The sequence below is a fragment of the Phyllostomus discolor genome, chromosome 7, assembly GCF_004126475.2.
Source record: "Phyllostomus discolor isolate MPI-MPIP mPhyDis1 chromosome 7, mPhyDis1.pri.v3, whole genome shotgun sequence".
Taxonomy (NCBI): domain Eukaryota; kingdom Metazoa; phylum Chordata; class Mammalia; order Chiroptera; family Phyllostomidae; genus Phyllostomus; species Phyllostomus discolor.
The window spans coordinates 133,006,725-133,295,082 of NC_040909.2; the positions used below are offsets into that span (position 1 = coordinate 133,006,725).

The 288,358-nt window shown below is 49.0% G+C and overlaps 1 protein-coding gene across 3 annotated transcripts; it reads right to left on the reverse strand.

Annotated features, from left to right (window-relative positions):
• Positions 1 to 76,768: 76,768 nt before the first annotated feature.
• Positions 76,769 to 233,585, reverse strand: ADCY8 (adenylate cyclase 8). 3 transcript variants are annotated; one of them, XM_028533875.2, is made up of 18 exons: positions 232,308 to 233,576; positions 205,880 to 206,029; positions 180,061 to 180,191; positions 173,563 to 173,674; positions 166,485 to 166,612; positions 153,889 to 154,047; positions 149,588 to 149,858; positions 131,837 to 132,034; positions 120,212 to 120,312; positions 111,414 to 111,615; positions 109,274 to 109,363; positions 104,625 to 104,797; positions 97,152 to 97,230; positions 91,474 to 91,632; positions 87,732 to 87,878; positions 82,362 to 82,454; positions 80,542 to 80,656; positions 76,769 to 77,324 (listed from the first exon to the last, which is right to left on the reverse strand). In XM_028533875.2, exons 1-18 carry the CDS (start codon positions 233,274 to 233,276, stop codon positions 76,837 to 76,839), a joined length of 3,765 nt encoding a protein of 1,254 aa, XP_028389676.1. In that variant the 5' UTR covers positions 233,277 to 233,576; the 3' UTR covers positions 76,769 to 76,836. The 3 variants fall into 3 exon arrangements, with proteins under 3 accessions (XP_028389676.1, XP_035887322.1, XP_035887321.1); XM_036031429.1 differs by lacking the exon at positions 131,837 to 132,034 and having other exon boundaries at positions 232,308 to 233,585; XM_036031428.1 differs by lacking the exon at positions 109,274 to 109,363 and having other exon boundaries at positions 232,308 to 233,579.
• Positions 233,586 to 288,358: the final 54,773 nt, after the last annotated feature.

The window sequence follows — 288,358 nt, forward strand, 5'->3', positions numbered from 1 at the left end:
ATGCTGGGTCTTCTAGAAGCACTGTGTTTTCTCCCAGTGCCTGGGCATAATGAAGTGCTCAGTGAATATTTATTGTACCTCTGAGCAGAAATAGACTCGGATGCAAGAGATCCAGGTTAAGTCCATGCCCGCCCAACCACCATCCTCTGAGCCAGTTCCGTGCCAGGTGCTGGGCTGACAACTGTCCTCACGGCACCCCTCTGATGCGCTGCAACCGTAGCTCCAGCGCTGGAGACAGGGCGAGCTTCCTGGCTGGGGATGGAGAAACGAAACCCAGAGAACTCAAATGACTTGCTCCAAGTCCCTTGGCTTGTAAAGGGTGAAGCCCAGCTCGGGACCCAGTTCTGACTGCTTCAGAGCCCTTTCTGCTTTGTCATGAGGGCAGGCAGCCTTGGACCCAGGGGACGTTGGGGAGTGGGGATGTGAAAACACTGTGCTTTTCCTTTAAGGACCCCCCCCCCCGACTAAGTTTGGACCATAAAAGGGAGGGGCTAACGAAAAGCAGATGAACGAATTTAATGCTCGGGCATCCCTGTCATTTCCCCACAGAGTCCCGCAGTAGCAATGTTTTTATCTGCGGTCGGACACTTGGCGTTTCATCCCCAGCCCTGCCGTCACTGGCTGCGTGACCCTGGGCAGGGCACCCCATCTCTCTGAGCCTCCGCCTCCCCCTGCTGATAGGGAGTAAGTGAGATGATGAGAAGCTGTGCTTGGACCGCAGCGAACAATCGGTAATTGATATAAATCAGGTCAACAAATCTAGGCTTGGGATCCTGGCATCCGCTGTCAAAGGGACTAAGTCGTTCCTTGGGGTTTTTCCTACATCCAACTGCTGCTGTTTTGCCCCAGAAGAAAAACCACAAGCGAAGACAAGGAGCCGAGAAGCAAAGCGGACGTCAGCCCTCCCTGCAGGAATGCCGTCCAGGGACTATTAGCTCGGCCATTTTCCATGAACAAAAATAAATCGCTCAGAAACACCTGGGCCACACGCGCCACGGTTCCGCTCTGCCCTGGCATTTCACCGTCACACCCAAGGTCAAGGTCACGTGGACTCCTGTGCCGCCCTTGAGGAAACACGAGGGTTCCAGAGACTGATCGCCAGGGCCCCCTGGACCCCACCTCTTTTTTCACTTTGGGAAAGCTCAGGGGCGACAGTGGCCAAACAACGTTTGGGTGCCCTTGTAAAAAAAAAAAACAAAACCCAAAACAGAAATTCACTCCTGGCAGCAGATGCCACCTTTTCTTTTTTCTTTTTTTAAGATTTTATTTATTTATCTTTAGAGAGGGAAGGGAGGGAGAAAGGGAGAGAGAAACATCAATGTGCGGTTGCTCGGGGCCATGGCCTGCAACCCAGGCATGTACCCTGACTGGGAATCGAACCTGCGACACTTTGGTTTGCAGCCCGCGCTCAATCCACTGAGCTACGCCAGCCAGGGCTTAGATGCCACCTTTTCTTCCAGCCCTCAGGCCTGTGCCTGGGGCCGCAAGCTCCTGCCGCTAGAGATGGGGACAGGCAGCAAAACTATTGATATATTTTTAGCTCCAAAGGCAGGGTGGGGGTGGGGGAAGCCCTCCACCACGTGAAGTTCCTCACAGTTTACCAGCCCTCCCAGCCCCACCACTCCCAGATCCCATGTAGTTCTCAGGGTTCATTACAGTACCCATCAGCTGAGACAGTGACTCGGCTGGGCTGATCTCGGCAGGTCCCCGGGGGCTTGGTGGAGTCAGGAAATGCACTGGCGGGTGCTGTGGGAGGCTGCTGGGAGCGGGAAGGATGCTGTCATTGCCCATTGGCCTGCATCCGCCACATGACTCAACCCCCCCACCCCCATACAGGGGAAGGCTTTAAGATGTAGAGAAAAGGTTGTCAGAAAAGGAAGATGCCCCTGAAGTCATCTTAAATGACATTCTACTTTGCAGAGCAGGGCACTGAGGCCCAGAGAGTGGAAGTGCTTTTCCCAAGGCCACGAGTCTGTGGCTCCAAACCGGTTCTCACAACTCTTGGCACATCGACATCAGAGCTCCCGCGAGAGGACGGGACTGGTTCCTGTGCTGACGCTACCACGGGCTCCACTCAGGTGCTCGAAGGTGCTCACTCCTTCTGCTTGTGTTTGGTCAGATTCCGTATCTGATCAGTCTGATCAATCTGATCAATGAGGGAGGAACCAGAGAAGCTAAGGAGGTGTTAGAATGCAGGTCTGTGCATCGGGGATCACAGCCAACTGATAACGACTGACCATGGGCTGTTTTCCCTAAGAGGGGAAAGTCAGGGGAGGGGAGGGGTGGGGCAGGGCGTGGTTCAAGGGCAGCCGTGCCAGGGGTGGAGGCAAATGTTGCAGCTCAGGGATGAACTAGATACATACATTCTATTTTGGTTTCTCTATGAATTGACCGATTTTACCTTTATCCCGCGAAGCTGCACCAGGCCTGCCAGGTGCCACCGTCCCAAGGGCAGGGTAAGAATGCAGCGAGCAGCCAAACAGAGTGAATTACTTCCCCCGAAGACACTCTCAGCCGTTTGTTGTTCTCGGCCTCAAGCCCTTCTGTCCTCCACGTGGTCTTCCTGTCTCTGCCTGCTGACGGCGCACCTGCTGCGAGAGGCACCTCTCCAGGAAGTGCACTCGCCGTCCCGCCACTTCCGAGCAACGGTGCCCAGAGCCCAGGGCGTCCAGTCTGGGGAAATCGTCTTTCCGGCCTCTGTAGGTCATGGTTCCCGGCTTTCTGCCCACGGCCTCCTGGTGGGAGATGGAGTCCCTGTCACAGGTCTGTCTGGATGGCTGAGCAAGTGGAAGCACAGAGAGGCGGAGTGCTCAGCACCTAAGGGCCACCCAGCCACCTGCCTCTGATGATTCCCAGGCCCTGCCCACCTGTGCCCCCCATGTTCTCCAGGAAGACACAGGCTTCATCAAGTTCAAAGGCTGACTGTGCCGCCTGTCCCAGTCCCTCTCCCACCTTCCGACCGACCCTTCTCTTCCAACATGAGCCTTACCTGACCTGAAGCCCTCGACTGCCACCCACACTCCCACTCCTCCCCCTCCCAGTCCTCACTGGCTCCCGGGGTCCAAGGTTATGACTTGTCAGGCTAGGTAACTTGTCCAAATTGAAGAAATCCAGTACCAGCTTTGACTCAGTTATTCAGTCATGACATTGAGCTGAAAACATCGTGCCAGGCAGAAGGGAGGGTGCAGCCACTGGAAGGATGGTATGGTGGGTCGTGTCCAGGGGAGACGGGACCTTGCATTACCCCTCAAGTAAGAAACTGATGAATCCCCAACCTTTGCTGCCCAGTCTTGCTTGACAGATGCGATAGGGCTATAGCGGGGAAAGCACTAAACTGAGAGTTGATCGACTTGTATTGTAGCCTTGGCTCTGTCATTGACCCAGCTGTGACCTTGGACAAGTCATTGGTCTCCTTTCTGCCTTAAAGGAGAGGTGGCCATCTTCAAGGAGAGATGGCCAAGATGTTCCCTAGAGTTCCCGCTGGGTGTGACTTTCTGTGACTTTGGCAGACCCAGGCTTGGCAAATCAACACCATCTGTGAGCCGAGATTCCATGCCAAGGGAGGTCCTGGATGGTCCTCCAGCCTCCCTGCTGTACAACCCTCTCCAGGGCCCGCAGCTGCCCCCTGCTCCCCAGGAAAGAGCTCAGCCACCGATCCTTCATCCTGGCAGCCTCACTGGGTGAATTCTCCTCCAGAGATAAGGGCCAAAAATAAACCGTGCCTTGCTCCCTGGATGAGCCTGTACCTGCTGTTCCTCATAAAACTCAGCAAGGTCAAGTGAAGATAGGGCTGCAGAGGCTCCTGGGTCCCGATGCTGGGGTGGGGGCCCCTGCCGGCATGTGGCCAGCAGGTTGGCCGCACTCAGTGTGTTGTGTTCAAAACTGAAATGGAACCTGCTTCAGGCCGGGGCATGCTAGGTGGTCCTGGTTCTCAGATCATAAATCACTGGAGGTAACTATTTTTCCTGGCCCCTCTTGTGACCCGGTGTAATGTTATTGTGATTGGAAGGATGACAGAGAAAGGATTTTTTCCCCCCTTTTCTCATTCCTAGGAACCCTGAGATGATTGGATATGTAAACCTTAGTGCTTTCAGGGTCCCAGGGATCACATGTGATTTTGTAGAGAACAGAGGATGAGCCCTCTGGGTCCTGGTGTAAGTTCTTTGCGACCTTGGGCTAATCCTGTATATTTTCGGAGCCAGGCTTTTCTCATCTGTGACAGGAGGAATTTGAACTGGTGGTTCTCTGTGGCCCACCCCAGATTGAACATTCAGGGTCTTGATGATTTCACGGTAAGAAGTGTCCATGGAGCCAACTCAGGGGATCAAGTGTACTAACACCATCGACTTGCATTTCGATCTCCATTTGTCTCTCCACCTTCATCCTCAACCATCCCTTCGCCCACGCCTCATCCCACCCACCTCTCTACAACACAACTTACTCTTTCACGCAGTTAGGCTGTGGCCCAAGCACTTATATCTACTTAGAATTCCACCGAATTCTTCTCCAACTTGTGAAACCTTCTTATCCTTGAAGCCCAGTTGCTGTGTACTTGCTCTGTGAAGTCTTCTTAATCGCCCTCTGGCTGATGGATAAGTGACTGTTTTTCGGGGGCTCCCATGACTGTAGGAAAACCCTTCTCCTATAGCACTCATGTGATGCCCCTGAACAAATCAGACCCTGCTCTGGGCTGAATGGTGCCTCCTTACCCAGGTTTGCATGTTGAAGTCCTGACCCTCCGTACACTAGACTGTAACTGTATTTGGAAATAGGGTCTTTCAAGAGGGAATTAAATGAGAATGAGGTCACTGGAGGGAACCCTAAGTTCGTATGCCAACTGTGGAAACCATCTTGGACACAGACATGCAGGGAGGGAAGAGCGTGGGCAGAGCTGGGGAGGGGAGGACAGCCCTCGGCACACCAAGGAGGGAGGGAGACCTGGAACGGGTCCTTCTCTCACAGCCCTGGGAAGGAACCAGCCCTGCCACTTACGTGTTTATATGCAAGTCTCAGATGTTTTCTAGCCCCAACGCAGCCTCCCCCTCCCAAGTCCCAGAAGCACTGCCCGCTCCTCTATTTCAAACCTGAGGCCCTGGAAACCGACCCTCTTTGGCTCTGCCCGCCTGGCTCCGTCTACATTCTCAACCACGGAGCTTCCCTTCCCTTTCAGCCCTGGAGAGGAACTTGGATATAACCCTGTAGTCGAGGGCTGCAACACCTCCTGGCGCCCTTGGGGTGTTAACGTTATGCCTTCCCAGCAACAGCCCTCCCTGGCTGAGTTGAAAATTGATCGCCCCTTTGAAAATTATACCTAGAAACCATGCCAGCCCCCTGCCGACCCCAGGAGGCATGCGAGCAATGAGATGACCAAGCATTCTTTTTGGTTCCCACACCATAAATTGTAACTCGCTTGGGCCAAGGGGTGGGAGGTGAGTCTGTAGGCGGATTTACAGAGTAGTGTTCAGGCAGGGGCTGCTGGCTCATTGCTGCGGCCAGGAAAGGACCCAATGCCCCGATGCCTTTTCCATCCTTCTTTCAGCATTGGCTCCTGTCCCCATATCACAGCCTGGCTTCCTCTGTGGGGTCGGCAAAATCTTATCTGTGCCTCTCCAGGCCTGAGTCATTGGACCTTTTATCACTGCCCTCGGGGTCTGTTTGGGGAACTTGGAAATTACCAAGTTGGAGATCATGGTTGAGATCAGGGGTGCTCACTTGAGCCATCTGGTCCCCACGACGTTCCTAGGTTACCTTTGTACCCAGCAGGCCTTTGCCATTGCCTTGTGGGTTCACCTGAGCATCCCACAGACTGCCTGCTCACTGCCCTTTCTGTGGCTTTGACTTTTTCTCTCTCATTATCTCCTGGGCTAGGCTGTTCTGCCTCATGGCGTTGATGTCATTGCATTAGGCAAGATCCCAGAAGCAACGGTCATCAATATTTTTGGAGGAAGCCATGTGGTGTTGTGGAAATAGCATGCAGTGTTCAGTATTCTAGACCTGGGGTTCAGGCCCTTGTTCTGCCATTTACTAGCTGGGCGAGTGCCCTCACTCTACAGTGCCTCTGTTTCCCCACGAGCCCAATGAGCATAATTGTGCTACCCTCGGAGTTATCGTGATTAAATGGAATGACCTATGCAATGTGCTTAGAGTAATTCACGGCACTTAGTAGATCCCTCAAAAATAATTTGTTAACTTCCCACTTCCCCTGAGCTTTTATTAGAGCATCTTGTTTGGAGGGAATTAAAGTGCAGCTGAGATTGCTTTCATGGGGAGTTGTTGTCTCTGAAGGGGGGTCGACCTGGGAAGGAGGACATGTCACATATTCCAGGTGACATGGCCTCTGGGGTCATGTGTCACTGTTACTGTTCCTGTGTCCATGGTGTGGGCTGTGGGGTGGCAGACAGGCCTGCTCTCAGCCGCCGCATGCCCTTCTGCCTCTGTGTGGTTCCTGCCTTCGTGGGACATCTGACGCTCTGTGGGTACCTGTCTGTCCCTTCCCAGTAGTGTCTGACCAGGTGCTGGCGGGGAGGGTGGGGTTGAAGACCTTCAGTCACACAGTTCTGGGTGGGAAGTCAGTACTGACTATGGAGCCACCCAGGCCTGGGTTCGATCTTCCATGATGCCCTGTGTTAGTGATAATGCCTTTGGCAAGAGATATTACCTATCTCTCTGAGCCTGTTTCCTCGCCTACAAACTGAGGATGATTATATCAACTCCTTTCAAAGAGAACTTAGGTGACAAGAAGAGAAGCTCCAACTCCAAATGACTTAATAGTAAAGGAGACGTAAGGAGGTGTTGTGTTACATCACTGGAAGGTCCAGAGCTAGGACTTCAGGCACAGCTTGATCAGGGATCCGGCTCTACTTCTCTGCTATGACCTTAGCTCCACCTCCATCGGATTCTGTGTGTCGGCTTTATCCCCAGGCTGGCTTTCTACCTGTAGTACGACACCTGTATGCAGTTCCCTTCCCATACTCAGCAGAGCCTCAGCTTGGAAGGGACCGTCTTAGGCCACCTGACCACTAATGAGCAACCACCAGGGCACTCGGGACATCTTCAGCCTTGTTAGGTTAGTAAGCAGATTTAATTAGGTGAAGAGAAAACAGTGCTCATATCTCTTAACAGTGCCTGGCAGAGAAAAAGTGCTAAAAATTAGTCATTATTTTATACAGATCTGCTTAAACATAATATATAGTTATATATCAGTGTATTTACATATATTCAAATTATGTTTATGTATATATAGTTATACATCAGTCTTTCCATATGTATATGTATATGTATATATACACACTAATTTCCTGCCTATCCACGTCACTCACAAATGACTGGAAAATTTTTCATTAAATTTGTAGAGTTGGAGAAGGCTTGACTTGAATACTGGCTGCATAACATCCTTGGAATTCAGTTTTGGGGCCTCTGAGAATGAGCACCCCAAAGAATGAGCAGAAACCAACCGTGGCACAGTAAGAGGCCGACGTGGCCGCGGGTGAGGAATAGGACAGCATACATGTTGTACGGGCTTGGACAACAAAGGACATGTCAGATAGGAGAGAGATTTCCAACACGAGCCCCCAGTCCAGGGCTTGGAGGCAGGTCCGCAAACCGCAGGCACCGATGTGACTTCTGATGCTTCCGGTGACTCCGCATCCCAGGACAAGGGGCCGCAGAGGAGAGTGTAAACACATAATAACCATGTGCCCTAGGGAGAGCCTGGTGCCTGGGTTGTGGGCCACACAGACCAGGCGAGGAGACTGGGAGAGGTCTCCCTGCAGTTCGGTATGGGCTGGGGAAGGTCTTGTGGAGAAGCTGGGTGACCCTTTGCCCTTCAGGTTTCATCGCGGCACTGAGAGATAGTGTTGAGTGGAGTCGAGAAGTCAGTCCCTGGTGTTGGGGTTCGGGGGTGCAGTTAGAGCAGATCCTGGGCTGGCAAGTGGGGAGTCCACAGACGGGGAGGCAGGGATTCAGAACAAGTCAGAGGTAAGGATACCGTGAGCCCCGCCACACCTGGCCGCTCACCGCGTGGGAGCAGCCTTGTTCACATTTTGCTGAGAAAACCGTGGATCCCTTCTTGCAGACAGGACCTGGCAGGTGCTGGGTGTGGACCTGCTTAACGCGTTCAAATTCTGAGTTTCCTCCGAGGCTTCGACACGGTGCTGCCCAAGCAGAAAGTGCTTGAAATTCATTAGGTGTTGGCTTAATGCCAGTGTTTTCCCCACCAAAGACACCTACACGTATTTTCCCACAGGAAACTGAAGACTTCAAGAAGGTCTTCCAATACAATGAATTCATTAAATTACCATTTTTTTTTTGTTTTTGTATCACATAACTAGCTTGCTAAGTAGAGCACATATAAATCCAGGCCAAAGCAAAAAAAAAAAAAAAAAAAAAGACCATTTTAACAGTAAACAGAGGGTATTCTTGACAGTCTTTCTGAAGTGTTAAAGGTAGCTCAAGAAGCTTATTTCTTTATTTATGGCCCCCAGACTGGCAAACACCGATGGAGTAAAGAAGAACAAACAGACGCCGGGTTCCATTGCTCTTTATTCTGTGTCTAATGATACAAAAGGACACATCTCGTGGCTCTAAAGAAATGGAGAAAGAAGTCTGTGATGGTTAGACGTGTCCACCTCGCTAGGGGGTAGGGTCTGGTTATTTAACCAAACCTAATCTAGATGTTTCTGTGAAGGTATTTTGGAGATGGGTTAGCACCTCCAAGTAGGTGGCTTTAAGTAAGGGGGTTACCCTTGATAATGTGGGTGAGGTTTGGGCTCTCAGAGTCCTGATGTTTCCACCACAGCACCCAGCAAACCCTGCTCTGGCCCTCCATGGGGTCGTTGGTGTTTGACGCTAACTCAGCTGAGGGCCACTCAATGCGGAAGTCTATTCCCTTTGCTCGAGTTGGCTCCGTCTTGCAGACAGAACGGAGGGCTCTCTGGGGGTCCGTAACCTGTAAGTCACCGTGTCATGGCCAAGGTCGGATGAAATGAGCCCACGTCCTGATACTCACTGAGGTGCAGGGCCTTCCTTCCCTCGTTCTGCTTTGCAAACACATTGTCTGTCCTACTCAGACGCCGCTGAGACTGCCTGCACCCACCTAGAGACAAGATTGACTGCCGAGGAGACTTCCAGAAGGGCTGATTGGGGCTGCGCTGTTTTTAAAATAAACATAAATCAGTGGCTGATTGAAAATGTAGCACTCAGAATAATGGAACAGCTAGAAGTCTGACCGAGCATGCACAAGCCAAAGGCTCCTAATGCGCTGGGAATTAATCGTCAATGTGTGTATCGGTAGAAGACAGCATCAGCACGTACATACATCAAGGGATGTATGAACAGTCTCAAAAAGCCTTAGCTCATCAGAGTAGGCAAATCCTTTCCAAGGCGACATTCGCTTTATGGGGGAAAAATCAAATTCTCCTAGGTGCTGGGGAGCCCAGGGTATTTCCAGCTCAGCACCTGCAGAAAGGGGGCATGCACGCCAGCTCACTGTTTACTAACTGGAATGGAACCTCCAGTTAACGTTGTATACACGGCCGTGAAGCCTTACTTCTCGGTGCTGGACTCTTTTCCAGACAGGGAAAATCATCCTTCCAAGGAGTCCATGACGGGCAAAGACCAAGGGACACATTCCAGAAAGGTCGAAGGGTGCTGTGATCTCGGCCCCTTGAATTGAGGGTCAGGGCAGTGAGGTTAGGGCTGATGACGTCCCGGTAACCAGAAGTCAGCAGTATCATTTTTATCAGTAACAGGAACTTCTTCCTGAGGCTGGGCTTTTATGTATGTTTAGAAATATGTTGCAGGGAAGGCTGAGAATAGAATAGACACATGGTGGATTTTTGTAAAAAGGAATTAAGCCCTTTAGACCAGTAATCTTCCTTTATAAATCTCTCCTCTGCTCTTCTCTCCTTCCTTCCCCCGCCCTTTCCGCCCCCACATGCAAAGCTAATGCAGTAGAGGAGGGAAATACTGATCGTATTAGTAGATACTGAAAGTGGCATTTTATACACGAGATGATTTATTAACATTCCATGCATCGTGCTTGACACACAGTAGGTGCACAAGCAATGGTAGCTGCAATGGCCTACTGAAGAACCGTGGTTAATCAGCGCCAGACAGCTTACAGATAGGCATTGACTGGTACAAAGGTAGTAGTGATTTCTTGGAGTATTTCCTGAGCTGGATTTCAGATAGGAGCCAACCTACTCGAGCACGTGGGGGAAATACACCTGCTGATTTTACCAGGTGCATCTGACCCCCATCCCACCTATCCCTCCAGACAAAAGGTATTTTTCACCTCTCCAGGCCAATAGTCCCCCCATCTACAAAGTGGAAATGAGGCTGTATCTCCATCACAGGCTTGTGAGGGTCCAAGGAGACCATCGGGCCTGAGTGCTCTGCAGATTGCCTCCACATGGGCAGTCATTTACAGGTGCGTGTCTGGGAGTGGCCTTAGTTCCTGCCTCATTTCTCTAAGGAGCAGTAGGAATGTCTGATGGCAGCTCTCTGGCTCATGAAAATGAAGGCGCAGGCAGGCTGCTTTGGTGGGAGCTGGTGTGGTCCACATCACCTGTAGATGGTGTCTGATCTCATAAGTCTATCAGGCAAGTCAAGCCCAAGGTGAAAGGCATCTATGGGCATCTTGCAAAATGGGGCTTGACCACCTAAGGCAGAGGAAATACTAAACACCGATATGTTGAAAGTTTCAGGGGAATAGCAAGAACAAAGACTTTAGCTTGGACTAAATAGAGTGGGAAGGACTTAAGGAGACATTCGTAAATTGTCATCTCTCCTCCAGAGTGTATGATCTCAGTGCTTTTTCAAAGGAATAGTTTATTTTTTGTTTAAAAATATTGAAATACTCCTGGCTGGTGTAGCTCAGTGGATTGAGCATGAGCTGCCAACCAAAGTATCGCAGGTTTGATTCTCAGTCAGAGTACATGCCTGGGTTGCAGGCCATGACCCCCAGGAACCGCACACTGATGTTTCTCTCTCTCTCTCTCTATCTCCCTCCCTTCCCTCTCTAAAAATAAATAAATAAAATCTTAAAAAAATAAAAAATAAAAGTATCGAAATACTTTCAAACGTACAGAACAGTAGCAAGAACAGCATAAAGAACTCTCACCATTCCCTCCTCCTGGGAATCCATCCAGGTTTTGGTAAATGTCCCCATAGCACCCTGGGTAGCAAAAAAGAATCCGGTTCAGAGTCACCGTCACCTTTAGATGTCACGTCACTTCAGTCTTCTTCCAGGTGGAACAGTTCCTCAGGTTGCCATGACATTCATGACTTCAGCATCTGTTTTTTTTTTTCTCATTAAGTATGACGTTCTTTTATTTCAGTTCACAGCAGTGGTTATTCTAATGGTAGTGAAGGTTGTTAGTAATAGGGATGGATGCTGGCCAAGTTCAAGGTTTATTGTCAAGTTTTGACAGTGGTGTTTTCTTATGATTCATGGGTGCTTTCTGGCTGATAAAATTTAGAAAACAAAGCACTTTCAAAGCACCGTAGGAGAACTCATTTTGTAGATGTCCTTCAGTTTGAGTTTTTGGCAGTAATTTCACAGAAGTGACCCTATGATCTTGTCATTGGATCTCATCAAGTCTCACCTGATGCAGCTCTTAACTTTTACGGACATTGTTAACTCTGATCCCTCCATCAAGGTGCCAGGCTCCTCCACTGTGATGCTACTCTGTGTCCCCTTGTATTTAATAAGTATTTTTGTGGGGAGCTACTTTGGATTTATGTAAATATCCTCTTAATCATTCAATTTCACCTCCCCTAGTGTTAACCTATTGATGGTTTTTGCCTGAAATAATTTTTATGATAACAGTTGACAAATAGCCATCTTTTAAAATAATATAATTCCTTCTGTGTTTAATAGTTGACATCCTATTGAGAAGAGTTTTCCTTCCTTCCTTCCTCCCCCCCCCCCCCTTCTATCAACATAGGGGAGTAGATTCTTAATTTAGCCTGTGGGACCTGATCCATTATTATCCTTACTTATTCTGATACTTAAATTGTCTTAGATTTGGCCAGCGGGTGCCCCTTCCATCTGGATCCTGTGTCCTTTTAATGTGTCCCTATCACTCTTGGAGCACTTTGAGTATTTTTTGTACAGTAAGATACTCCAGGCTCACTGTGTATTTTTCCCGACCCAGTCCTGGAATAGACCGTGTCTCTAAGGAGCCTTAGCTCCATTTAAGGGACTGTTATTTGGGAGCCAAGATCTGACACTAGGTGTGCACATGCTTCTTAGGTGTCCCTGCTTCTAGGTTCTCTTGGCCTTTAATTCAATACTGCACATGGTTTCTTCTAGCTTCCCCCTTTTCTATACTAGTAATTCCCTCTGTCACACTGAGAGGCCTGGCTCCCATCATCCTCCAAAATTTACATTTGTTCACCTGCTCCCACGTCCAGCCAATCACTCCCCATCCCGCTGGGCCGATGCCCTGCTCAGTTCCTTTCTTCACGTGAAGAAAGGACTGATGAGTTCTTCAGTTCTTCCTCCCCTTTCCCTATAAGCCCCCTTCCTGCCAAGTGGACTTTGGGCTGAGTCATTCAGGAAGGGAGGAAGGGAGAAGGGAAGACAATGAAATATGAATATTTTTAATAATGTCCAGTTTAGTTCTGGATATGGGGTGTGGGCAAGCTCATATGTAGGCAGAAGAATATATTTGTACCATGTTTCTGTCTTAAATACAATGCTCAGTTTTTTCATGTAAAATATAGCTGATAAGATGCACACACATATATAATCATGCTCTTAGACCTAGAGATTTTACTTCCAAGAAATAATTCTAGATAAATAGATAATTAGACAAGTGTCATAAACATCAGTATGTGTTATGGCATTATGCATAACAGCAAAAACTGAACATAAAATGTTTAATAAATGTGGTTCATCAACATAATGCAGTAGATGAAACATGCATGGATTTATGCTTTTTGTGGCAGAACATGTCCATAATTTATGGTTAAATGAGAACTCAAGTTAGAAAGAGTACATCCCATGCATTCCCTTCAAAAACGCATGCACATATTTATAATTATTTATGGGGACGAATCTCAAAGGCTATTCAAACATTGTGTTTTCCCTAGGCTGTGGACTTTTAGACTATTGTGCTATATTCTCTCATTTTTCCTCTCGCTTACTCTCAATTCAATGATGAACATCCATTGTGTAATTTTTTAAAGAGACCAAAAACAATTCCAAGACTGAAAACCCAATATCTTGTCTGGAAGCTGGAAGCTGGCACTGACCCATCCATACACTTGTGCCGAATCCCCGCACCTCGCGACCGGCTGCGGGGTCATGATTATTCAGCGAGAGTGAAAGCAGTGACAGCTCGGCGTCCACTGTTTTCTCTGAGGCACTGTGAGAAGGCTGAATGTCACCCGGATCGCCGCTGATGGTGTCGTTCTCACTATGATACCCAGCATCATCGATTTTCATTCCTTCCACTGGTCCCTGTTCTCCAAATCCCCGGGAGAAAACGCTGGCCTCTGTTTGGCTGTTTGGAAGCCAGGGAGAAGCAGGTGGGAAGGCACGCTCTCTGGGGGAACTGAAAATCTAGTTGGGAGGATAATATCCCAAGGCTTTCACATCTCTCAACGAAGCAGACCAGGCCTCGGGCCAGGGCGAGGTCCCAGGCAGGGTGGGCGGGGCAAGGGGTCGGGGGCTGCTCAGGGGAAGGGGTCAGGGGCCGCAGGGCACATCCTTGTCAGGTGCGGATGGCACCTTGTTAATTGCTTTTCCGATGCTGCGACTGGATTTGTTCACACCCCGTGATGAGTATGAAGTGCGATTTTAGAGGCCAATTAGAAGGATGAAAACGATGCTGAGAACAAAATCCACTTTACTCGTATTTTTAGAGATCCTGCATCGTTTAACAGGCTCTAAGACCCATTTTTATCCGAGACAATAATATCCCAAAGACAAATATGTGGAAGGGTGGGTGGGTGGGTGTTATCCTCGCCGGTTCCTGTCCTGGCATCGCGGGAAGAAAAAATCCATCTCATGAATATCGGCTCAGCGGAAAGGCTGGGGTTTAGGCGGCTTTGCTCGCGGGTGTAGTCCCAGTGTTCAGAACAGTGCTAGGCCCGCAGAAGGAGCTTAATAAATACTGAATGAGTGAGGGCCCCCTCATTTTCATTTTTAATGTGCAAAGTAGTTCGTTTTCTCTTTCAAGCGTATTGTGGATATTAATGACTGAAGTGCACTGGACTTGCACCTTCACACGTGAGGGTTGCACGGGACTCGACAGCCATCCTCAGCCCCCGGGCTCTGCCCGCGCTTGCCCGAGAAACCACCGAGATCACAGTGGAAAGCCTCAGAGAAGCAGGGGACAGCTGGCCTCCGTCTTTCAGGAATCGGATTTCCAGAGTCCTTGGTTTCCTGAAGGTTCTCCCCCTTCAGGAGGGCTAATTGACATGCACTTGGTGCTTCCAAAACCATGGAAATGCCCCAAAGGGCCGGGCCCATGTCACTGCTACAAAATTTCAATCTGTTTTTGTCCTAAAAAATAAGTGATATTTTTCCTCTTCTATATTATATCTATGTTTGTTTAAGTATAAAGATGAAGAGGCTTCTACCTGAAATAGTCATCTAAAATTAACTTTTCAAAGGCCTCTTATTACCCTGAGAATGTGATCCAAATCCCACCAGGGACCTTCCACAGCTGGCTGGTCCCTGCCTGCCTTTCGGGGCCACCCCGTTCCACCGCTGTCCACCAGCCACAGGTGATGGCTGGGGTTCGTCAGAGTGCCCTTCTCTGCCCCCACGGTCTCGGGCTCTTGGTGCTCAGCCTTCCTCGTGCTGTTCCCGCTGCCAGACACACCGATCCCCTCCTTCCCCCTTGGCCAACTCTTACTCACGTGAAGGATGTTCCCCACGACCCTTCCCTTTAGACACAGAAAGATGTCCCAGCAACATCTTTTATTTCATGCAAAGTGCAATGCATTTTATTGTTACTACTTACTTAGTCAGCTCTCCCCTTCATGGGCTCGGTGCTGTGGTGTGGCATTCTTGTCAAGGTTTTCTCTCCATTGGTTCCCACTGGCCTCACTCAGGGCGTGGGTGCTTGTCTGTGCTTTTCTAATCCTCCGCCTCTGCCCGGACACAAGGCCTCCTGAAGCGCTGGCTACAGTAATGCATTTACTCCCTGTGTGTTCGGGTCGAGATTAGCCGTCAGGAATAAGTTCTGTAGAAGGGAACTTACCCGATGTATTTCTAGACGAATAGTGTTTCCGGAGTTTAGGTGTCTTTGCTTCGAAAGCTTAATATTAGACACCAAAGTTGGCCAAACAGATAAACAGATAATGACTGAAAAGGATGCCAGGAACCATCATCAGAGAGACCAGTTGGTGTTACATCCGTGATCGCATGTTTCCATCCTCCCCGCAGTCCTCCAGTTGGTCCCATCCGCTTCTGGGGATGCCCCACCCTTTGCAGCCCGGTGTCATGCACTGTAGCAAATTGTTCTTTAATGACCCCAGTAGCATGACGTTTAAAACAGATGACAAATGAGGAATTCTATACAGACTAGCTACATCATTCGGATTCCTCTTGAATGTGAACTCCCAGATAAACTCTCTTCTCCTGCGTTAGACATCGTATTGCTTTGACTCTGTTTCCAACTCTGGAAAGGACGCTCCCTTCTTAGCTCAAGCTTGGTGCTTGCAGAATGACTCTGATTCTGAGACAATAGTGACTAAGATTAGGAAGGTGATACCTGGGGGTTCAACCAGGTGTCAATGGCCTCCTAACAGGTGGTGATGACTGCAGGAGGCGGTGGAGAGCTCAGGTGAAGCAAACAGATGAACTCTGTTGTGGCAGAAGGTGTCTGTGACATACGGAAGCCTGGGGTAACCGGTGCCATCAGCCAGCTCCTGTGTCTCTTTGTTCACGAGGTGGCTTCCAGCTGCTGGAGTCTCCTTGTCTTGTTCCCTGCAAAGACGAGAGTGCCTGGGAATTTATGTAACCTGGGAGCAACTTTTGAGCAGTGCTGAAGAGTGAAGGATTGTAGCTACTCCAGCTCCCTTGTCCTCTGATTGGGATAACTCAGGTGCAACCTACGCTGTCTCCAAAGCTTCCCCATGGAATTGGCCCCAAGTTCCCCTCTATGAGACTTCTTGGTATTGAGTCCTGTTTAGCTTCCTTGTCTTCTCTTTCCACACTCCCAACGTCCTAAAGTTTTTTCCTGGAAATGCTTCTCAATAAATCACTTTCACATGAACCTTTGTGTTAGGCTCTGCTTCTAGGGAGTCCAACCTAGTACAACACACATAGAACTGGAATCATGGTCCTTAAAAACTTGTTGTTACTTCGCCACCATGAGCATTGACCCAGGTGGGCCTTGAGTGGGACCTTGTAAGATTTGTATAGCTGACCCAGCAAATCTGCAGATGCGACTCAAGCTACTGCCATCCCAAATGCTCTCCCCTCCTCATCCCCTGTCATCCCTTCCTCGGGCTCATCTTCCCTGACCGCCAGGTCAAAAACAGACCCCAGTTGCTCCATTATCTCCATTGTAGCACCTTGTTGCTTTCCTCTGGGGCACAGACTAACCATGGCCTCTAGTTATTGCATGGATTTGCGCCTTCCTTTGGCTTTGATCTTCGCCCCAGGACTGTAAGCTCTGTCAGGTCAAGGGCCTCCTCTTGTCTTGCTTCCTTGTACTCTGTGTCAAGGCCAGTGCTCAGGGAAAGTTCGTGGAAGGAATGACCACATTCCCCCTCCTCTATTGCGTCCATCAAGCCTGCGTTCTGCTGAAGTTGCAAAAATGGTCTTGTATGTCCAGGGCCGATGAGACATTAATAGAGGTCTGCTATGTAGAAATATTGGAAAACCCATGTGGCCCGAATAAGGAAAACAGATGAAGCACATATATTTACAGGGACTGTTTAGCCTGGGATGTAGCAGCCAGTAAACAGATTGTGCCGGACAAAATCCCCTCTTTTCCCTGCGTCCTTCTGCATGACTGTGCCTTGTGCCTCTGAGTCGGATTCTCTCAAGGCAACAGTTACACCATGAGAGGGATTTTTGTTTTGTTTTGTTTTGTTGGTTGTACATTAACCCTTTGGGGCAATTAGGACCTCTCTGAAGTTGTGAAAATAAGATGAGTTCTGAAGTCTTCTACCCACTTAGGGGGACCAGAGCAGAAATTCCCAAAGTGGGTCCCACAAAACACCACTATTATAGGACGTTAAAATAGGCTTCCACAGAAAGAAAAACATGTATGGGTTGAAAAATATATTTAAGAAGCACCCTTAATATGTTAATATATATATTTTTAAGATTTTTAAAAGATCTTATTTATTTAGTTTTAGAGAGGGAAGGGAGGGAGAAAGAGAGAGAGTGAGAAACATCAATGTGCGGTTGCTGGGGGCTGTGGCCTACAACCCAGGCTTGTACCCTGACTGGGAATTGAACCTGCGACGCTTTGGTTTGCAGCCCACACTCAATCCACTGAGCTACGCCAGCTAGGGCTACAATGTTAATATATTTAGTTCGTGACTGTGGAACTTATGTGATCATAGACTGTCCTCTTCATGGACTCTCACATGGGCAGTACTTCCCTCGAGGTCATCTGCAATGGCTACTTCACACTCGGTCCTCATAGCTGTGCACCCTTGTGCTTCCAACCTGCAAAAAATCCTCATCGTCTTCTGCATAGAATAGCTCAAGAGCCTATTCCACCACTCTCTGCTTTGTATCTTATGATCTGTCCAAAAGCAAAGTCTCCACCAGTCCGTAAACGTTCTGCCAACTTTCTCAGTTCCGGTTTTATATCGCTGTGCAACAGACCATTGCAAAACCTGATGGTTTAAAAAGCAACCAACATTTATTTCGTCCTTGGATCTGCCCCTCGGGCCAGGCTCAGCAGGGAAGACTCCTTTCTGTTACCTGCAGCCTCTACAGGGGCTGCTCACCTGGGTCTGGAGGATCTGCTTCCAGGGTGACTCACGCACATGGCTGGAGGTCGGTGCTGCCTGGTGGCCGAGCTGTCTGTTGGTACACTCAAACATGACCTCGCCCTGTGGTTGCCTGGTTTCTTCCCAGCATGGCGGGCGGGTTCCAAAACACAGGAAGTGGAAGGCTGGGTTTCTCAAGGCCTGGGTTTGGAAACAGCTCAGTTTCGCTCCCACTGCATTCTATTGCTCAAGCAATCACAGGACGCAGATTCCAGGGCAGATGACACGGACCCTGTCTCTAGACGAGAAGTGCAGCAAAGAATTTGGGGGTCATGTTTAAAGAATGGCTGTAACAAGCTCTGTGAATTTGCTCTTAAAATTCCTCCTGTCTTTAAAATGTTCCCTCACCCCTGCCCCTCCCTTGCCACCTGGAAAACTGCTGATTCTTCAAGTGCAGCTCCAGTATCACTTGCCCTGTAGAAATGTTCTTGTTTCCACTTACTTAGCATGTTGTTTTTATTGCTAGTCATATATTTAACGCAGCATACTAATGTCGGTTGTCTGAGAGGGCAATAAGACGTCCCCTCCTCCGGTTCCTAGCACTGGCCCTGTGCTGAATTAATTGACTGATTTTCCAGACCAACTGTTATTGTTATAACAGCTACCCTTTCATAAATGTTTATTGTTTAATAGGCCCTAACATATGCATCTTACAAATATTATCTTATTGAAGCCACACAAGTAGGAAGCTGTTATTGTTTCCATTATACAAATGTAGAAACTAAGGTCACGGTAAGTTTTCCAGGGCCACACAGCCTGTGAATGGCAGAACCAGAATTCAAACCTAAGTTCAAAGTCTATGTTCATACCCAATATGTTCTGATTTGAAGAGTGAGTTAGTAAAAATAGCCACTTATATCTTTTTGACATCGAAGTAACCAAAGAACTCTTTCAAATAGTTGATCCATGGACTCTGCTACAGAGTTTTCGGAGGCTTAACTTAATTTCATTCCTACAAACCATTATCTGCCATTTTAAGTGACCCAAATATTTGAAGAACTATTATGCAGACAGAAGATTTGGACTTGGGTTTAAGATGGCAAATAAGAAGTAATAGGACGAAGCAATGAGGCAGAGGCACATTCTGGTTCAACATAAGGAAGAACTTTTCACGCATTAAGACTGACCATAGACGGAATAGGTTGCCATTAGAAGTGCTGAGTTCCCTGTCAGTGCAGGAATCCAAGAAGATTCTGGATGACCATTGGGTTATTCCTGAGACGTGAGCCAGACATATGTAATGAATATGCTGCCTTTGGTCCCCAAAGCCCTTTCCCTGTCTCCTGATAATTCTACAGACATTTTCCTCTGGGACGTACTCTCTCCCTCACTCTCAGGTTGTGTGTTTCAGGTGAAGTTTAGGTGGAGTTGAAGCTATCCAAGCCCCTGCAGTGGTCACGTGACTTAGGCCTACCCCCATCAAAGCTTTGCATTTCCCTTGCCACACTGATTACTTCAGTGATGAGTAATGATCCAGTCATAGCCATTCACTCATTCATTCATTCATTCATTCAACAATATATATGCTGATGTTTTCTTTCAAATCATAAAGGATTGATGTGTATAGGAATTTTCCTCTCGCTGTAAACCACTAGGAAATAAGTTAAAATATATACAACAGCTGTTTTCAGAGATTGCATTTAGGCAGCACAGGAATGTGATCTCCGAGAGACAGAAAGCAATCAGAGCGAGCCCTAGGATTGGCCAGGTAACCGGCTAGAGACAGTGTCCAGGACGCGGTACAGGGCAGGGGACTCCGCAGACAGGCTGCCAGTCTTGAGGAGCCGGGAAGACCCAGGCTGGCCTTGGAGGATGCTGAGTCAGCTAGAATGTGTGGGATGGATCTCTGGAGAGGAGAAGCCTGGGCAAAGAGAGAGTTCCAGAAACTTGCCCAAGAGTTTCCTTCCATCTTGGCTGAGTGTCAATCTATTATGCATAAGATGAAACCCCACAGGGCTTAGCCTGTCTTGCAAATTAGATTCTGGCTTTGACTGTACTGAGAAGGTTTTGTCTATCCGTGTTTAAGTGCCGTTGGCCAGGGCTTTGTTTCAGCCTCCCCTGCTGCCTGTTCCAACATTTCCTTGCCACAGCTTTCGCAGGGGTCAATCCCAGTAAGGACTGCAGTGGCTCGATAGCCTTGCAGTTGGTATATTGTTCAAAGTTCAATAGTACTAGTATTATTTATTATTATATTAAAATCATGCTACTTATATATTCAATCATATTAAGAAATTTAACACAGGGAAGGCTGACAATGAAAAAAAAATGATGCCCACTCCTTTTCTTCTCAAGTATCACCCAATGAATATATGGTGATGTGACAAGGACTGCCTGCCCTTGGAGCCCAGCCCATTTCTTGTCTGCGCAGGTGGTGACAGAGGGCAGGGCCAGACGCAGCCTCTGGCAGGCAGCCACTGAAGCTATACCCCACAGGTGTGCCTGGAGCCCCACCTAAACTGGCTGCCCAGGTAGAGAGAACCTGTGTGCGGGGAAGGCCTCCCGGGTGGTGGCTCCCCAGATCCCCTCCTGTGCGCTCTCCCTCCCCACACACCGCCTGGGAGCCCCAGTCACAGACTCATGAGTCCCCCACTGGGAGCACCACTCGGGAGAACAGAACTCTGGCATGGAGATTTCAGCCTCTGGACGTTAAGAACAGGGCCTGACATATAGTAGGCTCTCAATGAGGGGTGGGGGGAGAAACCTCAGGTTGTGGAATCATAGAGTGTTAGAATGGATGAAATTCAGAGAGACTCTGTATCAACTTCTTGCTAAGCTCCTTCTGAGCTGCCTGTATTTTAGAATTGTCTCTCTGTTAAATGAGTCTGTAGACTGAAGCCTGAAGAACAACAGGAATTCCTCCTCCTCCCCTCTCTCTCGTTTTCTTCTTCCCAGTCAGGAAGCCACCCATATAATGATGGACTGGTTAATATTTAACTACTGTGTCTTTAGAAGAAAAGAAGCCTCGACTGACAGTGCTCTGCCAGTTCCTGTGGTGTAAATATTTCCACCATGGCCCTTTTCAAACTACCAATGTGACGTCACTGAACGTGGAGTTGGGGCACGATGTATATGATCAGCCCTCTCGAGCCCGAATGAGCTGGCTCAAGCCGTCACTGCACCGTGTGGGCTGTGGGCCCGGGCTTGGAAGACATGCAGATCTGACACAGGTTCTGAACCTGGCCAACCTTGGGCAACTCGCTTCATCTTCATGTACTACTGTTTCTTTGTCTGCAAGATGGAGATGATCAGATTATGCATTTCATGGGGCTGTTCTGAAAAGCCGTTGGCCCAATGTATTCAAAGGACAACACTCGAAGGCTTGTCTGGCTCATCTGAGCACTCCATGCAAGGCAGCTACCATTAGTTATTGTTGTAGTAGTAAAATCACGGCATACAATAACTTCTTTCTCTCTGTGCCAAACATTGCAACAGCCCGGCAATAAAAATATAAGCTCCCCAGCCCTGGGAAATGTCTGGCTCGTTCCTTCGACACAGTCACAAGTTGGGAACAAAGGCACGTGATGATGTAGCATTGGCGGTCCAGACTTCGGGGAATCTGATGGCTGGAAAGAAACAATTATGGCAAACCTGCTTCTCTTTTTCACTCAAAAATAGATTTTTGGCTAGGAGGCATTCTTCAATAGTCCTGTAAGAACCTTCAGGAAGATGGATTGTTTAGGCCACAAAGCAGAGTGTATTCTGATCCACGACATGGCTTACACATGAGAGGATGACTGTCCCGCCCTGCCAAGCAGGAATGAGAGAGAGTGGTGTTTCCTGCACAGAGGCCAGGGGGAGGCCGCCGAGTGCCCCTCGCTCCTGGGGACCTCCATGTCTTTGCATCCACAAGGCCTTGTCCAGGAGTTGGCACATAGTAGGGACTAGAGAAATAGTTGCAGAGGTCACACAAACATACATCGAATGCCTGTTTTGTGCCAGGCATTGTGCTCAGCATAGGGACTCAAAGACACAAAGATGACACACTATACGGCTTCAGAATTCATTGTCTTCTGCACAAGAAAGACAGGCGAATAAACAGCTGTCACTTCAGAACAGCGGTGTGGAGAAGGTCCTGGGGGCAGAGCTGAGGCTGCGATGAACTCTCTGGGGTGTCATGGAAAGATTTACACAGGAGGTGGCATGCAAACTTGGTCTTGAACCCTGAAGGACTGGACCAGCTGAGGAAAGCAGTAGCAGCCGTCCAGGTAGAGGAAGCAGATTTGTGTAGCAGGTAACGTTTCAGGGTTAACTGGTGACTTGTTCCCCACCCCAGGCCTGAGCTGTCCGGCATGCGCTGCACCCAGAGGTGAAGCCAGATTGCCGTATGCCCCCAGAGCTCTCTTCTCCTGCCTCCCACAGTGGCAATGTTTCAGCTGGGCACATGACTGCCAAAAAGGTCAACATTTCCCAGCTTCCCTTGCAGCAAAGTGAAGCCATGCAACTTACTTCTGGCCCATGAGACGTGATCCCAAGTGGTATGTCCTTCAAAAGACTATGTGTAGATTGGTCTGGTCCTCTGGGCCTTGGCTGTGGCTGGAGTTGGTGGTGCCCAGAGGGGAGACTTTGGAAGTGGAGATGGAAATTACTTTGGAGGATGGCAAAGCTGCCCTGTGTGCTGGACTTCCTACCTTTGAAGTGGCATATGGGAGTGGCATGGATCTCATCTAAGTCCCTGTGTTTTGTAGCTTCTATTATTGTATCAGCTTAGCCTGCATGCTCACTGCCCAGCTCATGGTGTCTTTGTATTTAAACTCTTCCAATAGAAAACTTGCCTAAATACTCGAGTCTTTTCCTTTCATGTGGAAAAGGAAAGGACTGGGTTTCATGTGGACCTGTATTTCTGAGAGCAAAAGGCTGGGTTTGCACTTTTGCTTCTCGTTCCAGATTTGGTAGACAATATCTAGCCGGTGGTGGCGGCAGTTGGGGAGCGGGCACAGTAGTCTGTCACACGAGGAAGGCCCGGGCGAATTCAGACCGAGAACACGAGATTGAGAAGTCAACAAGTCTCTACCCAAGCAAGCCACACTGACCCCAGAGTCAGGGTCTGTGGAAGCTGGACAGGGGGAGCTGTCCCGTGAGGATCCCCACAGGTAATGATCATCCCTCTGCCAGCGTGCAGCAACGTTCTCCTGGGCCCTGCAACACAGCTCAGCCTCCTTCCAGCAACTCAGCCCCCCAGTCCATGAGTTCCCTTATCCCCTCCAACATCCCTGGACATACAAAACACCACCCCAAACCCAGCAGGGGGTACGTGGTCACCTTGAGCAAAGATGCTGACGTGAGGGTAATGTGGTCAAGGCGACTCGCTGAGGCAGGGCTGTGGTACCCAGCTCACTTCTGTCACCCGAGAGCAGATGCCAGAGAATGAGTCCAATGCTGTGTCAGGGCAGCTTCCGGGGGTTCCTGGCGGTGGAGCCCCGGTAGGCATGCAGCTGGGGCGGAGGGGTAATCGGAGACAACAGGAGAGTCGAGCTGAACTCAGTCTGCGAAGGGCCTTGAGAAGTAAAGAGAAGGGATTTACGTGGAGGAAGTGGGCTCAAGCTGTCAGACTGCATTAGGCACAGGTGCTCTGGAGGCAGTGGGAGGGGGTTTGGAAGAGGAGAGACCGAGGAGTCCAGTAAGGAGGTTTAGCATGAGTCCAGGCAGGTGTCATAACAGGGAACCGGGTGGTAGCAGCAAGGACCGCATGGTGAAGGATGAATTTTTGCATCAGTTAGCATGTAAAATGGCTGAACCTGTGGCTGAAGGAAACCGAGGCATCCAGGATGATTGCCTGGATGCGAGAGAAGGCAACTGGGTAAATGGTGCCTTTAATGAAACCAAGATCCTGAGGAAGGGGCGTGGGAAGATCATGAGTTAGTGGCAGGGCCTCCCGCAGGGCAAGGCCCTGGGCCAGGTGGGCTGGGGAGGATGCAGGCTAAGTAGGGGTGCGCCCTGCTGCCCAAGCACCTAGCAAAGGGGCCTGGCCTGTGACTGGCCTGTAGCACGTGGTTGTGGAATTTAATTGAATTAAAACTCAGTGTGAACACAAGGCCCTGACTTCAAGCAGTGAGGGAAAACAATTCCATGGCCTGGCAATGACATTGGCCTCTCAGCTCCAGGCCCGAAAGATGGCAAATCTCTCTCTGAAAGGGGGAAATACAAAGAAGGGAAGTGGCCCCAGCCCCATTTCGGAGGGACAAGGTTAGCCCCTGTCTGGGGAAAGTGTGTGCGGCCAGGACAGAGGCGGCTCTGAGACGGAGCCACCCTCCAGCTGGGACGGCTGTTGGTTGCGGATGCACGGGGCCCTGCTCCCCAGGAACCCCCTCCCCTGCTTTGTCTGACCCTGCGCTGACAGCAGCTCTTCTGAAACAAACCCAGTCCTGGTGAAGATAAGTGTCTCCCTGGAAGGGAGAGCTCAGAGAGAAACGGCATGCAGGAGTGAGATCTGCCTGTGCCTCTGGGCGGCTGCCGTGCGAAAGCGTAAGTCCACGAAGAGATGCTTGGGGACTTTCCTGCTCCGGCCGGGGGGTTCTTCCCGTTATCCTTTCCACTCCTGGAGTGGGGCCACTCTGGCTAGGAAGGCCGCAAAGCCTGGCTGGACGGCAGGGCCCGGATCACGGGTCACCGTCGGGTGAAGGAGATGCAGGCGTGGGGCTGGGGGAGCTTTCCTGCCCCCTGTCGGTGCTCAGCTCTGTCCCAGGTACGGCCTCGCCGAGTCGCTGCACCGTTGCTGAAAGGTCTCAGGCTGCAGTGCACTCTCCGGAACTCCCAGATCACTGAGTTGGTAATGCCGAGAGGTGTGAGTGTGGCCGTGTGTTGTGTGTGTCGGGGAGAGGTATGCACGTGTGACCAGCAGGACGCTACAGCACAAGGTGACGACAGATCACAGATGGAGAGGAGACCCGGCGGCTCGAAGTCCCTGTTCTACATTTCGTGTGTTCAGCCAGCATGCTGGGAGGGCTTGCCTTGTGCTACGTTCCGGAAACGTGGAACTCCTGTGTGGCCGGGCTGGGTGGGAGGAATGGCAAAAAAGCCAACACGTGTCTAACATCCACAGTGTTTGGGGCACTCCATTGATATTATCTTGAATCTCGAGAATTATCTAGAGTACCTAGAATATCTAGAATTATCTCGAATGTCTGGATGTTGTCGCTTTGTAATAATCACAATTGATGTGCCAGAGTCTATGCTAAGCAGTGAAATGTGCATTGCCTTTGACCTTCCTAAACAAACCCAGGTAAACGGACCCGGGAGAGAACGGGTCATTTTCCGTTGTACAGATGAAGAAACCGAGGCTCGGGTTAACAACTTGCCGAAGTCTCCCGGAGGCTCCACCCCGAAGCTCACCCTTTGCCACTGGCAGGACCGCCTCCTGGTCTCCAAGTGAGGGGTGATGGCGCCTCCTGTGCAGGGCCGAGATGATCTGACCGTGTCTGGGATGCGTCCGGCGCAGGACAACACACAGCAGGCCCTCACTGCGGGCGTTCTCCCGGAATGCTGCTCCGAGTTTAGCTGGACCAGGCTCCGGGCCTCAGGCGGGGAGGCCCCGTGGGGTCTGGCTCCTTTGGCCCCAGCCCCCCCACCATGGTGCTCATTCTCCCCTTGCATCCCAGTGCCTTCCCCGTCGTGGTCCTTCCAAGTTGAAAGAAAAGGAAAACCAGGCCTCATGTCAGGGCTGTGGCCGCTGGGGCTGTCTCTTTTCCATCTGTTTCTCCAGAAGGTTCTGGAATGGTGCATCTGTTCCATATAAATAGCTGTGGAACTAAATCGTGCGCCCTTTTCGCCCCGTGAGCCCCAAAGCCGTCCCCCTCCCCCCACCTCTCCCTTCACCGCCATGAGCACTTAAACAGGACACTGTGCTATCCTCACCTCAGACCCTCAGGTGGACTTCTTCACCCCTGCTGTTCCGTCTGAGTAAGCAGAGGCTCGGCGAGAGGAGTGACGGGCAGTTGGTCGTGCAGCACGAGAACAAGGCTCTGGGCAAAGCACCGTGGCTGGGCCAGAAGCCCCTTTTCATCTGGTGGGTGGCAGGAGGCATTCACCGGGGGCGGGAGTGTGGCGCTCACCTCCAAGTCCACTCCAGGCCTCGCCGCTTTACCCGCCCCTGTGGTCTCCCAGTAAATTGCTGCAGCATGTGCCTCCTGGCACCGGCCCTGAAGACCACCCAGGCATTGAGGCAAATATCCAGTGTGGCACCGACCTCAGCCCAGAGTGGGTGCCTCTTGGAGCCAAGCACTGCCTGTGGTCTCTGGTGCCGGGTTCCCTCCCAGGTGTGCTCTGAGCAAGTAGAACTGAGAACACGTGGGCCAGGGAGGGAACTTCGGGGGTTGGGGGCTCCCCACCACTGTCCCGGCACTGCCCGGGGTATCCAGGTTCCCAGCATGCAATGAGCACCTTTCTGCAGAACTGGGTGAGAAGGTGCATTCTTGCGAGTCAAAAACAAAATTAATTATTAGGAGAGTTCATGCTTTTTCAGTTCACCCAAAAATTCTTTTGTAAAGAAAATCGGGCCCTAACAGGCCCTCTTTAGAAATCCTGATGTCTGCGTTGTGGGTTTGCTTTGTGCACCCCTTTCTTGCTGTGCCCTCACGGCCCCCAGAGTAGGAGGCAGAAGACCTCTGGGTGTAGCTCATTCACTGTTTGCTCTTGACCTTGGGAAAGCCAGTTAACGGTTCAGACTTACCATTAAATGATCTATACAGTGCATTTCAAGGACAGTGCATTTCAAGGACAGTGCTGAGCACTGAGGAGGCACTAAATCCTCGGGAGTTTGGGACTAAGGGGGGCTTATAGTTTTCTTTTCAACAAAGTGAAAAATGGCCGCCACTCTTGTCTTCTGGGGGTTGTTGAGAGTTGCTGCAGATCACTGGGGAAATTCAGATATTATTTATTTATTCGTTCAACACATATTTTTGAGTGTTTACCCGAAATGTTCTATCTGGAAGCGAATGGCCGTTGTGCACTTCGGTCCCTGTTTGAACGGAGGTAAGCACACAGCAGAGTGGGCCTGGAAAGTGTGCCGTCTTCTCCTCGGGGAAGCTAGGCCGTCTTTGAAGGGCAGGTGCACGTCATGGCTAATGTTCATTGAGTTCTGACCGTGCACAGGACCCTGAGCGGGCCAGGCACGTGAGCCCTAGAAGAGAGCGTGTCCGAGGAAGACACGGCACAGATGAAGGCACAGAGGCATGGAGGAGCGCGCCGTCAGGGAAGAATCTGAGGTCGGTACTAGGTTGTTAATAACGGAGCATTGCCGCAGGGTCGTGGGGATGACTCTTACCCAGGTGGGCCTTGGGGTGCCTCTTATGCTTACTCCTGCCATTAGTCTCGCGGCTCTCCAGCAAGCTGGTAGCACTCCTCCAGGTTACACTTGCAAATGTGGGGGAGCATTTAACACCAAGAGCACAAGGGTGTGAAACACCCTGCAGGGAGTGCCCAGGATGGTCCCACACAACAAGAGGAAGACTTGGCCTGCCTGCAATGCCGGGGCGCCTTCTCTGGGCCTCACTTTTGTAGTGTTGCAAATCCAAAGGCTCTCTTCTGACCACCCAAACCACTGACATGTTCTAAAACAGTGGCCTTCTCCCTGCACTCCTCCACCACCCCCACGGATTATTCTTGGCTTCAGAATATAACGTTCCTATTCTTGGTTTCAGGGAGCAGCGTTGGTGAAAAAATAACCTTATTGGGTTTCAGGGCTCAGACCCGGGTGAAGCCACTTCATTGCGTGGGTGCCAAAGAGGTGGGTTCCACGGTGTAAACACCGGAGGAGCTGGGCACCGCCACCTGCTCACGGCGCTGCTGGCTCGGGCCTTCTCCGTGCCTTCTGGCTCCCTAACCGCCTCCCTCGCTCTTAGCTCTTCTAATCCTTTCGCTTCTCCTCTCCATTGCCAGAGAAGTAGTCTTTGCCCAGAGCAAATGCAACTGTTTCCTTTCCTTTCTTTCTTTTGAAGTATGTTTTATTGGTTATGCTATTACAGTTGTCCCAATTCTTCCCCCTTTGCCCCTCTCTGTCTGGTATCCCCATTCCTTCCAGCAATCCCCACCCCTCTTAACTCGTGTCCATGGGTCGTGGGTGTAAGTTCTTTGGCTTTTCCATTTCTTGAACTATTCTTAACCTCCCCCTGTCTACTCTGTGCCTACTAATGATGCCTCTTAATCCTTGCACCTCTCCCCTCATTCTTCCCCTTCCCTCTCCCAGCTGATAATCCTCCAAGCCCTCTACATACCTATGATTTTTATTCCTGGTCTGGTGGTTCGCTTAGTTGTTGTTGTTGTTTTTTTAGATTCAGTTGTAATAGTGGATTTGTTGCCTTTTTCATGTTTGCAGTTTTGATCTTCTTTTTCTTGAATAAGTTCCTTTAACATTTCATGTAATAATGGCTCGGTGATGATGAACTTCTTTAGCTTTACCTGGCCTGGGCAGCCTTTATCTGTCCTTTCATTCTAAGTGATGGCTTTGCTGGCTAGAGTAATCTAGGCTGTAGGTCAGGGGTGCCAAACTCATTTTCACCGGGGGCCACATCAGCCTCACGGTCGCCTTCAAAGGGACGAATGTAATTTTAGGACTGTATAAATGTAACTACTCCTTAACTAGGGGCAAGGATCTCGGCGCTGCCACTAGGAGAAACAAGGTGCTGGGCCGGATAAAACAAGGTGGTGGGCTGGATGCGGCCTGCGGGATTTGTGTTTGCTACCTGTGTTGTATGTCCTTGCTTTTCATCCCTTTGAATACTTCTTGCTAGTACCTTCTTGCCTGCAAAGTTTCTTTTGAGAGATGAGCTGATATCTTATGGGAACTCCTTTGTAGGTAACTCTCTGCTTTTCTCTTGCTGCTTTTAAGATTCTGTCTTTACCTTTGGCATTTTAACTATGATATGTCTTGGTGTGGTCCTCTTGGGGTTCAACTTGTTTGGGACTCTCTGTGCTTCCTAGACTTGGATGTCTATTTCCTTTGTCAAATTGGGAAAGTTTTCTTTCACCGTTTTTTCAAATAAGTTTTCAGTTTCTTGCTCTTCCTTTTCTCCTTCTGGCATCCCTATGATTCGGATGTTGGCACATTTGGAGATGCCCCAGAGTCTTCTTATACTATCCTCATATTTTTTGAATTCTTGTTTCTTATTTCCGTTCTGGTTGAATGTGTATTTCTTCCTTATGTTCCAAATCTTTATTTGAATCCCAGCTCCCTTCCCTTCACTGTTGGTTCTCTATAGACTTTTATTTTACTTAGTGTAACCTTCATTTCTTCCTTTATTGTTTTTGCCATACTCAGTAAGTTCTTTGAGTATCCTGATCACCAGTGTTTTAAACTCTGCACCTGATAGGTTGGTTATCTCCATTTCGTTTAGTTCTTTTCCTGGGGTTTTGTTCTGTTCTTTCATTTGGGCCATATTTCTTTGTCTCCTCAATTTGGCAGCCTCCCTGTGTTTGTTTCTGTGCATTAGGTAGAGCTTCTTTGACTCCCGGTCTTAGTAGTGTGGCCTATTGTAGAAAAGGCACCTGTTAATTGTGTGGGGCTGAGCCTTCGGTATTCACCAGGGTGGGGCAACCTGCCTCACTGCTTTGTGGCTCTGTGTCGGGGGGGGGGGGGGGCTTGGAGAGGGGACTGTGCCACTGCCTGGCTTCCGGGGTTTGCCTTGCACTTGCCCCGTTTCTAGTCACTTCACCCCCTCCCTATAAGTGACTGGAGACCTCCCAGCTGTTGCTCTGGTGCTGAATCCCAGAGTGGGTGGGTTTGCATACATTCTAAGACCATGTGGGTCTTTTAAGCAGAGTTTCCTGAAAATCTGGCCGTTTCTTTCACTGCCCCAACCCCCACTTGTTTTTACAGCCAGAAGTTATGGGGATTTATCATGGGGTGTTGGAACCCTGGGCTCTGCAGCATGGCCCGGGGCTGGGATTGCCCGCACCCAAGGTGTCCTTCCTGGTTTCTATCTACCACCTGTGAAGGTGGGACTGCCCGCATCCTCTCCATGCCCCCCTGCATCTCCTCGCCTCTCTGCCCATCTCCAAGCCTTTGCCCCTCCTGCTTGTGTGGATGAATGTGGCTTCTTTCAACCCTTGGTTGTTGGACTTCCATACAGTTCATTTTTCTGACGGCTTTTGGTGTTATTTGTTTTGAGATTTAGTCATAATTCTTGTTGTGGTTGCACAAGGAGGCAAAGCATGTCTACCCACACCTCCCTCTTGACCAGAAGTCCTCTATTTCCTTTTCTGCTGAACACCCTCGTGTGGTTTCTCATCACCCCCAGAGCCAAATGGACGCCCTGGGATTCTGGCCCCACAGCACCACCCAGTCTCTTCTGGATGCAGGACAGCCAGGTGCTTGAGCCATGGCCTCAGGACCCAGGCTGTTCAGATGCCCCTTCCGCCCCCACGCTGCCGTTACTGTGTGGCATTCAGTAGTTCACTTACTCTTTCTATGCTGTAAAAGCCACATCATTAATTAAGTTAGTGTGCACAAAAATGGTATGTGCTAATTTGTGTTTATAAGCACATGGAACTGTGCCTAAGTAGGGGATTATTAAGATTTTGTGTGTGTGTGTGTGTGTGTGTGTGTGTGTGATTGACCCCTTCTTGGAGTATTGGATGAAGTGCATAAAATGAAGCATTCAGGATTATAAATGGAACAATTTCTATTGAATAGGATGATCAAATGTAAAAACAAACATTTATGATGTGTGGAAGGTACGTGCTTTTTGAGGTGTTAGGCAATAATATCCAGCGGCAGGTCTCATGTGTACAGCACTTCCCAAGCAGCAGTGAATGCGCTCACATCGCGACCCTCTGCAGCGACCCTCCTGTGAGATGGAAACAGCAGTTGCTCCTGTCGGCGACGAGGCCGCCGGAGCAGGGACTGCTGACACTGATGCCGGTTGTCGCCTCCACCGATGACTGAAGGAAGGGGCGAATTTCAGTCGGAGGATAGTCAGAAAAGAAGTACATTTTGTTCCCTTTCAAGTTCATGGATCCTCTGGAATTCTTGAATCCCTTAAGGAGACTGTGGATCCAGATTTAAGAATTTCTGGATGAGGCAGAGCGAATGGCATCGACCAGCTAAGAAGCAAGGTGGCCAAGGCAGTACCAACAGGGCCAGGAAGGCAACAGGACGAGGACAGCGGGCGGCTTTAAGGACAATGACAGCCACAGAGGCTGAGTGGACCCCAGCCCTGCAGGGCAGGTACTCCTCAACCTGGCAGATCGCTTCCTAGAGAAACGCACATGCATTTTGCCTGTGTCTTCTAGGGGAAGTCAGAAGTTTAAAAATGTTGGCAAGAGCCCACCTCTCCTCTCTGTAAGTCTGAACTGTTGCCAGGGGGTGTAACGTGGAGTTCAAGGCCTACACGGTGGGCTCAGCCCACTTGTTTTGCATCAGCTCCATTCCTGGGCCACCTCAGGGATGCACAGCTCCCCTGGGGTGCTGCTGTTTGAACGCCATGTGGTTTCCCCTCTTGCGGCCCGGGTACCTGGGTGTCTTCTGCCCAGGGCTCTGGCTCTCCCAACAGCCGTGGGCTGCCCTCAGAGCGCACATCACACCCTGCTTGCGCCTGCATGTTGACCTATGTGCTTTTCTTATCGGAGTGTGAATGCTCTTGCAGGATGCCCCCTCCCTCGTCTCTTTTCACATCTTCATCTCTGCTGGACACGTGCTTAGCGGAGGCTTTTTGAAGGAAGGCATGCCCTGAAGGGAGGAAGGGAGCGATTTAGGTAACACGGCTGCTAAGGCTTCAACGACCAATGTTCATTTCTCACAGTTCTTCATCTCCCAGTCCAGAGAAGATGCTAGGGGTGGGTTTCCTGGTACTTTGACAGGCTAAGCCCCAGCTCACGGGCCTGGCTGGTACCACAGGCCATGGCGGTCTGATGAGCGTGAAACATGACTGTAAACTAATGACACTGCTCTCAGGTCCCACGGCAGGTCCCCTGGCTTGTCTCCCAGAGGCAGACCCTCCTGCTCTGCAGGTGGATTTGATCTTTTAATAGGCCTAAGTCACTCAGAACTTCTTCTTAGGAATACGATGGGCATAGTGCTCAGAAACACTCTTTTGGGCTCCCCGAATCAAATGGAGGCCTGTGAGTTAGTAAAACTGATTCTCTCCTTTGGCTTGTAAAGCAGCTGTAGAGGTAATTTCCAAAGGAACATTCCAAGCAGGCTTGGAGCAAAACCGGCATCGTTAGACTCAGCCTGCGGCTCGGTACGTGAGGAGGGGAATGCGTCGGAAAGGGCCAGCTCTCACCTGCAGGGCAAGGTCCCGCTTGTCGCCTTCACGGATCAGCCTCATTGGCTTAAGGACCAAATACAGCCTTCCTAGCAGATTTGCAGAGGACTGGACATGCCAAAGGCCTTTTACACCTGTTATCATTCTAGGCTTCACAGTGCTTCTGTGAAATTATCAGGGGCCAATATTTTCAGCCCCATCCCACAGCAGGGGGAGCCTGACGATCTCTCGAAGGTCCCAAAGGTAGTGGCAGGCAGAGCCGCCCACACTCGCCGCCGGTACGTAGGTGTCACCGAGGACACACACAAAACCCTCAAGGCACGCTCCCGAGGGTCTAAGCCTTACCGTCTCCGGCAGTGCTCGTCAAGGTGGAGGACAGGAAACGCGTACTTCCCAAGAATCTGCGGTGTGTTGGACATTATATACTCACCTCGTTCGAGAGGCATGATAGTGCAGAGCGTGGCTCGGTCAGTGTGGGTTGCTCTGCCGAAATACCATGGGGTGGGGAGCTTCAACAACTTGACAGCATACATGTATTTCTCATAGTTTGGGGGGCTGGGAAATCGAAGATCAAGGTGCCAGCAGGTTCGATGTCTGGTGAGGACCCTCTTCCTGGGTCACAATGTCCTCTTCCTCCCTGCGTCCTCACATGAAGGCAAGGGCAGGACTGGACTTCCTCTTACCACCGTGAGGAAAGCACGCACCAGGGAGCCTTTGTCCCATCAGCCTGGGAGTGAAGACAAATGAAGACCTGAGTGTAATCGGAAGTCCGGGGTCCTGGCCTGGCTGATCCCAGAGTATCGTGTAAACATGAGTTGTGGTGAGTTACTGAAATCTGAGGGTTGTTTGTTATGCATTTTTATAATAGTAATAATAATGACAACAAAAACTTGACTAACGTCCTCTTCAAACCAGCCTAAGAGAAAAACATGTATTGGTTCATGTAACAAGCCTGCTTTAGGTCAGAGACTCAGGTTATGTTGCCCCTCTCCATCCGTCCATCCATCCATCCATCCATCCATCCATCCATCCTTCAATACATCCATCCATCCATCCATCCACCATCCATCCATCCATCCATCATCCATCATCCATCCATCCATTTATTCATGTATCCACCCTCCCTTACCCCACCTGTTTCAGCTTCTCTTTGTGTTGGACCTAATTCCCTTCCTACGGGGGCAGGTCCATGTGGTGCATTCGTTAAAGTGGAATTTGCAGAACACGGTTCCTAGAGATGCCCTGGGAGAAAGAAAGGTTCTACGGCCCAACAGATTTGAGAAAGACCATGTACTACACTGCAGCTTTAGACATTCACGGAGCATCCCTGGCAAACAAACAAACAAATAAACATAGAAAACAGAACCAAAAACGATGAAAATTTCCTCTAGTTTAGAAAGATCTTTAACACGACTTACTTAATGCAGCACTTCCTAAGTTGATTTGACCATCAAAAACTGTCCTGGCTAATAAACTCCACAGATATTTTCTCGGTATATACTTACGGGTCATGGTGGCACACTGGGGGGACCCCTGGCTTGGGAGGTAGGGGACTTGTATTTCAGTCTTAGCTCTTCCACACACTTGCTCTACACTGCTTCAGGGAATTGCTTTCTTTCCCCAGACCTTGGATCCACATCCACAAAATAGAGGGGTGGGATTACTGGGCCTTTTAAGACTATATTGGGGCCAACAATACAAAAACCCAGCCCTATACTGTATTTCACGGAAGAAATGGTGATACGACCTTCAAAAGAATGGCGAACTGTTGGCCAGGGAAACGCCACATGGGACTATGGAAAATGTTCCGTCAGTTCTTTCAGGGTCAAACACTGTGGTCCAGCACATTCAGAGTAAAGAGGATGGTGGCGATTCAGGGGTGATGCTCTCGTGTATTCCACCTGCCCATGGATATGGAGCCTTCGTCCCAGACCCCTCTTGTATTCCATCACCTGCCCGCCCTGCCAGGTCCTGCCTCCTCTGTGTGCTGCCCCCTGGAATGGGTGGTTGGTGACTCTCAGTGGCATTCAGTTCAGCTGCAGGGTGGGGGAGGAGGGGGAGGAGAGTCTGCTTTGAATCCCGTATTAGTCAGGATGCTTTTGGTGGCAGAAACAAAAACCCTGACTCAAGCTGGTTAAACAATAGGGAATTTATTATCTCACATATCAGGAATTCCAGGAGCCGGGTGGATCCACAGTGGCTGAATCGCCCATTCAACAATGGCATTTAGGAGCTGATTCCATCTCTCTGCTCTGCCATCATCAGCTGGCTCCTTTCTGGGGCTGGGGACAAGATGGGGGCAGCAGTTCTGAGCATCAGTCCATACGTGACAAGACTTGGAGGAAGAAGGGGCCCATTTCTTTCTGAGGCTCTTTCTTGGACACAAAGACATTTCTCCCAGAGGCCGGCAGGCTCCCACTCACCCCAGAAGACTTCCTCTCATGTTTCCTTGGCTAGAACTGGGGGACAGCCCTTCCTAAAGCAGTTGCTGGCACAGAGGACAGGGCTCCCCTGGGGCCAAGCAAGCCCGTCCCCGGAGCTGCGAGTGAGGCCCACTACCATTCAGTCAGACGAAGCCTGGGCTAGGTAGGAAGGAAGGATGGAGGGATGACTGTGGGGTGGACAATCTGTAGCAAGATCTTACAGGTAGAAAGGAGAAGGGAAGAGGCCCTTGGAATTATCTGGCTTCAATGAGCCCTTTAAAAAATAGCTTTAAATCCTGGCTGGTGTAGCTCAGTGGATTGAGTGCAGGCTGCAAACCAAAGTGTGGCAAGTTTGATTCCCAGTCAGGGTACATTCCTGGGTTGCAGGCCATGACCCCCAGCAACCGCACATCAATGTTTCTCTCTCTCTCTCTTTCTGCCTCCCTTCCCTCTCTAAAAATAAATAAATTAAAAAATCTTTAAAAAAATAGCTTTAAAATGTATTTTTCATTAAAGTTGACATACAAAATTAATTAGTTTCAGGCATACAACATAGTGATCAGACATTTATATACCTTATGAAGGGATCCCTCTGATAAGTGTAGGACCCCCTGGCACCACACATAGTTATACAGTCTTAGTGACTGTATTTTCCATGCTGTACTTTACATCCCTGGGACTATTTTTATAACAGGCTACTCGCACTTCTTCATCCCGTCACCCTTTTCACCCACTCCCGCCGATTCTTTGTTCTCTGTGTCTATGAGTTCGTTCCTGTTACTGTATTTTCTTTTTTAGATTCCACCTATAAGTGAAATCATGTGGCATCCCTCTTTCTCCGACTGATTTCACTTGGCATAAATACCCTCTGGGTACCGATGTGGTCACGGATGGGAAGATTCACTCTTTTTTATGGCTGAGTCATATTCCATTGTACACGTGCCACATTTTCTTTATTCATTGCTTCTCACTGACACCTGGGTTGCTTCCATATCCTGGCTGTTGTAAATAATGCCCGCGGTGAACTGTTGGTAGGATTCATAAAGGGGTGTGGCCACAATGAAGCTTTTTAAGCAGCAAATATTAACCTACTGCTAACGTTTCTTTTGCACCGTGCTCTGTTCAAGGACTGTCAGTCTCCCTCCGTAATTTCAGTGCAGCTCCCTGAGCTACATGACACAAGGCTTTCTCTGACTTGAGCATCTGTGCTTGCCAGGCTCTGGGGAAAGAGGTGGGAGCAGGAGACAACGCAGCCTGCCGTGTTTAATGATCCTGTTAGCCACGTACATTTCCCACATTTTAGCCGTCTTACCCACACACGGCCTATCTGGAATGGCCAGTCCGAGGGAGTGCGCCCCGCATGCAGGGGGGCGCGCCCTGTGGGAGGGAGGGCGCTGTGGTCCTTCGTGCAGCCAAGGGCAGGACGGGAGGAGGTGACGAGGCTGCGGTGCACTCCCGGCTCCGGCTTTCCAGACGGGCAGGTGAGAACGGGCTGGTGCCTCTACCGCTTCCTGGAGATGGGATCTCCGGCAAAGGGTTTGGCTTCCTCCTTCCTCAATTTGCTGCTCTGTGACAGAGAGATGATTGTAACAATCCCCACCTCCTACAATTATTGTGGAGATTAAAAAATGGGTTGCACACGAACGTCTCACGCAGGGGTGCACCTCATACTCCTGATTGTTGTTGTTACTTTTATGACGAGAGGAAGAGAGCTGTTATTATGATGTCATCCGGAAACATCCTGAAGCAGCCAATACAGTCAAGCTGATGCTCCCCCCCACCCCCGCCCTGCGGGAAGCAGGCTTCGCTCCCCCTGGTGGCTCTCAGTTGGCGCGCCCCGCCCTGAGTGACACAGCATCACATGGCAGGAAGAGGGAAGCCAAGAACCAGACTGGCACTGGATTCGGCAGAGGGCCTCTGGCTGCCAAGTAGGCTCTTGGAAAATGTCTTGCTCCCCCTCCTGGAGCATATTTCGGACGCCTACTTGTCATATTGCAAAGTGTATGTGACAAAACAATCTGGGATCTCGCTGACAATTATTCCCTTCATGCCGCGGCGTGGAATCTCTGGGCTCCGCGGTGGAGTGTGCTGCCGGCCTCCCAGGCCCTGGCACAAAGACCCCCCAGCGATGGAGGGAGCCTCCCCCAGCAGGAGGGAGGGGCAGCGGCCGGGCAGGAGCGGGGCCTCCGTTCCTCCAGATGGCCTTTTCCTTGGGGCGCAGCCTGGGCACCCCGTGGAAGCCTGCCCTCCTTAGAGAGCTTTCCCGTTCTCCCGGGGGGGGGGGGGGGTCGGGGGCAAAGAAGAGCAGCAGATGATAGGAGTAGTGTGCATTTATTAAGCCCTGTATTACTTCCCTAAGGATGTTGTAACAAGTTACCCCAAACACGGTGGCTTAAAACAACAGAGAGTTATTCCCACCGCTCTGGAGGTGTCGGCAGGGTCCCGCTCCCCGTGAAGGTCCCCGGGGAGGCACCCGCCCGGCCCCCTGCAGCTTCCAGTGGCTCCGGGCGTGCTGTGGCTTGAGGCTACCTAATTCCAGTCTGTGCTTCTGCCTTCACAAGGCCTTCTGCTCTGGGTGGCCTGCTAAATCACTTGCTCGCTTGGCCTCTGTCTGCTTGCGGGGGACTGGTCTTCGCAGCCACCGAGTTCTTCCCACATCCTCTGCCGACCCTGTAACAGCTCCAGAGGGCAGTGCCTGCTGGTCTCCAGCTCCATCCCTCCGACGGAGTGTTAGAAGCGGTCAAATAAAGGCGATAATCAGATGAAATAATAGGATCTAGCACTTGCCGTGGGCTGCAGACAGTTCTAAGGCTGTATGTACTCTGTCATAAGGATACTGTTGTTATTGCTCTTCCCCATGGGCGAGGAAAATGAGGCGTGTGGAAGTTAAACAAGCAGGCCGAGACCATACAGCTTACAGGCCAGCCGGAGCGGACCGGAGTCTGTGTTCTTGACCACGCGCTGTATCCCCTGCGTCATCTGTTAAGTGTGGGCTGCTGCACCCGGATCCTTGCAGGCATCCAGTTATTTAATTTGTGTTCTGTGTTTCTTTTCGCTCAGTTTTATGTTGTGTCGGGGCCCAAGAACGCTACTTTGTCGTCATCGGAACAAACCGCCAACTCGAACAAGGTGGGCTGTGTCTTCCGTGCCCTGGGCAGCCAGCTGGAAGCCCGGCCCGCCATTCTGGGCTGTCAGTCCCATTCATAAGCAAGGTATGCGTTCCTCAGGCCCCTGTAATTAGCTATGTTCTATAATTTTCAACAGCAATAACGATCATTAGTTTATCTCCAAACTATGTGGGATGATTAGTGTTTTCTCTGCGATGCTTCGTGGATTTGCTCCAAAGTCACAGTGGAGACCTACCTGCAGGTCGACGCTAAATTTAAACTTCCTCTTCAGGAGGAGTCAGACCCGGGACAGTAATGAGTACTTTCAGTTCCCCGCTGAGAATGAGTCAGCAGACCACCTCGGTCGTTAGCCGGGGCCGTGGCAGGATCATCCGAAACTCTGCTTGGAACAGAAACCAGCACCGGCTCTGGCGTCTGGGGGAGGTTGGCAGGGGTGCTCCGCTTCTTGTGGTCCCCAGGGTCTCGAAGGGGCCTCGGGGATAGTGGATTTTTGGGGGGGGGAACAGTGTGTATCCCTGTGTAGTGTCTGGACACGTGGCAGCCAGCTTGGACTGTGAGGTACAAGGATGACCAGCAGAGGGTGACAGAAAAGAAAGATGGGGACATTCTATTCCTTGCTGATGCGGTCGGACTGTGGAGGGGCCTGACTTCCAGAAGTCTTCGTCTCTGAGAAAGCAAGCCCCGGGTGTCCGACCTGCAGCCCGCGGAGCGCACGCAGCCTGGGACGGCTGTGCGTGCCGCCCAAGCAAAATCATAAGTTTACTTAAAACATCATGAGAGTTTGTTGTGGTTATGTGTCGCAATGTATTTAATGCGTGGCCCAAGACAACTCTTCTTCTAGTGTGGCACCGAGACACCAGAAGGTCGGACACCCCTGGAGGCTGTTTGAGTTGGGGGTTCTGTTTCCTAAAGCTGAAGGTATGTTAACTGATGTGCTAGATACTTCTGAAGGGCAAAGGATACAGTGTCTACAAAATCTGTTGCGTACTGTCCAAGATTAAGTTACCACTTTATCTTCCTAACGATTAAGATACAGGGAGGGGTCCTGAAAGTCAGAGTCTGGAAGAGGTGGGAGAAGGGAGTGTGGAAAGGGCAAAGGTATTAACAGTCATGCAGGACCGGGCAATACGTGGCTAAGGGCTGTTGTGGTCCTCCCCGCCACCCCATCCAAGGCCAGACATCACTAATCAAGCACAGAACCCTTCACATGGCCCTGTCAATATCCTGGGGCAATTGTGGGGCTCACCTCATTGCTTCTCATCTGTAAGGGGTCACTCTCTTCCCTTGACTGATGTCCAATGCTTCATATATTCTACCCATTAAAAAGTTAATTATTATTAAATTATTATATCGAAATTATGATGTATTATAATTAGGCAACATAATATAACTTTTTAATATATAATATACAGAAATATATAATTCTACCATGAATTATATGATTAGTGTTATAGTTAAAATAAATTAACAATAATTAAAATGCTGGTGGTTATATTTTAAAAGAGATTTCTCACTGTGAAAGAAATGACTTGGTCCCTTTTAAAAGAATAGCTCATCAACAATATCCCACTAAAGGAATATATAATTCTTACATACAGAAATACATAATTCCATAATGCGCTATGTAATTGGCATTACTATGCTAATGATCATATTTAATTCTAAGTAAAAATTAAGCATATTTATTATACTCATTATAACAAATTAACAATAATTCAAGCCCTGATGGTTTATATTTTCACACAGATTTCTTACTGTGAAGGAATGGCTTGGTCTCCCATTAAACGGACATAGATATTATATAGAAGTGCATAATTCTATACTGTGTCGTATAATTGTTACAATAATAATTAACGTGCTTTCACACATTCCTCGCTGTGAAAGGAATGGCTTGGTGTTCCGTTCGGGGGATATCAAGCAAGCAGGGTTTGTGGGGTGCGGGGGCTGCCTCCTGACGCCCCTCCTCAGAGATCTCCAGTGGTCGTGAGCACAGCTGAGCTGGCCGGAGGGTCCGTGGGCCCTGGGCACACACCCAGGCTGTCGGTGCTGCCCCAGAGCCTGGCTCAGAGCAGGTGAGACAGCCCTGAACCGGGGCAGGGGAAAACGGACGGGGCGCAGCCTCTGCTCTCATTTTGCCCCTCCCCAGCCCTTGCAGCATATTTCTGAACCGTGCAGTGCGGTTTAGGAGTGAATGCGTTGTGGCTCCTCCAGCGTTCTCCGTTCTCTGTGCTGACCACACACAGCAGGGGAGGCTTAGGGGATGGCTGGAGCTACCAGCTTCTCTGTCAGGGAAGCTTCCTTGGGGCTCATCTTCCCACTGCAGATTGGGGGTGGGAGCCCTTGCCCAAGGTGCCCGAAGTGCTGGTCACACAAGATGTTAGCCAAGGTAACCCTTGACATATTATACATCTCTGACACAGTATGCGGATTGTCGGGGGTAAAGAATCTTCAAGTTCCAATTAAACGTAATGAAGTCCACCCACCCAGTAGACTGATTCTCTTCACCATTCAGGGAAACAGGCATTACAAAATGGCTAAACTCTTCGTTTCTTCCTCTTCTGCACCCATGTCCCGTGCAGTGGGGCTTTGCCACTCCTTTGCCTAAGAGATGCAGAGCCCTGTTCCCTGGGCCCTGGAATCTGGGCTTGGGACCTGGTTTGGCTGATGGAAGGCAGTGGGGAAGTGGTGTGCTGGCTCCGGGCGGAGGCTTGCACTCACTGTTTCCCGGGGCCTTTCCAGGGGGAAGCAGGGGTGGGCCAGACTGCAGGGTCAGGGGTGGGGGTGAGACGAGCCATCCACCATCAGCCAGCCTCCAGCCGAGCCAGGAGCTGCCTGGATAACTTGAGGAAGCTTGGGTCCCGACCAGCTGCACTGCCCAGCTGAGCCCAGACTAAACATTATGAGCTCGCAGAGCTGTAAACAAGGGATGGGCTGCTTTTCTAAGTTACGAAGTGTTGAGGTGGTTTGTTGCACAGCAATGGAGACCGACTGATATAAACATTTTGCAGAAAGCTCATTGCTGTCTGTTATTAGTCAAAGACTGCCTCGACATGTGTACTTTGGCCAAAAGCGCAGACAAGCTAGGAGGGATGCATATTGAATGAGAAGTCAGAAACTTGGGTTCTGTCAGCGTTTTTAGGTTTTGAAATTTCCAGAATAGCCCAGAAATTTCTAGAAAGACCATGAAAGACGTGTTTAGGAATTCGTCCTTTAGATCCGCCACTTCCCATCTCCCTGGTCTCGGTACATTCAGTTATAAGGAGGATGTAATGAAATAGGCATTCCCATGCTGATGGGAATGTGAACAGGCACAACCACTTTTATTCATTCAATAAATATGTAGTGAAATGTGCCCTGCAGTCAGGCCCTGTCCCAGGGAACGAGATTACAGGATGAAAACACATGGCTTCTGTCCTCAGGCGGCCCACAATTTATAAGGAGTAACAGGTCAAAACCTAATGGTAAAACCAGCTCATATATAAAAATGAAACATTGGAAAGGAATTTGGCAATAGGTATCGAAGACTTTAAATTATTTTTACTCTCTGGAGCAATGATTTCTCTTCTGAAAGTGTACCCTCAAGGAATGGTCCAAAATGAAAAAGAGCCCTAATTCACCAAGTGCTCTTCTCTCTGTGTAAATACAGGTGAACGTGTTACTTACCACCAGTAAATTGGTTCTGACAAGTTCGCTTGCTAGAACATTCACAGCAATGAAAACTGTGTTACCAAGAGCCTGGCGTAGCCCTGGCTGGTGTGGCTCCGTGGACTGAACGCCAGCTTGCGAACCAGAGCGTCGCTGGTGGCACACACCTGGGGTGCACGAGGGGCAACCACATTGATGTTTCTCTCCCTCTCTTTCTCTCTCTCTTCCCCTCTCTCTAAAAATAAATAAATACAATCTTCTAAAAAAAAGTTTGTTATAACACAATAATTAAGACATGTGGCGAAGGCTCTGTTTTGACTAAAACCCCGCAGCTTCAGAACAAAGTCTCATACCTGAGCCTTTTCTGCCTCAGCGCCCTGTCCTCCCTGTGCTGCGCTCTGCTGGGGTGCAAAGATGGGCAAGGTCGTTCTCGTCGCCCTGGACCTCACTGTCCAGCTGGGACCCGAGCCGGGGCCTCTGCCTCTTGGCACAGCCTCTCCTGTCCTTCCCTTTGCAGTGGCTCCGGGGACTTCTCGCCCCTAACCCCCGAGCCTGCCGTCCTCCAGGCCCCCCTCCCCTAATCTGGGTCCCTGGCCCTGTCCCTGGTTCACCACGTGGCCCCGGGATGAGGTACTTCTTCCAGGTTTATTCCCGTCATTCGTGTGGGGGCACTGGTGTCTACCTGACGGGGATGGAGGGTGCAGGCTGTAGTTTTCAAAGATGGCGACACCAGTGCCTGTCTCATCCCTCGTGCTCTTCCTGCGAGGGGGGCTTGGCATTCCTCCATCCAGAGGTGGGGTCTGGGTTTCCTTCCCTCGAACCTCGCTGGACCTTTGGGAGACTGCCTTGACCAACAGACTGTGGCAGAACTGACTCCTCACGGCGTCCAGGGCCAGGTCATGAAAGGTGATACAACTTCTGCCCGGTATTCTGTCCTGGGACGTGTACCTTACAAGCCCTGAGATAACCTGTAGGAGGCACTGGAGTTTGCATTAGAGAGACCAGGGAAGGAGGGAGCGAGGGAGGGAGGGAGGGAGGGAGAGAGAGAGAGAGAGAGGATGAATGTGCAAATAGCCCTAGTCTTCCATTCCCCCCTGTTCAAGTCCGCCCAGCTCGGCAGTGAACTTGAGGACCTGAGGAAGCCAGACTCTCTTCTGAGCCACAGGCAGCCTCCTTGCTACTGCTCTCTGTAAAGCTGCCTTTGCAAATCTCCAAGGAAGGCTTTGAGTAGGAAACAATGGAAGGAGGGCTAAGGGAAAGGAGGGCTGAGGGGTGAAGGAGCTTGGAGCCGATTCCAGCCTCAGCCTTCAGGTTGTGCCCCAGATGCCGCCGGATGGAGCAGTGATGAACGTTTCTGTGGAACTGTGCTCTGTACGGCACAGTCTGCAGCAAATTAAGGGTTTCGTTCGAGGCCAGTACTTTCGGATGGGCTGGTGATGCAGCCGTGGCTCCTGGCGGGGAGAGAGCGTTGATAAGGCGGGAGACGTGGGGAGAAGTGCTCAGCCCTGTGCTGGGGAAGCCGGGTGTGCCTGCCCTCACTGCACGGAGTCAGGGTGCGACCACCTCAGGACCTTGAGCCCCGGCTTCTGGTTCGAAGAAATACACGTGAGCATCAGAGGGGTGTTTTGTTGTTGTTGTTGTTGTTGTTGTTGTTACTCAACTCCTCTGGAGGTAGCTCTTAACCAATTTCAAGAGCAACAAGCCCACAGGAATGTAGAACTCTGCTCAGAACACACCATAAACTGACTCATTTTCACGAGACTATTAAGAAAAAGTTGAGCATATGCTTCATGTTCTTAGGGCTTCCAAAAACAATAGGGAACTCTTTCGCATGGAGCCACGTGTGTGCAGATCCGTCTGGAATCCAAATTCTTCCCCGGCTCAGTTGGCCCGCGGAACGTTTTTTTGTTTCATTGAACCCGGAGGCAGAGCAAATTGCTGGGCTAGAGAACCGAGCTCTGGTCCCACGGTTGGAAAAGCAATACCAGACCGAGGTTATCGGATCAACGAGGGCCATTTCCCCCCCAGATCTTGCCCGTCTTCCCGTCCGGGTCTTGATTGTATGAGGCGTCCACGTGACTTCATATTTCATGACTCCCAAGGGGCGCCATGGAGGGGCAAGGCAACGGTGCAAGCAAAGAAACTGGGTGTTTGTTGTGCTCAGATTGTAAAGGAATCGTCAGACCTGGAAGAGCTTTTCGGGGTCCTGTAGTTGGAGCCCTTCGGTCCCACGGGGGACACTTGGGAAGGAAGCTGGGCATGAATGTGGTTTAGGGAGCCTGGGCAGAGCTGGGGAGGGAACGGGGAAGCCGGGCCCTTTTCTGAGCCACAGGCAGCCCCCTTGCTATTGCTCTCTGAAGAGCTAGCTGCCTTCACAAGAACTTAGGTCGCCCAGGAAGGCTCTGAGCAAGAAACAATGGAAGGAGGGCTCGGGGAAGGAGAGACCCGGCAGATGGAAGAGGATCTGTGGGAGTTTTCTAAAATCCAGGTTACTTTGCAGCCTGCTGGGCTGGAAGGCAGGGGTGGGGTTGGGTGGAGTGTGTGTGTGTGTGTGTGTGTGTGAGGGGCCCCTGAGTGGAGGGGAGACCGGGTGGTCAGATAGGACATGTCTGATGATCAAGCAAAGAACCAAGAAGAGTTATTTGCCCATCCAGGAAATGGAATGCAGGGGTCTTTTGTTTGATTTGCTCAGAAGACAGTGTGCGAGTGTGAAAGGACCTGGGGGAAGAGCATTCTGGGCTGAGGGGACAGCGAGGCCTTGCTTGAGGCAGGCGCAGATCGGGAGCGTTGGAGAGCAGTGAGAGTGGGGCCTGGGGGAGCCGAATGAACCGAGAGACATCACAAGTGCGAGCTTGGAGCAAGGCCCGGGGTCAGGTCCCATGGCAGGTGCCGTGGACCATGCGGGAGTTTGGAACCTGCTCAGAGTCCAGTGGGAAGCATGTGTGGAGGGTACTGTGCTGGGGAGTCGGGAAATGGAGGGTTCTTTTAGGGCAGGGGCTGTGCTTACTACACCCTCCCCCGCCCGGGATTAGCAAACAGCCCTATTCCGAGACCCACCCTGGAAGGTGTGGCCGGAGAGGCTGGGGAGGAGGAGGGGTGGGGACCGCCTGCGGAACTGCGCCCTGGTCCTGATTTCAGTTCTCGGTTCCCGACCTCATTTCCTCCTCGCTGCGCTCCTGTGACTAAGCAGTGAGGACACCATCGCCTCTATTTTTGGGGGCGGGAATCTGAAGCGAAGAGAGGTTGACTTGCTTGCCCAAGGTCACTGCTGACCAGGCCGAGCTGGGACGGGAGCCCCAGGCACTCTGACCTCGAGTCCGGGCTCTTCTGAAACCCCCAGGGTCCTCCTCCGGGTGCTGTCTCCATCCCTTCTGTGAATGCCACCCTCACAGGTGGGGCCTGGGGCCGCTCCCAGATGTCCCACCAGAGCCCTCTGTCCCTGCAGTCTGGGGGACTTTGGAGGGAGCAGACGTGGACACGGCCGGGGGCCTGGCGCACTAAATAAAGTGCGTTACCCGCGGTATCACCCCCAGGGAAACCGCCCGCTTTGAGCTGCTGGGAAGGAGTTTCACGTGGCACCGTGCGGGGCCCTGACCACGCGTGTGCCGAACCCACTGCTCGTGTGTGTCTGTGTGTCCGCACTGCAGCAGCGGGAGCGGATCCAGGTTCCGGACCTCGGGTCTGCGGGGAAGGTACTTCCGTTGATTTTCTCCGGTGAAATCCAGTTTTGGTTTCAAGCGTGGTGCTGTGTGAGCGCGGGCCGGCTGGCTGACCTCCAGGCCGCTGAGTGCAGGGAGCGCGGTGTCGTCACGTGACACCACGTCTGGGCCCCCGCAGGTGGCCGTCAGGCCCGCTCAGCCCCGACTCCAGGCCTCCTTTCCGCCCCCAGGCGCTCTGTAAAGGGAGAACATTCTACGGCCTTCTACAACCGGGTTGCCCTGTTCTGCCCTCGAGGGCAGTGGAGTGACCACCTCGCATCCCCCTTGGCGTTAGCTCGGTGGCGTTATCACGTAATACCTGGCTATAAGGCAAATAGAACACTCCCGGGAGGTTCTCCTTTATGAGAAAATGGTTAGCGTGTTGCAGGTCTGGGAGCCCGTTGTCCCAGGTGTCGTTCACCAGCTGCGTTTTAACACTGCGCCGTTTTCCCATTGCTGCTGCCTTTGCTGCGGGAAGGCAGTTCCAGCGGTCTCCGATACTGCCACCTGGTGGTGAACTGGAGTGATGGCCAGTTCTTGAGGGAAAGTAGGTTATTATTTATGAGAAGGAGAGATCTCCCTCCCCGTGCGCACAGAGGAAAGGCCATCTGAGGGTGCATCGAAAGGTGGCCTCCTGCAAGCCGGGAAGAGAGACCTCACCAGAAACCGACCATGCCGGCAGCCTGACCTTGGACTTCCAGACTGGAGCACTGGGATGAATAAACTTCTGTCGTTTATCAGTTACCCAGTCTTTGTAGGGCAGCCCGAGGAGGCCACTACAGTGGTGTATTCTCATCTGATCTGATCCTGTGATTCACAAATACTCAGTGGATTTAAGTAACGTTCGTTGTAGGTGTTTAAAGATCAGTGATATTTCCTGGGATTTAAATAAACTTACGAATGTCTGCTGGGAGCTGGTGTCTCATAGAAGGAAACCGGATGGGGGCTGAGTCTGAGTGACAGGGGTCAGGAGGGTGACGTGGAGTGTGGACATAGACAGCGACTAGAGTTGCTCACAGAGAAAGCTCTGGAGCGTCACCGAAATCACGCAGAGGGCTCTGGGCTTCTGCAAACCGTAGCGAGGGGGCCCGAGTTAAGAGTCCAGGCGTCTGTGAGTGCCCAACCATTACCTGGGTTACTAGTAGCATCTTAAGTTACAGATCCCCTCCAACTTACGACAGGGTATACACCCTCTTGGAAAATTCCAGTTCAGATGAGAAAAATTATAACAGCGTCTTCTAGAATGTTGTTTTTAATGCAGCTTTTTCCCTTCGGGGCATGATGTAGCTTCTGTAGTGCTTTAGAAGAATAACAGTGTCAGGCGTCCGAGTGACTACTTCCGAGTGGAATAATAATCAATACGAATAAGGGGAGTGCCAGCCTGAGCCCGAGCTGTGTCTGCTCTGGGAAATTCCAGCACACTCGGGCAGCTCAGGCTGATGAGGGTGGGGCAGGGGGGTTGCATGAGATGCCGAGGAGCCTCCTGTAAGAGAACACATCCCAAAGGAAGCAGAAACAGAATGGAGGAGGAAACTGTAGTCTTGGATCTGTCACCAAGCTCCAGATAGCAAAAGGGAGGGCTGACCTGGGAGCCAATAGGGCGCCCGCATCTCGGCCTCAGTCTCAGGCTCGCCATGGTGGCCTCTGTCTGAGGACTCTCGGGGAAGGATGGAGGGGAGACACGCCGGCTTTAAGTTAAAAATTGGGAGAGTTATGCTCATTAAAACCCAGAGACGCTCTGGCTCGTATAGCTCAGTGGATTGAGCGCGGGCTGCGAACCAAAGTGTCGCAGGTTCGATCCCCAGTCAGGGCACATGCCTGGGTTGCAAGCCACGGCCCCCAGCAACAGCACATTGATGTTTCTCTCTCCCTCTCTTTCTCCCTCCCTTCCCTCTCTAAAAATAAATAAGTAAAATCTTTAAAAAAAACGCAGAGACATTGAAGCCCTAGGGAACACCGTGTTTGTTGTTCAATTCCCAGAGAAATGCAGAAGGAGGGTTTGCTTTTCTGCGCCCTGCATCCAAGAGCCATGGCCCTGGGAGGGTGGATGGAAATCAGGAGCAAGAGCCTGAGTTCGGTCAGCTTGGCTTCAAATCCATGTGCTCCCATTTTTTAGCGCGTGATCCTGGGTAATTCACTTCACCTCTCACGGCCTCTGTTTTCTCTCCTATAAACTGTTGGTATGCAGGGTTTCTGGTCATACTGTTACAGTAGTTAACACGTGGTCACAGTACCAGGAACATCAGGAGGAAGACATTTGTGTCAGGCGCGTGGAGGAGCTCCGGCACCTCGAGGGGGGTGGGGCTTTAGTGTGGTGGCCCAGGATGCCTATTGTGTAAGTTGGTGCCCCCGCTGATAGAGGAGAGGTGCCTGGTGGTGGCAAAAGCCCTCAAGAAGCGACTGGAGTTCACTGCTGTGAGGCCGAGTGTGTTGGCACAGCATCCTTGTTCTCACAAGATCTCTAGTGGCAGCTGTGGTGTGGGGAGTGGCAGACACTGATGCTTCCTTAGCCCCCGCAATGGCCCTTCCTCCTGTGTAGCAGAAGCCCGGCTGGGTCTGGGTATTGGCAGCGTGTTGGGAAAGGAGGGTCTGACTTGAGTGTCCAGCCCAGGAAATGAGCCATGATTAGTCTAAGCCAATTCTGTTCATTCCATTCCCCTTGGTGGATGACTGGTTAAGTGACAGCTGTGTGATTTCTCTCTCTCTCTCTCTCTCTCTCTCATTCATGCTTCATGCCCTCTCTCTCGTCTCCAGCCTGGCTGCCACTGCATGGTCCATGTGGCTCTGCCCCTTCACCTCGACATTGGGGGGCCAGCTGGGATTCTCAGTGCCGTTGCCATCCAACTTCCTCGCCAGGGATGCAGAGACTTCTGGGTCCTTTCCGTGCTGGGGGTGGGGTGGGGCTAAGGGAGGCTCAGTGCAGGCTGTTTCTCTACCTAACCAATCTGTGTGGCTGTCTCATGCTGGGGGTAGCCAGGACCCTTGGGATGTCTGGAGAATTTTTTTATCTATCTCATTCTCCGTTTTGAAGTTCTAGAGGTAGCACTGCACCTGTGTCAGATTGCTTGCACTGCACCTGTGTCGGATTGCTTGCTCCCCACCTCATTGTCCTTTCTCTGCTGGGCTGGAAAGGCTACCGATTTTGCTGCCTTTCGGGTGGGACCGCCACCACGTCATGTCCTACACACTCTCCATGCCCTGCTTAGAAAAAACTCGGTGTTCACGTCAGGCAGCTCTGGTTTTTGATAGGTTGATTGGCACGTAAGGAATAGCCACGATATATCTTCATAAAGTATGACTTTCAAAATACTGTCTTGAAAATTCTATTTTAGTAGTCAGAAGCTGACTACCAAATGTGCTTTCTTCCTCTTTGCATTTCTGCTGGAGGAGCCCTAACCATACACACTCTTCTGCCCCAGTGAGCACTGCACACTTCCTTGCCAAGGCAGATGGATGCCTTTGGGTGGTGAAAGTCGTATGCACAGGAACGCAAAGAGGAAGGTACATTAGCCTTAAAAATACCGCTGGCATTCTGGTGATGTTTTTTTTAAAAGAAGGGTCACGTTTCCCTTTCTGTGCTTCCTCGCAGTGCCCAGCACACAGCAGGTGCTCACACAGGGTGACCGGAGCATCCCACTTCCCTGGGACTTTGAGTTTTAGCACCGAAAGTTCATGTGCGGGGACTCTCTCAGTCCTTGGAAACCGGGACAGGGGCTCACCTCTATGTGCACTATCCATATTTATTGCCAAAGGTAAGGTGGCAATTTCCTTGGTGTGAAACGATTATCCCCATAGTAATCATTAGGCTCTGGAGTAAATGATAGTATGTTTCAGCTGTCGCTTCTGAATTTCCTAACGGTGGTTTTGCTCAGCCGACACATGATTGATTGTCTTCTAAGGTCTCATTTCAATGAACCCATGATCACCCCTCACAAAAGAAAGGTAAACAGAGCCCAGGCTCCGGCATCTGACGGTTTGCTCTGGCCCTTTGGTCTTTGGCTGCAACAAGGACGGGATTCCGAAGGACTAGAGGCACGGTAGGCTGTGGTGTGAAAGTGAAAGAAAGATCTGCTCTCCAAGAAAATCTACAAAGGCTTTGTACGCTTTCCACCACTGCAGGTCATTGCATTGTGTGAGAAACACCAGGCCGCAGGACCGAGGGGGGATGGTCGTGAGTAGTTCGCAATAGGTGGGCTCCACGTGGCGGAGGGCGAGGAGCTGGGGTTCAGGAGACCTGGGACTCCATCCAGGTGGGGCCGCTGACGTGCTGGGGGACCGTGATGAAAGCCTCTCGTCTCCGAAGGGTGAGGGCATGGGTCATTTCCAGAGTGCGCTCATCTGTGGGGAGGCATCATGGGCCAAGGCTAACATCGGGCCCCTTACCAGGCTCGTCGTGTAACCGAGGGATGCTCGGCCAGGCCCAGGCACACTTTGCTCCTCCTCCTCGGCTCTGTCCTGTTGCCCCGCCCCTCGCCCCCCAACCCCTGGCCAGATCATGTTCTTCATGCTTGGCTAGCTGTTGGCACATACACATCAGTGAATCGTTATGATCCATACACTCTTTTCGGCTAATTTGAGTACAGATCAACTTTCCTGGTGATAAGGAGTTCCACTATTACTGGATTTCACTATTGACGGAACTAACCCTTCACCCCTTGTCATTAGTCCGTGACAGACAGCCGTTGTGCCCTCCTCCTCCGGCCGGAAGGGCGGTCGGGGGGTGCAGCACAGCTTTCGTTACCGGGCGGACCGGAGCCGTGTTCCGGTTCCTCCGGATCTTGTCTGTTAGACCCCAGCACTGTCCCCGCCTCCCCTGCCCTTCCCCGTGTGACTGCAGGGGTTGGAGACGGGGGACTGGAGAACCCCCGGCCTTCTTCACGTGGTTTACAGAGGTGGTTGCAGTTTATCCGGTGAGATGCACGTGCGTGAGACGGAGGGAAGGAGGGAAAGAGAAGCCTAGAAGCCCTATTTGTTTGTTTGTTTGTTTGTTTGTTTTTGCCAGGACCAGTTTGGGTAGGTGTGACCTTCTTGGCAGCAGCTTCTGTATTTCCATAACAATTGTTTCCAGTCTGGGGCTTTGGAGGAGGCCAGACCCATCCTGCAAATCCTCACCTTTGGGCAGCGGTCCTGGCGTCCTGGCTGCAGGGGCAAGCCGGAATGCAGGTGCGGGGCAGGCCCCTCTCCTCCCCCCACCCCTTACTGTTACTTCCTGGGTTTCTCCAGGGGTTCTGTAAGCTCCCCATGCCTAGCTAGGATTAACACACCTAGTCCTTTCCAGGTTAGAACAGCTGGACAGTTTTTCGCTTGCCTGACCAACCCTTCACTGATATCACGCTGACCCACTTCGACATCTCAGGCGAGACGCTGCACCTTCAAACCTCAGTTTTCTCACCTGTGAAATGGGGATAATGACGCACAGAACCCCTGTGAGGGTGAACAAATAATGCCTGCAAGGTTTCCAACCCCAACTAGGGGCTCAGTCATGTTCGAATTTTGTTTTCTCAGTCTCTGCCACCCCTCCTGCACGTAGGGACTTCCCGACGGCCCTCTTGTAGGTCCAGCGTTCTCCCCTTCTCTCCGGCCTCCCCCCCCCCAAGGGATCAGAAATCTGGAACGCTTGTCAGCGCCTTGGGGTGGGCGCCGCTGCCCGCCGGTCCTGATGGGATTTGGCGCCGCCTCCGGCCCCAATGCTCTACTTTTTTGGCCCAGATTCATCACCTGTCTTTTACGCCCAGGATAATTGGTTCTTGCCAGAATTTTTATGATCATTAGCTGGTGAGGCTGTCCTGTGAGAGTCCATCGGCTGTTTCCTTCTGCCTCTCTCTCAGAGTCATTTTTAACTCTCTGATAAATCTGTCTTGTCCCCAAATGTAGCAAGTAATCTCCTGGCCAAAGGGAAAGTCTTCCAAGAGGAAAGTGGTCTATTTATAACTCCTAGTCTGCTTACAGGAACCCACCTGCTGTGATTCTTGCCTTTGAATTGGAAGAGCCGGCAACCAGCTCTCTTGGCTGGGGGACCGGAGTGGGTGGGCCTTGTGGTGGGTGGGCCCTGCCACTGCCCAAGAGGCCTTAGGCCAGGAACTGCCCCTCTGGGGCCTCAACTTCCTCCCCCCTAAAACTGGTAGGTCAGGTCTGCCCAGCTCCCAGCGCCCAGCTCCCTCTGCGGCTGACATCCTGGAGCAGCTTGTTGCTCAGACATTGCTCTTTCCGGCTCTCTGCCTGTCCTCACGCAGACCCTCCCGATGCGGATGGGACGGGTCCTCCGAAGACTGCTCCCCAAACACCCAAGGCTGGATGAACCCACCTGTTGTACTTGCTATGCGGCCATGGGCAAATTTCAGTGGACTCACTTCTGTAAACATTTATTAGGTGCCCAGTGTGTACCAGATGCAGGGCTCTTGGTGAGGATGCGAGAGTGTGCAGTGGGAGAGACAGACGTGCAGTGTGCCGTCAGCACCGTTGAATGATTCGGGGCCTGGCCCGCCAGCACCGCAGTTTCATCCCATTGGGGAAGTGGCTGGCTGGGACCCGAACCGGTGGGTGCTGATCTACCACCAGCTCTGTGAAGGGAGATGAAATGTCACGTGGCAAACGCTCCCTTAGAGGGAAGTTCACATGTTTAAACATGATGCAGTGACGAGCATCGGCCTGCAGCTCCCTGAAAGCCGTACAGAGATGTGGTCCCTCGGCAACAGATGCTGGACGTGGGCCCCAGTCGAAAGGGCCATTAGCAGATCAGCATCCTGCAGCTAAACCTGGGACCAGGGATTACGTAACTTACTTTACGGAGGGGCCCAGGGAGGCTATGCTAACCCACTGACCCCAGGATCTTTTTTTTTAAAGATTTACTGCTATTTTTAAAAAAGATTTTTATTTATTTATTTTTTAGAGAGGGAAGGGAGGGAGAAAGAGAGAGAGAGAAACATCAATGTGCAGTTGCTGGGGGCCATGGCCTGCAACCCAGGTATGTACCCTGACTGGGGATTGAACCTGCGACACTTTGGTTCGCATCCCGTACTCAATCCACTGAGCTACGCCAGCCGGGGCTGACCCCAGGATCTTAAGTGAACTAAGGTCCGTCTGGACAGGCAGCCTCTTAACACCTGAGGGGGCACGGGGTGGATTCTAGTCAGCTCGGATTCCGCTACATCCTGCTGGGTGGTCTGTGCCCAGCCCCTCCAGCCCTCTGAGCGTCAGTCTCCCCGCTTAATCCACGGGGTCAGCACGCTGGTTTGCAAGGGCTGCTGGGAGTGCAGGGCTCAGTAACAAACGGAGTCTGCCCGGCAAACTGGCTGACGGGCACGAACAGCCCGTGCGCGTCCATTATCTTCTGCTTTTCATTTTATTTTTTTTCCTCCCCTACCTAGACTTACACTGGATGTGGAACAGAAGAATCTAGAATATATTCAGAACTCCTACACGTCAATAATAAAAAGGCAAACATTCCAGTTAAAAAATGGGCAACAGTCTTGGACAGGCGTTTTATAAAGGATGGTATCTGAACGGGCAATAGCTTTAGGAGAAGATCCTGACTGTCCATCATAATGAGATACCACCGTGCACCATCCAAAGGGCTGAAATTACCCCTGTCTGGCATAGCTCAGTGGATTGAGCGCAGGCTGCGAACCAAAGTGTCGCAGGTTGGATTCCCAGCCAGGGCACATGCTTGGGTTGCAGGCCACAGCCCCCTGCAACCGCACATTGATGTTTCTCTCTCTCTCTCCCCCCTCCCTCCCTTCCCTCTCTAAAAATAAATAAATAAATAAATAAATAAAATCTTTAAAAGAAAGAAGGGCTGACATTACAAAGTGTGGCAATGGCAGGTGTTGGTGAGGAAGTACGGTGAGTGGGACTCTCAATACGTGGGTGGTGGGAGTTAAAAATGGTACAAATATACTGGGAAAAATTGTGTGGCAGCTTCTCATAGACTTAAACTTACATTTAGCAGAGGACAGCAAATCCAGGTCGGAAATTAGGATCACATCCTCCTCTTCTATGGCACCAAGGTCCACGGAGTGATGGATCGAAATGCAGTCAATGGTTATTAAAGTGGATCATCACACACACCAGCTTAAAAAATCATGTGTCTCGTAGGATACCTGAGCAGGATTATGTACAGAGGCGCCCGACGCCTGTGGCCTGCCCAGCTCCCCGCTGCGGTTCCCCTTCTCTGTGCGCCTTGTTCCCGAGCTCTGAGGAAGTGTAGGCTGTGCCCTGGAGCTCTCCCGTGCAAGCACCCCTGTCTGTGCACCTCTTCCCCGTGCTGGCCGTGTTCTGTCCCCCTCCCATGCACACCCGTCCTGGCCCAGCCTGGCGAACGCTTCGTAATGCTTTAAAACCTGTATCAGATGTCCTGTCCTTGGTGGAACCTCCCGGGGTTCCTCCAGGCACAGATAGCTAGTTACTCCCTCCCCGGAGCTTCTGTAGACCCCGGTCAGCACCACACCATAGTTACCTTTCCAGATGTCTCCACCCCTGGATGGGGACCCTCGGAGCGGGGGACTGTGTTGCTGGCAGCGACACGGCGTCTGACTCATAACACAGATCCCGTCACGGCTGTTCCCTGGAGCTGCACTGTGTTCTGTGTACTCCGTGACCGAAGCCGAGCTCCTTCCCATGGTATTTGTAGCCAGCGGTAGCTAGCTAGCCCTTCGCTCCGACCTCAGCTCCTTCCCTGGCTCAGGGGGCTCCAGACACCCAGACCCCCTAATTGCTGGTGCACATCAAACAGATGCGTCTCACATCCAGCCTCCCCCGAGCAGCTGGCAGATGCTCCTCCCAGCTCTCGGCAAACCCTTGGTTTGCATCTCAACCTTCGAGCCTTCGTTTGTGCACGCTCTCCTTGGAGTGGCGGTCCACGCAGCTTCCTGCCCACCCTCTGACTTTCTCACAGTCTCCCACATTTTTATTTTGTCGCCTTGTTGCAACCTGCTTATATGCTTTACTGGTTTAGCATCTGTTCTACCTTGTAGGTCAGGAGTTCCATGAAGGCAGCGTCTGGGGCTGCTTTGTTTCCCGCTGTACCCTGGAAGGCAGCACAGTGCCTGGTGCAAGCTAGGCGTCACCAAATATAGATTGACTGGATGCATTGCCCAAGGGGTGAACTAGTGAAGGAATAAACTGGTGGTTTATCTCAATTTAGGAATCACGGTGTTCAAAAGAAAAAAATGTACCTATGTATGGTAATGGATGTTAACTAGATTTACTGTGGTGATCATTTTGCAATATATATAGTATCAGATCATTAAGTTGTACACCTGAAACTGATATGTTAAATGCCGATTATATCTCCATTTAAAGCAAAAGTATGGTGGTGTTGATAGTATTATCTGAGCTATTGATAGTACAGGATCAGAATATTTTGCACTCAATTAAAATTTTTATTATATTCTTCACATTATAACAATAACGTGTACTCACTGCAGAAAGTCAGACGAAACAAGAAGATACAGAAACAATTAATTTTCCTTATCTTCTCCACAGTCCCTCTCCCTCCCCTCACCAGTGCTGAAAGTCTGTGTGTGAGTGGGTAGCATTTTAGAATCTCACATATATACATCTGTGCTTTTGTATGTGTGTGCGTGTGTAGATGTTTATACCTGAATATGCAGTTTTACTTCTTTAACTGAAAAATGGGATGATATTTTCTGCATTACTCTGTAGCTTTCTTTTATCCACTTACTACTTTTTTCTACTTAATGACATGTCATGGACCTTCCTCCAGTTGAACACACGCACACACACACACACACACACACGTCTCTTTATTTCTAAGAGCTTCATAGTAGTTCATAGTACAGACACCATAGGTCCTCAGCTAATTTCCTGTTGATGGATATTGAATATGGAAGTTGTTCCCAGGGTTTTGCCCTCGCAAATAACGGTGCAGTGAATGTCCTTGTATCCATTGTACTTGTGTGCTGATTCTCTCAAAATAACGCAAACGCTGGGGGAAAGCCTATTTCAGTAGGTACTGCCAGACTTTTTCTAGAAAGAGAATTTATACCACCGTCAGCAGTGCCTGACTGTGTTCATTTGCCTCTGTCTCAGCTAAGAATGGATGTCCTATTCTAGTTGGTAAAAATGTTTTCCAACCTCCCGTTATTTGTTGATGAGGCTTACAGGACCGTTGTCCTCCTTCTGGAGTCCTGAGGCCTGAGGACTGGAAGGCAGATTCCCCCTCCTTTCTGACTTTACAGACGAAAAATAAGCCCAAGAGAGTGGAGCTTCCACTCAGCATTGACCCTGGATAATTTTCTGAGCATTAGTGACTTCCGCCCTAACACGTGCAGCCTGGGAATGGGAGCACATGGGCATTTGACAGGAAATGCGTGAAACTGAGTGTTGAGTTTAGCACCATGCTCTGGGGTAGATCAGTATTCAGTTTGCACTGACTGCTCCATGTAATGGCATTCAGAGGGGGGACGTGTGAGTTGCACCTGAACTGTCTGCTCACCGGGAGCACAGATGGGAGGGCGAGGAAGGGAGTTCTAGAAATCCAGATCGGCGGAGCAATGGTCAAACTGTCCCTGGGGATTCTCTTCTTAGGGACTAAAAGACATCTCAGATGTTTCTTCATGCCTCAACAACCAACTATTTCTGGTTTCTTCCTTCCAAAATGAACGCTGCATTTACTGCTTTTCTAAACTGAAAGTGATAAAGGTAGCACTTTTGCAAAGTGTCAGGGAATTCTAGCAAAGACTGTAGAAAGAGAAGTTCTAAATTTTATGTTTTAGTGATCTGTCATTTAGAGACCACCCAGCTTATCCATGGGACTTTGTAGGGGCAGTTGGCTGCTGTGGGCCTGGGACTGGGGAAGGGAATTTAGGATGGCTGAGGAGGTATTTCTCATACTTCAATTTTTCTAGTTACATATACATAATAATGACCTTATTAATTATTTTCCTTTAATCAATTATTTTAAATCAATTCAGTATTACATTTACCTTTTCCATAAAAATAAAACCCCAGCATTTTACAAATTTAAAAGCAAATACTGGAAAATAAGTTTTGGATTCAGAGAACATGCTAGTTACTAAAGGCTGGGTAAGCCCTCTTGGGGTTAGAAACAAAATAAGAGATGATGGTGGTCTAATGTAATAAAACAAGTGTTTCTTCCTCATGCCCATTTCAACTTTTGGCTCAGACCTATGCCATCCCTTCTAGATCTGCTCCAGTAAAAATATGCCTTGCCCATCGACTTCTCTCTTCCAGGTTAACCCAGTTCTGAACTCATGTATTGACTGAATAAGACCAGTAGGGAACCCTGAAACACATTCAGAACTCTAGCTGCAAGGGAGTCAGGAAAATGTGGTTTTTCAGATTTGCAGTCTCTGCAACACCAGAAGAGACCTTAGAAAAAGGTTGGGACAGACATTGAGCCAGTTAGAGTTCCTGTATTGGCCACACAAATCTGACCTGATGACACCTCCCTTCTAACTCCCTGCTTTGTGGTTTTGGTCAGACAGTGTTCTTGCTTAAAGCCATCCCTGCCTGCCACCAGGTGCTTCCCCTCCATGTACAGAGGAAGGGAACATCCTCTTTCAGGAGCCACATCAGTGACCTGATCAACACTGTTAGAGCCCCCTGGTTTGTTGACTCAACTGTTTTTACAATTGCAATTATACAATTATTATTATTTTTTAACAAATGTTGATTTACTATCTCTCTGCTAGACCAGAGGTCTATGGGGGCAGGGACCATGTCCCTGACCTGGTCACCTGCTATATGATTGTCACTGATATGGAGGCACTCAGTACAAATTATTTGAATGCATGAATGGACAAACAATGAGTACTAGGGGTTATGCTTTCTTTACCTTTATGTGGCTGTTTCATCAGGATATAAGGAATAAAGCAACCTACATTCAACATTACTTTTGAAAATCAGGACAGTAAAAGAAGGGTCTGGTCTGAAGTGACTAAATTATTCCACTGAGGGAATGTGATATTTTGGGCTCCTGCTGTTAACTAAGGGCTGCTATTTCTAGTCCCGGGCTGGAACAGTCACAGGTGAGCCAGTCAGGTGGTCACAGACAGTATTTGAGGATAAACAGCAGCGTGGTAATTTCCCAGTCCGATCAATCTGGGGAATCTAAAATCTATGTTTTGTGATACAAGAAAGTGTCAGGAAAGGAGAAATGCTCTTGCCTATGAGATCTTATTGAAGGATAATTTCAAAATAATTTAAAGGATCAAATGCAACATTTGCAATTGGGAAGTTTATTGTACTAGACTTCCCGTAAGGTCTACTCAAGTTTTAACTTAGAGCTGACTCTGAACAGCTACAAACCTTCTTAAACGTTAGAATGGAGGACACTGTTATGTAATACTAGCTAACAGTAGTTGAGCTATCTCGTGCTCCAAGAAACATTTTAGATATATTCTCTCTTCTAATCCTAGGAATAAGTCTATGAGGTAGGTATCATTATTATCCTCTTTTTTAGAGAAGAACACTGAGAAAGCTTGGAGAAGGTAATAACCTGCCCAAGGTCATAGAGCTAACAAGGGAGGCTTTCTAATTCAGGCCTGCTGACTCTAGAAAGTGGGCTCTTAATCACTGCATGGTGGGAGGTGAGGAGGAGAGGCTCCCCAAGCTGCAGGGTCAGCAGACTTGGGTTCAAATACACTGGGGTCCCACAGACTTTGATGTCAGTTTCCCACTCAGTTGCTGGGTCCAGATGGATAACCGTGCAACCTCTGTGGGTGTCACTCCCCAGACCGGCCCCAGAATTAGCCTCCTCCAAGGTGGTGGGGCCACGGTGTTGGGAACCACCCTGCCTGGTTTCAGAAGCTGTAATCCCCCACGGCTAAGGCTGAGTGAGCAACTTTCAGACCATAAGCCACTAAGAAGACAAAGCTTATCTCCCTGCCAGGAGCACCGCTTCTGCTCCTTTCACTTCACCCTGCCTGCCCCCAATGCTTGGTTGGTTAACCAGTGACGGGTAAGATTCCTCAAGGGAGGATCGACCTAAGAGAGGCACGATCACAGGGGGCCCCCAGGGAAGGACTTGGGGGGCTATAGAAAAAAGGGGGTGATGGGTCTTTGCTCTTCAGCTTTGACACAGCCTGAGTCCTCATTCTGTCTGCAAGAAGTCTCCTAATCTCTTGGCTGCCTTACTTCCCCTGCCTGATTTAAGCCTGAAACAATGACAGAGGGTGGTGCAGCCCTGGGCTGGGAAGGGCGGGTTCCCCAGGGCAATCAGGCCTAAGAAAGAATGCATAAAATCCTATGAAACCTACTTTGCTAATACCCCCAATTTAAATGATAAGGGACCAAGCAGGAAGTGAGTTTGTTTCCCAAAGTCTTATGGCCCTTTAATTATCTGACCTTGACTCAGAAGAAGCCCTCAGAGTTCTCTGAATGTTATCTATTGCTTAATCATTTCTGCCTGACAAAGATTGATGAACTTTATTCCTGTGCAAATTTAACCCAACAAAAGCTTGTCAAGGCAAGGGTCGGGGTGCTCTCCCCTTGAGAGAGTGGCTGAGCCATCCCTTTTCCTCCATAAGACTCGGTAGTCCATGTGAATTTCTCTAGTCTCATCCACAACGTCTTGGACCCCACAAGCCACAGTCCGTGTCACCACAGTGCTGGCCGAGTCCTGCCCGGGCTCTGGACCCTGGCTGAGCTTGTAAACCTTGGATGACTTTCTGGATTTCTGGCTTTTCTCAACCCTACCCCTCATGGGACATTGTCTTCTTTTTTTAGTGAAGGTCCAAGTTCTGACACTCAACGCAGAATGCATATGCCGAGTGTACATGGGCCAGGAGATGGAGCTGGGCTGACCTGGGCAGTCCCTTGGCAGGGACAGCCTTTGTATTTTCATTTAAGGGACTTGGAAGAGGTCCCTTGTACACAGATACATACCAAAGGTGAGCGTGTATCACCAGTGGAAGGCTGTTTCTTGGGGCTAAATGCTTTCTTCCATTCTGTTCAATAGGTGTCTGTGAGCACCGGCTAGGGGCAGTGGGGCACGCTGCTTGAAGGGATGGGTTGTCAGGCAAAAGGTCTGACTTTGGCTCCAGACTCTGCCACTTACCAGCAGTGTGACCTTGGGCAACTTCCTTAACTTCCCTTGGTGTCCTCTTCTTCACCCGATACTGTCAGTCATAATGCATGTCCTGCATGCCCCACAGGGCTATTGTGAGAATTCCCAAGAAACCAATGGCAGTGGCTCCCTGCAGGGTAGGAGGGGGTGGAGTGAACAGGGAGAGTGGGTAGCAAGAGTCAGCAATGCACACCTTGTTGAATTGTTTTGTCGTTTAATATTTATTTTATTGAGGTATAATTATCATAATACATTGTGTATGTACATTTAGGATGTACAGTGTGTTGATTTGATACACATACATGTGATTACCACCTCCATGTTGGCTAACACCCCTGTCACATAATTACCATTTTTTTTTTGTAATGAGAACATGTAAGATCTAGTCTCTTAGCACCTTTTGAGTATATAACACAGTATTGTTGGCTACAGTCACTACGTGCTGCATTAGACACTCAGAACGTATTGGCCTTCCAGCTGTGAGCGTGTGCCCTTCGACCAGCACCTCTCCGCTCCCCTGACCCGCAGCCCCCGGTAACCACCCGCCCGCTCTCTGGCTCTGCAAGTTTGCCTCCTTCCAATTCCACGTGTAAGTGACACCACAGAGTACTTGCATTTCTCTGCCTGACTTAACTCGTCTAGCATAATGCCCTCAAGGTCCATCCGTGTTGTCACAAGTGGCAGGATTTTCTTCTTTTTCATGGCTAAGTAATATTCCTCTGTGTGTGTGTGTGTGTGTGTGTGTGTGTGTGTGTTCATGTAGGTTTTCATATTTTGACTACTGTGTGAAATGCTGCAATAAACATGGGGGTCAGACATTTTTTTCACTATCCTATTACCATTTCCTTTGGATATATACCCAGAAGTGGGATTGCTGAATCATATAATAGTTGTTTTAAATTTTTTGAGGAAGCCACATACTATCTTCCATGGTGGCTGAACGAATTTACAATGCCACCAACAGTGTATGATGGTTTCTTTTTCTCCGCATCCTCGCCCAAACTTCTCTTGTCTTTTTGATGAGGGCAATTCTAACAGCTATGGTGGTAATCTCATTGTGGTTTTGATTTGCATTGCCCTGACAATTAGTGATGTTGAGCATCTTTTCACATGAATTGTTTTGATTTTTGAATCAAGTGCATATCAAACTCCAAAGCTCTCTCTACTAATTAGGTGTACTGTCAGGCAGCGAACACAAAAGATGTTACAGAATCGTCACTACTGAATCTTGGTCGCTTTGAAAGGCCCCCTGCACCGCTGCTCTCTGAAGCCCAGTTCAAAGCACCCGTCACAGCCCCTGGCGCACCGTAGGTGCTCAGCGGTGTTTGATGGACTAGTATGAAAGGACGCAGGTAGACTCCTTCACACTGCAGACGGGAGGGGGGCCCAGAAAGAGACTTCTTCATTCCTCTTGGGCATTGGTGTTTTTCTGAATTCCACTCACGTCCAGAGACCTCCGTCAGGGGACTTGGATGAGGCCCTTCGAGTGCTCAGTGGGGAGGTGAGGACGGGCGAGAAATGGCAGAAGCCGTTTTTCTTGGCCCTCCAGGCTCAGCGCGGCATCTTTATAGGCCTGGGAACCGGATCCTGCCTGTTCCCCTGCCTGAGTGGAATCACAGCCTGATGGGTGGGCCCGCAGGCCACACGCATGGTTTCCTCTGAGACATGTACACGGCCGAGCACCGCGGCAGTGAGCGCCCACAGAACGCTCCCTCTGGGGAGACACGTTGTGCACAGAGGTGAGGTTTGGGGGGCACAAAACTGAACACAGATATTTATAAAGGTGTGCATCGGGGCACTGGAAAATATGTCTTCCTTCTGCTCTGGAGATATTTCCATCCATTTATTTATTCCTTCCGTATCTCTTGAACCTGCCCTGTGCTGCGAACTGGGAATACCCTCATGAAGATGTTTTCGTCTCTGTTCTTAAGAAGGTCTCAGGTTAGTGGAGAAAATGGGCAAAGAAAAAAAAATAGTGCATTTGGATCCCCTCGATCCTCAGATGGTCTCGAACTTCAGGTGCACTGTTTGCCTAACTGGAGTTTATGACGGCTAAAGAGACACCACAGTGAATGTGCGTGGGCTTTTAGGAGGGATCACAGTTTCAGGAGCATTTCCACGTGGAAGAGAAGGCGCATCTCAGAATGAGGACATGAGGTTCCTGCCACACACAGCACGTGACGCGGGCTGAGATGGAAGCACGAACCCCATAAAAGACGACAGAAGGGGATCCCACCCCAGGAGAGGACCCCTGTTTCCACTAGGGGCCATTCCACAGGGCCACCATTGACACTTGTGCTTTGGTGACTCTGTCTAGAGGCCAGGGAGCTCTGGAAGTAGAGAGCTCCTTCCTCCCGGACCGTGTGGGGACGGAGACACACGTCCTCTCCATGGCCTCTCTGAACGTCCAGCCGTAACTTCAGAAACGAGCCTGGGTGCTTCGGCGTGCTGCAGGGTGGCCCGGGCAGCCCCCTCTGGGTGAGCATCCTCTGAGTGTCCCTCCCTGGACAGCAGCTCTGGGAGTTGAGGACCCCAGGGGCCCACTGTGAGGAAGGGTGGGAGGAGCAGGCCGTGGGTCGTCTGGTTGGAGTGCCAGTGAATGTTTCTCTCACGACCTCCCTGTGCGCTGTGCTCCTTGCTGCCCTGGGTCCTCTCCGGTGGGCCAGAGATTCCAGTCTCACTGCGTGGCGGCCCTTGCAGTGGGTGGGAGGCGGGTCGTGATCCCAGTGGAATATCCCCACACTGGAAACCCTCTGTTCTCTCTAGTCCTCGACAGATGCCTCACATCTCTCAGCCGCATCGACTCACCAGAAAGAGAAGCTGGGTTGTTTCCCTGACTCGGTGCCGAAGTCCAGGCCGGTGGGGACAGTGTTTGAAAGTCTCTTTCTTTGATGCTCTTGGAAGCGCAGTGCTATGCTGTCCAAAAAGGTAGAAATCCAAGAATCGTAGACTCCTGGGGGTGAATGGGACTTGAAGGGGCTCTGGGTGCAGACCCCCATGTCATGAAGGAAGCAGGCCAGGGAGTTGCCGGCTGATTGGAAGCTTCCAGAGATGGAGAGCTTATCCCGCTCATTCCGCAGCCTAACCAGGCCGTCTGATTGGGCTGTCTCGAGGCTGCATCCGCGTCAGCCTGGCTGCCTTCCTTTCTGGAGCCTGGGCTTTGTTTTGGTCTGTCCAGCTGCTGGAACAAGGCACCCTGGACTGGGTCGCCTGCAAACAACGGAAGTTTAGTTCTTGCAGTTCCAGAGGCTGGAGAGTCCAAGATCAAGGTGTCGCAGATTCAGTGTCTGGTGAGGCCTTTCTTCCTGGTTCATAGACGGCTGTCTTCCCGCTGTGTCCTCACCTGGCAGGAGGGCAAGGGAGCTCACTGGGGTCACTTTTATAAGGGCACCAAGCTTATTTATGAGGGCCCCATCCTCATAACCTAATTACCACCTAAAAGCTTCATCTCCAGCTACTATACCGTTGGAGATTAACATTCCAGCGTGGGAGTCCTGCAGGACACAGACGTTCAGTCTGTTGCGGAGGCCCCTTGGAAGGTCATGTGGTTGCTGGCTGAACACAGTTCCTTGTGGATGTGGCACGGAGGTCTCTGCTTTCCTGCGGGCTGCCAGCCTGGAGCTGATACCAGGTCCTAGAAGCCCCCCCCACGACCCCCTCACACTTGGCAGCTCAATCCTTCAAGGCCAGCAGGAGGAGCTCTCGCTCTGGTCTGCTAAGATGCAGTCCTACATAACAAAGTGTAACCATAGGAGTGGCTGTCCCACCAATGTAGGAGACCGTTCTGCGAGGCATGGGCCCAGCTCCCACTGGGAGATGCACAGGACCCACGCCCACGGATAGGTTCTCCCGTGGGGAATCAGACTTGCAATGTGCCTAGGCCGCTGTGAGTCTTGCTCTTGCTAAAAAAAACCCTCCCTCACCCTGAATTGAGGACATTTACTGCAGAGTAACTTCCTAAAATCCATGTTAAACCTTCCAAGGATGAGTGTAACCGGTTCAACCACTTTTCCCTTTTCATTTGCAAATATCCCTCTTCTGTGATGTGATTAGCGGCATAGGCTCCTTTGTCTTCTGTAAAAGGTAATCACCTAAAGCCAACCTGTGCATAGGAAATGAGGACCATCATGTAATGTGTTGAGAAACCCAATAAAGGCTGGTCACGGCAAGGGCAAAGGCTTTTGCTCCTCTTGAGAGAAAAGCCACACTGTCCCTTTTCCTCCACCTGACTCGGTAGTCCATGTGAATGTCTCATTTCATCCATAATGACGTGGACACTGTGGGCCGGTGTCTGCATCACACCACCTGTGCCAGATTCACCCGCACTCGAGGAGAGGGGCTTATACAAGGACACAGCGACAGGAAGGCCACCTCCATGTGTCTCCACCACATGGATACGTGATTCAGATTTTAACTTTTCAACAGGAAAGACTTTGTATATTATATCCCCAAACAGAGTCTGTTGGGTGGAGCCAGATTTCAAACACCAGAGTTAACACCTGTTTTCATTCCCGAGGGGCCGGGTAGCTCTCCAGGTAGAAGTGACGGATAGGGGAGTTCAGAAAGAGTGAGATCCGAGCTGGGTGGCAGGCAGAAGAGGATGGCGATCTGGACAGTTTTCTCCCGTGCCTGTTCGGGTCCCTGAGTTCCCGAGGTGTCCATCGACACGAAACAGCTCCCTGAGCTGCTCGTGCATCTTGGATTCAGCTCGATGGCTCTTCCCGTTTCTGCAGGCTTCCTCCTTGTCCATCTGCGATCAGCCGAAGGACACGGCGGCCGCTGGTGCTCCAGGCAGCTGCTTTGGGAGTGGGCTGCAGGGACCCCGGGATATACAGGGTCCCACAGGATTCATCAATGCCCGCGCAGGTGTGGTTGGTAGGGTAGTAACATGGGTGTGATACTTTATAGTTGTAATTAGAACATTTTACCTGCCATGTCATATAGGGTGTGCTGGAGTGTGATATTGTTACGTTCCAGAATTGCATGCCTATGATTTTGTAGTAAAAGATTTTGTGATAAAAAAGGAGCGTTATTTGTGCCGGACCCTGTACGAGTGGTCGAGGCAGATTGAGTGTAAGGATCCTGGGACAGGAAAGAAAGTTAGATACCTGACAAACAAATTAAGGTTATGTAACACCTCATGATGTACAGGTTCATTTGCTGAAGTGCTGTCATACTTCCCCAACCATTTCCTCTGAGGCCCTGGGACCAACCGGGGAAGGGCCGTGAGGACAGGGGCGGGCTCCACCCGCCCCTGCTGGCAGGACGGTCCATACAGAAACCTGCTCCGAGGGGAGTGACCTCCAGGACGTGGGTGCCTATCAGGGTCCCAGAGCTAGTGCCGGCGGCAGGGCGGTGAGAAGGCCTTTCCGGTGGTCGGCAAGTTGGAACAGCCGAGCAGGAGACCACGGGGACATCACACGTGGGGGTGGGACGTGGGAGGTTAGGGAAGACGACATTCACGGAGGTCGGAGTCTGGATCTCTGTAAATGCCAAGCAGCCGCCACCTTGTTTTTCATCTCTGTGGCTTCTTGTAGCACTTTGCTGTGCTGGCGACCCCGGCTATGGTCCAGTGTGTCCGGGGCAGTCATTTGGCAAGGAATTGCTGAGACATTTCAGTTGTTTTAAAAGGCATAGTAAGCTCTTAACACAGTGTCTGATGCATCGTAAGCTCTTAACAAACGAGAGCCATTATGTTACTGTCACTCTTTGGAGTTCAGCCACCCTTCCGTGCACTGGATGGTCTGGGTCCCATCCCTCTCCTCCCCAAGGTGCCCCAGCCCCAGGAGAGCTTGGGTGGCAGTCAGGTGAGCGAGTCCCAGCTTTGGGAAACAGCTGGGAGGGGGCGGCGTGGAGGTGGTGGTGGCGTGAGAAGCAATCCGCGTGCTTCCTAAAAATGCCTCTCACGGGAGAGAATTACTAATCGCCGCCTTTCTTTTGCATCTGGCGTTAATTATATCAGGTAAAGGATACTATACACGGAGTGTTACGTTCTTAATTTAGAGCGTTTGGTGGGGGCTGTTCATTTTATGAGTCACTGCTCAAGGAATTGGGAAGAGCGAAAGTTTTTTTTTTTAACAATTTTTGTAACTATTTATTTTTTTATTCACAAGGTTTTTAAAATTTTAATTGTTGTGGCAGTACAATTTTTCTGTCTTTTACTCCCATCCCAACCCACCCACCAGAGCGAAAGTTTTCACGTTAAAGGCAGTGGCTAACTGAGGAGGGTTATGGGAGTTTTCTTTTAAAGGCCTTTCCTTGTGCATGAAACAGCTGGGCCCCTGCAGGCTGTGTAGGAGTTGGGTGTGCTCTAAGGCGAGGGAGGAGCCAGGGTAAGGAACGAGGGTGAAGTTCATAGTCTCGGGGACCACTGCAGCAGCCTCCTGGTGGTCTGGGGCTTCCACCTCTTCTGCCTCCAATCCGTTGTCCACCTGGTTGCCTGAGTGACCTTTCTATGGTCAGATGTTGACACTTTCCCACCAGAAGCAAATTTCTATTACACTTTCCCGTTGTGTCCTTAGGACTTCAGAGCACAGCCTGTTTGCGTCTGCAGAGCCCTGCTTGCCTCTCTCGTCCCCTCTGTGTTTACCAAGCTCCAGCCACGCCGGTCCCCTTTGAGCTTGTTTCTGTACCTGTAGCGCCCCCTCTCGGTGCTTCATCGGGCTAAGTTTGAGGTTGTTGTGGCCAGAATCGGCACTCACATTGGACTATGGTTCTTGAGCCCATCCTAGAGCATCAGGGGACATTAGGGTTAGAAGAGAGTGTCATGGCCACAGCTGCTCCTAATTTTACACATAAGCAACTTGAAGCCCCAAAAGATTAGCTGGTGGCCCACATCTTATGGGTGGGCTAGCCAAGGAACCGGGACTCAAAATGGGACTCGGGCTTCATCTCGTCGTCAGTGAAACGGACCTCCTCTCTGCCCTTCCCAGCACCTGGAGCAGGACTGGCAGAGTCGAGCTAGCAGGAAGGGGTGATGGCCCAGCCTCCGCCCTGCCTACCACGTCCCTGCTCTTCCCGCACTCGCACCGCGTGGCTGATGCGCCGCAGCTTCCTTTCCGTGGCTGCGAGCCATGGTCTGTTGGCATGTCCTCATGAAGGTCGCTTGACAGCTGCTATTTTGGGAGAGCTGATTATGAGCCAGCTGTCTGGCAGCTGTACCCTTGGCTCCTTTGTCACAGTCGTAGGAGCTGGGCTCTGCGACGATCCCGTCGACAGGTGAGAAGCCGAGGCCCACAGTCACTCCCCGGTTAAATACGGCAGCCGGGAGGTGAGTTCTGCCCTGTCGTCGCCGGGGTCCCACCTGGGCTGCAGCATCACTACTCGTGTCCAATCAGGGGCTGGAGGGAAGAGCGAGCAACCCTGGCCCCGGTCCCTCCTGTAAGATGGTCACCCCAGATACATGGGTAAACCAAACCTACGCCCCAGAAACTCAGTGTGGTGTTTAGGGACATGTCTCCTGCTCTGGCCTCTCCTGCTTTCTTTCCTATTTTTTAAATATCATTAACTGTTTTTTTTATTGTTGTTCTGTTACAGTTGTCCCATTTTTCCCCTGTTGCTTCCCCTGCCCTGCCCCACCTACCCCCACAGTCTCTTTCCTATGTTTGATGATAAAAAAGCACGTACTTTTAAAAACAACAAAATGCAAGGAGCAGTAATGGACTTAAATGTTAGATTTCAAAAAGCAAAAACAAAACAAAAGAGAAAACCACAGTTTTAAGGCATCACTGAGACAGTCGGGGAAATGTAAGTCTCACTGCCGTGTTCAGTGTCCTGAGCGTGCTAGGTGTGCGTGGCCATGGATGCGACCCTGGGGGGTCAGAGGATCGTACGGTTCAAGGGCTGTGATACCAGATGGGACCGAGTGTTAGTTGGTGAGCCTGGCCGAAGGGTGGGGAGGCATTCGCTGCGTTGTTCTTTCAATTTTCCTGTACGACTGAAATGTTTGTCACATTGGAAAGACCTCCATTTTTACCTTTATCACAAAAGTAACAGCACTGTATTGCAGTGTTCAGAAATGTGAAGAAACATGAGGAATAGAAACAAATAATCCAGCCGCCCAAAGCGCTGGTTCTCAACATTTTAAACTGCTCTTCGCAGGTAGAAACGGATGATCCACCGTGGCCCGGTGGTACTCACACTGAGTATGTGCGACTCAACTGAACATTTCAGGGAGTCACACCTGTCCTTCCCATGTGCACTGCCTGCCGTATTTTCATTCAATTTCTTTAAAACTGGCTACTTGATTCACCAGTGCATCAGACCACGTAGTTTAAATCCCATGACCTAGTGGGGTCGCTGTTAGGTGGGAGAGTCCTGGACCTCAGAGTTCCTTTCCACAGCCTTCCCGTCCCTGCTGTCCTTCTTACCTGGGCTCCCCAGGGTCACTCAGGACAGAAACCAGCCTGCCTTCCAGCGTCTCGGGAGGTCCTCCTGACTGCACGATGCCCAGAGGCAGCGCATCTCCGGGCGGGCTCCACTGCGAACTGACATTCACAAAAGCACTCAGAGACTGAGTCCCCCTTCAGATGGTGGAATCTTCCCTCTTCCCCGCCTTTCCTGCTGACCTCACCAACACAACCCCCTCCCACTGCAGGGCGAAGAGCCCCTCCCAGGAGAGACCAGGGAAACAAACCAGCACAATCTACTCCAAGATCCAGAGGAATTTGCCCCCAGGGTTTCCGATGACCTTGAACTGTCAGCACTGGACAGCTGGACCGGACTGCTTCTCATCGCTTAGTGCCCTGGCAGATGTGGGGAGAGGGACTAGTCTCAGCTCTGTCTAACAGTGGCCCCAGCATGGAGGAGGCTAGTTTGCTGCTCAAAACAAAACAAAACAACTTAGCATCTTGAACTTCTGTTCCTGTGGTTGTCATCCCACTTTATGATAATTACTTGGTTTTTCTGATAATGTGTAGGGGTTTGCAGAGGGTAAATGCTGTGTGGATGTTTTTTTCTTCCCTCTGTATTCTTAGACCTTAGCACAGAGTCCGTAGGTATGTGTCCAGCGGCACCTTTGCCCAGTGACCCAGCTCCAGCACCGCAGGAAGAAGCACAGGGAGCATCGGAGCCGCAGCCAGTGGAGCAGCGGGGACAGGAGAGCAAACTAAACGCTCAGGGACTGAAGGCCCTCGGGCAGAGTGCTCGGGACTGTCCTTCCCACCCCGTGTGTGGGCCCCTCTGATGCTTGCTCAACAGTAACACTTGCGTGGACACCAGACTTTCAAAAAATAAACCTCGGCCGTGGCCCCAGCTTTTCTGACGCAGGACGCGCCGGGCTGTGCAGTGTGAAGCAGGAGCATCAACAGAGCTTGCGGCTGGGAGGGGCAGGCGAGCACGAGTCAGGCTGCAGGGCCGGCACTGAGCCGATGAGGGTGCACAGCTCCTGCTAGAGGCGTATCTGAGTGAGGAAGGATGCAGAGGTCTGGCTTAAGGGGACAGTGGCAACAGGGGTGGAGAAAGGACAGACTTGAGATAGAGTTAGTAGTAGGTAGCAGGAGGACCTGGGGCGTTTGGAAAAGGAGGGGTTCTCCTTGTCAGCCGGGTGTTGTGGCTGGTAAATACCTGGTTCAGGTGGGGGAAGTAGGAGTCCTTATACAGACGGTGGTGGAGACCCTGGAAGTGCAAGGACGTGAGGAAGGAGGAGACGGCCGGAGGGGCCAGCGGCCATAAGGAGCAGAGACAAGGGGCAGTTTAGAGAGTTGGGAAGCCTGAAGCTGTCTCAATGCAGAAAGGGGACTGGGAGGGCTCAGCCAGTGTGGCTCAGTGGGTTGGACATCCTTCCTTAAACTGAAGGGCCGCTGGTTCAATTCCCGGTCAGAGCACATGCCTGGGTTGCAGGTTCCGTCCCCAGTTGGGGCACACACATAAGGCAGCCAATCGATGTTTCTCACTCTCTTTTTCTCTCTCCTTTCCCTTCTCTAAAATAAAAAATAAAAATTAAAAAAAAAAGAAAAGAGAAAGGGGAGTGGCGGGAATAGACTCCACCAGCTTCTGGCCAGCTCTGAGCACAGTGTCTACCCACGCGAGAGGTTCAGGAAGAGTTGGTGGTGGAATGAGCAAGCCGTAGATGGGCTAGTTAGATCTTGTTACTCCTGTTTTGCAGATGATCAGAGACACTTCGTGTTTTGCGAAAGGCTGCACAGCCAGAAAGTGGTGGAGCCAAGGCTCACACTCGAGTCTCCAGGGTGCTGGCCTGGGCCCTTTTCCTTGAAGCACACGGCTGCTCTCTGAGGCATTGCCCCCGTCTGGCCCCTCACTCAGAGCCAGCCTCGCCGTCTCCTGCCTGACCCCTGCGAAAGCGAGAGGGTGCTGCACGAGGGGTTCTCTGCTCAGCTTTTTCCCTTCGCGTGCTGGGGGCTCTGGGTATTTACTTCATTATCTCTTGCAACTGCGCCATCTCCTCGGTCAAATGGGAACGATTCAGCCTTTACATGGCTGTATGTGATGCAGCCAGCGACAGCCTAAGCTCCGTGAGGGCAGGGACCTTCGCTGGCCGTGTCCACTGCTCTCCGTCCAGCACCAGCGCCCAGGACAGCGCCTGGTTACCAGGAGTCACCAACTGTTGTGGACTGTAGGAAGCAGCGTCCCACACTTCAGGCTGTTGTCCCCAAACTTGACCACGAGATGGCAGCAAAAGACAGCGAGTTCCAATGACAAGACCTTGGTGGTTCCGAGGGCTTCCCGAGGGCTGGCCTCCCTGCGTTAGGAAATGGAGGCTTCCTCTACTCTCCGAGTTTCCCCGGCCAGTGGGCCCCCCTGGAGACTGATTCCTGGTCCTCTCTGAAGTGGCCAGTGCTGCTCCACGTGGAGGGACAGCATCTTCCGCGGGTGTTTTGTGGCCTCGGTCTAGCGGAGCTGTGTCAGCTCGCCCAAGGAAGAGCCTAGGTCCTGTGTCTAACGCCCCCCACCGGGGCAGTGGGGGTGGATGGGGCAGTCAGGGTTGGGGGCAGGTTAGTGCTGGGATAAGGAGTGTCTAAAGGTATCGTCATGTATTTATGTCAACCAGCCATCTGGACACGCATCACCACATTTCGAGACAGGCGTGATTTTGGCTGCCGGCTCCTTCAGGGCTCAGCCCAAATATTTCCTCCTCAGCAACGACTCCCCATCCTGAACCAGCCCCCGCTTTCTATCACGCTCCTTCGAAGCACTTACCGGACGGGAGGTAATGTTACGTCTTTGTTTTGTAGGCTGCGTTTGCGTGCCTGTGTTTCTCCGCTGGCTTGGATGTTCCGGGCAGGGCCGGTCGTGATCCTCGTGGTACCGGCTAGGCATCCAGGTTCGCGTTTGGACAAGGACGGACAGAGGTGGACCCAGCTGTCCCCACCGTGTAGCTGTTACTCTCCCTGCTCACGACACCCTGAACTTCCCCTGCGACGCACGGGTCACACAGATGCTAGGGGTTCCTCTGTGAGGGGTTCTGCCCGCCACGGGTCAGCAAGCTCAGGGCAGCATGGAACAGGCCTGTCTCCTCTGGAGCCCTGTCCCAGGTTCCTTCCTGAGAGTCCCTGGTGCCTGAGGTGACCGAAAGAGGGTTGGGGACCGAATGCGACATGGATGTTAAGGCACAGACCATGACAGTCAGGGTGTGACCAGCCTACCCTTTTCTTTCTGTCCAGGGCTGTTCCCACACCCATGGCAGAGTGCCAGGGACCGGAGGCGCACCTACCCACCCCCCGCTTTCGGGGACCTGAACAAGCCTGCTCTCACCCCGTGGCTTTCTACACAGGGCCACGTTCAGGCGACACGCCCGCCTCAGGAGGGAGGGGTGGCTAGTCCCTTTCTACCTAGTGGCCACGGAGGCTCCGTGAGATTCAATCAGTGCCCTGGGGACTGCAGTTTAGAGGACGGGGAGGCAGCCCTTGAACCGGGGGCTCCACAGCCTCTGAAGGCAGATGCAACCCGAGATGAAGGAGATAGACAGGGGAATTCTGCCTTCAGCGCTGCCTCCTTTCTTGGTTCACTTGACTGTGCCTCTTAACCCCACTCAGTCCTGCGATCTGCCATATCAGCCTGTGGAGATGACTCCAATCATCTCGTCTCTCGGGCGTTTTTGCGGCGGGCTCCTGGCGCTCCCCGTAATTGGTAGGTGGTTACATGGTGCTCGAGATGGCCTTCTCCGGCCGCCACTTTCTCGGCCTCTGTCCTCTGTGCTCTGAGCCCTGTGCCAGCGCCTCGCCAGTGCCAGCTCTCAGCCGTCCTCAGCACTCGGCTCTGCTCTAAGAAGGCCAGGCTCCGCCCAGGCTTTCCTGTTCCCTGCTGTCCGTCCCCCCGCCCCCCGCCCATCCTTCCCTCCAGAAGCGTGGCCACAGGTGAAACACCGGCCCCCTTCCCCGCACCACGGGCACGAAGCTAATGGCATCTCCTCTGCCGGTGCTGGAGCTGCGTCAGGCCCCGCACTGCTCCCGGCAGCCTCCCTGCCCAGCCCTCACCGCAGCAGACGGAGGAAATAAATGAAAACGAGGCAAGCAGAGAGGGAATCTAATGAACAGGAGGAAGGCTGGAATCTGAGACTGAGGCTGGAGCTAAACGGGGCCGTGGGACCTGGGAGCAGTGAAGCACAGAGGAGCGGCATCCGGAGGCCCTGGGCTGGCCAGGCGCCCTGGGAAATCTGGGTTTTCTCTGGAGGGGCTGTCGGCTGTGGGTTCTGGGGGAGAACATGCGGTGAGGACTCTGAGCCCAGGGTGGGGGTGTAGGTTCCCGTGCCCTTCAGAGCCGTCCTTCCCTCTTGCCCAGGACGCCCCCTCGGAAGACTGCTCGGATCCACCTGTCCTCCTTATCCCTGGACGACTGTGGTGGGTGGCGTGGAAGACGGCTCTGCCCCTCCTGCCTGCCCTTCGGCAGCGCTCCAGGCCCCGAGGTCAGAGTTCAGGATGGCCGCTGGGCGACGGGCGGCTGAGTGCGCAGTCGCCGTACCACAGGGCAGGGGCCCATCCTCTGCTCCCGCCTTAGACTTGCTATTCCGTCCCTGCGGTGGAATCAGTCCACGGAGTCAGGACCCTCCCTACCCTCCTCCTTCCAGCTTGAGATCTCAGCGAGCCGCGGGGAAACGAGGAAGACACAGCTGGGCTGTTGGTTGGTGGTTGTCAACCGGCCCCACTGCCCTCCTCTTCTTGGGTCCCTGAACTGCGTCACAGGATCCTCTTCCCCATGGAGCTCTGGGCTACAGAACATTTCCAGGGTGCAGGGTGTTAAAGGGATCTGGGGCCTGATCAAGGAAAAATGCGGCCACGACACAGCAGGAGCATGCACAGACCTTGTTTAGGCAACACGATAGGTTTGCAGTCCAGATCACGGGCTCCAAAGCCCACACAGTTCACCACGAGATGGCACAGGCTTGTTGGATTGCAGCCGGGGGGGTGCTTAGAGTCAGAGAGTGGTTACGGGAGGGAAAGGGGTCTGTTCCCTGCAGGGCCTTCAGGGGGGCAACCCTGTGTGTGTGTGCAGTGTGGTGGAGAGCAGCGGGAGGGAGGAGAAGGGGAAGCGGTGGTGGGAGATGCAGCTGCATGGACCCCGGCCAAGCTGGGAGTGAAGGCGTTGCTCTCTCTCTCTCTCTCTCTCTGATGGGGACAATGACATGCCAGAGGAAAAAGAGGGGAGCTCCTTGACAGAGTGTTGTAGACGCCAATGGGACAGCCAGGTGGTGTTGCCTCGGAACCAGTTAGACAGTTGATGTGCCCGTTTAGGAGAAAGGTCTGAGCTCACTGTGCAGATTTGAGGACCATCTGCCAAGGGGGAATGAATATCTCGGGAGGAAGTGAAATGGATCAGGGGTGTCAGAGAAGGAAGGCAGCCTAGGCTGGGGGAGTCAGGACACTGCACCAAGACACCCGACTGAGGTCCCAGGGGTCCCAGAGGGGGGCAAGCACCCCATGAAGGAGCACACAGTGGGCTGGCTGCACACCCCAGCATGGGCAGGCATTGTGACTGCGTCTCCAGCTCGGTGGGTCTTGGTCCTGAACTCTGGACACACACCCAGGTGTGCAGCGGACGCCCCTTTACCTGTCCTGTGCTCACCCCAGTCCTGCTCCTGCTGTTGTCCTCTGTATCTCAGGTCCTCAGGCTCACACCTGGGAGCCGTCCCAGTCTCTTCTCATCCACATCTTGCATCCGATCCATCACCAAAATATTATGAGCTCAGTGTTTACAGACCCAGATATATCCAGAATCTGGCCACTGCTCACCACCCCCACGGCCACCAGCCAGGGCCAAGCACATTCATCTGTCACTGGGTCACATGCAGACAGGCGGTTGCTGCAAAAAAAAAGGTAAATAAAACACATGGCTCCTCAGTCCCCCTCTCATTTAGGGGACGCCCACAGAGCTGAGGGGGCAGCCGACGGCCAATGGGTGCGCTGGGGGGAGCCAGTCTCCTTGCATGCGGCCTGGCTGCTGAGGAATTTCTTTCACACCCCGGTCGGTGCCTGCCCAGCTCACTCCCCGTACCCAGGCCTTCCTGGAAAACAATTTAATGAACCCCGATACAGGTCATCGGAACAAAAGGAGGCTTATTACTTTTAACCAAGATGGTTATTTCAGCAAAAAATTGATACATGTCAGGGGGGACAAGTCCCAGCTTTCCATGTCTTCTATAGGCAGTTGGGGGGGCCCTTGCTATGTCCAGATTCATCAAAGGCTGTCCCGCAGCCCTCAGGCGTCCGCTGCACACCTGGGTGTGTGCCACCAACCAAGGGCACTGCCCTCAGAGGCTGCTGCCCAGGGGTCCATACTTGGGCAACTTCAACGGTTTCTTTGTTTTGGGTTAGTTTGCTTTCTGAGGTTCTTTTTTAAAAAAAGATCCTCTGTGCAAAAAAAGATAGGCATGTTCTTAACACAATAGCTTGTGAGTTCACAGTTCTTTGGATACTAAGGGAGTCTAGGATAGAGTGCAATGTGTTGACTATTTTATCATGCTTCTAGCTGGGATCAGCATTTGTGCCTTGAGGGAACCTGTCTTTGTTTGGGCAAATACCTTGTCAAGAACCTTGGAGCTGAAGGTGAGATATTGGCTGGAGCTCCAGCAAAGAGACAGAAGAATGTGTCACCAGGGCTGGCTCTGGGCCACCTCTCTGAGCTCATCGCCACCACGCTCACTCCTCCTCATTCTGCTCCGGTTGCAGGCCGCGCATGCTCACCATAGGCTTTAGCTCCTGCTGTCTGCCTCATCTAGAAGGCCCTTCAATAGGATGTCCCCTCCCTCCCTCCCTCCCTCCCTCCCTCCCTTCCTTCCTTCCTTCCTTCCTTCCTTCCTTCCTTCCTTCCTTCCTTCCGGTTTTCACCTAAACATCACCTTCTCGGGAGATGCTCCCTAACTTGCCTAGAGAAAATAGCACAGCCCTACCACAAGGGAGGTTTTGGTGGACTAGACAGTGATTGTTTGTTGAATAAATGAAGAAAAGTTTATGCTGCTTGGCATGAGAAAAGGCGAAGAATTTGATTTTGCTCTTGAAAGGGAGAGGGGAGAGAAGCATGAGGGGGAGCAGAGAGGGGAGCAGGTGGAACAAGTGGGGTGATGCAGTGAGGGTGGGGGTGATGGGCATGTACTGGGAGGGTTGAGTGGCCCTTTAAGAGGTGGCATACCTATCATTTAATCTGAAGGTGTTTTATTATGTCCATTTAACCACTGTTGGGAACAGCCCTGCCTGGCTTCAGGAACTGTAACCCCCCCATGGCCAAGGCTGAGTGAGAGACCTCCAGACCAGAAGCCACTAAGGAGATGAAGCTTATCTCTCTGGGAGGAGCACTGCTTCTGCTCCTTGCCTGGCCCCTATTGCTTGGTCAGTTAGCCAATGACGGGTAAGATCCCTCATGGGAGGGGCCACCTAAGACAGGCACGATCACGTGGGAAGGCCCTCAGGGAAAGACTTGGGGGGCTATGGAAAAAGGGGGTGATAGCCCCTCGCCCCTCAGCTTTGACAAAGCCTGAGTCCTCATTCTGCCTTTGAGAAGTCTCCAACCTCTCGGCTGCCTTGTCTCCTCTGCCCGACTCAAGCCTGTAACAATGACAAGGGGCGGTGCAGCCCTATGCTGAAAAAGGCGGGAAAATGGCGGGCTTCCTGGGTAATGAGGCCTGAGAAAGAATATGTAAAATCCTGTGAAGCCTGCTTTGCTAAGGATGCTCTTAATTAGATTATGAAGGCCCATGCAGGAAATGAATTTAGTTCCTTAGGTTCTGTAGTTTTTTAGGCTATAGACCCCAACTCAGTGTGAGCCCCATTAGCTCTTTGAGCATTATCTATTGTTGGATCCTCACTGCCAGACAATGGTTAATAAGCTGTATCCGTATTCCTACCCAAAACTACCTAATAAAAGCCTGTTCAGCCAGCAGCGAGGTGCACTCTCCTCTTGAGAGAGTGGCCAGGCCACTCCGAGGCGCCCTCCCCTTGCGAGGGTAGCCGCGCCGTCCCTTTTGCTCCACAGGACTCGCTGGTCCGTGTGAATTTCTCTCATGTCTTGTCCATCCACAGCACCACAGATACTGCTAGCCGGTGCCTGCATCCAACCACTGCTTCATCTCCTCTGTCTAATATTTCAGTAGAGCCTACTGTACGCGTGGATGCTCTGTACAAAGTGCGTGTGGGTTTGGAGGTGGGAGGATCCGTGCGCTTGAGTGTGTGTGTTTGTGCGAATGAGGAAGAGGCTGAGTTTTGTGTTGGGTCCAGAAGCAGGGGTCTGGGGTTGGTGGGCATCATGGAGCTTCCATGGGGGTTCCGGCCACACTCATGAAGGCTCGTGGGACCAGGAGGACCTAGGTGACCCTCTGGTTGTATGGTGGCCTGTGTACAGTGAGCAAAGGTCAGAGCACCTGGATGGAGAACAAGGGCACAGGAGGAGAGGTCGGGGTCTCTCTGCCCGGATCCAGCTCTCCTGTTGGTTGGTGATTCATGGTCAAATGTTTCCCCCTATTTGGGCCTCAGTTTTCTTATATACAAAACCAAGATTTTGGGCCACATAGAATTTTTTTAGCTCTTTGCAGCTTTAACACTCTATCTTCAGATGGAGTTTTTCAAACATTTACTTTTATTAATTTTTCTGAGCCTCCATGTGCTGGAGAATTGGGAGGATGATACCTCCCCCGAGAGCTGTCAAGAAGTCCAGCTGAAACCGGGTTTGGAAGTGGACGCTGCAGTCTGCACAGCACTCCGAAAAAGTCAGCTCTTATTGCCATTGTTGTTACGACAATGTCAACTTAGGGGCCAGTGTGCTGTGAAAGACTGTATTCGAAATTATTTCCCAACAGAAACTGACGGCACTTGAGTCACACCGTCTGTTTTCTAAAAGGTAAAGACAGGTGCATGGAGTCCACTCCAAATGCTTTGAAAGTCCTCTCAAAAAAATGGCACCATGACATTCCCAGGGTGGGAGGGCCAGGATGGTGGCGGGAAGTGTGTGGCCGATAGGCAATGAATAATTCAAACAGGCACAGGGCACCCAGCCCGCTGGGAGCTCATCCATAAAAGATCGGGTTCAGCTGTTCAGAGCTCACCGCTGATCGGGGAGCAACACGCTCCCCTGGAGGCGCCATTTGGCCCGGGCGCCAGAGTGTCCGAGGACCCCGTGGTTCCGGAATACAGATGCTACAGATGCCAGGGACAGGGAATGAGTTTCTAAAGACCAATGAAACCATCCTTGTTTTAAAAAAAATTAAACATTTTTTATTAGTATATTTATTTTATATATAAAAGAAATACAAAAAAAAGGAACACAAAGAAAGCGCGTTTATGGCAAATCGGACTTGTCGGCGCCCTCGGCTTGGGTTCCGGGCTCCGACCCGCCGGGGGTCAGCAAAGTCCGCCGGTTGTAGTGGCCCTTGATGATGCCCGTGTTGTTGTTCTCGTTGAGGAGCTGCTTCTGCCTTTGCCTGTTGAGGGACTGCACGAGGCCCAGCACGACGGCGGCCAGGGAGTACTGCCCCGGCAGCCTCCTCGGGGGCAAGATGAACGGGTTGGGTTGCACCCTGCCCAGGAGAAAGTACGTTTTGATTTTCCCTTCCTGCTCGCTGATGCCCTTCACGTAGATCTCCCCTCGGTAGTCAAAGGCGAAGCCCTGGTCCTTCAGGATGAGATAGGTCTCCTCTGGGACTTGGATCCTGCCGCTGACGCCGGTGCTGTCCATGCGACTGGCCAGGTTCACGGTTTTGCCCCAGATGTCGTACTGCGGTTTCTTAGCGCCGATGACGCCGGCCACCACGGAACCGTGGCTGATGCCTGGGGGGGAACCAAAGAAACCAGAGGTGAGGGGAGGGGGGACAGCTCCAAAGTGGCTGCACCCTTGCCTGGGGCAGTGATCGTGAAGGGTGTGATTTCTGGGCAGAAAACCCAGGATCCTGGTCCTGCCTCCGTTGCTTGTTAGATACGTGACCCAGTCACTTATTTCACTGATTTGGGCCTTACCTCTGCATCGGTAAAGTCGAAATGGTAAAAGGAAGAGGAAATGAGATAATATAGGCAAAGCCATGGGTGTGATGCCTGACTGTAGGAGACCGTTCTGCGTGGCGTGGGCCCAGCTCCCACTCGGAGATGCACAGGACCCAGGCCCACAGATAGGTTCTCCCGTGGGGAATCAGGCCTGCAATGTACCTAGGCCGCTTTGAGTCTTGCTTTTGTGGAAACTCCCTCACTGTGAATTGAGGGCATTTACTGCAAAGTAACTTCCTAAAATCCCAGCTAAAACTCCCCAGTATGGAGTGCAATCGGTTCAACCACTTTTGCCTTTTCATTTGCAAATATCCTTCTTCTGGGATGTGATTAGCGGCATTGGCTCCTTTGTTTTTCTGCAAAAGGTAACCACCTAAAGCGAACCTGTGCATAGTAAGTGAGGTCCATCCTGTAATGGGTGAGAGATAGAAATAAAGGCCTGTCATGGTGGAGGCCGTGGCTCCTGAGAGCGAAGCTGCCACCCTTTTCCTCCACAGGCACGACAGTCCGTGTGAATGTCTCTCTCCCATCCACACTGTGGCAGACCCCATGAGCCGGTGTCCGCATCACCCAACCACCAGTGGGTGCCCAAGAGAAAAGAGTGAGTATTCCCACGCGGATGCTGACGCAGCTCAGCTCATGGGACGCCGGGGCCTCCTCCTGCCTCTGCTGGGACCCAGCTGAGAGTTGGGGCAGCCCTCTTCCTCCTCTGCTTAGTCCAGGTCCTGGGGGTCACGCCCTTGAGCCACGGTGACAAGCCTCCTAACGGGCCTCCCTGCCTGCTCCTTGACCTCCTGTGATCGTCACCTCCACACCGCTGCTGGAGCAGGTGGCCGTGGGTCGGGGGGGGGGGACTCTTTGATGCCCATCTGATCAAGGTACCACCCACTCCAACACCTGCCACGGCGCCTCTTGCCCATGGGATAACGCATGGTCCTCAGCCTCGAAGCGGAGGGCTTCTCAGACCCAGCCATCGCAGCCAGCCTTACCCTCCAGCACCCTCATCCTGACCTTCACTCTGCATCCACGCTGAGCTGTGAGAGCCCCCTAGCTGCTCGCCGTTCCCCCCCGCCTTGTGCCTTTGTCCCCTCCTCTCTCTCTCTTCTTTTCTCCCAATCCCATAGTCTATGTGGCACGTGCTTTTTAAGACTGTATCAGTGCCTCCTGCTCAAGGAAACACAAGCTTCTCTTCCAGGAATGATTGCATTTCACTCAACATATCAGTGGGCATGTAGGTCTCCTTCAAATAGGACATCTGGCTCATTCGGCAGACAGTGACTAGGCCCCTGCTGTGTATCGAGCTGTTCCGGACGCCGGGGGTCTGATGGGGAAGAAAAAGACGGCCCTGGCTCTCCTGGAGCTTACCTTCTGTGGGGGAGAGACGAGAAGTAATAACAAATACTATACTATCGATGAATGTTAAAGTCTCTAAAGAGAACCCCATCAGGTTAAAGGGGTAGAGAAATATGGGGCGCATTCTGCAGGGCGGTGGTGAGGAAAGGCCTTTCTGAGCAGGGATCTGTGGAGACCGACAGCACAGGCCTCGCAGCTGTCTGGGTCCGATCTTTCCAGGCAGAATGAAGAGCAAGACACCTCCTCCCCCAGACATGTGTGCAGCACGTGTAAGCTGCAGTCGGCTGTGCAGTTGGAGAGGCAGACCTTGCAGGATGCATGGGGATCCCCCGTTTGCAGAGCGCTTTTATAGCCATTGTCCACCTGCTCGTCACGTGACTGCGATGAAGCTGATGATAATGCCCGGTTTCCATGCAGGACACCGACACGCAGTGTGTCGACGATTCACCCAGACGCACAGGGCAGGCCACGGCCGACCCACAGCATCAGCCGAGATGCCCGGTCCAGCTGGGAAAGGAATTTTCTAACCCCGAACGATGCCCGCGGCAATGGGACAGATCCCACTGAGGGGTGGCCCTGGCCCTGGCAATGCGTCCTGGGTTTATGCAGAACATCCTCTTGTCCGGGGCTAGGGCTCTGCTCTGCATCCCTACTTCCCCTTGGTCATCAGTGACTTCAAAAAGGACACGCAAAGTCAGTGGCCGGTGTAGGGATGAGTCTGGAATATCCCATCCATCGATCAAAACTTCAGATATTTCTCTTAGTCCAATGAACAAAGGCACACGGCATTCCTTAGATCTGACAAGTCGGATATTGGTATTTTTTGACCTGTTTTTTTTTTTTCTTGAGAGCTGATAAGGGAGAACCAAACACAGTAAAACGGCCACCCGCCAGAGGGCGCCGAACAGGAGGACGCAGCAAAGCCTGCGCTGGATTGCGCCCTGGCAGCCAGAGGGTCGCGAGTCTCAGGGAATCCAGGAGCTTCCGCCGGGGCTACTTCCTGGCCGCGTGACGTTCAGCCAGGTCCGCCCCTTCTACGGGGCTGAGTCTGCGCACTTGGAAAACGAGAATGTGGACTGGAGCAGGGGCCTCCTAGCACCTCAGGGGGCCCTCGAGGCTCCGCAGAGATGCCGAAGAAATTGGCTCGTTCTACAAGTTATGAAGGGTGGTTATTCACGTTGCTCCGACGACCGCTGTGTTGCCCCTTTGCACACGGGCGTCTCCAAATGCAAGGGGAGGGCGAGCTGCGTGGCCCCGAGAAGTGCCGCAGGCTCTCCGCCCGCCCCTGTCCGACTGCCAGCCTGGGGGACGCAGGAGCCAGAGTGGAACGACTGGTGAGTCAGCCACCTCTCTCAGCAGGGCCTGGTGTGGGTGGGTGCTGGGCGCGGAGGTGGGAGGAGAGGTCGCTGCGGTCAAGCGTTTGCTTCGTATTTCTGCACACAGGCCAGTGCCTTTCCCTGGCCTTCCGAGCGAGGCAGCCAGGGAGGCCTGAGCTGACCCTGGCCCTGTCCTTGGCGAGGTCACACGCGGCCTGCCGCATTCTGCAGGAAAGAGCTCCCCAGGCTCGATGCCCAGGGCTAGGGGGGCCTGGCGGTACAAGGCTGGGCAGCCCCCGGGGGGGCCTCTGCCTGCCTCCCCTCCCGCCACTACTCACCGATCCGGAGCTCGAAGTTGTTGAACGAGTGCTTGTTGATCTCCTGGATGCTCTCGGTCAGGGCGAGGGAGAAGTCGGCCAGCGCGCACAGGTGTCCCCACTTGTCTTCGCATTGCTGCGGCAGACGTGGGAGAGGAGCTCAGGCTCTGCGGCACACGGCGACACGTGGGTAGCAGGGCCCGCTCTGTGTCCTGAGCCCACCCGCCCATCCCTTAGAAGGAACTAGCCAGGTGTGTGGCTCCCTGTACATTGGAGCCATCAGTGTGCAGAAACACTGATGGGAGATGGGAGGTTGGTTTCAGAGGGTCAGACACGCGTGGATCATCACGATCCTTTCCCACACCTACCCTGTCTGTCCAGGCGATGGGTCCTGAATTCCTGACCGTGTTCACTGGTGTGTGTGCGTCCGTGTGTGTACACGTGCTCCTGTGCACACATTTGTAGCATGTGTAGGCATGTCCACGTGCATGCATGTGCTCCAGTGCACAGTGTTGATATGTATACACATGCCCCCGTGTATACATGTAGTGTGTACTTGTGCTATCTGCATGTGTGCACTGTGCATACATACCCATATGTACATGTGTATATGGTGCATGCACATGCACTCCTGTGTACATACATGTGCTGGTGCACGTGTGCACTCCTGTGTACACATGTGTAGTGTTGGTGCGTGTACACATGATCCTATGTGCATGCGTGTAGTGTTTCCAATCTAGGAACCGTGTATTTTCCTTTGAAGCGCTTTGCTCAGCAGGCTCCTTTTTGGGAAGGAAGGGCAGAGCAGCCTCCGTGAACCTCAGCTTTCTCGTCTATAAAGTGGGGACGAGCCCCTTGCCCCGCCTACAGGGAGGGGACGGGATCGTGTGTGAAAGACGCCGCCCTCGCACGGTGGAGGCTGGCAAACAGGTGCGGTCAAGGACCAGGGAGCACCTATTTTAGACGTTGTGGGCCACATTTCAGGCATGCTGCTCAACGCCGCCTTTGTATTGGGGCTGGAAAGGAGCCGGTGACAAAGTACACGCAACGAGTGCGGCTGTGTCCCAATAACATTTGATTTACGAAACCAGGTGGCTGGGTGGTTTGGCCTGCAGGTGACATGTCCCTTGGGGACCCCTGCCACAGGGGCTTGTGCGTAGGCACCCAGTTCCTAGCATGGGTTTCTCGCCAGACAGTGACTCTTACAATATGTCCAGGCTTTCAGTTGGAAAGAAAGTAAAAGGAGGGGTGAGAAGAAGGGATCGGGATCCCTTCTTCCCAGTAACTTGGGCTCGTGACCGTGTAACACCGACTGAGGACCTACGCAGGGGCAAGGCTCTGCGTGGGGAGCACGGCCTCATCTCGGGCGATTCACCCACTAACCCCGGAAGGTGTGTGTTCTCCTTCCCACTTCACATTCGGGCCTGGCACACAGGCAGCTCTCAAAAGAGCAGGAGCTCTTATTATTATTATTATTATTACCTATTAATTTTGGAGGAGAAAACAAAAGCAAGCATAAGGAAACAGGTGAGGGTTGGGGGTTTAGTAACACCCACAAGTGTATCATAATAGGGTGCTTCTTGGCCCTGCTCTTGTTCATCAAGTGGACAGTGGGGTTCAGAATGGAGCCTGGAGCCTTCTTCATCGTAGAGAAGCATCGGCTCCTCCAGTGGCCTCTACCTGCCCCAAGAGCAGCGGACACCACGTGGCCAGAATATCCAGTTCGTCAGATTTTCTCCCTGACCATCCCTAGGCCTCCCGGGGATGGTGGCCTTACTACCTTCAGCAGTGTGACAACGGCGAGGGCCCTGCCGTAGGTTGTGTCCAAAGAGGTCCTTTACCTGTTTTTCAGGTGACAGACCTGAGACCGCCATGTAGGTGCTGCCAATGGTCTTGATCTTTTCGATGTCTTGAAACCGGTCCTCGCCGAGCAGCTGAAACAGACCGGGCAGTGGAGTTAGTCCCGGTGTGTGCTCTCCCCACGGCCAGGGGCTCCTGGAGAGAGCCCTGGGCTCACGTTAAAGACGGCTCTGGCTGGTGCGACCTCCGTGGGGTGGTCGCGTTTCTCTCTGAGAACCACGTGTTCAGAGAATCAGCGTGTGTTTACTGAGCACCTGCTAAGTGCCAGACGCCGAGATGGGTGTGACCAGATACTCTTTGAGGAAAGCTCTATCTCCATGAATCTTCAAAATACTTAAGCTACCTTATGTATCAAAGAAGTCACAGGTGGTGTGCAATCCGTCAGCGCGTCTTTTTTTGGCCTTATTTTTAACATGTACTTGGAATCCCTCCCCGCCAGCACCCGGGTCTGAGCCACTGTTAGCGTATACCTTGTTACTGTGTCGCGGTAACGTACCAGCTGCTGCCCTCGCCGCACATGCCCAGCACGGCAGCTAGAGACATCCCAGTCGGGTGCAAGTCAGGCCATGTCCCTGCTCTGTGCAGACCCCTCTGTGGCTACCCATTCCACTCAGGGTCAAAGTCAGAGTCTCCTCTGTGATTGGCTGGGCCTCCCGTGCCCTGTTGCCTCTGCTCACTCTGCTCCAGCCACACTGACCTCCTTGCCGATCCCAGCTATCCAGACCTGCCTCTGCCTCAGGACCTTTGCACCTGCTGCTCCCGTTTTGGGATAGTCTTCCCTCAGAGGAGGACTGCTCACCCCACCCCTCCCCCCAGGTCTTTCCTCAACTGTTGCCCCAGTGGGGTCTCACTGACCAGTTCATCCAAAACTAAACATCATGCCCCATTCCTGGGGCCACCGACCTTGTAAGATAAGGGAGGGAAGAACAAACTAGCAAAGGAGAGGAGTGGAGAGATGCCAGTGAAGTGGAAACCAACGCATGAGTTGGCAGAAGCTGGGAGAGGAGGAAAAGGGCATCCCAAGAGGGAGGCGCAGGCACCTGGGGCAGACGCCACTGAGGGGCTCAGGATCCACCTCGCCTCCCTCCCTGGAGCGCTCGTGAGGTCTCGTGCCTTTCCACTCCGTCTCTTCTCTGAGGACTCCCAGCTGTGTGTGTCCTCCTCGCCCTCCAGACTCGTGCACGCGATTGCTAAGCCACACCCCCACCACAGGTCGACCAGGCGTCTCTAATTGGCCATTCCTGAAACTATGCCCGTGGCCTTGTTGACCCACCTGCTGTCTCCATCCACAGTATCTCCATTTTTCCAGTTCTGGATGGAACCTCACAACCCACCTCTACTCTGGCTGAGGCCCGTCGGCGCCACCCTCAGAGGTAGCCAGGTACTGTCTGTCCCCCTGTCTCCATGGCATAGGTCACATGTCCACAAACCTTCCCTGAGTGCAGGAGCCACGCTCAAGACTTAGACCTCCTGCCCCCAAGTCCAAATCCGGGCCTTTTGTTTCCTGTTGTCGGCAGCTATTTAGATGTGACATCTGGTTCTCTAACTCTTTGCCTCTCTTTAAGATTGTAACCTGCTTGGGGGTGCATGCCATCCTGGGGGTGGGCAGACAGGTGGGGAGGATGCAGCAGGTTGTCTGTAGACCGGTGTCCCCCACCTTTTTGGCACCCGGGACCAGTTTTGTGGGAGACGGCAGGGGGTGGGTGGCAGTGGAGCCCAGGTGAGCTCTGGTCTTGTCCTGCAGCCCCGGGGGTTGGGGACCCCGGCTACAGACCATTTTGCTGCAGGCATCCTCTCAGAATTAAGCAGGTGCTAAGAAGCTTGCAAGAGTCCAGCGCCAGAGAAACTGTTCTGGGAAACATGGAAAACACAAGCAGGTGCTTTTGCGATTTGCCTTGTTGGGTGTGTGTTTGTGGAAGTGTGCGTCTGTGTGTGCAAGCACGCAGCTTGGCTCACGGCTGAGGCAGCCTTTGTTCATTGGTTGTTGTTTCCTGAGCTGCAGAGGGGCTGCTGCTCTGTGCTCTGCCCTGGCTGAGAGCCTGCAGAGTGCAGCCAGGGCAGGAAGTGGCTGGAGCAGCCTGCCCGTCCCCAGCCTGCGTGCGTTCACGCCTGGCACGTGCCCTCCGACCCCTCTGAGCAGGTTTCTGAGCAGAGCTCTGGCTGTTTGTGGGAGGCCGCTCTGTGTGGCGTGGGCCCAGCTCCCACTGGGAGATGCACAGGACCCACGCCCACGGATAGGTTCTCCCATGGGGAATCAGGCCTGCAATGTGCTGCTATGAGTCTTGCTTTTTGCTAAAACTCGCTCACCCTGAATTGAGGACATTTACTGCAAAGCAACTTCCTAAAAACCATGCTAAACCTTCCAAGGATGAGTGTAACCGGTTCAACTACTTTTGCCTTTTCATTTGCAAATATCCCTTTTCTGGGATGTGATTACCAGCAACCTCCCCTTTGTTTTCTGTATAAGGTAACCCCTAAAGCAAGCCTGTGCATAGTTAAAGAGGACCTTCTAGTAATGTGCCCAGGAAGACAAAAGTCCATTGGAACATGGGCCAAGGATTTTGCTCCCCTTGAGAGAAAAGCCATGCGGTCCCTTTTCCTCCACTGGATTCGGTAGTCTGAATATCTCATCTTCATCTATAATGACGTGGATCCCACGAGCCAGGGTCCGCATCAGCTGTTAATATTTCAGCTCCGAGATCTGGGCTCGCCTTCACCTGCCCACCTCCTCCGCATCCTCACAACTGCATTTTCCCAGCCTCCTGTGGGGAGGCGTCTCTTTGCTCTTCCTTTCGGGTCAGAGCTTCCTGGCTGAGGGCCCACTTCAGGCCCAGGCGACGCTGCCTTCTCTTCTGAAATCGATTAGGAGGCAGCAGGAGTCTCCGTTATTTCATTGAATATCCATGCAGCAAACTTAGATACTATACAGCTAAAAGCGTTTGTGGGCATAATGCATGCGTTCCCAACCCACCCCTTCATTCTTTCACTAGTCTGCAGGGAGTGGGGAGATGTGGGAGGACTCTTAATCCTTCGCAGGGGCGGGGCATGTGGGGCGAGCGACCCGGCATTATTGCAAACCCAGCCTCATTACAAGCCCAGCCTTGGAGCATGTGCTCCGTGCAATGTCCTGCTTTCTCCTGAGCCAAACAGACTTTCGTATGCTCGCTCTCAGGTCCTGCAGTAATTGTGTCAGCAAGAACAGCAGCGTCGCTATTAACGTGAGCACCAGGGCGTCTGGCTGGAGCTTAGCCAGGGCCGAACCTAGCGGGCTGCTCTCGACCCAAAGAATGAAGGCATGTCTGGCTGACCCAAGGAGAGCTGACAGTGCTCGGGGTTGGCAAGCCAGGGAATGTTTTTCCTGATTGATGACACTCTCTCCCCTCTTCCTCCTCCTCTGTCCTTTCTCTTCTGCTTCCTCCCCTGTTCCTCTGCCCCTCTTCCAAAGCACCTGTTCCGAAGACAACAGCCTCCCGGACCAATTCCCTCTCTCTTAGCCTTGCCAACTTCCCTCTGCAAACACCCATCTCTACCGCTAGGGGCGCTGTCCTTTGTCTCAGTTGTTTTGGAAGACTCCAGGGTGTTTACAATTTGGGGCACCGAGATGCGCATTCAGTTCAAATTTATTTATAACCATTTAAAAATACGAGAGCAGGCAGTTTTGGGAGACAGGGTGCTATAGAATTTAAAATAAATAAAAAGCCTACTATTTCAGCCTTCAGTCAGATTGTTTTTAATGGAGCTTCTTTTTTTTTTTTTTTTTTTTTTGAGAATATGTTTTGGTCCATGCTAGTCCATCAACACCTCATGATTTCCCAGCTGCCTTCTCTCCCCCATTGTGTAATGAATTAATAAAGCATCTGTTATAAGCCTGTCTTATGTCCTAGGCACAATGCTAGCCCCGGGGACGGCCCAGGGTCCAAAAGAATGTGGTTTCTGTCTCCGTGAGCTCATGGCCTGGCGTGGAGGGTGGGGCTGGAGGGGTCGTCGCCACAGGATCGCTCTCCACTCCCCACACCGCAGGGAGCTGTGTGGAGGGACCTCGGGCCACTGCATCCTCGGGGCCAGACGACTCCGAGTCGCCCCGTCTCTCCCTGGTGTTGTGAGCCACAGACAGCAGGAAGGGATTGTGTTGTCACTTATCTGGGCCCCCCGCCCCTTGTCCCCAGGGCAACTGAGAGGGCCATCGTTTAGTTTATGACCACAAAACCAGAACCATGAAATGCCACTTCAGCGAGAAACAGTGCGACACGGTGACCAACAGCCCCACGGCAGGGCGGGCCTGGGTCCCGGTGTCGGCCGTCCCATCCTGGTGGCATGTGACTCTGGACACTCTCGGTGCTTCTGAACCTCAGTCTTTCTTGTCTCTAGAATGAAGGCTAATCATTCCTGTCCTGTGGGTTTGGTGTGAGGGATAAATAACGGGCACATGCGGAATATGGAAAATGGCAACATGTGGTCAACGCCTGTAGGAGTTAATTTGATGCGTCTCTGCCCCAGACCTAAGTGGTTAGTGGGGGCAGAAGATCTGTACAATGGAGGGTTTCAGGCTCTGTGGCGGGAGGTGTTATGGAGTATATGTTTTTCATTGAAAAAGGAGTGATAATATTTACTGGCCAGAGGGAATGAGAAGAGGTGTCACCAGTGGAGATGGTGTTTGGATGGGCAGTTAAAGGACTATTAGGGTTCCCACTGCCGTGGAGTCTCGGAGAAAGGATGGTATGGTGAGGATGGAGTAGTTTCTGGGCAGGAAGAGCTGTGTGTGGAGTAGCCAGGTGGGCTCGATGGCTTATCGGTAGCTGGGCGGTGCTGGACGGCGGGCTGGTGGCGTGTAGTGGCAAGTGAGGCTGGAGAAGTAACAAAGTGCAGCATGAGAACCCCCCACCCCCATGTTATGTGTCCATTCGATTCATTCAGGCTGGAAGAAGACAGTACTGTCCAGAGCATGTCCGTCCTTGTGTTTAGGTCTCTGACCAAATGCTAATTGATGGCTTTATCTTTGGTACTTTAAGCAGATGGAGAAATGTCCCCATCAGCGCCTGGTCTCTGTGACGCTATCGCCTGAGTAGCAGGGGCCCCCAATCAAGTCCCGGTCTTGCCATTTGCTAGTTGTGTGACGTTGGGTTAAGTTACGAACCTCTGAGGCTTGTGCTCTTGACCCCCCAAGGGAGAAATAACAGCATTTACCTCATGAGGTAATTGTGATAACTAGATTAGATATCACCCGTCTGTGTTTGTAATGCAGTCTGGAATTCCGTAAGTGTGAAAAATGGTCCCTGCTCCAACACATAATATAATGCTCTGACAACTGCGGCGGCCATTTGTGACTGCCAGGTGCCGCGACTTTGGCTTACCTCATCGAAGTCGGCAATGATCTCATTGAGCAGGCGCAGGCATTCCACTCCCTGGTTATTCATCTCAGTCTGAGAGTAGAAGTCCGCAAACCCCGGGATGGAGGCGAACATCACGCCAACGGCGTCGTAGGACTGCGAATACAGCTCCTGGACGGACGGACACACACAGGGAGCCGGGAAGAGCCATCAGAGGGGAGGTTCCGCACGGGTGCTCGCTGCACAAACAGGCACCTGCGCCCCAGCACAGCTGCCCACGGACAGGGCAGGGCGCGGGGGCTCCGACCTTGTCACATCAGCGCTGTGATCAGTGTCATCACCCTGCAGACTGGGACTGTGAAAGGTCACGGTCTCAGCCTCAGCCGGGCTCAGAGTCCTGACCACCCGTCCTCTTGGCCTCAGCTGCCTCTCCCGTTGTCCTTAACGGCCTAACCCTCACCGTGCCCCTGCACGTGACCCTCACTCGATTCCTCTCGGTAGGTGCTCTAGTCTCTTACCTCACTGAGACAGCTGTGGCTCCTGGCGTTCCAACACTCAGGCATTTGTCTACATTCACACTTATTTTTATCCTTCTGCTTCAACTCCAGACAACATATTTTTCCTTCTGCTGAAGGTCAACACTTGTGCCTGACCTCTTGACCCCTTGTAATTTTTTTCCCAGTGATCCTTCCCTTCCCTTCCCTTCCCTTCCCTCCTTCCCTCCTCCTTCCCTCTCCCCTCTCTCCTTCCTCCTCCAAAATCCCCCCACCTCGTCTAAGTGTCTCCTAGAAGAAAAAGAACAGTGTGGCCTGGATCCTGAAGACACCTGTGACTACCAACCAGTCTCTCTTCGTCTTTGTCCAAATTCCCCAAACTGGTTCCTCCACGGCCTGGCCCCATCCTGTCAGTGCTTAGTCACATGTCAGGTGGAGGCAACATGGCTCTGGAATAGGTCCGACTACCAGCCAAAGTGGAAAAGTCGCCACGCAAGGATCAGCTCACACCTCCCCGGACCCCTGCGCAGACTGGCTGGTGTAAGGGTCTCTCCCGAGATCCTCGGTCTCTTGACTTTCTGTGCTTTAGGGACATGACAGTGGTTTTCCCTGTGTCTGGCCCCTTCCATGGTTTTTTCTTTTATGCCTATCTTCCACCTTAAACGTCAGTGATTGCCATGGTTCTGTCCTTGGCTCACTACACGGTTCAGTGTTACACGCTTCCCTGGGCCGTCTTGCTCGCTCCCAGCCTTTCACCAACATGCACGTATACCAGTCTCTAAATCCTCATCTCGGTCAGCTCTCCTTGGGCTCCAGACTCCGTGTCTCCTGCCAGGTTGCCCTCGCACCCCCCCAGTTCCCCAGGGCTGTGCCTGAACCCATCTTCTCTGCACCCGAACCAGCTCCTGCTCCTTCATCCCCCAACTGGGTGTGTGGCATCCGTGTTGCCAAATCGTCGACGTTAGAGGCTCCGGGTCATTCTTTATTCCCTCTTCCCCATCATATCCAGACTCAAATACTGCTGGGGTTCTTCTTGTTTCCTAACTATTTTTTCTAACCCTCTCACCATTGCTTTTTATCAGACCCTTCCCGTTTTCCTCCTTCACCAGCAATAGGTTCCCTGGCCCCAGCCTCGTCCTGCTGAAAGGCATGTCCCACCTGGCAGTGCCAGTGAGCTTTGAGGGGTACAAGACTGACTACACGTCTCTAGTCTCAATACCCTCTGATGGCAAGAATGACATGAATGGATGCCCTCACCAGCTTTTGCCCAACAAAGCACAGGCAGGTGGTGACTGGCTGGATTGGGTTTGGTTGGAAGCGAGGCCCACAGATTGCAGCCAAGGCACAGCTCTAAGGTGTGGCCCTTCACCTTGGCCTTGAACAGTGGGGTGATACCACAGGAGGAACTTGACTCTGCTTTATGGGCCAGGGAATCCCAAAAGCCAACTCATAGACCTGCATCCTCCAAATAGCTATGATTTAGCAAAAAAAAAAAAAAGTCTGTTTATTAACTTTTGTATTAGTTTTCTCAGACTTCTGCAGCAAAATGCCACAAACTGGGTGGTTTAAAAACAGAAATTTATTTTCTCATAATTCTGGAGACTAGAAGTCCAAGATCAAGGTGTTCACAGGGTTGGCTCCTTCTGAGGCCTCTCTTCCTGGCTTGTAGATGGCCGCCTTTTCCTTGTGTCTTCACCTGGTTTTCTTCTCTGTGTGCATCTGCATCTGAATTTCCTTTTCTTGTAGGGACGCCAGCCATATTGGATTAGGACCCACCTGGTGGTCTAATTTTAACCCAGTTTTCTCTTTAAGGATACTGTCTCTAAATACAGTTGTATCCTCCAGTATTGGGGTTAGAGCTTCAAAATACGAACTGGGTGCCAAAGGGCATTCAGGTTCAATGACGTAGCCCAGGCAGGTCAGCCCCCACCGCCCAAGCAAGCAGGGAGAAGCGTGCGAGGGGTTTGGAGGCGCACGCCAAAGAGCTCCAGCCACCTGCCTGCACCGTCAGAGAGAGCCCGTCATTCCGCTGGCTCTGACCAAGCGCTTCGAGTGTGCCATCTGTTTCTTGCTATTTGGGGCTCCAAGAAGATAAAAATACTGTGAACTGGGGAGGGGCCAACGAATATAGAAAAGCTATTATTGTCGTATTGTCATCCTTTTCTGGTTGGGTGTACAGGCTCGGGCTTTGTAGAGGATTTGGAACACATGAGCTCACCCAGCCCTCCCTGCGCAGGGACTTCGGCCTGGCCCTTCCCCTGCCCAGGCCTGTCTGGTTCCAAGTCCTGTGCTTCTTGTATGAGGATAAGCCCTCTCTGCAGGGAGAAACAGGGTCTGAGACCTGTTGACCTTGCTAGGATCCTTTCATGACCTGCAGGTCTCTGCTCAAATGCCACCTCTTAGGAGAGAGAAGCGCCCCCCTCCTCCATGCAAATGCCACCCCTTTCCGCAGACTCTAGGCCCTTATTTGGCTTCTTCTGCTCCCATGGAACTTATCACCACTGGGCACTACACTGTGTATTTATTCACCTTAGTGTCTGCCTTCCCATGAAAACTCAGGCTTCCTACCAGCAAGGACTCTGTCTTCTTGGTTCGCTGTTGGAATGCCAGTGATCTTGGCCTGCCCGTTGGAGCGCCAGTCACGACATGAAGCACTTTCTGTGCCCAGTTGTCGTCTCTCTGCCACCACTGCAGTGTCAGTTGGGTGATGGGAAGTCTTTCTCAGTCTGATTCACCAGGAGTATCCCAGGACCTCGCATGGTTCTCCTATGACATCTATTATATCATTTGTCGCCTGCACCTTATAAATGTTTGTTGAATGCTGTGACTCAGATCCCTGAAAATTTTAGTCTACTTTTCTCAGACAAAGTTGTCCTTTTGTGGTCAAAGGCCAAAGGTGGCACTTGGCCAGGTATCAGCCCGCCAGCCAGCCATGCACAACTGAACTTCCCTTCAAGGCCGACTCCACATCACCACATTGGCACCTGTGGAGAGGGCACTGGGGTCCCTTCCCCACCTGGCCCCTGCCCACTTCTGCAGCTGTGTCCTCGTCACCCCCAGCTTTCTCCCTGTGTTCTCCGGGAGGCTGTGCGTCAGTTTCCCAGGACGGGGCAGTCAGCGGGCCTGGCACCGCCAAGCGGTCAGCATGGCCTCCACTGTCACGTGCTCACAGGAGGACAGAGGGGTCCTCCCATCGAGCTTGGGATCAGTGTGGCCGGCGCACTGGCGCCCGCTGCCCCGCCTTTTCACGGACCACACGAGCCCGGGCTCACCTCGTTGTCTCGGTCCTTCTCCAGGAAATGGCGGGCCACGTGGCTGGGCAGGATGTTCCGGAGCATGTTCTCGTTGTGCTCCCTCAGCTCCTTCATCTCGTTGATTTCCTCTTTGGCCTGGACTCGCCAGAGGAAGTCCAGGCGGGCGGTGTACTCCAGCTGCGGTTCAGGTGAGAGAAAGAGAAGAGACAGGTAGACAGACTGTCAGGGGACAGGCTCCAGGCACTTGTGCGGCAGGTGGGGAGAGCTGCTCGGGGACACTTTGCAGACAAAACAGCCTCATCCGAGCATTTTGGGAGGCGTTCTGCCAGACACAGAGAGAGCAAAGGATGGTCAGACTTCACAGAGCTTTGTATCCCCCTTCCTAGCGTTATGGCCCCTGTAACTTATAATAGTTCGTGTGACTAGCAGATGACGGTCACGTCTTCTACCAGTTTGCAGGTGCCGTGAGGTCAGAGGTCCTCTCCCCAGCTCAACATTATATCCTTACCATGTGGCCGCGTGCTTGGCACAGGGCAGGCGTTCAATCAACATTTATTGCCTCAACAAAGAAGTTAATGCTAATCCAGCCAGCTAATGCTTAGATGGTGCTTATTATTATTCCAGACATTGTTCTAAATAATATACATATGTTTACTCCTTTCATTCATATAAAAACCCTAGTAGGAATTATTATGCTCAATCTGTGTTTTACAGATGAGAAAACGAAAGCCAGCCTGGTGAAGTAAGTTGGCCAAAGTCACGTACTAGTTAGTGGGGAAGTCGGGATGTGGGCGTAACTCCGGAGTCCAGCTCTAGCGTGTGAACTTGCAATCACTAGGCAGAAGTGAAGTGCATGAATGAGCTAAAAATGGAATGATTGTGGATTTAGTTGTGAGACAAATATGGCTTAGCTCCCTGGTCCCACTTCAAACACTGTAACCTGGGCCAGTGACTTCATCTCACGTCTCTCATCTCCAAAGTTGCAGTGAACACCACTGACCACGCAAGGTGGGGACAGGAATCACATAGGATGTTACAGTAAAGCCCGTGGCTCGTAGCGGGTCCTCATGCACCTTCGTTCCCTCTCGCCCTAGCTTCCCTTTGCACTGACAAGTGAACAAGTCCCTTTCTGAAGAGGCTCACACATTCACCCCAGCTTTGAGGATGTCCGTAACTGTTGAGATGAACTGTATGCCCTGCTGTTAAATACTCGGTTGGATGCCCCGAGTTCAAGGGCTTAAAAAAATCCAGCTCGTTTCTTTTCTTTGTCTTGCTTGAAAGTCTCAGTGGATGGCAAAAGTGTGAAAAGACAGGGGTGGAAGGTTACCTATTCATGAGGGTGTGTAATAGCAAAAGCTGGGAACAACCCAAGTGTTCATTTTGTTGGTTGAATGGACTATTGTGTGCGGTTATAAAAGGAAGCGAAGAATATTTCTCTGTACTTTGAGGGGCTGTCTCCAAGGTGCACAAAAGCACGTACGGTGTGCCGCCACTGATCTAAGGGAGGGAGACAGCTACATCGCCCTCTGTCTCCGCCCCCTCTCTCTCCATACGTGTGTGTGTGTGTGTGTGTGTGAGCATGTAATTTCATTCATTGGAAGACTGAAGTATAAAAAAAAAAGTAGAAAACCAGTAAAAATCATTACCAATGAGATGAAGAAGGGAGGGAATAAGGTGGAGGAAAAGGGATAGAATTCAGACTTTTAAAATGACATGTTGGTTTACACTTTGGACTCGTGGAAATAGTTCACTTAATTATAAAACTAAGTAGATCTTCAGAACTCTGTAAAAACAAACAGAAATGAGCAAATGGGCCTGTGTGGATGGCCACACGGTGAGGAACTATTCCGGATTCCTTCTGGCCCAGTGATCCGATGACACATTCGTAGAGGGAAGTACTCTGAAGAGGAAAGGAGCTCACAGGGAATCCTAAAACTGTTTCCAGCAGTCCTACTGCAGGCGGTGGTATTTGCATTATTCTTCTTAGACCGTTGTGTGTGCATATAGGGTAGGACCAATGAGCATGCGTGTTGGTGTCACTGAGAACTGGAACTCGGGGGAGGGACACAGGAGACGCCCACGTGAGCCTGATGAGGCTGAGCCACAGGCATGTGGTCCTGACCAGGACACGAGGTGTCCCTGTGAACTCGGGACCTGCGTGCAGACTTCCCGGCTCTGCCCACTGCAGTCAAGGCCGAGAAACGGCGAACGCCTCACAGCAGTGAGCACTCCCCGTGTCCAGAGTGGGGTTTCCAAATTCCAGTTCCTGCCGAAATCACCTCACGCTCCTTGCAGAGCAGACAACGAATTTAGGGAAGCCTGTACACAAGCTGGGAACATCTGTTCCCACCAGAAAGCAAGGAGATTACCGGAATCTATGGGGTTATGTTGAAAGACTCAGAAGCCATTTGCCCAAGTTCTCACCCACAGGGCTGGCTCTCGACTCAGAGCATCTGACTCCACGCTGTGACTCTTAACCCCCACGCTCTGTATGTGCCCCCAGTCAGCTGTCGTCCAGCTCTTGCCAGATAACTACTGTCCTTTCCATTTTACAAGTAAAAATAATGACGGTTCTGGGAGCTTGAGTCTCTCGAAGTCCTGCATTCTGCCAGGTGTATTGCTGGGACTCGAACTTAAGAACATAGGGTTCCAAGACTGGGGTCTGTCTTTCCAAGCTGCACAGTCCTGGTGCCTGTCTTTATCCGACCCGAGAGTCAGTGACTGGAGGCATGACCTCAGTAGTCTCTGTCCCCAGGTGTGGCTTCCTCTGCGGTACATGGAGACGCCGAGGCAAAGCCCGAACCTCAGGGCTGAGAGTGCATGAGGCCCCCGAGGTGGGAGGCGTGTGACTGTCTGTGCTCCTGCCCAACATCCAGAACATTCGCTGGCCTGGAGGGGCAGGAAGTGTTGGGCCTAGCCCATCCGTGTATGTGAGAGATGAAATTCCCAACTAGTCAGTTATTACATAACCGCCTCTGTCGCTCTGGAAATGTGTCATTGTGACGCTCCCACCAGGAGGCTGCTGTGTGCCAGGCTCTGACGGGCATTATTAATGAACGCTGAGGGCCTCTGAGTCACCAAGGGGAACCGGTGGGTGCGAGGGGCTCACCCAGGGATGGACAGGCTTGATCCGGATGCACAGGACCCTGACAGACACTGAGACTAGATGGCACCTGAATTGCTATGAGTCTGCAGAAAGCCTCTTCGGACAGAGAGGCAGCGAACGGCACACGGTGGGAAGAGAATGGACCTGTGTCTGTCTGGCTTGCCTTATTGGCTCTGTGACCGCAAGTGACTGGAGTCTCCGCTCCTGCCTTGGGACCACAGGGATGATAATAATAATAATAATAATAATAATAATAATAATGCTTTCCCTGTTTGTCCCCGGGGTTTGTTCTCACGTACTCTATGTGCGAAGCACTGGGATCCGTGTGTTATAATTATAGTCTCATTTAATACTATAACCGCCCCATGGAAACTGTTCTTATCATACCTATTTATGGATAAGAAAACAGACTTAGAATTCAGTGAGTTACTGAAAGTCACTTATCTACTAAGTGGCACAGGCGGGGTTCGAATATTAGCCACCCTACCCTGAGCCTATACGTGTAACTGCTGCGGTTTTGGGGTGTGAGTATGTAATTTCAAAGTCTTCTGAGTGTTAAAAATAAAAGAGTAAAATATCAGGTGTCACTTAGGCACTCAGACCCTCTCTGCACTGCTCTATTCTTACTTTGTACATACTCTTCACCTGGTCAGGTTACCTGCTTTCCCAGGACCAGTGGAGAATGGAATAAGTTAACCCACAATGTAGGAAAGGTACTGAGGAGAGGGGGCTGACAGGTCATGCAGTTATCCCATAAGGTGGTGGAGGAGACAGGAACATCCTTCTCCCCGGGGGGCGAGGACCTCACTTTGAACTTGCTCTGTCTCTGCTTCCCCTGAGGATTTCTCTCTGGTCAGTTCAAAACCTGGCTGATGGAGTGTGCGCATGCACAGCCCTCAAACGGCTCGTCGTTGGCATGTCAGCCTCAGGAGTTGTCCCCTGTAACTCGAAGCCATCAAGGCGTGGAAGACATGACCCCAGCTCTCCCATCGAGCCCGAGAGACCTAAATACAGGAAGGCTGGAAGTGGCCAGACTTTGACATCTGGCTTATCATTTCACCACGAATTCAGCAAAGATGGAAGAACAAGTTGGCGTCACACTGCAGGAGGGGGGGAGTCCTGGCCATGGCGTGGCTGTTCCTCGTTAGGAAACAGGTTCAGTGAGCAAAATGCTGTTTTCTCCAGTTAAGGGAGGGGACACGGTGGGCTCGGGACACAAGGCTGGGCGTGGGCTCTAGTTCTCCCACCAGCTGAGTAGCCTTCCTTTCTTACTTTCTGTGAAACAGTATGGATTATAACTACATTCTGGGTTGTGGGAGTTTGGTTAAATGAGACAACAGAGGTCAAGTGTGAGGCGCTTTGAAGGGACTTGATGTATATGAACTCCTTCCCTCTGGTCTTTTCTTGCCAAGTTTTATATTACTCCCTTTCCCCCCTGACTGCATTTTACCATCTGTCTCTGTTACAGACAACTCTATATCTGCATCTCTAGGTTCTTGGGGTTTGGGACTCTTTCATCCCTGGTTTCTCAGGGTTTGTTACCTCCCTGTTTCCATGGTGATTCCTCAGCGATCTGTTTCTATTTCTGCTCTGGCTGACAGTCTTCCTGTTTTGTTTTTCTCCTTTTCTGGCTACTTTTTTTTTTTGAAGTGTGCACAGACGGAAGAAAGAAGGACAGGGATCCCGAACAGAGTGGTGAAGCTGGCAGGGTCCAGCCCCACCAGGGAGAGAAAGCTCCCCGGGTGCTGAGCATGACGGCATTCGTGGCCTCAGTTCACACGGAGAAGTCCTGCTGGGGACAGCAGGCAGCACGTCCTGGGGGAAGCCTGGTGTGATGCCCCCATGCAGAGGACAGTCTGACCCACACAACACATTCCCCTGTGGTGTCATTTGGGGTCTGCCCTCCTCCAGGGGGCTGGGACACTTGGGACCAGGGATGGGGTTTTGTCCAGTGCTCTCCACAGTGCCCACCCCGAACCTAGCAGCGCAGAGGCACAGGGGTAGGTGCTTTATCTACCTCGGACACATCTGTCATGAAGCACCTCCTATACTTACAGAAGGCAGTGAGCAAAATGCTGAACACAAAAATGAAAAAACGATTCTCTAAAACAGCCCTCCTTAGGTGCTCCTATCTTATTCTAGAAGTGAGGAAATGTAGGCCCAGGGAGATAAGTTACTTGCTCAAGGCCATAAGCTGCTGAGAGGCAGAGGCGGGATTAGAACCCTCGCTCACCAGATCCAGACAACTGAATGTTTACACACGCAACTTCAACAGTAATCATTTTATCCAGGCCTCGGGGTTGGGAGAGATCCTAGTTTCCCTCGAGCAGAAATTGAAAAGTCTTTTTTTTTTTTTGGATAATGATGTCTTTGAAAGACATATACCTAAGGGGAGTTAAAACCACATTGTTTACCAAATCATCTTCTCCAGCTTAGTTTTTTATTAAGGTGTCTACATTGGGAATTGATGAAGTAAGAATCACAACTTGCTGCAAGCAGCTGATAGTCATTTGCCACAAAGAAGAGCCAGTTTTGTGGCAACGGAAAATGCCAGGTGACCAAAGGCAGTTAGCACGCACAGTGAGATTACCTGCTGTCCATGGTAGAACACAGCGAGGAGGAACATGGCCATCAGCAGCAGCGACGCCTCCTTGGTCCCCAGGAAGTCTCTGTGGGAAGAAGAAATGCAAATGGCAACCACGGAGGGACTTAAGGACACTTGTTAGGAAACAGGTTCAGAAAAGAGTGAGATACAAAGAAAGAAGCAGGTTTCTGAGCACCCACTATGGGATAGGGGTGGCTCTGGGAGTTTTCACTTAGGCTAATTTGGAAATCAGTTGACCCCCAAGGGCGCGAGGTCACTCAGGTCGTACCTGGTGGAAGACTTTAGAGTCTAGCACTTAGTGCACTCACATTAATGATGATGTCTTCTCTCACAGATGCGGAGAACAGACTGAGGGTTGCCAGAGGGAAGGGGGTTGGGGGCTGGGTGATAAGGTGAAGGGACTGAGAAGCACAGAGTGGTAGTTACAGGACAGTCACAGGGATGTGAAGTGTGGCACAGGGAATAGAGTTAATAATGCTTTAATAACTATGTACGGTGCCAGGTGGGTGCTGGAAATATTGGGGGGTCACCTTATAAAGTATGTGATTGTCTAATGACTATGTGGCACATGTGGAGCTCATACAAAATAATATTTTAAAAATCTCTTGCCCTGGCTGGTGTGGCTCAGTGGATTGAGTGCCGGCCTGCAAACTAAAAGGGTCCCTGGTTTGATTCCCAGTCAGGGCACAGGCCTGGGTTGCAGGCCGGGTCCCTGGTAGGGGGCACATGAGAGGCAACCACACATTGATGTTTCTCTTTCTCCCTCCATTCCCCTCTCTTTAAAATAAATAAAATCTTTAAAAACATCTTCCATTTGCAGGATGCTTTTACTAGATTTCAAAGGGCTCTTATACTTTCTTGTCACTAAAACCTGTATAAAGACAGGGCTCTCCTCTTTTTTCTTACAAGTTTTCCTGTTTAAGACACAGGTGCGTAGTTCTTGCTACATGCCAGTCCATGTCCTGAGTGCTATAAGAATCATGCTTAGATTCTTTTGTCAATTCCATCAACTGGACACTTTTAACTCTGTCACTTTAGAAATTCTCACACTAGTGCTATGGACGGAGCACTGTGGTCCCCCCCACTTCAGTTCTTGTGTCTTTTAGTAAAGGCTTTGTTCCCACTGAGGCATCTGCTGGAGTGAACCTGTCACACTCCATCACAGTCCTTGGGGAGGGGGGCACAAGCCATCGTGCCGCTGGCCTGGCCTGGCCTGGGCTCTCTAGAAGACCGAGCTGGAAGGCAGCTGAAGATGGTCAGCGGCCAGGATATACTTGAACGCTGATATGACTTACAGCCATCAAAGGAATTCAGAGGAAGGCCAGGGCTGATTCTGCATGTTTCCTCACTGTCACTGTGGCCCCGCGTGGAGCCTGCCTTTCTCAGGACAGCCGAGGCCTGGAGGCAAAGGGCTGGGCAGAAGCAGCATCAGGCTTTGAGTGTGGGAATAAACAGTTCCCCCTTATGGGCTTCCCCTGCCTGGAGAAGAAAACCCCAAATGCAACTGCTTGAGACAGAGCATCTCTCCTGCTTCCCATCACCTCCCGTTTTATCCCTCAGGTTTCTCCATTCCAGGCAACTGTCCCCTCATCCGTTCATCCAGGTGCTTGAGCTAAAGACGAAAGCCAGACTAGGAGCTAGGTCTCACCCCTCCAAAATCCCAATCCTGCCCAGTCTTCCACCAAATTATATCCTCATTCCAGCCACTGCTGTCCATCTCTCCTTTCACGGCCATGATTCCCTACAGGCCTCTGATGTCACTGTCTACACCCTGTTTTTCAGATGGCTGCCGGAATATTTTTTTTATCACGAAATCCAGGTGACCTCACTCCCTTGTTTTATTGCCTCCTGTTCACAAGCACACAGAAACTCAGAGCTTACTCAAAATAACTGAACTCTGGGGTGGCTTAAGGACACAGCGGGCCATCATAGATGAGATGCAGTATTTAGATGGGGGAGGAGTGGGCGTTTAATGCGGCTACACCAGGCAGTCCCCAGCTTTCCCTCGCCTGTTCTTTCTGGAGGCTAGCTGGAGTGGCATGAGGCTCAGGGAAATGGGGGCGTGACCGAGCTTCCAGACCCAGCTTCTCATCAAGCCTGATGCTAAAAGGCCCTCCCAGCTTATACAGGGCCAGGACCAGTTCAGTTTACCAGGTACAATGGGGATTTAGGAGTGGAAATATGCTCGCTCTTGGGGAGTTATTCAGATTTATTAATTTCCAGCTCCATCTGCTTTCCCTTGGAGATCAGATGCTATTAATAGATGATACTCATTATTGTGTTTCTCTTCTATAGCCCCAGCAAAGCACATAATTATTGAGCATTTACTCTTTGCCAGGCACATACTGGGATGCAGAAATGAAGGCACATTGTTTTTGCCCTAAAAAGAGCCCACTAAAAAAAGAGAGAATCGAACAGACAGATAATTTTGTAACGTGATACACTCCATAGTAGGGACACATCCTTGTTGCCACGGGAATACACAGGAAGAGAATGTAGCCTGGGCTGGAAGGCTCAAAAGCTTAGTCTTCAAGAATGGCGAGCCTTGGGAGGTAAAGATGGGATGGGCTCTATAGGTACAGGGCATATATCTTGCTTAGCTAGTGGTTGACGAGCCTCCAGAGTAGGGATGATAAATGTCATATGTCAAGTTCGAGGTCACAGGCAGCAGGACAAAGTGCTCAGCTCTGTTGGAGCTGTCCACTGCTGTCAGTGCTGAAGTGCAGAGGGTTGGACGCTGAGCTCCACATTGCCATCCTGCACTTAGGACTAGGATTTCTCTTTTTTGTTTTCTTTTCTTTCCTTTCCTTTTCTTTTCTTTTCTTTTCTTTTCTTTTCTTTTCTTTTCTTTTCTTTTCTTCCTTTCCTTTCCTTTCCTTTCTCTTTCTTTTGTTCTTTCTTCTTCCTTTCATTTACTCACTCACAGTCATACAGTGCTTATTTTGAGGGTGTATAGATATATTTTAGTACCACTCTTTTCTCCATGCCACTTAATTCTCTGACCCTAAAGTTTGGGGACTCCTGGAAAAATGATTAAAGACATACGCTTTGTAGTCATGCATACCCAGGTTCCAGTCTCAGCTCTGTTCCTGACCAGGTGTTTAACCCTGGACAAGCCACTCTGTATCTCTTAGCTTCAATTTATTGCCCATTGTGAAGACTCTAAAAGCCTTCACCTCCACAACTGGAGGATAAAATGAGCACATCTTGGTAATGCACTCAGCATGGTGTATGTACATCTCTCTCTCTCCACCCCATAAAGCTCCCAGTTCATGATCTTGTTCCTGGTGGTGGGGCTTTTGGAAAAAAAACCCTACTGGTTCACATGGCTTAGTTTGAATGGGAAATGTCATTTGTTTAGTTCCTGCTGAATGTGGTCCAAAGTCCTGCTCTGTCTCGTACTTCTAACTGCCTTTTCCTTGTGATTCAGTGGGCTTTTTTAAAGCCTGGTAATTTATCACTTCCATAGTTTCAATAGGAAACAGAAATTCCTCTTGAATCTTTCTGAAAGCAGCAGTTGAACAAAAAAAGAGAGATGACTAGGTCAAAATCAAAAGAAAAGTAAAAGAATATTATGAATGGCCTTTGAGTCTTCCTGATGTCTTTCAGATGGAAAAAGGATAGCCTGAGTAGAGATGGCAGAATATGCCTAGTAAGTCAGCCAGGTCAAGGAACATCCAGGAAAAAATTGCGATTTGAATTTATAAGGAACTTTTTGTACCTTCCATGATTACTTAAAGAACTTCTAAAGAGAGTCAAGTGGCTGAAATCTGTAGAAAATTGTAATACTTTGCTTGATATTGGGTGGCAGAGACTTAAAACCAAGGCTGTTTGAACTAATTTATTCATATTAATAAAATAATTGAATTATTACTACCATCCCCCTATGTTAATAGAAAAGAATATAGTTAAGTGAAAACACATGTAGGATAATGTAATTCTCAGGGTTATGACAATCTTTAGAGATGCTCTTATTGGATCTCTCATAAAAATTACAGTAGTATTTAATTTGAGTGTAACTCATTATAGACATATTTATGCTAATTGTAGTGAGTTAGAAAGCTAATAAAAACTCACAAATAAAAAGTAAAAATTGTCAGTAAGGCTACCACCCAGGGAAAACAATGATTAATAATTTGGGGTCAATTAAATGTCATTTCCTTTTCCTTTTTGCAAAAAATGTGTTTATGTTTATAAATTTAGGATTGTATAGTTCATACTGTAATAATTTCATACTTTATAATGTGAGTTTAATGAATCCATTCTAGTCTGTGTTATGTGGACCATACATAATATACTATTCCTTGCAAGCCTTTAGCTTTATAGAGAGAGTTCCAGGCCCGGAGAGGGGAAGTCACTTGCTCAGGCCTCACAGCTGATTTGTGTCAGAGCCAGGATGAGAATTCACACCTCAGGCACCAAGTTCATTGTGCATCTGATGCCAAACGTTTAGCCTAGCTATTAGTTCCCCCTTCCCCTCCTTCAAGAAGTCCAACATAAACCAGTTGATCTGAATTTATCTTTTATTCTGTGGCCATGCTAATGACTGTGCTTGCTTAGTGCTGATTTGATGCCATACCTCCGAGAACACTTTACAGACATCGCCTGCTTGAACCGTCACATCAACAATTAAGATACGATTAGCCCTGTGGCAGTGAAGAAGAAACTTATACTCCAACACTGAGAGAGAGGTTCCAGTTGGCGGGTCTAGTGACTGGTGCAGGCTGGCTATTGGCCCAGATCTCAGTGATGCTCTTCCAGTAGCTAACATGTCCTCCTACACGCACTCACTGGCCCCAAGGCTCCTTGAAGGTGGAAATAATGTCTTCTTCTTCTTCATATCTGTAGGGTGCCCAGCAGAGCCCATAGCAATGGCATGACACTTAAGTCTGAAGGCAAACTGTATGTACAGAGGGGAGTGGGAGGAGGAGAGAGCAGGGAAAGGTACAGAGAATAAGTAGCATAGACGGTAGGTAGAAAATAGACAGGGGGAGGGTAAGAATAGTAGGGGAAATGTAGAAGCTAAAGAACTTAAAAGTATGACACATGGACATGAACTAAAGGGGGGGAATGTGGGTGGGAGGGGATGCAGGGTGGAGGGGAGTAAAGGGGGGGAATGGGACGAATGTAATAGCATAATCAATAAAATATATTTAAAAAATAAAAAAGTTGTATGTATAGGACGGGGAACTTATGGCTTATGGGCAATGGTGAGCAAAACTCGTAGGGGTTGTAGATAGACTGCACTTATCTGCCTGTGAATGAGTGGTGAGATATGGTTCCTGATGAGCTAATGCTTCTTTCAGCCACTCATCCCTTTCATGTTTCACTCAACAAATATTTCACTGTCAGTTACGCGACCAAGTGCCAAAAACATGAACATGAGCAGTGGTCCTGGCCCTCGAAAGCTCTTATTCCAAGGAAAGAGAAAGACAAGAAAATGAATATTTACAACATGGGGAGATGAGTGCAGTGATACAAAAATAATATGCGTGCATCAGAAAATGAGTAAGAATCGAAGAGGGCTCCGCTGAGGAGACTGTCCGTGAGTTGGACCTCAAGAACAATGGGTTGAACATAGACAGGGAGGTGGCGCTGTCGGACAAGGGGAAGTACGTGCAGAAGCCCATCTGAAAGTAGTGTATGGTTTCCCACGGCTAGAATACAGGCTATCGGTGATGATGAGACTGGTGGAGTCTGGGGGGGGGGTCAGACTGGGGAGGGCTCTGAGGTCCCTGATAGGCAGGGTGAACTTTTAACTGCTTTGAGGCAATAGGGAGCCCCTTAGGGTTTTAAGAAAGGATAATGAGTTGACCAGATGGCTTTGAGAAGAGTGGATTGCGAGGGGGGGAGGGAAGCCCAGTTAGGCGAGGGCGGTCCGGAGATGAGAACAGGGTCTTTTTAGGACCGCAGCATTTGTGGTACAAAGGGGGTATGTCCAATAAGAATTGCTAGTATTAACCAAGTGCTTCGTCTATGCCAGGCCTTGTGCCAAGTTGGGTCACCTTTGATCTCTTTTATATTTTAACAATATAGGGGAATCTCTAGGGACCTGGGAGGTACTGGGGGTGAGGGCGGGCGCCTCATCTGTTTTGGATTCAGTGTCATCCACTGAGACGGGGTGGCTGTGGAGGGGACTTCATGAATGGGAAGGGCGATGCCAGTGTGAAATATTCGGGACTGTATCCATGGAGATGCAGCCAGGCTGTCCTGTGCAAGGTTCTCTGCATTCTCCCAAGCACTTGACCCCAGGAACAGGTGGAAGTGCTCCGGAACCACTATGAGCTCCTCAAGTGATGGTTCAGTCCCCCACAGCAAGTGCAGCCTGTGGCTGCCGGCTGGATGCGCAGTGACCTTTGGCTTGTTGATGCGGAATGCCGCTGAGAGGCAGGGCTCTGCTGTTCCTTACTAGTTTAACTCTGTTAATAGCGAAGTGTGCGTCACTAAAAGACTAGCCAGCATTTGCCCTTGAGTCAGGAAGCAGCAGCAGCGAGTTTGGGATTCTGGCTACTTTCACAACCCTACTTAACAATTCCACTACAAGCTTTTCCTTTAAGACCTCAACACAGAATTCAGAACTAAACTCCTCTCCTGCGAAGGAGGGAGGGGATACGAATGAACAGTATCGATAATCTACCATGTGCTGGGCATACCAAACTCTCACATGCCCCAAGCGCTTTCTACACCTGAAGCCAGGTGTGGGGTGTGGTTTCCCCAGGGGCTGTGGAAGGGGCTAAGTGATGTCACCAGGAGGCTCACCCGGAGGGAGAATGAAAGGAGGGGAAATGACATGAAAGAAGGGAGACAGGAGGCAGCAAATTTCTCTCCTCTGTTCTGTTTGAGGTCCTTTCCCCGACTCACCGCCTATCCAGGGGCATTTCAGTTGGCCCAGTGGATGGCTGTCCTGGGGCACCAGGCGAGCCTCTTCGCAGATCACACGACCAGCACAATATGGCATTAGCTTGCACTGACCTCCCATCATTCTCTTCTTCATGCCCCTTCCCTGGCTTTTGCTGCCCCGGGGTTGCGCTGGGACTTCAGGCTTGCCCCAGGCTCTGTTCTCTAAGGACTCTAGGCTAAGGTAGTATTCCTTATATTATTCCATATTCCAAAAATAATAAAATGAAAGGACCATAGCAGGTGCTCAGTGAACAATGTTCACTGTTACTAATATTGTTACCGCCAAGTTGTGATCAGACCCTACAAGTCCCGAATCTGTTAAAGGTGAAGGAGACCTGAGCTGTGATTCAGTCCAACGTTTAACTCATTAATTAATCTGCAATTAATCTAATTATAAACACGAAGACTAGAGATTCTGCCTAGACTTGTAAGCGAGCGAGCACCTAAGTTGAGGAACTCAGTCGGGCCCCAGGTTTCCATGACTCCACCGTCTCCCCAGTGGCTCTGCTTCCCGCCGGAGGGGGAGTGCTCGCCGCACACGCGGTGGTGGGCACTTACTCTCCACTGTGGTTCAGCTTGTCGTAGCGCAGGAAGAGGCCCGCGTAGATGGTCTCGGTCAGCAGGGCGTAGATGGCGATCATGATCAGCAGCACGGCCAGCTTCAGGACGGAGTTAAGTCGGAGGAAGACCGCACAGGTCACCATGGCCAGCACGCCCGTGAAGACAAAGTACTGGAAACAGAGAGTGCAGGTGGTCAGACCTGACGGGGAGATGGGGGGTCACGCTCCCCTTCACGGACGCCAATGGGCCTCCCTGTAGGGAGGTCTCATCCATCCTCAAACTCAACGGGCCCCAAAGTGAAGACATCACTGCATTGGTGAGAAGCAGTGTCTAATCCAGGGGAAATGACTGCACACTACTGAAGCAGGAGCTCTCTGATTATTCTGCCCCGTGCCCCCTGAACAGTGTTCTTCAGTCTGGGAAGTTGCCCTCTTCCCAGTGTGGTGTGAGCGCCGGGCGTGAGTCCTTCCAGACGGCTCTTCTCTGGGCACCACGTGGTCTCCTCACCTGCATGTAGGGACACCTCTGCAGACCTCTGGGTTTCTCAGTGTGCCGCTCTCCTCTCCGTTCTGCCAGCTCTAGCCTCCTTGGTCTCCCCAGACCCTCAGCTCTGTAATCTCACGTCAGGGAGTCCACTGGGTTCCCCCCGGGTTCCCCCAGCCTGAGCCACAGCCTGAAAGCTTGCCTACAGCCCCCAGAAAGCTCAGACGGTCGCAGGGCTCACTGCATTTGCTTTCTGTTCTCCCGCGGTCACTGTCCTTCGTTGCCTGATGCCCAGCGTCTTCGGAAACGATTGTCACATATATTTGGTTCGTTTTCCTTTAGTAGTGTCTGGTGAGAGTGTAAATAATTTCTCTGCTGCTTCATTGGAAATATGCCTTTTCCTTTTTAAAAAAAAATTATTAAACACTCATCGTGGGTTCTGTCCCTTGAGTCATCTTGAAAAACTATACAATATTGTCATTGGTCCTTAAAACAATCTATACAGCTGAAGAGCTGGGAAGAGTGTTCCAGTTAGACAAATACGTCACAGAAAGGGCAGAGTGTGAGCACTGAGATGATGCCCCAGGGTCTGTGAAGTGGCGGGAAGTAATCTGGAGGGACTGGGCCCTCCAAAGAATGCATTGTGAAGGAGGGAGGCTTGAAGGCTGGGTTGGACCCGAAAACATGGACAAGAAATGGGATGAAGCCCCAGCACGCAAAGACAGAGATTACACCTCCATGGAAAGCTGACCCTCAGGGACCCTTGAACACCACAGGCAGCTCTGATGCTCTTGCATATAGTTGACTGTTTATCCAGATGTGCCGGAGCACATATAGTAAAGGGCCTTGATTCTAACAGTGAAGGTCTCCCCCTCAAGCCTCCTGGGGACCACACCCAGGTGTTTCCGGCAATGACATTGTGGGTTTGTGCCTGTGATGTGCAATCATTTTGCAAACCTGTGTTTCTCCCCTGCCCTAGGCTTATTCTGAAGTCATCATTGGGATATAGCTTTTTTCGCTGTCATCTCCTATATCTTTGCTCTTTTTTTAGTCATTGGCAAGCTCCAGCTCAGAAATAGATTCTACTTTACACCCCATATTCTAGCAACCTCTCGTGTTTACATTGCGTCATCCAGTTTAATAGCACGCCGTGGAATGGAGTATCGTTTCTCATGTGGCGAAGCAGAGAGGTCGGAGACACCGATGAGGAAACTGATGTTCAGAGGGACGCAGTGACTGGCCTGGAGACACACGCCTGTGAGGGTGGGAGTGGGTGTGCAGGTTAAGCCATTAGAAGGTCTGACGTCTGGTCCCTTCTCGTCTGCCAGACACATCCTTGTGCAGGGAAGCACGGTCACAAGGTCAGGATGGCAGACGGTGGGCAAAGTGGGTTGTGGTGATAGCTAGTGATGGGAGCGGTCCAGCTCCCCATCTTTTAGGCCAGTGGGGTTCCTGCACCAGAGGGGTGTGGGTTACTGGCAAACTTTGTCTGTTAAGAGCCAGATGGTAAGCACAGGGTGCCGCACAAATAACGCCCTGTTTTATTACAAAACCATAAGCATGTAATTCTGTAATATAACAATGTCACCCTCAAGCACACCATGTGACATTTCAGGTGAGATGTTCAGATTGCTGTCCATGCATGGCATTCACGTACCCTACCACCCATACTCCAGCGAGCCTTCCTTCTGCCGGACCCTGTATTTTGGGCTTAGCGGGCCACACCACTTCTGTTGTAACTACTCAACCCTGCTATTGCACCACAAAAGCAGCCATAGGAAATTAATAAGAAATGGGTATGACTATGCCCCCATAAAATTTTATTCATAAAACAGGTGGCTGACAGAGTTGGACCTGTGGGCAGCATCTGCTGAGCTGTGATCCAGATGATCCTGTGCTTGTGGGAGGAAAATGTAAACCCCTGATTCATTGATTTTTATCTCACTTTTTCATATTCTCTTTTTTGAGTATGCCTCATAATGCACGTGACAAGTTGGCACACTGGTGCAGGTTTGTGACCTGTAGTAAACATGTATTGGCAGTGCAGGCTCGACAGTTGTTTACTAGAAATAACAAATAAATCACAGCCGACATTTAATGAGCAGGTACCTTGTGCCAGGTGTTGCTGTAAACACTCTACAGGCACAAACTCACTTAACCCTCGCGACTGCTACCCATGAGGAAGCTTCTGTTTTCACCTTCACTTTACAGATAAGGAGACTGAGGCACCGAGATGGAGCTGTGTGATGCAAAAAGCTCACCCGCCACCTTCACAGGACTGGCGGACCCATGAGCACTGTCTTCCTGAGTTTGGGAGTTCAGGGTTGGGGCCCAGGGTACACACACAGTGTTGATTTAGAAGGATGTAGAGGCCCAGATTAAATAGTCCATGAACATCTACTTCACGTCAGACATCATGTTAGAAACTCAACATTTGCTAGCTTATCTAGGTAGTTACCATGGGAACATGATAGTTGTCGACTCTACAATAGCCATGGGAAGAAGGTATTGATATTATCTTTCCCACTGTACAGATGAGGAAGCTGAGGTGCAGAGATTAAGAACTGATTCAAGATTTCCGCTGTTAGCAAGTGAAGTTGCTCAGTTGGGAGTGAACTCCAGCTTTTGCCTAGCTCTCAATATCTGAGTCTTGGCCAGTTTGGGTCCATTACCTCTTGGGTCCCTCCAAACTGAGCAGGTCTCTGGGATCTGGTGTCCCAGACAGGCCACGATACCAGAGCTCACTCCTTCCTTGGTGGAGGACTCCAGGAGCATGTGGGTCTGTCCCACGCAGCCCTGGACTTCTTTAAGAGGAACCTAGTCCTTACCGAGGGACTGAGCCTGGGTTCACCTGGGTGGGCTCAAGAACAAGCCAGATCTGGTTTGTAGGGCAGTGCCAAGTCTTGATAACTGAAGCAGGAAGAGAGAGACGGAAAGAAGGAAGAACGGAAAGGAGTGAGGAGGAATGGGAGTCACGCCGGAGTGGCACTGAATGGCACTGGGCAGGTTACTTTCTAAGCCTTCGTTCCACTGTCTGTAGAGTGGAGATGGTCACAGCCTCTACCCCAGACATTTTGAGGACGTAATGACGTTAGCAGTTAATGCAGTAGATAGGTGCTCTGTGCCCGGGGTGGGGAGAGAGGGTTTCTAGGGTTTCTCTCCTTTTTAGGCATTTCTAGACCAATTCTGGGGCCTAGGCGAGACAACAAAGAGCCTGTCCTCCACCCACATGTTGAAGGGGGTCTTAGAGAACAAGAGTCCACTCGGCATGCTTGGGGTATGGCATTGGCTGGGGTCCGCTGGGACATCCCAGCTGTCCTCCCTCCCGACCCAGAACTCCTGTCCCAATGTGTAAAGGTCTGGGCCATGACCAGTAGAGCTTACAGTTGTCCTTTTCCTGGCCCTGTAGGATGACCCTAAGGCCCAGGGTCAGACCAGTGGCTCTGTTGCCAAGACAAGGTCAGACGTACAACATGATGGTGGGTGTCCTATTGGGACATGTCCTGACCCTGTAGTGCCCCATGCACTTTCTGTACCACTTGGGTTTCAGTTTAGTTGTTTACTGCATTTGTGAGTCACCGGTTTCCTTTCTCTCTTCCTTCCTTCCTACTACCCTTCCTTCCTTCCTCTCTCCCTCCCTTCCTTCCTTCCTTCTCCCCTTCCTTCCTTATTTCCTTCCTCCCTCCCTCCCTTCCTTCCTTCCTTCCCTGTTCCTTTCTTTCCATCTCTCCATCCTTCCATTATCCATCTTTCCTCTTATTTCTTTCCAGCGTTCCTTTTCCAATGCAGCTAACACGCTTTGGACAATAACTCTGCACTGTCCTCTATTCACAGCAAGGGCACATTCAGCTTTAGGATTTTAAGATGAGCTGGTGGAAATGAGTAGGGGAGGAGGAGACAAAGGGAAAGAGGAAAATGGGTGGAGGGGAGGGCCACGATGGGAAAGAGAGGCAGCGGAGGGAGCAGGAAGTAGGAAGGGGAAAAGCGGAAGATACAAGGAGGGGGGAAAGCAGAGAAGGGGAAGAAGGAGAAAGAAGGAGGAAGAGGCAGAAGGCGCAAACGGGCCGAGTGCTTTCTGCGGCCCTGCAGGCAGCGCTGCCCATTTGGAGCGGGTAGGGAGGTCTAGGCCCCAGCCTCGCCAAGGGGAGCTTGTGAATAAATACCTCTGGGTAGGAGCAGATATCTGTAAACACAGCTGAGGAATTGAAAGTCAGGTTCTTCAAGGGTATCGACTTGTCAAAATCGCACCACAGCTGCGGATTAAAAAAAAAAAAAAGAACGACAACAAAAAAACAAAAAGACACAGGAACAAAAGTCAGTGTGAGTGCTGGGATCGGGGTCGCGTGCTCTCAGTGCTGGGCTTCAGCGAGAGCCTGGGGCAGGCCGGGCTCCCGGGGGGGTCGTTTCAGAAGGGACGTGCCCGCTGGGGTCTCCTCTTGGACTGCAGAGAAAGTCCTGGTTGCGAAAAAGCGTGGGCAGGCCAGTGAGAAACCACCAGGCGAAGACTGCTCTGCGGGCCCGTCATGCAGGGTCACCGGAGTGTGGGCCCAGAAGAGAGAGCAGACGGATGGCGGGGGAAGGCCTGGGCTGCTCACAGCCTGGCTCCACCTCAACAGCAGGGAGGGTCTGAGAGCCCCGAGGGGGAGGGCGCGAGGGAGCGGGCAGCGCTGAGCCCAGACGCCACTGCTGCAGGAGATGTTTGTGGCGCTCAGAAAAGAACAGCTACCGTTGGCTGGATGCCTCCTCTGTGCCAGACACTTTGTACAGAAAAAAACCTCACAATCACCTTGTGATGTTGCTACAGTTTTTATCCCCATTTTACAACCGAAGAAGATGAAACTCGGAGAAGTAAAGTAACTTGTCTAGGGTCACCGAGCTGAGAAGCGGGGGAGCTGGGATTGGAACGCAGGTCTATCTGACTCCAGCACCTCTGGGCCTCCTCCCATGCCGCTGTGGTGTGGCTGGCCCCAGAGGTCACCCTGACCTACAGCCATCAGGCTTCTTGCCAAATTCTGCACCCCAGAGATATCCGATTCATCAAGATAAGACCCTGGCTACCACTCGGAACACTGTGATCAATGATCCTACACATTTCCATGCTCTAGTGTCATATTCTATAAAATGTTTATTTGATGATGAATTTAATTAGGCTATGATTTCTCTTTTTCATTGTTCCATAGAGTCCTTCACTTCAAGGTCAACTAAATAGAACTTGAGCAACATAGACTCTAAGTAATTACTGGGCCAATTTGGACCATCAATTTCAGGCAGTCTAATCCTACGAAGCAAGTCTGAGAATTGTGGGAGTCCACACATTGGGTCCCTGAACACTTGGAGACCCTCCTCCGGACCCGAGGGTCATGGTGATGATTGCCGTCACCAGATGACACCTCAACTAGCCTCTCGCAAGGTGCCAAGTTCAAAATCTGGAATCAGATAAACAACTCCTAAACTCCACTAGGTCCCTAAGTCACGGACAACAACAACTATTTGCATATACACAGAAAACACCTATAGCTACCATGTTACCATTCTACAGAGAAAATGAAATCGTTAAAATATGGACCACCAAGTTAAAAACAATGATAAATATGGCAGTTGGAGAGTCACTGGAGTTCACTGTGTCACATCCAATAGGAACTTTTAGAAAGTCATAGGCAAGATGCTCAACCTTCCTCAAATGCAGTTTCCTCATCCGTTCCATGGGAACAGTAATACCTACCTGCAGCCCATAGTAGATGCTCAATAAACGACAGCTATTCATTTCCACTCCCCCACTCCCATTCCCGCGGGTACAATTTAGCAGATGAGAATGAGCATGAGTCATGGAGTCAGACAGACCTTTTTAGCAAGTTATTTCATGTCTCTGAGCCTCAGTTTCCTCAGCCATAAAGTGGGGATAATGAGACTTACCTCATGGGGTTTGTGTGAGGATTAAACACGAAAAACGTGTTCGGCTCCTCCTTCAGTGCATGGCACATAGCAGGTGGGTACTTAACAAGCGGTAACTCTTTCCTATCATGGCAGCTGGTCAGCCAGTGAGAGGTCAGGGACTCGAGGGAGTTGAGAGCTGCTTTGCAGCAAATAACCTGTCCCACTGGGAAACAGACAGCTTGCCACCAGTAAAATGCACAGTTCTGACAGTAGCCACATCTTTGTGCTCTGTCCCTGAACTTGGGGCTGGACCAGGCACAGGAAGGTAACCGGTGCCAAGGAAGGCAATCAAGAAGCTGCAGCTCTGTAACCTCTGGACCCCTGAGAAGACCCCAGATACCAGACAGTGGGTGGGCTGGGCATGCTTACGATATTTAGGATGGCGCCTAGGAAGTTGATCAGGATGGACGCAAAGATGATGACGTTCCGGGCCAAATAGGTTTCATTGATCCAACAGCAAGTTTTCCGGAGGATGAGGGGCAGACACTTGTAATCCTCCGCCGTGGTGATGAGCACCAGTGCCGAGTGCAGCATGATCAGGATGGAGAACTGGATGGCCATGGGCATCACCCTGCAGGGAGACAGACAACGTTGGCTCATGCGGCCTTGATCGGCTGCTTCCCCACTCCTGAGAGACGCTGTCAATCACATCTATGGCCGCCCTCCCCTATCCCTAGCTTCCAATGATTCCTCTACATCTATTTGTTTAAGAAAAGGGCTATTCAGCGGACATTTTTTATCGCATCCATTTCTAGAATATTCTCTCGATGGAGAAACTTTTCCACGGACACCACGTATTTGGCTTGACGTATCACTCCTAGCCAATTTCTTCACTTCTTTTGTCATTCATCTTCCTCACTGGGCCAACTGCTGCCAAAGCAACACAACACTGGAATTTTATCTCACAACTCTGGCTGTGGGGGGCCACATGCCCTTTCCCCTTCAGGGTAGGTTTTATGAAACAGGTTCCCGCTAGGTGTTGTTCTGATGCCAAGCACCGAACCTGACACCTGCTCCGAGTTGCTCGGTTTGGGGAGCGATCGCCAGGGTCTGCAGGGAATGGGCTATGAGCCCTTTGGGACGCCGGTGAGGCTGCAGTGGAGACCCGAGGAAGAAGGACGCATCCTTGCCCGCGGCTTCGCTGTCGCTCCCACCTGTCCCTCCCTAGCGTCCCACTCTCACCAAAGCGTGTCTGGCTTTTTCTAGCAATGCAGTTTATCTAAAGCCCCATCTCTGGAGGTATCTTTGACTGCTTCCTCTCCTTGTCAGGGTAATTTAGGAAATATGGTCCAAAACAAAAGGCAGGGTGGTGGGAGTGCCGGGCACTGGGACAGCCAGGAGGTAAGACCTTTGCAAGGAGGGACGAGCCCAACCCACGAGTCCGTCTGCATGGGCAGGCGTCCTGAAGGCTAGCAGGGACTCCTTCCCCAGCCCCAGCTTTCACGGTTGGAGGTTTTATTGTTTCCTTAAAAAAAAAAATACTTGCACAGTTTTGATTCCATGGATCACCTTGACAGGAAATCCCTGCAGGAGTTACTAGATAAGAGTTACTACAGAAGTTCTGTGTAGCAGTGGGTCCCCAGAGGACTCTAGGCAGATGGGCAACTTCCCTCAAGATAGGCTAGAAAAACTCCCTGATGACACACCATTCACTATTCCTGGGCCCCCGGGGGAGGCAAATGAAGGAGAGTGAGGTGGATGGCTTTGTCCAGCCATCCCAGGAGACAGGGGGCCAATTCCAAGGCTGTCGTGCCTCAGCGGTGTGAGGCAGCCCTGGAGAATAGGAATGTGTTGTTTTAAGCTTTGGCAGAAGCCACCCAGGCAGAGGCCGATTAGAGAGCTGCCTGGTTCCGCGGCTACCACTGCCAGCCAGATGAAGGCTATGTGGTGCGCGTGACCTTGAGTGGCTGCCCTTGACTCTCTGCTGCCTTTTCTCCCTCTGCTTCTCATCCCCCTAGTCCATGGGCAGCAGTCAAGCACCTGCCCTCAGGGCTCTACTGCTTCTGCAAGAATGAGGGGGAGAGACCTTACCAAACACTGCATCAGCCAGCGCCTTGATCTTGGGCTTCCAGCCTCCAGAACTTTGAGAAATAAATTTCTAGTGTTTATAAGCCACCCAGTCTAGGGTGTTTTTGTATCAACAGCCTGAACCAACTAAGACAGGAGGTGAAAGGCAGGCATATGGTCCTGAGGCAAGAGCAAAGCCTTGGGCAAGGGAACTCACTTTTCTGAATGTTTTTTTTTTTAATGTGCAAAACCGGGATTTCAATGCTCATCTGTTAAAGGGAGGTTTAGATATTAACGTAATAAAGCAGTGAAATGCATAGCGTGTAATAAGAACTCAAAGAAATGTTACTCTCTTTCTCTATTCATGGTGAAATTCAGGAAACCTCGGGTGTTTTCAAGATCTATGGGAAGAGAGTTAATTATAAGACAGGCTTTCTAAGTAAGGTACTGGCATTGCACATAAAATTCTTTTGGAAATCTGTGTTGCTTCTCCTCAACATCCATTTATTTCTGCACACACAGACATTGCAGCATCGGATTGTTATTTTTCTCTAATTATAGGGCACCTCCCGTGTCCAGGGGTCTGCATTCGCTTTGCATCGTGTGCATAAGAGGCAAGGAAACCTTTCATTTCTGAAATCAGGTCTGAAAAAGAAGGACGAGGGATTTGCAAACAGCTCTATCCAAATCCTTTCCAGACATTAAGTTCTGATTACTCTCTGCAGTCTGTCTTGAAGCAGGGTCCGGGTTAGTACCAGGATCTGGTGTGTGCCCGGGAGGCAGGGAGCAGCGGGGATGGGTGAACATCTTACAGCGGCTTGTGGTGCAATAGGAAACAGAGGCTCGGGTCATACGGATTGTGACGTTCATACTGCCCTTTAGAATCTGCAGAGCCCGAGAGGCCGAAAGAGCCCTTGATCCTATTAGCAACCCGGAGAGGAAGGCATTCTTAGCCACTTCAAGGGACGAAAAAGGACGTGGCCCAGAAAGAGGAACGGGACCAGAATTTACCGAGATGGACATGGCTCATTTAATGCTGCCATCTGCCCTGCGGTGCTGGCACCGTTACTCCCATTTTTACAGACGAGGAAACTGAGGCTCCAGAGAAGTCAAGTACATGCAGGCAGCTATAAGATGCACAGAAAACAAGATCCAGTGCCTTTTCCTCTCTGTCTTTTTCCCTCTGTCCCTTCCCTCCATTTTTCCTTTCTTCCTTTTCAATACTCGCTCTTTTTCTTGGCTCCCTTCTCCCTTTCTCTTTCTCTTCTTCCTTCTCTCTCCCTCCCTCCCTCTCTCCCTGTCTCTCTGCCACCACTGATGCAGGCTTAGACACATCGTTATAACCATAAGAAGCATTTTCAGGTTTTCCCTCTGTGTGCCCTCTGGGAGAGGAACACCTGTGTGCGTGTGGAAACCAAAGGAAGGAGCGGAGTGAGCAGTGTCTCTCCTTGCCAGGGTCTATTCATTTTTGGTTGGGGGCTGGGAGCTAGCTGTGGTCCTAGGAGCAGCCTGCCTCACCCGCTAATGAGTCCATGATGGAAGAGAGACGGAAAGGCACCCACCATCTGTTTGGTCGCAAAGACTCAATCAGGAGCAAAACGAGTTGGAGAGGAAACCAGCCCCCACTGAAGGAAGCTGTGCTGTTCGGGCAGATGGGCCATGCAGTTCCCACAACATGTGGGCTGTCTGGTCAGAGCTCGGCGTTGAACCTCCTTCATTGTCAGGTTTTTCTCTTCGCGGAGCCAGTGACGGTGGGGCGCTGCCTGGTATTTCGGTTACCGGCTGCAGCGGCGCCCCAGAGTCAGGGACTCCGTCCGGCCAGCTGCTGTGTAGGGTTCCAGGTCTGTTCTCCCTGAAGCTAGAGACTGGGCAACAAGGCTGGTGTCATTGCACCTGGACAGGGAACCTGCCCAGGCCAGCTGGGGAGTGCCATGTTCGCTTCCTAGGGGGCACAGTGGCCCCCTCTGTCCCAGTGCCAAATCCAGACTGTCACCCCACCCTGGGCTCCTCCCCCTCTCCCATCCCCCACCCAGCTGGCAGCTCTTTCTCCGGCATGTCTGCAAACCCTTCCTCTCCACTCCCTTGCACTGCCCCTCTCTCGTCCCTGTCATTTCTCCCCTGCAGGTTTGTGGTGGCCTCCTAACTGGTCTTCCTCCGCCCACACTGCACCCCCTCCTGCTCATGTTCCATGTCCAGTGTGATCCTTGTAAACACAAATCTGATCCCATCGCTTCTGTGGTTAAATGTTTCAATAAAGTCTTCTCTGCCAACCAGTCACAGTTCCTCCAGACGTACGAACCACTCTTTTCCAGAATGTTCTATTTCCAGCCCTCCCCCTTGCCTCCTTCTCAGTCCCCTCCCGTGATTTGGAGAGCACCTTCAGGAGGCAACAGTGACGTCAGGACACGCCTGCCGGGACACCTGCCCTGATCCCCGGCCTCACCTCACTCCCACGTGTCCCATCCCACCTTATACTCTCCCTATCACGAGTCATTGCACTACAATACTGTTTTGTAACCGTCCCCCACTAGAATGTAAGCTTGATGATGACAGGAGCCATGAATGTGTATCTCCGGTGTCCAGCGAAGATGGGCATGTAGTAGGTGCTCAAAGGGTGTTCGTTGGGAGTATCAACACCCTCCAGGAGGCCAGAGGGTGTGCACCAGAGACAGCCACATCCTTCTCGGCTCTCCCGTCCCCACTGGCAAGACTGAAGGGGGGAGTCCAGGCAGTTCGGGTGTATCTGGCCAGACCCCACCACCACTTACAGCTCACGGCCCTGAGACCACGCCTTTCCAATGACCCGAGTGCCCCCATGGCTCTTGGGTAGCCAGGAAACCCACTCTCTTACGGCACTCCCTGGAACTCTGTCCTGATTTATTCACTGGCATCCATATACAAAACTATGTACACAGCATGTATGTATCTATATGTATAGCACAGAGCTAACTATATATACATAGTCTATACATATCTGCATAACATGGGCAATCTACATATGCATCTACCCAACAGTCATAGCATATAGGTAACTACGTATACCCTACAGCATATACACCTAGATATACATGGGCACTTTAGTTATTGTTGTGTCTCCTTCCACTAGATTATAAGGTCTAGAAGGGTAGGATTTGTTGTTGTTGTTGTTGTTGTTGTTTTGGGGTGTTGTTTTGGTGTTTGTTTAGCTGTGTGTTCCCAGCGTCTAAACAGGCGTGGCTGCTAGGCACTCGGTGGCCATCGGTGTGAGGCTTTCTCAGCCAGCGTGCAGCATAGGTACACGCGTCTTCCTTCTTTCTCTTTTATTAAAATCTTTTTTTAAATTGTAAAATAAAGCGTAAGTGCAGAAAAATCACAAAAAGTTTAGCTTAATTAGTTATTATTAATTATATGATGTCTGCGTTTGTAGCGACTACTCAGATGGTGACATAGAACGCTGCAGGGCATTCCACCAGCCCACCGTGTCCCCTGGCCGGCTCCCAGTCCTCTCTCATCCCTCCCCCCCCGACCCCCGATAATCACTTTCCATGTCTTTACAGGGCATCACCCATTTCTAGACACTCTAATTTAGCCTTGCACATTTTTGGGTTATATATGATTTGTCTTTTAAGTCTTTAAAAACACCTACAGGTCCTTTGTTTATCTCTTTATTTTCTTTGTGATTTAGCTAGTGATGGTTATGTGCCCTTTGACCTGGAGCACTTCCCACCGTCCGGATTTTCCTTCTGCACCCTCATTCAGCATCTTTGGGCCTTCAGGATTCCCTGCAAATTGGGAGCTGGATTCGAGGCCTGATCAGACTTAGGTCTGAGCTCATGAGGACACTAGAAGCCCACAGAGCTCTCCCGCCGGGAGAGACGGCTGTCTCTCCTCTCTGTGCTGATACATCCTTCCCTGCTCACTTCCTGCAGCCGTTCATTCTCTGAGAGTTGGAGAATAATGGGATTTGATTCTATGATATCTTTTACATTTACAGCTTGAATAATTTTATGATATATCTACTCACCTACTACCTGGTGATCTTATGACATAGTTCATGCAGCGAAGACAGAAGAAAATACTTGTTTCTTTCCTTTTTTCACTAATTCCCAAGATAACCAATTAGTTCCCTATCATTCACCGAAAGTTACCGACCCATAAACTCATAAAGTTAAAAATATTTGCTGGATTTTGATCAAATGTTTTAACAGTTATGCATACCGAAGCTCAAATTATTCCATCTTTGGACGGTGGGAGCCTCCTCAGTGAGCCTCTGCGTCCTTTGGACGTGACCCGTGGGGCTGAGGGCTTCCTTGCGTCCCAGCTGGGCAAGATGTTCCAGGCTTATCTTGTACAGTTCCTGCCCCGGCCCCAGCATCACACATTTCTCAAAAAATGTTTTAATAAAAATGGTGATATGTCACCTCAAGACCACAATCGGGCCCCTAGTTATGCTTATGTATATTGGGTTGGACATTCTTTCTAGAATTTTCCACATTTATGTCTCCTTTTAGTGTTATGTCTCCTGAGGCTTTCATTGCTGTGAAGATTTTTGGATTTCTTTCTGATTTTAAAACTATTCTTCCTGCCATCTTCTGTTTCCCGTAAGGTGTTATTGCTGTGTTTAAGTGTTCTGAGTTTCCTCTTTCGAAGTCTTCACTTCTGAAATGCATCTTTCTTTTATTTTTTATTTCCTTCCTGAACTCCCTCCCTTACCAAGTGTCTATGTTTTCCTACTGCTGATTGACAGTATTATTTCATGTCTTGAACCACATTCAGTGCTTAGTTCCTTTCAAAATAGTAGGTTAAGGTTTTGATATATGTCACAGGCATGTCTTTTCTAGTGCTTTTATTGATTATAAGGCTAAAAGCAACTCTTTATTCTCTTTTAGGAGTAATAATTTGGTATGGGATTGCCAACCCTATGCTTTGTTGCACATTTTTGTGTAAAATTAACTTGGCTGCACTTTTAGGAGAGGCGGGGTTCAGGAGAGTTTATGTTTTAACCTCACAGAGCCCTTTTTTCAATTGTTTTTTCCATTGTTTTCGTGTTGTGCTGAACACATGATGGCTAGAGTCCCTTCCCACGTGTTCCTGGACTGTCTCTTCTTCCCCACTGTCCTTACTGCGAGTGGCTGGGACTCCACTCACACGGTTCCTGCCAGGATCCTGCCCCGGGAGGGAGGGGGAGGTGGCTGACCTGTTTCAGCAGCGCACGGTGTCCTGGCGGTTCCCCTCTTCAGCCCGTGAACCTCTGCACCCACCCAGTGCTGGCCCGGGCAACACCCTCCCGCTTCCAGGTGCTTTTCTGGTTTCTCCCATGGCCCTTCCCAGGGACTATCTGTTGACCACAATGGGGGCTCTTTTGTTTCCAGCTATGACAGACGCCTACTTGCTTCTTTGTGAGTCCTCCCACGCTTGATATCACACCAATCTTGGGGCTCTTGAAAGACTAGCCACTTCCATTTGGAATTTATGGGGCTACCACATTGCCTGTTTTTATTCTAAATATAGTCTACGAGGTTTTTTGTTTTGCTGGCTAAGTGCTCAGATATCTGGGCATTTGGAGAGATTCAGAAACATGGCACCTTAGCCACTGCCTCCCTGGAATCCTCTCTCCTTCCAGTGACCTAGAGCAGGCCAGACATTGCCTTGCCCCAAGTGTTAGTTAACTTGGGCATCTTCCCTTCAGAGAGTCATGCTATTATCTTACTTAAAACTCTTCAGGGCCTCCTTCCTGCCCCCAGGATCAATTCTCAGTTCCTTAAAGCAGCACAGTGGACACTGGACTTCTGCTAGTCCACTCTTTCCTCAACCATGGCACCCACCGCCTCCTTGTGCAAACCCTTTATCTCAGACTCTCCCATTTCTTCACTGTTCTGCAAGCATAAGACCTGTCCCATCTCTGTCCCTCTGCCCGTGCTGTTTTCTTAACTGGGAGTGCTCTTCCATTCATTGTCTCCCTCTTGTACTCAGCTCAAGATAGATCACCTTTTCTGTAAACTTTGCCTTAAACCACCCAGTTGGAATGGATCCCCGATGTTGGGACAAAGCAGCTAAATAGTTAAAAGCACAAAACTCTGTCTCTGTGTCCGATTCCCATCTCAGCCACCATGTAGACACATGACCTTGAAGGAATCCTCACCTACAAAATGGGAAGTAGAATGCAGCCTCACTTACGGGTTATTTCTGAGGCCTTCCTGCGACAACCATGCAAAAGACGGAGGGGTACTTTCCCGGCATGCAATGAGAGCTCAGTGCTGGGGAGCCAGTGCTAATTTCTCCCTTGCACTAAATGATGTCTTGGAGGATGCAGACCTCCTCTTGAAAAATTATTCCATTCTTGGGGGCCAGCATGTTGCTTTGCCTATATCAGACATTTAACCAATGTCTGCTGATGCTATTTTTAATCATATGAAAGAGAAAAATTCACGGTGAGTTTGGGATACCTGGGACAAGAGACAGAAGCCACCTCACAGTGCAGGGGAGAGCACAAGGCATTGCCAGTGGACGAACCCAGAGCTGGCTTCAGAGGTCACCTGTACAACATCCTTCTGTGTCTGATGGAGTGTGATGAGCCCAGACTCTGGAGTGAGACTTTCGGGGTTGCAATGCAGGCTGTAACATTTTTCACCTATCAGATGCTGCGCAACTTACTCCATTCTCTGAGCCTCAGTTCTCTCATCTTTAAAATGGGGACAATAATGCCTCCCTCCGAGGGTCGCCATGAGGATTTCATGAGTTACTGAATGGAAAGTATTTGGAACAGTGACAACCCACATATGGGCGTTTGCAGGATTATTAAGGTGCCAATTTTGCTGACCCCAGAAGCTGTGATGCTGTATCTATGAGCAACAAAGGAATAGTTAGTGGGAATCGAGGTTGTTGCCTTCACTTTCTGCATTCGTGGGCAATGCCACATAAGAGGGAGACCTATTTTGATTTTGGTTCTTGTGTTTTTTTAGATTGGGGGGGAAAACTCTTGCCTCGGCAGAATAATGGGATTATGACATGGAGTAAAACCACCAGACTAGACAGTGACATTGTTGAACATTTCGGTATGGGTCCTGGATCCCGTTATGTTAAGTTCCGACCCCGTGAGAAGGTCAGCTGACAGGCTCCAGGTGAGGGGCCATCAGCTCACAAAGCAATTTCACCTGGTAGCTTTGTTCTGTCGTATTTACCTTGAAGAAGGAAGCAAACTTTGTATGGCCGTGATAAACAGAAGAACGATAAACGCACAGACCAAGTTTGACTTGAACACTTCGTCCCTCATTTGAGAATACTGTAATTAAAAAAGAAGGAGAATAAATTACTTCCCAGTCGAGTTGGGCATTTGGAAGAGTTAAGTTTTACCAGTGTTTGGAGTTGGAGGGAAACAGCAGGAAGAGACAAAGCAAATAAAGATTTTTTAAAAATTAATAGGAACCCATATCGAACGAGACCCTCCACAGAGGATGGTCTCCATCCCGCCCTCCCCCCGTCGGCGGGAGCCTGGGAGGAAGCACATGTCCCTTCACAGCCAGAGGGCCCGGGAGAGGGGCTTTGCCTGAGCTTTCTCCTTTCTGCTCCCTCTGAAATAGCATCATTTTAAACAAAACAGAAGAGCACACACCCACATATTTAGCAAATCAAATTCACATTGACTTTCTCCATGAGTAAACTTAAGTCACTGAAGGATCTTGCTCCATTTCTTGTTTGGTTTGGGGACACAGGGAAATCTTTTACCGGAGAGAGACGTTCCACCTCCTTTTTCATAAAACTATTGGAATACACATTCAGAGACTCTTCGAACAAGAAGTAGCCTAAGAGATCCCCAGCGAAGGCTGCCCTTTCATTTCGTACAAGGGAAACCAAGACTGATTGACCAATAAGCCTGGTGCCTTCTGCGGCCCGCCTGAGGCAGCCCCGGGGGACAGCGATAACTTTATTTTGATTATCCAGAGTACTCAGTAATGTCATTATCCAGCCTTAAAAGCTTCTCGAAGGTCAGCACTGAATGCATACTTGCCTTAGTCCTGCCTAGTTTTCTGAATCATTTAGGAGTCATTAAACTGAGGAATAATCCATTCAGAAGGAGGAAAGGACTCCTAAAACGGAAAAAGACCTTGAAATTAGCCTAACCCGAGCCCCTCCTTTTACCTTCCTGCCAGAGAGGCCTAGGAACTGGCCACAGGTCGCATGGCATACAGGTCGTTTTTAGAGGGAGGGGGCAGAAAGCGAAGCCTGGCTTGGGAATGTCGTCATCCCTGACTTGAGTTTTACTTTATGAAGGAAGCCAGTCCATGGAGCTCTGATCATGCCTCAGGCTCCCTGTCCCAACACCGGGGGGAGGAGGTTATGGTCAGGTCAGTGAAACAACATCAGTCCACCCTCTTGTTGGTATGGTAGCCACAATCAACAGGTGTGTGACTTTTATTCCCTGGCCTGTTTCTGGGTGTGGTCTGGGTTCCAGACTGAACTGATGGTTTGTTGTCACGGCTGAGATTTGGGGAAGGGCTATGGTCTGCAGCGGGCGAGCTCCGTGAAGAAGCACGAAGCTGCTCAGAGATCCACACTCGGTGCTGTGGCCACAGGGCCCCCTCCACCCTCCTGTCCGGAGGCCCCTGTCCATGTTCGGACGACCTGCTGGTACCTGGAGGGGAGCCAGGAACATGCTCTGAAGAACCACTGAAGCCATCCTCGCTCCCAAGGACTCCATAGGAAATCCACTTACTAATAACTACAGAGGGTGCAGTCTATGAAAAGGGCGCAGTCATAGAGACCCCCACACACCAGCTTGAAAATGAGTTAGCCACAAAGCAGTTACTTGGAAGAAGGACAACTGTCTGAATTCCTCTCAACCATCAGTTGCAATGGACCAAATTATTCTTTGTTGGCTGACTGATTAATTTCAAGCAGACTTGGCTATCTAGATTTGGTCATGATAGTTTTGAAACAACACTAATACTTTGTAGTGGACTCAGTCCCTCTCTCCCTCGTTTTCTTCATCTTCACCACTGTCATCATCATCCTCAATTCATCATCACTCTCATCATCACAGCATCCTGGAGTGGAGAGGGATCACTATCTCCAGGAATCCTTTTCCTAACATCCCTGATGTCACCTACTGCTTATCTCCAGGTGGCCTTCTCTGCTTTGTTGGAGGATGTGGGTTTCTTTTCTCTGAGCTGGGGCAGGACATCCCCAGGTTTTAAACACCTTCCACTTGAACACGCCTAGTGCCTGAGAGCTCACTTCTTTGCAGAGTATTCCTTCTGTCATTATCAGTCCACTTTCACTGTGGAAAATTCCTCCCCTATAGATCCCACGCCCAAGTCTCCGACTCCTTTCCTGAGTGTTTCTTACTGATGACTTTACAAATGTTATATGATCCTCACTTGTCCAGACTAAAGTGGCATAAGATCTAGCATTTTTCATTTCCTTCTGGTGGCAAGCTGGTGGAGCCCAAGTGGGAAGACTTACTTTGCCTCCAGATCTCCCACTGTCAGTGTTTCACGGTGAGCCCACACCTGGGGCGTTACCTGAGCCAGCTGTAAGGGGTTCACACCAACTACAAGGGCTGCCTTTGAGAGCACAGATTAGAATTTGATTATTATTCTTTTTCAGTCTATAGGGTTTTGGTTGATTCAGGAAATGGCCATAGTCTAATGCAACAAGTTTGAGTGATAATGACTGATAATTTGGGAATTTGACCTCTGTTCTATTGTTAAATTCATAAATTCTATACCTACCACAGTGTCGGCGCTACACCATGTGCTGGGCATGGATGATGTCATTTAATTATGACAACACGTTGAGGGAGATCCTATTTATCATATCCCCATTTTGCATATAGTGAGATCGAGGGTTAGAATAGTTGAGTAACTCAACCAGGACTTTACAGATAATAAGGAGGGAATCCAAAGAGTTTGACCCCCTCAGCACAAGGTCTCATTGGCTGCTCCATCTAGCACTACTTTGCTATTTGCCAGGTAAGGTCATGTTCATTGGGCACACAGTAGTGTGTCTTGGTATATTTCAATGCTGTGGTTTATGATACAAAGAAATGAAAGCTTCCTCCTTGATTTGATCCGGATGAGAACAGGGTTCCCTTCCCAGGAAGTGGGACAGGAGAAACTTGTGTTCCATTTTGTTCATGTCTGGGGACGTTGGCCCTGGATTCTCTTGGGAGGCATCTTCAGAAAGGAAATCAGAGCCTTGAGGATCTGTGGGTCCCTGGATGTGTCACAAGGAAGCCTGGAACACAGATTTGACCACACAAGGAAGAGCCCCCTCTGGATTCATCAGCCCCAGCGGGGTGGCCGGGGAAGCTAGCTTGTAGAGGTGATGGAGAGTTTCCAGTCTCCTGTGTTTCCGTGTCTCAGACAGGCCTGGAGAATCTTCCTAGGTTGCAGGGAGGGAGGTCACCCTGCATGCCCAGCTTCTCCCCGTGGACTGTGACATACAAGGTACTAACAAAATCTTTATGTCTCTACAGGATGTAGTTCTCTATCTAGCTAGTGGTCCACAGTACAGCCATACTTTTGTCCAAGTGTGCATGTGAGAGTACAAAATTGTACAGGTAGAGTAGATCGTGTTTCTCGCCTTGGTCTAACTCGTCTTAAGGCCAGTTTCACTCAGAAAAATCTCTCAGAAATGAACCGTTCACTCCTGCCTGCCTGTTTCCAGTGATGGGGGAAATCATCGTCTCACTCGAGAACCCATTTCATCTTTGGATAAATCTAGTTTGCAGAGAGATCATTTGCTAGCACATCTTTCATTAGTATAAATTAATGTTTGTTAAATTAAAGAAGAATCTCAGCGGGGACCATCTGCTCATTTTCACAAGTGAGGGAATTTAACCTCATCCCTTTGTGAAATTCTTCATTATGTATCACGGCAGTGGCGAGAGCATCCTTAAATTAGACCATTGGGGTAAAAGGCATAATTGCAATGAAAGTGCGAGGGACTAATCTGTAGTCATTTCCTATTTTGAAACAGCCTGTCTTCCCTGGCGTGGCGTCTAGTGTCTAGCCACCGTCATTATCGGGAGCAGTTCAATGGGGGACAGGTGTGTCCGAGGAAATCTCTCACTGGCATACTTCTCCCCAAGCCACCTGACTTCGGTACGAACGTAGGTTGCCTCATGTTCAGTAGACTTGCCAAGAAACTCACCAACATACGCAAGATGGACGGCTTCAGAGGTGTGAGGCTGGAACACGTCACTCAGGGATAAAAGGAGACCCTTAATGGCAATATGTTTCCTAAGGCTATGCTCTTCCTTGTGTGTGTGTGTGTGTGTGTGTGTGTGTTTGAGGGGGTGCTTGACGGATGCACGAGCATTCCAAGCAGAAGTTTACAAAGCTTCCATCCCACCATTCTTCCAGTTCCCCCTCCCCCAAGCCTCCCACCCTTGGAAGGAGCACTCTCCCTTTCTTGACTCGTCCGTTCCCCAAGCCAGGGTGAGGCCATGGGAGTGGCAGTGACCCCTGTGCTCCTTGCCAGGAGCCCCTGGTTGCAGATGATGGTGATGTCTACACAGGAAGCACGAAGCTTGCTTCAAGGACTGCACTGATAACCTTTGGATTGAAATCTTCATATTTCTACCATTCTAGCTGACACTATTGCATATGGCATGGGCTCTTCTGGCTCTGAGAATGCTGGCTTTGTGGGACGGGAGCTAGCTAACCAGTCTGATAAAAAGGCAAGTAAAATGGCCCTTGATTACATTTGTCTACCTAGAGGGAAGTAGAAATAGCAGTAACTTTACAAGACAATATCAAGAATATAAAGGAGTCTGACAAAACCACTGCTTGAATAAGGGGTGATACCCCCCCCCCCAAGGCCCTTGTAATCTGCCCTTCCTTCCTGAAGGAGGTGGCCTAAATATTCTTACTATTTTGGGTCTTACTAGAGCAGCAAAAATATGACAGTAACCCAAGCTCGCAACAGAATAATTCCTTTAAAAAAGAAGGTCATAAAAATGATTGGATAGTGTTTGATTCAGGAAATGAGAGAGAACATCCAAGACCATTTGGCTCCAGATGTGTTCCTAGCTCCCCACATCTAAATGAGAAGTGCAGTGTTTCAACAAATTCTGAATGTCTCCAGAAAGAGAAAACATGCATTTTTTTTCTCCTCAGTACCTGATTCCGGAGTCCAACATCTTAATCTATCAAATGGAATGATTCCATCAAATAGAAGGTGGAATGAATCCATTTTAATTCATTCATTTGTCTAGCTTCCTTTGCTTTGCCAAATTCTTTCTTAATTATCCTGTCCTACTCGTAACTCCAATAGGAGTTGATAGGAAGAAGAAAGAAGCGTTTCAAAGTTCACGATGCATTTTTTTCTGAGATCTGTTAAGCCTCCGCTTAACGTTGAGTTCCTTTAGAAAGGACAGAGAAAAACTGAGAGAAATTCTGAACAGAGATAAGAATCCACTGAACTCAACTAAAAGATGATCTAAGGGCTGCCTTGTGTGACCGATCCTCGTGTCTATGTGGCTGCCGGCAGAAAAAGGGCAACATCAAATGAATGTGTTGAAAACACTCAGCACAGAATTGATTCCCAGCAAGCTGTCTCCGGGCTGCAGTGTGTGTGCGGTCAGTACACACCTTCGTGTGCTAATGCTAGTATTTAGGTGTCCGTGAACACCGTGGTCCTAGTGCCCTGGGATACGAGACGTGTTCCGATTGTTCCTGCTCACCATTCTCAGTGAAGCCAGTTTTTGAGAGAGCTCCAGAAGTGTGGGATTGCTTTCAAGTGAGGGTTTAGCCTCGCCCAGGTTCGGACTGGCATCGGATCCATCGGAAGAAGAGGGAAAAGAACTATTGCATCTATTCGAACATCGGTTACATGAGTGTTTTGTCTTCTAACTTTTGTCCTGTCTAATGAGAGGCAGGGGTTATGATCATCACCATCCCAGTGAGATCACCGTGTCCGGAGTCGCCGGCACCCAGCCCGTCAGTGGCAGGGGTGGGGTTCGTCACAGCTACTCGGTAATCAAGTCCATGTTTCTTGCTTTTTCACTGAACACCAAACACTTGTAAGATGAATGGAGCTCTTGTATGTGTGTGGGGGGGTGTCCATCTGAGTGACAGGAAGCTCTCAACCTGTCACTATCCAAGGATGATTCATAAATTCATCAACCCTCCATTGTATCCTCAACTCGGGCTCTGAACAATGTCTGTTTGATGCCTGAGACCAAGCTTCTAGGATCATTGTGAACCTTATGAAGACACACCTTCTGGGTCTCTCTGAAGCCATAGTGACCTTGAGTGTAGACCTGGGACCTCCTGGTGAGGCCTCACGCCTGAAGGCACGAGGCGGGTGACTAGCCCAAGCCTTCACAGGCAGCCGGAGACAGAGAAAGGTGGCCAGAGACTCAGGACCAGAGAAGCCCAGAAGAGTTTTCTCAAAAGGCAGGCCCCCGCCACTGCAAAATCAGAAGCTTGGGGCACAGAGCGATGGGCACTTTAAACAAGATCCCAGGTGAACCTCAAGCTTGAAAACTATTAGCCTAGGACAACGAGGCTTTTATTGCTGAAATTTGTTAACAGTGACAAAGGAGGTCTTTTCTTTAAAAAAGTTTCAGAATTCAACAGAAAGATCCTATCATTGAAAGACGGAAGGAAATCTGTCATCACGGATACGGTCTGACTGAACGCTTACTCCACTAAAATGCCCACATCAAACACGTAAATTCCTAGTTAATTCTGAAGCGTGTATTGAACATATCTTCCTCTCTATTCAGAATGGAAAAGCGGCCTCATTCTGAGGTTGGTCACAGCGTTTCTGCAACACTAAATTGAATGAAGTCACTCCAAATAAGTGTTTCTATGGTGATACGCGTTCTCAAGGCACTAAAGGTTTTGAATTGGTTTTAAGTAATTATAATTCATTGCCTTCCTCATCCTAAGCTTCGTTCAAAGCCTCGTCCTAGGAGAGAAGTAAGGACCAGAGATTGAGGAACATCCCCTTCTTGTGAGTTAAATTCTTCGCCATACAGAGAATATTCGCAAATCAGTAAGACAGAAGTGAGCGGGAGGAAAGACGGCAGTAAAGATGAATGTGCAAATCACAAAAGAACTGTAAAGACCAGAACACAAAAACATGTACCTGCAGACATCAACATCAATAATAATTTTAAAACCTGACAGGCAGATCCTGCTTGTTTCTTACCAAGTTGGCAAGTCTTAAAAAGTATAGGCACAATCGCCTTATTAAGGGTGATTTCAGAATGCACATCAGGTATTTAAAAATGTGCATTCTCTCACTCCCATTTTGAGGACTCGACCCGAAGAAGACAATTAAGCGTGGATGTGTGATTAAGTATGACACTGGCCATCACCATGTAGTGTATAATCAGCAGTAGTGAAAAACTGAGGGGAAACAAGCCAACAACAGTTTAAAACGAGCAATGGAATAGCACGCAGTTGCAAAGTGATTCCTATGTGACTTCATACTTAACCCCGTGGGGAAAAGCCCGATGCACTGTGGGTAAAGCGGCCCCGTTTCAGAAAGCGAGTGGCGGAGATGTGTGTGTAGCATCGCACTCGTGAAAGATGAGAGTGACCGTCGCCTGCGTGTTATTAGCCCTGGGCGATGCTCCCGGTTGGAAGGTCACGGAGATACCGTAGGTGCATGGTGTAAGCTTTTATTCTGGAAAATGCATCCTTTTTTGAATAAGAAAAAGTCATATATAATAAGAGAAGAAGTCCACCATGATGGTCAGGATTGGACCAGCCTGTCTTGTTTCCTGAATCTCTTTCGCGGAGTTCTGACTTTTGTTTGCCCTGAGGTCTGCAAGCTCCCTCAGCAAATGTTCGGCCGGAGACTGAGGGGGGCAGAGGGGTCTTCTGTGAAGTCTGGTGGGACTTGGAGGGGACCTCTGATGACTGGGGTAGGGCCCCCCCGCATGCCGGGGTCCCCCCTGAAAGTCCTCGTGTGGCGGCTGGGCAGTGAGGATGTGGAGACCCACTCACTGGTGCTGACCTGGCAGAGGCCCGAGATCCAGGTCACGTGACTTGCCACTCACGCAGGGTGACTTTTGAGAACGAAAGGAGGTGTTACTAATAGTTGTATTGGAAATGGACGTAAACCAGCACAGTCTCAGGCAAACCAGGGCACGTGGTCACCTTGGTCACGGGGAGTCACGGGCTCAAAGCACCAACTGCCGAGGAGAGGGGGAGCTGCTGACTCCCCCGTTTCAGAGGCGGAAACCAGGGGCAGGGTGGGAAAACGTGCTGCTCGGACGTGGCCAGGCCTCCTGAGTCGTGCGTGTGCACACTTTTCCGAGGCTTAACTTGGAAGATGCCTGCGTGTACGCCACTCTGAAACGCCAAGGCAGGGACTTAAGTGGGACTTTACAGTCTTCTCTCCTGAAACGCCACAGCCAAGGAGTCAGATCAAAGCTGACCTGCATGCCCCGACCCGTGTAGCTCAGCTGGTTGGGTGTTGTCCCACAGAGCACAGGGTCCCGGGTTCAACTCCCAGTCGGGGCACATGAGAGAGGCAACTGATCGATGTTTCTCTCCTGTTCTTTCTCCTTCCTTCCCCTCTCTCTCAGAATAAATAAATAAAATCTTTAAAAAAAACCTATGTCTTCTGGCTCTTAGAGTTCACTAAGAAAGTATTCTGAGCCCAGCTAGCTACAGGGGTGAAGCAGTCTCCTCGAATGTTCTCCCCAGTCTGAGTCTTCATGCATCTCATAAGTGTTTCTGCAACACCAGGAGGCATCCAAAAGTCCTGGTGCGTGATGCGGTGGATAGCTATGCCAGCTGTTACAAGCAAAAAGGAGCTTTTGTATTCTCCAGTTCACTAATAAAGGGGGAGAGGTGCATGGGTTCCCTGCTTTGTATATCTTTTTGCTGTTGAGACAGAGTGAAGCCTTTTCTTCCCCACAAAATTTCCCAGGGTGAGGTCCTTATTTCCATTTCCACTTTTCCTTTTAGCAAACATGCTTTTATGGCGCACACTTGCTCCCCCAGAGCTGGGTGGGGCAGTTGTCCAAGGTTTCGATGTCACGAATACCATACATCTTTGAACGATTCTAAGATACTTAACTTCCCACCTCCCTCATGTTGTGGTCTTTGAAATCAGATTGTTGTTGATATCTATGGAGTCTTAAACTGAGTTCCTCCAGAGAGGCCTGCAAATGCTCCTACTGGTCACCAGGGGGCAGTATCAACCAGGGATAGCTTTAAATATAAATTCTCTTACACAGACTGAGCTCAGGCAGCAAACCTACATGGACTGCTTTTTGAAGTTTAGATTCTTGGAGAACTCTTTTTTTTTTTTTTCCTTCACCTGACCAATGCCAGGGTATAGGAATGTGGGTTTCCTCTATCCTCGTCTGCTGGGTGGGTTATTTTTTTTCCTTTTTTCCCCCTGTTCATTCTTAGGCTGGAAGTGTAAGCCCAGTTCACTGGGGGGTGGGGGCGGGGAGGGGTCCTCTTAAACTCCCCATATTGGTCAGTTTTCTTAGCGCTGTGCAGAAAACGGCACAGCCCCCAGTAGCAGGTGGCTTAGAGTCACTGGAATATGGCAGCTGGATTTTTAGATCTGTGACCTTCGCTTCACCTCTGAGAGGCTCCTCTCGCCTTTTGTGAGCGGGGTAGCCATGTGTTTGCCGAGGGTGCAGGAAACTGACACACACATAACACCAGGCTCGGAGTCACGCTCCCTGGACCGCTCACTGATCCGGGCGTCCTAGGCCCTAGGACTGTTTGCTATTTCATCTCCCCCTCAAAGCCCTGCTCTGTGCCTGGTGCCCCATTCAAGGTTCAAAGGGGAGAAGAGGGTGGAGGTAACACAGGCTTGTCTTCTTGTACAAGGGTCTGGGGGCACAGTGTGGTGACCAGACAAGACCCTGGCTTTGGGGGTCACTGTGCGCTCAGATCGCAGCCCCTCTGTGACAGCTGGGGTTTGGATTTCTCTGTCAGTTTCATTTCATCACTTAGAAAACGAGGCTCCTAGTAACATCTACTTCTCCCTCTCCTTGTTCCTCTATTCGTGCAGGCAGCTTAGACTAGCACATGGTGCTGGGTCAACACCCAATGATTGTTACTTATTTCATTCAGTGTATCTTCTGCTCAGCAGTAAGGCAGCCCCTAGAGAGGGCCCCAGAGCAAGAGTCAGTGAGGGGTGTCTCTGTGACACAGGGGACGAACTTTTCTGACGTGCCCCAGTGCCCTCACCCTGGGGACCCTGTGCCATGCAGAGCACACGCTAAATGGCTGGACTGTGGTGGGTAAATCCTGCCTTTTACTTCTTCTAGGAGAACTTCCCCTGGCCACAGAGATCACCCTTAGACATCGTGTGCCTCCCCAGCTCCATTCCTACCCCAATACCAGATATCTGTAGACAAGGTTTAATTAAAAAAAAACATTCGAAATCATGTTTGCAGGGTTCAGGTCATTAGTGAATCGAGTATATCTTTAAGAAAAACGAACAAAAGGCTTTTGTGTAAGTCTGGACACTGGCAGACACCGGCCTTTCCAGCAGCTAATTGAGAAGATTCTTTGCAAGACCAGCCTGCTCGTCCTAGCTCCTTCAACATAGCAACCAGGAAAGAAAACGCATTTAATTTGGACCTTAAGCCCCCAATTATATTACAAATCGGAGGCGTCCACCTGCCATTTGGCACAGGGGTATGAGGGGAGGCTGTGAGAAGCAAAATGTTTCATCTTCTTTTGTTATGTTGGCACATAGACATAATACACTAAACCGGACTCCTGATGAAGATACTAATCCTGGAGCCTGCCACCTGTAGGGGGTTACTAGACCTCATTGGGAATGGTGCATGCGCACAGCAGTGTGAATTCTCCAAACCGAGGGACACAGAATCTCCCAGGAAGTTGACCAAATTCACAAAAAAATGGCTCCCTGGAGCTTTGCAGGTGAAACTCCTGAAATTCGCTTGCAAATCCCCTGCTGCTCTTGCCGAGGCTCTTGCAGGCACCAGGCACCTGTGCTCAGCCAAGGGAGGCCTGTCGGCGTCCATTGGTGCCGAGGAGCAGCCCAGCTCAGCAGGGACAGCGCTTCCCACAGCACTTCACAGTGTAGAGCTGGGGAGAGGAAGGGGCGCTGGAGAAGTCGTCGTCAGGATGGCGGTGGCTGCGTTTTTGGACACTCCACCTAACGAAGGCATGGCTTGAAGCCTTCCATGCCAACCTGTGAGGGAGGCATGTTCATGATCCTCACTGTACGCCTCATGCTCAGAGAGGCTACTCCACTTTTCGAAGGTCACACAGCAAAGCAGTAGCAGAGGCAGATTTCAAACCCAACTCTGGGTCCACAACCCATCTCCTTCCTATTATGCCTACATCAGGGGCCGGCAGGGAACTGGGAAAATGGGAGAGCACATGTCCCCTACAAGCGAAGTGAGACAGAGTTTATCACTAATGCTTACGTGAAGTTATTGCATGCCTTCATATATATTACATTACAAGGGTTGCAACTGATGAGAATTAACCTAAACGCAAAGGCAAGTGGGTGCTAATGTCACTTGCGTCGATAATATCAAAGTGGAAGGAACACCTGTCATGCTCTCTGGGCTAAAGGGCTCCTTGTTCTTTCCGTTCCTCTTTCCTTCAAGAGCCACGCTCGAGGCTCCTTATTTAAAAGGCATCTCCTCTCATGACCTTCAGTCTACTCATGATTTTCAAACAGAAAAACAAAAGACAATACCAAGCCAAACAAACAAACGAACAAACCACAAACACACCAACCAAAACCACAGCCCCTGGACTCTCTCTGCAGTCCCACGAACATTTACGGCAATTCACTTCAGAGAAAGAGCCACTCCGGAGACCCAGGTCTACCTTGTGCTCCAGGCTGGAGTCTTTAAACATCAGTGAGAATGGCTTGATATGCTCTCTTCGCAATTTATCGCCACTCCGCAAGTCGATGGTATGTTCTATGCGCTTGTTAATTTCCTCAGGCCCCGACTGGACATGCAAAGCTTGTGCAAGATGGTTTGGAAGTAGATTTATTGAATTTCTTGTTAGGGCAGCCAGAGTCTAGGGGGAAAGCACATGCAAACACAATAAAACTGCTAGTCCCCTTTGGATTAAAAAGAAACGCAATGTTGTTTAGATTAGGTTGCATTGCAAACAGTAATAGCATTCCATGCAGTTGTATTCAGTGAAACCTACAGAAGTTGGCAAGTTAGCATTTAGTTTAGAGAAACACAACCCGGTAAGTTAGCACATCGACAGGGACATGCCCCTTTCCTCTGTGTAGGTGCACTGAATTCTTTTGGTTCAGTTATTCGGAGAGTTGTCAGCTTGGAAGTGTTCATCAGGACCGTTTCTCTAACCAGTCACATCTCTGGTACGAGAGAAAGAGAACCAATACAAACAACAGAAAGTAAAGTGTATCCGAAAAGCCCACAGAAAGGATCATCTCCAGCCAAGTAGATTCCACATTTTCGTGTGGTCTCTCCTTTCATGGCGGTGGAGACTTGGGGACACGTGACTTGCATTTTTTTCCTTAGCATTCCTCATGGACATACAGCCAAGTGTGCCAAGATCTCCTTGAACTTGATAAAGATTGTTAGGGTTTTACATTTGACAAATGTTTTTTTTCTCCCCCATAGACCATTATATATCTATATTTTCATATAGATATATGTGTTTCATTTCCTTTAGGCAAAAAATGCAAGCAGCTGCAGCCTCTCCATTTCACAGGGTTAATTAACCAGCAGGAGGTGTGAGGAGGCGTGACCGCTGTGGTCAGTCACTGGGCGTGGCTGCGTGGATGCAGAGACAGCGTTAGCTTGTGCAGACCCCCCAGGTTTGGCAGGGAGGCCCCTGTCTCTAGGTCATTCAGTGCAGGTGGCAAGACCAACCGGCTGGATCTAGCCAAACACAGTGCTCACGTACAGCTCCACCATCAGACAACTTCTCTGACCAAAGGGGGGATTGCAGCTGATATCCCCCTGGAGAGGGCTTTAACTGTGCCCCCAGGAAGTTTCCTTGGGCGGACGCAGAGGATGGGGTGCATCTGTAGAGTGGGGGGGGCGGTGAACACTCCCTGCCTCCCCACCTCCATCCACACCCACTGCCTCTGCTTTTCTCTGCCAGCCCCTTGGCTTGGCCATGCTCAGAGCACGGGCTGGCCCGAGAGAAGGCGATGGGCTCACTGAATGGTGGCCCGTGAGAGCCGGGAGCCCCTCAGAGGCCCTTCCGCCCGGACCCTCTCTGTATCTGCGAGCCTCTCTGGGGGACGCGCGTCACCAGCTCATCTGCTGTCAGGTCAGATCCTCTGGCTTCAGAGCCGGAGCCTGGGCTTTGACCTCCTGGAACCCTCTAGCCCTTTCCAGAAGGATTCTTCCTATCATGCTGCTGGGCTCTTCATTTTCACCTTCGTGGAGATAGTACGGGTAACCTAAAGGCTGGGTCTCTAAAGACTTCCATACAGGGCTTCCCCACTGCTACCACTTCCTGCATCCCTCCTCCGCAGCTCCAGGGTGGAGTGATGGGTGCCAACGTGAGGAAGTAGAAGTTCATGCGCTTAGGGCACTGGAGCAGTTAGTTTCTGCTCCGAGTTACCCCGGAGGCTCCTACGGGGAAAAGATAGATGTCACGGGGAGGTACAGCAGGGGGAGGGCGGGAGGTAAGGAGGAGAGCTGGAGTGGAGGGAAGGAAGCAGGGACCACGGTTCCAGAAAGTGAACCAGCAGGGTCCGTGCAGGGCCAGAGAGCTCAGGCCCCTGGGACTTGAATGCATTAGAACAGCGTCCCCGAAGGCAAAGGACAGGGACTGTCCACCGCTCCGGGCACCTCCATGGGCTTCCCGGGCGGAGTCCTCTACACACAGTTTAGAAACTGACAACATTAGGCTGCCTTTGTCTGGGCGTGCATTCTGGCCTAGAGGTGCCCAGGCGCCCCCGGCGAGTGCTTGGAGCTGGATGGAGTCCAGCAGCTAGAGATCTGCGGGCATTCGTCCTTCCACACGCCCACCTCGCTCTGTGATTGGCATTTTCTTGCAGTTTTCTGTCTTTGAACTAAACTGGGCCTGTGGACTCGACTAGCCCCTCATGTCTTCAATTGCTTCTTGGACCTTGGAGTTTCACGGAGAAAGAGGGGGTTCGGGAAGCATTTTCAGGACTTAGGTATGTCCATCACAGCAGCAGCAGTTGTCACAACCCTACTGTGACCACCGTTCCATATGGGAACAGTAGCTTTCATAGCAAAGGTGGCATAATCTCAGAATACAATGTGGCTCCTTCCCATTGAATGCTTCTAATTCAATGAATACCTCATTTAATGAGCTTTGTCCTCATTTTTGTCATCTTGATGGGCATTGGTGACATGTCACCAGGGGCTGACACTTGCCCCTTTCCAGGGCACCTGTGCCATTGGCCACTTTTGAAAGGCAGGGACCAACCCAATCTCTCCCTTCCAGAGTTTCCCAAATTCCACCCCTCCCAAATTCCTGTTGTCTGTCTATGCGGCTCTTTCAAATGAGAGGAAAATCTTTTCCTTCCATCATTGCCACCAGGTTACAGCTGAGAGCTGGGGAGGAGCCCTTGCACTAACCTGTCACCAACGCTGAGGTGGAGAATTCTCATCCAGGGCAATTAACTTTGTTCCCTGCACCCATATCCCTAGTACTTCGTGCACTGCAGACCCAGTGATCCCTTTTCTCAATTGCGTAGTGACAATCGTGCCTGCCGTTGGGCCAGCAATCTCTCTGGTACCTCGTACCTCTGGGACATACACAGGGCGAGGAAAAGGAGGTTTGCCGTTCTGAGTACATGACACACGGAATTTATTCTTGCATTATTGTTTATCAACTATTGTATTATTTTCATACGAACAACTGTAAACCTACTTTTGCCCCACCCTGAATGCTCAAGGGAAGAAGACCAGTCTCAACTCAAGAAGTCAAGTAAATCGGAATCAGGAAGGATGACTGTAGGCTTTCATCCCCTGCCTCCCACCCCCACCCCCCACGCACCGCTGCAAAGCACGAGTGGCTTGCAGGTGATCATGGTTTGAAATTAACTGGGATCCTTCTCGTCATCCATTAGTAATGGCCGCTCAAATCTGACCATGTGCTCACCTTCAGTGGAATAACGCTGCTGACACCAACGTTACATACACTGATGTCCTCAGAGCGACTCGTCTGTAAGCAGCACTGGGAAGGTGTGCAATGCGCCTCATTTGCCTGTGTAGAGCTTGTACTGGAATGGGCTCGTTTTGATAGATTACGGCTTTTCCTTTTTAAGATCTGCAGCACCAGCGTGAGCAAGTTGGGATCACGTTAAAAATGAGGATAAGCTTTCAAATGTGATTCCAATCCTGAACTGACCTCCAAGAAGTGGAGACTGTTTTTTCATACAAACAATTTAAAGCTGTTGGCTAGAGAATTGGAAAAACAAATGGATGAAACGGAAAGAAATGGGAAATGCCATGAGAATAACTGAATTATATATATATATATATGTGCATATATACACACATATATATGCACATAATTATATATAATTGCATACACATGTGAATATTTCCATGTATAATTGAAGTATATATATTATATGCAATAAAAATGTGTACATCTACCTATGCATCACTCTAGCTGGCATTTTCAGATACCTGGGAGGTCAGGTCGGCTGACACGGGGGTCCACCAGAGTGTGCAGCTGAGCCAGCCCCTCCCAGGAGGCTCCTTGCAGAAAGGCACTGCAGCCCGGGACGGACCCTAACGCAGATCTGAGCCCTCCTCGGGCATTTCCAGAATCACCTCTTCACTCACAGGCGCTCAAGGCAGATTAAGGCCCAAACGAGAACCAGAGTCTCCTCTGAACCCACATTTCTGAACATTAGGGTTTGCCCAAGAGTCTGAGGGTTCTCGTGAAAATGACCCTCAGAGGTTCTGGGCGAGGCATCCTTTCATAAACTTCGTTGGAACGGGGTGGGGGAGTCAGGAGCCCTCCGAAAGCTCGTCCCTCGGTTTATGACCAGAAGGCTTTTCCTTGGGGCTCGTCTCCTATCTGTGTATACACTGGGGACCTACTTTTCTGCTGGTCCTGTCACTTCATGGGAGGCCCTAGCTTTTGGTATTCCTTCATCAGTTTGTGTCAGGCGGATTATTTTTTTCCCCCAGTAAGGTTTCAGGCTGAAGGCGCCCTTTCTAGAAACATCTGGTCTCGTTGAGTCAAAATCACGTTAGCAACTCTGGATCCCATAGTCCGGTCTCAAAACACCCTCTAAGGCATTTCTGTAGACTTTATACATCAACCTACACGGTTTCAGCGCTGAGGTCTGGGGAGGTCACCGCCCTGTTGCATCACGTGATCCTGCTGATGAATCCCTTCCCCAAAACTGTGTGCCAGGGAACACACGAAGGAAGGGGCTGCTTGCTCCCAGAAGGGTCCTGGGGACCAGTCAGCGCAGCAAATGCGGACTCATCATTTGTGTGCGGCCACGGCGCTTCGGCGCCCTCCCTGAGATCACCGCCTTCGGCTCTGCTGTTGATCTCTCTGTGCTCCGTGTCCACAGCAGTGCCTGGCACTAAGGAGCCACTCCGTGTGTGTTTGTTGAATGAAAAACTTCTGTATCCTTCCGCCACAGCCTCGCAGCACACATTATGGAATAAAGACGCCATAAGTTGTGCAGAAATGAGACTGGTAGACTCTGCTTCTTCCACACTTCTGTGGCCACAAAGTCCCCTTGACTGGAATAACCTCTGCGTGTTCCGCGGACTACCAGTTGAGAAACAGTGCTCTCCAGGTCTCTCCTGCTTTCGTTTGTAACGTCCACCCGGTGGACCTGCTTCTGCTCTCTGAATTAGATCTGCGAGGGGGACCCCTGAGCCCCCTGGAATTTATAAAACATTGTGCATTTATTCTTATATGTTTAAATTCCAGTCACCTTCCAAGTACTCTCCGTTTGCTGCAATACGCCCATTGAGACATCTTTTCCACTGCTCAAAACAGTTTTTGCACTTATCGATTCTGATGCCTTTTAGTGCTTCTGTCTTTTTTTGTTCCGCTTCTTCCACATCGGCAAAATGTTTCCCCTTGAGGACTTTTTTCACCCGGGGAAACAAAAAAAAGTTGCTTGGGGGGAGATGGGATGAATAGGAAGGGTGGGGCATGGGGCATGTTTGGCATGTTTGCCATGCCATGTTTGGTCAAACTGGCATGTTTGGTCAAAAACTGCTGAACACTCAGTGTGATGTGGGCAGGTGCACTTGTAAATCGCCCATCATGAAATGGGCAAAGACATTGAAAAAATTTTTAAAAATTCACTGAAGCCAAATGCAGCCTCTCACAACAATGCCAGCTGGCACACTGATCCAGATGGGTTCCTAGGACACTCCCCTGGCCGGGGAAGCCTGTCCTGCAAGGGGCCTGCCCTCCAGATGATACTTCCAGGGTTTTTGGGCCCCCTCTTGTATTTGTCTTTCTCCATGTGCCCCCCTTTAGCATCCATAGTTTTCTTCCTCAAGCTGGTGGGTTTGACCTCCCCAGTTACTCCCCAGTGGCATGGTTTCTGCATCTGGCACACTGGATGTGCTGCATGCACAGAAGGAAACCCAGTGCAGAGGGCACCCGGCTTTGTGCTGCAGCCTGGAACCTGCTGCTGCATGATGTATAAACACTTACTCAGTCCATTAGAGTCTGTGCATTGGAACGAGCAGCATTTGACCGCATGTCCTGCTGCTACTTAAAAAAACAATTCAGATGCTCCCTCCTCCAGGAAGCCTACCCGAACCTACACTTATCCTTAGCACAGCAGTACTGTGAAGTATGATAATTGCCCAATTGTGTGTTTGTCTGTTCCTCGAAACTCGGATCTCTTTGAGTGTCTGGAAGGTGGTTTTATCCATAACTGAATCTCTAGCATCTGGAAGATTTGGTAGGTCCTTAACAAGTGTGTGTGGAATGAATGGATGGATGGATGGGTGGATGGACAGATGAAAGGTAGTTCCCAGGGCACAGTTTCCCATCTCTTACTACTAAAAACACCTATGTTCTTTTCTGTTCTTTCCCAAATGGATTCTACATTTGAAAGGATCCTATTTACCCAACTGTATTTGTTAAATTAAATAAAAGTAGTTTATCTCCCCATTATTCAATTAAATGCCTTATTTTTGAGCAGCAGGAGGTAAGGTCATCACCATGATGGAGGAATATATTTCCAACCAAAAGCAAGAGCCTTGAAAGGCAGACTCATAATGCTTGTCCACGTGACGATGTACTGAGGTTCCTGGAATCTAAGGAACTCTGCTCCCATTGCCACCACCCAGAGCTGGCCGCTAGCGTGCCAGAGATGGTGGACAGGAAGGCACTCACCTAGAGCCCTTTCTGGGACCAGTGCCTAGACTACCGTCCGCTTGCGTGTCCATTCCCACGGGCCAGCTTGAAGAAGTCATCAGTGGAAGGGCTCCATCTTGTAGCTCCTCTGGGATGTGAGCATGGCCGTCTCAAGACTTAGCCGTAGGTGGCTGTGGCGTGAGCCCCAACAGTGAGGACCAGTGTGCAGCTGGTTTGGGAAAGACCCAGACTGGATGCCACCTCCAGCGGCCTCAGCAGCCTGGCTGTGGGGTCACCGCTGCAGGCTGACATGGCCTTTTCTTTCCCAAAGAGCTTCTTGTTTGGTTCGAGTCTCCGGCGGCCTCTGTGCAGAGAAGCAGCTAAGGGCCGATGGCTTCCTCCCCAGCTCCTGGTCCCCCTTCCATTGCCTGTAGGGCAGCGTTGCCCTGCACCCACCCGGGGGGCCTCTGGGGCTCACCTCAAACTTGCCACCTGTAGGGTGAGGGTCGGGAAGCAGGCAGCGACTTGACCTCTCAGGTCCTACCCTGCTCCCTGCCCGACCGTTCTAGGCAAACACGAGAAGAAATTGCCAGGAGCCAGCACTGGGTCTGAATGAGAACCCCTGGAGGTGCCTTCAGAGCTACTTTTTTCTGTGTGTTTAAAACCCCAGTCCAATCCCAGAAGACAAGGCTCCTACTCTTTTTTGAAAAAAGTTTTGTTAGTGTGTTTTTTTTTTAAAGAAAGCTCACTTCTTGGAAAAGCTTTGAGGTGATCCAGTCTGTAATGGTTCATACTGAGGGCCTCAGGGAGAATATGTTGTGTTTGAAAGAGGCACAAATATTTTTTGCTCAACTCTAGGCATGAGGAGCAGAGATGCGCTTGCATGTGAGAGGTAGTGCTTTTGGGGAAAGAAAGCTCTAAGTGGTTTTAGAGCTTTCTTTCATTGGGGTGAGCACTGAGTTGGGAGCCCTTGGGAAAAGACTCCCATGGGGCTTCTCAGAACCTGCCATGTAACAGTTTTTCCTTTTTATAGGAATGCAAGTGCTAGCGAATTCAACCGGTCTCCGTAAATATGGTATGTTAGTCAAGACTGTGCCAACCTTCGCTCAGGGACAGTGGAATATCACGTTCAAATGACATGTCTGCTTGCTTTTTAGTTAGGGTTCCTTTTTAGTTTCTCTTTTCTCATTTTGGATATTTATGCCACCATAATCTGCTTTCCAAACAAAGCAGAAGAATGTTTAATGAATTCTTACTGAGAGGTCTCTGGGATATCACCACGGATAGAGGTTTCAGTAATTTTCATAATAAGCTTGTAGCTTCCGCTCTGGGAAGTGAAATAACGAGGGTCAGAATGTCTGTTCTGTTTGCTGAAGGAGCCGTCAGACATTCCCAGTGGGCCCGTTGTGGGGCGCCCACGCCCCTCGGCCGCCTGGCGCCCCAGTCTTCAGTCCCGAGCAGTCAGCGTCAGTCTGGGGCCCAGGCGTGTTGCACAATCACTGCTCCCCACCTGTAGGCAGAACCTGAGGTTTGCAGATCTGTTAGGGAATAAAGGATGTGTGAAATCCTTGGGTCGGCCTTTGTCACTGTGTGTTCTGAAATTTGAGTCTGCTAGTGACTAAGAGAATAGAATAATGGTAGAGAGGTGCCCCTAGTTCTGGCAGATCCCACAATAAGCATTAACATGTCTCAGTTTGCTTCTCACTTGAACCCCACAACCTCACTCTTAACCATCCGACTGATACTGACCAGCCAGGCTGTTAGGGCAGTTTATTCATTGGGATTTAGAGCCCAGATGCTCTAGGTTGTCTTCCCGGTACGTTTCCCTGACATCGAAGGTCTTTCTCCTCGCTTCCATTCATCATACTTGTGGCTCCTGCCTTTGGCTGCTGACACACTGGTCTTGGTTCCCTTTGGGTGAGGTGTGGGCCAGTGGGCAGTTGTGGCTGACTGTCCAGGCCATCCACAATTCCAAATGAGGGGCAGAGTCCTTAGGGCAGGGGACTCAGAGCCACAGGGACCACCTCCAGCATTCCAGATTTCGTCCTTGGGCTCTGGTGCAAGGACCTCAGAGCCAGGGTAATCCGGGACAGGTGGTGTCTGACAGATTCTGCCTCACCTGGGGAGCTTGTCTGGCTCCTTTGACAGGTCCTCTGTTGGTGAATTCAGGGCTCCTTGCTTTGTTTGACATTATCCTCTGAGCGCCTCAGAAAGATGCTAATCTCAGTTTGAGAATGTGATTGTGCCTGAGTCATTAGGCACCTGGCCCGTTTTTAATCAAAAAAAGTAGTTAAACTTCTGTACAATTGGCCAAAACCGAACTTGGCACCTCCCTTGAAATGTGGCCACTTGGAAGCCACGTGCCTGGAGTCAAGCTGCCCATTGAATTTTCAGCTTTTGAAGTATCACATCCACAGTAATGTGTGGAACCTACACGCAAACTCCAGCACCGACCTCATCTCAGGGTTGGGGTGTAACGAGGTAGTGGAGGGATGGGGTGAGCCCAGGGGTGCAGGCAGGGTTCCTGCTGGGGACATGACTCGTCCAAGGGTGGAGCTGGGGACAGAGAAGCCGACATATGAATGGTTTGTTTATACAAACCATTGTCCATCCCATTGAGTGGGAACCAAAGTCCGTACTCATAGCACTGGAATGGCTGGGCTGAAAGGTCACTGGCTGTGGCTGGAGAGGTGACCACCTTCCCAATGACCAGATGACCTTGGGTTGGCCATCTGAATCACTGCAGCTTACACATCAGGACCTAAGCTACTCAGTGTCCTTGTGAACAGAACAAAACAAAACAAAATATGTAGGTTTTTCAGTAACATCAACGGCACTGGGGAAAATGCAAGGTGTGTTGTGTGTGTGCGCATGTGTTCAGAACAGAAATTTGAAGAAAACTGAAATATAAGAATTACCTACACTTTCATCTTTTAGAAGATTCTGAAGTAGCGCTTTATATTTAGGATTATGAAACAAGTATAGTAACTCCTCATTTAATGTTCCTGATAGGTTCTCGGAACAGCACCAAAAGGACATAACAAAACCAATTTTACTAAAGGCTAATTCGTATAAACTAGAGTTCGGTTCCTAGGGCATCTCCTCAGTGTTGTAACAAAATGACTTGGTTTGAGGATGTGCTGTAATAGACTGTGAGTTGCCGATAAATTGCTCATGTTTATTGTTTTAAGTCTATAGGTCTGAGTTTTTTTCGGACTCCTATTATACCATTTGATAATTAAATTGAGTTATTGATGCTTTCCTTAATTTTGTTGCAATGAGCTACAAACCACTGCTCTTCAAGAAGCCGGTCTCCCTTCCTCGCCACCAGTTATGACAGGACAAACTAGGGGAGAAAGAGGAGGTAACTCGGATTAGGATTGAACTGTTATGTCTTTGGGGCTCTGTGGCTTCTATCCCTCTGATCCTAACTTTTATGCCCCACCCTTGCCTCTTGGAACTTTCTCATTAATTCAGCTTTCCTGGGCCCTCATTACTCCCAGTGTTTGCATCTGAGCTTAGCACTTACGAGCAGTCCTGTGTGAAGGTACTCTGAAGACAGTGAATCCTGAGTGAGTGCCTATGATGTGTACTAAAGTTCTTACCATCTCGTGGTGTGATGAGATTCTCTACGCCACCAAAGGTGACATAAAAGTCCTAGAGTGGGAGGGATGCAAACAAAATCTAGGGGGTCATTACCTAGAATTCAGCAGCAGTGGTATAGAGATCCTTGAGATGTGGGAGAACCTTTCAAAAAGTTCTATTGATACCCAAGGAATTACTACTTTGATTCCTTTTTGACCCCAGGTGAGGTAAAAAAATAAATGCATACACAAATAGTCAAAGATGGGGCTGGCCAGGCCAACCAAAATGTCAAGCGCCCTTGCTCTGGGCTGGAAGTAAATCCCTGGAGGGAAGTACCATTCATCACCCCAGGCAGAGCCGGGCCGTGGCGGGGCAGGGTGCATGTGCCAAGTTGTGTGTAAACAATGGGAATCCACAGTTCACTCCCACCATGTGCAGTTTTGTTTGGAAATGAAAACCTTTATACATATGAACTGCACCAGGTCAAAACAACAAAATGTATTATTGGTGGGGAAGAGATGGGTACATACTGATGGAGCTAAATAAAGACATTTTATAATAAAAAATCTTAGCCTGGTCATTGGCAAAACTGGCACCATAATTAAGAAAAACAAACCCAGTTCTTTTTTTTCAAATCTAGGAAATACAAGAAGTCAGGAAAGAAAACCCAGTTTTTTGTTTGTTTGTTTGTTTTTGCTTTTTCTCTTTCTACCTATCTTCACACATTTAAAACAGCATACATTGACCTTAAATTGTATTTCCCCAGGACACTGTGTTAGGACTCCCTAAATAACTGATCAGCCCCTGGTTTGTTTAGACAAGTTTCTGGCAGTTATCGGCCACTGGTGACCAGGGCTTGCATGCTGTACACTCGCCAACTTAGGTAACGTGTCCTGACTGCAGTTCTCCCTGAGCCACCAACTCGTCTCTCCCTTGAATTCCCCCACCCTAGTTTATCCCTGCAACGTCAGAGGAAGGAAGGATGACTACTCAAAGCTCTTCAGATTGCCTCCTTCATCCACTCAGTGCTCGTAGGAAGGCTTCAACTCCGCCTGTGTTTCTGAAGAGCGTGAAAAAGCAGACCCTACTGGTGATTCTTCCTGGCTGCACCCAGCAGCTCTCTTCTGAGACGGGGCTGCGCACGGCCTGGGGGCCGTGTTGTCAGCAAGAGTTACTATGTTACTGGGAAAGTACGGATTCACTCAGGGCCGTGACCGGAGCTCTTCACGTTCTCCACCCCCCACGTCCTGCAAAATGTCCCATGCAGCGAACATCAGAACTGACTCTAATGTCCCAATGGTTACAAACAAACTGCCTATGGAGAAATATGTGCCTGTGACTTCCTGCACACTAAGACTGAATATGGACAATCCACTATTCGGCAGCTCCTCACGGGAGCAGTGACCTCAGAAAACACACCTTCTTGGGTGTTTTTAGGGGTCAGAGTTCTCTGTGGGAAAAGGCAAGTCTGCATTTTGGTCTCGAAGAGGAGAAACCAGGGGGAAAAGCTGCCTCACTCTCCCCCTCCGTCTGGGGTCTTATGTTCTCATCCTCGGTCCCATCTCCCTGCTTGTCTGTAGATCCCAGCTCAGCAGCCACTTCCTCGGGGAAGGAGGTCTTCTCCAGTGACCCCGGACCCGTCTTCCACCCTCCGCTGCTCTCTGCTGCTGGCGCGACAGCAAGTTGGCAGTGGTCCTGAGGGCGTGTCAGTGACACCTCCGCACCGTGAGCTCCTGGACAGCCCGCCCCCACCCCCCTCCTCCCTCCTTTGCCCTGACACCCGCCACAGTGCCTACAGACGGCAGTTACTCAGTAAGTAGTTGATACACGGGTGACTGAATGAAGGAGGGAGTGAATGTACATCTTGCAGGGGGCACAGGCTTGCCCAAGGTGAGCGACAGAAGCAAAATGAGTTGGAATCAGGCATTCTTTTTCTCATGGGCATTTCTGTGCACAAGAAAGGGGCCAGGCACTCAGTTTGCACCCTGTCCTTCAGAGGCAGAAACAGGAGGGAAGGAACCAAACCCCAGGGGTCAACATTCCTCAAGAAAAGAACATTATGGTCATGGTGGAAACAGGGTGAAAGACAAAAAATGGCAAAAGGTGTTGATGTTTGCAATGATGTTTGCGTGCCTGTCTCCATACAAGCAAAGTTCAGCTACCCAGAATGCTGAGAGAAAGGGAAATTTTTACCCCCTAGTTAGGTGAGATATACTTTTTTTTAAAAAAACGTCTTATTGCTGAATTTGATATCCATGTTTTCAGACAGTTCACTAGGGGAAGAGTCATGCTGAACTGTTATTCTGCACGAGGGTCAGTGCAAACAGCAGGTGGTACCCCCATTGCTTCCTGGAGAATTACTTGTTCTCTGGGCTTCGGATTCTGAATGGAGGTAACGCAGCCGTGTGGTCACAGACTCCCAGCATGGGCCGGAGGCTGAGAAACGGGACAATGTCAGAGCTGAAAGGAGGCATCAGGATCAGCGGTTCAGCTCTGTCCCTGTACAGATGGGACAACTGAGGCTTGGTGGGTGGGGGCGGTTGCCCAAGGCCGTAGAGCAGTTACGTGGAGAAATCCAGGCTAGAATTCAGTTACCTCGAGTGTCCTTTGAGGCCTTTTCCAAATCACGGTCCTCTAGAGCTTCATCCCAAGATCACCACTCGCAGCCGGTGGGACCAGCTAGTTCACTAGGAGGAATCAGGGTTCCCCAGCGTCAGGCTGCCATGAGGTGATCAGACGAGGATTCTTCCGTTTATTCCGGGGGCTATAGAACACAGGGTCTGCGGAGAGTCCCAGTGTGGACTCGTGAAGTGAGAGAAACCGAAGCACATCCCTGTGCCCTGCTTCTCAGCCCAGCTGCCGGCCCCACGCCCTCCACACTTCCCTTTCCCTCCGGGCTCAGCCCTCCCCGGTCCCGGTGGGACCAAAACAAACGGCTGTTTGTGTTTTGGACGTGGGTGTGAGAGACTGCCCAGCTTGGCCGTTTTCCACGCAAGTACCCGGTCCCATCGGCACACTGGGAGGGGGGATGGGCGGGGGGAGGTGCTACCTGGCCGGATACGGCAGGCTGGAGGAAAGTCTGGTCACTTCCTAGCGCTTTCACAGAAAACTACTAACTCTCCCTGGTGAGCGACCCGACCTGTCTTCCGAAGGTGGACACACCCACACACCCTGTCTTTAAGGCTGACCTGCAAACAGGGCAGAGGGTGGAAATCCAGCGCGTGTCTTTATCTCCAGGCCACGGAAGGGACACAGCGTGGCCAGATGGGAAGTGTCGGGGGTCGGACATAATTGGGTTCTCGCTCCAGCTCCGTTATTTACAAGGTACCTGTCCCTCAGGGAATTCATCAATGTCTACGAATGACATGTTCTCATTTGTAAAGCAGGCACATCAGACTTACATGGTCAGGTTGGCTCTGAAAATTAAGTGGAAAGGATGTGAGCGCCATGCCCAGCATGGTCCCTGGCCGCGAACTCTCTACTTCTATTATAGTGGCACTGGGAAAATTTCTCTGTCCTCATGGCAAAGAAGCACATTCACTTTCTGTTTGGTTATGTGGAATATAGAAACTCCAATTGTGTCTTCAGTATTTGCCCTGCACATATTGACTTCATGATGACAATAATGACCAAGGACAATAGACTTTGTAGAAACGGCTGATGAATGCAAAGGAAGTACCAAATGCGTGCTTTTCTCCAGATGACCCCTTTCAAGGGCCTGGAGGAGTAAAAGAAAACTGCCCAGATTCTGATGGCACGATACGTATGAAAGGGATGGATGGGGCGATGGCCAGGATGTCACAGGATATGAGGGACAGACCCTGGGCTCCGAAAGGGGCTTCACTTCTTAAAGGGTGGCTCCACATTCTTGGCATGTCACCTGTCATAAAAATCATGTAAAGAGGATTCATATCCTCGCACAATACACTTCACAGAGACATACAGCTTCGTCCTTTGTATCCTCCTGTGCATCATAATAAGTCTAAGATGCAAGTTTATCCATTCTTGCCCCTGCGATCCATTCTCCACAAGGCAGCCAAAGTGATCTCTTAAAAATCTAAGCCAGGCCATGTCACAGCCCTTCTGGAAACCTTCCTATTGCTTCCCTTAGAATGAAGTCCCAGGTCGGCCAGGCTTACAGGATGGAGCTCCCTGCCCTTTAACTTCACCTGTAACCCCCTTCCTCCTTGCTCACTGTGCTCCGGCCCAGCAATTCCCCACCCTTTTTCATTTCATAGTGCACATAAACTAACTCCTAAAATGCATTGCATGTTGGCAGTCAGGGATGGAAGCAGGAGTACAGAGGGCATCCAAGAGCAAGCTGGGTACCACAGCTCAGGCTGGGTCAGCAATTTTAACCCAAATGGACACACATGGGGGCAGAGAAGGTGCGTGACATCAAAAAAGGGGATGAATCTTCAAGCACAGACAAGGACTGGAGTAATTCTTAGTGCAGTCGTTGCTCCTCCAAACCACTGATGGACTCCTTAGATGGGCTGTGGGGAGGAGACTAGGGGCGGAGTTGGGGATTCTACTTGGAAATTCAGAGTCCTCGATTATTAACTGTGACAAGCTGGCTTCTGACTGCACCAGCTCATCAAATCTGCCTCCTGCCAATGATGTCCTCTCCTCCAAGGCCTCTTGGCTACACGGGACACTGCTGATCGCTCCCTCCATCTCAAAATGCCCTGCCCTCCAGGCTTCTATACCACCACACACCCCAGTTCTCGTCTCATCCCTTTCCTTCCCATTTGTCACTGTCATGGGGTCACTACTCTCTTTCACCTCCCCTCTGGCATCCCTCAAGGTCTATCCTGCGTCATCTTATTGTTTTATTTTATACATCCCCTATCGTGATCTCCTTCACTCACATGGCTTCGGCTAGCACGCCAGTCCGATGACCTCCAGATTCACTTCCCTCGCACAGTTCTTGTATGCCTGAGCTCCGGAAGCGAGTGTTCAGGAGCCTCTGGGTATCTCCGCCGAGACCTGTCCCGGGCATCTCAAGCTCAGCACGTTCCAAACTCAGTTCCCAGTGTTTCCCACCTAATCCCCTTGCCATTCCCATATTGCTCATTTCAGTGGGCAGTTCCACCGTCCACCCAGTCGCCTAGGCAAGAAATCTAGAAGTTGAACTTGAGTGGTTCCTCTCTGTTGCCACCCACATCTCTCATTTTAGTCACTCACTCAACGAATGTCATCAAGCCCTGTTACTTGCCAGGTATTGTTCTCATTTGAGCTGAACAGTGGGAAGTGAAACATATAAACTACTGGCTGACTCTACCCCTAGAACGTTTCTTTTTGGTGTCCCTCCTTTTGTTACTACTAGTAGTTGGCATGGACAGGATGCCCAATTAATCTTCGTTGTACGAATGAATGAGAATGTAACCAGCTGAACATCTGCTATCCACAGAGCATAGATTATGGCACAGAATACCAATGCTATTAAAAGTATTCCTAAGCACACATTATGAATCAGTAGAAGCCCAAACATTTGGCCAGTTCAGCTGGAACCCCCCCCACTGAAGCATTAGTATGTTTTACGTGTGACAGACAGACAAACGGATGGTCTGGGCTTTCTGTGGAACCAGCTGGTGTTTTGGCGGAGCACAGTCTCAGCCAGGCCAGCCTGAATCTCCTCCAGGCACAGGTGAACCCTGACTTCTAGAGCAAAGCACAGGTGCAAACTCTGAGAGCTTGTGGCTGTTTACAATGACTCAGTCACTTCCTAAATCTTATCAGTGCCAACCAGTTAATGTGGATGTCAGTACACACTCACTGGCTCCTAAGTCTGAGGGCATCGAAATGAGCTGAGACTACGCACAGTGAAGATGGCGCACGTGGGGTGTGTCCGGGCAAAACTCAGGCCCCGTGAGAGATGCATGGCATGGTTCCCGACTGACAATGACATATTGTATAATAACTATTTAGTGATATCAGCAAGTAGTTTTAGGAAATGAGCAAAGAAATATTTCAGATACTCCTGTACAATTTTACCAGATCCATCAATCACAGGATAAAACCAAGCATCTCCACCCATCCCGGTTCTCAATCATTAGGAGCGAGGCGAGGTACAACGGAGACAAGAAACAATGAGGAATTATCCCAATTTCCACAATCAGCTTAAAAAGAAAGGAGTTTTTTGAATGCAAACAGCAAAAAGAAAAAGAAACATAAAGAGAGAGAGACAATTTCACGCAGTGACTGAGGCACCCGAGGTGAGGCACACGCCTTCTCTCCCGGTGAGCAGCTGAGGGGGCCCCTGTCGGCAGGGCCGTGCACCCCCACCAGGAAGCACACAGAAGCGCCTTTTATGTAGCAGCAAACTGTACCGTGCTCACCAGTTCAGGGATGGAAAGAAGGAGGCACGGAACTCAGTGGTGACTTGTGTGGGCATAGTGATTTTGGGGAAAACCGAACACTTACAAAAGAAGAGTAAGACCCTAAGGGCAGACCCTTGCAAAACAGGGACCCGGTTCGACGTGCATCGTCCCCAGCGGGATGTGGCGCACACACGGCCCCTCAGGCCTCCACGCAGAACTGAGCGGAGACAGAGGGTGACCGAGCCTCAGCGTGCCCCCGCCATCTGTCAGATGCAGAAGGCTTTCAGCATTTTAACCTTTTCCATTTTAAATGTCTCCAAGCAGACAGATTTTTTCTTATCTAAAAGTTAATGAGAAAAGTTCAGGTCCACGGATTAAAACAATTAACCTCCCCAGGGCTTCAGGAGGCTCCTGACGCTCTTGGTTTGGCTGATTTACTTCCAAGCACTCTCAGCTTTTGCTTGGCTCAGGAGCATGTCAGAAACTGTTTACCAGCCTCATGTATTGGCTTTTTCGTGTTTGTTTCTTTAAAAAAGGACAGTGGAGTTATACCATTTAATGTATATGAATTTAACTGTATGTGCTTGGCACAGATGATGAAAGAAGAAACCCAGAGTTGAGCAGGTGACCTGCCCATGCTCTGAACAAGCACTCCAGGGACAGGAATGTCCCTGGATCCACTTTGGTCCTCTCCCGTGACCAGCTTCCACCCTCCAGTGCCTCTCGGAGTCTGCGCGTCTCATTGGGTTTGGCAGAATCCTGGCAGTTGAAGAAATAATTTAAGAATTGATTTGTTGATTGGTGATCTACACCTTACGTACTGACTTCGGAGCTCTATCTCTTGCATATGAAGCAAATTCACAATGAATAGGGATAGAATTATGTGGGTGGCTTTGACACTTCATGCCACTCCTGAACTCTCTGACCTTCACCCTTGGCATCACTTGGTGCTGCTTTTAAATTCCCAAATCAACAGTGTCCTCCTGACTTTAAACCACAGAGGGCAGCTCGGAACTCCCGGCCTGCCAGCTACCTGGAGAATAGCATTCTCATGGGCCCGATCTTGTTTGCTTGAGCTGCCAGTTTCATAACATCGGATCTCTCTTTTCCAGCACGAGTCACTTACTGTTTGTAAAATTGTTAATTCAGCTGCACATGACATTTATTTTTAGTGAGGTCGAAAAATAAAAAAAACAAAAGGAGAAGGCGTTGGGACCACTGGCATTTCTGGCATTTCCTGACATGGCACACACAGGTTAATTCTGTCCCGAGGAGATACGTTTGATCATGTGCAATTATGTCACTGGGCCGAGATAAGGTTAAAGAAGCATCGGTTTCCCCCCGTGAGGGTGCTCTGGGCATGCACTTGGCTAGCCAGAAGAAGGACGCCAGGACTTACGTTCTGTTTCCCCACTATGTTGTCGAAGGGCAGCTCGGGGCTCCAGGACCCTTCGGTGAACGTCGCCCCGCTGTTTCTCCTGTCCGAGCAGCTCACCGACTCCTTGACGATGTCTTCGGGCAGGGACAGCAGACTCTCCTCGGGCTGCTTAATTAAATAGGTCTCTATGTTATGCTTCCTCAAGAATTCGTTCCTCTCTTTCCCGTGGCCCTCTTCCACGTTGTAGTCACCGTTGAGGCAGTCGAGCGTGGCCTTGGAGATGTGAATCCTCCTGTGTACATAAAGCATAGGTCGTTATACATTCCGGACGAGGCTGGCAAAGGACATTGCTGATTTTTGTCCTAGGCAAGGCTAACATCAAGGTCCTGTGAGGACCTGCCCTCAGGGACAATGTATGTTCCCCTGAAAAATCAGGAAGAATAAAATAGAACCAAAGTCCAAGCATAAATCAACAGTGCATGGCATGTGCACAGCGACCCCTGTGCAATGATGAAATGCTGCCCCGCTGAGCCACGTGTCGACACTTCTTTTGGCTTTTGTTGTGGCCCTCAGCGCGACCTCAGTGATTCTCTTTTTCAGTGCTGTGCATTATTTTGGGAAAACAAGTCCCACAAATGTTTCCGAACCCAATGGCAATTATTGTCCAAAGTCACCATGCAATGATGACAGTTCTTTTAGTGCCTTGCCTATTTCTTCAACTTGTCTAAGATCTCCTTAAGAGTAAAGGCAGGTCTTACAAGTCCACAGAGCTCCATGGAAGGTCTTTAGGGGAAGCCACTGTAAGATGCATTTTTTCCTGAAATGTGCCCATTACAAGGGGCAGAGAACAGAGCTGTGGGCACGTGTGGGCCGGCAGCGGGCCACTCTCACTCACAAGGTGAGTGACTCATTCCTGCTCCGTCACCAGCCACTGCAGCTCATGACTCAAGTTTCTTTTTTAGCAGAACGACAGATGACACGAAGAGCCTTAAGGATCAGACGTGAACGGTGGAAATTTCACGTGATTAATCACTCTGGGGAAGTGTGTTTTTGTTCTCCTGTCTCACTCCACCGGACGACCTACTGTGCAGTGGTGTGGCGCGGGCAGACCAGCAGGGCGGCTACAAGCGTGGACTCTCTGGCCAGACTGCTGGGATTAAGGCCCTGCCTCTGCCACTTACTTGCTAGCTGATAGGTCTCAGGCAGGTTACTTGACCTTTCTGAGTCCATTTTCTTATCCATAAAAAGGGGAAAACCAATGGTACCCACTTCATTGGGTCACGGCAAGAGTTGATTGGTCAGAGAGAAAAGGACAAGAACCACATGATTTCACTCATATGTAGGATGTAAAACAGAAAGTACAATAACAAACAAAATAACAAACTCACGGACACAGACAACAGTATGGTGGTTACCAGATGGGAACGGGGGTGGAGGAGGATGAAGAGGTTACAGGAGGTCAAATATATGGTGATGCGAGGAGATTAGACTGCGGGTGGTGAGCACACGATGCAGTACACAGATGATGCAGTATAGAACGGTACACTTGAAACTTGTGTTATTAACCAATGCCACCCCAGTAAACTTAATACGAAAAGAGTTGGTTAGTGTAAGTAGTCAAAATGGTGCATGGTGCATTGTCCATACTATAAAAGCAAATGTTTAAATTGTTAGGAGCGTCCTAAAAAATGTCACTGAGATCACACTGCTGTCATTTCCTGCTCCGGGTTCGCAGGATGCAGTCTGAGTTCTGTGCCGGGTCTCTAAGGCCTCCCCTCCCGGGGCCCCATCACCTCAAAGCTCATTTCTGACACCCTCCAGTGTACTACCCTGTCCCCTCTCCAGCTCGTCAAGTAATAGGTATTTCTTCAAGTTCAAGGTGCCGTTTCATGTCTATTAAACTCAGAACAAGCCTTTCCCTGTGCCCAGGAGGCGCCCTGCACATTGTCTGTGTGACAATTTCCTAGTCCTTGATGCAGCTTAAAACTTACTTCCTTAGGCCAACTTCAGTGTTCCTTTAAGTGAAGGAATGAATGAATGAATGAATAAGGTATATGCATAATATTTTGCTTGGCTTTTGTGATCTAGAAACAATACATGTGAGGAAACAATGAATTTCTTGAGTGACATTTCCGAATGCATTGTACTTTCAGTACTACGTCTGCTTCCCTCTTGCCCTTCTTACCCTCTCCGTTCAGCTTCTGTTAGAGAGAGAACAATTCACTGCAAAGGACACGTGAAAACAAAAACAAGGAAACTACCAGTGATGCGTTTGTGATCGTGTAAGGCACACTCCCCACATTTCCCAAACCAGCATCCTTGCACACGGCCACTGATTTCCGGGCTGAGATAACAGAAGCAGAAACATGTAAAGATGTTTCGAGCTGTCTTCAGAAATGTGCTACACAAACACAACGTTTTCTCGAGATGAATTTGCCGGTACATCCGAGCTGAGCCGTGCTGGCCTGGGAGAAAAGAAAGGATGCTGGACCTCCTGTGAAATCAGCGCCCAGACTTCTCCCGACCTGCCTCAGAGCGAGGGGCTAGAGGGCTGGCTGTCTTTTCCTCTCAGCCACAGTGGAACTCCAGAGGGTTTTATAAAGGTTGATGGCTGATCTCGCTTTAAAGTAATTAAGTTAGATATCAACCCCCGTTTGGCATTTTCTCTGATTTCTACGTCTTCCTATCCTGTATTGGGGCACAGGAAGAGTAGTATTTGCGTATGCTAAATCAATATTATGTTTCCTGTAGTGAAAGGCACCCCCACCTTCACTCATTACTAATTCTTCTGCGGAGGTTCCAATCAATTTGCACGTCACTGTTTTGATGGGAACTGGGTTTTTTTAGATGTTCCTTTTATCGGGGCTGCTCCCTGGAGCTTTGGAGCAGGGAGTGTGCAGACGAGAGGCCGGTGACTACATTTATCTACAGAAATGAGTCAGACGACATTCTCCTGTACGGAATGCCAGGTAAACCCGGCGCCTCCCGATCATTGTCAATGCCGGGATATAACAGTCACAGTCGTGAGAGTAAATGAGATCTAACAAGTTGGTAACACTGTATTTTGCATACGTGCTATCTTGTAGCCAAAGCTATCACAATACGGCTGGCTGGCTCCGTGGACCGTGTCACATGACTTTCCTTCTTCCAGCAACTCTGAGCGATAGGCATTTCCCCCTTCATTTTGTGATAAAAAAAAACTGGCCCAGACGCAGTGAGAAAGAAACCGGCCCAGAGTCGTATTGCTGGTAGGTGGCCGCGCTGGGCTGAGACAAGGACTCCATGTGCAAGGTCCTTCTAAGATCCTACATCATCTCCATACAGTAACCACCGCCAACAGCTCATATTTACCGGGCACAGGACGAAGCACTTTGTATGCATTTTCTCACTTAACGAAACCCCAAGAACAGGGGTCCCGAAAGTGTGGTATCAAGGCCAATGGCATCAGCGTCACCCGGGCACTTGTTGCAAAGACACAGTCTTTGTCTCACCCCAGACAAACTGATCCAAAGTATGGAAGGTGGGGGACAACCACCTGAGATTTAACAACCCCTCCAGGCGCCTCAGATCCCCGCTGGAGCCGAGAGCCACTGACCTGGGAACCCGAGGCTCAGAGGGTGTGGGGGGCAATGTGGCTGCTGCTGCGGCAGGGAAAGGGTTTTATAGTTCAGCTCTGCGCGACGCCAGGGTCCAGACTGTCAGCCACTGTGCCGTGGGGTTGGGTGCCTCCCTCTCCCCTCCCTTCCTCCTTCCTACGTGCCAGGCATCATGCTAGGCTCCTGGGGGCACATCGAGGGCCTGGAGATGCATAATAAAAGGGCAGCCCTGAGCAAACCGAGCTGATAATTCAACAATGGGAAGCAGTGATGTGTAGTGAGGCACTATTTAATAGCTGTGTTTACGTGACACGTAATTTCTCTGAGCCTCAGTTTCCTCTTTAAAGCAAGGAAGCTAGTATTTGCTATGTGGGGTACTGTAAGATCAAATGATGTTATGTATTAATGTTATTCAGCAGCCTGTCTAGTACACAGTAGGTACTTACCCCATGTTTAGAATTGGGGGCTAACTCTCTTACTGGAAAAAACCAAAAAACTAAGCTGAGTTTATTCCTGTGCATATTGATTGATAGGGATGGGAAATAACCAAACATTTAACAAGCACAAAGAAGAAACCCAAATAATCTCAGACCCTGGGAGGTTCTGTCTGCTCCCAAGTAACTGCTTCTTCGATCCCTGCGCCCGAGTCCTGCGCACAGGAAACCCACTGTCACACAGCGGGCAGGTGACGAGGGGCACGGAGAAGAGGGCTTCGCCCTGGCTCACCCGGGAATTCCTCCCGACTCCAGTTTGTTCGCAATGTCCACGTCCCAGGACCAGACGTCAAACTGCCACTTGCGCAGGCCCAACACGCCGCACAGCACGGAGCCCGAGTGGATCCCGATTCGCATGTCCACATCATGCTTCGTCCTTGACCGCACATACCTGTGGACATAGGTGCATGGAGAGACACACGTGTAAGGTGGGCGCCCTTGGCCCTGGTAGTAGCCCTCGTCTTTCCTACTCCGTAAGTTCAACTCCTGCCCTCTTATATGCCATCTCTTCCAGGAAGCCTGCTTGGATTTCTTTCTCCAAAGTCCTTCAGTCTTTTACCTAAACTTTTAAGAGCCCTCAGTACCCTTTTCCTGAAACCTGCTGGTCCTCTATAACCTCTGTCTCAGGGGATAGGTAGTGTCAGCATCCTTCTCGTCCCACTCGTCCCTAGTGGACAAACCTGAGATAAATGACAGGCTCTGCACTGCACGGCACCTTCCGTTTCTCACCTTATTTGATTTGTACTGTTTCCTTCTCTCCAATCCTCCCCCCAGCACTCACGTTCAGGTCCCTCGTGCTTCCGTCCGGGGTCCCTGCCGCAGCCTGACCTCTATGCAGCCCACGCTCGAGGACAGGGTTACCACAGACACAAGGTCTTTGTCGCTCCGTCACTCCCTTGTTAAAAACCCTTTCCTGGCCTCCTCCTCAGAGGAGGGGTCGTAGGAGCAGAGCGCTGGCCTCCCAGGGCTGAGCGGGGTCATCCCCTGGGGGTGCAGGAAGACACCCTTATGGCTTCCATTCACAGCTTTTGTTTTTGTCTCAAAAAAGCTGCACAGAAATTTGATACATGGTTGATCTCAGTGACTGGGCTGTTGGTCTGTTCTCTGACCCTGAGCAGGAGGAGGTGTCTTGAGAACAAAAAGATTTCTGCCGTGTTTTCTTTCTGCACGCACCTTCCTTCCTCCCTTTCAGAGTATTTCAAACAGTTTTAGTGTATGAGTCAAATGACCTCAGTTATGCAGGGGAAATTCAACTGGCAGGATAGAATACTTTGAAATATAATAACTGGAAAAATCTTAAATGCCACATAGAAATTTGATTGTTGTTTTCCTTCAAAATGCTTAAAAGAGTTGTCAAAATTAAAGATGATTTATCCATTGTTCTTTGTAAAAAAAACCCAAAACCCAGGGTTCCATACTTGCTGCCTTTTCTGTGACGATCGGTTGCCATAATATTCTCTCTAGCAAATCTTTTGGGAAAAACAAAGCAAAAAACAAAACAAAAAACAAAACAAACTTGCTTCCTTTGTTTAAAAATGACAGTTTTAGATGGTGAAAGTAATTGTCTTTCACAATAAATCCCTGTTTGAAGAGAGAGTTTTGAAGAGGGAAGCTTCGAAATGTTCCCATCTCTCTAGGAAAAGGCTTGTCAAACGCGGGCTCTGCCACCTACCAGAATTCTGAGCTGCACATTTCTTCATGTGTTCTTGGGTCTTCCAAATGAAGTGTCTGGGTGGGTCTGTACCCATCCATTAAAAATATTAGAAAGCTATTGCCTTCTAATGAGCTTGTAAGAAAAACTCAGAGATGCCGAGGGGGGGAAATATGACAAGATTCAAACAGAACTTGTGCATAAGTGACACAGTCAAGGGGACCAGGGCTCCCCCTGCACCTGCCCGTCTTTATAAAATATGTACTTAGAGCAGAGATACCCATTGGAGACAGGTGTACACATAAACTGAATTTGGAACCTGACCTTTGTGCCCTTGTATCACAGACTATTATGATTCTTAAAAAAAAAGAATCAATCATGTTCACACCCCTTGCTCTCACTAAACCAGGGTGAGAGCAGAAAGATTTTAGTACTTCGCCCTGGCTCGCGTAGCTCAGTGGATTGAGCGCGGGCTGCGAACCAAAACATCGCAGGTTCGATTCCCAGTCAGGGCACATGCCTGGGTTGCAGGCCAGGTCCCCAGTAGGGACCATGTGAGAGGCAACCACACATTGATTCTCTCTCTTTTTCCCTCCCTTCCCCTCTCTAAAAATAAATAAATAAAATCTTTTAAAAAAAGAAAAATTTTAGTACAGTAATGGAGTTAAAATATTTAAAATTATTAGTTCATCATTATCCTTTAAAACCCATATTGTGTAGTATGTTTTAAAATGTGTGACTAGAATAGAATTGATAATAAATTTAGTTTCTAAATTATTATAATAACAATTGTCATAATCACTTTTGACAAAGAAGACGGATCAAATGTTCAGAAGCCACTGGTCTGTAGGACAGAGTGGGGAATTCCTGGTCGGGACCACAGAGCCCTTCCCGATCTGTCCCGGGCCCCAGTATTAGTCCTGTTGCTCCTTTGCCTGTTAGACGCCAGCCGTCCAAACACAGGCCTGCTCCCCGTGTGTCTCCTCCCCCAGCGATGCCCCCTCGGCCTGGGACGTCCGTCCCCCATTTAACTGAAGCCTGGACTGCAGGCCTGTCCCAGTGTGCCCACTGCATCCCCGCGAACAACACCCGAGGTGCAGTGTAGTAACCGTCTGTGTCCCGCTCTGCACTGGAAACTAACGGAGGATGGAGGCTTTGCCTGGCTCCGTGTCGTACACCCCTCTGCACAACAGGCTGTGTCTGGAACTCGGGCAGCACTCAGTAAGGGTGGACGGGTGAGTGGATGGGTGTCATGTTCCCCCTATCTTAGCTCTTTGATAAAGAGAGTAAGCTCCTGGAGGCAGGTTTCTGCGTAATCCTTGCATCTTCTCACGTCCTGAAGGATCATGCCTCACATATAGCCGGGCTTACCAACACGACTCCCCTTTTTGGGAAAGAATGAACGAACGAATGATTCCGTGTGCAAAACTGGATCTCTGTTTTCTCTGTTCCTAATACATTGTAAGATCGTACTAAGTCATTTAAGCAAAAGGGTTGAAGTCGGTTGAGCACATAAAAATATGGAAATAAACTGGACATTAGGAAGGCAGCCACAGAGATTAGAAAGAATGCTTGTAGTGAAAGGGTGAGGCAATTCTTGTCCTTGGTGAAGATTCTAGTTTCCAGGCCTTGGTTTTAACTTCAACTTGTGAGTTAAAATCCATATAGTTCCCTTCATTCACTGATGATGAAAAGAGTAAAGGGCATTTGAAAAAAAAATAGCAAAGCAAGAGGAGAAATAGTGTCCGGCACGTGAGGAGGCATTTCCGTTTCGGTGAGGCCCGTCGTGAGGAGAGGTCCACCAACCGTGTCTTCTGCTACAGCATCCAAGCACGTGGTAGGATTGCACTTTCCCGTATATTTCATGCTATTTTTGGCCAACAAAATGTGAGCAGCAGTGACATGGGCTACTTCTGAGTAGAAGCTTTAAAAGTGCAATCCACCATACTCCTTTTTTCTTCATTCTTCTCTGTCCATCATCCGTTGATGTCCTTTGTGATGGAGCCTTCTTAACCAGAGTCCTTGAAGGAGGACAATGGATGCTGGTGCACCTTGCCACTCCCTCAACCCTCCCATAGTGGACAGGAAATGAGAGTGAAAAATAAATCCTCGCCGCTTTAAAGCAACGAGATTTGGGGGCATGCTTGTTACTTCAGCATAACCGGGATTATCCTGACTGTTACAATCACCCGTTTCAGTCCACATTCTTCTCATTACATGTGAGTCACTATCGTGTAGAGGTTAATATGGACTCTAGTGCCAGGCTACCTGAGTGTATGTATATCTTGCTCTGCCATTCACTAGCTGTATGACCTCAGGAAGTTACTTAACTTCGATGTATACAATGGGGATAATAATAGCATTGTCATATCAGGTGAGTAAACAAACATACATGGATGGCTGAGAATAATGTCTGGTCTATTCTATAAGTACTGCTCGGTTGCTTTATGTATGTTAAAGAACTGCAGCCCAGGAAAGTAAAGGATTTCACTGTGGTCCCATAGCTTGTAAACAGGATTCTAGGACTAACCTGGGGCTGTTGGGTTTTTAAACCTTATGCCCTTTGCAACGTGGTGTGTGATCCTTGGCGAATAGCTTAATATGACCTTGAGTTTCGATAGCTGTAATACAAAGCTCTAGCTGATTGCTTCACTTCCAGAGCCTTTGTGAGCCCCAGAGGAGATAATGGATGTTAAAGTGCTTTGCTAACTAATTGTGAGGGACTATTACACAGCACACCATGCTAATGCCATTAGGTAATTAACATTACGCAGGGAATGCACTGGAACATCTTAATGAAAAGACATTTAGGTTTTTTTTTCTTCTACAAAAGAAAAATTATAATACGAAGACAACATTTCTTTATGGCCCTGTTTTCTTCCTGTTTGTTGCGTCTGGGATTTGGCTGAAGTGAAAGGTAGAAATGAAACTAGGCAACAGCGACGAATAATTTACAGACACTGATCCCCTTTGGAAAGCCCACCTGGTGAGCACACAACCACAAACACACACCACACGTTTGAAGATCGCTTCTCCAGGGGAGAACTTGGAACCTTTCTCAAGTGCAAGTGCCGAGGGAGTTCTGCTGAGTTACAAACTGTGTTCAGGTCTTCCAAAAAAGAGCCCAGGGAGGTTATCTGGGCCTCCTCAGCCACCAGTGAAGAAAAAACGACTCCAGATGAGCCGCACTTGAAGCATCTGCCACCTCTCTTCCTTCCCCATGGCCTCTGACCTCCCGGAGGGCAGGGCTACTGCCTTTTATTTCCACGCGCCCAGCACTCAGCACGGTGCTCGGCACAGACGTGTGGCCAGGGCTCTAGGCGGGCACTGAAGGCAGGGCAAAGCTCAAAGGCTTTATTGCCTTGTGACCCTGTGTTGCCCCAAGATGCTTCTCAGGGCCCAGGGGGACCACAGAGGGGCCTCTGGACCTGCCAGTGGGGCGTGGGGGCGACCCTCCGCAAGGCAGGTCCCCTTCACATGAAGCAGCTTTGCTCTCTTGGTTTTCATGTGGGGCTTCTAAGGTTTCTTTTACATAAAGAACTCACTTAATACTGGTTATTTTTTTTTTTTTGCACCTCTCTGTCAAGCAGGGAACCAATCTTGCAAACATGAACCAGCCAAAGATCAAAGATGTTATAGCTTTTAATTGAACTACTAAATACAAATGCTTGGTATATGGGAGAAGATGAAGAACCTTAGAATTTTTCTTTCAATTTAAGTGCTTTAAATGGTTCCTTTTGGCCAATTAATCCATCTACAGAAGGGGCTGGAGGAATGCCAAGGGGAATAATCTTGTAGTCTTCATTGATCTGTAAACTAGACGTTCTCCGTTGGGAAATACGTGGGTGGACAGGGGACAGGCTGCAGCAGCGTGGCATTCAGGACTGTGGGATGAAGGGCATCCAGCTCCTCAGCTTTGGGGGCACAGGCCGGGGTGCCAATGCTGGACCCACCGCTTGCTGGTTGTGGGAGCTGGAGCGCAGGACAGAGCTTCTCAATGCAAATCTCTCTCACCATATCCCAGGGGCACAGTCTGCATTAAAGCAGGCCTGGCGGGAAGCTGGGTCTCTCCACGTACTGGCTGTGGGCGCTGGGCTCACTGCAGTATGAGTGCCCGAGTCCCAGTTCTCTCAGGTGTGACAGCAGAGAGCGCTAATCCTTTGCAGAGCTGTTAGGATGGTTTATAAAAACCATGTACATAAAAGTGCTTTACCTGGTGCAATTTGAACACACAAAAATAAGAGCTACTACTAACTTTTCTTAGCAATACCAACTTATAATTCCACGGTAATTGCACAGGTTGAATCGGACCAAAAATTATAAATTGATCACTCTAAAATTATGAATTGGTCACTCTACCTTTCTTGCTAAAATGGTGCTTGCATTTGCTCTAGTTACATCAAAGTAGCTTCAACCAGCCCACTTAATACACCAACTGGGCAGTTCCTAGACTTAAATTGGTCCAAAAGGACGAACTAGTAAGCAATGTAGTAAGAACTGAGTGATCGGTCCTCAGCTCCCTGGAAGCAACGGTGCCCGTGGACATGCTGGGGGAGGGAAAGCGAGGGAGTTAGTGATGGAGGGGATAGTGGCCACCATGCAGGGGGTCCTGTGCCAGCGTCAACCTCGCCTTCCTTCACAAGACCCTGTGCGTGGTTCCCAGCACCACTGGAAGAATGAGGAAACTGAGTTCCCAGAAGTCCCTTCCTTTAGGGCACGCACGGCTACAGGAGTCGTCGCTGGAGTTTCTCCCGAGAGCGGTGTGAGCCCAAACCCAGCTGTCCACTTCAGCTCCCCTGCAGGCTTTCTTCTTCCAAAGAAGGGTATATGGACCAATGGAGGTCGAGCTGGCTCAGCCCAAAGGGTGGATGACACAGTCTCTACCAATGAATCCCCCAAATCAGCAGAGTATAGCAAGCTCCATTCCAAGATGCCAGAGTTCGCACTAAAGGGTACCTCACGGGTCTCTCGCTGTCGCCGTGGGGGCTGCCAGCACGGTGGCCATGGGCCCAACCAACGTCACCTTCAACTGTGATCCAGGCAATAGCCTCTACTGGACGTCAGTGTCGGTCTGCCTCCGCAAACATGGGGCCCACTCCTTCCCGGGGAGACTGAAAGCCACCACATTATATCCCAGCACGGAAGCTCAAGTTTCCCAGAGTGCTTCACTTTGACGCTCGTGGCAATTCCGAAGGTAGATAGCTATACGCATTATTAATGTCCAGGTTACAACGAGGGAACTGAGGCTCAAAGAGAACTAAGCTATACCTGCTGCCTCTTCTGTGCCGGGCCTTTTATCTTCATGGTCTCATTTTCTTCCTCACAACCATAGATACTATAGATACAGCTCATTCATTCGTTCACTCGTTCATTCATTCACAAACATCTCTTGAAGACCCCTGCTGATATAAGCAGTGAATCAAACAGATGATCAGAAAACCAGTTCCTGTATCCATGGAGCTTACGCGAGGATGGAGTATCCCCATTTTACAGCTAAGGGAGCTGGACAGAGAAAGGTCATATCGCTCACTCAGGGTCAGTAAGAAGTGGGCCCCAGTCGGCCCTCATGAGGCCAGACTGCAGGCTGACACTTTGCTGGTTATACTCCCTTCAGCATCGCACCCCTGTCTGGGCAGTGGACACGTGACGGGAAGACATGCAGATTCCTGCTCAAACCCAGCGTGGCCCCAGTGAGGGAACGTGAGAGAGAAGATCCAGCCCCCCGTTTTCCACCACGGAGCTTTGGCATCTTCTCTCCTTCCATCAGGATAGATTTTAAAGCCCTGGCTGGTGTAGCTGAGTGGATTGAGCGCGGGCTGCGAAATCAAAGTGTCACAGGTTCGATTCCCAGTCAGGGTACATGCCTGGGTTGCAGGCCATGGCCTCCAGCAACCTCACATTGATGTTTCTCTCTCTCTCTCTCTCTCTTTCTCCCTCCCTCCCTCTCTAAAAATAAATAAATAAAATCTTTAAAAATTAAAAAAAGATAGATTTTTAAACAACTGAGGCTCTCTAAATGACCTGCGTGTGTGCACTCTATAACACATATTTCTCTGAACTCACAAGCATTTTATTACGCTGTTAAATATTACGTAAGCCACGGTGCTGAGTGGCTACCCTTTTTCCTATCTGGTAACATGCCAAAACGGATCTAAGCCTTCCCCTGAACGTCTGTGGAGTCAGACGAATGTGGCTCAGGGTCTTTGTCCTGCCCCTCACAGGACCTGCCTGAGAAGTCATTTATCCTCTCAGAGCCCCGGACGCCTCCTCTGAAAACTGGGGGAAGTACGAGTAGTTTCCTCGCGGGGTTATCGTCAGAATTAGATGAGCTGCGTCAGGAAGACCGTTTTGTATAGTGTCTGCCTGGCACACGATGAACATTCAGTCCATATTAGCTTTATAAATTATGATGACTAGATCTGTTCAATCTTCACCATTATAAATAATTTTGCAAAAAAAAAAGAATCATCATCCACGGTAACGGCTGCATTTTTAAGAGGAATGTGGCCTTAGGGATCCTGTACTTAGCAACCTTTTAGAACAAGTTGAGAAAGGGGGTTTTAGGAAGAGAGAGAGCGAGGAGAAGAAGCGAATGATAGAGGGACGGGAGGGAGCCCTGGAGAGAAGGGAGAGTGAGAAGGGAGGGAAAGCAGTAAGTCAGAGGACGGCAAAGAAAAGGAAGGGTGCCAGGGGGCATGCGGAGAACCTGGGCCTGCCTGCTTCCAGCGAGGGGGCAGGTACCTCCCGGCTCTCATCCCTGGTCCTGCCACGTTGCCTGGCAGGGCCACCCGGCCACGAGGATTAAGACCTTTGCTCCCATTAACCAGCTGGGGACCATCCAGCTCCTGCTTGGCATTCTGGTGTCATCCTATGGCTTTTTAGCCACCGCACTGAAACGACCAGGCCCTGCGATTTTCATTACGATTCATCAAGGAAGACTTTTATAGATCTTCAATAACGATATCGCCTGTAATGGAGCCCACCGTAAATTTGGTGTCTGCTCAGCCATCAAGTGTCCCCGAAATAGACCCAGGGCATGTGAAGAGGAGCCACCTGGAGCCACTTCCAACCTGCTTAATGGAACTATTACCTAAGCCTGCTTTAATTAATTTAATTTTATGAACAGGCATGCAGGAGATGGTATTAAATGCTTCATTAGAAATAAAGCTACATTCAATTACTTTCGGTCATCCATTTAGCTAATATCATGTTTGTACAATCAAGTATTTTTTTATGGAATAAATTTAATCTGAGGCTTGACTGAGGCTCGTTATCTTCTTATTCTCAGAGGTTTGCTGATTTTTCTCCCCTTTCAGTATTGGTTCTGCTCATTTGTCAGGGATGCATGTGAGACCCAAGCTGTACATCCATCCTTTGGGTCCTGATGTCAGATTTCAGGCATCAGGAGCAATTAATGGCTCTCCATGAAAAGGACTGTAGTGGCCATACCTCAGGAAAAGGCAGGGACAGGGACAGGAAAATGGTTTCCCTGTCACTGTGTGTCCTCTTGTCCTGACTCTCACTCACTCCTGAAACTTGGGTTGGTCCGACTAGCAGCAGCTAATCCAGCCTTTCCTAATGTGGCCCCCTGTCCCCATGTGCCTGTGACCGACGGGGGGTCTCTATCCCTTGTTAGGACTGATCTGTGAACAAGGGACCAACATCCCTTTGAGTGTGGCTTTGCCTTTTGTGCAAGAATTTTGTCACCCAAACAAGGAAACTGTTGGAGCTGCTGGGGTCTAGAGAGCCATGGTGTAGATGCTGTCTCACAACCAAAGTCCCAGCCTCTCACAGCCTCTGTAACTGTACAGAAATGCCAGAAAGAGGGACGAGGACAGACCCTGACAGAGTGGGGACTATACCACCACAGGGATCCATCTTTGATGACAAATATACATAGGGTGGCCATCTAGTCTGGGGAAACCAGTCCATACATGGTTTATTGACACTGGCATTCCATGACAACACCTGCAACATAATGCAAAGGATAGTTCCAGACTTTAAGGCTTCTATGGAGCTTTCTGGCTGAAATAAGTGTGCTTAGGGCTGAATAAAAAATGTCATCCCATGTAAGTGATAGTGGGTTAAGATTGTTGTCTTTTTAGACAGAGCGCTGTAACTGGAATTGTCTTCCACACACATTCAGGTGCAAACAGTGCCTGCCAGGCATTCCTGAGAGTGCAGGGCTTGATAGAACAGTGGCAACTCTAGAAGGCTGAGCTGATTGCAACCCAGTCTTGCCTAAACCCAGAGCCCTCATTTATTCCTCTGCGTCATGCCGTGTTGTCGACTGGCAGAATGAACACTGGACCTCCAGTCCCCTACAGTATAATCAAGGAGATGTTTGAGTATTAATAGACTCTGACTCATGTAGTTAAAAAAATATCCTACTGAATTGTCTTATTCTAAAGGAGTAAAAGCAACTCTTAGTGAACTAATAAGAGAAAGCCTTGAGCCATTTCAACCTATTGAAATCTCGATTCTCACTGTCTCACTCCAGAACCTCAGGGATGAGACCATTGATTGGATAAAATGGCCAGGCGGGACAGGTTCCTCTCCAGAAAGATAAATGATGACACTCTAATTGCCTTAAAGAATTCCGATAATGAACATTGGTTTCTCCCGCAGTGCCATCTCTGCGGCATATCTTTTGCTTAAGCGTAGCATACAAACCTCTGTGGAAAGTTTGTGCCTGACTAGACAAAGACAATGTGCATAAATAGATAAAGAAGATCAAAAATATATATATGCATGTGATGAAATGCTACTCAGCCTTAAAAAAGAAGAGAATCCTGTAATCTGGGTCAATATGGATGGACCCGGAAGGCATTATACTAAGTGAAATAAGCCAGAGAAGGGAAGACAGATACCGTACATGAGAATCTAAGAAAAAGCGTTGCACCCATAGAAATAGAGAGTAGGAAGGGGGTTGCTGGGGCAGGGTGATGGGGGAAGTGGGGAGAGGTTGGTCAAAGGTACAGGCTTTTAGTTATAAGATAAAACTTAAGTTCTGGGGATGGAATGTACTGCATGGTGACTACATTTAATAACACTGTAGTGTATTCTTAAGATTTGCTAAGAGAATAGATGGCAAGATCTTGGCATTTTCATCAAAAAAAGAAAAAACTCTGTGAAGTCATGGATATATTAATTTCATTATGATAATCATTTCACAGTTTACGCATCTATCAAATCATCACATCATGCGCGTTGAATATGCATAATTTTATTTGTCAGTTATACCTGCTGACAAAAACTAAAATTAAAAAATAAATTAGAAAGAAATTCTGGAAAGTTTTGCTGCTTAAACCTGATTTTCATGTGGTTGATAAATCACCCATTTTCAGAACTGGCAGAAACTTCAGGGCCGGTTTGGCCAGTGTCCTCATTTCATAGACAACACATCCAAGTGATCACCCTCGTGGACATCCATGGTCGCCTAATGGTCACCCGGAGTGACAGTTCCTCACTGTATTTCCTGGGCTTAGCACAGTGCCCGGCACATGGTGGAGTCCACAAATTATTTGTTGGTTGATCTACTGATTGGCTGGCAGAATAAGGTTTGCAAACCTAATTAGTTGTAGAGGTGGTACCAGATATTGGGTCCTCTGGGAACATCGTCTCCTTTGAAACCAGTCAAAATGTTGGCATAGGTCATCCAATTTTCAGGGCAAAACTCTCAAGTGTCCAAATTAACCGCGAAGAAGCATCTGCAGCATTTTCCATCTACCGAAGGCTGATCCAAGGGAACCGTGGGCTGGAGATTATGGGCCCCTCTCTCCACGGTACCTGCAGGAGGGAATTGCTGCATTTTTATAGAGGGGGGCAACAGGAGAGTGGGAGTTTCCTGTCTCTTCCTCCACCTGCCGACTTGGTCTTAGGGATGGAGAAATGTTGGATTTTTACCAAACATCTCTTCGCCAAGCACCACACCACCTTGACTGGGCCCTGGTCACGGGTTGGTTCCAAAGGTGGGACCCTAGGGGCCTGCCCACCAGGAGTGTCGTTTTAGGCTCAGTCTGGAAATGACCGGTGTCATGTCAACGGAGCAGGGTCATATTTAGGGAAAGGGCTTCGGTGTCTTCTTCTTGATTATGGGCTACATCACCTTCCTCAATGTCAGGAGACCTCTGCCTGAACCCTGAATGAAGTCAGGGGTCTGTCAGCAAGCGGAAGGATCAGGAACAGGGTTTGGGCCACCACCAAGCCCTTGAAAGGGAGGTTCCAGTTCCTTAGATTTTCCAGCAGGGAGAATCTTCTTGTCTGTTTCTAGCAAGACTCCTCTTCCTCTGTAAGATAATGGCACGAGCCACTGTCTTTGCTGTGGTCGTGGGAGGATGTGATGCTTGCATTTCGGCACCTCGAGGGGAGCTCTGACAACACTGAGCTTCAACACAAAGCCATAAGCAGTCTAGTTCCACAGTCCTTGACTTCGGTAACTCCTCCCTTCTTGATCAAATACACTGACCAAAGCCCAAAGCACCTGTTGCACACTCATGAAGCCAGCCCTGGGGGTGGCCCTTCAGTGATTTCCTATTGGCCTCAGGATAAGGTGCATCCCCTTAGTGGCTGAGAGAGTCCTGCAGGCCCCGGCTACTCCCAGCCTGCAGTCCATCTGTCACCACCTTCTCAGGTTCCACGTCCCGATTCCTGCACATGTCTATCCTGTCTTCCGAGCTCTCAACCACCTCCAGGATCTGGCTACTATCTACTCGCTTTTTAGGGAACAGCTTAGACATCTCTGCTCTGGAAAGCCTTCTCCAGCACCTTGGCATGAATTAGCTGTTCCTTCTTTATTCCCCACAAGTGTCCTGGATTTGATTCATCACAGAGCTTATGATAGCATCTTGAAATTGCCTATCTGTTCATCTCTCCCACTGCACCATAACCTTCCTGAAAGCATGCATCACACTCATCCCGTTCCTTGATGGATCCCCACAAGGTCATTGGCAATACAAATTTGTTGCACAGACTATTGAAAGTGAGGTACAACTAGACCATAATGAAGCTACTAGGTTCATCTGGGAGAACTAATGGGTACCCAGTGTTCATGAAATAAGTCAGAGGGCTTCACTTTTCAACATGCACAGGATTTACCACCAAGGGCAGATGGGGTGGTTTGTCTTCCCCATCACGCACATCAGAGGCCTGGGATTATGAAGGAGATCCCGAATTACCTGATGGTTTTGATCATGCTGAGGCCCATTTCCACACAGCAGTGGGCATGGTCCTGGCGGGGCTCCGGAAGTCCGGAAACGCAGTAGTAGCAGTCCCCTAGGATTTTGATGCGGAGACAGTGATGCTCCTGGAAGGAACAGATGGGGAAGGAAAGGACCGAGTCAGCAGATGGGTCCATGCTTCACTGAGGCCTGGGAAGGAGGGAAGCAAGGTCAGGGGTTCTGCACTGTGGGGCCAGGAGCACCTGTTATCTACCAAGGGAATTAGAGGGCATCCTAAATGAGGGTTTGAAGGGCTCAGAGATGGAGTGCAGTCATGGAAAAACACTGGATATGACAGATGCAGGACTGTATCTCATGTCTGCCATATACTAGCTTTCTGATCTGAATACTCAGCATGTGGAGAGGCCTGGCGAAGAGAGGACATTCAACCTGCACGCTCAGGGTCCCCTAGGAATCCCGTCCCCAGCACTGTCTCTCTTCTCAGGACATGCCCCTGAGTTCACAGTTTGCAGCAGTCTCCAGCTCAAGTTAAAAGCATAAATCATTTAGGGATCTCCATACTACTTTCAACTCTATGTTAGTCCCTTCCCATGTAGGCAGTTGGCACCTTCAGGAGAGGCTAACTATGTCTCACACCTCCTTTTATTCATTAATCAATTGATATGTGTGTTCATTGAAAAGAAACATCAATTGGGCATCTACGACAAGGCAAGCATTGTCCCTGATATCAAGATGATTATTAATAACCAATATGATGCCCCATATTTTAAGTGGAGTGAACCGTTAACCCACCTTAAAGGTAGGTACAGGTTTTATACTCCCTACACAGTTGAGAAATAAGACACAGTTTTTTTGGTGGGTTCACAAGCACGAATGAAAAGGTTCACACTTTAGTACTGAATGGGAAGAGTCTGAATGTTGCAGGTTTTAGAAGCAAGAGAACCTAAGGCAGTAGTAGCCTAGGGGCTAAGAGCTCTGGCCGAGGAGTCACCCTGCCCAGGATCAACTCTGAGACACCCTACATCTTTCCTGTGTGTCTTTAGTTAAAGTACTTAATCTCTGAGCCTCAGTTGCCTCATCTGTAAAACCGATGAGAACAGGACCTGTCTCATTGTGCCTGTAAAGATTCACTAAGATGTTGCATGGGAAGACTCAGGGCGGAGCCCAGCAGAGGGGACAGTAAATTAACATGGTCTCTGTGTGGATGACTGGGACTCCTGTCTTCACCCTTCATCTCTGGGATCACTAGCAGAGGACCCTCCCTTTTGGTTTCCTTGGTTACATGGGTGGGACCGCATGACCCCTGAAGTGCCTTCTAGACCCGAAGCCCCAGGAGTCTGTGGGTCCACGGCTTTGTGGGTGAGCGGCCCTCCTTGGGAGAGCAGGGCCCAAGGGCAGGAGCAGGGGCGTTGCAGACAGAAAGGGCCCGCCGAGACGCCAAGCTGTGGAGCACTGTGCTGGCTTCATCCGGAGTTGTGCCGTTCATTTACATTTGGGTGACAAGTGAAGGCAGCCACTCTCCCAGTACAAAACAAGCATCAGACAAGGTCAAGAGAATCAGACCTGGCCCTGGGGCTTCCCGTCTTGGTCAGATCTCCAGGATCTGGCCAACCTTCCCCAATGGGCACAGAAGTGATCTTCAGAGCTCCGAGGGCACTCACAGCCTTCCCAGGGTTATTTTCAGAAGCGTGTGGTTCCTGTCTATCGGCTGCTCCAATGCTGCTAATGTTGCAAGAGAGCTGCCCAAGAGGTCTGGTCAAGAAGGGACGTGCAAGGCCTTTAACTGCTTCCTCTAGACCCCTGCAGTGTTAGGGCCAGAACGGAGCACTTGGCCCACTGGCCCTGGCAGTGTCCAGGTTTGTGGCGTCCCTGGGACAGTTATTAAAACAACCAGAGGGCCAGAGGGCCAGCTATAGGGCTCCGTTTTGTATTTTTCCAAGGAAGTATAAAAAAAATCTATCAACAAACCAAATAACAACCCAACCACTGCTGACTACCCTCCTCATTTTTTAAAAGGAAAGGCCTTTTCAACACCAAAAAGTAAAATGATATATTCCTAGAATAAAGGAAAATTCTTTGCACTAAATGAAATTAATGTTATAAAATCTTCACTGTACTGCTGTAATTATATCTATGTGTGTACATATATGGGGGTTAGGAGCAATGACACCCCACACAGTCAAAATTCCATGTCTAATATTTCACTCCTCCCCAAACTTAACTGGCTACCAATTGTCCCTTGGTAACTGCAGAAGATTAGTTCCAGGCTCCCCCCTAGAGGCCAAAATGCTCAGGTACCTTATAAAAACAGTCGGTCTTCCACATTTGCATCCTTTCATGTATATAATACATTGAAGACCTGACTTCTTATCTGTCAATTTGCAGACACATTTTTCTGATGAATTCCTCTGAGCTGTTGTATGACTTTGACAGGAATAGCCAAGCAACTTGTTTTTACCAGAAATTCCTTTGTAAAGATCATATTAGGAGAGCCAGGTGGCTTTGAAAAAAGATATTGAAGAAGAAAAATAAAGTAGGGTGAGGGTCTTCTTGCAAATTGTATTGAGTTAGTTTTAATATAATCCTTTTCCTCTCATCTTGATGGCTTTGATAAGATTTAAAAAAAAGTCTTGGGAAATCCAGAGAATTTATGAAACCATTTGTGTAGATAAAACTGAGGAGATAGAGGCACCAATGATCAAAGATAGTTATATCGTTGGGTAGGGTAGGAGTCCACTGATGATACTTTCTGTATTGTCTGTATCTTTGATGTTTGACTTCTACATAATGAACAAGCATTGTTTTTGTAATCAGAAAAAAAACTATAAAAATAAGAAGAGAGAAGACTCTTGGAATAAAAAAACATTAGTGCCATTAATGCACTAAAAATAGTTGTATTCAAAAACATGACAATTTTATAGGCTTTCGTCTAATTGTAATTGCAGAGATAACACTTGACTATATTGCCCTAGTATAAGGGAGCTGTGGTGAGTCCCCGTGAGCAGCCCCACCCCTGCAGGCACACAGCACCTGGGGACCCGGGCTACCTTCCCTCCCGAGGCTGCTGTGCCTTCACACATCATTGGTGCGGTCACATATGACTCATTTTCATGCTCTTTGGCCGTAAATTTATCATACCATGTTCACAGACCTGAGAAATCCTTTTCCTCATGCAACGACAATCTTGAAATTCTTCCTCTGTCAGTACAGAAATAGCTCTCTCATTGTTTTCAGTCTGTTGGTTAGCTCTCCATTGTGTTGGGCTTTTCTTTACGGCAACAATTTAGGTTCTTCTAGTCTTGTCGGTAATTTTAAAAAAGGTTTAAGCTCTAATGAGGTCAACCGTATACCGATAAATTTGTTGTTCATTTTATAATTTTGAAGCCTTTATAATAATGTACATATTCTTTACTCCTAATCTGGATGAGGAGGGGCAGGTAGGAACTACTTTATTTTTAAAAAAGATCAAAGACCAGGAGTCACTAAAGTTAGCCAAAGCTACTAACAAGGGTCAGAACGCTCTATTCCGAGCAGCCCTACCCACCAGGGCACAAGGAATTCAATCGTGCTAGGAGGATCTTTACCAGAAAGCTTTGAAGTTGCCCCTGAATTTTAATAATGCAGCGAATAAACGGGTACAGCGTGTGACATTTACACGGGAGGCACTTTCTCTCTGATGTGCGACATGACGAACATCTAAAGCCAAGGCCCGTGGCAGGGAGATGGAGCTCGTTATAAAGGCACGGAGTCTCCGTGCTGAGAGATGCTCAAAGTGGCGAGTCCAACCGCCTTTTAGGCAGAAGCAGAATTTGTGACTTTGCGAAGTGACTGTCGGGGGCAAAAACATTTCAAGTGGGTGTTCTCCTTCTGAGGTGAGGAGAACCGTTTTCCCTGGCAGAGTTGATTCAACGTTTCTACCGGGGTCTCCGAGGGGAGTGGACACTGAAGCGCCCAGGGGTGGTGGGGTGAACTAGGTTGTTGCTTAGCACCAATGGTACTGAGTACCGATCTGGAGCCAGCCTGCGTGTGAACACCTCCCAGGCATTGTTTCCCTCGCCCACTTTCGGCAGGAAACTGAGGGGCAGAGAGGGGTCTGCGCAAGGTGTATTCACGTCTGGCTCATGCTCCAAGTCCCTTCAGCGTAACCTTCCAAGCCATCCTGCAGGGGCAGCAACACTTCTGTCCCCTAAAACACCTGCTGCATTGCTCAGAGGTCAAGGCCGAGCACCTGGCCTCAGCCTGGACCATGGATGCACTACCTACCCGTGCTTCTGGGCAGACTGTTTTACTTCTCTGAGCCTCCGTTCAGTCACTCACTCTGTAAGATGGCAACAATGGAGAACCTTCCCCGTAGGTTTGTTGTGAGAACTAAATTAGGTAAGCCAGGGAAAACACTCATCACAGCGCATAACATATGCCAGGCAGTTTATGAATATTTAATAGATGATTTAACATCATCTATCCAACTCTTCTTAACTTAATATCCACTTTTTCTTTAAAATCTTTCATTCAATAAGACTCATACCCCAGAAGGTGGACTACAGAATCTTGTACCTACTGGGGACCGATGGGCTCTATACCCCCATTCACGCCCCCTCCACCATCGTGTGGAGGTGAAAAGGCCAGGCTCCAGGACAAAGCCCACATTCCTTAAAGTGTCACACCATGTTCTCCATGATTTGTCTCTGCCTTCATCTTCAAGTTCATTTCTCACTGCAATCTCCCATGCCCTTCATGCTCTAACAATCTTGAGCTTCTTGCAGCTCCCCAAACCAGTAGCGTGATTGTGCATTTTCATACTTCCCTGCCTTTGCCCCCTGGCTCAGCCTAGAAGGCACTTCCTTGTCTAGTGTGATGTCAGGACAGCTCCTGCCCTTGCCCAACACCCAGTTTGCAGATGACCTCTTCTCTGGATGCTGCCAGAACATGACCACCACTTCCCTGACCCCCCCAAGCATCTGGCTGTTCTTTCTTTCAGCCACCAAGACTCTTGTGCCTATTATTGCTTGCACCACACTGTCCTGCTGTTGTTATAACAGGCTTAGCTTTCTTCCTGACTAGACTCAGAGCTTCCTCAGGGCAGGCTCTGGTTTTGCCTTCCCAGAGTCTCGCACGTTACCTGGCATGTGGTACGTAGTCCACAAATGTTGGTTGAACATTGTGCATTAAATGTTACTTAGCAACCCTGTCCCTGAGTCAGTACGGTTTGTTGTGACACTAAACATTAACCTTGGTCACATTTGTCAGTTCTTGATGGAAGGCCATTTTTGTTCATCTTAGTGTCCCTGAGCAGAAATGTTCAAAACCATAACATGAAGTACAATGACTATGTATAACTGGCATCAGCCACCGCTGATGCAACGATCAAACGAAGTGGTGAACATTCCTCCCCACCTCCAGATTCCCAGCCCTTTAGGTAAGCCCAGCTCTTGTATTAGGCGAACATCTCAGTCTCCACCTCCTCTTCTGCCCCTGTCAGTGTCCCATGTAATAGTTGTCCGGTAGCTGCAGGTTACTCTGCAGGTTCTTTGGCAGGTCCTTGCCCACCCGTCTGGCACATCTCCACCACTCCCTACCTTGCATCTGCCCCTCCGGCAATGCCAAACCTCTTCTGGTTTCTCCATACACAGAGAGTAGCGAGCATCTTTACTTTTGTTCTCCTGTCTGCCTAAAATGACCTTCCCTGTCTTCTTTACCTCGCTAATTGATACATAATTTATATACAATAAAATTTACCTTTTAGATAAATATGAAGTCACATAAAAAGCATCCACATTACTCCCAAGTCAGTCCAGCCCCACGCTTCTGTGCCACTGACCCACTCACTCCACCTGGCAACCCCGTGTCTCTTCTCCGTGCCTGTAATCTTACCTTTTCTAGAATGGCTCATGCGAGGAATCATAAAATGCCCAGCCTTTTGCGTCTGGCTTCTTTCACTTGGTGTATTGCATTTGAGATGCAGTGATACTATTGCATGTATCAGAGATTTATTCCTTTTTATTGCGGAAAACTATTCTATTATGTTTGTTTGCTCCTTTTTGAGACTCAGCCCAACAGTCCCGTTCTCCCGGCAGTCTTCTCCGGTTCGAGGGTCTCTGCTGTCTTTGCATTCCCGCGTCGCCCAGACTTACCTGCGCACACGTCACGTGGTGCACTGGCTGCTTCCTTATGTACCCCGGCTAGACTTAACTGCAGGAAAGGGGGCGTGTGCTTCAGTCACTCCCACGCTCCTCACCCACAGCACCAGGCGCGACCCCAGAGGTGCTCAGATCCAAGTACGAACGGATCTCTGGTGGAGTGAGGCGGCCTTAAAAAAAGAGGCATTTCGATACGCTAAACATAAACTCCCACTTGATGTGGTCTCACTGGCCTCTCACAACAGCCTGTGGGGTTGGGAGTGACACACGCCCTTTGCGAAGCAGGAATTAAGGCGGCCCATTTGGAGCCAATACCCACTCTGAAGTACGGTGTGATCACGGTGTTCTTCGTAATTCGAGTGGCTTGAGGACTAGGAATCTGTGTTTTGATGACAAACATTCATCTCTTTTAACCCGTTTTCTATTTTAGCTCTGATTAAGCCAACTGACAATAAAAGTGGTGTCATGTTGGCCAAAAAGACAAAGCTCTTAAGTTAGGTCAAACAAAGTGATGGTCTAGTAGAGGGCTGGTTCTTGAGAACAGGCTCACTCATTCCAGATGGCCAGGGCTGGCCGAGACACTGTAGGTAGCTATCGCCACCACATGAGCCACTGTGGAGGCTGCAGCTGGACGGCACCGGGTCACGTCGGGGGGACATAATGATGCAAGAGTGGAAGCAGATCAAAAGGACTTCGGTTGAATTGTCACTCAACCAGCTGTCTCTCAATTGGGAAAATTAATCCGTCAAACCTCCACCCAAGGCCTGTATAAATAACTAACATCGATCCCCAGAATACGGGAGGATCAGAGGTCCATGCCCGGGGACAGGATGCAGAACGGTAATGACATTGGTGAAGAAGGCTGAGTCCTTTTCACTAATTCTACATGCAGTCCCTCACTCCTGCCAAGAACGAGTCAGGAATTAAATTCAACTCACATGGGCCAGTCGATCAAATCTGGCAAAGAGCTCGTTGAGCATCCTGACCAGCTCCTGAGCAGACAAGGTGGTGGAGAGGTTGGTGAATCCTTTAACATCTGCAAAAAGAATACTAGACAACAGGGAAGGGATGGGGTGGGAAGAAAGTGCATTAATATTTTAAACCATCCTAGGACACACATCAATACCATCCAACGAAATTAACTGTGGCCTGAGACTTTTGCTCCCCCTGCCACGGGAGTCCAGAGGAATGTGTCAATATTTAACAGACATCTCAGCAGAGAGAGTGCCCCCAGGACGTCAGGAAGGACGAGGGGACAATGGAAAGTCCTTCTTCCTGTGCAGAGCTGTGCAGTGTGGGCAAGACTAACAAACCCAGACAGGAAAGTTGTCACTAGGAGCAGATCAATTTGTTATGCAAAGCAAAATGAAGCTTTATGAATTATTTCCATATATTCACAATGAACAGCAACACAGAGGCCATGGACACAGAGCAAAATTGACGTGGGAAAAAAGTCACAAGAACTCATTATTTCCAGCCTACTGGCATATGTTGTACCTCAAATTGTAGGCAAATGAAGGTAGGCATTTTTCCCCCCAAATTATGGGGCTAGGTAGCAAACCCGGGAAACCTCAGGCAGAATAATTAATTACCTAAAACTTTCTAATTTACTAAGGATTTCGGTGAGGTGAGGTTTTATCCGATGCATATGTTTCGGCATAAGGGAAAAGGGAGGGAAGGGAAGGGGCAGCTCTGGAAAGCCTTCTAAAAGCAAGGCACTGCATGAGCACGGTCTGTGTGAATTCATCCAGTGGCCCAGGGGAAGGCATTCTTGTCTCCTTTGTGAAGATGAGCAAAGGAGGCTCAGAGAGCCAGGAGACTTGTCCAGCCTTCCATGGTAGCATGTGGCAGAGTTAGGATTGTCCACTCTAATGGAATGGGGGGGAGAGAGAGAAGAAGAGAAGAGAGGAGAAGAGAAGAGGAGAGAAGAGAGGAGGAGAGAAGAGAGGAGGAAAGAAGAGAGGAGGAGAGAAGAGAGGAGGTAACAGAGAGGTGGAAAAGAATATAACCGTTAACTGGAGTATTTGTTATTTGCAGCTAAAAGCATTCCCCGACTGTGAACACAAGCCCAGAACAGTAGTAGCGGCAACACTAGAGTATTTACTGTGGACTTGAATCTGATCTAAGAGTTCTACTGTTAGAACTCATTCATTCTGCATAAGAATCCATGGGACAGGGCCTATCATGATGATCATCTCCATTTTATAGTTAGGGAAACTAAGGCCCAAATACTTGCCCATGAACCTGAAAAGCTAGGACGTAAACCAGGCAGAGCCTGGCTCTGGAATCTCTGTTCTTTATCACTACGATAGCTTTGAAAATGGAAAGTGCAAGGGCCTATAGGTCATCTGGTTCGACCCACTCACTTTATAGATCCATTCATCCAAAGCTATTCATATTCATCTGCTTAGGGCAAAAACTTCTCATTCATTCATTCATTCATTCATTCAACAGCGAACTAATCTGACGACTACTATGTGCCAGGCACTGGAGATGCAGTGGTGAGCAAGAAGCACCATCACAGCTGCATGGGGCAGGCAGCCTATGGAAAGAAGAAATGGATTCCCTGAGAACAAAGGCCATAAAAGTGTCACACGTGCTCAGTGTCCCAGTATCATCGACCTTCCCACAGGTCTTCTGAAGCCATTGTACTTTGTGCAGCTGCCTCTGTACAATGTACCTGCTCCCTGGCATGGCTTTCTTCCCTGTTGCTGCCTATTAAACTCCTGCTTGTCCTTCAAGATTCCGTCACGTGGTAAGGCTCATGACATGTCTCCTGAGTTGAATGAACAGAAGTGATCAGAATCAAGTCCTCCTTCCGCAGCATGTGGTCATGGCCTCCACTGGTAACTGGTATCTCCTAGGAGCTGATTAGAGGTGCAGAATCTCAGGCCCTGTGCTAGCCCCGCTGGGTCGGAATCTGACTTGGTGAGAGGCTCAGGTCATTCTTGTGCCCATGCAAGGCAGAGAAGCCCTGGTTCAAGTCACACTCATGCAACAGCAGTCCCTGAATGCAAGGTCAGAAACCGAAACCGGGGCCCTGGTCCCCACTGCACACTGCTCATTCTGCTACCCCCGGGTGCTGGGCTCAAGGTCGGGTCTTTTGATTCTAAGTATAAACTTGTAACTTTTCCCAGATATTCATCTTAGAATATACTGAAGAGACCACGATCATTTCCAACTCTAATTTTGTTATATAAGTTGTTTATTGGGCTAAAAATAAGTGATGTTACCGAACTGTCACTGTGCAAATCGAGTCTTCTAGGAGGCTTTAGCAGACTCTGCTAGAATTATCAGGAACACGGGCCCTGTGTAGATTCTTCTTCCTAACTGCGTGTTCTTGGGAAAGTTATTTAATCTCTCTAAGCTTCCATTTTCTTGATAATAAACCGAAGATGCCGCTCTGCAGGGTTACTGGAAGAAAGGAACATAAAAAGCCGTGGTCCTCAGTAAGTAGAGGAGATATAATTCCTTGTGGAAAGTTTTGGGCAGCGGAGAGTGTTTAATAGACTGCCACACAGACAGGCCTCAAGAGGCACCGAGTTTTCTAGGCTTATTCAGTTTCATGTGCGTGCACATGAAACTCGAGTCTGCAGGGCAAATGTGGTGAGTGCGCATGTTGGCGGGGCTGGTTGGAAATGAACCGCCAGGTCAAAGTGGGTGGGCCGAGAACGTGCAAATTCACACGGCCTGGGTTGGGGCAGGAGGAAAGATGGAAGGCTGGTCTGCTGGAGAAGCTGACTGTCCACCAAGTCCATGCCTCTCAGACACTAGCAAAGACCACTGAGCCAGGGACTCTGCGCTCCCTCTTGTTGCTGGGTGATCAGGTCTCATCAACGGCATCTGAGCAGAAGTGATCCAGGTCATTTGTGGGCCAAGCTGGTAAAGAAGCGGGTGGGCCTTTTCTACTCTTTCCCCTCCACGAGCTGGATGCCAAGAACTTTGAGGCCTGGGGGATGGTGCAGCTAGCAAATGCAGGGGCCTTGGTCCCTGAATCACCCACCGACCAGGAATATTGGCCATGAACAGCTCTGTGACTAGAGTCTGTTGGGTTTAAATTATTGAGGCTGGGAGGTTATTTGTTAGAGCAGACAGCACGACCCTAACTATTACAAGACGTGCCTTAAATCTGTGGGGGCAGGGAGAGGACAGAGAGAGAGAGAATTGGGCAGGTGAGACTGGAAGCCCCAAAGGTGTCCAGTAGAAAGCCCAGTGGCCCAGGATCCAGTGACGGACATCTCAGCTGTGTACACGTGCAATCTGCTGGGGTCCCAGTGTGCTGACCATTTCCGACATCTTGGTTTCTGGATTGGGAAACTAAAACCCAGGAAGAAGACATGACGCAGCCAGCATCTTGTAGGGGCTGTGGCTCCTAGAAAGTGTCCTGGATGAGAACCCTAGTCTGCAGGCTCCCTGTCCACTCACCGGGCACACTGATGTCCCCACGTGTGGCGGCTCCTGTATGCCCCACACTGGCAGGGGGGTGATGAACTGTATGAGATAGCATGAAGAGCTAGACGTTGACGACAGACTGTTTTTTGGGAAAGGTCACAAAACAGCAGAAGGACAGAAGAGCAACAGAGAAGAAAGAACGAACCCAGTGCATCGCCAGCCACGAAGAGAGCTGCAGGATCGAGAATGGCATCAGAAAAAAAGCTCGCTACTCCACAGCAGGCGTGCTCTGGGGGCGGGGAATGGGGCAGAGCAGCCGGCCTGACTTTGTTCCGAGACACGGGCCAAGGACCATCCCCCGCTGCTGTTTTCATCTCTGCTCTTATTTTAGCACCCAGCAGCCTTGCAGTGGGCTGTGGAGGCCCCCCACCCCCACCCCATCTGAGTTCATCTTCCCCATACCAGCGGGAGAGCCTCTGGGAAGACCTAGGGAGAGGCCCAGCCACAGCGGGTGTCTCTGTTGGTTCTTTTCTCCTTAGAAAGGGCTCCTGTGCTGTGAGCTGAGGCTGCGGCAAGATGGAAAGGCACCAAACTCAATTCGACCTTAGCGTGCTGTGGACTTCCAGGAAAGGGTCTTGGAGCGTCAGAACTCAGTTTATTGGTGTAAAATAAGTGGGTGGGGTGGAGGGGGCAGGAGTGACTTTAGTTGTTCTGGACTAAAGGAAGCACCGAAAATGGATTCGTGCAGCAAGCAAGCCACACGTGTTGTTTCTTAATCTTAAGGGTCCCAAGTATGTGGGTGTGGGTATGTCGGTGCTGACTTGTGTATTTTCTCCATTATTTCTTAATTAAGGGTAGTTTCGGCCCCGCCTCTTTCTCCATGGTAACAGACACTCTCATAAGTTGTCACATACTTATTTTTTACATTAATATATAACAACATATTTATATCTAGCTGTAGATATATAGACCACTGTCCCGCCTTCACTTACGCCGATCACGCTGTCCAGGTGGCCTGTCCTTATCTTTTCCTCTTGCCCGACTCCATGTTAAAAAATGCAAACAAGAAGCATCTCTTTGGAAATGTTTCTTTTCCATCTGCACTGCCCCCTCTGCCCTCCACACACCACAGGTCTTTCTCTTTGCATGATCTCTTGGCACCCTTTGCTTACTTTAATAGAACCCCGCCCTGAATATAATTATAGGTACTGCCTGGAACCTGTTGTTCTAGAACTGGTATTGATAAGGCCCTGTGATCTGTGGGACCAGTTCCTAGATCTAGGGTATGCCTTCCACCAGAGTGGCTATTCGACTGAGGGCTCTTTGCGCACCCCAGTACCCAGAGCCGTGGAGCCCAGCTCTCGAATGAGACCCGGAGACCCGCCGAGGCTGACTGTCCTGCTGAAGGGCTGGGTGAGAATCTCGCTTCCCGCTGGACTTGCTTCCCGGCGAGTGTCCCTGCCTGCCCAGCACAGAATGGTCAGAGATGCTGGTGGGTGGGAAACTGTCCCTCCTTTCCAGCAGAGTTGGGGGCCTAGGAACTAAGAAGGTCCTTTGGCTTTTTTAGAGCTATTCGGCGTATGGACTTTCCCCCTTCCCATGTCTGGGAAATTCCTACACTATGATATTTGGTGAGAGGGAGATACAGTTCTACTGTACAAGCCAAAAAGGTCAGATATTTGCTTTTCAGTCACTTCTTGCCAGTTACTGGGCTCAGCCAATGGGCCCCATCAGGCACAGGCCTTAGCCTGAGATGCAAAGAGGCGGGGAGAGCAGAGAGTGGGGGCAGGGCAAAGGCAGCCAGGTCCAGACCCTGGGCTGCCGGGGGGGACGGTGGAGGTGGCAGCTGTGTGTGGACAGGGTTGGCAGCACAAGCGATGAATTTTCCAAAAACAGTGGCAGCCGGGTCCTTACCAGCCTAGTGCTCTGCTGCGATTTTGGCCATGCCTTTGGCTTTATTCTGGCTTGTTTGCTGAGACTACCTCTCTCCTTCCCCAGTTATGCTATAGCCACCATGTAGCCTTTCAGGACACTTCTCTTACATCAGCCAGGGTCGGCTTCTTTTCCGCTTGCCCCTAAAAACCATGTCTGATACACCTACAATATACCTAATGCTCTACTGCAGGCTTACCCTGTCCTATGCTTTGTATGTATGTTTACTCAGTGCAGGGGGCTCTAAAAACACCCATTTTACAGACAAAGATCCTGAGAGTCAGGTGTGTCAATTTCCCAAGGTGGCAAAAAAGGGAGAGGTGGGATTGGGATTCTAACGCTGCTCTGCCTCCCTGAGGAGCCCACCCCCTTATTTTCAGCACTCAGCATGTTGTCCAGTGCAGGACTGGGCACAGAGAAGGCACTGATGGGTGACTGGATAGACAGCTGGGTGGGTGGATGGATGGATAAGTGAATGCATGGATGGATGAGTGGATGGATGAGTGAATGGATGAGTGGATGGATGAGTGGATGGATGAGTGGGCAGCGGAGTGGACAGATGATGACTGGATGACTGGATGGCTGGATGTGTAGAAGAGGATGGCTAGGTAGATGGACAGGTGAATGACAGGGTGGATGGATGGCTGGATAGATGGGTGAACAAGTGGATGGATGAATGGATGGGTGGTTGGCCAAAATATGTTTGCGAGAAGCAAAAAAAGCTGTAGTCTCCTTTTGCATTGTTTTACGATACTTATGAGGGATATAAGGCAATGTATGTGAGGGTTCCACATCGCATTCTGGGGTTAGTTTTCCAATCCCACGGAGAAGGCTTTTGGCTTTCCCACGCAAAAATGTAAAGGTGGGGAAACCTACTGAAGGGGTGTCAAGCAGAAAGCCAACAAGCAAACATAACTGCATTTCTCTGCCGGTCTTCTCGAGCCTCAATTTGGAAACGTGAGCCATGTCATGAATAATGACCAGTTAATGAATTAGTCAACCAGTGAGAAACAGCCCTGACATGCAGGCAGACGGAAGGCACGCCAGTGAGCTGAGCGCAGCCGGGCGCGCAGGGATCGCACGGAGAAGGGGCGGGGCGTGGTGCTTCTCACCTGACGTTCTCGTAGCGGTGGATGTAGATCCGGTGGAACTGGTGCTGCAGGTGCTCGTCTTCCACGTTGGTCATGTCGTTGATCATCTCCAGGACGACAAAGCGGGGGAGCACGGACAGCACGAGCCGCTCCTGGGATAAAGAATGAAAAGGGACAGTCTCGTTAGGCTAATCCCTGAGACTCAGAGGGGTGCATGGACGGCGTGGAAGCCACGAAGCTCTCGGCTGAAATTTCCGGAGGTATTGTTAATTTCATCCCACGTCTGTGAACATGACGAATATCTATTGGCTGCTTGTTACTTGCCTGGCACTGCGCTGGGTGTTGCGTGTACAGTGGTGAACCAAATGGATGGCCGTCCTACCATTGTGGAGCTCACATTCTGTGGGGGTACAGATGTTACATTCAACACACTTACAAAATGTGGCACGTGCCATGCCAGAACAGGTCATGATCACAGAATAGGATGGTTGGTGACAATAGGTACCTACACGTTTACCATGAGCCAGCCAGGTGCAGGGCGAGGGAAAGAGAGCTCCAGGAAAAGGAAACAGCAAGTGCCAGTGTTCTGATGCAAAAAGAAGAAAGAAGTAGAAGGAGAAGAAGAAAGAAGAAGGAAGAAGAAAAGAAGAAGGAGGAGGAGGAGGGAAAGAAGGAGGAAGAGGAGGAGAAGAAGGAGGAGAAGAAGGAGAACAAGAAGAAGAGGAAGGAGGAGGAGAAGAAGGAGAAGAGGAGGAGGAGGAGGAAGAAGAAGAAGAGGAGGAGGAAGAAGAAGAAGAAGAGGAGGAGGAGGAGGAAGGAGAAGAGGAGGAGGAGAAGGAGAAGAAGGAGAGAAAGAAGAAGAAGAAAAGAAGAAGAAGAAGGAGAAGGAGAGAAGAAGGAGAAGAAGAAGAAATGGTGTGGCTGGAGGGGGCGACAGAAGGTGCGGTGACAAGCGATGTGGCTGGAGGTTGGAGGTGGAGATAGATCTTGCAGGCCTACTAAGATCTAAAGCATTTCATTCCAACTACAGCTGGAAGCCACTAAGTAGTACTCAGCAGAGGAGTGACAAAAAGATTTGCATTTTGGAAGACCATCCCGGCTGTGGTTGGGAGAATGCATTGTGGGGAGGGAGCCAAGGGTAGAGGCAGAGAGGCCCACTGGGGCAGACCCCGCAGTGGCCCAGGTGAGAGGTGATGTGGGACGCTGTCTATAGGGTTGGAAACCAACCGAGATGGCAGGAGAGAAAGAGGGCGTTGCCGTGGTGATGGCTGGGTTTTGAGTTTGGTTGATGGAGAGAAGGTGTTACGTTTATTGAAACCGGGAACCTACAAGAGACACCAGGCTTAGGAGGCACCAACTCTTTATCGAGAGGAGAGGGGATGAGACCCACACAGGCTGGAAGTAGGGACCGAACACTTGACAGGATAATATTCTTCACTGTGATCAACGCGGTAGATAAAAAGAATAAAATAACTGCTTCACCAGCAACATGTGAAGCATGAATCCTTGAAAGACTTTGTGTCATGGACACTAGGCAAGAGTCTGGCTTATCTGCTGTATCTGCTGTATTGCATGCTGCGGAGTAGAACCCAGTCTAAGACAGGTGCATTGTACTCATTGCAGTTCCTCCAGTCTTTGTGTTATTTATGGACTTGAAGCATTTTCAGCATTCATTCTTTTATCTGTTCCTGCCCAAACCTGGGACGTAAGCAGGCACAAATAGTCTTCATTTAATGGACAGACTGAGTCTGGGAGAGGTTCAATTCCATGCATGACCTGAACAGTTACCAACTGGCGGCCCCAGGATGCAGTTCTTCACCTGTTACTGCTTGGTGGGGTTCTTGGCGAGCTGGGGAAAGCCTGGGTGCTGAGTCTGATACGGGAGTTTAGATTCCGCCTCCAACACTTCACAGCAGTGTGGCATTCGGTGGGCCATGTCACCTCTGTGCCTTTGGTTCCTAGTTTGGCAAATGCCCATGACATCACTTGCTTCACAGGGCTGCCGCGAGCATTCAGTGAAATACAATACAGGGGCAGGCAAAAGTGGGTTTGCAGTTGTAACACAAATAAATAATATAATAAATAACAATACCAGAACGCACTGTTTCATGTACTCACAACTGTAAACCCACTTTTGCCCACCCCTGTAATGTATGGGACCTGTAATTCCCTTCCTCTCTGCTCTGTCCAACCCTGCTCTCATGCAAAGGGCTTCACAAATGAAGTGCTCACTGCACTTCCTGTGATGAGCTTTCCCCTCTCTTGACAGCTCTCTTATCCTGAGACCAAGAACCACACTTCCTGCAAGTGCCCCGGCATCGTGTTCATTCTGTGCTCATTAGTGTGATCAGTCAACTGTTCACGCAATCACTGCGGCTTGAGTGGCGCTGGGCACCCGGAAACAGTGGGTGCTAACTGAATATTTCCTGAACAAACACACGGGCACATCGATGTCAGAGACTGTGCCCGGCTCATGGGTGCATCCCCTGCAGGTGCCAGCGGAGTCCCTGGGGTGGGATCATTGTTTGTTAGACCCATTCTTTACATGGCAATGCACATTGGATCCTCAAGCAGGACATGGATGCTTTTAAGGGGGGCTTTTAAAATAAAACTTTAATAGCAACACTCTCCAGCTCCAGGCTCACCAGCCTCCAGCTACTCCTGCTACCACCTGGCAACTGACCCAGTTCTTCCCTTCGCATGGCATTTTCTGCAGGACGCGGGAGTTTGCCTGGAGTCTGCTCATAAAAGCCCACCTTCAACACTTCAGTTTCCTTCAGATTTGCTGACTGCTTGAGAAACATCATTCAAATCCCCTGAGAACACAATTTAAAAGAAAATGGGAACGTTTGCCCCTTGATCCAATTCCTCGCTCCCTCTGAGGCACCATAAATAGTTCTCCAGCTTTGGAGATCAGAGGTATCAGAATCTCTCCTGGAGCCAGACTGGGACCCAGGGTGGCCTTTGAGCTCCGTTCAGCACATTTTCCCCCCTGGGGTTTTTCCATTTGCATGAAAAGGGACCCTGGCTGATTGCGAGTGCATCAGGGGCTGCCGTCTGGATTTCCCCCTCGTCTCATCTATTCCGATGTGCTGTATTCGTGTTGTCAGGACGGCTTCGCCGGGGCATCAGTTGCTACGGTACACCCGGGGGCAGGCAAGGTGAAAACATGGAGAGATTCAGGATTGGGCTTTTATGCAAGAAGGGGCGGGGCAGCTCCCACACAGGCAGCGCTGCCCCTGGGCTTGCACGCAGCGGGACCTCTGAATGGCTTCGGGAAGAACGGGTCCCTCTCAGGCTCTTACAAACCGAGGGGCCTCTGATTAACCTCTCTCTGCAGAGCAGGTCCAGGTACCGGTGAGAGACTTGGTCTGGGGCTGCGGACAATAGCTTCTTTTAATTGGTCACCTGCTGTGTAGCATGCCAAGTGCTTTGCATCCAGTGTCTAATCAGACGAAACCTCATTTTCACTGTAGGAGGTAGGAAGTTACTCTTCTCATCCCATTTTGCATAGGAAGATACTGAGATTTTTTAAATCTCAGTTCAGGTGAAATCGAGCACTTAGTGCGTGGTGGAGACTTGAGTCCATGTTCTTTTCTCTGGAACTTGGATCATAATGCATCCATTTGTTTACCACGTCAAGGAGTAGGTGCTACGTGACAGGCGCAGTGCTGGGCACGGAGGATCGGCGGAAGACGAACACCGACATGGTGCTCACCTTTGTAGAACTACTGTTCCAGAGGTAATAATAAATAGACCATGGTGGAGACGAAGGCGGTCTGGGGCTGCTTTAGCTGGGCACTCAGTGAAGGATTTCTCAAGGTGACTTTTAAGTTGGGACCTGAATGGCAGAAGTAACCAGTCCTGAGGAGAGCTAAGAAAAGGGGTACAGCACACACTGAGACTATGGTATACTGTCTGTCATCGAATTCATTCATTCATTCATTCATTCATTCAAAGATGTCTGCTGAGACTCAAATATGGACGAGAATGTTAGATGCTATGGATATAGAGGTGAACAAGGCAGATGTGGTCCTTGATAGACATGGCATCAGAGAGGTCCAGCGAAGGTGGTAGGCAGCAGCTTGACAAGCATGTGACAGCAAGGCAAGAGCAAGCCCTCGCTAGAAATATGGGCAGGCAACCTAGTGACAGTAGGGAGGGCTGGTGTCTCTCAGAGCAGATGAGGTTCTGGGCACCTTGCTAGAACTGAGACAGGAGAAGCTGGGCTTCTGCACGTTTTATCCTCAAGACTCAGAGCAAGACAGAGATTGAGGTCCAACTTGGGTCTGCAGAGACTAAACACCGGGTATTTAGTCTCAGAAATAGGCATGTGCTCATCACTAGTACAGGGCTCCCACCCCAGTGTTCGACCATGCAGCTATTCCGATGAGCCACGCATTCCTTTGACCGTGCTGGACCTGCACTTGGGCCGCCTTCTTACCTGGTCTGCCAAAGTGACACCACCTCCATGAACCCCCCTTGACTCCCCCTTTGCCATATAGACCTGCTTCCTTTGCCCTGACTGGAGCCCGCACCAACCTCTGGACCAGCAGCTGTACCACTTGAATGCCATAGAAGCTCTCCTGGCTGACCTTCACTGAACCAACTCTGGACTGCCTGGTGCTGCTGGACCCACTCTTCCCAGGGCTTCTCTCCCTCTGGTCCGCTGAGCAGGCCACTGCAGGGCTGAAGGACCTGGTCAGTGGAGAGCTCTCTAAATGCTGACACTTCCATTCCGCGTGCAGCCCTTTGCTGACCAGGGGTCGCTGAGCTTGTCCCAAACCCAGGCATGTCGATTTTACCTGCTAGTGCACTCACTCAATTTAATTAGGTATTAAGTAAAAATGGTGAGCAAATAGGAGTGGGGAGTACCGCTTGTGTGAAAATAGGATAGGGCGCTTTGGAAAGACTTAGTAATACTGAATAACCAAAACATTGCCACCAAGTCAGGTTGAGCAGGACAGCTGTAAAAATTTGTGGGATAAATAAGAAAATCCAGAGGTCACTCTGGTAAGTACCTTTTTGCAAGTACTTTTGAATTTTTGCTCCATTTTGAGAAATTAGAAATCTTGGCTTATGCACTATTGGCTACAGTCCCTATAAGAAACAATTAATTTATCCTTAAAAAAATGCTTGGGCTTCATTTTAACACATTGTTTGCGGGCAGTTTTTGTCACGCACTCTACTACCAGTCAACGTAAAACGTATAAATATGTTTCCCGCATACAATATGTTAAAAGAGCAGATAATGAATTGATTTTTTATGTTTAAGTTACAAATAAAATATTTAAGTATAATTTTTCATAATTCCCCTTTTTAACCTACTTTTCCAATTAATCACACAACAACCCATCCCGATCGCTTGAGCTAAAGAAATTTAACAAGTCTTGCTTGGGTGTCTGTCCTGCTCCTGAGGTCATGAAGTATCTGAGAGCTAAGATAAGGTTTTCTCCACCTCAAGAACCCAACACAGGCTTAGCAAGGAAGGGCTGGCCATGTTATGCAGGTCCCTTTGGTGACGACCAGTTCTATATCCAAGTTGACATAGCTGAAGAAAAATCAGGTTTCTCATAATGCTCCCTGACTCTGTGACTTAGCTTCTCTGTACCACGATTTTTTCCGCAGCAGTAAACTGGAGATAATAATAATAGCATCCACTTCCTAGAGCTGGTGTAGGGTTAAATGAGCTAATATTTGTAAAAGAAGACAGTGTCTAGGGCACAGGAACCGCAGCCCAACTGTTTGTTAAATGCCCTGGCGAGCGTGCTCTATTTTAAGCCTTGTTTCAGAACCCTAATTGTATGTTGGTGCTGAGGCATCAATCTGTTCGAGTAGGGACGCTGCACAGGATCTATGGGGAGGATGAGCAGACAGAAGATGTAAAAAAAGGCAACTGAGCTATACTGGGTAATACCTCCAGGCACCCTCGTAATAATGGAATATTTTAAAATTTGTTATCAAAATCCTTGACCCTGGCATTTTGAGCGTATATCTTAAAGGCTTTTATGGATTTTTTTTACCCAGAGCTGTTATTGTTCCTGAAAGCACCGTGTGAGGACAGCCAGGCGGAAGATGCTGGTTTAATTGGCCCTTAAAGACATGTTCTTTTCAGGCCGATTCAGCAGGAAGGTTGCGAGTTCGAACTGACGTCCGTGTCTCCTTGGTGGTGGGCTGGGATCCCGGGAATTTGGATCTTCTCAGACATGCAAAGATGAGAAGGTTCTGGAGCCAGGTGAGCTGGAGTTGAATCCTGCCTGAGCTCCACCGCTGATTCATTCTGTGACCAAGACACATGACTCCCTTGGGCCTCAGTTTCCTCACCTACAAAATGGGCATAATAAAACCTGCCTCCCAGGTCCTGTGTTTCCTAGTAAAAGACAAAGCCTCTTTTATGGGTCCTGTACGCAGTAGGGGCCTATTAAATAGCTGTGGTCATCAGACGTGCTTTAATTCATCCCAGGGGTTAACTCACAGGCTGTGGCCCGTGTGAGTCTAGCATCTGTAGGCCATGACACGGAGTGTAATGTCAAGGATGAAGCTCACAAGTCAGGTTTCAAGGACTTTTCTTTCTTCTTATGTTTTTAAGGAGTAAAGATTTTTCTCAGGTCTCTTAGTAAGCCACCAGATATGTCAAACTTGAAGTCTTGAGACAACGCTGTTTCCTCATTCTTTGGTTTGCCCAGTCACTGCTGAATGCCTACTGTGTGCAGGGAGATGCCAGTGCACGAGGGAACCAAGGCCACAGCTCTTTCCCGGACCACAGCTCCGCTCTGTCACTTAGCTATGTGACCTTAGGCAAGTTAGTTACTCAGCCTCCAAGCCTCAGTCTCCTCAGTTCGCAAAAGGGTAACAGGAGCTGCCTTACGGATTATGGTCAGGACCCAGTGAGGCTATGTCCCGTCGACATGCTCAGTGTCAGCGGCACAGCGTGGGTGTGCAGGGTAAGAAGTGGGGGGTGGTGTGTCCCAGGTGCAGGCAATGAGGGGGGTCTCTTGCCTGTAGAGAACTTAAAATAATAATGAGGACTAAATGCTTGTCCTGTCTTTGATTATCACCGTTCACTGTGGTTTTAAACAATGTCAGTGATAAATATGCTTCTCCACTCCCTGAGAAATGGCTGAGTAGAGAACCTGGCATGGAGTCTGCCCCCTCCCCCATCACTGGCTCTTTGAATGCAGAAGGATCCACAACATGGCAACGCCCACCTCGGTGGCCAGTCAGTCTTAGGCTAAGGAGGGCTCTGCCCACCCAGGGTGCATTCAGTGGAGTGGCCCGTCTGATAGATCAACAACTCTAGCAGTAAGAGATAAGAAAGAAGTCCCCCTTCCCCTTTGGTAATAAAACAATAAATCAAAGGCAAATTGACACTCAGGTGAGATGCTAAGCTCTCCTGAAAGGAATTCAGTCAAATGCGAGCAACGAAGAGCACTTCTCCTGGACCCAGAAGAAGTGAGGCCCCAAGTCGGCTGCTCAGCGGGCCCTGTTGAAAAATCTTTCTTGAAACACTTCATGTGGCTCGAGGATTTGAAAGCCTTTTTTTAGAGTGCTCGAAGGATCATCGACAAAAATTTCCCTACTTTTCTCCAACACAGAAAATGCTGCTGAGCAGTTGTGCCATTTTCAGTAAAAAGACATTGACATATAGGTCAGAAATCACAATTGGAAGAACTGAATTTGAGAGTTGTTTTTTTTTTTTTTGTATGGACTCACTAAGTGATCTTGGGCCAGTTACTTTATATCTCTGAATCTGAGTTTTCCGACATGTGAAAGGCAGGCACTGAATGTCATCCTGCCTACTTCACACCCTGCTGGGGATGAGATAAACTGGCTGGGTATTATGGTGCCTTGAAAAAGTCCGGAGTTTACAGGCTGGGCCAGAGCGGAACCCTCAGGCAGTGGGCCAACAGGCAGAGTATGGACAGTGAGCGGATGGCGAGTCTGTGGGTGAGTTCCCCATGGTGGGAGGTTCTCTGTGAAGCAGGGACTTGGTCGAACCTGAGAATTCCTTGGGAAACCGTTTGGAGTGACCCTTGAAGGTGAATGACAAGGAGTTTGGTCATTAGCCTCTGTTGTAGATGTGTATATTGGCTCAGAAGTGAAAAGTTTGCCCACGAGACCAACGACCGTAAGTGGCAGGATTAAACTTGGAAACTCGGTAGATTTGGCGCAAAGGCCAGTGCCCTTTTGAAAACTCTTGATGATACAAGCACTCCGAATACCTCCGAAGCTCTCCCTCTGTCTGCAGAGAAAGCCAGGGCCCTGTCCGTCAGAGTGCTGTTCACTTATCTAGTTCACTGTCCTCGATGGGTTCTCCCCCGCCCTGCAACCAAAGCTTCACAGTCAGGAGTGGTGGCCACTGTCTCTGAGGAGGGACCAACGCCCTGCTCCTGGGATGCATCCTCACGGGGTCCTGGATTCTGAAGAACCAGAATTACCCAGAGCCAAAAGCTCCAGCCAGAGGCGCTGGAGAGGGCTGAGACCCAGCTGGAGTGGGCCCAAAGGAGGGGTGGGCGCGGCAGGTCAGCACTCACCGTCCCTTCCCTCCACGTCTGATGCAGCAGCAGTTTCAAAACCGGGACTTCTGACACGTTTGTGGGTCTGAAATCCAGTTTAGTGGCTCATACACAGCATCGAAGAATGAAGTTCATAAAAACAGAAAGCATCGGAATCCAGTGACTATAAAGATAAGTATTGGTTCCTGGAGATTTTCTTGGTTTTACATCTCTGCATGTGTCCAGGTAAAATGAACGTCTTACTGGGAAGTACAGTGGAACATATAAAAGGGCCACGGGTATCCCTTTCTGAATTAAAGAGGCTACGGGGCTAATGACTGCTTTTGCCCGCATCTCGCAGCCCTGCGTGTGTTTGGAGTCTGGGCGATCAGATGCATGCAGTCCCGCAGGGTTTAGAACGTGGGGGTCAGACCGAGGCTATTTTCACCTGCCTCTGCTTCTTGTTGCTGGCATCGTGGTTATGGCAATACCAGGTTTGTAAATAGCAGCCTTTCGGTGTCCTGTCACAGGATTTCTGGCCGTTCAGAAGCCGCTCATTGTCTGTGTTTTGCCAGTGGATCTAGAGGGCAGCCCAGCTACTGGAGCTAACAGCTGTGGCAGCAGCGCTTCCCTGGTCTCCGCACTCCACAGCCAACGAGAAGCCAGCCCCCAGAGTCTACAAGAGGAACACAGACATCCTAAGAGAGGATTTAATCCACCTCCAAAGTCAATGGGAACGACAAGTCCTCTTGGTGGCAGGGGACCAGGAACGCATTTTATAATTTCACCAACACTCAAACATCCTTTCTAAAATTCATCAGGCCCAGAGAAAGCAGCGTGCCCTGCCTGCCCTTCTGACTGCATATTTGCAAATGTCACAGCACACCTCTGCCTGCTATTCCATTACACACCAAAAGAGCACGCGTATTGGGTGCTATTTGACTATTCAATTCAATTTCCTTCAATAAACATTAAGTGTGTCTGATGCGTGCCAAGCTCTAAGGGTGTTCCTGATGCTGATAAGATTGCGGCCCAGAAGAACACATAGCTGGTGGGGAATGCAGACACAGGGGCACCCCGATGGCTCCATTCAATAAGCTGTGTCATAGAGGCAAGACCCTGGTGCTCTGGGGACATAGGGGAGGGTGGGGAAGCCGGCGCCCGTCCCGCAGTCACACCACAGCATTGATTCCAAAGAGGGTTCACGACTGACTCAATGAGGTAGGCTGGATTATTCCAACTTAACAGAAGAGAAAAACGAGGCACATGGAGTTACACCGTTCGCCCAAGTCCGTGCAGTTGTGACAGTGCAAAGCCGGGGTTCAGAACCAGGTCTGTCTGACTTCACTGCCAACATGGCAGATAAGCTGCCTGCAGACCCATGTAGGGATGTCCTTGAGATAATTCTGCAGTGAACTTCTAACAGTAGACCATCAGCAGGCCCAGGTGGACCTGCCTTGGCACAATTCTCAGCGGCATTCCGCTCGATTCTGATCAATTCTCTTCATACCATGGTAACTTCAAAGTCTGTTAGAGTAATATTGTTCCTGGTGATGAGGGGCAGGAGCAAAGTTATAAAAGTTACCAAGTATTGCTTCGATGTGCTAAGAAAAAAAAAGCACACACATTTTGCACAATTGCACATCCTGGTGTGGAAAAGATCTCTACACTGTAATTTGTCTTTGTTGTTGTTTCTTCCCCAAGAATATTTAGACAGGACGTGGCAGAATACATAGATTTTCAAACTGTCATCCTAGGTCTGAAAACAGGTAACCTGGTTGGGTATTTACAAGGTGAAGGCTTTGGCCCGGAAGGTAGGGTGGGGAGAGAACATTCTGTTTTGTTCCAAGGGAGCAGGAGTAAGGGCCCGATGACGTTTTGTGGTTCTGAGACCTAAAGAAGTTGGAGCGATCCTCTTTAAGAAAAACATTGCAAATCGTAACTACACAGTTGCTAGGGCCCCTTGGAAGGCCTTGGAGGGAGGGGCCTGAGGCTCACACTCCCCCAGCTTCACTGCGAGTCTGCTTCGGGGCAGACGGACTCCCTTCATTGTTGCACGTGTTGGATCCACACCTGGGCGGACCACCTGACCTGTGGCCGCCTGTGGCTGCCTGCAGGCCGAAAAAACAAATTACCGCCTGCTTCAAGCACTAACATGCCGCTGTTTCCATAGAAACCTGATTATCATGATGCCTCAATACATGTTTTAGAATGCTATTCTGGTATCTCTTTAAAAAAATTAATTTATACATGCTTTTTACACTTATCCCTTGAAATTTTAAAAACACTGACTTTATATTTTATCTTGCTCTGGAGCAGAGCTTCTCATATGTATTCAAGAACATGAGGCTGGAAGAGCAATTAGAACAGCTCTCGTTTGGAGGTGGCAAGATTGATATCAATTCAAATAGTTCGCTTGCTTGCATATTATCAGGAGATGGGTATCCTCTTCAAATAAAACATATAAAAATAATAAAAGTAATAACTTACACTTGTAGTAGATGTACTGTTAAACATCACCTTCATGTGTCCTAGTCCATTCCATGGACAAAAGAACCCCAGGAGGTAGGAATTAGCACTGTGGTTTCACAGGCGACGATTCTGAAACTCGGAGAATTTTCTCAAGGCCCACCTACGTGTTATCGCAGGACACCAAGCCACATACCCTGCTTCTGTGGCACCTCAGAAAGCACACCTGTCCAGGCCCGAGCTCCCAAATGGGAACTCGGTCAGAGGCTGGAGGATACGGCGGAGGTGGTGTGGGCTGTGGTCCCTTTGCTGCCACACCTGCACCTGTTGCCTGGAGAAATCACACAGGTCCGGGTGGGCACGTGGCGTCTGCAGCCCCTCCCCCCAGCCTACCCAAACAGCGCCTGCGGAGCTGAAGCATCACTGTTCACGCCAGTGTCTCATTATGTCAATTTTCTGCCTATGAGAAGAACAATCATCAAACACTTCTCATTTACATTTAAAAAGCTGAAAAGGACATAACAGGTATTGCCTAGCCGGGAAATACATGTCACAGTCACTAATTCATTAGCTCTCTCTTTACTGTTTCAACTGACAAATACCATCTACCCCTCCCCCCAATCATAAGGTGTAATTCATTGCTTTTGACTGTCCCATCTTTTCACACTTCAATCTTCCTGTATGTATTAAAAATCAACTCGGTTTCTGGTAGGCTGAGGGTTTTTTTTTCCCCCTGTGGAAAGTATTAGTTCATGATCAAAACAAATGTCTAAGTAAGAGCAGCAATTACATTGACAACCCTACTGCCAACAACGGTTCTTACTGGGCACTTCCTACGTGTCAGACTCTGTATACGAATCTTCTCATTTAGTTCTCACAACAATTCATGAGATAAATATGTTCATTATTGAGAATTCACAGAGGTGGAAACTGAGGCACAGAGGGGCTAGGCGGCTCCTGCACGTGAACCCAGACAACTGGATCCATAAGTGAGTGAGTTCTGGGTCCCCAGCCTCTGTACTGGGGAGGCTGATTTGGGGTTCGTCCTTTTTGTGGGTGCAGTGGATCACATGGGATGACTCTTATTTCACAGTCTTTTCCACGTCTGTGTTAGCTACGGTGGATTACCATCCACCACCCAACCATCCAGCGGGCAAACTGTTATTTAGCAAAGAAACACGTGCTGAGGAACAAGGAGTGGCAGGCACCGTGCTCTGCACCGGGCGGAAGAGAGGACGAGCTTCCCTTCTGCCTTCCCCGTGCGTGCGGTCTAGTTGGCCGAGACCCTGAAAAATGACTGCGATAGAATATCAACGGCCTTAGGACAGACGTCAGCTCAGGGCACCGCCTGTCTCGTGCATGTTCCAAAGAGACGCCAGGACAATGGATCTCAGACATAACCTGCTTTGAACTGGTGGAGAGCGAGGAGGTGTCAAGATGAAATATTTACATCTTGGTGATTCACATGCAAAAGAGGAGGCTCCCCTTGAGCTAACGGCAAGCCCTTTTGGACAATGGGAGTGAAGACACAGGAGTTGACGGAGCAGTGAGTGCAAGAGTGCACACTCTCTGTTGTAAGTGAAAACATCTACAAAATCCAGCATCCCACTGACTTAAGGAGAGAAAGAAAGTTGGTATCGAATGAAAAAAGGTGGTTTGTCTCCCCACTGCCACAAAAGCCAAGCCTGTGAGGCCAGTGCTGATGCAAAATGAAAGAGGTTTTATTCAGATGTGGTGTGATCTCGGAGAATGGCAGACACTTGTCTCAAAGCCCATCTCTTCTGCAAAACCTAGACAAAGTCCTGCCATCCTCGGCAAGACCAAAACAAAAGGCAGTGTCCAGGATTCCTGTTCCCATTCAAAATATAGTCCTGTGGAGTCTGTAGGGGGCTGCTAAGTGGCTGTGGTCCACTTCAGGATCCCTCCTGGAATCTGTGTGGGATTCCAGGATCCCTCCTGGGATCTGTGTGGGGCCCGTGCAGCCATGGCCATATGGTCGCTAGGGCCACAGTGTTGCATGAGCCAGGCAGACAAGAGAGAGAGGGAGAGAGAATCCCTTCTGGAGCTCATGGGCCTTATGACTGCTAAGGTCCCATGGACCACGGAGAGAACAGGCCGGTGCACCCTCCGAGTGCAGGTCCCGAGCAGCAAGCCATGAGCATGAGAGCACGTTTCTTTGATCCCCTGAGACTCTATTAGTTTTGGGTGTGGGATGGGCCAGGTGCTTTCTCAGAATGATCAAACTTCCCAGACTGTTGTGCATCTTGGGTGGGTCCATCTTCCAACCAATCTCTTCATTCCCTAGGCTAGACTGGCAGGCCTCCGTGGTCCAGAACCTCCCCCTGAGCCATTTTGATTTGACTCCGTACATGCCTGCTTTCCCCTGGTCCCACCCCCAATCTGGTGGAAACAGAAAGGGGTAGGAGGGCTTCTTCCTCTATCCAGGTGTCTTGCTAGCCTTGTGCATGTTCAGTGTGAGAACCTCCCCCCATCGCTGCCTTGGCCGAGAGCGGTAGGGGGGAGACTGAAGCTGAGCTGCAAAACTCAGTGTCCTCCCTGTGACCTGCTGTGGTTCACGGAGGCATTCTTTGTCCAGCTGCATGCCATGCCCCTCAGTACTCGAACCTCCAACCTTTATCTACCAGTAACAGATGGAGTAGGGAGTTCCATAGAAACAACCTTGTTGTAAAAAAGAAAAAAAAAAAAACCCTCTATAAAACCCAGCATCCCACGGACTAAGGAGGGAAGGGAAATTATTCTTCAATATTTGTCAATAATACGCTCATATTGGGGGAAGAGGCCTTGTGGGAAAGACTCCTTCATTCAATCATTATTTTATTCATGTGATACCACGTTGCTGAATGTCCCATACCATGTTAGATATGGGAGAAAAACATTGAGTTCTCTATTGATCAAGAAACTTGCAATCTGGTGGAGGGAATATAAGACATGACACATATCAGTGTAGGTTGGAAAGAGCTAAATTTGCCAAACTCTAGATTATGATGAAAACATTTGATCTTATTTTTATTTCTGGCACCTAGCTCAGAGCCTGCTCTACATTACAGAATGCAGTAGTCACCTGATGGAGTAGCGATAATACATTTGTCACTATTAAAACTCTGAAGAAGGCTCCGAGAAAGAGTCAGTTAATGTGGAATTTTGATTGGATTTTGACGACTTAGCTCAGCCCTAACTAATGAGGAGATATCACCCAGGCGTCCTGGATTGCTAGTTTGGCATGGAACGGGAGCCTGTTCGGAATGGGACTCAGCAAGTCTAAACCTGGTTTGGGAGGAGGAGTAGACACTTTGCAAAATGATCTTTTGGAGTTGTTATAAGTTTCTTGCACACGGTGGACAAGTAGGTGCAAAGCTGGAGTCTTCAGAAGAGTTGGGAGGAGCCAGGAGGACATAAACGCCCCCTGTGAGAAGGCAACAGGACCTTCCTGGAAGCCCTAACTCTGCCCTTGGCCCGGCCCAGCTCTCCTGGCCTGCGGTGGCTGCCACGGTTGTGGGTGTTCCGTGGCTTGTAGATCTCTCCAATCTCTACTCCAGCTGGAGCTGTAGATCTCTCAGTTCCAGTCTCTGCCTCTTTCTCCCCACGGCGTTCGCTCTGTACGTGTCTCTGTGTTTCTTCTTGCCTTGAGAGCAGAGTTCTCAGCCTGTCTCGGGTTCGTAGGCTCTGGCTGCTAATCAAAAGTCATTTCGGTGTTTTTGAAAGATCACTTTGGATTCTTTTGATTTTGCGTACATATTTTTTGAGTGGCATTGCATCACGGTAGACCTCCACTTACCTGATTCGATAGCTTGTCCTCCTGGTGGACATGCTAAGAACTGGTGGCCAGCTGGCCCCTACCTAGTTCATGTCTGCTCCACCGGTTAGGTGCTGTCTTTAGCGGGAGGCAGTAATGTCTGTTTCAAAAGCTGCTTATATTAGCTGTGTTTGCTACTGCTACAACAAAAGTTAATTGAGTATGGCATAAACAACAAAATGGGACTCTAAAAAGAAAGCAAGCTTTTGTTTCTACGAAAAATTAAAATTGCTTTGCAGATACCCAGTTTCCTTCTAAAACAGTTGTTTTCAAATTACATATGGGCAAGACATTTTTGAAAAATTAGAAACAAACAGCAGATAATTCTAGAATAGTTCTTTTTTTTTAAGATTTTATTTATTTATTTTTAGAGAGGGAAGGGAGGGAGATAGAGATAGAGAGAGAGAAACATCAATGTGCGGTTGCTGGGGGTTCTGGCCTGCAACCCAGGCATGTGCCCTGGCTGGGAATCGAACCTGGGACACTTTGGTTCCCAGCCAGCGCTCAATCCACTGAACTACGTCAGCCAGGGCTAGAATAGTTCTTATTCAGATTGTTCTAAAAGTCTTTTTTATTATTTGTACTTTTTAAGTTTTGAGTGTGGTTTATACAAAATAAAGAACACAGAATTCCTATCAATGGATCTGTGCTCAAATCCAGATGAAATAAGCTATTTTAGTCATGGATCACTTTTTAAAAATACATAGTTTATCTTCCCCCTGCTGCATTTACTACCATTTTTGAAATGTGCCTTCAGCTACATCCAGGCAACAGAGCATGCCTTGCCTGCAGCATTTCACACGTGGGCTGTGTTTAGTTTCCAATTCCAATGTCTTTGGTCAAAATTCCTTGGACAGATTTATGAGATTCGAAGGTCCCTATGTGACTCTCTGGTTGCTCCTCAGCTTCTCCAGGTTTGAGCAAAGGTGTTGAGGGCAGTGATGGAGATTGATTTCTTCTGTCTAAACTGCCTCTGGAAATGTTAATTGTATGCAAATGAGCACAGGGTGCTGGACCTCTCTTTTGAATCAGGGTGTAATTAGTACTACCCAGGATGCCAAATTTCAATAATAACAAATATCAAGAAGAAAACCTGTAGTTGTTAGAAACAATGTGTTCTGCTGTAAACCTCAAAATGTGGCCAAGGTGGTTCCAAAGTTCAAGGACCAACTATGACCCCGAATGCTTATCTGTATTGCTTGACTTCCTCAGAGCAACCTTGAGACTACAGGGGGTCCTTATTTTGACGAAAGATCCAAAGTGCAGAGGGTTGAAGTGACATAACCCAAGGTCGCCCAGGTACAGCATTAGCAGTTCGCAATTCAGGTCAGCTTGGTTCTCTTCAAAGCTTTCCCTGCTTCCACCGTGCCGTGCCAGAAAAGGCAAACCCATAGTGGGCAGGAACAATTGCAAAGAACCAGGCAGCCAGATGGAAGGCAAGAGCGGGTAGTCCACTCACACGGGGTAAACACAATACTTTGGGTGAAGTCAGCTGCTGCAGGAGGGTCACAAGCCATTACCACTGGGCTTCCGCTCACTGCCCTACATTTTATCAGCAAGTAGAGGGAGTGACTGTGCCAACCACAATACTAGACAGAGTGTGAAAAACCCGCATTAACTAAGGATTCCTAAGCGCCAAGGAGAAAGAAATAGCTCTGGACTGGAAACAGCAGAGGAGGCCTCCTGGAGGAGGGACATCTGAACATCAGACTGGGGCGTTGGTGAGATTTTCACAGGAATAGCCCTAACATTTGTAGCGTTCCTTACAGTTGAGATAACACTTTTTTTCAGGCATTATGCCATTTGTCTCTCAGAGCACCCCCATGGGTTAGGACAAGAAGTATCACTTCGAACTGAGAGACGAGGAAACTCATGCCCAAAGTGGTTCAACTACTCGCTGGGAGTCACACCAGAGTGACATGGGGCAAGCACCCGCAGCCACGCTGTCCAGCAGAGACAGGATGTGAGTCACCCACGGGACTAAAACTTCCTAGTGCGCACATTTAAAAAAGCTGAAAAGAAACTCTTCAAGTTCATAGTGCATTTTATCTAACCAAATACACCCCAAATGTTGCCATTTCAATGAGTAATCAACATGTAGCCAATATATGTAAAAAGATATTTTGCATTCCTTTTTTTTTTGTATTGTCTTCAAAGTCTGGTGTCTATTTATGCCCACAGCACAACTCAGCTGAGACTAGGTGCGTTTCAGGCGCTCCGTGTACACACATGGCTAGTGGCTGCTGTGCTGAGCGAGGCGGAGTTCTGATTCCTAGTCTTTCTGCTTCACTAAACTGTCTCACAAACCCAGTGTAGACAGTGAGGAGTAGGGCCTCTAACACCAATGGGACAATAGGAGCATGTCATTCAGGGTCCTAGTGGAACAAAATAGGTACCTCAAAAGGGATAACGGAAGAGAGTTTAATGAGGAGTTCAGGACCACAACAATGGATGGTTACACACCCAAATGCTAGGACGAGTGGATCTATAAACAATCCTGGCACCTGGCATCCTGGAGCTGCAGGTGAGGGCTGCCTGATAGATGCTATGATGGCCTTTGCTATGAATGAGCAACCACTGGTGCCCCACTGCCTGGCAGGATAGGAAAAGGGGGAGGTGGATCCATGGACCTCTTTGCCCTTCCATCCAGTGCTTCCCTTGGCCAAATCCAGCCAGAAGCTAGAGGGTAATGGCCTGTTGATGCATCCATACAAGTGAGCCTCCTGGGGCACAGGGTAAGGCGGAGAAGAATCAAGACTGGATCTGGAGGGCGAGCAGGGAACAACCGGCAAAAAGTCAAAGGCTCAGGAGAGCAGGGTCGTGTTCGCTGGTGTGGGTTGTGTGTCAGAGCACGGGATGGAGGCGGCCAGTGACGTGACTGAGAAGCGGGGCCGGAGCCAGGCCGTGGGAGGGCTGCAATGCAGGGCAATGAAGTTGGCTTGTATTCTCTGGTCAGGAGCAATCCGTGGAAAACTTTAGTGTGAGGTCTTACATAATCCAAACCGGACACTAAAGAGATGGTCCCAATAGTGTTACACTCCATGCTGGGGTTCTGGGATGTGAACTGAGAAAGAGATACTGGAGGTGTATGAGAATCAAGGCCAGCCGCTTCACCATGGACAAAGGGCAGGGGACTGTGGCTGCAAAAAGAGTGAACATGGGCTTCCTAGGCCTTCTTTTTGTCCTGGCGACAGCTCTCCAAATAGAGAGGGCGCAGCTGGGCCACCGCGGGGCTCACCGCATCGGTGGCTCCCTGTGCGAGGAGAGGATCCACATTCTTACCCTCAAAAATGCTACGGGGGCACTGACTGCATGACACAGGAATAGAGACAAGGACAGATGGAGAGAAAGCAGTGGCCCGTGCACCACACATTCTCATGAGGTTCGGTGTGTCCATAGAATGTCCTAGTTCATAGAGAAAACAGGAAAAAGTAAAATGCAGCTTCTTTTTTTCAAGAAGAATTTTAGTGTTCAGTGCCTCCAGGTGGTTCGGACAGTTCATACTGGTTAGGAACTGGTTAGCGCCAGGCAGAAAGCTGTTCTGTGTGAGAGCTTCAAACGGGATTAGAAACAGGAAGGCAGGGGCAGTCGGTGCATAAGTGGGGCAGAGAGCATCAGCAGGAAGGGGTGGGTCAGGTCCGCAGATGGGTCCTGTTGAAGGAAGTGCGTTTCCAGGGGGTTGAGAGGATTGTCCACAGGCTCCGCCAGTGATGCCGGGGGGACGGGCTGATGCAGCCGTGCAGCAGGATACGGATGGCGGGCACGTGGGGCTCAGAAATGAACATGATGTGAGACATACTGACACGGGAACAATCCAGAAGCAAAGGATGAGTCATGATCAATCACCAAGAGAGCAACAAGAGATAAACAATGGTGAATGGCTATTTAAATGTAAATCAATGAGATTAAAAGTCAGTTCCTGTATCACACTAACCACATTTCACGTGCTGCTCCATAGTCGCATGTGGCTAGTGGGTCTGGATAATGCAAATGTAGAACGTTTCACAGCAATGCTACTGGACAGTACAGTTGCAGCGCATTACATATTGGGGAAGGATGGTGTCTGCAGTAACATTTTACTTCCACTCTCCAAAATGCCTGAAAGAAGTAAAAGCAAAACTATGGAAAGAAATGAAATGAAAGTATGAAAGAAATAAAGCCCAGAGATAGAGAAGCTTACGATGTGATGATTAGGACGATGCTTCCAGATGAAACCTATTTCTTAAAAAAAAAAACTTGCTTAGGCAGAACTCCACCTACTGAAAGCCCCTCATGGGAAGGAACAATAAAAAGTGAAGTCAGACTGGGAGATGCAGGAAGTTCAACATGGTTGTTAACTGCCAAGAAGAGATGTGACTTCCAGTTTAGGAGGGCGAAGACCCCAGGAGGCGTACCTGGAGAGGGGAGTCTTTCCCAACTCTGTTCATTCCAAAAACTATTTGGAAGACACCATTATAGCACTCATTGTATATTCATTGTGTCTGCTTTTCTTCCCAGCTTGGGTTTCTCCCCTTCTGGACTCACAGCCATTGTGAAGAATGTAAATGAAACACATCCAATCTGCAAAGAGTGTATCAGCGTAGAAGAACAAATAAAGAGCACAGCAAATGGAGAAAGAGATAATTGCTTACGGCAATATACAAGCGAAACACTCATGGAGGTCACAGCTGGGGGAAACAGTGAGGGTCTTTGCAGAGGAGGTGACATTTGAGCTGAGCTTTGAAGAGCAGATAAGGTTTAGGGGATGAAAGGAGGGTTCTACCAGGTAGGGAGACAAGCATAAGCAGAGGCATGTGTGTACTAGTGATAAGGATGTTTAGGAAAGTCCCAGTAGAAACTACAGAATAGTTACATAAAATATATTTATAATGGATGAGGATGAACATGACCAATGGTACATGGGTAATCTGGAATGTAAGAGATGGAGAAAAAAAGCAGGAAAATGTCTTGATGGTATGCAGCTTAAGAGATTTTGGACTATGAGGATACCCACTGACCTGGAACAAAAAAAAGAAATTTTCAGCCCTGGATGGTATAGCTCAGTGGATTGAGCATTGGTCTGTGAACCAAAGGGTCACTGGTTCAACTCCTAGTCAGGGCACATGTCTGGGTTGTGGGCCAGGTCCCCAGTAGGGGGCACGGGAGAGGCAACCACACACTGATGTTTCTCTCTCTCTTTCTTTTTCCATTTCCCTCCCTCTAAAAATAAAGAAATAAATAAAATCTTTAAAAATAATAAAAAAGAAATTTTCTGAGATTCTGCCACTCTTAGGTCAGCCTTGAATTGACTGTTCCTTGAAAAAAGGAATGAATGAATGAATAAATAAATAACAAGGCTCTGCCTTACTAGTAGTTAACAGTTACCTGTATCATTAAAAACAATTTCCTAGATACTATAGGGCACGAACATGAATCAAACCAACCAGTGCAGAACTTAGTAGGAAACCCAACTTTCTCATCCAATCTATTGTCCAAACCTCTAGCTTATGTCATTGTTGTCTAACAAAGATGTTCAACAGAATTGCTTTAACATAGCGAAAACATCTGCTGCATTTAATAATAAATCTCCCTACTGCTGTAGCATATGGCATCACCAGAAACTTTATTCCAGCGCCCCCAGAGCTTCTGAGACACTTTGAAATGCCACGATTACCATAAGTAGGTTTTGGCAATTCTCAAAGCTAAAAGAAAAACAATTAATTCATTTTAATATTTAAAATAAATATGGGCTGTTGGGATCACTTGGGAGGAGTAGTGGAATTACAAGAACTGCAATAATTAGAGTCTAACTCCCCAAAGAGAGATGTTCCAAGATGTGGCATCCAGATGGAAAATTCCCCGAGCAGGTCTGCGTCAGCCATGAGCTCAGCCTGTCCCAGGCTCTGCTGAACTGGGTAAGAGTCCTTCCTCCATCGAGCTTCTAATGGGGTCACCATGGACACAGACCTCTGTACTTTTGTGCAGGAGAATTATTTCAACATGACCCCTCACATACGCAGAACTGAAGCCACGAAACAGTTTTAATGCAGTAAAACTCAGTTAAATAAATATTACCCAGAAGATCTTATATTCCAGGCACTGTGCTGAATAAATACCAGGGAATCAGATACATTGCATAGAGGCACCTGCCTTTAAGTAGCTCTGATTGGCCAAGGAAAGAGAGAAATGCAGACTAGTTGGTGTCTGAAATGGTTCTATAATAGAATGAACTTTAAGGCATTCTGGAAGCACAAGAAAATTTATCCTCATCTGGGGAGAAGCACGCAGAATGTTCCGAGTAGAGACAAGAGGAAGGAGGTGGGCTTTTCAGGCTGAGCGAACCACCCAGCGCAGGGCACTGAGACAGCAGTCTGGAGAGCGGAGGGTCGTTTGGTGTGAGCAGCAAGGAGGCACAGAAGAATCCAGGACAGAGGGCAGAGGCAGGATCCTGGAGGGCTTATTGGGACATGCACTGGGGTCTGGACTTTGTCTTGGAGGTAATGTGGCCGTTGCATGGTTTTCCTGCTGAGAGGAGACGTCATTGTCATGGTCATCCCAACATCTTCTCTATGCCTTGAGCACGTCCTCTGCCCTGGGCTAAAGGCAACTGTTCATCCTTAATCCTTAATGCTCACCGCTTGGAGAAAGGAATAGCATTATGTTCATATCACACCTACAAAAGCCAGGTCTCTAGAGGGAAGAGTTTGCCTAAGTTCTTACAGCCAGGAAGCACAGGAAGTACAACAGGAATCCAAGTCTTCTAGACATTGAAGATGTTGCTTTTAACCCCATACAACGTACTGGGTCTGAACCAGACCAGACTTTTGGGATGGAGAGCACCTTGGAGGAGAAGCTGGGGACCGAGAGGCCAGACAAGAGAGGTTTAATATGCTCTGTGCTGGTTATAATGGGTGATTAAATTATTATTATTTTTTTAAGAACAGAGTCCTTATCTGTGTGAAGGGCCAATATGTGCTCAACTTCTTGAAGCCAGTCACCTAAATTAAAGATGTCAGCCTTTGGGACCCTCCAGTAGTTTCTGCCCAGCAGCGTATCAACTACTAGGGGAGGGGAAGGAGATGTCGTACTAGACAGCCATCTTCAAGGAGCTTTGTTAAACTCCTACTCACAAAGAGACACGGAACAACACGTTTTAATGTAGACTGGTCTCCCCTGCTTGCTTGCTCTTGACCTTAAGAACCATGCATACAACCTCAGGCCACCCAAGAAAAAAGCCTGTTAGGAAGGACCTCAAACATCTCGCCATGCTCTGGGATCTGCCAAGCAAGAGGCAGCATGGCTCATGGGCCATGTATCCTCTGGCTACTGGCTGGGTGATTTTTCTTTGGTAAAATTATTAGTAACCACTCTTAAATATTGACAATCTTAGTCTTTTTATAACCATATATTCCATGCTGGTTTTCAGGCACTGCTGAGCGGGCTGTGTACAAGGATGATTATGGGTTGCTGGTAGGGAGCTCACAGCTTACCCTAACAAAAAGGCATGCAGTGGTTGAGATCCAGCATGACATGCTGTAACAGAGATCTGTAGTAGATTTTGTGTATATACCCAAAGGAGATACAGTACATTGAACAATGCCTAGTAGCTAACACTCCGTAAACATGTATTTTTCATTGAATGGGGAGGTGCAGTGGTATGCCATTGAGTATACACGTTTGCTAGACGGGTATCCCCAGTGTTGTGCTCCATCACATCATATATATCCTAACATCAATACCTTTGCTAATTCTTTCTTTCTTCTAATAATTAAAGTTCTACTCATCCTCCAGGCCCAATCCAGAGTAGAGAGGGAGTCTTACTTGCCTCTGTCATGACTCCAACATGGATGGGGGGGGGGTGGATGGATGGACAGATGGCTGGATGGATAAATGAATTACAGGAGTGAGTTATTTGCCCCGACAAACTATTGTATGTTTTCCCTTCCTTCAGGATGTTGGCACGCATTGTTTGACCTTCATGCAGTACTCTTTATCACTTCTCTGTGAGCTAAATCCTATTCACGTATCGGCTCAGGCATGGTTGTTTTAGGTAAACTTTCTGTCTCTAGCTTAGGTTTGACCCGTCCATCATTCCCACATGCATCTGCATCGTCATCCATCTCTTGGTATGTCTGGTAAACTCTGTCAGACAGGAAACCAGTCGCTAGTGACCATTATGTTCCCAATGTCCAGCAAAGCTCATGGCACATAATAGACTCTCAATAAATAAATTAATTCAAGGTTGAAACGTATTAAGTCATTTAAATATTTCCTTTGTATTCTATCATGAGATAAAGCCAGTACTTGAAAAATGGCACAAAACTTGAACATTTCTGTGGAATAAGGCCTTCGATTCTGCTTTGAGAAGTGTTTTAAAAGTGCCATTTAGTCTCCTTTGGAATAATTTTCCAAGGAAAAAGGATCTGATGTCACTTAGGCCCTTGAGACAGTATCTCCTTCACCCAGTATAGAATTGTTAACAGCTATGTTACTATAATTAGCTTTGATAAGAGGTTAGTGGGGATGGATTTGTTACTGAGACATTATACTTTTAAAGACATGGAGCCTAACGCTGAGTTCTGACCACTGTATACCTGAGGACCACATCCTGATTTCCTGCAAGTGAGTGACTGTCAGTTGGGGTTGCAACTGAGGCAAGCCAATCCATGTCTTCTCAAATGAGTCCTCCTGGGACTATGCTATGCCATTGATTCGTAAACATTGTGATGCATAACCACGCTAATAGTCACTGACTTGAAGGTGCCTGCATGCAATATTTCTAACAATAAGGAACCTCTCGAGGAAGGGTATTACAGATGGAGACACTGAGACTCGGACCTTGCTCAAGCTCACTCAGATGGTAAGCAACTAAGCCAAGAACTCACAGCCTGGGCAGTCTCATTTGCAAAACTTCTCTGCCCACCTCCACTGAGGAGGTGCTGAGGAATAATGGGAACCTGAAGCGGAGATCAAGTGTCCACGGAAAGTAACTTCAGCATTGAATGACACCGAGCCAACTATCTCAGACACTACTGCCGAGGGAAGAAAGGTGGTCAGTGTACCAGAAATGCTTTAGCATCATCGTGAACACAGGACTGTAACAAATGGACAGCACATTTTACTTCATCCTCAGAACAAGGAATCTTCCACCACAAGAGAATCTTTTCTTATAATGAGGCTGACTTAAACTATTGTATTGCTTTATACACATGATCTCATTTGAGGCAAACCCAATGTTGGAAATGGAGACATTGCCCCATTTATGGGTAAGGGACCTAGGGCTGAAAGTTGGGTGGCTTAGGTGGCCCATCTAGGAGGTGCCATAGCTGTGGCATCAATTCTAGTGAATGTTTCACTGTGTTCTAGTTGACACTTGTCCTTACTTCTGCATATTACTGCTTTCTTCTTCTTTTCACCGACTTACACAAAATAAAGATTAGAGAGAATAGAGGAAGATCCTTTTACCATGTTAGATTTTTACATCACAGTAACTTCAAGACATTCTATTTGAAGGATGAGAAAAGAAGTCTTATGGGTATAGTGAGGCGATCGTTTTCATTGTCTCCAGTACTTCACAGACATTAAATAAGAGGCTGAGCTGCCCAGACAACGCACCCACAGGTGCAGTCCTGGCTGTGACAGAGCACCAAGAAGAGCTGAATAAATTATTAACACGGCTGCATTCTCTGAATTGGCGTAGATCCCGTGGAAAGAGTGACGTGTCTGCCTGGCAACTGTTCCGCTTTGCGGAGGAACACGGTATATAGTCCCTGGAGATACTCATGTTTGGTGTACAAGGTGATTTCTTTCTTGGAGTTGTTTTTCTAAATTGTTTTATAGGGTTATTCAGGTTAACGACAATAAATCTGTGATGAGGTTCCATAATTGTTTCAGACATTCACTTACAAGCTTTCCAATTCTGGATCCTGAGAAGTCCATGTAGGGCCTGGCTATTCGGTCACTTGCTCAGTGCCCGGGGCAATCGCATACGGCAGTGGGAGCTGAGTCCTGGCCAGCTGCACCCGGCCTGTCCGCCTCCCCTATTTGCACACAGACCTGGCTTCCTCCATCCCAGAGAGCCACGTTGTACCTGACGATTTGCTCAAATTAAGAGGAAGAAAATGCTGCATTTTTTGCAGCTACTTTCTTTATCATTTCTCAAACCATTATTGCATAAGGCTAAAAATAACAAGTATGTATTCATAGACTACTTAAAAAAAAGAGAGGCCAGTATGGTAGGGTATAGTCACTGAGCATAGAATTCCCAAGAGTATATAAACATGTTGAACGTAAAATATGTTGATTCTATAAACCATTTTCAACACATTCTTGTTATTCCTCTTTGAAAACTGCTTTCCGAGGTGAAAACAGGCGTGCATTTTTAATAGATGAATAATTGCAATAAGGGCACGTGTTTATTCTTCGAAAGCTAATTTTACTGTGGTGAAACATTTCATCTGAGACTAGAGCTATTTTTATAATTCTTTTCCCATCCACCCAAGAAACTCCTTTATTTTAATCTCTTCAAACTGGAACTCAGGCTCCTCCCCTGACCTACCCTGCTTTCTCTATGGTGCCCCCTTATTCTGGGACCCCTATCACGTTCCAAAACATTTACTATGTTCAACCTTCTCTTCTAAAAACCAGGACGAGGTATTAGGAAACACACAGGTCAAGATTCTTGTGTGGGCTTACTGTCATTTCAGTTGCTACACAGTGGAAAAAATTATTTGAAATGAAAATTCACAGTTTCAAAAAAAGGAAGGTCAAAGATGAGATTTATAATCATTGTTTAGGAATCACAGCCTTATTCACAAACACGGATCTCAGTTCAAAGCATCAGAAAATCGCTTTGGTGCCTAGAATCATTTCATGTGTTGTGGGCAACAGTTCAGTTTGAGTGTGGAGAGCAAGACCAGCCCCCTTTGTGTACCCAACAGGACTATTTTAGACACTGAAACCCATGACACACACTCTGAGAGCACACGCGCACGCCAGGCTGTGTTCGGAGAGAATAAAAACTCTGTGTCATTCGGAAACTGGCTGGGAGGCAACCAGGGCGCACGGCATTTCCAGCCATTACCTGTCTCTGGTTTTCCGTCTCCAGCCGCAGCCTGGCCTCCACGCACCTCCGCGTCTCCAGGAAGGCCTGGCGCTGGGCCCGGTCTGACAGGTAGCTGATGAAGATGCCAGCTGTGTTCATGCACATGAACAACACAGCCTGGGCCACAACCTGGAACAGAATGGCAAGCATAGCCTGGTCAGGTGGTTAAAAGAAGAGCTGTTTGTAGGCAAAGAGAGAAAAACAAACATTTCCAAGGTAGATCTTAAGGTAATAATCCAAATGCTTAGGGGCAGGTTAATAAAACCATGTTCTTCATTGAGGTCTTGGGCCTGATGACATCCCGTCTGGGAGGGCCTGCCTTGACCTCTCCATCTAGTTTAAAGCTTCCCTGCCCCCAAGTCTGGGTTTGCACCTGGTTTGGAAACATGACAAAGGGGCTTCTTCTCTCTTCCTCACTCAACCTCCTCTCTCCTCCTCACCAGCTGAAGGTGTGGGCCTCTTAAAGGGCCAGGAATCAGGTGAGAAGAAGGGGAAGAGACTAGTAAGAAAGAGGAAAGGTACTGGTTGAATGGCACCGTTGTGTTTGACCTTGGTGCTCCTGGGTCCTCCTAAGTAGCGTCCAAGTCCTTCTGTTCCGAGCTCAAGAAAAGACATTGCGTTCGCCTACTGCCTTTCATCTCCATTGCTGCACCCAGCTCCTAGGCACCCACATCCCCTGGCTGGACACTTAGCCCCCAAGTCCCGTGCTCTTGGCGAGCTGTGGTGTGCTTTCATAAGCCACCCTTACAGCTGGGGTCCTGGGCCTGTGCTGAGGCCTCCCTTAGGCTTTTGGACTCAGATCTGCCTTCATGGGGCTCACGCTGGAGCATCAGTGGCTGCGCCCTGGGAGGAGGGAGCGGCTGCAAAAGGAGGGCAGCCCGAACACTGGAGAATGAGGAAAGCAGGGGGAGGCTGTGGAACTCCCTGCAACCCCTAGTGGGCTCAGCCTCAGCCTCGCAGAGGTGATGTCTATGCACATGTATCTATATGTGTACACGCTATACCCGTGAATATATATGGATGTGCCTGGCATGTAACAGATGGCCAATGATCGTCGGATATAAATTTTAAGGTGAAGCCCTTTATTTCCAAATGCTTATAGGTCTAGTGACGTAACATGCATCTTTCATTTATTTCATAAGGGATGCATTGCAGATTTTCTTCCTCCAGGTTAAGGAATATTCTAGAGGGCCATGAAGTATTACAATCTTTTGTATGTATGCTATTTTACAAAGAGTGTTTATGTCTATTATTCACTGTGCAGGGAAGGCGGTGGAGGGGCCATGAGGGAGCCAACTCCGGGACCAGACAGAGACAGGCCTCAAGCCCCCTCCCTAACGTTTAGTGCCAGGGGACCCAAGGGGTCAACTGAGTGTGGATACCAAGTAGCTCGGTTTGCTGATACGCAAAGAGCTTCATGACCCAGCTTACAGTGCTGGGCCCCCATTAAGGCCATTTCCTTGCCATGTAAACTTGGCCCAGTCCATTTTTCTGGCCTTTACATTCCCCCCCCCCTGCAAAACAGACATATTTTCCAAAAACGTGGTTGGATAATCGATGAAGGCAACTGTCAAAAGGCCCCGTCACACAATCATTGCTCACTAGGTGTCGACTCTGTCGTGGTTATGGTCATTATTATTGCTTTCGGTGTCTCTCCTGTCTCAGCAGTGACTCACTGAGCATCCGAGCAGGTCCCCGACACTGTCAGGCGTAAGCTTTGAGGAGCCCTTCCGTGACGTGACAGCAGGGACAGTGAAGACCCGGAGGGCTCAGGGAGGCACGGGAGGAGAGTGACAGCGGGGTCGCAGCAGCGGTCCAGCCCGACAGAGGAACAAGCCGTCCTGCTGGCATCCTCTCCGGGGCTGCGGGCTCTCCCCACAGCTGCCGGCCCTGTGACCGTGCTTCCTGCCTGCCCTTTATAAATAGTACATGCTGAATTAGAAGAAGGAGCTATAAATAGTTCTCAAGGAAGTTTAAAACATAGCAGAGCCATAAAGCAAAGGAGTATACTTAAATGAACATCTAAGAAAGAGGTAGAGAGAAAAGGACACAGGTGTGCGGAACTCGGCTGGCACCCCGTGACCAGTAAACCCAAACGATGAAAAACCTACACAAAAAAACCCCAAGTTCAATCAATGATGTCGTGAAAAATGACAAAGGAAACAAGAAGAAAAGGCAGTCTTTTCAGAAGGTAACAAGAAGAGAGAGTTTTAAAAATAGAATTAAAAGCACAAGTGACCAAGGATATAAGATTTTTTTAAGAACGGACTGAAAAAAAAAAAAAACAACCCTCTGGCATTAAGGAGGAAGCCAAACTGTTAAAGGCTAAAGGCGGGAAGAACTGGAGGTGAGGAGAAAATAAAGCGATTGAACCTTTTAAAAACAGTCAAGGCAACAAATGACGAAGTTAAAAAATTTTTAAATATGAGAAATAGAACAGGTGGCAGCACCAACTTTAAAGAGAAGTGATGTCAGTGCCAAGTAGTTTAAGACAGGAAACATTTATTTTTACTCCGCTGCATTCAGAGATGGACAGACAACACAGCTGCCACAACTGTCCCAGGAGGGTCTCCCGCCTGAGGGGGACTGCTGCTTGGAGTCCTGCTGGGAGTGCGTAGCAGCCTGGAACCTGCCGAGCTCCTTGCTCGTGGACTGGACGGTTCCCGTTCGCACACCCCAACCTCGCGCCAGGTGCTGTGCTTTGGCCTTTGCATGGGCTGTTTTGTGGACAATCCAGTAGCAACTCTGCTTGGTCTTGTTAGCTCCATTTCACAGAAAAGAAAAGTGAGGCTCCCGGAGGTTAAGCAGTCACCCAAGATCACTGAGCTAGCTTGTGGTATTAAGGTGGCCGACGGCCCTGGTTTGCCTAGGACACAGAAATTCATTTTAAAACTTGTTCAAGTCTTTTGCCCATGTTTTAATTGTTGTTTTGTTGTTTTTTTTTTGGTCTTCCTGGAGCGGAGTCGTGTGAGCTCTTTATATATTTTGGAGATCAAACCCTCGTCTGAGGTATCATTGACAATATGTTTAAAATGTGGATGGTGCCAGGAAAACCAGGAAGAGTTTTCTCATGCTTACATTTAGTTAATGTGAATTTTAATTAATTACAAGTTCAGGTGGGAAAGAAGAGAAGGAGGAGAGAGGAGAGGAGAAGAGGGGAGGGGAGGGGAGGGGTGGGGAGGGGAAGGGAGAGGAGAGGAGGACGCAGGGGCAGAGGAGGAGGAGGAGATGCAGGGGAGGCAGGAGGAAGGAGGTAAAGCAGTTTGAGCTCTCTGAGCCATGCTACCCGCTCAGGAGCCCTGCTGGCCTCGCTGACAAGAGGAGGAGCAGTCTGTTTCAGGTGTGTGGCCTCCAGTAGTGTGCCCACCCCCCTGGCCTGGGTGTGCCACCAGGACCGAAGTTTCATCCTCTCCACACGTCAGGGTCCCTCAACACAAGCCGGCTACTTCATCTGGAGCTCGACGGCACTGTGGGAAAACTTGTCCCTGTTGGATTACTGAGATATGATACATCTGTTCACTAGCTTTTTTGTTTTGAGCATTTTTGGGGGACTCAGTTGCTAGCTTTAAAGGCTAACCCCAGTGTAGGCTGTGATTGTGACGTAGGTTTTACCCAGGCAGCAACGTGTCCTATTATGACACATATAACAGAAAACGCAGATGTGAACAAAGGAAGTAGACGTTGGAAGAGCCATAGTCTTAATGACACCCCCCCCCCCCCGAGTCTCGCTGTTAGCAATGGCAAGTGCATGATAAATGTTTGTTGAATGAAAAAGTGAATTAATGTCCCCTACGTGGCCGGCAGTCAGGAAAGAATATCGGGCATTTTGCAGCCCTGCGCCGGGAATGAAGTCATCAATATTCACAGGCAGGCAAATCAGATATGTTTTGGAGACCAAAGTGGGCACTGATTCGATTCTCCTCCCTCTTTGTCTCGGGCCTGTCGGGCACTGCATCTACAGTGTGTTATGGATGTGGCGAGAAAGGAGGCCGCAAGTCTGCAGGGCCCCTGAGGCTCCAGTGAATGGCTCCCCCGCGGGAGGGGCCCCCTGGTCAGGGCACAGGCAGGGCGCCGGTGGAATTGCCACCTGCAGCCACATCCTTATCCCTGCCACAGGAGGTGAAGGAGAGCTGGGGATCTGGGTTAGCTGCCTTTCGGGGTGCTTCTGCTTCCAGGCTGAGCTTCAGGAGTCTGCACATGGGGGTGACAGTCTGAGCCTGCGGTAGTTTCATTCTGCCTCGGGGGAGAGGTGTGTGTAGGAGGGTCTGGCTTCGGGAGAACACTGTGGGCGTCTCCCGTTGTGCCGTGTCAGCCCCAGGGGTGTCCTTCGAATCGGAGGTGGGTGTGGGGGGGGCCTGAGACAGCAGGCTCCATGAGCGCATCGCATACCCCACTCCCAGAATGAGGGGGCACCCTGGTGCTGTCCAAGAGTGGGGGGTGCCCGCCCTCCAGAATTCAGTATGCATTTTATATCAAAGGCCTCCCCATGCCTTTGTATCCCTGGTAGGTGCAGTGCAGCAGTCTGGGAAACCAGGTAGTGGGGGTGTCTACTCCCAAAGAGCTATTTGGGGAGCCTGGGATTACAGAGCCGGAAGCCCTGGGCCCTGCAGCTTTAGACTTCCGGCTTCCCCCAGGCTGCACACCTGGGCCAGGTGACATAGCGGGAATCCTGGTAACCACGAAACATGGCATGCTGGGCTCCTCGTGCCGAGAAACCAGTGGACAGGAAGGGTTCCCCTCCAGGTAGGCTTCTACCCTGGCCTGAGAAAGGCATAGGAACTGGAAGTAGAGACCCCGGAAAGGTGAGATTCTGGGTCATGCCGTCAGGTAAACCTACCAAGACCAGCAGAGGTGCTGGCTGAGGGCAAGGGGGATGTGGGAGAAAGAGAAGGAAGGCAGTGTAGACCAGTTGGGGACACAGGACCAGGCTGCAGTAGTGGGGACTTTCATTTATCCCTTTTAAGTGCCCACAACAAGGACAGGCCCTCGGGAACCTAGAAGAACCGCTCTTAGAACCTGGGGGAAGCAGGTCCCAGCGGCACGAGGGGTGGGCCGCGCTGGGTCCTGGGCTGAGCCACCACATCGTCCTTCGCTAAATGTGTCCAGAGAATATTCTCCTAGGACCGGTGCTGGCACAGAGCCCTCAGCTCTCAGCCTCCTCCGAGGAGCTGAAGAGAGTCCTTCTCGCCGAAGGTCGTGGAAGGTCACGCTCTATTCTACGTGGAAGTGTAAATGCTCGTAACTCCAGCTCGGATATGTCAGGACGTTCACCCCCGCTGCAGGACTCCCCACGGCGCGCACAGCTTTCTGCTGAAAGGGCATCACAGCCCAACCTGTCCCTTTGTTCATGTCCACTTTTGCCCTTCCCACGGGCGCTGATCCCAGCAGCATTCCCTAGCAGGCTTCCTCACACCGCTCTCCCTCTCAGACTCTGGGAGGACGGAACCTTACTAATGTAGTCAGCCCCCAGTATTTGTTGAGCAAATGATTTCAATTAATGAATTGCGTTTGTACCATCCGGACCCCCAGATAGATGACAATGATAACTATCTCATAAGTAGTTTCATCCTTTCTTTGTTCATTTTGTAAATACTTACTGAGCCCCAAACAGGACCTACGCACTTAGATTTAGAGTCCAGTGGCAAATAGGATATCCCAGTTCCCTTCCTCATTGATGGGGCAGCCGGTGGGGACTTTCATGTAGATCAAGTCGTTCAAGGGAAACCTCTCTGGGTGTGAAATAGTTCAATGAACCCTGAAGAGGAGGAGCTGGCTGAGAAAAGAGGCGGGCGACAGTTCTTCCAGGGAGGGGGACCCTGCAGTGTGTACAAGGGGGGAGGGCTCCTTGTTAAAGCTCTAGTCTTGCTCCACCTGGGTACTCTTGGGCCGAACCACTGCTGGGTTAGGGTGAAAACCACAGGAAATGATTTTCTACCCATAGATCTCTGCCCCGAGACTCCGTTCTCCCAGTGGTTTGCACAAATCAGAACTGCCTTCTCACCGGCGTCCCCCCCCACCTCCTCCTCCTCGCTACACGGCAGATGGCTGTGTCAGGGAGGTGGTGGCAGCAGCTCCTGCGGAAGTTTCTGGTGGGAGCATGAAGGAGGTGTCCTATAATGCCATGGTTACTATGGCGAATTTGATTGGGTCTTGGGTTTGGAGAAACCATTTGATTCATCATCATTAGTTAGGAGCTGAAAATAGCGCCGTCCTAAGAGCTCGTGTTCTGTCAGAGAGCAGCAGTTTGGAGCTGGCTAAGTACAGCAAAACTGCAGTGTTCTCCCAACTCACTGAGCTCTTGGTCCTGACTTCCCCAAGGAAGCCCACGTTATCTTCTGTTTTACTTACAAAAAAAAAGGTGTGTATTGTTACAAAGGAATATCCCATGGACCTAAGAAAGGTTTAAAAAAAACAAAGCGTTCCTTAGGTCCAACCTGAGTAGCCCAATTCAAATGGTCCATCTAAAGAGATACAGTCAGCTCCATATGGAATAACTTTGTGAAGTTTCTCAACGGTGCGTTTTCAGGTCTGGAGGGCAGAGTGGTCCCCCTAGCACTCCTTCCTCGGACGAGGACCAGAGGGTAGAGCTGGTTGAAAGTGGCAGTTCATCAGTAGGCAAACCTTGGCCTACACCTGGTTGTAGTAGGCAACAAACGTGAGCTAATGTGTCAACAAGGGCTCAGTTTATTCTTTCTCTTCCCAGCGTATTAATGTAATGTTTGACTCCAATAAAGTGTTCCTCTAAAGTGCAAGTACACGGTGGTTCTGAGTAAGCGCAGTGTGTTTGGGTCTGCAGTGCTGAGCTAGATCCACTTTGTGACACATTACGTATAAAAATATAACAGAAGCCAGGAACATAAGATGTCTCTAGCCCACGGTGACTCATGCCTAAAACCATCCTGTTCACCATTTTTTTTTTTTCATAAATTTGCTTATTTTAGATTTATGTCCTAATCCCACCACTGAACACAGCTCAGTCTACTTCGCCCGATTTTCATCAGTGGGGCAGTGAACCTGCCAGGACAGGCCGTAAGATGAAGCGTGTTAACAAATGGAAAAGTCCACCCCGGGACTCTGACCCAGTGGCGCGAAGGTCTGCTCCTGGGATTCTTTCTTCTCAACTCAGCACAAGGAATTTTATCCCACAGTATGTTTAAGGGAATGTTCTGCTCAGGGAGCTACGTGGGATTAAAATAATTCTAAAAACTCAGGAAGCTCTGCCTGTAAGTAGTTGTGGGAAGGGGAGACACGGACTCCTCCTCTCTAAGCCTCCCACGCCTCCTTGTTAAATGCGGGTAATCGCTGGACCTGCGTCCTGGGTGGCTGTGTGTGAGAGAGGTAATTACACGGAGCCCTTGGCGTACGATGAGCATGCAATACATGTTTGCTGTTACTATCAATAGCGATTTCTTTCTCTTTATCTAGATGATACAGTCCTTTAATGAGGAATTTTGTGTCGTACTTAATTCTTCTGGACTCCATAGCTATTGTGAGAACGCCGTTACTTTGCAAACTAGGACGCTCTTGGCAGTGAAAGGAGACGGCATAAATCTGGGGTGTCCTGGACACACCGCGGCATGTGGGCATCCTACCTGCAGTGCGTACTGCTGGGCGACACACGGGCCATGTGTGTGAGCCTTCGAACTATATTCCCGGGCAATTGCTCAGTAAAGAGCAGTCACTGCAAATCAGTAAGTGCACAGCTCTGACCCCATGTCAGCTGGCAAACAGACTAATCCCTCTTTCACCCTATGGAGACACCGGCCATAAACAAATAAGTAAAAAAAAATTATAGCATCTCCTGTGCACTGGCGAGAAGTGCCGTGGAGAAACACGTAGCTGACTGAGAGAAGAAAGCAATGGGAGGAGGCGGGAGCTGCCTCCTTCAGGGGCAGCCGGGGAAGGCGTCTCGGATACGGTTATATTTGAGCAGAGGCCCCAGAAAGGTGAGCACACCATGCAGGTGTCCAAAGAAATAGTGGAAACTATATATTCCATTATCAGGACACATTCACAGCAATCGCCCTGCTGAAGGAAAAGGCAAAAATTGAACAGATGATGGATACGATATGAGCTAATCCACTTCACAGGGACCGTAAAAACTCACTTCAGGTTCACATAGCATCCTCTCTGTAATGTTGGCTATTTGGTCTTTAAACACTTCCTAACATATAGCTTTATCCAGCTGTTACCATTGCAGAGATAATAGATTGATTAATTTTCTCCTAGGTGCCTGGTGCTTTAGAAAGAATATTTCATTCCTAACAATAACCAGTCAGAATGGGGGTGATGACACCCACTTTCAGTTGAGAAACGTGAGGCTCGAGAGGTGAGAAGACTCATGTACACGCACGGCCAGGGGGCGGGGCCAGGGGGCAGGGCCCGGGCCCGAAACACTCATCCAAGGCCGCTGATTCCAAATGTGCGGCCTCTCTCCTGAAGCCTCTGTTTTTAATCCCAACACCTGGGTGAGAAGCCTGTGTTCGCCTGAGAAGGAGGACACACATCACGACCCAGTTACTGATGGAAATTCATTCCTTCTGTCATCACGCACGACTCTCTCCTGAGACCTATGACATGCCAGGCCCTGTCCTCCATGCCGGGGACACTCTGCTGAAAAACAGACACAGCTTTTCTGTCTGTGCGCCTGCCTCGCTGGCACTACAGCTAAGCGCCTTATTGGGGATGGTAGGAGGTAAAAGTGGTGTTTTAAAAAGTAGAGCAAGGTCAAGGGAGGAGGAATGGGGGGTGATGCCATGTGGGAGAGAGGTCACAAATGGAAATCAGAACTTCAGGGTGCATGCTCTCATGGAGAACGTGGCAGCCAGATGGAGGGTGAAGCATGTGGGTCTCTGGGTGAGGGACATCCCGGGGGTAGGCAACGGCTCGTGGTAAGGCCGGGAGCGGGTGCTCCAAGGGTCTCTAGGAGAGAGTGAGCTGGAGCAGAGTGAGCACTGGAGAGAGCGGCGGGAGCCAGGGAGGAGGAAGGCAGAAGGGCAGAGGTGGAGCTTGTGGGCCGTGGCAGGGACACCAGCTTGACGAAAAGGGGAGTCACGCTGGGTTTGAAGCAGAAGAGGGGCTGGCTTGCTGACTTATATGCAGCTCCGAAGCTGTCCTCCCAAAAGCTAGAACTGGCAGGACACACAATTGGTATGTAAGCTACTTCCTGATTCCTTCTAAAGTTCGTTAGCCGTGAGAGTCACTGTCCTGCCCCCATCCAGGACACTGGAGACAGACAGCAGCCTTTGGTGGCTTTGAGCATCCCTTCGAACTTGGAATGCCTGTGATTCTAGAAAGCGAAGCCAAAGGACTGGAGACCCTCGGATGGGGATTCCTTGCGCCCACCCCGAGTGTTTCTGTGGACAGTTATGTTGGCTTTTGAACTTCAGAAAATACAGAAAATATCGTTTGCATAACTCCCTTGATGATCTGGGAAGGGGAATGCTGGGAAGCCAGGGAGCAGGCGCTGGGTGGGCTGGAGGAGGTGCCCCCTCTCCTGGGGACTGTGGGGGCAGCCGCCAGGGGGCGCTGTTCTCACTGGAGACCACCAACAGGGCATCTGTTTCCACTCTCCACCAGGATCAGGTGGAGGAGCCAATTAGCAGTCATCGCCTGATAACCGTTCATCTCTCTTGCTCTTCGGAGTTTTAGAAATGGTGACAGAGAAGTTGGCCAAGTAAGAGGAAAAGGAATCCCACTAGGAAATGCTCAGCTCAGGACCACTGCCTGCCAGTGTTTGGAGGGCAAGAAACCTTTCGGGGCCACGCTTCCTGGTCAGACAAGCAGCACGGCTAGGGATTTGCACTCTAAAATCAGGTTATTATACCACTCGGTACATTAAATGCCAGAAAACTAAAAACATAAATTGCATTACAAACCTCAAGCATTTTTTTTCTTTTTTGTATGCGTGCTCTCTGAGTGGGTCATTCAGGGTAAGTGTTGGTTCAAGGGGAGGAAGTGGGCTTTGAAATACATGTTCTCCTCGAACACTTCATCAATACAGTGACTCAGTGGCATTCCAATATTGTCTGCATTAGCTGTTATTTCTTTTAAAGGTCAAAGAGAACACTCACAGACAGAGAAGTTGTTCTTTTCCTTTTCCTTTTGGTCAAATACACCACTTTGGAGAAATGATGTTTATATCAAACATATTCTTTCAGCTTTCCACCAGATCATTTGGAAACACCAAAGGCACACACTCTCATTAATCAGGCTATTGGCCACTGCCTTGGCTTGAACCTGCTGCCAACTTCTTCACTTTGGCCAAGCTCCTCTCCCCGGAAGCTCTGCTCATTCACTCAGTAATTACTCAGGGAGCACTACTGATGTGCCAGGCTCCAGTCTAGGGGCCGGAGAGACAGCAGCAAAGTCAGGGAATGGGGGTCTCTGCCTCCATGGCGCTTCCACTACCAGCTGCATAATAACAGGTAACACTTATGCGCTAGGCACCGTTCCAGCACTTTGCCTGAATCGTCTCTGTTAGTGCTCACTCCACCCTTACACCTGGGGCTGTAACTGTCCCCACTTTACAGAGGAGGGAACGGAGGCTCACAGAGTAAGGACCTTGTCAGGTTGTGAGCTAACAAGGGGCACGATCTGGGTCCAAACCCAGACACTCTGACTCTGGAGCACCCATCCTCATTCATTTGGCCAAAGCACCTTCTTCTCCTCTTGGGGAGGACAGGTAAGAGTGTATGTTTGCGGGAGGTTAGAGCGAAGGACATGCACGTGGGCATCTCCTCTTCTAGCAATGGAGGTCTAACCTTATAATCACGCCCTTCTGTTGGTATCTCTGAGTCTCAGCCTGGAATTCCCAGTTTGCCCGCCACCTCCACGGTGACGTCTTTCTCAGTGTCTCCAGTCAGAATGAATGACACCTTCTTCCTACCTCCATAAACTTCAGAGCCACCAGGAACTCATACGGGGATGATGCAAAGGGAGGAGAAAGGGGGTGGCAGTGGTGATGAAAATCATGGTCAAGTTGACCTGAACAAAAGTGGTGAACTGGGTGCCTTAGGCAGTGATGGCCTTTTGTACATGCAAAGACGGCAGCGGCCTCTCCTGCCGACACCACACACTCTGTCGTCACAGAAAAGGCAAAGAACTGCTTGGGATGAAGTGAGCTCCCTGCCATTGAGGTATTCAAACAAAATTAGGGTTGAAATTTGATGGGAAATGTGTAGATGAAGCATATTAATTTATTGAATATGTCCTACTTTTTATGTTATTCATTATTCCTCCCAGAACCAGTCCCAAAATTGAGTGGACACATGAATGAGAGCAGGACTCAAAAACCCTACTCAGTCATGTGTATCTATGGGGACCGGCACTCCTTTCTGAGACTGAGGAGGTTTGTTGAATTCCTCTCCTTTTTAGAATTCAATTATTCTGCATCTAAGCAATTATTTATAATGTCAAGAGTCACAGAGCTATAAGCTTCAAATTAGAAGGAATTGTAACTCATTAAGTCCAACCCCTTCCCTTTTGCCCCAAATCCCTGACAATGGCATATCTATCTCAGTCTGATCTATCATCTATCTATCTATCATCTATCTATCATCTATCATCTATCTATCATCTATCATCTATCTATCATCTATCTATCTATCATCTATCTATCATCTATCTATCATCTATCTATCTATCATCTATCTATCTATCTATCTAATTCAACACTTGTGTCAACTTCCTCTTTATGAGGTCAACAGATTCTATATGTTTATTTGATAACTCAGCTTTACCAAGAGTCATTCCAAGAAGCAGTAAGAGTAACTATGTTTAATGAAATTGGTGTTCTCCTCTCTAATGATACCATCTATTAAATACTATGGAAGCCATGAGTATATATATATATTTTTTTTTTACCAGAACAAAGGAAAACCATCACACTGGCATAAGGATTTCGTGTAGGATCACTGGAGTTACAAATTGGCAGATCCATTAGGTTGTCTCCTCTTGGTACGATGCCTGTTCGGCAGCTGGCACTGCAATTTTTAGCCTTACCCAGGATTTGAGCCAGAGAGAAAGAGGCCAGAAGTCTGGTGAAAGCAGTAACCTGAACCCTGGTCCAACCCAAGTTTGTCTCACCTTCTTAGACATTAAAAGGCTACTGTCTGTCACACATCCTCTAAAGGAGCCACAACTACCACCTGGCCCTGAATACCAGCCCTGGGTGGTTCCCTCCCTCCCTCCCTCTCCCCTTCCTTTCTTCCCTCTCTCAATCATGAGTACGTATTTATCAAATACTGTGATGCTGAGAATATCGTGGTGAGCAAGCAAATCAGACCCATTCCCTATTTTCATTGCACTCATTATCAGGTAGGAAAGACACAGAACCACAACACACACACACACACACACACACACACACACACTGGTATACATTTTCTGCGAGAAGTAGGGGAGATTTAAGAATGGGCATAAGTTGGGACCCAAGCAAGGGCAGAGGAAGATTCCCCGAGAAGGTTTTCTCGAGCTGAAACTGAGGGAGAGCACCTCCGGCAGAGGAGGGAGGGAGAGTCAGACAGCTCAGAGGCAGAAAAGGCCATGGGTCTTTCAAGCATCTGAATGTAGGTCATTGTGACTTTGGGACTGAGACAGAGAGAGACGAAGAATGGCCCCACCGGAGAGAGACACAGGTGAGATTCAAAAGGTGGGTCCCAGGAGGGAGTTCCATCTTTGTTATGAGAAGCAATGTCAGCTACATTTACTGGTAGGTCCTAATTCCTCATCATAAGGAAAACACCCCCCTGGTGATACTGTGAACAGCAGACTGGGAAGGTCGAAAGTGGACGCAGGAAGGCTACTGCGATTCAGATGGGGAACAGCGTCTCCTGCACCAAAGAGGCAGGAGCAGAGACAAAGGTGGAGCGTTGTGGGGATATTCAGGAGGCAAATTTGTCAGGAACTTGCAATTAATTGGCCAGGAGGACTGAGAGAAGGAGAAGCGACAGGGGCACTGCTGGGCTCCCTGGCTTGGGCAACGGCGGGGATGAATAGAGCTTCCTGGGCTCACCGAGCTCAAGGCCCAGGATGAGGGCAAGGGGAGGGGGACCATGTCCAGCACTCCTTTCGGAGACTTAGGAGGTTTCTTGAACTGCTCTCCTTTTTGGAATTCAATTATCCTGCATCTAAGCAATCATTCATAATGTCAAGAGTCACAGAGCTGTAAGCTTCAAATCAGAAGGACTTTTAGAAGTCATTAAGTTCAACCCCTTCTTCCCCTTTGCCCCAAATCCCCGATGAGGGCATCTGGCTTCTCCTGAGCACCTCCAGGAATGACTTCTCAGTCCCACGGGGCGTGGTACAATTTCAAAGAGTTATAAATAGGAAGGTGCCTGTCGCTTCCTTTGGGAAGGAGTCCCACAGACCTTCTCCAGCCATAATAACTGCCTGGCATTTACTCTAGTGCTATAAATTATACATCAGATGAAACAACATCTGAGGCAGGTCTTTCTGGTCCCCGAATCTCAAGTGTAGAGCAAAAATAAATAAATAAATAAATGAACCACAAAATGAAAATGGCATTGTTTGTCTTAGATGATTAGATCATTAAGTACAGGAGAGGAGTTGCAATGTTATCTCAAGGAGCAGTCAATGTTAATTTATTGGGCAATGCACCATGAATACATTTTGCAGCCAGTATTGATTAGAAATTGCATTTGGAAGTTGGTAATGGAGAACGAAAATAACAGTGGACTAAACACATTTGGAGCCTAGTTTACGTCACATAAAAATTATCGAGCAGTCCAAGGCTTGCATGGTAACTTCGCAGTATTCTCAGGGTCCTAGGATTCTTATTTCTCTGTGGCCCACCATCCTGCTGTGTGGCTTCCACCCCCAAGGCCCGCCCCTGGCCCAGACGGCTGGTGCGGGTGCTGCCTGGTTCAGGTGCCGTCGCCTCTGCTCACCAGACAGGAAGAAAGCTAAGTGGGGTCCGGTGGGTGGAAAAAGGCAGAACTCCCTGATGAATCAGCTTGAAAAAAATGAAATTTATTAACTAGCTTTTAAGATGATCTTTTCAACTTTTTTTTTTACAACTAAAGTGCCTTGAACCAAGGTCTGTTTTTGCAGGACAGCAAATGAGAATTTGTCCCCACCATCCACAAGTCAGGAAGAACTTTGCTTAAGGAAAGACTCCACTGTGGCCAGCTGTAGGGTGACGTGTGAGCATTTAGGGCAAAATGGCTTCTCTTCCATAGAAGAGCGTTCTAGATGCATGACTATGGGCTGATTCCTAAGGACCCACGTTTCTGTGCATGAAGGGAACACAGAAGCGATGGGTAGCCTGAAAGTTGGGGGGCACCGTCTCCTCCCAAGGAGCAGTCTCCGCCTGCAGTGTGCAATGTGCAATGGCTGTTAGTCTCAAAAGCGTCAGGGCCTTCCCGCTTCACCTTTTGCTGGGGTGGCCGGCCCGTGGACGGCCCACCTGCCTCTGGCAGACTCCCACCCCAATGGCAGAGCAAGGCAGCCGCCCGCTGTGTGGCCACATCAGACCCACGTGCGTTTCAGAAACAACGCTACCGCTGCCCACAGCTTGGCTCCTGGTGTCGGTTCAAAACTCTTCCACATTCATCAGCTCCTTTAATATTTATAAATGGTGAGGTTCCGACAGCGTCTTGTTATAGACGGAATGACTAATGTACGGCAGGCCTAAGGGAGTTCCTGGGGGCCGCGGTGTCTGTTTCCTGGGGTCTGCAGACGACGAAGAGGAAGCCACAAAAGCCAGCCTCCCAGTCGGGGACCCTCGGGCTGCATGAGTGCCCAGCTCAGCCACTTCTGGGTAACACTGGCAGAAAATGGCTTGTGGATCACAGCTGCCACGCACATTAGGAAAAAGCCAGATAGGCGATTCTGACAAGCGCCACAGAGTCATAATTAAATATTCAGAAGAAAGAGACTGTCTGTCAATTAAATATCTCAGTCGCTATTTCCTTGCAAACAAATCAGCTGAGCGAAATGGCACACAATTTTACAACTCGCGGTGTCCGAGGTAATTAAACCACTAGGAGGAATTAAATATTAAATACAATCAAAGACAGAATTCTCTTGGCATTCGCTGCATCATTATTTCTGTTTTGTCTTCCTTTTCAGAGGTCACAGACCTCAGCAAGTTCCATGTTTGCTATGAGATTTGTCATTAGCCGATGTAAGGAGACAAACCCACCAGGAAAACACACACATCCCCACGTTCCCATTCATTGTAACTCAAGGGAATGAAAACATCTTAGAGCCTGAGGAACCTCAAGAGTCATTTCACAGTGATAGAATTTTCGAGCAGTGAGGAATTCCCCTCGAGGCCACCGCAGGTTGAGTGGTCTGCACAGAGAGTTGCGTGGTCTTGGAGGTAAAATCCGAGGTCGGTCCTTCCGTGTGAGGACGAGGTGCTATTTTCAGCCACCTGTGCTGCCCCCGGCTCCACGAAGCAGTAATGTAATCATCAGCATTGCCACCGTTCGGAATACTAATTTCATTTTTCTCCTTCTTCATTCCTTTTAACGCATTGCTTCTGAAACTAGCAGCGTTAATTGACATAAAGCAGCCTTCAAGGACCATCAAACTGAGGGGCAGCTTTGAAACGAGACAGACGTGGCTGAGAATCCTTTACGAGCCGTAGGACCAAAAGGGAATGATGTAACTGCCACGAGCTCAGCGCCCTCGCTCTGAAAAGGGAAGCGGCAGCGTGGGTGCTAAGGTGACTGTGCTGGCGTTTACTCAGGGAGGCTCTTCTGCGAGCGTCCCCCGTGATGTGCCCGAGTCGATGCCAGGGACACACAAAGAGGACAGTGCCTGTCCTCAGGGAGCACATGGGTTAGCAACAGGAACAAGTAAGGAAACCCTCATTCCAATCCTACCTGACCACCCCCCTTCCTCCTTCAGGGCTTTGCATATGACCTCATCTGAGTTCAAGCCAGCGGCTTCCTTTGCAACGTAAACGCGGGCCAGGGCTGGGGGGAGGGGAGCGCGGGGCGCGGTTTGAGGAGGCACTTCGTCTCCTGTGCGTGGGAGTTCAGGGTTCCCTGTCACCTGGCTCCAAAGCGCTTACCTCGATTCGTATGTTTCTCATGAAGAGAGGAGGGATCCTGTGCACTTGATGTTGACCGTCTGGGGCCATGAACTTATTCTTAGGTGAGCTGCCCACCACCCATAGGCTAGGAAGGTTCACCCAAGTATAGGGGGAGTGTGACTTTGAATTTAGAAGGAAACAGTTTGTCCTTATTGATTTTGATTCTGTTTCTTGAGCCGATGGTAGAAAAACGAAGGAAGTGGAAAAATGATTCACAAAACTGAAAACAGAAGGACTGGTGCCGTCGTTTTGGGCTTCCTGGAGTCTGCTTTAGTTAACCGCATCAGGTTCCCACATCCAAAATCAGGCCTCGTTTGGCTTTTAGGCAGCGTACAGACGGACTGGTCCTGTTACGGTGCCAACCGGCCTTTCCGTGATCGGTTTTCAGCTGTAGGCAACCGTGGACGCAGCGATCATCCGGTCACCGCGCTCAGCAAAGTCAGCGCGTTCTGCTGAATGTCTTCCTCTCGGGAGTGCGGCAGACCAGCCTGGCTGCTGTGCGGTGCCAGGAGTCAAGTGGGAAGGTGGGGGCAACGCTTGCCCACGGCTGTAGGCGTGTGAAGCCAGAAGGTGAACATCCGCTGGCAACCGGAAGGGGGCGCCACAGAGAGGTCAGGTCCAAGAAGCCACGTTGGGTATACCCCGGAGCAAAGCGGTGTGGAGTGCGGTGGTGGTGGGATTCAGAGCCAGAGGGCTGAAGCCAGTGAGAGGGTGAGCCCTGCTCCAGTACTTGGAGTCTAGTTTGGATGGATGGGCTGGATCTCTTTAAAACTTTCAGCAATGGGCAAATACCTATGAATAATCTAGGTCCATATTTTTCCCCTTTATTTTTTATTTTCGTCTTCTTTTTTTGACTTGAATAATCCGAGTAATCACTTGATATTTTCTTCGTGTTATCCATGATGACTCCTTTAACACATGTGGAGCCAAAGCTCTGCGTGTGGCTTTCAGCCCCAAGCACTTCCTGGGGCAGCTCTCGGTGCGCTCCTGCCCGCATGGACCAGAGAAACTGACCTCTGTCCTCTCACTCACGTTTCACTTCCCGTTGACGACCACGTGACTGTGTGCCTCGGGGGCAGTCAGGGGGGAAGGAGACAGTCACGTAGTATTCATTCATTTAAAAGTACGGTGTTGAGAACTCCCCACGGGCCAGGTGCTTGCTACACCAGGTACTAGGGACACAACAATGAGCAATGCAAAACCCTTGACCTCAAGGGGCCCGTAGCCTGGTGGGCACAGGGGAGCAGTATGACATTTCTCTGAATGGGGGAAAGCAGCGTGTGGCAGTGTGGCACCGAGAGGGACTGGAGTCTTGTCCAAGCACTGCGTCTGTCCTCCCTCGTGCGGGGATGGGTTGCCGGGGCTCCAAGTCAAGCAACTCAGTTTTTAGCCGGGGTCCCTGTGAAGGCAGCACGACGGGGCATGCTCAGAACTGCCAGCCAGCCTGTGCTTCGCCAACACGAGGCAGGTGCCCCTGCACACCATGTGACCTAGCTATCAGGACTGGGGTGCAGTCGGTTTGTGATGAGGTGATGGATACACAACTGACACCTTAGGTCTTCCCTGGAGTACTTTCACATTCTTCGCTAGAAAGGCAAGTCCATGCCTGTTTACAGTATCTTTTGGAGTCTGATCTTTCTTAAAAAAAAAAAATCTACTGCAGCTTTGAGTTTTCATGCTTTAGAGATCTGTGCTAAAAGCAGCCCAACACTTGCCTTGACATAAAATATTTTCTGAATGCTGTATTCCAGAAGCATTCAAAGAGCCAGGTACACACCTGGCCCCTCTGCACCCGAGTCACACACTCCCTCCTTCAGTCCCTCAAGTATCGGCCTCATCACCACAACAGCCCTCGGCTGTGCAGGACACAGAACCTGGTGTCCCACGAGCAGCCAACACACATCTGTTGACTAATAGACCTTCTCAGCCAGCCTCATTCTCCCCTTCTTCCTAATGCCATCCCGGGTTTCTGTGGGCGGCGCGATCCAACCTATTTTTGTCATCCTCTCTTCCTGATGGCATGGCCTGGTGTCAGGATTCTGGTCCCCCAAATATAAGCGGCACTGTTGGACAGGAATTCCAGGGGAGGCTCTGATAGGGCCGCTGACTCAGCTGTCAAGAGACTCTTGGCCATCTCGGCCTCTTGTTCTTGGCCCTCTCCATTTGCTCCCCTGCAAGGTGGCCGTGGAGGCTTGGAGATGCAGCCAGTGGCTTTCAGCTGAATTTGAGGAAGAGCCCTCCCTGCATGAAATCTCCTTTAGGCCGTCCCTGTGGATCGCTGGCAGGGGTGTCCAACCTGCGGCCCTCCGGCCGCACTGGGCTCGGGATGGCGGCTGTGAATGCAGCCCAACACCAAACCGTAAATTTACTTAAAACATTATGAGATTTTTTGTGATTATTATGTGTCACAGTGTATTGAATGTGGGGCCCGAGACAACTCTTCTTCCAGCGTGGCCCAGAGACACCAAAGTCTGGACATCCTGTCACAGCGTCTCCTTGAAGAGCCCTTGTCAGGGAGCTCATCGAGTCGGGAAGCAACCCCTTGGGCAGGTCTGTTTGTTACAGAGCCTCAGCTTTGGATGAACCCAAATCTTGGGTGCTCTAGCGACCACCCATTGGTCCTTATTCTGTTCCAGGGGACACACAAACAATAACTGGCCTGTCTCCCTCATGGCAGCACCCCCGCAGATTTGAGGACACCCGCCCCATCTCTTCCAGATCCCTTCTGTCCATCCCCAGGCCTCTCCGAGTTCCTCCCTTTCGTTGGTTTTCCTGTTCTGTTAAATTGCTTATGCTGCATTTCTTTTTCCCACGTTCTGAGTTAAACAAATACCTGTCGTTTGCTTATGCATTCCCTAATCCTTAGTTATCTCTAGTTGATAAGCAATCGTGAGTATTCAGCATGTAATCTCTCTCTTTCTCTCTGACACACACACACAGTCACACACACAGGCAGAAGGAAATACTCTGAAATGGTTTACTCCAGTCAACTGGAAAACCAGCTGCCACAGGACAAGGATGTGTTGTTTACAACTTGGCTCAAAAAACAGTTCTTGGTTGACATGAAAATTATATGCTGGTCAGCACTTTCTATAGAGACAGTAGTTGGAACGATATTGTCATTTTTTCAGAAACCCAAAACATCGATGTGACTTAAATTCACACCGAGCTCATGTCTTCACCATGAATAATTTTATGGTTTCCTGACTTAGGAACACTTGGGGGTATGAACAAAGAGTTTAGGCAAAAAAAAAAAAAAAACTCGGGTAGTGGGGCAGGAGGGATAGAAAACCCCAGTAACTAATGAATGTGCAAGGTACTGCACATGTTACATACATGATCTAGGCAAATGAAATCCAAAAATCAGATCACAGACATGCCCAGTCAGAGTCCAGACGGAGCTATCAACGGAATAATGCATTGCAGGTTTATCTGACATCACGCTGAGTTATAATCCCAGCTCATTGGTTGAGAAGGTGGTCACGTAGTTGCATTTACTGGTAGAATGGTTTCTGTTCCTACCGGGATGTGGCCAGGCCTCCCTGGGAATGTCTGGTACCTCAACGGTTAATTAATCCACTCTGCATTCTTCCTCTACCCTGCAGGGCTGACTGTGAAAAAAACCTTGCAGTGAGAAAAGCTGGCTTCTGAAGTGCTGCTTAAGTGAGCTGACTTCTTAAAATAGTCCTTCATAAACAAAACTCACATGACAAAATGTGAGTGTGTAAATCCAATTACGCTGTCTGGGGAGGCACGGGGCAGGATCTGCTGGCATCCGCCGCTCCGCTGGGGCTGGCTGGGTCAAGCAGCACCGTTCCTAGACTCAAGCCCCAAGACAATGCCGGGGGAGAAATTATGTTCAGAACCCACCCTCTTGCTAAGTGAGGTGTAAACAGATAGATCACAGAAAATGCAACAGCCTTCAGTTTCTGTTACCGTGAATTCCAGCCCAGAGCAAGCAAAGAACATGCTTCCAAATCGATACGTCAAGTGGACTGATACACTGTCCAGCTGCCTATTCTGGACCTGCCGGGCCCTCGGGGAATCAATATTGTGCCCATCTGTTGGTAAGAGAAAAGGTTTGAGACGGATGCTGTGTCTCTTATGTTCTGAAAATAAACACATGTAGGGCCAACGGAAGAGACTCACTTGTGAAACGAATAAATTAGCATCCTAAGAAATATTTAGACAACAGTGAAATGTCACATCAGCATGATTGTTGCAGTGTCCTTTGATTCCATGTTGCCAGCAGCATGGAATTTGGGATACACTTAAAAATCTTTCCCACTTTGGCTTGGTTTCACCTATTTTTGACGAGCTCCTAAAATGCCATCAATCATCAAGGTATAAATATGACTAATGCATTTGTCCTACTTAGCATGACACTGCAGCAGCTGCTCCTGAAGGAAAGTCCTCCCAGTCTTCCCAGTTCTCATCCGATTATGCGCCGACCCACTGATACCAGTCAGATGCCATTACCGGATAGGAAGGAAAGCACATCCATAATTCAGCCTTGCAAAGCACACACCCTGCAATCATTTTACAACTCCCTCTCTGAATCAGACGTCAGGTCTCTTTAGAACTGCAGGGCAGAGGCGCCTACAGGCCAGGATGGCTGGATTTAACCGGTCATTCAAAAAGTGATTAAAATTATCCTGGGGAAAGACTACTCTATCCACTCCCAACTCAGAGGAGGAAAGGAAAGGAAAGGAAGGGAAAGATAAAACCAAAAAGGATAGTCTCCGGGTATTTTTCAGAAGTAAGAGAGAATATTTCCATTTCTTGGCATTCAGAGGAATCTCTTGGGAGATTGACACTCAAATCTGTGTTTGAAAGTCATTTTCTCAGACATTCTGGGATAAGGCAGTTACTTTTTTTAAGCCTATATGAGTGGCCAAAGGAAAATGTAAAGGAACAGAGATACTTGGGGTTTTAAAAAATGCATACCATAACTAGTGAGGTGCACTCATTTAACGGATATTTGTGTGTTTTGAAGTGAGTTTCCACCTTGATAGCAATGACCAAATAGGGATGATTTAAATTATATGTCATTTGTTGCATGTTAAGTAGCCATACAATTCCCTTTATCAGTTTGAGTTAGCAGGAACAAAGAACATACAATATGTGCTTATGTTAAGTTTTACAGATGGGGAAGAGACAGTAATTCCATTATAGTTACTTTATCTTTACTGGGAAGTAAAGATAACGATCAGAAATGCACTTAAAAGCACACACAAATCCTGCTTTTCTCCTGGCTCTCGTCTGTTCATACCATAAACCACTATCTTACCCAGTACGAAAAAAAAATGTATTCCCCCCCCCCCGCCAAAGGATTTTTAAAAGGCTAAATGATAAGCTAAAAGTCTCTTGCTATTAGTCAAGTGTAATGACCGTGATTTAATTAGCACTTTTTTGGCTCCAGTCCCTACTGTTTGATGGGACGTGTGTAAGCCAGGAAAGAAAATGCTGCACGGGAAACTCAAATCTGACAGCATGACCTTGAGCACTAACGAACTTGGGCTTGCCTACCTGGCTGCCTTGGCTCCTAGACTTATCTTGGAGAAATCACCTCCACTCCACCCGCTTCCGCTTATCTACCTCACCACGAGGTTACAGAAGACTAATTAGCCAGAAGCTGGAATATTCAGAATGCCCCAGAGGAAAGCACAGGGCAGCGCTCTCTTTCTGGTGCTTTTAGCTGCCTCTGTTTTCCAATAACTAAGTGATCTCCACCATCTTATCGCTAATGAGCTGAAGGAGGAGGACGGGATGAATTTTAAATGTTAGGGTAGCTCATAATATTGTCACCGGCAATTAACAGAGAGGAAAACGCTCATTACAGCGGCAGTGCTTAGAATGTATCTACCCCGTGAAAACACCTAGCAAATACCTCATCGTTAATATTTTAGTTGTGCACACAATGTCATTTTGTAATGACTTTTCAGACAGACGCATTGAGCACGCAGGGTGAATGGCTTATCCGAGAGGTAGGGGACAATCCGTGCCTGAAGGAAGACTCTGGACAAAGGTACTGGTGTCCTTGGTCTCAGTCATGCACGCAGAGCTGGTTTAACCTGAAATGCATGAGGCTTCAGTCGCTGTGGTGTTACCTGTGGCTGAGCCTTGTTGGGGTGAACATAACAAGAGCCCTTTAAGCGGGGCTTTGACCCTGGAAACACTGATGCTTCCTCAGGATTTCCAATGCCACTTGGGACCTGGTAAATACACGCATATGGGCCATCGCATCTGCCCCGGACCAAATCTCCTTGTTTGGTTGGGAAGTCCATGACTCGGGTGAGTGGAGAAAACATAAACCACCCCTTTGCTGATGACGAGGAATCTCCTGGGTAGCCCTGTTTAGGGCCCATCTGGTACCCATGGTGGAGAGCACTTGGTGATCTAAGTAAACATGGGGCTCTGTCTCCTCTATACAAGCTGTCGGCAGAGATTCCCAGCTTGGCTGTTACCCTGTCACGCCGCAGATACAGGTCCCTGCAGTAGGGGAAGTGGGGAAATGCGTTCTCATAGCTTGGACTGAGGGAGCCGGTGATGATCGGCTCATTGATTACTGCTGGAAACGGCATGTTCAGTGGCGTGAAACCGCTCGCTGCTCAGGTATTCTGACTGGGTACTCATTCTCCTGTCCTGCTTCCCGAAAATGCTAAGTGACACGTGAGCCAATCTGTTAATGGGAATCAAGGTGAATGCAGAGAAAGCTGATACGGCCGTGTGTACGGCCTTCAGTGGACACACTTGTGTCCAGCCGAGAGCTCAGACGAGGAGCGTGCCACCAAGAGCCTTTTTGCAGCCGTCTCGTCATTTTCTCATGATTTCATTTTGCCTTTTCCCCGTTAGATGTTAATTCGTGTGCTGGGTGGGCTGGGGCTCTCCTGAGTAGTGACACAGGTGCTCCTCACTCTTGGGCCATCTCATGCACCCGTGTGTCTTAAAGGGCAGCCCCTGCAAGGTCCCAGGGAACCGCCAGCGCTGCAGCTGGGGTTTCCGTTCTGCTCTTGGCCCCTGGGCGGCCCACTGTCTCTGGGGCATCCCCTTGACGTCTCCAAGAATCGGACATTTCTTCTCCGAAGTGAAAATGAAGGATGATCCCACCTCTTTGTCATCATTCGATGTGCGAATGTACGTAAAGGCACTCAGTTCCATGTTAAATATCGTATAAATGTAAAGGATTAGTATTGTGCTTTGATTTCTCCAAAGGTATCTAGGTGGAAAAGACTGCCTTACATAGATACAACTTGCATGTGTGTGTGCAAAGCCGTCGCCAACACGTCAGGGGCCTTGGATGTGTTACAATATTGTCCATGCACTGAACACTTTGGTTTACTCAGTGGCTGTCGTGTGTGTGCTGTGCGCTGAGGGGACCGTAGTAAAGTAGTCTTTGCCCTGATGTGGTGTTTACCTTCTGAGGGTGTGGGGCGCGGGGGAAAGAAACGCAGTAAAGGTAAACAAATGTGATCATTTCTGACGGCAGATGTGCTCTGGGGGAAATAAGGCGCATCATGCACCGGGGAGGAGTCTGAAAATAAAGAGAACGTGTCAGGCACGGGAAGACCCGGGGGAAACTGTTTTAGGCAGCAGGCGCAGAGGCTGAGGAGTGGAAAGAGCTTGGGATCCCTGGGGGGAAGTGGACAGTGGATTTGGAGCCAGAGGAGAAGAGGAGCAAGAGAGAGAATCAGAGAGAGGGAAGGAGCGACCAGCTCACAGAGGCTGGAGGAGGCCGTGGTGAGGAGTTAGAATTTTATTTCAGCTGCTGTGCGAGGTCGTTGGCAGGTTTCAAGTGTACCTGGTATAGGGTGGCGCAAAAGTAGGTTTACAGTTTGTGCAGAAAACAACACAATAACATAAATAATTGCACAAGAATAAACTCTGTTTCACATACTCACAGCTGTAAAGCTACTTTTGCCCCACTCTGTATATTACTGAACAGGGAAAACTAAACAGTAGCTATTCAAAAACCACAGAAAAAAAAAATTTTTAAGCCGTTTCCCTTCATCAGTCATCATCCCTCTGCAGGATCTGGGACAGAAACTTGAACCTGTAGAGGGCGCCAAAGGAAAACGTTTTGTAGCCAAAGCCACAGGGTTCTTTCAGCACCTGCAGGGAAGGATAGCGCTCTGGCCGTTCCTCGGAGTCAGGTAAACAGGTGACTCAACTTAAGGAACTGTGGCTCCTCTACCATTCCTCCCCAAACGGCAAGCTGAATGAGCTCGGTGTGCATGTACCAGGACCTTGGTTTTCACAGTGAGGGATTGTTTATGATGAGGTGGGCGTGGGAAGACATTTGGGGGCTATTTTTAATCTTCTGCCATCTGGTAGTATTTGAGTAGAGTATCAAACAAATATGGAACCAAAATTTACTTTCTGGCTTCATTTGGCAAGGAAAGTGTCTCTATACTTAGAATTTAGGAGATATTCATCTTTTGCCACTGAGGATGCGTTATTCCGAATACTATTCCAAACCGACTCGGTGAAACCTTTGAGTGATGTGTCCTAAGGAAGGCTAGCGTAGGAAAAGCGGTAGGTTATAATAAATGAATTTTTCTGCAAATAGTTAGATAGCTATGCTGTATTGTGAAAACAACTCATAGTAAAAACAGAGAGGCGGGGAAAAGAGTGGAAAAAGAAGAGATGGTGAGGGGGAAAGGGAAGAGGACCAAGAAAGACGTGTTAACGTCCAGGTGTTGAGTAACGAAAAAGCTACAAGGCATGAGGGAGCTTGGAAGAAAGTGAGAGCTCTAGACGGGGCTCAGTTCAGATCCATGTGCAAACAGGACTGAGAAACACAGTTAAACTAGAACTGTATGCAATCCCAGGTTGAATCTTTATCACATGTGGGCACTGAACGTCCCTGGTAATTTTGATAAAGACGTCCGTTCCTGTCTTTAGTTAGGAAAAGTTCAGCCAGTCAGCCCCCTACTACCTGAGGCCTCCCTGCCCATCTCACGCCTGATGACCATAGCCGTGCACTTTACATGCCCTTTGCTCTACGCAAGGAGAGTTCAGAAAGCACTGGAAAAGCAGCCAACCAGCAAAAGTCCGCCTGAGCGAGTGCAGACGGAGCCCTCAGAGAAGGGAGGCTCCCGAGTCGACTGGGACCCCAGAAGGTCCAGGGTGGGGGAACCACGCGCACTCGGTGCCAGCGCTGAAACCTCAGGAGCAGCTTGTAGAGGTGTTCTACCAGTTCACTCTCAGAGCCTTCCGCTCAAAGCTGGCCACAGGCAGGAGTCGCCGCTAAGCTTCTGACACAGCAGAGGCGGCCCAGAGCCTGAGGCCGCGCACAGCAAGACCGCACTGAGCAGCCAGCCTGCCGTCCCGGTGCGTGTCATCGGCCTTCCGTGGGAAAACACCGTGGCTGACATGACCCCCTCGGCTTTGTCAAGAAGCACCTGGTCTCCTGTTACCAGCCAGATATTTGGCAAAGAAAGCGCCAGCCCAGTAATTATCTATTGCTGTTAATGAACTTAAACAATAGAGGCACTGGCCACCTTCCCATTCACAGACAATGGGAACTTCGCTCACCTAAACACATCCATATTTAATGGGGAACGATGGGAAGAAAGGAGGAGAAAGGGACCTAAAGAGTCAGGTTCCACCTAAATATTTCAAACCATCCACATCTAAACGCCCCTATTCAATGAAGCCAAATTTGCTTTCTTTGTCCGTGACACCCCCGCCGCAATTCCCGAGGGTGACTTACTCAGAGCATTGGGGTTGGCTTCTGAAAAGAAGATGTCCTCTTAGGTCCCCAAGCCCATAAAGAGTTCCCAGATAAAAGTGTGTCACAGGACTGTCTAAGGGGCTGCATGAGATCACATAAGTAGGGGTGCAGCACCGGCAATCAGTATGTGTTTAGCAAAGGTCGGTTCCTACAAGAGCGGAGGGTTTGTGGCACCAAGATACTCAGAAACCCGGCTCTGAGTTCCAGAGTCTCTTACAACGCCCTGCTGTCACTCCCGTGAGTAAAGCTGTTGAGAAATGGGTCACCTTCTAAATTGGGTGCTTCTCCTCCCCTTCTGCCTGCTGCTCCAGGGACCACAGACCCTGGGGGAGCAGAGAGAAGGCAGCTCCTCAGCTGATGTCAGAGAAGAATTACTCACAGAAGCAGAATATAAGGGCAGGGCTGGTAGGAACTTTAGACGCCGTTTAGTTCCCAAATCTCTAAGGAGAGAGAAATATCACCCACTGACACCCAGCACCTCCTAGGTGCTGAGCTGGGGCAGGGGACTCGACCCAGTAGGCGACCTGCCTCTCAGAAAGCTCTTTCTAAATCACCCAGGGGAGTGGGGGGCGGCGAGGGGGGAGAGCAAGGCAGGCAAGCGTTACCTGGTTGATGGAAATGACCGCCAGCCGCGGGATCACCACTTGGAGGATCACCTGCAGCAGCGAGGTGCCCAAGCCGGCCAGGATGGCCCAGGTGAGCGGCAGCGGCAGCATGCTGTAGGTGGCGAAAAGTGTGAAGAGCACGTAGCCGATGCCGTCTCCCAGGAGCCCATAGCCAAGGCCTGCGGCCAAGATCTGGGTGGTCATGGCCACCCAGGTGACCACGCCGCTGTACTGCAGGTACGTGTGAGAGGTGGTGTCCTTCCTGACCACCACCAGGGCGCAGATCACCACCTCGATGCCGGTGAAGAAGCCCAGCAGAATGCCCTTGAGCGGGTCCATGGGGGCCGAGGCCAGGCTCAAGTGCAGAACCAGCAGGGTGAGTTTGGTCAGCACATCCAGCACGTTCATCACCACCTCGGATTTGCGCCTCTGGCCCAGGAAATAGCGCTGGTAGAGGCGCTCCAGATCCCGGGACTTGAACGAGTTGCGCAGGGTGGGGAAGATGACCCCTCGGTAGCTATAGCCCCCGCTGAGGAAGAAGTCCGAGTTGCTTGGGGCGCAGTCGAGGTGCAGGAAGCCCAGGTCGCCCCCTCCCCCGCTGCCGCTGGCGCTGCCGCTCCCGCTGCGCTCCGGGAAGACTTTGGTGCCCCCCGAGCTGTGCGCCCTCTCCCCCGGCCCCAGGGAGTAGAGAGGCAGCGCCGAGTCGCCGGACAGCTGCGAAGCGTGGTGGTTGGGGCCGCCGCCTGCAGGGTCCGAGCCTTTGCCGGAGCCTCCACTCCTCCCTCCGCCGCCGCCGCCGCTGCCCCGGTGCCCGTGAATGAAGCGCTGCTCGGTAATGTGCCGCACCGCCGTCTGCCACAGCAGCCGCTGTGGCCGAGAGCCGCTCCCGCCGTCGCCGGCCGGGGGCGTCGGGTGGATGGTGTAGAGTTCCTCGCTGCCGCTAAGGCAGCGCACATCCGAGAGCTCCATGGCGCCGGGCCGCAGGGAGGAGGCGCAGAACCCGAGGGAGGCGGCTGGGGGAGGGGGCTCCTAAAGACCCAAAGGCTTTTTGGTAGGAGCTTGGCGGTGAGCCCTTCGGTCCCCCGCCGCCGCCGCGTCGCAGGAGCCCAGGGCAGGAGGCCCCCTGCAGTCAGGTCATAGTGCGCCCCGGGGCAAAGGGCGCCTGGAAGATCGCCGCAGACCCCCGCGTCCTTGCGCGCCGCCCTCCTTCCAACCCTCGAAGCTTGGGTGCGCGGCAGCGGCGGCTGTTTGTCCGCAGAAGCTGCAGCGCCCTGAGCCACGCAGCACCCTTCCCGGGCTCAGGCTTCTTGGCCGGTTCTCCGCTCAGCGTCTTGGCGCAGCCTTTGCTCTCCAAGAGGCTCCCGGGCGCCGCGCTTCTGCTGCGCGCCGGGCGGGTCCTGGCTGCGGCACTTGGCTCGGGACGCCCACGACTCGGCGGCTGAGGGGGGCTGGCCTAGGGTGACCGGCGGCGGCGATGGGCGCGAAGTTAGCAGCTGTGCCTGGAACCGAGCCCTTCGGAGAACTCCATTGCGCCGGGATGGGGAGGCGGGGCGGAGCTGGGGGCGGGGGCAGCGAAGGGGGAGGAGTGGGGTGCCCCGCGGGCGGGTTGGAGAGGTGGTAGCCTTAGAGCTAACAAGTCACCAAACAGTTAATTTGGAAGAGGGGGTGTGTTGAGGCTCCTTTCTGGGCTCATCACTTCTGGCTGTCCCCACTTCCTGAGCCAGAACGGACAGCGCAGCATAGGCTCCGACTCGACGCATCCCTCAGGGCCGGGGGAGGGCCTCAGGGTCCCCGTCGCTGCAAGGAGACGAGGTCAAGCCTTCCAGCTGTGCTTCCTAGTCGCAGCTCACAGTTCCCATTTCCTACACTTCAGTCTTTGGAGTCCATTCGGCCCGGAGCTGGGAAGCGCTGCAGGCGGGGGCAGAAAAAAGTGGGGAGGGCTCCAAAGCCAACAGCTCTGAGAACGAAGAGAAGCCATCCGTGCGGATCCAAGACAGGAACCGAAACTAGGTGCGGAGGGTGTAAGGTTTAAGCGAGAAGGGAGGTCCGAGGCCGCGGGGAAGTCGACCGAGACGCCTCCGGATCCAGAGAAGCGCCGCGTGCCGCCCTGGCGCTCTGTAGCGCGCTGCGGGCACCAGGCGACAGGGAGGAATTTGGAGACCTGTCAGATTGGTCAGACACCGGCGGCGACTTAAACCCGCCCTTGCGCCAAGCCACGCCCCCGGGTCGCCGAGTGGTTGGGGGGTGGTTGGCAGGGACCTGGCGCCCAGATCTGGCCTGGACACCGCAGGTCCTGAAGGATGCAGCCAGCGCAGGGAGGCGTGGGAGAGGACAGCTGCGGGCTGGGGCGGGCGGCGGCGCCCCCAGACTTGTCCCAGCGCGCGGAACCCGAGCTCCAGCTGGCGGTGCGGGCGGGTTCCTCCGCTGATCTTTTTCTGGCGCTGGCTCGGGTCCTCCGCAGGTGCGCAGCCCGGACTCGTAGGCCGCTTTGCCCACGGACTCCCAGAGCCCAGCGCACGGAACTGAGGGTCTCCTTTCCGCCCTCCCCACGGGAGCTTTTGGTAAAGCCAACTTTCGGGCTAAAAAGCAAAAATACCCCCAAGAAGCCTAAATTTAGAGGCAGGCAGCTTCCTGTGGAGTCTCTAGACTACACTAATCCTGAAGGGTGGAGGGCGCGCCCCCGGGCGCCTAGCACACCAACTTTCTCCCCGCTCACAGGAGGGGTGGAGGAGGAAGACCTGGGGAAGGCATTTCCAGCCCCTTACTGGAGCCCCGCTTTCCCGCCCGCCGAGCTCCGGCGCTTGGAGGCGGCCAAGACAAAGCCCCTGGGACACTCGGAGCAGACCAGGGCTCAGCGCGGTGGACGCGTGGCGTCTGCATCCACGCGGGGCGGAGCAGGGGCCCGGAGGGCCGCCGCTGCAGTCCTGAGGACGACTGCAGGTAGCGGGCCCCGGTGGCCGCCACCTCCGCCGCCTCCGCGACTGCGGCTGCAGCCGGCGGAGCCAGGGCCCTGAGCACAGTCAGCTGACGGCCAATGACGTCAGGCCCCGGGCGCTTTCGCAGCTCCGGGTGGCGCCCCAGGAAAGCCTACATGACCTCCTCGCCCCACCTCTGCCCCCCTGGAGCGAGCGATTTCTCCGGCTCCGGCAGGGAGAAACTCCGCTCCCTCTGCCTGCTCCGAGCAAGACGTCCTCTCGATGGCCACCCTTTGGAACCACTCAGGCCGTCTCCAGGGTCACGGGTGTCCCCCGAGTCCCAGAGACACGGGGTTTAATTCTTTCCTAAATTCTTCCTTTTCCACGCACACGCTTTTGCTTCCCCCCCCACCTCCCGAACTGGCCTTGCGAGGAGAACCCCAGAAGAGGGGAGAAGCCTCGAACACTCTCCCAGATCCCTGAGCTGTGGATTCCCGGGGCCTGGCCGTCCCGGGAATGGGTCCTTTAACCCCAGTCCTTTCAAGTCGCGTTCTACCACCCCTCGAGAAAAGCAACAAGAGTCAACGCTCAATTTTAAATAGAAAGAAGGCTGGTTCTATTTTTAACCCACCTCGTAGACACATTCATTTAACTGTAAAGATCTCCCAGAGTAGCTGGCCTATCCCATGAGGCTGGAAGGTAGGGTCAAAACACTCGCCAGGACCCCCTTAATTTTGCAGTTATCTAGATCTTCATGAAATAATCCCGGGGACTCTATCCCCGAGAATGAAATGCTGCTCGCGTCTTCCTTCCTAAATTCCTTGGGCTCATCAGCCTCACAGGCTGTCCCGAAACTCTCAGGTGGGTAAGAAACACCTGAACTTGTGGAGGGAGCCCGAACAGGGCAGAGGGCTGGGTGGGGCGGGGAGGAGTTCCTAGGACGCCAAGAGGAGCCGTGGGCACAGGCTCCAGTCATCTGTGCTGATGGCCATGTTAGTAAACTTGGCAGTGGAAAACATCTCTTTATTTTCTCAATTGTTTCTCCTTGGGAGCCTGAGAGCTCAGCCTGAATAAATGAGGGGTTGAATGCAAATGGAACTTTCCTATGAAAATCTTCCTTCTGGACATATTCCAGGATGATTTTTATTTATTCAGCAGCAAAAGGAGGCGAGCCCAGGAGGGGGCGGTTGGACCCAATCAGATACAATGAGTCAGGCTGGTGAATGAGCATAGCATGCTCCAGAAAGGAACTCAAAGAATTTCATGGACTCAGAGGCGGAAACCAATGTATCAGGGAGAAAACACTGCACCTGGTCCGCTGATACCTCTGAACTTCCCCGAGCTGTAGGGGTGTCCGGACAGGTTGCTTTACGCTGGATGACGCACATTGGAGTCAAATGCGGTTCTCCTTGTTGGGACTGCACAGTGCCTTTCAGCCTCCAAAGCGTTCTGGTTTTGAGTGACAGCATGGGCTCAGCACAAACACTGACAGGCCTTTTGGAAGGTACAAACCACTGCATCACGATCCCTTACTCCAGGAGATGTCGGTGAGCTGCTTTGGGGCCACGGAGGACTTCCCACCACGCTCTCTCTTCCTGCGTCTTTTATGGCTGGACTCCATGCTGGTCCAGGGACAGTATCTTGCCATCCCAGTGCCGCTTTTGTGCCTGGTCCCTTCCTCTTGGAATTTCCCTCCATTCACCCCCACCCCCTTCTCCATTTGTCTCCCTCAAAACTCTACTCACCTCATCCTTCCAAGCCTGACCGATGTGGTCTCTGCAGGAGGCTTTTCCTGATATCCCCAGTGAGAAGGACTTCCTTTTCTGTGGCTCAGTAGTCGGTCCTGGGTACTTCTTGAATGGCCCTTAGTACGGGGACTGGCCGTACCTCCTTTGCTTACCCATCTGTGTCTCACCGCTCCCCTTGAATCTCTTTGAAGATGAGACATGATTTTCCTTGCGCTCTTACCTCCCAGTGTCTGGCAACTAGAGTGAGCATACAGATGATAAAATTAACAACACTTCATGGAGCACCTGTCCTTTGAGATCTTTACAAATATCTCCTTTATCCATCCCAGCAATTCTCTGAGTTAGATCCTTCTCCACTGTTTAGTATTCCCATTTTGCTGACTAGGATACGGAGGCCCCTGATGTCCAAGTCACTTGCCCAAGATCACCTGGTTAATAGGCAGCATAATTCCATCGACTAAATTTGGATCATATAAATCTAGCCTCCGCAAGCTTCATAAAAATGCCATCACAAGCAGTCAACAAATGTTGACCTAATTTAAATGGAGCAGATAGAAATGAAAATGTCAAATATACTTGGAGTTTCCAAATGCAAATTAAATAAGAGGCTTCGGAGGTGCTCAGGCTTTGAGAAGTCTGGCAGGAAGACTCTGTGTGGCAGACGAAGGTAGCAGAACTAATTCCTCTTTGCCTAGAGAGTTTATTTTTGCTCACTTCAAGCCATAGACGCTATTTCTATAGTTTGGGGAAAAGCAGGTTTTCACATATTGGATTTAACCAAAATAATGATTTGTTCTACTTTACTCCCCTTGGGCGGCGGTTGTTGGAGAAAACATCCTCTTGCTTCATTGGAAAATAACTTCTTTGTGTTTATGATGTTCCTGAATACCATCGGCCACGTTTATGGCAGATACGCTTACAAAAAGGAAATTTGTTTCCCTTCAGCTCCATCTTTGCCTTTGTAGGTCAGCAATATTAGCATGCAAATCCACATTTCGTAAGAGCCGTGCCTTTTGCAGAAACACTCCTAGAAACCCTGCCACTCACCGAAGACATAAAATATTCACACGTCAGAGAACAGAGGGACTGGGTTCGGGAAGAGGACCTGAAACCCGAGAGGTCCTGTTTCCAAAGGGAAGGAGCGTGTTTCTGACCAGGCAGCTTCCAAAGCTGGAAACCCTTAAAGGAAAAGCAGATGAAATTTGCTTCGAAGGTAGATGTCAAATATTCTCACCATCCGGGCACCCAGGAGGAAAAAACAATAACAAAGAAAATGATAGCTGTATGAGGTGATGGGTGTGTTAATTTGCTTGATTGTGGCAATTAACTCACCCTGAGTAAGTTTACCCAAACATCAAGTTGCACCTAACCCTTGTGCACTTTAAATACATACAATTTGAACTTCGCTTGTGTTTCAATAAAGCTGGGGGGAAGGACGTTTCTGTCTTCCTTGGAGCACTGCTTTCAGGAAAAATCAAGGACGTTAATCGCTTTGACAGATCCAGGAAAAGTCAATGTCTGAAGGAAGCAGAGCTCATCCGTGAAAACAGTCTCTGAATCCAGAACCTCAGACTCACGTTCCATCTGGAATGCAGGACCATGGATGCCAGAAAAAAAAATAATGGCTATTTTACGCCTATCTTGTATTTTCTTTACCTTGTAAAATGCAAGGGGAAAAAGAAAAACTTTGTACACCTTTTGGGTCTTCGCAGGAACGAGTTTAAATTAGATTCCAGTGCCTGGAAGGAGAAGACTCTCATCAGGGGAAAAAACAATCCTGAGATGGTGTGTTTGTACACAGAATTCATCAGGCAGGCAGGTCAGAGGGAGAAATCTCCGAGGGAGACAGACAAACATTTTTCTTCTTCTTCAAAGACGATTCCGTTGTGTCTGGTCTATCTAGAATATGAGCTTACCGTGACATCAGCTATGAAACCGCACTTCCTGAAATCCTAAGAGAACACACGCACACACACACACACACACACACAGCCCATGAGAGAAGTCATTGAGAAGCTCGCTACGAGAGGTAATGACAGGAGAACGAACAGGGTTCTCATCTCTCCAAGTCTTTTGGCCATGGTTTAATATCTGTTTTTTAGAAATTTGACACACATATGAAGTCTTGGGGGGGAAATAGATCACCCTAAGTGGGAAACAAAGCAGGTCATTTCTCTTCATTCTCTAAAAAAAAAACAAAAAACCAAAACTACCCTATTGCTATTTCAATACCACAAAACTTCTTATTGTTTTTTAAAAAATATGTCACTCTATTCCTGTCCCCAAGGAGACTTTTTGAATCTATTTAGGATAAAACTACATAGATAACACTATAATATAAATGTATGTATGTAAATTTATATAGTTCTATACGGATTTCAATTCATTAATTGAGTGTGAAAGAAACATAAGTCTTCATCTTTCAAAAATCAATGTATTTGTTTTCACCCAGTTGGTGAGACATTTCACTCGAATGCTTTCTGAAGCTTTCATCTGTATCCTCTAACCCCAGAAAGATGACACCATAGTCACGTGGTGCCCAGGCACGAGGGGGAGGGCACGCATCCACACCCGTGCATGACCTCTGGCCTTTGGCTGTCCATTGGCAAATGGTTCCGCTCCAGGGCCACCATTCCCGCTCACCACAGAGCAGCTGGTCTTTGTGAAGACTAGAGATAATTCATATAAAGCCCTGGGGATGGCACAGAAATGCCCCATCCACTCCCAAAACAAGGCCCGTGAACTACTGACGAGAGAGATCACCACCATGTTCAACTCCCCCACCCTTTGCTGCTGTTGTCCTAGTTCTGGCTCTGTCGTCCTATCTCACCCGGATGCTTTCGGTAGATGGAACATGTCCCTTTACTTGCGGTCTGCCTGCTTTCTCCAGCTGCTGAGATCATTCTGAATTTAAAAATACGATCGTGTTGCTCTCTTTTTTAAGCATGGGGGGAAAAAGGAGAGGACAGGAAGAAATAAAGAAAGGAGAAAAGAAAAAAGCAGTTGTAAGAGTTTCCCTTAAGGAGGGACAGAGGGGGCGGGAGGGACAGTGACAAAGGTTTCAAAAAGAACAAGGCACAGAAGGAGAGGAAGGAAGACTGGAAGGGGGATTGCCGAAGGCGACAGGGAGAGAAGGAAGAAGGGTGACCCGCACAGACTCAGTGCGAACCTGGCACGTCTACATACTCTATTGTATTGAATCCACAGCCCAACAAAGTGGACGCCATTACCCCCATAGTGCAGATGGGGAAACTGAGGCCTCCTCACGTTCACACAGCAGTTCATCTGGGTGATTCGGAAATGGAGCACGGTGTCAGCAGAGTCCTTAAAGTCCATGTGCTCACCACTGAATCACAGGAGAAAGGACACCCAGAGGTGTGACGGAAGATGAGTGGAAACTGGGAGGAGTCAGGCCAGATGGGAAGATCAGGGAGGGCAAGACCAAGTAGCCCCAGTTACGCCCAAAGGGGCCATCTGGTGCCCTTTTATCTTCATTGAAGCTGTGGTTCCTCTCTAACGACCGTGCACCTATTAGTCAGATTGATTAATTAGAAGTGAGTGTACTCCCTGCAACCCCCAGAGGGAGTGCCCACAAATAGTGCCTGGCTGTCACGGCTCTGGAACCCGGAAGGAGGTGGTCACAAATCAAGCTTTGTTCTTGGGCTTCTGTCCCTGGGTGGGCGGATGGCCTCAAGGCAGGATTCGTTGGTGAGTTTGGGTGTGGGGACCCCCACCCAAATTTATCTGAGGTGTCCTGGAGTGGCGTGGCGTGTGCCCCTGGAGTGGGGGTCCCCACACAGGAGTCCCATTTGTCTCTGGCTCCCAAATTGAGAAAGGACCACACATCTGCCCTTTGACCTTGTATCTGCATGAAATTGTCTACAAAACCTTTTGTTCACATTATCTGGTAAGATCTGGGAAGTGCCTGAATTAAAGCTCGAAGAGTGAGAGTGGGTGGCTTGGAAGAACATCCCGGAGGAAACAGTGAACACTTAGAGGAAACGAAATGATGCACCTCTCCAACGCTCTTGATGGCACAGAAAACAGTATTTTCTGGAAAACACGGGCATTGGTGACTCTGAGTCGAAAAGTTCTTCCGATGAGCACCACTTTGAAAGTTTCAGAAATACTATGTCCCAACTTATGTTCCTTATATTTCCTTTGTATATATTTCTAAGTGTGATATCTGTTGAAATCTACACTTAACTGTGTTTAAAGTGCTCTTTTAATAGGGGTATAATTAAAATTCTGGGTGATAGAAAAGCATTCTTTGCAGTTTAATTAGTAGAATTTGTTTTCTTTCTTAGCAATGCATTGAGTAAGGCAGAGTCCTGCAACCGACGGTGTCTGGCAGTCTGACAGTGTGTTGTGGCAATAATTAAACCACTGGCTTACAGCGGGCAGGGGTTAGAGACACACCTAATATTTTACAAGTGTGAGGGGTAGAGGGGCTTCCTGTGGGGACCAGGACCCACATCTCGTCATCACAGCCCTGGTAATGGGATGCACACAGTTCTGAAGATGGATCTGGCTTCAAATCCTGACTTCCTCCTGGAAGTCTGTGCCTTGGCCGTGTAACTCGACTTCCATCCTCTTCAATGTCCTCATTTGCAAATTGGGAATAATAACAATCTAGTAATAATGAAATAATCTAGTAATACCTATTCCAAAAGATATCCAAGAGGTATAACGGACACTGTGATGGCTCTGTCGCAGGTAAGCACAAAACCAATCCTTCCCTTCTCTTTTTGTCTGCAAAAGAAAGCAAATCCCTACCTATTCTGGAATAGGGAGTTCGAGAGAGTCAAGTGGATCTGTGTGATAATGTCAAGTTATATCTGGTCTGGCTGGGGCAGAAGCTGATTTCCTCTGGGGAAAAGGGCTTGAAGACCAAGACTTGATTAAGGGAAGCTTGGTCGAAGGAACATCCCTGCAAAGCTGAGCAAGCAGAGGCTGTGGCATCAAGGGGCTGTTGCTGGTATTGTTACTGTGGCCCTGAGGCTATTGATTAGCATAGTTGCAAACTTGAGCTTCAGGAAAATTAAGTAACTTGCCTAAGATCACCATCTACCTACTGGTGGAACTAATAGGATTTTGTTTTAGATGAGAGTGATAAAAGGTCGTACATAGCAATAGTCCCAAATTCTATCTTTAAGGCAATATAGAAACATAGACAGCCCATCACCTCCATCCCAAACACACAGTGGTTAGCACTGGTGACTATAGGACTTCACATTTCAAAATAGTTGTTGAATGTTGTATGCACGCATCCGTGTGTATATGTGTGAGTACACATGCAGGTCTTTTTCATTTTTCTCCATCCCAATCAGCTCTTGAAATATATTTAAAGAAATTCTAGCCAATTTGGAAACTGAGCACTTTATGGGAAATCCATAAGTGGACATTTGAGACTCTCCTAGCCAAACCCTCCCGGACATGCCAGAGGAAAAGGCTGACAGAGGTGGATGAGGCAAGATGCAAATTAAAACTGGAACGCCACACACCATGCGAGCTGCATTCATTAGCATCCAGCGCATTTGTTCAGCAAGGGGTTGATGTACTCAGACACTACAAACACGGCTAGAGTGATGCTGGAGAGGAAGCTGGAGCCAGGTCAAGACCAGCCGGGATACGGTGTTAGGGAGTCTGAGCTTCTTGGCTTATACCGTAGGATGGTACTGAAATCTGTCCAGCGGTGTGGTCATCATCCTCAACAGCAATCCTGTGAGGCAGGTGTTAGCACCCCTCACATATAGGGTTCAAAAACCTGAATGAGGTGCTGTGATTCCACACAGCCAGTGAGCAACCAGGTGAGACGTGACCACTGTTCTCCAGCCTTTCCGGCGCCTCATTTCACTTCCCCCCTCGCCCAGGACCCATTGGCCAAGATGACCCGCATTTCTCCTTCAACTCTCCCAGGTCTCTCCGTTGTTAGGGCTTTAGGGCTTTTGTGTCCTCCCTGCCTCCCGCTGGTCTCTGGTCACCCAGGTTTCCCAATGACTGTCTTTATTTTGCCATTTATGTCCCCCGAAATGGTGTCTCTCGAGAGCCACCCTGTCTGAAGCGCCTCCTCACCCCAGTTTTCCTCATCCCTTTTACTCCCAATTATGTTCTGTTTTTTTCTTCATAGCAGTTACTACTATCTGAAAATTTTACACACACACACACACACACACACACATATATTTTATTTTTCTCTTTCTCCTTCAGAATATAAGCTTCACGAACACTGGGCTGTTGTCAGTCTTATTTAGCAAACTATCGTTTGCACTTGACTCATGGTAGAGGCCTGACAAATGTTCCTACAAAAAAAAAAAAGGAATATGCAGCGAATGGCTGTGTGAAGGGTACGGCCTGAGGAGACAGCCCTGTGTGCTGTGCTGAAGGTTTGGGGTGAAACTGCCATGAATCGAGAGAAAGATTTTCTGCTGAGTCCCCCCCATTCGGGACCCCCTTGATTCTTGTACACCACACAGCATTCGTGCTGAGAACTTCAAGGAAAGAAGTCCTTTTACAGAGACAAGAGCAAGACAAATAAACGTAAGAAAAAAAGGTCCCAAAACCATCAAGCAAGATTGTGCATTTAGCCAAGTTCCTCTGAATTGATCGACCATCTACTGAGCACCGGACCTACGCCAGACACCCCTGGGATGCACAGATAAACACAGCACGTCCCTGCCCACGCTACCTAAAGCTTGCATCTCTTTATGCCACTGTTTTCTTTTCTCAACTGTCAGTGATGATCTGAATGACATTTTATATCTGGGAAAACACACAGCTCTTGAGCAAAGCAGTGCTAATCAAATGAGCAATATCGAGAAAGCAAGATGAAATTCCAGAATTTTGGAGTTATGGGGCCACCTGTATACTTATCGCACTCGTCTCTGGTTTATGGATGGATACCCGAGTTACCGATATTATGTGGCACGTCCAAGGCCACATGAAAGATCATTGAGACATTGAGTTCTCCTGATTCATATTTTTTAGTTTTTTTCCTGGAGCAGAAAAATTGTAAAACAAGGAGATAGAGAAGATTTCTTTCCTTCAAAGCAATAACCACTTTTAAAGGACATTACAAATCGGATTTGTAATGACTCACGGTGTCCACTTAATTAGGTTGCTCAACCGCACGAGAGCCGCCGGTTGGATTACGCTGGACTCGCCGCTGCCCGGTGAGGGCTGTGGCGTGTGGACGAGCTTTGTGTTCACTAGCCTGTTTCCGAGCTGTTCCTTGCATGCAATTGCGTCTTTGGCCATTCTTGTCAACCTACATACATGATGTTCTGTTGATCTGTGTCCACCTTTAGATTTAAAGGGTCAGTTTTGTCCTCGCTAGTTAAAGTGACCATATTGCACAGACGGGCTCAGAAGCTGGAACTCTATTCCACCGTGTCACAGAGGAGACACCTGCGGAAGCACCACGCTTGGGCTGGTTTGTGTGAACCGTTACCATTCACAGGGGAGTGCCAGCACACCTCACGTGCTATCACTGGGTTTGCCAGTTCCTCATATACATGTATTCTTACCTTCTTCTTACTGAGGGTGGAAGAGGTTCTTTAGCTAGAGTTTTCCAGAATGTGGTTTGAATGGAATGGATTACTGGGGCCCTCCGTCATACTGATTTCCGTGGGTGCCAGGATCCCGTGACCATCGGCTTTCACGGACTCGTGGGAGCTTTGGGGCACAGAGTGGGGGCTTATGACTGAGGTCAAGTGGGGCTGCTGCAGGGGGTGACGGGAATTAGCAACACTCGTTTCTTCCTGTTCTGCTGTGGGATGTGAAACGTGGCCCGAGGAGACTGAGCCTCAGAGTATTTTTCTGCCTTCTGTGGACAGACGATTCTGGATTTGAGGGAGGAGCACATTCCAGGGGCTCTAAGGGCACAGCCCGCAGCCTCGGGGGTGGCTGTGGTTAGGAGGTGGCTTCAGCGAGGTCTGCAAGCCACAGCTGCAGTAGCCAGCTCGAGTCTGTTTCCGTGCATATTGGGGGAGTCAGTTCTATGTGCCGTTGACGTGCTCTTTTTTAAAAAAATATTTTATTTATTTATTTTTAGAGAGGGAAGGGAGGGAGATAGAGAGAGAGAAACCTCAATGTGCAGTTGCTGGGGGTTATGGCCGGCAACCCAGGCATGTACCCTGGCTGGGAATCGAACCTGCGACACTTTGGTTCGCAGCCGTGCTCAATCCACTGAGCTATGCCAGCTAGGGCAGCGTGTTCTTTAATGATGGTTCTCTTGTGGTCGTGTAGTCTGTACTGGCTGGCGAGGATACTCGCCTTAATAACTCGTGCGTGTTGTCGAATGAGAACCGCATTGTTCTGAAAGGCTCTGTTTGGAGATGTTTGATTACACTCGAAATCCATTTATTTATTGCAAGCAATGTCTTCAGTACTTTTGTCAATGAAAGAAGAGAAATATCTTGCAATTCTGTGAATTTAATTTCAGCTGTTGCCAATTTCGAATGGTTGTAAAGTGGTTTTACATTTTATTATCATCTCATACAAGGACAGGCTTTAGTTGTGGTGACTATTAAAACTTTGGAAAGAGACTCATTAAAAAGTATCCATCAGAAATTGTGTGTGGCCAATTCAAGCATGAAATCCACTATAAAATAAATGTTATTAAGAAGCAAATTCAAGTTGCCTATTAGAATTTTGATGGGATTTTATTTGGACGTGCCGCACAGGTTGAATAGTTCATATATTTCACAATACTTTCTATTTTATCTTTTCTTGTCATAATTATATTTTATGAGAAAATTTAATGAACTTTTCTCTACTACCAGCACTAGTGAATTTTTCTCTCCTACCAGCATTTAAGTATCATAGTTCCTGTTACGCAAAAGAATCCTACGCTACACTGCATTGCCCTGCACTCAATAGTGCTTTTATAGTTTCCTATTTGAGTAATAATAATAATGGCTGCTTGTTGGATGTGATTCACAGATTATTTGGAAAGAAAACGCTCACTGGCTCACACACCAACACGGTGAGCAGGTGGAGTACGTTCTGTCTTTGTGACGTTGAGACCAGGAGAGAGCGAGGTGAAGGGTTTCGCCTCCCTGCATGCAGACGGTGGATGGTCCATCTCTCTTGCTCCTGCCCTGTGCTTTGCACACCCGGGCAACGTTCCTCAAGAAGAGAGATGACTCTGTCCAAACTAGAAAATTAAGATGATATTATTGATCAGATGGTGTTGGTAATTATTCATATGCTTACCATTTTCATTTTCATTTTTTTAAATTCATAATTCCAGAGACCCATGAGGATACTCAACTTTTTTGTTTGTTTGTTTTGAGTTGGGTAACCGGCCTTTTATTTTGTTTTATTTTTAGATTAAATGTATTGGGGTGACATTGGTTAATAACATGATACAAATTTCGAGTGTACAATTCTGCGATACATCATCTGCATGTTGCATCATGTGCTCACCACCCCATGCCTAGTGTCCCTCTGTCACCATAAATTTGACCCCTTCTAACCTCTTCACCCTCCCCCCATCTCCCCTTCCTTCTGGAGACCACCATACTGTTGTCTGTGTCTGCGAGTTTGTTTGTTTGTTTGTTTGTTCATTTGTTGCTTTCTGTTTTATAACTCACACATGAGTGAAATCATATGACTCTTCTCTTTTTCCATCTGACTCACTTTGCTTGGCATGGTACTCTCGAGGTCCATCCACATTGTAGCAAATGGCAGTCTTTCATCTTTCTTATATCTGAGTAGTATTCCATGTATGTGTGTACCCCATCTTCTTTATGCAATCCTCCACTGCAGACATTTAGATCGTTTCCATGTCTGGGTGATCGTGCAATGAACACAGAGGTACATACTGTTTTCCATAGTGGCCGTACCAGTCTGCATCCCCACCAGCAGCGAATGAGGGTCCCATTTCTCCACATCCTCTCCAACGCCTGTTATTTCTTCCCTTGTTGATAATAGCCATTCTAGCAGGTGTGAGATAGTATCACATTGTGCTTTTGATTTCATTTCCCTTATAGCTAGTGAAGTTGAGCATCTTTTCATATATCTGTCCGCCATTTGCATGTCTTCTTGGGAAAAGTGTCTGTCAGGCATTCGTGTTAATAGGTTCCTAAACATTAGAAGGAATGAAAGAATAATCCTTCCGCTTGCAGATGATGTCTTGCTCTGGAGTGGTGGAATGCCCGACAGCTAGAAAAGAGAGCTTCACCAGGTCTCTGAAGAGGGTAAGAAAGTGTACATCACCTGGGCAAGTGTGAAGTGATGTACTCAGAACAAACATAAATCAAGCCATGTGAGACCCACGGTTTTCAAGACACGTGTGACAAGGTGTAAAACCAGGGTTATTATAACGGCTATAATTCTCCAGCTTTGCCTCTTCTGTTATTGTAAGGAGTCTTGTCATCATCACTATTCTCTCAATTTTTTCAACTTTTTCTTTTACTCCACTGTTACTTCCTCAGTCCCAGTTAATAGTTTTAAACTGGTGTCCCCATATCTCTTCTCTCTTTTGTTGATTGTCTTCTCCGCTGTCAGTGTGGTTTTTTGGCAATACTAATCTGGCCAACAATGTAACACCCAGCAAATCTGCTAACCCCCAAGGGGAGCTTCCTATTGGTCTTAGTGGTTAAGACAGAAACCCCCAGTACTTACGCCAGGGCCTCCCTTGACCTAGACTCTGCCTATCTCTCCTTCTGCACCTGGCTAGTCATCTGTTGTCCTACTCGCCTGCTCCTCTCTGCCAATGGGCCCCCCTGCCCACCCACGGCCCCTCTGCCTCTGTTTCCCTCCTCCTGTCTCTCATCACCTCCATCACCCCTGTTCATCCTTAGCACCTCTGCTTCACTGTTATATGCCAGGGAAGCCCCGAGGCAGTCAGCAACTCCTCTCACAGGCTCTGGGAAGATGCCGTAACTTTTTTCTTGGTTGTGTTTTTTATATTGTTTATTTACTTGGCAGTGATTTGCTTAATGTCTGTTTTTCTTGCCAGGCCACTTGAAGGAGGACTCCGTCTTTTTCTGTTTTCTTTTTTGGCTCATTCTTGTGGCTTGAGAGCCCAGTATGGAGGCAGTGCAAATGCTTAGTACATCTCAGCTGCTATTTATCCTTAATTTTTTAGCGGGTCCTGTGTATACACTCGGTGTTGTTATTCATCTGCCCCTTTCCTGGCTGTGGCTCCTCCCACTGCTGCTGCAGCAAAGACTGCCAGCTGCCCCCATCACTGTGTCCCACTGCTGGCTTCTCTGGGAACAGAGTCGGGCTGCAGCCTGGCCTGGAGGAGTCCTCAGTGGGGAGGACTATGGTGGTAACACAGCCTAGGTCTGACTCCGCCAGGACCACGAGGCTCTGGCTTCCCAAGTGGCTGGCGGGAGGGGCCAGGCAACACAGCCAAGCACCACTGTGGAGTTGATGGGCCTTGGGGCAAACTTGGACCCTTGAGAGTCAGGAGGCAGGAGGAGTGACCCTGTTTGGCTTTTCCAGGGACGCCTTTGGGACCAGTCAACCCTCTCCTTTTATGTTTGTCTGAATCTTGACCAGTTTAGTGACACCGGCCTTGTACTGGTTTTCCCTGCTTCCCTTTCTCTCTCTCCCCTTTGTGTCCCCTCTCTTGTGCCTGGCATTACAGCCCCAGTAAAGGTTAGCAGTTAAGACTGGCCTCAGGCTGTTTGCTAGGAAGCCTGGCTTAGATAATTTCCCCTATTATTTTAAACATCATGTGCTTCCTTAGGGCCATCAATCTAAGCAATCAGAAAACATGAGACCTCAATCCTGCATTGATTAGTGAGGCAGGCTTTGTGTGGGGTCTCACAGGTGCAAAACCATTGAGAAAGTTATCCCTGAACTTCAGAGGTCACTTTTAAGCTCAGAGACGGGAAGGCTGATGTGCGAACCAGCTCTCAGCTGACTGTAGTAAGTGTTCAACAAGACAATAACCATTCCCTTCAGGAAGAGAGGGCTTTTTCCAGCCAACAAGGGGCATCCGAGAGAGAGGGAGGTGGGAGAAGTTTCTGCAGGCGGGGGTGGGGGAGGGACAGGCACCCACGCGAGGTGAGGAAAAGCACGACATATCCGGGGAAGCCACGAGAGTTCATTGAGATGAAGGAAGCTGGGGAGGACTTCGGGGTCAAAGCCACAAAGAAACCCTAACCTTGCATTGTGGTCTGGCGACCACATTTCTGAGAAGCACAGCAGAGAAGGAAGTGTCAGCATAAAAATGAAGGCGGTGACCGAGGGACCTGGTGAAAACCGATTGTTTATTTATTCTCTGCTTCATTTGGTAGAAGGACTTCAGGCACTTGGAGCTGCCTAGGTTTATAAAAGTGAAGAATGAGAGTGGATAGAATCACAAATCACGGCCTTTTCAGATGAGGTGGAGCAACTGGAGAGGCTGCTCGTCCTCAGAAACCCAGAGGGGGAAGTGGCAGAGCTCGCGTGGTTGATTGGCAGCTGAAACAGCTCTGTTTTTGTACTTCCTGCATTATGGGGCAGAACTATTTTTAGTAGTGACAATGATATGGGATGAATATATTTTATTTATGAACTAAAACTTGCGGCTGTCAAATAAATATATCACACCTTGCATTTCAAGCTCTGTGTCCGTGTTTAAGCTTTTAAGCAAAAATAAGCACTCTGAGGGGTCACGTTAGAATGACAGAATTGAGCCAGCGCATTCCTCTGTCACTACTGTCACTGGCCATGGCTCTTTATTTTCCCGTGTTGGTTAAATACAGGAATGTGCACCACCACAGGGGCTGCAGATACAGGCGACACCAGCGTTTGGTGAGCTCAAATGCTTCCAAATCATTACAAACTTACTTCCAAAATCAATGCGTGTTGCTGGGTCAGCCTGTGTCAGGGGAGTCCTTTGGGCCAACTTCCATTTCATTAATGGGCAATAAATGTGCCAATTGGACACTTATACAAACATTAGTAGGACTCAACAGTAGTAACAGCAGTTGTTGTGAACTTGGAACAACGACCAATTTTGGGGGGAATGTCTATTTTCTCCCTGACATTGTTCAGAATTGCAAGTGGATGGTGATGATAAAAGCAGAGTGATGCCTAGCTAGGTTTATTTTTATTTAAAAATGTTAAGGCAATGCACTTGGTCATGGGCATCCCCCACCACCCTGCCCTGGGTGCCACTGGAAATTACGCACATGAATTGTGGAGTTAAAACCCTGCTTCCTCCATTCCCAGTTGGTGCAATGTTTGGAAACTTGATTAACCGCTCAATGCCCCTGTTTCCTCACCTGAAAAATGCAGAGACAGCAGTAACCACCTCACTGCATTATTATGAAGGTCGCATAAGTTAAAATACAAAGTGCTCAGCTGAGGGCCCAGAGCATAATAAGCACTTAATATACTTTAACTTTTGTCTCATCCAGCTCAAGAGAGCCAAGTGAGACCCTGGAGGAGAACGAGCTGGTGGCTGAGATAGGATTGCCTCCCGTGGCTGCCGGATTTGAACTCCGTTCCCTGAGGCCTAAACAGTATTGACTAATGTGATCATGGAGACAAAAATGAGTGGCTGCTAATCCATTTTATCAAGTACTTAAGGAATGAATAGTTTCAGAGTGATTGTTGGAATATTGGGTGTTGATGGGGGCAAAGCAGTTAATAGGCACACAATAATACAAACTAAAAAAAAAAAACAACCCTAATCCGTATGTCACATGTTTGGAGTGACCATCTCTCTGTCAGTCAACAACCATGGGCTGAGTGTCCACCATGCTGAACTGTGTTCCTAGGTCATGACCTTTTAGGTTTTCATTCATGTTCTGAGAGCTGTCACTCTTAAATAGCAAAGCCGACAGGATCTATTTTCCAGGTAAGTGCCTCTTAAACTCTTTGCCAAATTGCTCTCACATTTCTTAAGGATAATTCCTAGTTTATATTGATTACTCATCTCATTAAAAATTCCTATGCATAGTCACCACTGCTTTGATCATTCCCATATCATTCCAATTTTTATTCCAGCCTTATTTTTTCTCACTAAGGTTATTTACCTTTCCGGTGATTTTTAATAGTAGCGCCCAGTACTTTTAAACAAAACAATTTTATGTTGCAGTTGTTGGGAGAGTGCTCTGATTAAAGATGTCTGTTTTCTCTGCCTCTGAACTTCATAATTTTTTGTAATGCCTTCCATGTGACAGGAGCTAATAAAGATGAACCAGAAGTTTGTGCCTTCTAGGGCCTCAAAGTATAGATGTGGGGTGGTGAAAACATGCATCAAACATTCACGATATAATGTGACAAGTGTTCTAGTCAAAGTGAGCCCCAAATATTGATGGAACACTCAGCGCTCAATTGATTCTTCCAGGGAGAGTCAGGAAATACGCTCCCGAGAAAGTGATATTTGAACAGGGTCCGGGAGATGAGGTCGGACTCTTTACAATGAAGAAGGTGAGGGGGAAGGACACTCCAGGCCCTTCTGTGTGTTTGGGGATTGGCAAGCAAATTTGGCTTCGTCAGAGTAGACGGTACCTGCGTCCCCCGGGGTAGAAGCAGAAGGTAGGATACTGAGCCACAGAAGACAAGGCCAGTCTAGAGAGTTAGTCCAGAATTCCATGTTCAAGAGGCATCACAGAAGGTGAACCTCAAGGTGGGCAGACCATAGAATGTGAGGGTTGGTAGTGGCAGGAAATCAGGCTGGGGGGTAAGTTCAAGGTCAGGGAGGAGCTTATAAGACATGACAAAGAGTTTGTCTTTCCTTCCCCCTGCGATCTGGGAGCCTAATGACTGTTTTCAGGGAATGGACATAGATACATTTGGTTGACTGTGGAGGATAAATTGGAGAAAAGAAGTCAAAAAGGAAAAAGTAGTTAGGCAGCTATTTCAGAAATCTAGGTGAAAGGTGAATGCCGGCACATGGCTGCGATGAAAAAAGAAGCCAGAGACTCCGCTTTCTCAGGGCTTGCTGTGGGTTTCCGGGGGCCCAAAACGTGATGGTCATCCCGTTAGCAGTATTTTAAATTGGCACCGTGCTTTGAAAGAACAGCTGCAACACCAAACCAGCATTTCCTGAGAGCAGACTCTAAGGCAGGCCCCTCTGGCAGAGTGGCGGGTATCATTGACTTCAGTCTGATGTTGTCCTCCATCAGCCCAGCGAGGCGGCAGACAGGGTGTGGTGATTCCTGTTCTGAGAGGAAGAACCCACGCTGAGAGTCTGACGGATGCTCTCGTCCCTGCTGCCAGGAAGGGACAGAACCTGCACTTGTGTGGACTTCACGCTTCTCCAGAGGTGGTCTTTCCCGGGTGCTGGGGTTAACGCCCCCTATGCCAAATATAGGGGTGGGCCAAAGAAGGTTTACAGCTGCAAGTATCCAAAACACAGAATTTATTCTTGCATTATTATGTATTAATGATTGTATTATTTCCATGCAAACAACCGTAAACCTACTTTTTGTCCCCTTGTATGGTGAATGCACAGTGTAGGGGGAGCACGTACTGAACGATTTCAGGGGCCGGAGAGAGACACACGCGCGGCACCAGGGACGTGTGTTTTGGGGGAAGTCGCCTCGGTCTGAGCCTGGAGAGCTGCAGGCTGAAGCTGAGCCCCAGAAGGCAGGGGAGTGAAGGAAGGGAACGCTCAGTGGGGAGAAAGCATAGGTATTCATTCCTTCCTGTAATTCCTGGGAGGAGGTAACTCTGATTTTCATTCATTAATGAAATACATATTTGACCCTCACTCTGTCCCAGGACCTATGCTGGTAACAGGAGAAGCCAACATGGATGAGGCCACAGTTTGTCTTTGAAACAAGTCTGTCCATTAGAGTTGACCAGGTGCGGGCCCAGGGGCCCCTGGACCTGGGTTTGAATTGTGATTCCACCACTTAGTAGAGGGGTGGCTTTGGGGGTGCCCCTGAACCTCTCCCCGCCTAGTTTCCCCACCTGTAGAGCGGAGTTAGTAATATGAACAAAGTGTGGGGTTGCCATAAAGTTCGGAGTTAGCGTATTAATGTGTTTTCCATAATTCCAAGCACAGAGCAGGTGCTAAACGGACGGTCATTATTGTTACTATTTGGGGTTCTTCAATCTAGTAAGGGAGCGTGGAAAGGAACGAGGAAGTGGGAACCGACCTCCAGAAATAAGGGCTGGGAAAACAAGTCCTGGTCGCGTGGGGAGTTCCTGAAAGGTCTGGAAGCACACAGCAGTGATGCCCACGGGGCTCCTGGAAGTCATTCCGAGAAACTTGCCACTCACTTTGCAGGTGAGGATGCAAGGCGCAGGACGGGGAATTACTTGTGCATGTCCATTCATGTCCTGTTCCTCCAGCTCCCGGCCAGAGAGAACATTGCTGTCTGGTAAAAAACAAAATACAGACCTACGTGACGGGAAGGCAGATGCCAGATAGTGGTTGAATGGGGGCAGAGGAAGGTCCGTTTGGAGCCTATCAGCCGGAATTCCCAGAGATGAAAAAGAGTGACTTGCCCAGGTCACACGACCCAAAGATGGAGAAATGCTGGCATTTACACAAGCTTTAGGGGGCCCCAGGGGCGGGGGTGAAGGAGAAAACAGGAGACCAGGGGCGGCCTGGCTGAGATTCTGAATTCAGCCTTGTTCTGGGTCTGCCTGTTCTCTGCAGATGCCCTGCGGTGACCTGGCTCCTCCGGGAAGGTCAGGTGAGCTGGGGCATCCCATCCGACCGAAACTCCAAAAACCGTAGCAGGAATAACAGGCCTGTCCCAGGAATCGTACACTGAACACTCTAGGCAGAAGCACACGTTTAAAAGGGTATTTTGTTCTTTGTTATTTTTTCTTTTTCATTCTGACCCTTTTAAACTCCACTTTTGAGAAGGTCATAACCTATCCATTTCAGCCTGGCATCTAAGATCCTGCTTCTCAAAGACAAAACATGGCCCACCACCTCCGTTCACGTCCCAGGTTTTATTCTGTGCTCCCGGTGGCCCCAGCGGGGACCTGCCTGTGCACACAGACGGCTCGAAGATCAAAATCAAAGTGATTTTATCTGCTCAAGCCTGACAGTGCACAACGGACCTTGTGTGATTTGCGAAGTGAACCCACCGTGTGCTGTTTGCCAAGGGGCTGGAGGCAGAGCGTTTGCCTCGTGAGACTGGGAGCAATGCAAAGTTAGAAAGCTCCCAGCAGAGTGGACCCTTCACTGTACCATGTTCATGGATCAAACCCGATTCCTGGTGTCCCCATAGCCACGTGTGATAGCTCCATCACTCTGATGCCAGCGATCAAACACGCTTTTCCTTCTTAAAGTGAAAATGACTTCATTGCTAGAGTCACAAGTAAACTTTGTTGTGCAAAGTCTCTGAGGCTTTGGAGTTTTTCCCCCAGCAGCATGACCGAGACACTGCCCTGGAGGCTGGACGGTCCAACTCTCAGACGCTGTTCCATGACGTGTGCCGTTAGACCCCAGTGACATGAGACACACTTTGACCCTGGTTTGTCCTTTTTAAGACGTGGCTTTCTTTGTTAAGATGCCATGCTCCTGAATGGAAACTACTTTGAATCTGCAAAAACACAGAGTTTATTTTAAGCAAAGTCTTCATGGTTCATTATTTTTTTCCAATATAATGTTTCTATTTTTTTTTTCAAATATAGTCCAGCACAGTTGATGGCCATCAGTGGCTGTCAGTCCCTCCTTGGGATTATACAAGGATCCCAGAGTTCTTTAGCTGTTTCAGTAAGCTATCTTTAATCTTACACGTTTCTTTTGAGTGTTAGTTTCCTCCTGTGTTTATACTCCTAAAATGATCACAACTGTGTTTTCTAATGAATTTGTATTGTCTTAGTCTACCCACAAGTTCATCCCTTTTTATGCTCCCCATGCTCCTTTGCAGCCTCTATCATCCCCCCTGGCTTAGTTTCCCTGTTTCGGAACTGCGTTCTCTGGCGGTTTTTCTCAGTGGAGGAGTAAAACCTCTCACATCTTGTCTTAGAACTCCTTTAGTACGCTTCCATTCTTGTCCAGGCTGACGATGATTTCTCCTCAAAAAAAAACAAAAAACAAAAAACTCATAGACATGGATGACACTATGGTGGTTACAAGAGGAAAAGGGTGGTAGAGGGAAGGTAGAAAAAGAAAAAGTGGGAGACAAATGGCGACAGAAAGAGACTTGACTTTGGAGTGTGAATACACGATACGACATACAGATGCTGCATTATAGAAGTGTACACTTGAAACCTATGTAATTTTATTACCCAATGTTGCCTCAACAAATTCAATAAAAAGTTTAAGAAACAGTTGATGACATAATTTTGTAGTTTATTTGTTACTAATATTTCTGTTAGGGAAGCTACTTACTGCTAGTTTGATACATATATTTTCCCTAGCTAATCTTTATCTCTCTGATTGCTTGCAAGACCTCTTCATCTTTTCTTTTCCCTTTATCTTTGCATATTTTCATTAAGATGTCTAGATTTGGATTTCCTTTTATTTATCCTATACATACCTCCTTGTTATTTTTAATGCAAACATTTATGCTTTTCTACAATTCTGGACAATCTGACATTATCACATCTTTTCTCTCCCCATTTTACCTGCCCCTTCCTTGGGAAATCACTCAGTCACAAGCCAGATCATCGCAACCTATCCAGTTCTCATCCGTGTTGTTCTCTCTGCTGCATTGTGGGTACTTTCCTCAGATCTACTTTTCAGTACCCAGTTATTGCTAAAGGATTAGTGGTGTTCAACTTGCTGTTCGACTTGCCCACTGAGTTCAATTTTAAGACTGTTTTATTCATTTATAGAAGTTCTGTGTGTCTGTTCTTTCACAGCATTCTTGTCTTATGTTTCCAATTTTTTTCTTTTATGTCTGTAATCATTCAACACATTTATTTTACAGTCTCTCTTTTATGTTTCTGTTATTCAAAATGCTTGGTGTTCCAAACCAATTTGTGTTGGCTCGTGATGTTGCTTATGGTTTGTGCACCTGCCATGGGAACAAGCGAGTTCGGCAAGGGGTTAGGAATACACTCTGGGGCCAGAACACATGGATTTGACTCTTGACTTGGCTATTTGTTAGCTGAATGAACTTGAACTACTTATACAAATTCTTTATGCTTGACTTTCCTCAAATATATAATGAGCCTATTAATAGAACTTATTTATGGAGATACTGTGTACTAATTTTATATTTAAAATAATTAGAAAGAGCCTGGCACATAAAAATTGCTCAGAATGTTCTGTTATAATCATCTTATCATCATCATCATCACGTCATCATTATCATCGTCATCATCATCTATTTGGTGTGTGAACTTGTCTTCAGAAGGACTTTATGTTTCTCAATCCTGTGAGTCCTGGAGTGGTAGACCTTCTGTACATGGTTGTTTTCTATTCATTTTTCTCAGGCTGAGAAAGATCTTCTGGTGGAATTTGTCATAATTTATTTTATTTTTTATTTCTTTTTATTCTTGTTTATTCTATCATAGTTGCCCCAATTTTCCCCATTTGCCCTCTTCCACCCAGCCCACCCCTCACTCCCACAGTCAATCCCTACTCCATTGTCCATGTCTGTGCGCCATTCATACATGTTCTTTGACTAGTCCTTTCCCCGTCTTTCCACCATTCCCTCCTCCCCTGGCATATTTTAATGTATAGGGCTTTGTGCTGCTGGTCCATGGGGCAGAGTAAATTGAACTCCCAGACCTTAGGATTAGCAGACTCATATGTGGGTTTGAGGAGGTCAAATAAATAGTAAGTGAATAAAAATAGTAAATATATTAGACAGGCTTACCATCGAATCATAAACACAGAAGGCCCCTGTAACATGTGGACTACGAACAGGCCAAGGGAGATGCATGCTCCCTGTGGCTTGGCAGATACCGAGAGGCAGAGAGAAGTGAGGGATGCTGAAGTGAAACATGACCCATTCATTGCCCAAACTCCCACCCAGTGAGATAAGATGCTCTGCCTTTCATGGGAAGGCGAGGGGTCAGGAGAGGACAACCAGGTTGCGCTAAAGGAAGCTCCTCTACAAAGAAACGGGGAAGCAAAGAAAAGAAGGTTTCCCTGCTATATCATAATCTACCCTGCCAACCAACAGCCCATGAAAAATTCGTCTGGCTTCCAGGACAATTAACAGTGTGTGTGTGTGTGTGTGTGTGTGTGTGTGTAAGTGTGTGTGCATGAACACGCATGTGTGTTGTACTATGCTGTGTATGGCTACCTAGGCTAATCAGTGGTTTTTACAAGTCTACACTCTTATTTAGGATGTAGTCTTTCAAAGGCTTCTGCTTTGCAGGGGTCTCAATTTTTACTAACTACCTTTTGCACCTCAAACCGTAGAATCTGTCTAAGAATCGATGTTAAATCCTCGTCAGGGGTTTACTAGTTGAGCAATCCCACACCTGTCCTTTCATGAAAGCTCAGCTATACATTTAAAGGGAGATTTGTGTTATTTTCTCTAGCATTTTTAGGCATTTCGAAACCAAGCAGTGTAGGTAATCTCTGTCCTGTGTTGTTGGAAGCTGAGTACTCCGGTGACGTGCTCCGCACAGGAAGGCTTGCCCACTTCACGCGTGTTCGTAGCTGTGCCTTTGTCTTGTTTTCGTTTTTTGTCTCTATTTTCTCCTGCCTGTTGGTCTCTCTACTACCTCTCCATCTTTCTGTACTTCATAGCCTTTCTATTATTCTCCGTCTCTCCCCGACCTTTCCTGCTTGAATTATTCCCCTCTGTTGGCTTCATTTTCCTACTTTTTATGATCTTGTTACAAATATTTTGTCCGCAGAGTCTAGCTCAGTCTTCGGCACAGAGTAAAAGTTCATGCGTATTTATTGATTGAAATAATACATTTCAGCCTGGCTGGCATAGCTCAGTGGATTGAACGCGGGCTGCGAACCAAAGCATCGCAGGTTCGATTCCCAGTCAGGGTACATGCCTGGGTTGCAGGCCACGGCCCCCAGCAACCACACATTGATGTTTCTCTCTCTCTCTTTCTCCCTCCCTTCCCTCTCTAAAAATAAATGAGTAAAATCTTAAAAAAAAGAAATAATACATTTCCCTCTTTATGGATAAGGCAATTTGCTGTTTTGGATCTCAGTTGAAAACGTAGTACCTAGAAGACACCCTACTATCATACTACTCCTATTAGCATCACTGCCATCATTATGACAAATATAATATCAATTGCTTAAATATATTTAATACTTATTTTCATCCAGGGATTTTTCTAGAAATTTCTAATGTATGAGTTCATAAAGCCCTCACAATCTTCTTGGAGGAAAGATACTATTATTACTGCCCTCTTACTAATGATGAAATTAAATAACTTGTTTTAATGGAGAAGTTAAATCACTTGGCTCTCAATTGCAAACAATTTTGTTCCCTCTTCAGGGGCATTTGTTAATATCTAAGAATATTTTTGGTTTTCATAAGAGGGGCAGGAGATGCTATTGGCATCTCCTGGGTAGAACTTGGGGATGTTGCTAAGAATCCTATAATGTACTGCTATTCATAATAAAAAATTATCTGGTCTCAAATGTCAACAGTGCAAAAGTTGAGAAAAACTTGGACTGAATAAAGTATATAAGCTTTCATAATTTTAAATTTTACATGCATTTTATTTCACATATCTCTGTATTTTTGTAAATAGCATGTATCTGCATTGTTTAAAACTAATCTGTCATTCTTTGTCTTTTAATGGGCGAATTTATTTAACTTATATTTATTGCAATTATTGATATAATTGGATCTATACCTACCACATTTACTTATTACTGTAATCTGCTACTTTAATCCTATATTACCTTTAAAATGTGATATCTATATAATAAATTCTCCTTTACGGTTGTGTGGATAATAGAAGGAATTGAACAGGGAGAAGATACTAATTGGAAATTAAGTATGTTGGGGGAAGAGAACCTTTCCTTTTGGCTCTATATTCAAATTACATGGTAGGATCAGATAATTTCAAAATTCTAATTATAAACTAGATTTAATGTAGTATTTTTGTAACAGAAACATTGCTGCTGTTCACTGGATGTTGACATTCACACACACACTTTGCACATTCTCACACGCAAACCACATGGCTCCGTTTGGCCAATGGACTCCAAGAGTCACTCCCCGGACTGAAGAGCATATGTGTGACCCTCTCTCTCTCTCGCTCTCTTTTTTTCCACGAATAATAACTGTCATTCCCTTTGAGGTGATAAAGTCTTCATCGGTCTGGGTTTCTAGCCAGTCTATCGGTGAGATGCTCTGGGTAATACCTGTGGGAGCAATAATCTTTTCTATGGTCAGCCACTGAGATTTTGTTTCTGCAGCACAGTCTATGTCCTACCTTCTGAGCGTGGCAGTTAGCTTCGAGGAGGTCTGATCCAGGATCTGCAAAAGAATGGGAGATACAGAGAGAGGATGGTAGCATTATTCACCACCTTCATTGTGTTCCCACATCATTTAGTTCTTACCTCCAATGTAACATGTGCCCAGGTAAACTGTAGTGTCTATTTCCACCTAGTGTTTATTCATCTCTACCAGACCATGAGATCTTGTGGTCAGAATTTTGTGTCAGGATGATGTTTTATCCTTCCTAATATCCACAGACTTAACAGGTGTAGTAAGTTCATGGATTTTGAGCAGCACAATGGACATGTAAATATATGAAAGCAACAGACACAGGACCCTATGAACAATTGGATGTACAGCAAGTGCTTGGTGTAATGAAAATATCTGAATGCGTGAAAGAATGAATGAGGCCATTGTGCACCAGGAAAGAGGGGTGGAAGATACAAGAGTCGTAAGCAGAACCCTAAGAGTGAGTGTGGGGGAGGGGGGGTCTGAGGCAATCTCTATGTGTTTAATGATGTGCATGCTGCACCCAATAGTGTTAAATTTGCTGGGACGCAGTAAGGAAGGTGACAGGAAACCACCTGCAGCCCATGGTAGTATTGTCCTTGATGGTGGGGGGAGGGGTAGCATTTCCAGGGACTCAGAGGGTGGAGTTGCTTAACTTACTGAAGGTACAGGGCAAGTGGCAGCGTATATTAGGAAAGAAGTTGTTACCAAACTCTTTGTTAGTCCAGGGCCTGACAAAAAATGTCAGACTAGGGTGGGGGTGGTTTGGGGAAGGGTAGGAGGATATGATTTTGGAGCCTGCAGGAACCTGATGAGGCGTCTCAGGTTTGGCTTGGAGTCGGGGAGGTCGGTGAGCCCAGGATCTAGGGTAGTAGCCTAGGTAGAGGGCTGAGTGTGGTTACTGTGTTTGGATCCAACGTTCAGGGAGGCTCTGCTTCTCAGCTGGGAGAAATCCTCACGTGGCTGTTGATACCCCCATGCCCCAGCTTTCCAAGTGAGTCTGGGATGTCTCCTAGTTTCTGTGCATCTACTCTGAGATTGCTAATGGGAACAGCTCCCTTCAACGCTTGCTTTATTTTTGTGTTGTACTTGCTAGATGACTGCTTGTGGGATGGAGGTGGGATCGTTGGAATGCTCAAGCATTGCATCCTGGGAACAGAAAGGGCATTTTAGTTGACCTCTGTGCTATGAAGGGTGTGGGCTGCACTCTGACTACTCATTCTAGGGCCACACATTTATTGGACAGTTCCTGGGGGTTTGGAGGCTCCAATAATAACTTTTTCATAAAAGCAAGACTTCCGAGTTCAAACTCAGCAGTGGGATTTTGTGAAAATCATTGAATTTTTCCAGATATCAGCTTCCCCATCTCAGAAATGCGGATAGTAATTCTACAGCGTCGCAGGGCTGCTGTGAGTGCAAGTAAAGGCGTAGGACAACCTGACGGGGTGAGTCCCCAGTCAATGGGGTTGACTTCATTTAATCCTCAGCACGGGTCAGTGGGCATCATTGCTGTCCCTAGTTTCCCCACACAGAAGCTGAGCCTAGGTTTGTGAGGCTGGTAGGTGATGAAGCTAGCACAGGACTCCCTCTGCCTGACACTGGACCCTAGATTCAGAGCCACTACTGGGTTGAATAGCATCCCCTGCAAATTCTAACAACCAAAATGCCCAAGAGGAATAAAGAAAATGTGGTATATCCATACAACAGGTTACATTTCAGTCTTAAAAAGGGCGAAAATTCTGCAATATGTGACAACATGGACTCAAAGAGTAGAGTTGCTTAACTTACTGAAGGTACAGGGCAAGTGGCAGGTCACGCATTGAGGACAATGAGTGAAATAAGTCAGCCACAGGAAAACAAATGCTACATGATTTCACTAATAAGAGGTGCCTAAAATAGTCAAATTCACAGAATTAAAGAGCAGAATGAGAAGGTTTTCAGGGACTCAGGGTGGGGGGCAATGGGGTTACCAATCAATGGGCGTAAGATTTCAGTGACACAAGATGAAGAAACTCTGAGAGATGTGTACAATGGTGTACCCAAAGTCAACAAGCATATACTGAACACTGAATAATTTATTAAGCAAGTAGATCTCATGTATTAAATGTTCTTACCACAATAAAAGAAAATTTAAAAAAACCCTGGAACCTCAGAATATGACCTTATTTGGAAATAGGTTCTTTGTGGACGAAGTTGGTTCAGATGAGATCATACTGGGTTAGGGTGGGCTCTCAACCCTGAGGCTTGTGTGTCCTTATAAGCAGAATAACAGAGACACTGAGCTATGCGCAGGGAGAAGGCCAGAGACAGGGGGAGGTAGACATTGGAGTGATGCGTCGACAAGTCAGAGAATGCTAAGAATTGCTGGCAGCCACCAGAAACTGGGAAGGACTCTTGCCTAGAGACTTCCGTGGGAGTGCGGCCCTGTGGACACCTTGGTTTTGGACTTGGCCTCCGGAACTGTGAGGAATTCAATGCCTGTCATCTTGAGCAGCCTCATTTGGGGTGCTGGGTTACGCCTGCCCTGGGAAATTCATATGGCCACTGTGCTGCATTAGGTCCCTCTGACTGCTGACGTGGGTCAGCCGGGTCCCCCAGATAAAGCTCCTTTTGGGGACAAAAGGATGCGGGTTCTCTGTGGAGCCTCTTCTGCACCTGACTGGCAGCATTATTTTTGACTTCAGCTTGTGAAACTCACCATGAGGGATTTTCTCACTTTCCATAGGAGTCAGACTTGACACCCCAACATTGCAGGTGTATGTTAAAAATGGCAGAAATATAGAAGGGGTTCATGAAGACAATCTTAAAGGCAAGAGAAACCTTTGATGGCCATGGACCCAAGGCAAAATCCATCCTCCTCCTCCTCCTCATCATCATCACCATCATCATCCTCAAAAGAATTCCAAACATTATTGGGCCAAGTTACTACGCTAAGCACAATTAGTGCATTTTCACGTCGAATCCTCATTATATGTTCTGAGGTAGCCATTAGCATCCCCACTTACAGGTAATAAGGCCACTGTGGCACAGAGGATAAGCAATGCGTCACACAAGGGTAAAGAAGCAAGCACAGTTGGGCCAGGGGTCCAATCCCAAGCCCTTCAATGGTGGACAGAGCTCCCACGGACACTTCTGTGAAAAGATAATGGCTGGAAGCTGTGAGAGCCTCATTTGCCTCTGATGGTGTTCCTTACATCAGATGAGGATGGAAATCCCACCATCCCCTCTGAGTCCTGCACACTTCGCTGGAAGTGAAATCACATTGATTCTTCAGCTTGAGAAGATACAAAAGAAAAAGAGAGAATAAGAATCAAAGGCTTGTTGGAAATCAGAAGCTAAAAGTACTATTTGCATATTCCATTAAAAAAACTGATTGAAACTATATCAGAGAGTATGTGAGTGGTTCAATGTAGATAAAATTTTTTCATAGCTAAATGAACAATACACAAAATTTTAAGACTAGGAGGGAAGTTACAACTTAGCAAGTACCTGACACTAATGTACATTTTCACACCGATTCTTACTACAACTTGCAAAGTAGATTCAAATATCTCTATTTTGTAGATGATAATAGTGGGGATTGGAGATGTTATGTGACCTGTCTGAGGTCACAAAATGCCTATCTTTTTGACTCTGAATGATGCCTTTGATGAATGTTCCAGAGGTTGTTTTAAGGATTTTAACACAGATTGATTCATTTCATCCTCACAGCAACCTTAAGAGGCAGGTTCTGTTATTGCCCCCGCCTTAAATCGGAGGTGTCAGGTGGGCTAAATGAGTGTTTCAGGTCGCCACATGGCGGAATGGGGATCTGAACCCAGGTGGCCTGGTTCCTGTGCTCTGCGACCTCTTCTACACTCAAACAAGCAGCGACTGTTGCTGTAATAGTAATAAAAATAATGTGCAACAAGGTTAAGAAAACTTTTCTAAGTCAGAAATTCTTATACTAAATTGTACAGCTGTGCCTTCTTCGATTAATAAAAGTTCTGAATATGTATCATACATATACATACACACAATGCGTATATAATTATATAATTTCATTAAAAATAATATAGGCCATTGAAAGGCGCTACTGGAATATGGAGATAATTTACATAAAATACAGATATTCAAGTATGAAAAGGAAACAGTAAGAATGAGAAAAACCTAAAGCGGAAAAGCAGAACTCAGTGTGCTGAGAAATTTACATACTGACAGCAGGTTTTGAATGGAACATAAAATGTATGTAAATTGGCCTGCCTATTTAAGAAAAAGTTATGCAAATGTATGTCCACAGAAATCTGCTACCCTTCATGCCGAAGTAGAAGAACAAGACGCTTAATTTTCACTCAAATTAGTTTTCCTCTTTCCACAATGTTTCCTTCCTCAGAAAACTCTAGGTCCAGATTCGTGCACATCTAGCATTTAAATGATCTTTTCATCCATGTGTCCGTTTTACGTGAACTCCAAGCCAGGCATTAGACAGGATGCTGGAGCTGCAAAGGTCAGTAAGACACAGACGGATGGTCCTAAGGTGCTCGGAGACTAACAGGAGACAGAACATGTCCACAGACCTCACGGTGCACCCTTGGGATACATGTCACTGAATTCTCTCACAATAAAATGGGCAGGTCTGAGGGGGCTGAGAGATACTCTGTTGATACATTTCGTGTCCCCTGATGGCCTCAAGACTGTCAGTACCCTACTTTGTCAACTCTCCACTTTTTCTTTGAGTTCCCTTCTCTCCTTGCCTCTAGCCCATTTTTTCTAAGTCCCACCTCAGGTATCTCTTGATTGTCTTCAATCCTAACCAAGTTGTTAGCAGGGAGGTGAGATTTGTGCAGTCCTTTCTGGGTTTCCCCTCGAGGATTCTGTACTGAGCTTCATGCGAACTGGGTTACAGGAATAAAATCTAAAAACAAATGAACAAACAAAGGACTGATTACCCCTCAGAGAGCATGGGCTGGGGGAGCGCAGACGTGAATCAAAATTCCGTTTAGTCCTTTCTTAAGGGTGTGATTGTGGGTAAGTCACAACCAGTTTGGACCAAACCAGAGGGAAGGCTTGCTACTTGGAGGGGTCTGAGGAGGAATGAATGAAAACAATGAGTAAAGCAAATTTGTATTTCCACCCCAGAACCTTCCCTCAAACTCCCAGCTCACAGAAACACCTGACCTCTTGAACACCTAAGACTAATCTCCAAACGGGTTTAAAACTGGACTTAGAGCTCCTCCCCCAAGCTGCCCCACACCCATCCTTACCTGAACCAGCTGATGATCTATCCTTCCGGTTGACTCAGGCCAGGACAGTGGAGTCACCTCTGACTCCTTTCCCTCGCACGCCACACTGCGTGCATGAGGAAACCTTGCTGTGTCTACTTTCGACTGACAGCTGGAGCCCAGCCACCTCTGCCACTAACTCCTCTGCTCCCCCAGGGCCCGACCCACCGCACTCTCTGACCTGCGTCACTGCCACCGCCTCCGCACAAGTCCCCTCCTTAGAACATGTGTGCCCCCGTACGTACGAGGTGTTCTCTGTTCTCGACAGAGAAGACCATGTGGTCCTTCAAAATCGTGAGCAGGTCATGACACCACTCAGAACCTCACAGCAGCTCTCCCTTCCACTCGAGCAAAACCCAGGACCTTCACAGTGACCTACAGGGCCTCGTGTGAACGGCGCCTTACCCCCTCTCTGACCTCGCCTCCCTACTGCCTCCTCGCCCCTGCCCCCTCGGGTCTAGGGGTGCCGGCCTCCTCACTCTTCCCCGAGTATCCCAGACACGTCACCACCTTGGGGCCTCTCTCCCCTGCCTGGCGCCCTCTTTTCCGTGTCATCTCACGGCTAATTCCCCACCTTCTCAAGTCTTCACCCAGCTGTCAACTTCTCAATGAAAACTAACGTGACCCCCAAATTTTGTTCTACGATTCCCTCCCTTGGCCCCTCCCTCCTCCTCACCCGGCTTTATTTGTTCTTTTTAGGGAACACCTGCCTCTTTCTAACAAGCTAGGAAATGCACTGATTTATTGTGTTTGGTGTTGACTCTATTCCCCTGCACGTGCCGGAAGCCCCTCTCAGGGCGGGTGTCCACCTGTCTTGCACACTGACCTGCCTACACCCGAGTCTAGGAACAGCGTGGGTGCTCCTGGCCTAAAGCAAGTGCCCGGGTGTGCTCAGTTTTTGCTCTTCTGCCTCGACTGCCTGTGTAAAGGTACAGCCCGTGGCGAGTAAGTAAGTGCTAGGGATGCAGTGTGCAACAGGAGGGATGCAGTTACCACTGCGGTGGGGTGGATAGGAAAGTTGTGAAGAGAGGCGGTCCTAGGAGTTCTCTCTTTGTGTTGTATTTGTGTGAGATGAGGGATGTTAACTTAGCCTGCTGTGACCATCATTTCACACTATAGGCAAGTCCAGGCCTCCTGCTGTGCACCTTCTGCCTGTACAACGATGCCGTCAGTGACTCCTCAATGAGCCCGGGAAGAAGAGTGAGAAGCTACAGAATGTTTGTTAGGGATGCCCAAGGGATGACCGCGGGCCACCTGTGCTCCGTGCCCTGGCTGTGACCGGACCCTGTTCAGTGTGGGAGATAATCCCTGCCCCCGCGGTGACACCCTCCACCTGGAGAGACAGCAGTTGTTCTCGGAGTGGGTTCGTCTCTTCCGATGGACACCACGTGTCCTCCTGGTCCTCACGCCAGACGCCACATTCCGCCGCTCCCCGTGAACAGAGGCACTGCGCTCCTCATCGGGAAAAGTGTCACTTTCTTCCCTGGCAGACGCTGTGCCCTGTGGCCCCTGAGTGCCACGGCCTTCTTTGTTGGAGGGATTTGTCTCGCCTGCGTGAGAGGAGTTTCTTCCTTCCTGGGTCCATTGTCCAGGCTTCTCAGCCTCCCCTGGGCCGCCTGCCCTGTGACCTTCCCCTCCGGACGCCAGGTCCTGACAAGGGCCGGCTGGAAGGTGGAGTCTTCGGGACAGCCCGCTGCCCGCACAGGGCGCGTCACCTCTCAGTTTACACAGCGCCTTCCTGTCCTCGGACTGCGCTCCTTCTCACAGAGCGACGGGTCCCGCTGGTGTCGGGTGAAAGTAAATGTCATTTGGAAAAGACAGCCTTTTGTTGGAGCTGGCCCGCTTGTCAGCTGTGTGACCTTGGATGTCCCGCCTGGATTCTCTGAGCCTTCTTTGGAGTAGGGCTAATGACAGGGTGACTGTAAAATGTGTCATCCAAACCTAGATAGTTTTGAGCTTGGAAGGGAGTACTTTTAATAATTGTATGAGGTACAAGCACGCATGGGCTCTGGTTGGGGCCTGTCAGATATATATGGTTTAATGGTATTAGCAATATGGTATTAGCAATAATGGTACCCTAGCTGGTGTAGCTCAGTGGATTGAGCTCGGGCTGTGAACCAAAGTGTCATAGGTTCGATTCCCAGTCAGGGTACATGCCTGGGTTGCAGGCCATGGCCCCCAGCAACAGCACATTGATGTTTCTCTCTCTCTCTATCTCCTTCCCTTCCCTCTCTAAAAATAAATAAATAAAATATTTAAAAAAAATAATGGTGATACTTGCTAATGGTAACCCTTCTGTCACTTCCAGTACGAATGCTAATGCTAACAACAACCATTACTGATAATAGTAATACTAGAGATCAATACTTATATGACCGAGGGATTGTGAAGATTAAATAATAGATGTTAAAAACACTTACATACTGTTAAATGCTAAGTAAATGTTTGCTGTTTAATTAAAACCTTGGAGAGAGATCGAGTAGCTCATTCCTGAACAGGCAGCGTGTACCGAGGTGCTAGCGGGCTTTTCTAGAGCTACCCAGCTGCTACGTGGCAGAGTGGGGTTGCTAACTCAGTTTGAAGTTGATGCCTCTCTCCTTCCTTCCTTCCTTCCTTCCTTCCTTCCTTCCTTCCTTCCTCCCTTCCTTCCTCCCTCCCTCCCTCCCTCCCTCCCTCCCTTCCTTCCTTCCTTCCTTCCTTCCTTCCTTCCTTCCTTCCTTCCTTCCTTCTCCCTCCCTCCCTCCCTCTCTTTCTGCCTTTCTTCTCATCTAGAGGCACGATCTGTTATCTGCCTGGAAGTTAGCCAAGCCCATTGCTCAGTGACGAGCTCTGGGAAGGCAGGGCCTGTGTCCTGTTCACCTTCACCTGTGTGCTCTCGGTTCCTTTGGGAACACCCGGCCCCGCGCACATGCTGGGTGGATGTGCCGGGGACTGGATGAACACGCCGTCAGAGAGTCAAGTCCTGGCGGAGTGGTGTGCAGACAGGGACTTTCTTTTCCTACAAAGGTAGTGGAAGGAAAGACTCAGGATGTGGGCACGCATCGGGGTGAGATGCTGTGGAAGCTGAAAGTGTCAGAAGCCCAGAACGGTGGCCCAAACATCTGTCTCGTCTGTTTATATTTCCGTTGCCAGCTTTCAGCTCAGTGCTTACACGTAGCAGGTAGCAAATGCTGTGGAACGAATCGGGGCCCACAGTTGCAGTCTATCTGGCATGAAGAGGAACATGGGTTTTTCCAGAAACAACAACAACAACAACAACAACAGTCAAGTGGTGATAAACTTGGGCCAAGAGAACCAAACACCCGGAAAAGTCACAGGCAGAGGGCAGCAGACGACCCCAGCTGCGGACCTGCTTGCTCCTCCGTGAGCTGCAGTGTCGTGTGCTGGGCGCTTCCAGGCCCTGGGCCTCCGCCAGCAAGGGGTCCTGCTTGCCCGTGCTTCTGCATGGGGCTCACCTGAGCCTCCTCAAAAGTGTGATGCAGCTCTCCCACACCACACTGCTAACGGCAGCATTTGCCATTAGAGGCAGCATTCCAATCCATGTGCATTCCACAAAACTAGCTTGTCTTCAGCTACTCATCTCTTCTAACTGAGCATTCCACAAAATTTCAGTTAAATGAATTGCCAGGAAGTTTTGTGCACCAGACACCTGTAACTATTCCCCAGTCCAAGTGTCTTCTCTGGGAAAAGTGAGAGCAGACCCGCACATCCCCCAGTTGCTATCCCGCACCATCAGCAAGATGCTCCATGCAAAAGTTCCGGTGGATAATAACATGAGAAGACGCGATGCAGTATTGTTCTACTTTACAAGTCCCGATGCACCTTAGGGACTCCAGGAATCCTTCCACAGAGAAGCCTGTTAAACTTTGTGCAACATAACATTCTCTGCATTTATTTTATCTTCCAACCCCACTTTCCCACCTAATAATAGCTTATAGTCCCTGTGTTTAGTCCAACACACATTGGGAAGCACTGGGTGGAGATACTTTCCAATGCTCTTTTCAACTCTGAAATTCTACTGATCTACTTTGAGAGCAGCAATGGCCTATCTCCTGAGCCCTAAGGAAATGCTCTTGGTTACCAGCATATATTTGGGGAATTTTACTACCTTTTTACAGCTGAGCTTAGGGTGTTGGCATGGATTATTTAAAAATGTGGACCCTTCTCATCTAGAGCCATGGTCTTTAAGAAGCTGTCCAAGGTGCGAATCCCTGATATGAGTCCTACATCTGCTCCTCCTGAGGGAAGTGTCTGTGAAGAGGACTTTCAGCTCAGAGGAGCCTCTGATAGGCATGAGGTTCCATAGTCCAGATGATTCCCTAGAAGATGAGACCGGGAAACTATTTATTACATTTCAGTGGCCGGTTTGGGGCTGGGGGCAAGGGTGCATGTGCAGTTTAGGCTGCAAGCCTCGGAGATCCGCAGGCAGTGGGAACTGGCACCTGTCAGGAAAGAGACTCTCAATGACTCACAGCAGGCAGCCTGTGTTCCAGGCTGGTGCGTCTTCCTCTATCTCTCACCTTGCCGGATCACTCTAATTAGCCTTGTGATTATTAGTTTTGAATGACCCCTCCCAGCTCTTCCAGGCAATCACAGTGGCCCGGATTGCTTTTGTTGCTGTGGTTCCGTGCGCAGTGATGTTCAGGGGCAACGCAGGGCAGGGAGAGGAGGAAAGGGGCAACTGACTCCAGCTCATTCATGGTCTCCACGAGGGAGTGCCGTTCCTTCGCTTGCAGTTGATTTAACAGCTGCCAGAGACACAGCCCCTGGCTAGGTGGGCGGAGCGGCCTCTTGTCTCCCCCGGAAGCGGGCCTCCGTGGCGATGACTCTCCGAGGTGGGATGCAGAGTGGTTCTGCGGACAGAAGACAGTGGAGAGAGGCTGACCACAGCAGAAGCAGAGCAACAGAAGACCTGGCCCCAGCGCGGGCCCTGGGACCTGCCAACTTGGGCTGTGAGCAGGGTTCTAGGCCTCTGGAGGCTCAGAGGAGATCTGGCTTCCATGGGAATTGTATCCGCATGGTGGGTGGAGCAGACAAGGCACAAGAAAACAAGCAGATGCATGAGAGAATTGCACAAGGCTACAAACTCTGCGAAGAAACGACATACAGAGAAATAAGAGAAGAGAAGCGCCGGTGAGAGTGGGGCTGCTCCATTAGCCGTCAGAGGAGAGCTCTTCAAGGGGTGGCATTTGAGCTAAAAGCTTACTGGTGAGGAGGTGCCCCATGGAAAGATCCGGGGGCAGCATCCTCCATGCAGAGGACACAGGAACAGCTGCTCTAACTGGGGGTGGTGGTGTGGCCGGTAAAATAAAAAAGAGGTCAGGTGAGTGGCAGGTTGTTTTGTTGTTGTTGTTGTTCCAGGTGCATTCGGAAGCCACTGAGAATTTTTAGTAAACTTGCCATACAGTGGGATTTATGCTGTGAAAACGTAGTGATGGCTGTTTGGAGGCGGATGTCAGAGGGAAGAGGAGAGCACAGAGCAGTGAGACAAGGTAGATCTAGTGGTCCAGGCTGAAGAAGGGGTACCCATGGCTTGTAGTAGTAACCATATTAGGATCCCCAAAAGGCGCATAGTGTTTGCCACACAAGTGGTCGACACACGCTGGCTAGCTATTATTAGAATTGCTGCCCGATGTCTCTTCAGCTCCACGTCCCAGAGTTCCAAGCTGCATTCACATCCCTTGGTGCAAAGGGGTCAAACGTTGCCATGCCTCTGTAAGATAACTCTTTCCTAGGTTCCAGGGGCCTGGCAGAGGCCCATGAGGTCAGAGAGGCTGCCAGGTGGGGAGGACGCATGGGTCAGGGAATCTCCTGGAAACCTCAGTGGCCCACCTGCCACTTGTGCCTACAGGCTTCCCCGAGGGGAAAGCACTCCTCCAGAGAACACGCAGGAACTAACGAGACCAGGGAGAACCCGCGGGCCATGTTTTCTTACAGGCTATCGTTGTCCCTGTTGGACACGTGTGTGAGTGTCTGTAAAGAAACACCGTCCAGGGCTGCTACCAGACAATAAATCACTTTAATCTCTGCTTAGTCTTGCGTCCGTTTGCATTTGTAATAAAGCTCTCTAGTTTTAAAACATTAAAAAATGTAGCTCTAAATCTCATGGGCAAAATGACCTTTAGCTGCGCTTTCCTGTTGGTTTCTCTGCGGCTGATGGAGTCCAAGGCTTCCCTCAGTAATGGAATGTCTCCTCCGCCACCTCTGTCACTGTCCATCCATGAAGACCAGGAACCTTTCCTCTTGCGCCTTTTTCATCCCTTTCTCTGTCTTTATCACCCTGTCCGGAGAGAGGAGTAAAGAATAGATGATTCTAACCCCCGGGGGCATTGGTGGCTGCTCACTTCCTCCAAGAGTATTTTTAAGAAGAAAGGGCCGGTCCATGGTCAGAAGAGGTTCCCTACAGGGATGTTGGCTGGGTCCCAAATATGTCAGTTCTTTGAAGAGTTCTGCTGAAATATCAGGAGTCTGGTTTCCTGCAGTCAGAGCCATATGCACCGTGACTACATGTACTCCTGCAACTCTGATTGAGGAGGTACCACGCGACAAGTGTTTTGTTAATGCATCTACATGTGATTTGCAGCGGGTTTATTTATTGTTTTGTTCCCGTGTGTCCATGAGATAGAGAAGCAGCAAGGTGCGGTGGGAAGGACAACAAAGTGGGAGACGGGGGACCCCGACATCAGTCTTGGGTCTGATTCCACAAAGTGCCTGACCTTGGGGAAATTGTTAAAAATACTTTCTGGGTTTTATTTTTTTTTTCTTGTTTGAGCTGATTTAAACTTGATCTTTAAATATCTGATGTTGACATAACGGGACACTAGACTTTAATTGCTGACTTCCTTGAGGGCTGTTAATAAAGGGCCTACATTTTTATGAGCCATTATAAACTTATACCTGTGGAATTCTGCCTTTGATTTATAAGGAAACTGGCAGCTTTTTAAAGAGAAACAAAGAAAATGCCACTTTACCTCCTTTATTTTTTAAAGATATATTTAAATTTATTCCGACAATGGACGTGGAAACACAGGCATCTCTCTTTTCTACACTAACAGTCAGGATCTTTTTATATTAGTTTCAGGTGTACAGCACGGCGGTTAAACAATACTCCACCTGCTTCCTAAGCCAATTAGATCAGGTGGCTGAAGGAGGGTAATTTGGAAAGACCGGAGAAGAAATGACAGGCATTTAAGAATTACCGCAGAGGAAAGGACTCCAAGTACATTACGCCCACTCTTTGCAGACTGGAGTTGGATGAGGGCAGGGGCTAGCGCCTCCCTTCCTGAGGACACTGCCGTTTCCCCAGCCCCACCCGGCAGGGGCGGAAGAGGCTGGGAGGGAACAGAGGCCGGCATTCTAGACACGTTCTGAAAGATGAGCTAATATGACCAGGGACTCTGTCTTATCCATCTTAGAATCCCCAGGCCCCTGACACCCGGTGAACAGATAATATTGTGTGGTTGCTAAAGGTTGCATAAAATAGAATAAATAAAAGGGTAATATCTAAGAGTATTCTTATGCCAGGATATGCTGTTTAATCTTGGCCCTGCATTCAAAAGAAATAGCTGTCAAAAATCAAATGCATTGCCAAAGATTTTCTTTGCTGGAATGTGAGTCTTTGTAGCAGGAGCAACCTGTTTGCACTTCTGTGTGCTGAGCGCCTAGCACAGGGTCCAACACATAGTAGGTGCTTTCCAAAGACTTCTCACTCTACCTAACATGAAGTGGCTGAGTGGATGATGGATGGAAGGTATATGCTGAGCCTGAATTAGACCTGAGAAAGAGAAGATTCAAGGATTCACAATAACTTTCTTCAAATACTGAAGGTCCTGTCAGGTAAAATAAAGATTAGGCATCTTTTCAATGACCCCAAGGAATCTAAGTAGAACAAAAGGAGGAAGTCAGCAAAATATCAGTCAGCAACCGAATTTAATTATTATTGCTCATGTCTGGGTATTCTGTTGATGGATGAGCAGGGTTTGAAGGCAGAATTCATAAGTGGGTATAGGTTTATTCATAAAACTTGTTTTTCTCGACTTCATTTCAGCAGAATAATTCTTGTGCTTTAATAATGAAATTTGTCATGTTATCTGTGTTTGTTCCATGAACAAAAACAGCCTGCAAGAGTAAAATGTAAGTGGAGCTCTCTTGGAAATATATACAATTAGACGTTTCCCTACGATGTTAATTAAGCCCTCTGGTTTTTCCGAGTGCAGAAGTGACCCGCGCGGTGTGAGCAGGCGCTGCGTCAGCCTGGACCCGCGACACGGTGTATCTTCCTGGAGCCCAGAGCCTGCAGCCGCCTCCCCCCCCCCCCCCCCCCCCCCCCCCGCTCTTTTTGGCCTCCCGTGGAGGTCGCAGCCCTCCGGGAAGGCTGGTAGGTGACTCTGCCTCGTGTTCTGCAAGGGCAGCGGGGAGCGGAGGCCTGGGCAGGGCAGAGAAGTTCAGGGGTGCCTAAGAGGAGAGGAAGAGAGCCGACCCTCAGCGGCTGCTCCCTTTCTGTGTCTGCCGGCACACAGTTGTGTTCCAGACCTTATCTCATTTCATGTCACCGGCCCGTTTTTTAAAAACTGGGTGAATGAAGCGAAACACCTGATGTAGATCGAGGCCCCGCTCTGAGCAGGCCCTGTTCGGTTGCTTTCACATTTAGTTTCTCAAGGAGCCCTCACAGCAAAATGTGGGTCTTCATTTTACAAGGAAGGAAATGAACACTTTGTGAATGTAAGGCCTGTGGCCAGTAAGCGGCAGAGCGGACTGGAGGCTTCTGGCCTTTATTATCTCCGGCTTCGGAACCCTGGAACCCTGGGTCCCTCTCCCAGAGGAGGGGCAGGGTGCAGTGAAAGAACTCGGTGGCTCCGTGAACTCCGTGCAGACTCCCGGGACACCCCACATGCATCTTCGGCAAGTCGACAGTTTCCTCTTCGCCTATAAAAAGCACCAGCAGGTCATCCTTTATAACAATTGTTGATTGATTTTTTTTAATTGTGAAGTGGGATTTACTGCGAAACTCATTTGAAATCATCCGGAGAGCATGTGAAAGCATGCAAAAGGACGCAGCGACGATGTGAATCCCATCATCCCAACAACCGCTGGGCTCACCTCGCGCGCATTCATCCTTCCAGGCTTCCGTTTTCCTGTGTAAATGAAGGCACACAATTACAGCTGCGACTCTTTAATTAACCTGCTCATTTCACTTAACACTTGCTCATAATGATGTCCTGTATCGTTACTCCTCCCTAAATCATCAGCTTAATAGCAACCTGATATGCCACTTACTGATCTACTGAGATTTATTTCACTGGTCTTGTGTTTTGGAACATTTATTTTCCCATTGTTCTTTGGCCGTCGCTTACACTGCTGTATGGATTTATGCATTCATATACCAAATTTCTTATAGTTCTGAATTTTAAAAGCAGAAGACAGGTCGTCTGACATATCCTTAATGATTTCCTTAGAAACAGGATTTTGGGGTCAAAATACATTTTGAGGGAGGTTCATGTACATTACCGTACTACCTTCCAAAAAGATGCGCCTTACTTCCTCATCAACAGTCTGGACAAGTGGCTGTCCTACCGGCCTCTACTGCTGTGGTTATTGCCTTTAAAAACAAGCCCAGAATAATGACCATCTTCAAGCTGTGTTGTCATTGAGTAGCGTGGGGATTAGGGGAAACACTGTGACTTTTCCCATCACTTCCCCTGATCTCCGTGAACTTGGAGAAGGGTGTCACCTCTCCTATGTTTATTCTACAGTTAAAACTGCCTGTCAAGACTCCTCTTTTGGGTGAGGTGTGATCTCCGCCCTCAAGATGTGACAGCATGCCACCCAGCTAAAACCTTTTCTTTTCTTTTTTTTCCTCGACATGGGCTTCCTGGAATCCAGGCTCCTTTGGATAGTGCAATAAATGTTTGATCAGTTTAAGAGGTCAAATAATCCCCAAATATAGGAACTATGCCGGCAAAATTTTAGAACCAGCTTTAGTGTATCTATTTTTAAAAATCAGTTTCTGTACCTAGCACTTTGATGGTATTGTCCAAATTCCTTTTGCCATTTTCAAAATCACTGTGGAGCAAAGTAGTTGGCTGAGCTCCAGGATGCTCCTGGGCATGCCTGCCTGGCGATCTCTGCAGAAGGGGGAAAGGAAAGTGCTCTAGACTCTGGGGGCTGGAAGGGAACCCGAATGTCAGCCGGTCCATCTCTCTGCCAACTTCGCACCTAAGAACAATGTCTGTGCCGTCTGCTCCCTCCGACAAACACATCAGCAATACCGGTTGTATTTATGCCGTGCAGTTGCAAGAGCCCTATTTGCATTATCTCATGTGTTTTCACAAGAGAAATTGGCAGAGGGAGGCCAATTATCACTCTCATTTTGCAAATGAGGAAAAGGAGACACAGAGAGATGCATTCTCTTGACTACATCCAAACAGCTGCTAAGTGGCAGAGCCCAGAGGCAAACTCCCGGAGCTCCACTGGAAAGCCCACATCTCCAACCACTTTGCCCTTTGCCCTAATGGGGGAAAGTAGCTGCGCTTTGGTCCAGGCAGACAGACTCAAGTTTGATCCCAGTTTATGATCTATTGACCCCCTTTGTCCAATGTCCATGCTGCGTGTGATCTCAGGGTACTGACTGAGGCTGAGGAGCAGGGGAAACAGGATGGATTTTCCCTTCATTGCAGGTGTCACTCCCCCACTTACCATGCCACTTTGGGCAAATGTCTCGACCTCTCTGAAGGCTCATTTTCCTTATCTGCATAGTGGGGACCACAGTAATCACACCATCACTTAGCTGTGAATTTGCAATGAGAACTTAGAAAAATGACTAACAGATAGATGGCTAGCAAGTTTTAGTCTTTTTTTTCTTTTCTTTTTCTGTCAGAAGAGACAAAACCTCAAATACCCCAGAACTCAACTCTGTCTCTTTGCTAAACATTCTTAACTCCCTTATTTTTAATTGAAAAATAATAACAATAGTAACAACAAATACCAAACATTGCACCTGTTTTGCATAAATCGTTCTGGCCCATGACCACAGACAGTTCTCCCTGCAATTCTGTGGGAGGAGCAGTGGTGTTCTTGTCATCTCCATTCTACGGAGGAGAGGCTGGAAGCGCAGGGAGATCAGGGGACCTGTCCAAGGACATAGCAACTCAACGTGATTGAATCCGTGTCTTGAACACAGGTGATCTGACATCAGTGGAAGAACTCTTTCCACCATAGCTTTCTCCCACTTCTCACATCACCCATTTTCTATACTTTCTCTTACTACTCTGGCTTCTCTCTTCTGGGTCACCGTTGTGGTCCATAACTTCTTGGAGGTGCCTAGCACTGAGCACTGTGTGTCAGATGTGACTTGCTCAGTAGCACACATCTTGGTTTGTTCATTTTGTGGTGCCTGGAAGGATGGGTTTTAGTCTAAGCTCTAGCCCCGATGTGGTGTGTGGCATTGGTCACACTGCTTTATTCTCTAGTCCTTGGATTTCTTTATTTGAAAGAGAGAGGACTGCACAATGCCTTCTACGTTATTGGCCTTCAATTCTTTCTTTCTTTCTTTCTTTCTTTCTTTCTTTCTTTCTTTCTTTCTTTCTTTCATGTATAGATAGTTTGTTAATTCCTCATAATTCTAAACTTGAAAATCAGATATTCAATACTTAATAAATCTCTATCTATACAATTACTTAATTTCTTTAGAAACAGTCTAAATTAAGCCAATCCTGGTTGGGAATGAAATCTTCCTTCTCAGCTTTTCATGCAGAAAGTGCTCCATTATGGTGGCATCCTGGCCTCTCTCTCTCCAGCCACAGGGGAAAAAGAGCAACGTAATTGATTGGTGGATTGCCCAGTCCATCTTGGCTCTATTCCGGCCATATTTCTGCCTGTAAAGAGGAAGCATCTGGTCCACTCTCTTTATTACGCACTGATTTGAACAGGGAAGGCTTCATACGTCAAAGGAGAGGAGCAGGGATTTGGGAGGAAGTCTAATTCACAGACTATTAGCGAGCGCACTGGCCATGCACAGAGATCATGGCAATAAATATAACTTTTATCAGTAACGGAGCTGATGTTTTTCTCTCTCTCTCCAATCCTGAGTCCATATCTCATTTGCCCTATAATAGAACTGGGTGGGTTGTTACTTACTGACTACAAAAACTTCTGCCATTCTAGTGAAAACAGATATTCTTAAACCATGATAAGAAATGATATTTAAGAGCAAAATTAAAGGTGGTGAGACAGAGGATTTGTTGGCCATGAAGATGACTTTGACCCAAAGCTCTGGATCTTGGTGCCCATGTGAGATTTCACTAGTCTGCATTGACTTAGGTACCATGGGGCTGGTTTAGGTTTTGTGCAGTTGTGCTGTTGACCAGCAGGCTTTTCCTGCTAATGAGTGTTTGTTATTATACAATTAAGCACAGGCTTCAGAATGCGCTAGCCCGTTCCATCTGCATTTTGGGCTGCTGTAACTTAACATTGAACCATGCCAGTAGGACTCGTCTTTCAGGAGAGGCTGAAGCGGATATTAGAACCCCTTGGTCTTGATAAATGGCACATAATTTATGACCACTTAGAACTGCAAGGGCAGGCACATCATATTCTTGTACTGCAGAGCCCTAATGTGTAAAACTCTTGCTTTAAAACTTGTTGCCAGGCCTAGGTAGGAAGCATTACCTCAAATTCTGCTTGCTACCCTAAGGAACAAAGGAAGAACCCAGAGGTCTTGATCTCTTGTAAACACCGGCTTGTCTATGAGTTCTTGAGAGCTGCTTGATACTATGTGACCTCCAGCTGGGAAGAGGTTTGTTCGTTTTGAGGTTCTGCGTGTGGCTTTAGTTTCCCAAGACTGAAAGTGTCACTTCACCCACTTTCTACTAGTAAATAGGTAAAAAAAGAAAAGATCCTTATTGTAAAGAAGAATAAGCTATTTTCTTAGAGGGAATTATTAAAAACCCCGAGGTTAAGAAGGCTATTCAAAAGACTGTGTGTGCCTGAAATATTTAGCATCCAGGAATCATTTTATTCAGGAAATCAAGGAGGAAATAAGGTATCTTGACTTGTATGTGTACTCTCACCATCTTACCAAGAGTAATGGAACAATGAGAATCAAACATGGGAAGATAGTGTGAAAGCAGGAAAATATCTCCTTAGGAAAAATGTTGACATCTTTGAGAGACATGTAAGTGACGAATGAGAGATCAATAGATTACATGCAAAAGTCCTTGTGGATCAGTGGTGACAGGGGTGTTATAGGTCGGCTTCAGCTCTTTCCCAGGCCATCAGAAAATAGGCTTGGTAAATTTTCTGGATTTAGAATTCTAAAGCCACCATCCAGAGACAACTTTCTGCACTTAAGTGATTAGATTGATGACATGATACTACAGATAAACTTTGTTTTGATTAACTCAACGTCAACTGGTGAGTAACATTAAGTATATCTTCAGAATGCCTTTTGCCATGCAATGTTAATAATCACCGGTGTGATATCATATTCAGAGTTCCAGAGATTAGGGTGGGAACTTCTTGGGGACTCTCTTTGGATTCTACTTACCACAACACACATGAAAGGGAATCTAGCCAGGGCTTGGTACAGTCTGCTGGAAGACTATTCCAGGGTATGATAATGGGTGTGATAATGGACAAGATTTGTTGGAATACTAGAGGCTTTGGGCAGGCCCTAAAATTAATTTTGTATCTCTCATTGTGGGAAACCATATGAGAGAACATGGAGAGCATGGTGTTGGGTGGATACATATTTCGGTCAGAAAGCAGAGGAAAAAAATTCAAAGGAAAGAAGGAACGAATTCAATTCCAGCAAATAGTAGAACTTTTTCATTTGTTAGGGAGGGAATGGGGCCAAGCTACGAAGCAGATTAAATATAGCATTTCTGTGAGATTTAGCACAACAGAGAGAAAAGAAACACCAAAGGCATAGTTCACTACCGCAAAAGAGGATGCAGCAGAAAGAATTGCTAGTCAAGAGCAGAGTAATTTAAAGTGAGCAAAGGGTGTCTTGAGGGGCTTATTGCAGAGGTAGTGGTCCTTACTAGGTCCCTAGAGCAAACACATCTGAAGCATCAACAGCAGTCTTGGCTCTGGAATATGCCAAGGGTGATTATTTAAGTGACACAAGTATTTGGTAAGGAGAAATCTAGGGGGCAGATTTCTTAAGACCTAAGCAAGGCACAACCACCACCATCTCAGAAATGAAAGCGCATGCTCACAAAACAATGTAGATTTTGTAGGCTGTGATGCCGATGTTGCTGGGGGTGCAGAGAACATTGAGTTCAATGTGGTGAAGGGAAGAAAGAGGGTTTGAGTTAAGGGGGCTTCCACTGGTGGGTATTTCTATACTTTAAGTGGGAGACAGGAGTTTCATAAATGCAGCCCTTGAAACAAAAATATAATATGACTGGGTGGGGCTTTTTCTCCCCCTAGACATGGAAAATATGCCATTAACACTTAATGGAAATTTACTCCTAAATGGCTTTTACTTAAGGGCATAGGCCCTGGGTGGCTTAAGTGGGCTGGATAGCATGCTCATGAGCCAGACGCTCATGTGTCTCAGAGTCTTGCTACATCTGTGTCAGTTATTGGAATAAAATGTCACCTGAATTAAATCATTTAGGGGCCAGAGCTTATTTACACTTTTTAATTTTTCTGGGTGTATTGTAGGTGCCAAAATAATATGTTTATCCTTATTAATTCTTTGGATTCTTTAGAAAGAGGCGTTCATGAGTGATTTTGGATTAGACTGATACAGTTTTGAGATCCTAACAGAAATACACCCATTACAGTATGAGAGACCAGCTTGCTGATGCCAAGGGATCCCCTACCGCCCCCAGGCATCAGGAATCCCTCTAGGCGAGACTGTGAAGAACACGAAACTGGGAAGTATTTTAACTCACTTGGGTTTTACTTTAAAAATTTCGACTTTGAACTTTATCTTAAAATGCCCAATACTTTGTTTTAGAGGTTCGTTTTTTTTGGTCTTGAACATACAAAGGCACTTGACCTTTGAACATTTGTCTCTTCCTGAGACTTTGACAATGGGAGAAGTCTCTGTATTTGCAAACTTGTAGAGCTGGAGAATCATTTAGGTTGCCGTTCAACCTCATTTCAGAATCTTTGATGAGTTCTCTTAGACAATGAAACTACATAGTCTGATCGAATAGGGTATATATTTTTCAATGTTAGGTACAGCTTAGTCTTGAAATTAATTTGACGAATATATATTTGTCATCCTGGAAGCAAAATATAGAGCCAATCAATAGGAAACCCTCAGGTATATTGGTTACTATTGAAGGAGTGGCTCCATGAAGAAGGAAGCAAGAATCAGTGGGTACATTGCTGATCCCCTTTCACAATGGGTTGACTATGCCCTGGGCATAGCTCCATGACTAAGCTCCATGAATTAAGATTTTTAAAAGTCTTGAAATATTAGAAGAGGATGTCTTTTCTTCTGGCTTCTTGTTTTCTGTGAAAGGCTCCCCATTAGAATATTATTCCTGGCCTCTTTCTCCACCTCTGGTGACTCCCCTTCTCTACCCCAGCCAGAAGAGGGCTGGCCTATTTGATGGATGACTTTGGGAAAAGGCATTTGGCGTGAATGGCTTATCTTACTCTGGCTTTCTGTTTGGGTTCTGCCTGCTTTTAAGGGGAAGCAATTCTGACCCCTTTCTACCAAGTAGTCACCTCGATGGAGCAGATTCCACCCCTGCAATAAAAGTCTGCGGTTTTAGGAGCTACATTCTTTTTCAGAGGACTGTTACTAAGCCTATTTGGTGACTCACCTTCCAGTGCAGTTTGCATCATGGTGCATGGGTTAGCTTCGGGCCTCACCTGCTTCTAAGCTGGCTTCCATGCATTTACTGAGGCCAAGTGAGCATAAAAATATTAAAGAAGGAGGTGGTCTAGGGGCTAAATCTAGTTCCACCATCAACATGCTGTGTAATGCTGGGAAGGCCATGTCTATCCCCTAGGCCTGCATTGTCTCAGAAGTACAATGACCTCAGGTAGGACAAGCTGGTCTCTCAGGTTTCTTCTGGCTTTGCTGTGCTGCCATATTAAGGGGACAACACTGAGTGGTGGGGGGTCATATTTGTAGGCTGAGTTGCATCTTGATAGCTGCCTTTGAATATCACAGTCACAGACGTCATCCACTTATTACTGATGGATTTGGGGAAGTGGGTTCCCAAACAGAGGTGCCATATATGGGGCCCACCAATCACTGCTGTGAGGGTCAGCCTAGCTGAACAGAGCCTGTCTGGGTTTCCCAGCCCTTTCATGCTTAGATGCTTCTGATAATAAGATTCTGATAGTGCCGACATTTTTTTTCCCAGAGCAAGAATGAAAACACTGCCAGAACCTCCAAGTGAGTTTTGTTTGCATTTGGCTGGATTTAAAAAGCATGTCGACAAGTTTAAATGGTCTCTTTCCCTTAAGAACTATTTTAGGGCTGATACTCCTGCCTCCAACCCTCCTGATGTTCTGTTTTTCTCTCTGGTTTTCTCTTTCAGCGGTGCTCTCTCTCTCTCTCTCAGAGTCGTTACTATCTCTCACTTTAATTCCATTCGTATTTTCAATCTCCATAGCACCTGGGTACCTTGGCAGTCCACTTAGAACTTTAGCATAAAGCAGGGCAAGGGAAGCAGATGAAAATTCAGTGCTAAATAAATCTTGGGCCTCTGTATGTAATTTCGAAAAATTTTGCAAATTTGGAAGGTGTGAAATAAAAACAAGGATTTTTTCCCCCATAAGTTTTCTATGGAATGTACTCCCTCATGGTCACCTTGACGTGGTGATGTGAGAAGGAAGAAAAATGGAACTTCTTGAGATAGCAAAGACTCTTTGCCTCATGTCTGGAGTCTGAGTGTGAGTGGCCGGCAGGACACTGGGGATTCATCTTCTTTCTTCTGTATTTGGCCAGTGCTTGTCAAATGTTAGGGTTCATCATAATCATCCCGTAAAGGACTTGACAGAACACGGATTTCTGGCCCCACTTGCACGGTTTCTGCTTCTCCAGGTCTAGGGTGATGTCTGAGTATTTGCATTTTCCAGCAAGTTCCCAGTTGAGGTGGACACTGTCAGCCCAGGGACCTCATTTGAAGAACCATTGTTCTAGGAGTTCTCCTGTCCAACAGCACGGAGTCAGGGGTGGGTGTAAGAAGGCGGATGAGACAATAAAGGGATGGACAAAGGGTTGAAGGTGGCATTTCCAGGGCTTCCTGCCCTGTGTCTCTGGATCTGGGGCGCAGGGCAAAAGGAAGCGTGGTAAATACCCCTCCCTTCCACGTTCGCAGAGTGAACCGTCTTTCCTGAACCCCAGTGTAGGGCGTGTTTCCTGACAAGTACCAGCATCCTGGAGGGCAGAGAGCACTTTGCTCCCCTGGAGCTTCTGCTGAGGTTGGCATAAAGTACGGCTCAAAGGCCACACGGACCCTTGCCTGTATTACGGTCCCGCTAGCTGTGTGACCTTGGATATGTGTCCTGATTTTCCTGAGCTTCTGTTGCTACACATGTGAAATAAGGAGTAAAGAGAGGTAGAATAATGGCCATCTTAACAGTTCTATAATATCGGTATGAAGTTTCTTTTTAGGGTGATGAAAATGTTGGAAACGAGGAAGAGATGATGGTTTTACAACAGGGTGAATACACTGTTACTGAATCACCCACTTTAGAAAAGTATAGCTATTGCTAGGAGTGCCCACTCCCTGGAAAATAACCTGGTAACTATGTTTTCATGTCCTGCTTTTCCTCAGTCTTGTTTGCCCCATCCTAAACAGTCATTTGGTGCTCCTAGACTCTAGAGGTAAATATACTCCCACCACCATCAGTAATGACCTTTTTTATCCATTCTTGGTTGCTTATATGAGGGCCTCTGATAGAACATACACTCAAAAACTTAATAATAATAATAAAAATATACCCCAAGGCAGCATACGATTTTCCATTCCTTGCATTACATAGGGATTTAGCGCAGAGGGAGAGGGAGAGAAAGAAAAGGGCCTGGTGGTTACTGAGCAGATATTATGTACTGGATGCTCGTACGGATGTCATTTCATTTAATCCTCCCAACAACCCTGAGTGATAGGTAATCTTTTCCCCCTTTGGGGGTGAGTGCCAGCTGGGGCTCAGAGAGATGAAAAAAATTCACTGAGGGTTATAGAGCCCGTAGATTTTGAAGTGCCATTGAAGACTCACATCTCCCAGAAGCTAAAGCCCATGTTCTTAGCATTATCATATATTCTCTGGAGGCAGGCTGGCAAGATCTGGGGAGAGAGGGTGCGTGTTGAGGGACTTAACAAGGGTACAGGTTGGGAAGAGGTGGACATGGTCTCAGAGGTAATTCCACGCAGCAGGAGGCAAGCGTAGAGGTAGCAGGAGAGAGTGAGGGGAGCGTGTGTGATGGAAAGCAAGGCAATTTTTAGAGTGGAGACCTTTGCCTAGGATCAGAAGGAAGAAAACAGTTAGAAACCAAAGCATGGGGGACCTTGAATGGCATGACAAAACCCTATGACAGTCTTTCCTGGGCTCCTGTGTTGCATAAAATAACGAATTCCGATTTCTTCACCTCGTTTAGCAGACCAGCCATTATAGAGCTCCTGACCCGCTCCGCAGTCTCTTTGTGCCTCACTGTCCATCTTACTCCCTGCCCCCCAGGGTGGACTAGCTTCCTTCCTCTTCTGGGCATGTGCCAGGGTCTTGGCACATGCTGTTCCCTCTCTTTGGAAGGTTCTCCTCCACTTTCCCTTTCCCTCCCTCCTCTCTCCGCAATAAACACTCTTACTGTCTTTTGTTTTGTTTTGTTTTTTTGCTTGTCTACAACCTATGTAGTCACATCAGGTCCCTGCCCAAATGTCCCTTCTTTAGGAGCCTTTCCGGGACCTCCCAGCCCGGACCGCTTCCACAGACCCCTGGTGAGGCCACACTTGTTACCGTGTGTCCATGTCTGTTCACGTCTCCAGACTGCAAGGCTCCAGCTGCAACTATGCCTTCCTTGTTCACCTCTATGTCCCAAGTTCTAACACAGTGCTCAGGGCAAAGTAGATGGAGAATAGTTATCTCCTTTAAAATTTAGTGAACACGCAAATGAAGGAAAGTGTTGGTCGAAGACATAGTCCTCACTCCTTACAGTTCCTTCCCTAGGAAGGAGTTTTTTTATTATAGTGACACTCAAGCCATGCCTCTCCCCTTGTGTCCCTCCTCCATGGGAGGAAGGGCGGCTGGTGGAATGTGGGATAAGGCGGGACATGCGTGCATAGCTCAGCCGCCATTGTGGGAGCCGCCTGCCCACAACACACAGGGGTCACCGCTCTGCTCCTCTCCTGCCCTGCATTTCAAAAGGACACGCCCAGGTAGGGAAAACTGGTGGCCGGTGTTCAAAATGAGGAAGCCCTTTCTCGCCATCCACCTCAGCCACTTGCTCAATTTAATGTTTATCAGTAATAAAGCTGCTTTAAACCTTTACCTGCTTTACTTCCTCTCTAATGTTTGAACTGATTCATCTCACGAGTGGAGAGAAGGGTTTATTTGTTAGACCCCTGCAACCCCAACAGGGGGCATGTGATTTTTTATTTCTTCCAGGGAGCATGCATTTTTTTTAAAAGTTAGAAGCAGTGCTATCGTTAATGTGGAACCTTTGAAAAATATTGTGCAGGAAACTAGGATGATTGGATGCAGCAATCTGGCAAAGATTTGTTGAGTTTCTGTTCAGAACAAAGGGCCGCGCTTGACACTGTGGTGGATACAGAGATGAATAAGAGCTCTGCCAGGCCTGTTGAGAGCTCACAGTCTATCAGTGAGGACAGACACGACCATAAATAACTCTAATTCAAAAGCAGACTGTGATAGAGCTATTGTAGGTGAATAAACAATATACTGTGGAGTTTGGGGGAGGGAGAACCTAGCTTAAAGGAAGGGTACTGGGAGGCTGGTAGGGGAAAGAGGAATTTGATCTGGGCCAAATGAGGAGACGTGTTGGAATGTGTCTGACCTAGGTGGCGCTAACCTGGGGGCAGGGTCTGGGATCAGAGGAGCCTTTGACCCTAATCCCTGGTACAGAACAAGGAAAGACTAAGGAATGAGGTTATAAGGCGTTATATCCAGATTAAAGGTGCTAGAGTGAGAGATAGTCCCTAAAGGAGCTCTTATCTATTAAAATATCGACAGGTTGCAAGGGGTAAGGTGGTGGGCAAATTGCAGTGACCTGGGTTGAAGAGTGCATTGCCTTTTGAAGCTCTCTGAGGCTGTAACTGTGTCTTACCCTCCCATCCTTCTGCCTAGACTAGGATAGAGTGTTTCATTGGCGGCCCCAGACATCTGCCCAATGCATAGACTTTTCTCCAAATAGTTGATCTGAGGAGGAGATAGTTTCTCTGACAAGTAATTGTCTGTCTTTCTTTCTTTCTTTCTTTCTTTCTTTCTTTCTTTCTTTCTTTCTTTCTTTCTATTTTTTTGGTGAGTATGTGTTCTATTTTACTGCGGTTGGGGAGAGGTGTTTCTCTGGGTCACCATCACCCACGCCTCCTCTCACTTGTGCCAAGGTATCAGAGAGGGACCAAGTGTGGGACCGCTAAGCAATTGGAATCCCCGTCACCTGGCAAGGTTCAGCCCTGCTGCATGCACCTTGTCCTGAACCAGTCACTTATCTTACCCATCCTGGTGGACTTGGGTTGTGTTTTACCTGCCTAACATCTAGTCTTTTCCTTCTAACAGCACCCTGAAATTTTGGGAGGTATATTTCTTCTCACTGGCCACAGTGATTAATTCAGGAATGGATACAGAGCCTTAACCATTTCATTCAGAAACAATCCTGAAACTTGGTACAATTATTGTGAAAGAGACCCTCTCTTCCCTGGGGGTCTAAGCTGGTGGGGAGGCAACTTAGAGCTTGCCCACACAGGGAGGGAACCTGCCCAGGAGGTCATGGTGGAACACACAACCAAGCTATGGAGGGACAGAGTGGTCAAAGGTCATCATCCGTGCACTTATATTCAACCACCCATGAAGCCAAAATTCTTTACGGATTGTTAAGCGACAAACTAATTTTTTCTTTGTAAAATTGGCCCGAGTTGGTCTGAGTTAGGTCTCTATCAATCACAGCTGAAAGAGTGCCATCAATTAATTCACCCAGACATTGAACCACATCCAAAGTGTCTCTTGCATGGCTTTATCTTATGATGTGCTCCTCTTTCTTCATTTTATGGCCCCACTTCTTCCTTCAGATGTGCTGCAATGATGCTCTTACTTGGCTACTTTCTGAACTTCTCCAGATAAACAGTGACCCGGGCACTGGAACTTGCTCTGGCTCCTAGGATCCAGGGTGGGGGCTGGAGTGGGGTGGGGTTGGCCAGTGAGCTTCTGACTATAGAGTCAATGTCTCACTGATAACCAGCATGTGGACTCTAAGTGAAATCATAATTACCTACTTTACTTACTTGTAGAACATACTACAAACTTACTTACAGACGCATCAAACCTAAGGCCCTAAGTAGCCCAGGAACCGGAACAAGAACCAGAGACATACAGGCAGTGAATGCAGGATGATGAGTCTGAGGATGGAGCCTGAGGGTTTGGCGAGTTTAGTGAATAGAAACTACAGTGACTCCGGGGACTGCTCCTGGAGGATTTCTCATGAGATAGCCTGGAATAGTAACTAAGGATCAATCTGTGTAGGGCTTTAAAAGCCGGGCTCAGGAGTTTGGAATGTACAGGAAAAGAAATGAAACTTCATGCCTAGAATTCTGGAGGAACGTGCAGGGGACTAGTGACAAGGAACTCCATTGGAAGGCTCCCACTCTGACACAAGAGGACGCCTGGTCTGGGTACCTGGGAGAGAGATGGCATCAGACCTGACGGTGAGGAGGCTCCACGTGGGAAGCTGGTTTTGCAGGGTGGAGGCAAAAGAATTTGAGTTACATTTTAGACGTGTTGAAATGCATGGGCCAGAAGGTGAAGATAATGTACAACACGCTGACTTGAAGATCCAGTGAGAGAGCTGATCTGACGATTTAAGAGTTAGGGGTCATTTCCTCAAAGTGGAGCTGTGAGGGTGACTGATTTTATAAAGGGAAAGGTGCCAAGGAAATCTGTCTCTTGGTTCTTTCACTTGCTTTGTGGAAGGAGACTAGTAATCCATATAATAGCACATAAACTTAAAAAAATACACAGTGATTGGGATGGGAGTAAAAGATAGAAAATTGTACTGCAACAACAATTTAAATAAAATTTTTAAAAATACACAGTGATTTAGGAGGAAACAGAGAAACCTAGAACAGGATCTGATTGCTGCATGTAATGGTTCACTTTGGGGACGTATTCAGACCTTTGCTCCAGCTTATTGCAACAGGACAGTGGCTCTCCTCCAAAAGACCACACGCAAACTTGGACTTTAAAAACAATTGGGAGGGTCCAGAGAGGGAACAATGCTGCCTGCTTGGCTCTCTGACCCTTCCCTATTGTTTTTAAGTCCAAATCATAGGGGTGCCAGAAGGAGAAGAGAAAGAACAAGAAATTGAAAAGTTATTTGAAAAAATAATGAAGGAAGATTTCCTCAACCTGGTGAAGGAACTAGATATGCAAGTCTAGGAAGCTCAGAGAGTCCCAGAGAAGTTGAATCCAAGGAGAAACACACCAAGACACATCATAACTGAATTATGCAAGATTAAAGATAAGGAGAGAATCTTAAAAGCAGCAAGAGAAAAGGAGACAGTTACCTACAAAGGAGTTCCCATCAGACTGTCAGCTGATTTCTCAAAAGAGACCTTATAGGCAAGAAGGGTCTGGAAAGAAGTCATGAAGGGCAAGGACCTACATCCCAGATTGCTCTATCCAGCAAAGCTTTCATTTGGAATGGAAGGGCAGATAAAGTGCTTCCCAGAGAAGGTCAAGTTAAAGGAGTCCATCATCACCAAGCCCTTATTATATGAAATGTTAAAGGGACTCCTCTAAGAAAAAGAAGATCAAAACTATAAAATGACAACAAACTCACAACTATCAACAACTGAACCTAAAAAAAAACACACAAAAACTAAGCAACCAGAACAGGAACAGAGACCCAGAAATGGAGGTCACATGGAAGGTTATCAGAGGGGATAGAATGGGGGAAAACAGTACAGGGAATAAGAAGCATAAATGGTAGGTAGAAAATAGGCAGGGGGAGGTTAAGAACAGTATAGGAAATGGAGAATCCAAAGAAGCCATGGATTGTATATGTATGACCCATAGACATGAACCAAGGGTGGGGGCAACGCTGGAGGGAGAGGGGAGTGCAGGAAGGAGGGGGATAAAAAGAAAAATATAAAAGGGGACAACTGTAATAACATAATCAACAAAATATACTTAAAGAAAAATATTTTAAAAATAAAAACAATTGGAAAAACTAATGATAAAAAAGGCAACTCCCATCCAGAAAATATCACTCACATTTTTATCTTTTATTTGCAACTTGGTGGCAGAAAAGCCCACCGCAGGAAACCATGGCTGCCATTATATCGGGCCTGTAGATCACTTACTGGTGTCAAGAAAAGAAATGTAAGGAGGCTGAAGAAATGGCTGCTAAGGATTATTTATCATTAACCTTTCCCTTCCGTTTGTCCATGTATCCTGTCTGTTACTCATCTATGGCAATATTTTCTCTCTTACGCCCCTCAGAGCAGTTTGTCAGCTTATGTTTATTATGAACCTACTGTGCGCCAAATTATACCAAGCAATCTAGGGAGGGGGGAAAATAAGAAATGGTCTCTCCCTTCTGCTTGCTCTGAGACAAACAAGAGAACAGATAAAACATAACTCACTTGCCGGCACCTTCAGTGAGCTGGTGCAGTGTTAAAGGTAATGATGGAGAGGTACTTTCAATCTTGTTGACAGAGAAGACTTTTC

Bases quoted from the DNA above. Each gene is read 5' to 3' on its own strand.
- ADCY8 (XM_028533875.2), bottom strand. From the start codon at position 233,276: ATGGAGCTCTCGGATGTGCGCTGCCTTAGCGGCAGCGAGGAACTCTAC. The intron at 104,798-109,273 runs GTATTTATTCAC...CTCTGTTTCCAG, and splicing joins ATATCTGCTCCTACCCAGAG to TACTTTGTCTTCACGGGCGT. The intron at 80,657-82,361 runs GTAAAGGACCTC...CGTCTGCCGCAG, and splicing joins GTCTGTCACCTGAAAAACAG to CAATGCGAAGACAAGTGGGG.